Here is a 288,358-nt window from a genome sequence, read left to right as displayed (position 1 = left end):
ACTGCATATGAATAGATGAATTTTTTAAAGCATTTATTAAGTGCTTACTGTGTACCATGCACCATGCTAATTTGTCACTGTGACCTTTTTTTTTTTGGTCACTCACATGTAGATTATATCACCACCCTAAGAGAAACTCTCAATACCAACCATAATGGGCAACATATGCTGAGAGACAAATAGGCATGGTGGACAGAACATTGGGGTGAAGAAGACCTTCCACCACTACATAAGATCTGGGTGGAAGAAGGGAAGTCACACCTTCTTAGTGCTCCCAAGCAATTCTCTAAGGCCTTTGGTGAAGACTCCATAAGTCCTTCACACTGATAAAATCTTAAGATTGGCCTAACATATGTAAAATCTGTAATTTGACCCTAAACTCTCTTTTCCTGACTATAACCATAACCCTAGTCAAATAGATGTGGGGACAAAACCACAATTATAGCCTTGGATTTATCTTTAGTGTCAGATAAGTTTCTGTGAACTCTATCCCAGCTCATTGATGTCAGAACCCACAACATGATTTTTCCTTGTAAGACTGTCCTATTTTGGAAGATCATGATTGAGAGCCATGAAGGATGACAGACTAAATAGAGGGGGTGTGGTGGAATGGGAAAAGTGTACTTCACTGAAAGTTAGGAAACATCTTCTAGTTCTGGCTCTACTACTAAATAATTAAGAAAGCCATTTCTCTGAACCTCAGTTTTCCCATATGTAAATTAGGAGTTAAATTTATCATTAAGACCTTTTTTAGCTCTGTTGTTCAGTTTTTTCAGTCATGTCCAATTTTTTGGTTTTTTTTTCTTTTTTTTATTTTTTTCAGGGCAATGAGGGTTAAGTGACTTGCCCAGGGTCACTCAGCTAGTAATTGTTAAGCATCTGAGGTCAGATTTGAACTCAGGTCCTCCTGAATCCAGGGCTGGTGCTTTATCCACTGTGCTACCTAGCTGCCCTGTGTCCAATTCTTTGTGATCCCATTTGGGGTTTTCTTTTTTCTTTTCTTTTTTTTGGTACTATTTATGTATCTATTCATTTATTCGTGCATTTATTTCTTTATTTGTTCATTCATTCATTTAGTTAGTTGTTTGCTTATTTATTTATTTGTCCGTCTCTCCATTTATTTTTGTTCCCATTTCGGTAGTGTCTTATTTTATTTTCCAATTACATGTAAAGATTGTTTTCAACATTTATTTTCATAGGATTTTGAATTCTAAATTTTTCTCCCTCCCTCTTCCCCAAGATGGCAAGCAATTAGACATGGGTTATATATGTACAATCATATTATACATGTTTCCATATTAGTCATGTTGTAAAAGAAGAATCAGAACGAAAGGGAAAAACCACAAGAAAGAAAAATAACCACAAATAAAGTGAAAATAGTATACTTAGATCTACATTTAGACTCCATAGTTCTTTTTCTGTATGTGGAGAGCATTTTCCATTGTAAGTCTTTTGGAATTGTCTTGAATTATTATATTGCCGAGAAGAGCTAATTCTTTTTATTAAAATACTATTTCCCTCAATTTCATGTAAATATAGGTTCAACATTCATTTTTTTGTAAGATTTTGAGTTTCTAATTTTTTCCCCTCCCTCCCTCCCTTCCCTTCCTCCTCCTGAAGCCAGCAAGCAATCTGATATAGGTTTGTGGGGACCAATTTTTAATTGGGGAGTGCTAGCTAAGCGGCTCGCCGCAATATTGGGGCAAGGAAGGAGACCGGCAGCCTCCCTCAAAACAGAATGGGATTTATTTTAACAAGAAGGAACTTTAAAAAAACACACACACACAAACAGGATCAGTAGGATCAGGGGAAAGGAAATAAAATGAGGAAAGGGAAATAATACAACTTGAAGAAATACCACCACCCAGGAATCAACTGAGAATACACAGCAGAGCTCCAGTTGCCTTCTAGCGTCCACCTAGAATGGCAAATTCTCCTCCTCCAATCCCAGAAACCCCCCAGCCCCAAGCCAATTGGATGGCCGCTCTGATAGTCACATGATTGCCCTCACTAGGCTTCCAATCATTATAATTTTGCCAGGCTCATGTAGGCATCCTCGAGTGGTGATGACATGAGGTTCCAGCACCATGGCAACGGCTACAACCAGTGGGTGGAGCACTGTGTGGTTTTCGGAGTCCCAGGCCAGTGAGTGTTGAGGTATAAAAACCTCAAATAACAATTAATTCTTTACAGGTTATGCATTACAATCATGTTAAATATATTTCCACATTAGTCATGTTGTGAGAGAAGAATCAATAAAAGAAAAAAAAATCCACAAGAAAGAAGAAACAATAACAACAAAAACAATAAAAAGTGAAAATAATATGCTTCAATCTGCATTCAGATTCCATAGTTCTTTTTTCTGGATGTGGAGAGCATTTTCCATCATGAATTTTTTGGCACTGTGAGAACTAATTCTTACTATGTTGACCATCACATAATGTTGCTGTTACTGGGTACAATGTTCTCCTGGTTCTGCTTACCTCATTCAGCATCAGTTCATTTAAGTCTTTCCAGGTTTTTCTGAAATCTGTCTGCTCATCATTTTTTACAGCATAATAGTATTCCATTACATTCATATACCACAACTTGTTCAGCCATTTCCCAATTGATGGGCATCCCCTCAATTTCCAATTCTTTGTCACCACAAAAAGAGTTCCTATAAATATTTTTGTACATGTGGGGCCTTTCCTATTTTTAATGATCTCTTTGGGATATAGACCTAATAGTGGTATTGCTGGGTCAAAGGGTATGCACAGCTTTATAGCCCTTTGGGAATAGTTCCATTTGGGGTTTTCTTTGTTGTTGGTGGCTTTTGGGGTTTTTTTTTGCAGGGCAATGGGGGTTCAGTGACTTGCCCAGGGTCACACAGCTAGTAAGTGTCAAGTGTCTGAGGCCGGATTTTAACTCAGGTACTTCTGAATCCAGGGCCGTTGCTTTATCCACTGCGCCACCTAGCCACCCCCATTTGGGGTTTTCTTGACAAAGATACTGGAGTGGTTTGACATTTCCTTTTTCCAGTTCATTTTACAGATAAGGAAACTGAGGCAAACAAGGGTAAGTGATTTGCTTGGATCAAACAGATAGTATCTGAGGCTGAATTTGAACTCAGGTCTTCCTGATTCCAAACCCAGTGCTCTATCCACTGTGCTACCCAGCTGCCCCTTCTAGCTCTTACTTACTATAATACTAAATGCTGAATTTTCATGTCTTTAAGTGAACACCTCCACTACCTCTCTGAAGTTGGAGACGAGATGCTCTTATATTGCTACTAGGCCCAGGGATATTTGCAGACTACCTCCCTTATTCTGGGCCTTTACAGATGTTTCTAATACTACCTCTTTCCCATGGATCAGCTGCTACATCTTTTTCCAAGTCAGAGGTACCAACAACTTTCCTTTTTCAATTATCAAGTACTTATCAAATATCTACTAAAGACAGAGGAAATCTACTAAGCAAGGATCTGAGATTAAAAAGACAAATATTAAACCATATCTGCTCTCAGCATGGATCAGCAACTCATCTTAACTTATAGTCATAGAGAGCTTCCCTGATATTCTGCCCAACTTCAGTTGGATATAGTCCACTGACATTTGATTATTGTCATCAAGTAGAATGTTAACAATCCACAGCCAAGGAAAAGATCAGTTCATAATTAGCAAGACGATTAGTGATCTAAAAAGAGAAAATAATGATATATATTATTTTACAATATGGCTCTTAATTAATAGGTGAAACTCATTGGTAATTACATGGTAATTCCAATTCTGTATGCTTCATGATCTATGTATTCTAGTAGAGTTGAATGAGGCAACCAGGTGGCACAGTACATAGAGTACTGGTCTTAGAGTCAGGAAGGCCTGAAATCAATTCTGGCCACAGACACTTACTGCCTATGTGACCCTGAGCAAGACTCTTAACCCTGTTTGCCTCAATTCCTAATCCATAAAATGAGCTGGAGAAAGAAATGGCAAACCACTCCAGTATCTTTGTCAGGAAGACCCCACATATGGTCATGAAGAGTTGGATACAACTAAAACAAGTAAATAACAGCAATATTTGTATACCATTTCAGAAAATGTTCTATGCCAACCCAATTACCAACCAAATAAAATAAACTTTAGATGCTATATAGACGGTGATATTTTTCCTCCCCCTCTCTTAGTGTGTGTGTGTGTGTGTGTGTGTGTGTGTGTGTGTGTGTGTATTTATGAATCTGGTGACCACCAAGAAAGAAGGATTGAATTGAGTTCTTATGGGCCAATTACTTTTAACATAGTTGATTGGTTCCATGGAAACACAGTATTAGATGAAATAACATCTATAGGCTCCAGCTAGTTTCATAGGAAAAAATGTTATAAATGAGAGATAACAGAGACTGAGACACAGAAGATTTATAGTTCTTTATTGACCCTGCAGGCTATTTTTTCTACAAAAACAAATCATGAAAGAACAAGTGCTACAATCTTTAATGGTTCCCTTTACATCCAGGATCAAATATCAACTCCTCTGTCAGGCATTTAAAGCACATCATGACCTGACCTTGACCCACCTTTCCAGCTTTGCTGTCCATCACTCCACTCTATACGCACTGCCCTCTGGTCAAACTGGTATGCTTGCTGCTCCTCATACTTTGCTCTGTTTTTCTTGCCTCTATGCCCTTGTCCCTCAGTCCTTCCTCTTGTCTGTCACTCAAAATAACTAGTTCCCTTCAAAACTAAGTTCAAGTGAACCCCACCTCCATGGAACCTTTTCCAATTCCCCAAGATGGTAGCATCTTTTCCCCAAATTAATTTGTATCTATTTTGTACATACCTTTCTGTCAACACTAAACATCCACTAAACCTACTATGTGCCAAGCATTGGTGAGACAAAGAAAGATAAAAGACAGTACCTGCCCTTAAGGTGGGGAAGACAGTGAGGGAGCTTATTCTGCTAGAACAAGCTATAGAAAGGGTAAGCGGTAAATACAACAGAGAGAAGGCACTAGAATGAAGAGAGGTTGGGGAAAGCTTCTTGTAGAAGATGGGATTTTAGGTGGAACTTGAAGGAAGCCAGGGAAACCAGGAGGCAGAGATGAAGAGGGAAGAATTCCAGGAATGAGGGACAGCCAGAGAAAATTCCAGAGCTAAGAGATGGGAGTATCCTGTTTAGGGAATAGCAAGGAGACCAGTACAACTGGATCAAAGAGTATGATTGCTTTGCAAGGGTGGGGTAGTGCAAGATGTGAAAAAACTGGAAAGCTTGGGGTAGGGAGAAAAGTAGGTTATGAAGGTCTTTGAATGCCAAATAGAAGATTTTTGTATTTTATCCTGACGCTGATAAGGAACTACTAGAGTTATTGAGGAATGACATGATCAGACCTGTGATTTAGGAAGATCATTTTGGCAGCTGAATGGAGGATGGACTAGGGAGGGGAGACACCTGGGATGGACAGACTCACCAGCTGGCTATTGAAATAGTCCAGGTATGGAAGGGCAAGTGCCTGCAGCAGAGGGTGACAATATCAGAGGAGAAAAGGAAACATATTTGACAGATGCTGCAAAGGTGTAATTGACAGGCCTTAGCAACAGATTGAATTAATATGGGCACTGAGAAATGGTGAGGAGTCAAGCCTAGGGTTGTAAGCCTGAAGAACTGGGAGGATAGTGGTGCCCTCAACAATAACAGGGAAATTTGGAAAGGAGGAGGGTTTAGGGGGATAGATAAATAAGTTCAGTTTTGGACATGTTGAGTTTAAGATGTACATACATTTAAGACATACAGTGGGAGATATGAAAATGGAGGTTAGCAGAGAGATTAGGAGAGGTGTTTATGTGTGCATGTATGCATGTGCATATACATACATGTACATAGACATACACACATGTATACCTATACCTATACTTATACATATACATATACACAACTGTATCTATTTGTGTTGTCTACTCTGGCCAGACTATAATCTCCTTGAGGGAAAGGGTTCTTTCTTCTTCTTTTTCTTTTTCCCCCTTTCTCTGTATCCCCAGAGTACCTGGGACATAGTGGGTACTTGACTCCTGGTTTCATTTCTAAGGCTAATTTATTATCTGTAGAATTCAGAGGAATAAACCTTTTCAGGGCTGAGGCAGGGGGCAGAAGGTTGGCAGAATAATGTCACAATATGGTTTCACTTAGAAACCAACATCTTGGTGGGGTCCAATTTTAATACATTAATGACACTGAAAAAAATTGACTGGGACCAATGTTATATAGTATGTGCCCATAATTAAATTTATTAATAAACTTTGACTTCTTAAATGGTACTCTAGCAGCCTAAAAGACTTAGAATGGAAGCCAAAGGTACCAATCTTGCAATCAGGAAATAGTTTACCAACTGGCTGAATATGTAAAAGCAAACAGGGCTCCAGACTCCCTGGGCTGAAGTCATTCCCCAGATGGGATCTTCCCTTTAAGGAGGAAGCACATTAATTGTTCCTGGCCATTAGAGAGTCTTTACTGCACAGCAACAGTACCCTAGTGGCTAAAAAAAAAATTAGCATACCACTCTAATAGCTAACTCACTGGAGATTGTTTTCGGCACTAGGGAACATTTAGCTCATCATTTTAAAATGTTCAACACATTTACTTAAAAACTACTGAAATACTTCCCACATCTCAAAAATAAAATGGAATAATTCTATAAATCTATTTCCAATTAATCATTACACATTAGAAGGGGCAGGCTATAAACACATAATTGTGAGAGAAGCTGAGAATTATTAGCTTTACTCCTTTAATTTATAAATATGTGCTGAAGTATAACCATTTATCCTTTCAAAGTTAGGTATTTCTCTAGATCATTAATTTAAGAAGCATTAATACATGGAAGAATTTTACATTTATTCAGAACTGTGTCTATAAAAAGATACTTCTGAATCCATGCGGTATTTTATTTATACTTGGGTATCTATTTCTCATCCATAGCAAAGGTCATTTTTTTTCTCTTCTTTATGTTAATACATATTATCCTGATGGCTAGAAGCCAAATCTCTATGGAAATGGAAAACTAAAGGCTGACAACTAGAGATGTGGAAACCTGTCCCTTACAACTCAATTCCTAAAAGAAATTTTCTTTTAAATTTGTATATTTTATGTCCTATTGCTACTATGCTTCTGGCTCTCTGAACTTTGCCACCATGCCTCTGTGCACCCTGCTTTTCAAGTTCCTTTTATATGTTTTCTTCTATCCTGACCCCCTTAGAATGTGAGCTACTTGAGAGCAAGGGCTAGCTTTCTCTTTGCTTGCACTTTTACCTACAGGGCTTAGCATAGGGCCGGGCTCATAGAAGGCACTCAATAAATGTTTGATTCTTGCTTTCCTGCTTGGCATGATAGAATACTTTGCTATTCCCCAGCCCTACAAAAATCATATCTTTTCTCAGTTTTCTCAACTTTAATCTAGAGATAATACTACTGACATCACTATATATCCCAAAGGATTGTTGTGAGCTAAATGTTTTGTAAACTATAAAGTGTTGAATAAATGTATTATCATCATCAATGTCAACTTCTTCATAGGTGAGTTCTCACTATAACACAGAAAGCTTATATAGCAGGCCTGTTACCCTTATTTCTCAGTGTCCTTGTTATAACAAGTTTCTACAGAACAAGAATTAGCTAATGTGTGTTTGGGGTTTTTGTCTCTGTTTTCCTATATCTGTAAAATGTCTCCACAGGGCCTGGTATAAAGTAGGTGCTTAATTAATACTTATCAACTGTCTGACTATGTGTGCTGCAGCATGGATATACATATGCATATAATGCCTCAAAGGATTCATGGTTACTAGCAGAGTTGGAATGAGTTATTAGCTCAATCCCACTGCATTCCAGCTCCATGTCACCAGAATTTTTAAACTTTGCCACTACTTTGTAGGACTCAAATTAGTAAGAAGAGTAGAGGGGGGATGGGCTGACTCAAAATTGAATAACAGAATTATGGGAACCATGACAAATCTCACCCTTTAGGGATTAAAAATAAAACAACTTTTTATCCAACTAGTTTTTGAGATGACTTGGGATCTTAGGAACATGTTAGAATTTCAGAACCCTAAAATAGATGGTAATTTGTTTTTGTTTTTGTTTTTGGTGAGGCATTTGGGGTTAAGTGACTTTAAGAGATTTACACAGCTATTTGGTGTCTGAGGCCAAATTTGAACTCAGTAAGATGAGTCCTCCTGACTCACTTTTCAGGGCTGCTCATCTACCTTTCATGTCTACCTGGCACTCAACTCTCACCAAGAAGCTATAGTATGTGCAGTGGCCACACCTTGGTAAAATCATCTTGGAAGATAGGCCAAACTAGGTTCAGGATAACTGTCAGCCCCTAAACTCATTGGTGAGTTAAGAGGACATCTACCCCAAGCACATGAAAACTTGACCCCAGCAAGATGGGCAAATGAAAACAATTTGTTCCAACATCCATGAAGGTGACTGAAGCAAGTGTTGTGGAGCACTTAAAGCTTGGTTAGATTATTTAATAAACATTTTTATTTATAGTTTTGGGTTGCAATTTTTATCCCTCTTTCCCTCCTTCCCCTCCTCCCTCCTTGAGGTGACAATCAGATATGGTTATAAATGTAGGATTATGTAAAAGATTACCATATTTGTCATTTTGTACAAGAAAGCTTGCTTAAAATTGAAAACACCAGTCATGCATTACATCCTGGGCCTTTACCAGTCATCTTGATTTTTGTCTTGCCACAGGACTTTGATGGCTCTAGAAGAGAAAGTGAGGCTAACAACTTTGTTCAACTCTGCCTCATTTAAATCGAATTCATGAGCAAATCAAGACATCACCCCAAGATGTCATTGATCCTCTTTGAAAATAAAGGACGAACAATAAGATGTGTTACCCCTCCATACATGTTCTCTGTGTGTGAGCCCCTTGTGCATTCTCACTCAATTTATATCAACATATATTAAGGAGTTAATAGTGGAATATAGCACTATTTCTATAATCAACACAAAATGTTATCTAAGTTTCCATTAATTGAGCCAGAGATTCCAAAACCAAGGAGGTAAATAAAAGCCATAGTCTTTACTAGTGACAATACAATTGAAACATCATATTGAGTTTTCAATGCCACATTTTAGGAGGGATATTGATGAGCCAGATACAGGAGTTCTTAATCTAAGGATCTTTTTAAAAAAATTAATAACTTCATTCCAATATACTTGGTTGTTTTGTAATCTTATGTATTTTTATTTATGCATTTAATAACATTATTATGAGAAAGGGTCCACAGGTCCCACCAGAATTCCCAAAAGGTTCTATGACACAAAAACGTTAAGAACCCCTGAGGTAGAGAATGTATAGAATGGGGTCACCAGAGTGTTAAAGGGCCTTGAATTCAGTTCATGTCATATGAAGATTGGTTAAAAGGACTGGGGATGATGGCCTGGAGAAGAAGAAAAAATGTGTAGAACATGATAGTTACCTGCAAGTATTTGAAGGACTATTGTGTAAAAGAAGGAGTAAACTTATTTCACTCAACTACAGATGTTAGAACTAGGAGCAATGTGTCGTATTTACAAGCAAATTTAGGTTTAATTTATGGAAAAGCTTTCTAATAATTAAATATATTCAAAAGTATAATATGCTATTTTGGAAGGTAATAATGGATCCCCCTCATTGGAGGTCTTTGAGCAAAAGGCTATCTTAACTACTTATCATGGAGGTTGTAGTGTGAATTGGTTGTCAAATCTGAATTAAATGAGGTGTCCAAAGAAGTACTTTACAATTCTGAAATTATGTGATTCTATGAAATAAATTATTCTACTCAATAGGGAAAATACCAATGTTATTAAGACTCTCTGGAATGAGATCTCAGATATGTGATTGTGGTGGCACATAACATCTATCAAAAAGGTAATATGCTAGAAAGTGTCTTGCCTTTGAGCAAATGAGTCTATAGGAGGTTTGCACTGACAATGTAATTTTTGTTATTTGGTATCTGACTAAAATTTTTTGAGGGTGGAATTTTGTAGGAAATGGTCATATTTCTCTCTGAAATTGTCTCTACATTTTAAAATTAAATATCTATCTCATAATAAAATCAGTTCTCATTTTTTGTAATAGCCCTAATGATGCTACTGGTACAAGATAACCATCTATTAATGAGGAAGTGAAAAGAAAGTATTAAGGATGAAAACATGGGAAATAGCTTCTTCTTGACTGAAGCTGTTTCATGGATGGCATTAATAAATGGACTGATTCTCATCACTTTCAGTGAAATGCTAACAATCTGTTCATCAGCGGCAGAGGCTTTTATGGACAAAAATTATTCTGTATTGTCCACATATCACAGTTAATTTTTTGTAACATGAACACTGCAAACTACAACATGAAGGTCCCTTTTTTATGAGGCAATTGGGCTTAAGTGACTTGCCCAGGGTCACACAGCTAATAAATGTCAAGTGTCTGAGGCCGGATTTGAACTCAGGTACTCCTGAATCCCTGGCCAGTGCTTTATCCACTGTGCCACCTAGCCGACCCCAAAGGTCCCTTTTTTTTAAAAAAAAAAGGAAAATGTGGTCTCTACAACTCTCTTTAGAAAGAAAAACATCATTGTAGCCATGTGCAGATTCAGCTTTTGCAATTAATTTCCTTTTAGTTCCTAATCTGGACTGTGAACTTTTGGTTTGATGAAACTGGAATAGGGATAAGCATTGGAATTTGGCCAGTGATGTTGGTATTGGAAAATTCTGGGTGAGGAAATTCACTTTACCAGTGCAGTTCATCACCTACACTGAACTTCTTAGAATTTCCTAGAGCATTTCAAGGTTCAGTGACCTTGCCAGTTTTTTATCTATTATGCCATGATACATCTCTTTGTTTGGATGAAAAAGAAACAAACTGAATTAGAATATTGATTAATAACACCAACACTGCAGGCTATACTTGTGTGTGTATTCTGCAGCCTTCTCTACTAAACCGGAGACATCTTCCTTAAGGTAGACCTCACTAAATATGACTATTTAGAAGAAAATTGGGATACTATCCAATCTTTCAGGAAACTCAGTACTGTTCATTTTGATAGATGAAATAAAAAAAATCTGATGTTTAAAATACAGTTACTGCAAAGCTCCAAAAGACATATATATATATTTATACATGCATATATGCACATATATGTATGTACATATGTATATGTATTCTCTTTTATCTACTCCATGGGTAGAGAGTAAGTTAAAATATTCACAATCTTTCTAAGTCCTGTAGTATTCACTGCCTTGCCTACGATAGGTGCCCAATATATTTCAATTGCTCTGATTTGATTATCATGTCTCTGTTGCTAGTGAAGGTGTGAGAAGGGGAATACCAATATACCTGGTGCTGAATATGGAAGTAAACCTTGAGTATCACAGAAATCCTGCATATGAACAATGATCCCCTCTACAATATCACTGGCAAGTGACCAATCAGCCTCTATTCTAAGACCTCAAAAATCTCAAAGCACTGGGAATTTTCACTTAGGGATTATGTAAAAGTTTTTTTTTCCTAATATTAAGCCTAAAATTTTATTCCTAAACTTCTAATCAACCAACAATCTTTTGTTAAACATTTATTATGTGCAAAGCATTATACTAAGCACTAGGGTTACAAAGAAAGTAAAAAACACTGCCCCTGCCCTCAAGTAGCTTACATTCTAATATGGAAGAAACATGTGAACAACTATGTACATAAAAGGTAAATACAGTGTAAGATAATATCTGAGAGAAGAGAAGTAACATTTGAGAGAAGGCACTAGCTATTCTGGGGGAAGGCCAACATTGTTTTTCATTATATTCACTGGGGCCAAGTAGAACAAGTCTAATTTCTGTTCCATATAATATCCCTTCAAAATACTCCAAGGAAGATATTATTTACTTAAATCTTTGCTTCAATGGATCCCTTATTTCACTTGGTTTTCTGTCATCTCATCACACCGGTCACCTTCAGAATGCCCTCAGTTTTGACATTGCTCTCCCTCAAGGTCCCACAGGACAGAATACAATATACAAGTTGTGCAGAGTACAGGGGTCCTATTCCCTCCAGTGTTCTGTGCACTCTGACTCTTCTGGTAGCCTAAATTCACATGCATTCTTTTTTTCCCTTCCCCATCACACAATTCTTGATTCATTTTGAGCTTGCAATCTGCACCCAAACCTGGGTTAGAGGGAAAGAGTACATGGATGAATCAATACTGGATGAAAATACTAGTGTTGTAAACACATCAAACTTGCCAACCCATGGTGCTATTCACAATGAACATGTGTGAGTGCACGACTCTGTAAGGCTTAGTGAAGTAGCGCAGCAGTTTGGCTTTGGTGATCTAGTGTTCTGTGGTATAGTTTTCTGTACCTGACTGACTGTTCCCTGGGATAGGGAGTCAGGAGACTTTCTAGCATTATCTACATCCTCCAAGTGGGTCCTGGTCCTATCCTCTATTGCTCCAGAGCTTGGATACATAGCATGTAAAAAAAGAACCAGCTTCTTAGATATGATGATGACCTATCTGATATGTCACAGATTTGACTTAGGACTTTTTATTTTATACTCAATGGCTGGTCTCAATCCATCATTCTATGGGAAAGGATGTCTAGGAACAGGCTCCATACTGTAATGTCTTAGTTTCTGATGATTTTCCTTTCAAATAGGAGGCTTGAAATATGATTACTGGCTGCCGCATGTAGCTTCTTCACATTCTGAAGATGTTTCCAAACAAGAAACAAATCTACATAAAACATAATATTACTAGTTATTATCCACAAGGACATTTTGAATTTGTATATTGTGTAAAAATTGAAAACACAAAGGAAAAGGGTAGGAAGAATTATATTCTAAAGGTCAAATAGCCAATCTAGTTTGGTTTGTATGATGAATTTCTATTTTGGAAAGATGATTGCATGAAGAAGGCCCATTTAGAGGTCTAATGTAAATCATGTTATTTTATTACCGAGGAACACTAGCAGCTATGGTCACAGCTTAGAGCAGCAGGCATGTTCATGAGGTGTGCTGAGATGGGGTCAAGTTGAAGCTCAAATATTGCTGAAAAGTTCAGTCTGGGGAAACAAGGGGAGGTCATACTGGGGTTCCTGACAAGGGAAGCTCAGGAATTACAGCGAGAGCATAGAAGAATTAGAGTTAAGTGGGACAGGAATCTAGGAAGAGTTTTCAGGAACCAGTAATAGTTATTTGTTCACTCAACAGCACATTTTCTCTTTTGCATTGCAACCTGCCTGCTTCCAAACTTACCTAGTTTTGTGAAAGGCACTACTACTATCCTTGTAATCCTCTAGATTTATAACCCAACATATTTCATATCTAACATTTTCTCTTAAGTCTCTCTCCCCTTCCACTTCCCACAATGCTATCAAAGTGATTTTTATTTAAGTAGGCCTAAAAAGGTGATCCAAATAGGATTTACCTATTTGGTAAACTCCAATGTATCCCTATTACTTCTGGGATAAAATATACACTGTCCCATTTAGCTTTAGCTCTCCACAATTTGCCCTCCTGTATTCATTGGATATTATTTCCCCTTCTGTATTCTGTGATCTAGCCAAACTGGTCTTCTCTATGTTCTTCACACAGGACACAGTATTTTTGGTTTCTATGCCTTTGCACTATACATTCCCCTTGTATTGAATGTAGTCCCTCTCCACCTCTGCCTCATAAAATTGCTCTCTTTCTTCAAGATGAAGCTTATGCACCACTTTTTATGTGAAAGATTTTATTTCCCACATTCTGCTAATTGTTATGGAGGCACCTGAAGTTGTGGTGCTGCCCCTCTTGCCTGATTCTGTAAATTAGTTGGCATATTCACTGTTCTTTCTAAATCATACTTGATGTTCTCCAGCGAATTTGGCTGAACTATTCTTTGTGAGCAGTTTTTTCTCCCTCCCTCTTTATTATTAGTTTAAATCCATCTTGATCAGAACCACAATTATCCAGGCACACGTATTCTTCCTGATTTTAATTAGATATACTCCATTTCTAGCCAAGTCCATCTTAATGTATCTTCAGCTATATCAAACACTATCTTCTTAGTGAGCTATTTATTTACCACATATTAATTTATATAATATAGTCCCTGTCAGCGATAGTACTCTAACAAATATTCCATCTGATTCACCAAGCATTTATTGTGTTGTATCAGGAGCTGCACTAGGCACTGGGGATACAAATATAAAAGCAAGATAGTCTTCACTCTCAAGAAACTTCCATTCTAATAAGAAAGACATCCTCATACACACATACACACACACACACACACATATTCACATACATACACACATACATATCCATCCATGCCATTGCCATGTCAGTCTTGGTAAACAAGAAGGATCTCAACTTGGGGTTTGATGGTGAGGTAAGTTTAGGAATTATAACTAGAATGGGTAAGATTTAGGTCCAAATACAGAGATGATAATAACAGAGTTCTTAGAGAGTACACAATGGCTGATAAGCAATTGTTGTTTGTTGTTGTTCTCATCATTATACTACCTATCTTCTGATCTTCTATATATGTGCAGGCTCTGAACTTCTGGATCTATCCCACAGTTCTAGCATTCTCTGGGACTGCACACATTTATCAACAAGTGCAAGACTGTATTTAAATTAGGTATAAGGTGTGTTTATTTAAATAAATACTTTTCTCTGAATACTAAAGATCCTAGGATTATATTATATGGACACTACATATAAATTATTAATAGGGAAATATTGTTAATCACTATTTAAGGAGTTACAGAATATATTTTACATTGTTCCTAGTGTGGTTAAAAAAATGAAAGTTTTTAACTGTCGGTTAGGAAACTTGTAATTCCACATTACAAAATAAGAAAGAATTAACACAGAAAAAATGACTACTCTGTTCTTAAATCTATTTTTTTGGATACTTGCAGACAGTAGTTCAAAAACAAAGCTAAATATATACATTTGGGTAGATAACTATGACTAACCAATGGAAATATAACCATGCAATGAAAAGCAATTTTCATAAGTCCTAAAGAGTTATTGTAAGTGTGACAAATCTCCATTTGCTTTTCAGAATGTTTAATGACACCTCTTAATAAGTAAAAAAGATCAACCAGAGCTATGGTGGGTGGTCAACATCTAGTCAGTAGAAAAAGTAGAATAAAATAAATATTCTGCAATAATTCATTTAAAAAACGTAAAATTATTTTTGAAATTTGTTGTAAATGTGTTTAGGAGGTATCTATGTACCAAAATTATTTCATTATCCTAAAGTATATCCCTAACATTATGATTTTCAATTCATATTAATCAAAATTTATTTAATCCCCCTGGTGTGAGCTGCTGAATTAGGTTTTGAAATTTTGTTTACCTGCATGAGAGAAATGCATCAGGAAAACACATGGCCATGTCTGATAAGAAGTTGACAAATGAAATTCCACGACAGACTTTGAGTCACAGAGCTACTGTACCTAAGTTAAAGAGATAGAGAAAAGAAGAAGTTTACTATTCATTTAAAGTCAAAAGTAAAGTAGAACTTGACTGAGAATGAAAGAAAATCTGTTAGAATATCAGTAAACAACACATGAGAGTTTGATTTTTCAGAGGTCAGCATTGAGTAAACTTTTAAGGAGAGGATCTAGATAAAGAAATTGAAGAGTTGAGACAGAACAGTATAAAGGAACTTTAAATCACACCCCCTGCCCCCAAACACACAACACCACCACCACCAAAAAAAAAATGAGGAAAGGGGATGTAGATTTAAAATTTTTATAAAGGAAAGCATAATGAGAAAGGAAAAAGGATAAAGGAAGAAGATATAAAGAAAGAGGCATTGAAACAAGAAGGGAAAAAAATCCTAAACTCAAGTAGCTTCCCCACTAGGAGCTATGTGATGGGAAATTGTATTTTAATTAAAAACTTAAAGCACATATTTGTATAAATCAAAATCTCAGGTAGCAAAGAATTTGGTAGCAAAGAAGTTTAGTTTCATAAGTCAAGAGAAATGTCTTAAATTATCACTCATTGCAGATGATATGATGGTATGCTTAGAGAATCCTAGAAAATCAAGTAAAAGACTACTTGAAATAACTTTAGCAAAGTTGCAGGATATAAAATAAATCCATATAAATCATCAGCATTTCTATAAATGACCAACAAAGCTCAGCAGCAAGAGATAAAAAGAAATTCCATTTAAAGTAACTGTAGATAATATAAAATACTTGGGAGTCTACCTGCCAAGACAAACCCAGGAACTCTAGGAACACAATTACAAAACACTTTTCACACAAATCAAATCAGATCTAAATAAATGGAAAAATATCAATTGCTCATGAACAGGCCAAGCTAATATAATAAAAATGAAAATTCTACCTAAATTAATTTACTTACTCAGTGCCATACCAGTCAGACTACCTAAAATTATTTTATAGAGCTAGAAAAAATAATAACAAATTTCATCTGGAAGAACAAAAGGTCAAGAATATCAAGGGAGCTAATGAAAAAAATGCGCAGGAAGGTGGGCTAGATGTACCAAATGTGAAGCTATACTATAAAGTGGCAGTCATCAAAGCTATTTGGTACTGGCTAAGAAATAGAGTGGTGGATCAATGGAATAAGTTAGGCACAGGAGACAGTAGTAAATAACTAGAGAAATCTACTGTTTGTTAAACCAAAAGACTCCAGCTTCTGGAATAGGAACTCAGTATTTGACAAAAACTGCTGGGAAGACTGAAAGGTAGTATGGCAGAAACTAGGCCAACATCTTACACCTTATACTAAAATAAAGTCAAAATGGGTACATGATTTAGACATAATAGGTGATTTAGACATAAAAGGTAAATTAGGAAAGGAAGGAATAGTTTATCTCTCAGATCTATGGAGAAGAGAACATTTTATGACCCAACAAGAGATAGAGAATATTATGAAATGCAAAATGGATTATTTTGATTATGTTAAATTAAAAGGTTTTTGTACAAACAGAAGCAATGTCACCCAAATTAGAAGGGAGGTAGAAAGCTGGGAAACAATTTTTACAGCCAGTATTTCTGGTAAAGGCCTCATTTCTAAAATATATAGAGAACTAAACCAAATTCACAAGAATGCAAGTCATTCCCCAATTGAGAAATGGTCAAAGGATACGCACAAGCAGTTTTCAGATGAAAAAATCAAAGCCATCTATTGCTATATGAAAAAAATGCTCTAAATCACTATTGATTAGATAAATGAAAATTAAAACAACTCTGAGGTACCACCTCACAACTATCAGATTGGCTAATGTGATGAAAAAGGAAAATAATAAATGTTGGAGAAGCTGTGGAAAAATTGGAACACTAGTGCATTGTTGGTGGAGCTGTGAATTGATCCAACCATTCTGGAGAGCAATTTGGAACTATGCCCAAAATGCTATAAAACTGCACATCCTTTGACCCAGCAATACCTGGGTCACACTATTAGGTAGTGACTATTAGGTCTTTATCCCAAAGAGATCATAAAAAAGGGAAAAGGACCCATATGTACAAAAATATTTATAGCTGTTCTTTTTGTGGTGGCAAAGAATTGGAAATTGAGGGCATGCCCATCAGTTGAGGAATGGCTAAACAAGTTGTGGTATGTGGATGTAATGGACTACTATTGTGCTATAGCAAACGGTGAGCAGACGAAGTTCATAGAAACCTGGAAGGACTTACATGAAATGATGCTGAGTGAGATGAGCAGAACCAGGAGAACATTGTACACGATATCAACAACATTGTGTGATGATCAACTGTGATAGACTTAACTCTTCTCAGCAAACAATGGTCCAAGATAATTCCAAAGGACTCATGCTGGAAAATGCTCTCCAAATCCAGAAAAAGAGAACTGTGGAATCTAGATGCAGATTGAACCATACCGTTTCTATTTTTTTTTGTTTTTGTTTTTTCTTTTTTGAGATTTTTTCTTTTTGTTCTGATTCTTCTTTCACAATATGACTAATGCAGAAATTAAAAAGAGAGAGAGAGAAATGTCTTATTCTGGAAAACATACCAGGGTAAAAATATTTCAAGATAACAGGAAGAAATTTGTGATAATCATATAGAATAAACAAGGATTAATGAGCCTATTTTACAAAATTTATAGAAATTAAACAATATCCATAATAAATTTGATTGATCATATATATTTATAATATTAACCATGTTAGATTGGTTTTGTCTATGAACTTAGGATGAATAGGATCAGGGACTAGCAAGCTACCTTTTATTTTATTTAAGGGCAGAGCAGGATTATATTTCATAGAAGACATCATCAATGATGTTTTTTCTAGATGAGATAAGTTTGCATGAGATAAGGCTGAGACGTTGGAAGCCAGAGTGGTTGTGAGGATAAACTGACTTAATATACATAGGATGGATAAAGAAATAACCAAAATGTAATGTTAGATGTATTTTCACTAGCTGTCTCCCATGTCTGGTCTTCTCATCTTTACCTCTTGCCTTCCTAGGCTTCTTTCAAGTCCAACTAAACATTCTATTTTCTACAGGAAGCCTTTCTGATCACCCTTAATGCTACTGCCTTCTTCCCTCTGATGATTATCTTCAATACATCTTATTTATGCATGGTTGTTTGCATGTTGTCTTACCCCCCATTAGACTATAATCTCCTTGAAAGCAGGGACTATCTTTTGTCTTTCTTTGATGCATAGTAGGCTCTTAAATGCTTATTGACTGATATAATAATGTCTTACACAATGAAAGGATTGCTGGGAACATGTGTGAAGAGGAAAGTTACATCCATGTGAAATTTACAATTACACACACAATAAAATAAAAATGAAGTAGACACAAAGTTTCAGGGACCTGAAATGAGAAGGCTCTTGTACCAGCTGTGTTGGTTGCACTGGATTAGGCAGTTGTTTTAGGTAGGGAAAACACAAGAATGTTGCACAGACTAGCAAGAAAGACAGGTGGTACTGATGTATGGGGCAATGAGTAGAACATAAGGTATAGAAAAATAGTTGGATTATGCTGATTGAAATGGCAGTGTTCCAGAAAGGTTGCCATTACAAAGTCCCAATGGGGGAAAAAGAGTCTAACTGAATAAGTCATGACTTTCTTTAAAAAAATATGCAAAAGTCTCATGTCAGATAATCTGACCAATAGTCATAGGTTCATATTTATAGAATATAAGATCTGGAAAGGACCTTAGAGATTACAGAGACTAACTTCATTTCAGAGATTGAAAAACTGATGCCCTTAAAATTGAAGGAACTTATTTATATATGTTCATATAATAAGTATGCAATATACCAATCATATATGACAGATACTAGAACGTCCTCACTTCAGGCCAGGGATTCCAACTTCCACTAAATCAGATATATTATAAATATCTCATAGTAATGTGAACCCCACCCACCCAGAATTGTGGTCACATTGGAATAGAGAATTCCAAGAAACTTTCTACCACTGCAAACTGGCAACTCCTAATCTTTGAAAGTTTCCTTGGGCAAAGAGAGCTTAGCTATATTGTCTATCACTAGTCTTCCTGGGTCTTCCTGATGCCAAAGCAAGTTGTCTATCAACAATACCACAATGCTTCTCTTATAAGCCTATAAAATATTACAATATACATTGTTGAGTGAATATAGAAACTAACTGAAATAACAGAGGGAGTAGAGCAACAGCTGCCTCCCACTCTTCATGTATTTTTTTGACTCATAAGGAAAGTTGAATGTGATGATCATAAGAGAAGCATGGTGTAATAATAACAAAAGGGGTTAGTGGTATGTAACCCAAAACCAATTCCAGTATAGGAAGATCTATGTTATACTAATGGAAAAGAAAGAGATCTTTGTGCAACATGCAAAGAGGTACAAAAAAGCCTGGTGCTTTCACATGGGGAAAGTGTAAAACTATTGAAAATGTTATCTCAAAGGAAAAAAGTAAAAGAGAAGTGGTTGAAACTTCTTAGAGTAGATAGCGGTATAAAAGGGAACTGGGAAAAGGAAAGGGATAAACATAATGAATGAGACATTTCTTTGAAAATAGAAGAGTAAAAATATAATTTCTTGTAGCAATCCTTTTGTACATCAGTTGTGTGTGTGCAAATAATACTTACCAACAGGTTAATATGTACCTTTTCTTATGACATGATAGAAAACAATGATAGAAAGCTAGGCCACTTCTCTCCTAGGAAATCTCATTTATTTATTTATTTATTTATTTATTTATCTATTCATTCATTCATTCACTTATTTATTTATTCATTCATTCATTCATTCATCCATTTATTTATTTGTTTGTTTGCTTATTTATTTATTTATTTACTTATTCATCTATTTATTCATTCATTCATTCATTCATTCATTTGTTTGTTTGTTTATTTATTGGATGGCAGTGAGGGTTAAGTGACTTGTCTAGTGTCACCCAGCTAGTAAGTGTCAAGTGTCTGAGGCCAGTTTTGAACTCAGGTCCTCCTGAATCCAGGGTCAATGCTTTATCCACTTCGCCGCCTAGCTGCTCCCCCTCCTAGGAAATTAAGAATGGAAAATACACAATTACACAATGATTTAATAGTTTTTATGTTCAAATAATAAGGCATAAAATCCAAGAATTTATGGGAAAGTTTTCAATTTATATTTTCTCCCTATTGAAAGACTCATAAGAAGTGAGAATTCAGGGCTTAACCCAATCTCCCTACCCAATCCAAACTCCTACAGAGGTCATGCCCTTGTTCTTATTGTCAACTACAAGTAGTCAAGAATTCTCAACTTCTTTTATCTGATTACGATCTCCTATCATACCATGTCTCCCTATACTTTGCTCCTTTTGAGCCTTTTCTTCATCCTTACCATGACCTGTGATCTATTCAACACTAAGCATTTTGCCAGGCCATTACCTTTGTTCTAGCTTTACTCTCCTCTCCTAATCTCAACTCTTAGAGAACCATTCACCCATACACTGCTTGATTTTGAATCCCATACTCACTTGTCACTCATGTCTTGCCAAATCCTCACTTTTAGTTATTTCCACTATCCACTTCCTCCATTCCTATTCATGTGTTGCTGAATGGAACTGGAAGAAACCATGAAACCATACTAATGAGTCTATTACAAATTTATGCTACCTAATCTCAATTCATAGCATCAAGGAAATCCTTTCATTCCTTGCTAATGGATTATCTATCCTATTTTCCACAACAGTTATGACAGCCCTTTTTCTTCTCCCTCTTGTTGCCCAGAGAACACCCTCTGTACCTTGCCTCTGATTTAACTGAAAAAAAAAATCAGGATCATCCTTCCAGAACTCCCTCTTTTCTCCTCTTTCTTATCTCATAATCTCTTGACATCATTCTCTACCATTTCCTGCTTTACTCTAGTCTCTGATGAGACTGGCCCTTCTTGTAATCAAGGTCTAGACATCTATATGTACTCTTAATACCAACCCTACCAATCTTTTCTAGCAGATTGTCCCGTCATCCTCACTCTCTCTTCTAGTCTTCATTCTTTCTATTTCTACTGATTTCTACTGACACTTACTCCTCCTCTGCTGTCTACAAACATACCAAGTCCCACCACATCCTTAAATGTCCTCACTACCACATTTGATCTTTTTTGATCACCTTCTATTCTGGATTCTTTCTCCTTTCTAGCCCTTCATGACTCTGTTTTGGTTCTCTTCTAATCTTTCTGCTTTCTCCTTTTGAGTCTCTTTTGCTGATTCACCCCTCTCACTCCTACTACCTGTGAGTGCATCCTAAGGCTCTATCTTGGGTCTTCTTTTTTTGTCTCTTTACACTCTCTTAGTTGGAAAGTTCATTAGTTCCTCAGATACTACCTCTGTGAAAATGATTAATTCCCAGATTTCTATATCCAGCCAATAGCATCTCTCCTGAGTTCCATTCCCATGTCATTAAATACCTATTGGAAATTGTAAACCATATGTCTCATAGGCATCTCAAACTCAGTATGTCTGAAATAGAACTCAAAATTCACCCTTCTGCTGAACTTTGTTAATCTTGTCAAGGCATCACCATCTTTCTAGTCAACCAGGTTTACAACATGTGTCATAGTTGGCTCATAACTCTCATTCTACATACTACATCAATTACCAGATCTTGTGACTTCTAACCAACAATGTTATTCATTTATATCCCCTTCTGCCCAGTCACAACCACCACACTAGTTCATTTCTTCATCACTTCCTACCTTCTGTATTAGACCTCTTCCCACTCTAATCAATCCTCCACATAATCCCCAAAGTGATTTCTGTAAAGGGTGGTTTTAATCATGCTAGGCCTCTACTCAATAAACTCCAGTTGCTCCCATTACATCTTGGATCAAATATAGATTCTTGTTTGGTAAACAAATCTCTTTACACCCTGGTCCCTTTTGCCTTGATTAATACATTGAAAAAGTCTGAAAATATGTGTGATATAGAACACTTGTGGGCTTCCAACCTCTGTAAAAGGGTGAGGAGGGGGTGCAGTCTTATATTTCTTATTTTGAGTCATGTTCATTTTTTTATCATTTTACAATATTCACTTGTGATTTTTTGGTGGTTGTTCTTTCAATTTACATTATTCAATTTGCCTCTCTAATCTGTTTTACACATCATTGCCAGATTGATTTTAAAACCCACTTTTAATAGTGTTGCTCTCTTGCTTAAAAGTCTACAAGGACTATTTATTATATAATAAAATGCAAACTCCTAAGGCCTTCTACAACATAGGCTTTATCTACATTTATAAACCACATCTACTATTCTCTCTTTTTTTGTGGGACAATGGGAGTTAAGTGACTTGCCCAGGGTCACACAACTAGTAAGTATCAAGTGTCTGAGGCCAGATTTGAACTCAGGTCCTCCTGAATCCAGGGCCAGTGCTTTATCCACTTCACCACCTAGCTGCCCCTACTATTCTCTTAAATGAACTATTCAATATACCTGCTCTGATCTATTCACTGTCACCCAAATGTCTTGTGTATTATACCTCCTTATAATTGATCATGTTAGACCCACTCTTCCTCGCATACTTTCCCACTTAGTAAAATCCTAACCACAATACTCAGTTTATCCTAGAGTTTTACATAATTACTCCTGCTGAAAGTGATATCTTCCTGTTCTAAACTTCAACAGAATTACTTTTTGTTCCTTATATGGTACTTATAATAAACTGCCTTTACTATAGCTACTCACAGATAAGTCTTATCTTCCAAATTAGATTATGAGCTCCTTTGTAGCCTTGGTTAATTACCATGATCAATGGTCCCTCTTTCTGTAGGGAATACTCTGGGTTCGCTATCCCAGAGCTGGCTCAATTGCCCCCTCAAGGTTCTAGTAGATAACCCTGAAAGAGTAGAGTGTTTCTTCTCTAACATTATTGGCTAGAGCCTTCCTTCTCTTTTCTAAAGCTCTGGTTACATTTGACCTATTAACATCAACCAACTTTTTACAAAGGGATATTTACTTTAAATAAACAAATATTTCCCTCTAACATATTGCGGGGGGCACCCTCTACTGTACCATCTTCATCTCTGGGGAGAGTGGGTTCAGAATTAATGTAGTTTAAATATAGCATTGGTCCCACAAAGTTCACATCCAAATGAGGCACCAATGTGGGATGAGTGTCCATTTCAGCAACTGATGGTGGGGCAGCTAGGTGGCACAGTGGATAGAGCACTGGCCCTAGAGTCAGGAGGACCTGAGTTCAAATCAGACACTTGATAACTTACTAACTGTGTGACCCTGGGCAAGTCACAACCCCAATTACCTCACAACCCCCCCAAAAAACAAACAAACAAACAATTGATGGCTAGATCCCAGAGGTCACTCCTTGCTCCTCAATATAAGGCTGGTTAGCTGCAAAACCCCACCTTGTATCCACTCCCAGACTTCACAGTTCACTCTTCTGATCTTTCCAAACTCTCAAGGACATGTGAATAATTGCAGCTAAAACTTTTAGCCTGTTATTTAAAATTCCTGATAATCAGATAGTTCTATTTCATATTCCTTCCCTTAATGCCCACTAAGATTAACTGACCTTTTTTTTTTTGTTTGTTTGTTGTTGTTTTTTTAGTGAGGCAATTGGGGTTAAGTGACTTGCCCAGGGTCACACAGCTAGTAAGTATTAAGGGTCTGAGGTCAGATTTGAACTCAGGTACTCCTGACTCCAGGGCCAGTGCTCTGTCCACTGCGCCACCTAGCTGCCCCTATTAACTGACCTTTAACTACTCTTCAACCACTTTTCTTATGCCAACTTTTCAATCTCTATACTTTTCCTTGCACCTTTCCCCTTGCCTGGGATGATTCCTCTCCTCCTCCATCTCCCCTTGAAATATTTCTTTGCCTTCAAGTGCTAACTCAAAAGTCACCTTCTCCATGAAACCTGCCCTGGGCTCTTTTAGGTCAATCTAGATTATAAACTTTACCTCTTTATTGGGAATAATTGGTATTTCACAGACTGAACCATGGACAAAGGCGAAAATCCTTGGCTGTATGGGGCTTTACTCTCCACAGTTTCCCTATGGTATTTTAGGTGGTATTTTATGGTATTTAAGTGGTATATTAGGTCTCAGAATCTTAGTCCATAGAGGTTAAGTTCTAACAAAAACCAGAATAATCCACCTAACTCTCTTGGAATGAAGCTTCATGGTTTTCCCTCAAGTCCCCAAATTCCTTTAGGTCTCTAAAGCAAATGAAGAGAGGGGCAGGCAAGAACAAAAAGTGCTAGGTAGAACTGTTTCAAGATGTTGTTCAGTCATGTCTGACTCTTTGTGACACCATTTGGAGTTTTCTTGGCAGAGATACTTGAGTGGTTTGCCATTTCCTTCTCCAGTTCATTTTATGGATGATCAGTTGAGGCAAAGAGTTACTTTCTCAGGTCATACAGCTAGTAAGAGTATGAGGCCAGATTTGAATTCAGGAAGATGAGTCTTCCTGACTCCAGGCCTGGCACTCTATCCACTGAGCCACCTAGTGGCTTTAAGATCTCAGTGTCCACATAAATCCTTTGTTCCAAATCCCCCTAAACTTGGCCTATGTTGTTATTTCCTGATAAGACAAAGTTTGAACTTAACACCATAAACTCCAAGGTAATTGAAGATCCTAACCATCGTATCTTGCCAATGACATCCAACTCACTAACATATCACAGTAACATAAAAATGCTATTATTGTCGTCATTGTTGTTGCTTTTAAAGAAGCAGCATGATGTAATAGACAGAATGTAGGACACAGAGTCAGGAGATAGCTGGATTTCGATCCCATCCCAGACAATTTCTAATTTCATGTAACCATGATAAATCATTTAACTGAAGCTCAGTTTTCTCATCTATAAAGTCATACAGATTTGTGGGGAAGATCAAATAAGATAATGTACACATAAATTATTTTGCAAATGTCAAAGTGCTATGTGTTAGCTATGTTTATTTAATTCAACAAAATGTATTGGGGGATTAAGACTCTCCCCTTTACTCTCTTCACAAAATCTGTAAAATGGAGGGGTGGGGAGTATAGCAGTTTTTGTTTTTGTCTTTTTTTGGCTAAGTCCAGGACAACTTCCCAGTGAAGAATGAGAATAGTAATGAAGCTCAGAAACAGAAATCTGAACTTGCTGCAGTAAGCAAATGAATTAGTGATGTGCTTGGCACATCACTAGTTTGGAGTCCATGCTCAGGTCTGATGGCATAAGAGAAGCCAGAAGTAGAAAATCCTATGAGGAAACGAGGGATTAACTGGCCTGGGCCATGACTGACTGAAGTTTTGGCAGTAGGGTTAAAGGACATAGCTGAGATAGTACTGAAGAAGACTGATCCTGAAATGGCATCACTTCAAGTGTGAGAATATTTTCATCTTATTTTACCTAACATTTGTTTTAGATGTCTTTCTTCTTGTAATAGAGTCCATTAACTTGGTTTGCAGATGGCAATGTTATCTTTTTCCACAATAAATGTTTCTTTGCATATTATTTATCTGTCTGTCTGTCTGGCTTTATGTCTCTCTATCATTCATCTATCCATCTCTCTCTCTCTCTCTCTCTCTCTCTCTCTCTCTCTCTCTCTCTCAGAGATGGGTGAGTGTGGCTATATATAACATGAGCTTAAACAGACTTTGGTAGATAGTGGAGAAGAGAATGGCATGGCATACTATGCTCCACAGTGTCACAAACAGTCAGACATGACTAAACAACATGTATATGTGTGTGTATATATTTATGTATGTACACATATGTGTATATTTTCAAACCATGACTCTGAATGTGTCCTCCTCCTCTCCTCTCCTTTTCTTGCTTTCCCTTATGCATTATCTTGCCCACATTAGTTAGAATGTAAGTTACTTGAGGGCAGGCAATATCTTGCTTGCTTATATTTGTATCCCCAGCTTTTAGCACAGTCCCTGGCACATGGTAAAGACTTTCATTACTAAAGCACATTCATTCCTAACACTATGCCACTACTGTACTCAGCAAATGCTAGTATCTCTCCATTATCTCTAGTATCAATTTATCAATGCTTCTATTTGATATTTAAAGTGCCAGCCTATCTTTTTAGCCTTATATGTTACTCCTTTTCTTATGATCTTAGGTCCATTCAAACTAGTCTTATTGCTATTTGTCTTACATGATATTTCATTTTACAGTCTTTTTTTTTTTTAACCCTGTGCAGACTTGGAATGTATTCCTCCCTCATCCCTGCCTCTTGGAATCTCTAGCTTCCTTCAAAACACAGTTCAGCTTCCTGCTAGAAGCCATTCCTGATTCTCCCCATGTGCTAGTTTCCCCTACCTTAATAACCTTAGATTTATTTTGTATATTTTGTTTATGACTATTGTGTATATTTACACACATATATGGAGATGTACACATGTGTGTATATATATGTGTATAGGTATATGTTATCTCCCATGACATATACACTTCTCGAGGGTAGGGACTATTAATTTTTGTCTTTGTGTGTTTAATGCATAGCACAGTACCTGGTACATTGTAGATACATAATAAATTATTATTGATTAATAATGGGTACTCCCTCCAATGTTTCAGAACACATGACTTCTCATCTTGTGTAACTCATATCCATGTGCTCCCTATAATTCATAGATCTACCTAATATGGTGAGCAACTGCTTGCAGACCTTTTAAAATTTTATGGGTGCTAGTGTAGGCAGCAGGTGTGATCATTCCATCTCTTTTTTCCCTGTCACCCATTTTCTTTTCTTTTCTTTTCTTTTTTTTTTTTTTTTTAGGCAATGGGGGTTAAGCGACTTGCCCATGGTCACACAGCTAGTAAGTGTCAAGTGTCTGAGGCCGGATTTGAACTCAGGTACTCCTGAATCCAGGGCCGGTGCTGTCACCCATTTTCTAGATAATATCTTTTATAAAGCTTACACCAGTGGCTATTTAGTCCAACCCGTACATGAAAGGAATCCCCCTGTAATATACCTAACAAGTAGTGTCCCTTCTCTGCTTGCATATTTCTGAGAAGGAGGAACTCATCACCTCTTCAGGAAACCCATTTGATTCGGGGCCAACTATAGTCATAGAAAGCTTTTTTCCTGACATAGAGCCTAAATTTTCCTCTTTGCAACTTCTACTCCAGAGGCACCTGGTAATAAATTGATTCCAATATAGCCTCAGGCACTTACCCTGGGCAAATCACTTAACCTCTGTTTGCCTCAGTTTCTTCAACTGTAAAATAATTATATTAATGGCACCTACTTTTCAGGGTTGTTGTGAGGATTAATTGATATAATTTTTGTAAAAAAGCACTTAGCACAGTGCTTGGCACATATGGGTTATATGAATGATATTCCCTTTCCCTTTCTTTTCTTCCTCCTCTCCTCCTGGTTCATCCTCTTGAACCAAATGGAGCTAGTCTAGTCCCTTCTCCATAGGAGAACACTTCTGATTCTCAAACACAATTATCCCCCACCTCCCATACTCCAATTTTCTCTTCTTGTGCTGAATGCTTTGTAGTCTTTCCCCAGTACAATGTCTCACCCAGAAGAATGTGAGCTATTTGATGAGAGGAACTCTTTTCTCTTTTCATATTATATCCCCAGCATCTAGAACAGTGCCTGGAACAAGTCTATCCTTAATGAACACTCCTTGATTAGAGTTTAATTGAATTTGGAAACCTGAAGATCTATATAAGTATCAGTGATGATGATGAGAATGGTGATAAATCAGCTTTTCCCAGAATCAAAACTACTGTTTCATTCTGAATTCCCATTATCTGTGTAACTCACTCGGCATTTGTCATGTATTGCCTTACAGCCATAATTTTGCATGTGTATGTATCATATCTCCCCAACTACAAAGTAAGCTCCTTCTGATTTGGAACTGTTGTATACTTACTTTCTTTCCTGCAGTGAGGCTAAGTAGTAGATGCTCCATAAATATTTTGATTTACACACATTATTATGCTATTAATGGTTATAAATTGTTTTCCTATCTATGATGATAAGGCTGCACTGAACCATCCACAATTTCTCACTTATTCCTCTCGTTGTTAGTGCTTTCTGTCATTTGCCTTAGAATATTAGAGGCATGTTCAGTAACTAATAAAAAATCCTATTAAAGCTAAATATGTTGTTATTAAAAATAAAACCTTAGTTTCCTCAGATTTCTCTAAATATCTGAATTAATTTATTAGAGGGAATCTAAAGACAAGAGTATAACTGGGAAAATAATTGTAAATTTGCTTTATGATGACTGATTTTTTGTAGCTATCTTTGAAATCAATTGTTAGATGCAAAAACTCAATCTTTTTTTCCTTTTCTTTTCACATTTAAAATATCTTAGTGCTTAACTGAAAAGTCATCTTTTTTGTAATGACTTTTCTTTAAAAAAAATTCAGTGCAAAGGAGCAGTCAACTAGGAGCTAGTAGGCCTGAGTTCTATTTGACTCTGATTTTTGCTAGCTAAGTGACCATAATTAAATCACTTAATCTCTCTGATATTCACTGTCCTTATTGGAAAAATAATATTAATAATCATAACAAGGAAAAACACTTTCACTGCAAAGCATGCAAGTTTGCTTTAAGAATCAAATGTGAAAAAAAGAATCAAATGTGAGAACTTATGTGAAAATCCTTTTGTGAAATGTAAAACATTGATACTGTTCTTAGTCACAAACAAGATGTTTATTATCCCCCTTCCAAATTCGCATTCCCTTTATATAAATGTGCCTTTGTTCACCTGGAAGTCATGAACCCACACACCACACTTCATAATTAGACACACAGATTTTAGGCAAAGAACCCTAAAATTTAATAAATTTTGGTCAATATATTTTAAAACATAGATTGGAGAATGGCTGAACAAGTTGTGGTTTATGATCATGATGGAATATTACTGTGCTATAAGAAATGATGAGCACATTGATTTTAGAAAAACATAGACTTGCATGAAATAATGAAGAGCAAAATGAGCAGAACCAAAAGAATGTTGCATACAGTAACAGCATATTGTTTTAAGAAACACTTTGAGCAAATAAGTAATTTTGACCATTATAAATACTCAAATTAACTACAAAGGACTTATGAAGGAAGCTACTATATGCATCCAGAGAAAGAATTGAACGCACACACACACATACATATATTTTACATATATATATATATATATAGATAGATAGATAGATAGATAGATAGATAGATATATACACATGTATATATTTGGGTTTAATGATTGCTATCTGTAAAGTAGGTAAGAGAGAAGGAAAAAAGAAATTTACATGATAACTTTATTATATATTTAAAATGAATAGGGACAGCTAGGTGGCACAGTGGATAGAGCACCTGCCCTGGAGTCAGGAGGACCTAAGTTCAAATCTGACCTCAGACACTTAATGCTTACTAGCTGTGTGACCCTGGGCAAGTCACTTAACCCCAATTGCCTCACCAATAAATAAATAAATAAATAAATAAAATGAATAGCAAGTTATACTTAATTGATAAGCAGTTTCATGTGCAATCATCTTTTTTATTGTGCTATACTATTATACCAATATAGAAATGCTTGTTTTATTCCATAAACATATATATATCTATGTATATCTATATATCTATATATCTTAATGACTTCTATCAGTTAATGAGGTAGTGACTTGAAATCAATGGTTCACTTGGTATTTGTGAAACAGCCTCTAACAACTCTATACTAGAAGTTCTTGCAGCTCTATAACCTGGATGAAAATACAAACTTTGATGTGACATGAAGATGTGGCCACCCAGTAATCAAAGTGCATCCAGTGAGAACAGGCACAGCTTCAGTCTTTGGTGGTAGAAAACAGACAAAACTATCACTTGGCAAGTTGAAATCTCTATGTGAATGTGAGGTGTAATTTTATTATTCTTTTGTATTGTCTACACTCAACAAAGAGTACAAACTTGACTCTAATCAGGTATCTATTGTGAGTACATAGACTCACTAATATATATATATATATATATGTATATATATATATATACACACACACACATATACACACATACATATATACATACATACATACATATATATATATATATATATATATATATATATATATTGAATAAGTAAACAGCATGATTTAATTTGAAGCAATCTGACAGAATTTGACCTGTGAATGTGACCCGGGATATGGCTTTTAAGTCAGTCTGAAGGGACTAAGGCAGCTAAAAGCACTAGAAGGAGATTCCATCACACAATATGTCTGATAAATAATGAATATACTGATATAGTTTGGATCGGCAGGGCTGGCCCTCTGAATAAATGGTGTGAGTGGATGACTGTGTCATGCCATGCAATTCAAAAAGGGAACTGCAAGGCCTCATGGTGGGGATTAGAATTCTGCATTTCAAAGAGATAAACTTTCTGGCCTTTTGCCACCATTGCAGCTGTCCACAGTTGCCACCCAATGCTATGCACCTGGTCAATTTTCTGATTGGGGCAGGGGGACTGGCAGGTGGCCCTGCCTATGGGAGCAGCTGGCTTTGAGAAAGTAAGACACAATGCAATAGGGCATGCAGCATGAACCCTAATGGAGCACCAGTTGGGGAGGGCATCAGAAGTGGAAGGGGTGTGCTTACCTAGGAAATACTACCTACTGAGTGATTAATGAAGATGGGAATCCTGACTAATTAGTGGTGTTTCAAATGAAGAAGGTCACAGCAGCTGTTATCTGGAGAAGGAACATGGAATATGGACCTGCTTCAGAAGCTTCTTTATAAATTGTCTGGCATGGCAAGACAGGAGTAGTATTAGAAATGAGGCATTGGACCACAACCTTCCTCCCATCATTGGACTAATGACACTCACTTGTCAAGTACAACAGAAGATGAAACATACTACCCACCCCCTACCCAAGAAGTGATGGACCTGCAATGCAAAATGAGACAGACATTTTTGGACATGGCTAATATTGTTTCATTTGACTATACATATTTGTTATGGAGTTTTTCTTTTTAATTTTTTGTCCAGTTTTTTGGGGGAGGTTGGGGCAGGGAGTGGAAGGGTTAGAAAATTCATTGGGAACAATAAAGATAGAAGGAAATAAAAATAATAAAAGACATCAGGCATACTGTAAATAAAGGAGAAATAACTACTGACCCTGAATATCTGCCCACACTTCATTTATGTAGCATGGGAAGAACTACTGATGTTGGTTCATAATTGATCTTTTCAGTGTCACATACAACAGAGAATATGATGGATAGTAAGCTCTGTATTTTCCTATAAATATATAGGCTCTACAAAGAGAGAGAGAGAGGCAATATATTAAGCAAGTTTCTTTCCCTACTCTTCCCTACTACAATCTAAGATCAGTATAGAGTAATCTCAGTGAGTATCCTATCCACTGGTGAAAGAAATGGCCAAACATTCCAGTATTTTTGCCAAGAAAATTTCATGGACAGTGTGGTCTATGGGGTCATGAAGAGTCAGAAACTACTAAACAACAACAAGCCCCCGTAAGGAAACTCCTTTTATCAATGCAGGTCAGTACTTGCTCTGCAATTTATAGTGTCAGAGTTCCCTAAAGCATTGAGAAATTAAATTACTTGCCTAGGACCATGCAGCTATTCATTTAGGTGGGACCTGAACCCAGGTCATCCTGACTCTGAATTCAGCTGATATCTCTTAAGCCATATTGCCTCCCATCATTTACTTAGTCCAACTCAAATGTTGCATAGGTACTTACTGTTATTTTGGCATTCTTGAGATACTAAAAAACATCCAAGAAAAGGACCAGTCATTGTTGGAGGTCCTCTATGGAAGATAAGGATAAGAGGGATATGGAGAAGAATCACAGGCATGAAGAGATTTGAAGAGGTTGTGATACAAATCTGTGGAGAGATTACTCACACTGATGAAACTACAAGTATGCTAATTATAAACATAAAATGAGCTTAAAGTTTTAGCATAGAAAAACCAGATTTCCTGCCCCCGCAATATTCTGGTTTTGCTAAATCCATATGGGGTAAACTGTCTTCTTACTTTGAGTACCAAAGAAGAAATGAAAGGATTGCGCATAACTGGGAATATTAACACGATTCAAAATCAACCCTTTAAAAGTGCTTTGCAGGGGGTGGCTAGGTGGCGCAGTAGATTAAGCACTGGCCCTGGATTCAGGAGGACCTGAGTTCTAATCCTGCCTCAGACACTTGACACTTACTAGCTGTGTGATCTTGGGTAAGTCACTTAACCTCCATTGCCCTGCAAAAACAAAAACAAAAACAAAAGTGCTTTGCAAATATCATAGGTTGAATGACCTTTTTTATAACTGAAAGTCTAGAAATAGAATTAGTAATGTAAAAGTCTTTTTGTGAGGAATACCTGAAATAAATTTGATAGAGCCTGAGCTTTTTTAACTGACAGTCATTCCACATTTTTTCTTCTTTATAGCATAAAGTCTATATGTGATTAAAACTACTAAATTACAATGTTCTCTGGTACAAAATAATTTCATTCCAAGTTTCATCTTAACAAATTGGATTGTAAAATTTAAATCTTGAAAGTACATAGAGATCATCTAATCATTTTATAGGTAAAGAAATAGAGGTCCTCTCACAATGTCTTTTTGTGATTTTAACTGTAAACAGGTTTTTAAAAAATAATAGCTAATATTCATATAGGGCTTTAGGGTTTGCAAAGGGTTTTTATATGTATACATATATATGTCTATACACATATATACATATACCTATACCTATATGTAGCCATACCCAGATATATGGTATAAATGATCTCAGTTTATCCTCACAACAAATCTATGAGGTAGATACTATTAGAACCCCAATTTTATAGATAAGGAAAATGAATCTAAGAGATGCTAAGTGATTTGCTAGTTCACATCTAATTAGTGTCTGAAGCAGAATTTGAAAGTCATTTTCTTTACTCAAGGCTAGTACTCTATGTATTATACCAACTAGTTCCCATTAAATGCACTTTAAGATTGAAAAGAATGAAAATGAAGAAAGGGAGGGAGGGAGGGAGAAAAGAAAAAAGGGAAAAGGAGGGATGGAAAAAGGGAGGCAAGAAAGAGAAAAGAAACTAGTTGAATAATCCAAACTGAAATATCAGCTACCAAATAAATGCTCACTTTAATCTGGAAGGTGATTATGTATTTTTAATTATTCACAGACAATTGGTTAGCTAATGGGAGTGTAAACCAACAAGGTTAATCAGTCAATGAAAACTTGGAGGTTTGAATGATCTGGTGTTTGTAATTTGAGGTTCTATTGTAGAATACCATTTCTCTCTCTCTCCAATTTCACATGTGGTTTGAATTAAAGCCTCTTATTATTGGGGAAAATATTGTATTTCAAAATTGTACTTGGTACTATTCATTTATCATATAGAATAGAAGCAGCATCTTGAGGATTCTTTTTCTAAATAGATGTTCAATTAATGGAACATCCCTATCTCTCATCCTTTCAGGATTAGATAGAGATAAGATAATACTTTCAATACAAATAAAATAGGCATTGGTAATTAATTCTTTAAATAGAATGATTTTAATGATCTGCCTGAATCCCTGCCCCCATATTTCTCTTAACACTGACAGCTGAACATACTCCTCACCTGTAGGCTTGGTCCAGTTCCAGACTCAAAGACCAATCCTACCCCAATAATGGTAGGAATATAAGGATCTCTGTTAGGAGCTCACTGCCTTAACATAATCTGTCTTACTCTAACCTTGTTACCAGAGTCTTCAGTGACTAGGTGCCCCAATGAGTTTAGTTCTGCAGAAACTGGGTTCCTGCCTCCTTCTCTGTTCCAGTGGTGGGATGGCAAATGTTTAACAACTAGCTGTCCAGAAAACAAAGGAAAATATAAAATAATATGTGTCCTCATTCTTGGCATAGGGCTAAGGAGGAAGTATAAACATATAAATATATATAAAATAAATACAAGGTTATGGGGGAGGTGGTAGCAGCTGGAAATGTGAGGAAGGAAATCATGTAAGAAGTAGCCCTTGAGCTGAACTTGGATGAAATTAGGGTTTCTAAGATTTGGAGGGAAGAAGGGAGGAAGTGCATTCCAGGCATGGAAGACAGGTTGTGTAAAGGAATGGAGATCAGAAATTGCGTGATTAAGGAACCACATTAAGGCTCAGCTACAGTGTTCATGAAGGGAAGCAATGTATAATTATGTGGGAAAAATAGGTTGGAGCCAGATTGTAAAATGTTTAAATAACAAACAATAGTTTATATTTGATCCTAGAGTTAATATGGAGTCACTGGAATTTACTGAGCAGAACAACAGCATAGTCATAGCTATACTCTAGAAAAATTATTTTGGTAGCTCTGAGGAGAATCTAAGGTTGCATTCAGCTCTAACATTCTATGATTCTGTTAATCCATATAATGCACTAGAGGCTTAGGGAATACTCATTCCACTTTATTTCTGCATAAGAATCATCTAGTGAAGATTCCTTACATAGTATCCTTTAATGTCACATCTGAATATACTTTTAGATATTTCCAAATAAGTACCTATTAATAGTCTTCTTTTTTGATCAAATCCACCCATTTCAAAGGCCCTCTCCCCTATAAGTCCTGTTGTTTCTAACAATAATGGTAGTTAATATCTGTATGGGACTTTAAGGTTTATAAGGTGCTTTACAGCTATCATACTTTATCCGCACAACAATCCTGGGAAGTAGATGCTATAATTATCATCCTTATTTTTATAGATGAGAAAACTGAGGCTGAGAGCATTTAAGGAATTTGCTCAGAATCACATAGCTAGTAAATGTCTGAGGCTGGATTTGAATTCAGATCTTTCTGACGAGAAGACCACCATTCTTTTTTTTAATATTTAAAAAAAAATTTCTGATAAAAGTATTTTATTTTTTTCCAGTTACATGTAAAGATAGTTCTCAACATTTGTTTATACAAGCTTTCCAATTTCAGATTTTTCTCCCTCCCTCCCCTCCCTCCCCCTTTCCCTACACAGCAGGTAATCTGATATAGGTTATATATATATATATGCATATATATAATATTATATATTATATATAATAACAGTAAACCTATTTCTTCATTAGTCATGTTATAAGAGAAAAATCAGAGCAATGAGGAAAAACCTCAAAATAGAAAAACAACAGCACCAATAACAAAAGAAATAGTATGGTTCAATCAGCATCTATACTCCACAGTTGTTTTTTTCCTGGATTTGGAGATCTTCCTCCATCACGAGTCCCCTGGAACTCTTCTGAACCATTGCATTGGTGAGAAGACTCTAGTCCATCACAGTAGATCAACACACAATGTTGTTAATACTGTGTACAATGTTCTTCTGGTTCTGCTCATCTCACTCATCATCAGCCCATGCAAGACCCTGCAGGTTTCTGTGACCTCCTCCTGCTCATCATTTCTTACAGCACAATAGTATTCCATTACATTCATATACCAGAAGACCACCATTCTTATAGCACTGTTCTAGCCTAGCTAAATAATACATTCATATTATCACGAACAGTTTAGCCTCATCTGGATTGTTATGAACTTCTTATTTCAATAAGCAATCTCCTCAGTCTTAACCTTAGACTGTCAGAGTTAATCTTGGTTTTCCATTCATATTTCAAAACAAACCAGAGCATTCTGGAACAGAATATTTTCCTAGCCCTATTTTCTTGGTAATTATAATTTCTTGGGCTTTGAGTATATTGGCACTCTTTAATTTGTTTTTAATTCAACAAGGATAATCTAGATCTCCTGATTAAAGTAAAATGTATAAGTTCCTAAACTTTGGTGAAAAAAAAAATAACTTGAAATAACATAAACAAAACTATCTCCTCATTCAACTAGAAATGGAAAGAAGAAATTAACTTTCCCAGGGAATGATGCTCACCTAAAAGCAAAAAGAACCCTGATATTAAAATAATAGCTTTTCCTAAACATTCACTGGCAAATTAAAATGGAAAACTTTGGTAGCTAGATGTCCCCTCCCCCTGCCCATCAGTTATGTCACTAACATGGTAAATACAAGTTTAGAAGTATATGATTAAAGAGTTCACCAAAATGATGTTGAATCTAAGTATTCTCATCATCCTAGTTATCAGCACAGAGGGAAATAAGGTAGCTACTTTTAAAATCATCTGTTTTAAAATTAGTACTCCCTTCAATCTGCTGCAGGTAGAGCTTTTGAAGTTTGATGACCTGTCCTTCATTAGTATGAATTTACCTTCCAGGCAAACATTTTTCAATCAGCACTAATTTGCATATAATTTATCAAGAGAGATGGAGAGGAAAATAATTTTGTTTAAAGATTTCCCTTTGTCTTAAGTGTCATTAGCAGTTCTGACTAATCAAATTTTTACAATCTCATCAGGCACTTTTAGAAAATCTCTATGAACTCATCTGGAGGATGCATTTATTCCTAAGTGTCCTATATTGCATTACAACTCAGTAACGAGTCACCGTCTGCTACAGATGTTTATGTGAAATACAATTAACACTCTGCCAATTTAGTTTTTATAGGGACACAATCAATTTTTATTCATTTTAAAAGCAGAATGCTTTGTTTTATTGTGTGCAGCCTCTCTGCTGATTATAAGCTAAACAAATTACTCCTCTGTTTGTACTAAGTGGCAATGGTGGAGAAGGATGATGGCATGGTATTAATGGAATACATTTATGTCAAGTACTAAATATCAGTGTTCCTACACTTTTCTGTATATGTTTATTTTACATTTGGCCCTTCAGCTTTATCTGTTGATACCGATGTCTGTTTAAATCTTTACACAAACAGGAAAGATGAATATGTTTTTAAATGCTTAAGCTGTGTGTTATATGACTATAGTACTCATTTTCAGGCCATGCTTGGTAACCTTCCAAATGGTTTCTGTGGCTTAATATTGTGGAAATTTATTTTGATTTGGGGACCCTACCTTTAGGCTGAGATTAGAAAGCCTTAGGCCCTCAGGGTCTCTCCCCCTCCTCCTCAGCTTCAGCTGAGAGGAAAAAGCCCCGTGAGCTATACAAGACCAGACAGCTGGGAGAAAAAAAGCCCCCAGCTCCCTCTGACCTGAGCGGAGCTATCTGAAGGATCCTGGATGGCCTGTGCTGAGGCATGAAGCTCGAGAACACCCCCCCACACACACACACACCCCCACCAGCTGCAGCTCTGGGTGGCGGATTAGCTTGGTCTGTGGGGGTGAAGAAAGCCCCAAGATTTGAGTGGAGAGAAGAAAAGGTATATATAGACCTGGGAGTGAGACAGGAGGGGGGCGGGGGGGGGGACGGACTAGGCTGACTAGGAGAGAGGCTGACTAGAGGGGAGCTCAGACAAGGATGGAAGAGAGTTCGGTTTGGAAAAGGAGAGTGGGGGCTGACAAGGTTATAGGCCTTAATACAAACCAGGGAAAGTGTAATGTGCCCTGAGGCCGGAGGCGGCTAAGGCCCTTATTGTATTCAAGAATTTCGAAGTGCAGCAGGTGGGAAAGAGACACAGTGGAAAGAGACCACAGGAAAGCAGTCAGGTTGTACATTTTATTTTCCTGTATTCTTAATTTTCAACAGTATCTCATAAATAAACTCTGCTTGGATCATTTAGTTAAGAGGCTTCTTAATCCTGTGCTTATCAATTTGGGAGTGGAGCAGTGTGGTGGAACTTTATAAATGGCCCATATTAAATTAAACGCAGTCAGATAGCCAAATAGTCACAAGTCCCCAAATTAGTCATCCATAGATCAGTCCCCCCAAAATTAGGCTAGTCAATTTAAAAATATTCTAACATTTGAATGGCGACCACGAAGGGACTTATGGCCCAATTATAATTTTTCTAAATTTATCATTTTTCATATAATCATAATTTCTCATAAATCCAATTATATATAATTTCTTCCAGATTAGTTATAGTTATGAATAATTAATTTTTTGTATAATATTTTAACTGAACTCCAGTTATAGAAATGCTAACTATGCTTCATTAATGTGCTATCACTGTGATGATATTCAAACAGATTTAAATAAAAAAGTGATATAATGGTATAGCAATGCAGGCCAAATAAATGGATATATTTATATATCATTTTTATTTGAATTACAGTATCTCAAGTGAACAAAAATATCTTTAGTGGCTATGGAGAGACAGTTCTAACACTGGTATAACAGAAAACTATTGCCTTATTCTTGTCATGCTGATCTCATCAATGAATCAATAAACATTTATTAAGTTTCTACTATGTGTTAGGCAGTATATAAGGCAATGGGGTTACAAAGACAAAAATGAAATGGTTTCTTCCCTCAATGAACTTACATTCTATTTTGGAAAACAACAGATACATATATAAGTATAAACAAAATAAATACTAGCTATTTCTATTGCACTTTAGTATTAACAGAGTGCTTTATATGCACTATCACATTTGATTACTGCAACTCTATAAGATAGGCATTGTTATCCTCATTTTACATGAGTTATGGAATATTATGCATTATAGCATATTACCAGTGATGCCTTTTACATAAGCAGTAGCGTAAAAAACCGTCATCAGCCACTTGATAAGCATTAAGGGCCTACTATATCCTGGAACTGTGCTAAATACTGGGGATATAGAAAGAGACAAAAGACAGTCCCTGCCCTCAAGGAACTCACAATCTCATGGGGGAGAAAACATGCAAAGTAAAATATGCATAAACAAGTTATATATAGTATAAATTGCAAGTAATTAAGCAAAGGAAGGAAATGGAATTAAAAAGGATTGGGAAAGGCTTCCTACAGAAGATGGGATTTTAACTGGGACTTTAAAAAATATAAGGGCAAAAAAAAAAAAATAAGGGAAGCCTTATTTGAAGTGGGAGGGCATTCCAAACATGAAAGAGAGCCAGAGAAAATTCAAGGAAATATGTGACCATAAGATGAATACAGACTGGGGCCTATAAAAAAAGGCACGAATGTTAAAGCTTATAATGACCTAAAGCTGATGATGGAAGCTAAGGACCATAAAAAGAGATTGTATTTTGGGGGCTGAGGGTAATTGTCAGCCTTTTGAATTATTAATTGCCAATATAAACAACTCTATTTGCATGAAAATCTGCATGACTCAGGCCTTTTTGTCTACATTTGTTGGCTGAATTAAATGTGGATGTCACCCATACAGAGACTTTTGATTCTAGTCTTGGACTTCAGTTTTTTGATAGACTTTATCTGTTAGTAAATTACTTTAAGTTGCATTTGACAAAAGCAATGGCACAAGTCTATTGTCAGTCTTTACGACTGTTTAGGGAAGTGTTACTTGCCTGTTCCAAAAAAAAAATTCTGAAGGATTTTGACCTATTTACCATATGCTCTGAGAATGTCTAATAATCCCTTTCTTCCTTTTTTGGTGAGAAATGTTCATCTTTCTAAAACTGCCTTAGTATAAGTGGCCCTTATTCAGGCATTTTACAAATCTATTTTGGTCCATTTTACACACTGAAAGGGTGTATTACTACTGGGGTTATGTAGGTGTCAATTGCTCTAAATGTGCTCTTCCCATTGAGTTTTTATTTCAGGATGCCAGTAAGTCTCAACTTACTCTGTCATAGCTTTCTTTCCTTGGAGGAGACCTAGGTATTTCTTTTTCTTTTCTTTTCTTTTCTCTTCTTTTTTTTGGTGGGGCAATGAGGGTTAAGTGACTTGTCCAGGGTCACACAGCTTATTAAGTGTCAAGTGTCTGAGGTCAGATTTGAACTGAGGTCCTCTGAATCCAGGGCTGGTCCTTTATCCACTACTCCACCTAGCTGCCTCCAAGACCTAGGTATTTCTAAGTATCACCTGCGTCCAAGGGTTTCATTTGAGCACTTGATTCTCTTATGAAAGATGAGATAAAATTTGCATTTGAGAAAAACATGGCAAAATTCTGTTCTAGTTGTTATTTTCATTGTTGTTTCATTCTGATCTTTTTTCTTTCCCCTGGAGTTCAGAAAGAAATGATCTGACCATAAGCTACTATCTTGCTAGTATTCTTTTATATTTAGTGTTCTATTGATTATCATACAGGTGGACAAATGTTTCTTGTAACTGAAAAATATTGGGATATACTCTGGAAAGAGAGAGAAATATTCTTTTATTAGCTCTCTATATTTTAAAAAGCTTTAATTCCATGTAATGGAATGATGATTATTCAGTATGGGAACACTTGTTCTTGAGTTGTTAACGTGTATTTGTTATGTCTGGGCTTTTGTAGGCAATGCTTGTAGCAATGGGGCAGTTAGGTGAAGCAGTGAATGGAGCACTGGGCTTGGAATCAGGAAGATTCATCTTGAGTTCAAATCCAGCCTCAGACACTTAGTAGCTATGTAATCGCAGGCTAGTCTCAATTTCCTCATCTGTAAAATTAACTGGAGAAGGAAATGGCAAACCACTCCAGTATCTTTGATTAGAAAACCCCAAATGGGGTCATGAAGAGTTGGAATTGTTAGAACAAAAACAATTTGTAGCGATAATGTTGCTTCTGTTTATTTATTGAATTCCTAAGGCTATTGTGAGGTTCGTATTTGTGACAGGTAAAAAAATGTGTTGTCTAAGTTTATAAATAGCAGCAAGCTTCTGTTGTATAAGTCTAGCTATTTGATCGTGTGTTCCAGGTCTCCCTCTAGTAAGTTATCTCAAATTTCATTAATGCAATATGCCATTACCGTTACTTCTTTTCATAATAAACATAAATCAGTATATGTTACTTAAGAATAAACTTTCCTTAATTTTCAGTTCTACTTTCTTGATCCTGAACCAGTATTATAAAGTCTTTCATTTCTACAAACAAATCTTATACAACTTGGGCATTCTTAGATGGTGTTTTTATTGGTTGAGTTTTTTATGTGTATGTCACCTATGGAATGTCTTTCAGTATCACCTACATAAGCTTTTTCCATAGGATCTGTCCTGATAGAACCTATTTTCCATTATGTTTGACAAATCCAATATCATCAGCCTATGTGAAGTGAGAATTTGGGGGGATAAATCTTTCTTTCTCTCTTTTTTTTTTTTTGGTGAGGCAATTGGGGTTAAGTGACTTGCCCAGGGTCACACAGCTAGTAAGTGTCAAGTATCTGAGGCCGGATTTGAACTCAGGTGCTCCTGAATCCCTGGCCAGTGCTTTATCCACTGCGTCACCTAGCTGCCCCTTGGGGGATAAATCTTAGCCTGTTTATCACATACTCTGAGAGTATTTATCAATCTTCTCCCTCCTTTTTTTGGCAAGGAAATGTTCATTTTTCTAGAGCTGCCTCAGGATGATGAGCCCAATGTTTTGTTAACATTGTATAGATTTTTTTAGAATTCTTTTCAAGTCTGTTTTAGTCCATTTGCAGTTATTGTTATTAGTATCACTTCTCAGCTTATTCAATATAGCTCAGGTAGAAATTGTTCCAATATTCTAAGTTTTTGTGTAGACTACTAGAGGACAGTTGTCTTCCATTTTACTACATCAAAAGTATACAGTGAGACTAGTATTGTATAGGTGTTAATTATTCTAAATGTGTTCTTCCCTTTAAGCTTTGACATCAAGATGCCAGTCTCTTAACATACTCAGATTCAGCTTTCTCCATGATAGCCTTACATTCAATGTGTTTTGCCTGGAGAAGACCAAGGTATTTGTAAGTATTTCATATTCCTTTCAATTTATGATGCTCTTTGTTTCTTGATCATCCTCATGTTGTCAACAGAGCTTTCAAAGTCTTTATTTACTGTTCGAAGTGTTTATTGCAAGCCTCACCTCATCCTAGGTTTTAAGCCTTCCTAACAGTGTACCTTGTCTAAATAGGGCTCAGTTGTCAGAGAGTCTTGATTGCAAATTAAAGCATTTTACTTTATCTTATCAGATTGGGAATCACTGAAAGTTCTCAAAAAGGAATCTATTAGTATAAAAGTAGTGTTGTAGGAAGAGTAATCTTGAGATAAATATCTGAAGTCTGGAATAAGGAAAGGGACATTGGAGGCAAATACCTCAATAAGTATACTATTATAATAGTGCATTGTGAGGTTATGAGGCCCTGACCTAGATTGGTGGGAGAAAATATCACAACTGCCTAGATTAATATTCTTCACCCTAGTTAATCACCTTAGCTACCAAACAAAAGGAATGTTAGATTCAAGATTTTGTGAAAGGAGAATCAAAATGACATAATTGTATGTGGAATAAAAGTGAGAATTCAAGAATACCGTTAGGTTTTGAACCTGGTTATGTTATTCAGTTGTTTCAGTTGTATCCAACTTTTTGTGACCCCATTTAGGGTTTCCTGGCAAAGTTAACAAAGTGGTTTGCCATTTCCTTCTCTAGTTCACTTTATAGATAAGGAAACTGAGGTAAACAGGGTTAAGTGACTTGCCCAGGGTCATACAGCTAAGTGTCTGAGGCCAGATTTGAAGATAGCTTATCAAGAAGATAAGTTTTCCTGATTCCAGGCCAGGCATTCTATTCACTATGCCACCTAGTTGCTTTGTTTAAATTAATAGCATTCTCCTAATTAACCAAGACAAAAACCTTGGAGTCATGTTGGACAACTCTTTCCTTCTCACCTACCACAGCTGTGGTTGTTGTTGCTTTTCCTTCATTTTAAAAGAGGACCAGTGCATCGAAGGTGAAATCTTGACACAGGTGTGATTTGAATTTAAATGAGGCAGAGTTGTACAAAGTTGTCAGCCTCACTATCTCTCCCAGAGTAACCAAAGTCCAATGACAAGATAAAGTCAAGACAGCTGGCAAAGGCCTGGGCTGCAGTGGATAACCTTGGTGTCTTTGTTGTCTGACTAAGCTCTAAGCTCTCCACAGCACCTGCTTCAGCCACCTTCATAACTATTTGGACAAATAGTTCTTATCTACCCATTCCACTGGGGGAAGTCTTCACATGCTTGGGGTAGACATGTCCTAACTTACCAATGGATTTGAAACCCTGGTTATCCTCAACCTGATTTAGCCCATCTGACTACATGGTTTTACTTCCTTTCCTCCTTCCCTCCCTTCCTTCCTTCCTCCCTTCCTTCCTCCCTCTCTCCCTTCCTTCCTTCCTTCCTTCCTCCCTCCCTCCCTCCCTTCCTCCCTTCCTCCTTTCCTCCCTTCCTCCCTTCCTCCCTTCCTCCCTTCCTCCCTTCCTTCCTTCCTTCCTTCCTTCCTTCCTTCCTTCCTTCCTTCCTTCTTTCTTTCCTTCCTTCCTTCCTTCCTTCCTTCCTTCCTTCCTTCCTTCCTTCCTTCCTTCCTTCCTTCCTTCCTTCCTTCTTTCCTTCCTTCCTTCCTTCCTTCCTTCCTCCCTTCCTTCCTTCCTTCCTTCCTTCCTTCCTTCCTTCCTTCCTTCCTTCCTTCCTTCCTTCCTTCCTTCCTTCCTTCCTTCCTTCTTTCCACCCTCCCTCCCTCCCTTCCTCCTTTCCTTCCTTCCTTCCCTCCCTCCTACGCAAAAAAAATTACTGTAGATCCTATTGCCTACAATTGGATAAGATTATAGATTTAGAACCCAAGGGAATTTAGAGACCCCAAAGTCATCTTAAACATCATCCAGTCTAGATGCTTCCAAACCCAATAAGGCCTGAAATATGGAACACCGTTCACCTAAGCATCAGCATAGTCTTACATCATGTGTCCTTCTGTATTTTGTTTCTATATCCCCATTCCTGAGTATGTTGGCACACTTCTAAGTTTTGTATTCTAAGTATAAAAAGTTTGGGAGAAAAGATGAGTTCCAATTGAAACATGTTGAATTTAAGATTTCTACAGGACATCCAGTTTTAAATGTCCAATAAGTAATTGGAGATATGAGAAGGGAGATCAAAAGAGACATTAAAGCTGTATTAAGAATTAATTATCAGGGCAGCTAGATGGCGCAGTAGATAGAGCACCGGCCCTGGAGTCAGGAGGACCTGAGTTCAAATCCGGCCTCAGACACTTAACACTTACTAGCTGTGTGACCCTGGGCAAGTCACTTAACCCCAATTGCCTCACTAAAAAAATAAATAAATAAAATAGAAAAAATAAAAAAAATAAAAAAGAATTAATTATCATATATCTATGCTGATGATTCTCAGTTCTATTTATTTCAAACATATATATCTCAAATCAGGACAACAAGGTGTGATCTTGTGGTCTTTAAAAATAATTTTAATTAGCATAGAAATTTCTCATGGATTCTTTTGGGATTTAAAATGTTTTGGGGGGTTTTTTGGGGGAGGGGTTGTTTTTTATGTAGGGCAATGGGGATTAAGTGACTTGCCCAGGGTCACACAGTTACTGTCAAGTGTCTGAGGCTGGATTTGAACTCAGGTACTCCTGAATCCAGGGCTGATGCTTTATCTACTGTGCCACCTAGGTGCCCCCTTAAAATGGTTTTCTTAACTAATTAAATAACCCATCCCTTAAAACTTTGCTTATGCAAACAATTGGCTCAGAAAAACTTCTTAGAAAAGAGAGCAAAAATAATTAAAATTCCTGTGTTAATTGTTATAAATTCTGAATTTGTAGAATCTAAATTAACAAGGTCATATTGTATATTGAGGTTTTATTTTTATACCTTCAGTTGTAAAGTCACACATAGTAATGGCACAACTAGACAGATAGCTCAAGTGTTATTAATGTAACATTGGAATCTCTTGATCAAAATCCACTTGGAGGTTGTATACATATATATGTATGTGTACATACACACACACACACACACATATATAAATAATCTGTATCAAATTATTTACTGTGTTAGGGAGGGGGAGGGGGAGGAGGAGAGGGGGAGAGAGAAAATTCAGAACTCAAATTTTTATTAAAAAGTGAATATTTATGGGGCAGCTAGGTGGCACAGTGGATAAAGCACTGGCCTTGGATTCAAGAGGACCTGAGTTCAAATCTGGCCTCAGATACTTGACATTTACTAGCTGTGTGACCCTGGGCAAGTCATTTAACCCTCATTGCCCACCCCCCCACACAAAAGTGAATGTTTAAAAAAAAATCCTTTTTCATTGATCATTGTACTAAATATTGCTGTTACTATGTATAATGTTCTGCTACTGCTTCTGCTCAATTCACTTTGCATCAGTTCATATAAGTCTTTCCAGGTTTTTCTGAAAGCATCCCGCTCATCATTTCTTATAGCACAATAGTATTCCATCACAATAATATACCACAACTTGTTCAGTCATTCATCAATTGATAGCATCCCCTCAATGTTTTGTACACATAGCTCATTTTTCTTTTCATTTCTTTCTTTTCTTTTTTTTTTTAATCTCTTTGGGATACAGACCTAGTAGTGGTATTGCTTTATCAGAAGGTCAAATTGTTCTCCAGAATGGTCCAACCTAACTGTCTAGCTTCATTTGGACATTGCTCCACCCTGCCCCACCCCCACACATGCATACTTGGTGATCCAGACTCTCTCTGCTCCTCATGACTCTGTTCCTCACACACATCAGGGGCAAAAGCCATCTCTGTGCCTTGAACTGGCCATTCCCATATGTCCATAAGGTACTCCCTCCTTACTGTCATCTCTCAGAGTTCTCTCTTAAGACACATCCCAATTGTCATCTTTTGCATGAAATCTTTCCTGATCCCTCCAACAGTTGCTGCTCTCCCTCCCTAACAACCTTGTATTTCACTACTTTTATATATTGGTATTCATTCACTTTATTCTATTTCCAAAAAACTTATATTCTAAAGGAGATGAGCATGCACACACATAGATATGTGCCTATGTGTACATACATAGGCATGCATGTAATATATGTACATATATACATAATATTGTGTATAAGGCATAAATATCAAGTGAATAAATACAAATATAGAGATGGTTTCTTTTTTTTTTTGTACTTGTATCTCTAGCATCTGGCATAGTTCTTGGCACATGGTAGATAATTAATGAATATTTGTTGATTGATTAATTGATTGAGAAGAGAAAGGGACTATGCCATCTCTATCTTCAGACATTTTAAAAGCTCTCAGGTCAAAGTGGGATTAGGCTCATTCTGCTTGGCCCCAGACATCAGAATAAGAAGTAATGGGTGGGATACATTCTGAGGTGCCTTTAGGCTATATTTAAACCATTAAAACTAAGAACATTATCCTAAAATGTAATGAACTTCTGTGAATTTCCCCTCACAGGAGGTTTTCAAGCAAATGAGGGAGATTGGTCTGGGAGGTTTGTTGTTCAGGTACATGTAGGTTGTACTACATGGCCTCTCATGTCTATTCCCACCCTTAGAATCTGTGCATAAATTAAAAACAAATGAAAAATGGAAACCCCCAAATGAAAGACAATTAAACGATAGATGCCAGGTTCATCTTGGGTCTCTATAAACTATGAAGTCTTTGCTAGGCACGTTTGAATTACCAGCACCTTTCTGCTGTATTTATCATGCACAATTATGTTAGAGTTGTTTGTGTGTTTTATCAAGATGTAATTTGGGCAGTGATTTTTAAATCTAAATGTTGCATTTCCCCTACCTCTTTAGCAGACTGTTCTGCATGTACTTGAAGGCAGGGACTGTTTCAGTTTTGTCAGTATGCCTAGAACCTAACACAGTTTCTGGTACATGACAAATGCTTATTGAATGAATGGATGAAAGGAGGTGCTATGACAGCTACTACCACCTCTTCTGTTGCCATATGTTTGGTGTTGTTTTCATCCTCATCTCTGCCTCCCAGCTTCCTTCAAGCTCCAGTTAAAATATATACACACATATGTACACACACACACACACACACACACACAGAGTCTGTATACTTGTTTTGTTGTTCACTCATTTTAGTCATGTCCAACTCTTGGTGACCCATTTGGGGTTTTCTTGGCAAAGATACTAGAGTGATTTGCCATTTTCTTCTCCATTTCATTTTCTAGATGAGGAAACTGAGGCAAACAGGGTTAGGTGACTTGTCCAGGGTCACACAGCTAATAAGTGTCTGAAGCCAGATTTGAACTCAGGAAGATGAGTCTTCCTGACTTGAGGCCCAGAACTCTATCTTCTACACCACCTAGCTCTGCATATGTGTGTGTGTGTGTGTGTGTGTGTGTGTTATCATTTATACATAGTTTACATGTGCGTTTCCCTTTAGATTCCCTTTAAATCCTTGAAAGAAGGCTCTTTTGGCCTTTCTTTACATCCTCAGTATTTGGCACAATGCCTGACACATAATAAATGCTTAATAAAAGTTTGACTGACCAGATTGTAATGAATTTATATGAATTCATTTAAATATAAATTCCAACCAGGTGATTCAGTGGTTAGAGTAAGTGCTGGGCCTGGAATCAAGAAGACCTAAGTTCAAATATGGTCCACATACTTATTAGCTATGTCATCTTGGGCTACCCACTTAACCAGTTTCTTCAACTGTAAAATGTTAATAATAATAACACCTACTTTGCAGGATTGTTTTGAGAATTAAATGAGATAGATATTTGTAACAGCACTATTAGCATTTAATATAGTGCCAGGCCCGTAGTAGATGCTTAATAAATGTATATTCCCTTATCTCCCCCTGCCCCAATTTGTTCAGTAATATACACAGAAAATCCCTTTAGCATTGTTTAAAACATACAAACATAAAATAAAACATGTGATACTTGAATTTTGCACTTCATTGCTCCAGTAGATCCAACTGTTTCTTAACATTTTTATGTTTTTCATTAATGTGTACATGGAGATAATTTTTTTGCGATATTTTAAATTTAAAGATATTGCCTTTCCTTCTCCAATAAGTTGTTATATAAATAAAGTTTGGAGGCAAACAATTCTACCTTTGTCACTCTAGGAAAAAGAATTTATGTAAATAGAACCAAAGTATTGAAGAAATCTGCAGTCTTTTTCCGTGACACTATTCTGACCTGATATGACTTGCCGTGGAAGGTAAGCAAATACTTCCACCAAAGGTGTTAATACTAATAACTTACAGAAATGCTCAGAGTTTTTCCTGAGCTTCCCTGCAGACAGAAGGGAAGGCCTCTCATTACACTTCTTAAAATTTATTAGTATTCAGGTTCAGTGAAGCCTAGATGAATAATTGCAGAAAATAAACACCCGTAGGAAGTATGGAAAAGGTAAACTGTAGAAACTGTTATTGAACTTCGTTAAGATTTTTCACTTCTCTCATGTTTCTCCTGGCATTTTTCTAAGGAAATGCCACAATGACTCTGAGGTTTTTAAGTCACATGCTGAACTTGCAAGACTATTAGAAAGGCAAAGTATTGTGAAACAGGAAAAAAAAAGGCAGAGTTAGGACACTTTAATGAACAGTTGAATGCACCTCAAATGAAAAACAGATGTTCTTTGTTAAATTTAATAGCAAGCTTTCTATTCGGATTGAGGTAACTAGGCCATTGAGTAGGGTTGAAATTGACAATAAGATGGTCCTGTATTAGGAGAGTTTCTATGGTTCATGTTGTTCTTTACACAATATTTTTACAGTTTTTTCCCCCTTACTTGGAAAATGAGCCTTTGGGATTTTTTTCTTTTTCTTTTTAGCATCAAAGAAAGTAAGTTAGTGTTATCTCTTAGCATTCATTTTTTTTGGTACAATAGAAACTGTGAAGCTAAAGAGGCACTTATATTTTATGGCCAGTAGCATTTTCTTTATAATTCTGTCCTTTATAATAGGCTTTCTTTTTTAATTGCAGAGGAATGAGGGTTAAGTGACTTGCCCAGGGTCACATACCTAGTGTAAAGTGTCTGAGGCTGGATTTGAACTCAGGTCCTCCTGAATCCAGAGCCAGTGCTTTATTGACTGCTGTGCTACCTAGTTGCCTTGACCCTGTTATCTTTTTTTTTGCGGAGCAATGAGGGTTAAGTGACATGCCCAGGGTCACACAGCTAATAAGTGTCAAATGTTTGAGGCCAGATTTGAACTCAGGTGCTTCTGAATCCAGGGCCGGTGCTCTATCCACTGCGCCACCTAGCTGCCCCCCTGTTATCTTTTTAAAGTATCATTGCAATTGAAATTTGCTCTGCTTTTTATTAAAGACTCACAAAACAAACTTTAAGATAATTAGAAAAGTAGGGAATATTAGTAACAAGCTTTCTAAAATGATATGGGGAGAAAGGAATTACACGCCCTCACAGGTAAGTACTATATAACTCACGTAAGCACCAAAGCTGGAGCAAGATCAAGGCCAAACTCAGGACCCAAAACAAAAAGGGTGAAAAAACAAACAAACAAGAAATTAATAGTTCAAGATAACATAAATCAGACATTATTCCAAAACTTTTTAGGGTTACATCCAATTATACTAAGAATTGGGAAAGAAAAGCTAAAGAGATTCAGATAAAAAGCTTAAGGCCTTAAGAAATGATCTACTAATGTTATTCAAATAAATCTGAATAATAATGAAGTTCATCTTGGGCAAGTTTCAGATCATGGTTTCAAATTGCTTTCTGATTATTTATCTTTCTGGTATCTCACTAAGCTTTAATGCATTACCTTTTTTTCTTTTTAAAAAGTCAAGAATCCAATTATATATGAAAGATTTTTTCTTTATTGAAAAGGATTTTTTACATAGAAAAATAACAGGCACCTTGGTGTAGTAGAAATAGAAATTACGTCAAAGCCAGGAAGAAGTAAATTCAAGGTCCCCCTCCTGACTGGTTGTGTGACCCTGGGTAACTCATTTAATTTCTCACTGATCTAGGCAACTTTCTAAGACTATCTGTGGCAAAGAACGCACCAACCTACTTTGGTACAAGGTATTTCTTTTTTTTTAAATGCCCAACATATTTTAAAAATCTGAAAATATATGCAGTGTACTATATTTGGCCTTCCCCTTCCACAAATGGGTAGGGATATCTTCTCATATCACTTTTTAAAAAAATAATAAACTTTTTTATTTATAGTTTTTGGTTCCAATTTTTATCCCTCTTTCCCTCCTTCCCCTCTCCCCTCCCTGAGGCAGCAAACAATCAGATATGGGTTATACATGTGTGTCAAGATAATAGAATGTGGTAGATGAGGAGATTTAGCAGATACTCAGGGGCCCACCTGGAGATTGATCAAAACTGATTGAATTGGGTGAGAGCTACTGACTGAGACTGGCTTACTTCCCGTTAACTAGATTGTAAGGACATCTGGCTGGTACTTAAGAGGGTACTTAAGAAGGTATTGCTCTCAGAAGCTAAAAACTTTGAACTTTACATCAAGACCACCTTTGGGTCCAGTGAACCAATGAATTTGAATGATGCTAGCCAATTAGCTTGAAGAACCTCCCATTTCTGGGAGGGGAACATGAAAGAGGAAGTGGCCGCTAGCGAGAGGGTTCTTCCTCTTTTGTGAGAGAGATTGGTGTGGTGGCAGAGGACTTCAGAAGTGAGAGGTTTAGGAAGGCTAGGATTGCCAGGTTATAAGAAATCTGTTCTCAGTCTTTCTCTTTCTTTTACTATCTTTAATAAACCCTTTAAAAAAATCTAAATTTGTTTATCAGTGATTTTAGTCAGCTTCCCCCCAAAATTGGGGGGACAGATTAGAACCCACATTTAGAATTTTAAATTACACACATGTATGACTCTGTAAAACATTACCATATTTGTCATTTGGTACAAGGTATTTCTGACCTTGGATTGGTCCCTATACTACTGAAATCAAAGGTCTAGTTCATGTCCTTGCACAGAAATTGTAGTTCTTCCTGCATCCAAGTGTTTTATAAACCTAGAGAAAAATCAGACTTGAAGAGGAAAGGAAATTTTTATTTGTAAATTTAAAACGTTAAGTTTAGTACTTACCAACACAAAAAATAGCAAGGAGAAACCTTCAAATTCAAGAAGCTGCACACCCTAACCTTCACTCCCAATCTCCCAACGATAATTAGATGGGGCTATGGATAGAGTGCTGAGCTTGTAATCAGAAAGACCCAAGTCCAAATTGACTTCAGTCTCTTACCTGCTGTGTGACCATAGGCAAGTCATTTAACCCTGGTTGGCCTCAGTGTCCTCAACTGTAAAAAATTGGGAAAATAACTGTACCTACTTGCAGGGTTATTGTAAGCATCAAATGAGATAATATTTGTAAAGCACTTCTCAGAGTTCCTGGTTGGTGCTATATGAGTGATTATTCTCCATTCCCTTATTTCCAAATTCTGTACAGTCAGAAGGTATGTTTAAATTTTTAATAAAGACTTCAAATCTAATTCTATAAATGCTAAAACAAGTCAGAAAAGAATACTCATATCTAGTCTATAGGCTTAAAGAAAACATCATTTGGCCTATTGAAATTGGCAAGGAAGCAGAAGCTACCCATTGACATTAAACTTTGAAGGAATGAAATTTCCTTCCTGAAAAGTCTATATAAAAATAATAATAATAGTAGTAGTATTATATTCAGGATGAATATATGTGTGTATGTGTATACACACACATATAGTGGCTTAGTGGACAAGTTTAATCCTATACTTCAGAGTATGCAAATATCTAAGTGGAAACAAATTCTCTGCTTTTTTCTTCAAAAGTAGGGATTTTTAGTTATTGTTATTTAATTTACCAAAAAAAAAATACCAGTCATTTTGGCTTTATATTAAATGAATTGATGACTTGCTTTCTCAATTTTTTTTTTCCATTGAGGAACAAACTTTTAAAAGTGTAATTTTGGAAGCAGCCTATTACATCTCCAAGTTCCCTTTTCTCTAAGTAGAACTCTGGAAACCATGGTGTTTTCTTTAAGACTTTTTTTTTTCCCCCTCCATATAACAGTAGCCCTGATCTCACTGCCCTTAGTCTGGAGAATAGGAAGTAATGTGTAGCTAAGCAGACCTGAGGAAATAATCAATCAGGCCAGGGTGAGAACTAGACACCAAGAAAGGCTTTTCTCTTTATACAAAGCAAAATGAAAAATCTTAGCAGGCAGAAAGTTCAACAGGAACTAACATTGATCACAGCGAGGAGAGAAGTTTATGGATTTCACTTACATCCTACTCTAGCTGTGTTAGAAGATGACATTCTTCTGCCATTTTATCAAGAAAAATGGTCCCACTGAGGACAGTGTTTATTTTAATGAGTTTTCACTTATGTGGGATTTATGTTTTATTAAGCTAGGTCCTTAGGCCAGGGAGGGAGTTTAAATATTAATATGAATATAAATCAATTGAGTTTAACAAGCAATTATTAATTGTCAATTCTGTGGAATCTAATAGGGGGAATTAGACCCTTATGAACAAACCTGAATATAAGAAGGATGTGATGAAGACTAATGAGTAATCTAAATACTGCTATTACAAATGGAAGGTGAGAAAACTCACTCTTTACTTTGAAACACCTACCATGGGCAAAGCATTATGTGCTGATGCTAAGGATTCAAAGGCAATGATTATGCTTTTCCCTAAGGACCATATATTCTATGTAGGCAGATGTTTTTAATACTTTGTGTGTCATAGACACTTTTGGTAGTCTAGTGAAGGTGATAGGTCACTTCTCTGAATAATTTTTAAGATTTATAATTGAAGGAAATACTAAATTTCAGTTAGAGTTTAGTGAAAATAAAGATGCATTTTCCTTTCCAATTTTGCTGACCATTTGAAAACTAAATGTGCACCCCAGGTTAAGAATCCCTGTATTATAATATGTAAGAGAAGTAAAATAATATAATGTGTGCAAGGAGTGGAGAGCACTGATGACTAGCAGAAGCAGAAAAGGTTTTGCATTGAAGGTAGTTTCTTGTTGTTGTTGTTGTTGTCCCTTGTCCTTCATTCCTCAAAGAAGACCATAACATCAGAAAATGACGTCATGACTTGTGGTGAATTTGATTTAAGGGAGGGAGGGCTGTGCAAGGTCACCAACCTCATTCTCTCCTCCAGAGCCATCTGGGTCCAGTGGCAAGAGATAGATATGTGGAAATTTATTTTGATTTGGGGACCCTAACTTTAGGCTGAGATTAGAAAGCCTTAGGCCCTCAGGGTCTCTCCCCCTCCTCCTCAGCTTCAGCTGAGCGAAAAAGCCCCGTGGGCTGTACAAGACGCCAGGTCAGACAGCTGGGGGAAAAAAGCCCCAGCTCCTTCCGACCTGAGTGGAGGGATCCAAGAGATACTGGGCTTGTCCAGGCTGGGCTCTGGTGAAGCACGTGATGCCCACCCCAGCTGCAGCCCTGACTGGTGGATTAGCTTGTTCTGTGGGGGCGAAGGAAGCCCCGAGATTTGAGTGGAGAGAAGAAAAAGTATATATAGACCTGAGAGTGAGACAGACGGACTAGGAGGACTAGAGAAGGACGAACTAGGAGAGAGGCTGACTAGAGGGGAGCTGGACAAGGACGGAGGAGAGTTTGGTTAGGAAAAGGAGAGATGGGTCTGATTAGGTTACAGGCCTTAATACAAACCAGGGGGGGGCGGCTAGGTGGCGCAGTGGATAAAGCACCGGCCCTAGATTCAGGAGGACCTGAGTTCAAATCTGGCCTCAGACACTTGACACCAGCTGTGTGACCCTGGGCAAGTCACTTAACCCCCATTGCCCCGCAAAAAAACAAAACAACAACAACAAAAACCAAACAAATAATACAAACCAGGGAAAGTGTAACGTGCCCTGAGGCCGGAGGTGGCTAAAGCCCTTATTGTATTCAAGAAGTTCAAGGTGCAGCAGGTGGGAAAGAGATGCAGTGGAAAGAGACCGCAGGAAAGCAGTCAGGTTGTACATTTTATTTCCCTGTATTCTTAATTTTAAATAGTATCTCATAAATAAACTCTGCTCTGATTATTTAGTTAAGAAGCTTCTTAATATTTTGCTTATCAATTTGGGAGTGGAGCAGTGTGGCGGAACTTTATAAACGGCCCACATTAAAGTGAAGATAGCCAAATAGTCAAAAGTCCCCAGCTTAGCCCTCCAGTCAGTTTAGTCCCCCCAAATTAAATTAGTCATCAAAAATATTTTACAGATAGATAGATAGATAGATAGATAGATAGATAGATAGATAGATAGATAGATAGATAGATATGGATATGGATAGAGAGAGAGATAGATATATCAAGACAAATGGAGATGGCCCCAGATGTTTAAGGCAATTGGGGTTAAGTGACTTGCCCAGGGTCACATAGCTAGTAAATGTCTGAGGTAAGATTTGAATTCAGGGTCTCCCAACCTTAGGGCCAGTGCTTTATCCACTGAGCCACCTAGCTGCCCCAGGTAGGTTCTAAACTGAATCTTGAAGAAAAATAAGGCAGCTAGACAGCACAGTAGATATGGTACTAGGCCTGGATCAGGAAGACCTAAATTCAAATTTGGCTTCAGACTCTTAGCAGCTGTGTGATCGTCATCTGTAAAATGGGGATAAGAATAATACCTCTCTTCCAGGACTGTTGTGAAGATCAAATGAGATAACATTTTCCAACTGTTTAGTACAGTGTCTGGCAGATAGTAAGTGCCAGGTTACTGGCACTTACGGGGCAGCTGGGTAGCACAGTGAATAGAGCACTGGGATTAGAATCAGGGAGACTCATATTCCTGAGTTCAAATCCAACCTCAGACACTTACTGGCTGTGTGACTCTGGGCGAGTCACTTAATCTTGTTTACCTTTGTTTCTTCATCTCTAAAATGAGCTGGAGAAGGAAATGGAAAGCCACTTCAGCATCTTTGCCAAGAAAACCCCAAATGGGGTCATGGAGGGTTGGACACGACTGAAACAATGCAACAACAACAACAAGTGCTATATAAATGGAACTTCTTAGCTATTAAGAGGTGGAGGTGAGGATCGAGTACATTTCCGTATGGAAAAAAAATCCCGCATGAAGTCAATGGTGGGTGATGGAATCCTGAAGGTGAAGAACAAGGTGGGCTGGCACATAAAGAGCGCATCAAGGAGAGTAGGATGAAATATGCCTGGCCAGGTAGGCTGGCCTATACTATGCAAACCTTTAAATGTAAAGCCAAGGATTTTGTATTGTATCTTGGGGCCCAAAGGAAGATATTGAAAATTCTGAAGTGGGAAAGTGATGTGTTTGGATATGTGCTTTAGGAAGATTGTTTTGGCAACTGTGTAGGGGATAAATTAGAGCAAGAAAAATTGGAATCAGAATAGCCCATTTGGAGGCTAATGGTCCAGCTGAAAGGTGATGTATACTTGAACTATAGAAGATGCTGCAGGATTGGAGAGGACCCTTGACTGGGGCTCTGAGAGAAGAAAATGATCTGGGGAGTTGAATCTGTGAGATGTGTGTTTTAGGGAAAGAAAATGTCCCTTGGTAGTTAATGGAAGCATTACTTTGTCCTTTGGGTTTACATCCCCAGGGATATGTGGTATGATAGAATACTGAAGTTCTTCTGATATTTCCCAAAATAAATCACCTTTGAAAGGTGTCATCCAGGGAGCAACTAGGTGACACAGTAGATAAAGCACCAGCCCTGGAGTCAGGAAGACCTGAGTTCAAATCCAGCCTCAGACACTTGACACTTACTAATTGTGTGACCCTGGACAAGTCACTTAACCCTCATTGCCCCACGCACACAAAAAAAAAAAGAAAAGAAAAGAAAAAGAAAAAAAGAAAGTGTTCTCCAATCCACCTTATATTCTATGATACATTTGATTGCTTTGCATCAAGGCTTCCATATACATGAGTATATGGAAATGGAAGTGACAAAGAATTCAACCACCATGTTTGGAAAAGGAATTATAAGAAGTTGGGGATGGAAGAGGGTTGAAATTAAAATGACCCGTCTTATTGCAAGGAAAATCACTTAGATGTGGATAAATAGAAATGGCTGAGAGAAGAGCCAAATGTCCAAAGAGAAAAATCCTTTAAGTTGCCCAAAATTACATAGGGTTTTTTTTTCTTAGCATAAATGTGTACAGTGCTAGACACACAGTAGGTGATCGACAAATGCTTTTTTTCCTTCTTTCCTATTCATTCTAAGAACCTTGAAAAAAAACACCCTTTTAATCGAAAGAAAGAAGATAACAATGAAGTGATGACCAATAAAGGAATATTTTCCTCTCTCATGCTTCCTTTTTCCAGGTTTGGCATGCTTAGTTGTGTGTCACATATAGAACATTATTGAATATTTAAGGAGCAGAATGCTAAACATAGTGTGCCTTCAAGCTAAGTAAAATAATGATCAGAATTTGCCTTGATCTTTTTAGGACACTGAAGAACCCAATCCTAATCCAAACAACAGGACAAAAGACCAAAGCACACAAAAATTAAAATAATTTTTAATAAAGCATTCAAATAGTTTTATAAAAGTCATCAGAAAAATACCAAGTCAATGAAGGTACAGAATCCTTCTTCAGTGATTTATCTGATTCTACAGACATAAACCAGATAGAGTTAGGGGCAAAGAAGAACTGGTTTGAACACCATACTCTTTAGTTTGGTTATCTAAACTCTTCCTTTGAAGATGTTTTTTTCCAAACCAATTTGTGTATATGAGAAGACACAACTATAGGGAACTTCTAACTACTGGCAAATAGCAAAGACCCCAACAGTCTGGAGGGAAGCTACTGACATATTTTTAAATTAGCATTTAAAACTATCAGCTTCTGAGACTAAACAAAAGAAACTTTATTTGTCAGCCATGGGCTATGACAATAATTTTATTTATAAGGAGATAAGTAGCAGTGATAATAATAATGCTCCACAATTATATAGGCCTTAAAGTTCCCAGAATACTTTCCTTAAAACAACCATCTGAAGTTAGGTCGTACATCTGGCAAATAAGGAAAACTAAGGCTATAAGAGCTTAAGTCACATAGCTATTAAATGTCTGAGGTGAGATTCCAATGCAAGTGCCCTGACTCTTAATTCCAGCCTGCTTTACACTCAGTACATTTACTATTTTTAGAAAAATACTAAAGCACATGGCCTGCCACCTATGGGAGAGGAAGGAGTAAGAAGGCTAAGAATCATTTTGTAGATGCTACAGCAGTAACTCAAAATCATTAGTTCTAGGTCCCCTTTGGCTCTATACTGTTCTTAATTGAAGGTTTAGAGGGAATACATTTTTGAGAAGGGTCTAGAAGTATATGAGTAGGTTGGACTAAATTTTCTCTAAAGTCTCTACCAAGTCTAAATATTTGTTCTTAATATTATTTCTAAGGTATCTCCCAACTTAAAAATTCAATGACTATGATTTGTATTTGACAAAAACAAACCAAAAAGGACTCAAATGAACTTATTACAATAATATCAAGATTTAAGAAAAATGGACAAATTTTGTTTTTATATCACCTTTACTCCCCAACATGTTTCTCCCTCTCCTAAGGAACCATTTTCTATAACTATAACTTTAACTATATGTCTCTCTCTCTCTCTCTCTCTCTCTCTCTCTCTCTCTCTCTCTCTCTCACTCTCTCTCTCTCTCTCTCTCTCTCTCTCTCTCCATATATATATATATATATATGAGAGAGAGGAATATAGTATAGTATAGTATGGCATAGTATGGTATGATATGATATGAATATAGAAAAAGGGGGGAAGAGCAATTCAGCACAACTTACCAAAAAAATCAACAGAATCTGGCACTGTATTGAGAATTCCACACCCACAGTCCCCCATCTGGGCAAAGACAATTGGGTGGTACATTTTCATATTCCTTCATTAGGGCCAAACTCAGTCATTATAAATGTAGAGTGTTTGGTTTTTATTGGTGGTGTTCTTTCCATTTGTGTTGCTATAGTGATTGTGTGTGTTGTTTTTCACATTTTGCTCACTTCGCATGGTTCATATAAATCTTCCTATGTTTTTCTGTATTCTTCATATTCATCATACCATAGTCTGACAAATTGATTTCACATCATTGATGAGTGTTTATCCAGTTCCTTACTTGCCTCCCACAATTGAAAAAAAAAAGAGTTTTGTTTTTGTTTTCTGAAAGGAGAAGGAGAAGGGAAGGGAACAGGTTTTAAGGCTTACTAGGTGCCAGAGACTATACCAAGTGCTTTACAAATATTATTCCATTTGATCCTCACAATGACCTTGGGAGATGGGTGCTATTATTATGCACATTTTATAGTAAACAAGGTACTCCTTCCCTAAGGTTTTCACCTCAGGTTTCAGAAAAGAAATTTCTACTCACCCTAGGGGGTTGAGGTGTTAGTTCTGAACTAGTAATTGAGAGACTCTTATTTTGTAGAGCTGAAAGGAATCTTAGAGTTTATCTATGCAACATTCTTCATTTTTTCAGATGAGAAATTTGTAACCCAGAGTGACAAAGAATATACACATAGTTCATGCACATAGACCAAGTCTCTTGACATTTAACCCAGTATATTTTTCTGCTGTACTTATTCACATAACTGGTTTGACATTTGATGCTCTCTAGTAGCTGTTGTTCCAAATGCAGATTTAGCCACAGTCACTACCCATGCTCTTATCATTGGTCTTTCAGGATCAAGAAAAAGTACTTGATCAATTCCTTGTCATTCTGCCATCCTTTTGTGAGGAAAAATGCCTGCTTTGAAGAAAATAGCTTCTAGAATAACTTAGTCTGAACGCTGTGCTGCTTGTACCTAATCTCTCCCAAAATAATGCTTTTCTCATCTCTGATATGAGGGCATTTCCTTCCATTGTTCATATTAATTCATAAAGGTTCACCTATAACTGAGATAACAGCTTAGACGCTAAGGTTTTACTATTCTAGTCCAGCTAAGTGCTTCAGGAGACTCGGAGCACAAAACTCTGCCTACTCAAAAAGCTTGTTAATGGGTCCCACATGACTCAACTATCAATTTTTTAGTATCAGATATACATGCTGTATCCATTATAACTTTCATTTAGAAGCAGACTTGACCTAACAGTACAGTAGGAGCATGTTAGATTTTACTTGTTTTCATTTTGAGTAGCAGCCAAAAGGAAGGCTCTTATAGACATAGGAACCAAATGCAAAATTTTCTAATGAAAAATATGTATTATAAGAAGATTCATGTATTCAGTGTGTGTTTGACTGAAGCAGTCACTACTCTCCTTTAAAAGACTTGCTAAGCAGGCAGTATTGCTTTGGGGGGTGGGGTAGGTATTTTCCTCTTTTAATGTAGCCTAGGTTGTTTAAATGTGCTTTGTAAGCAATGATAAAATGACAAGTTATCATTGATCTGTCCTTTATTCCATCTCAAAGGGCTTCATTAAATAATGCATGCACCCTTGTGAATTACCCTTCTTCCCTATAGTATCCCCAGACCATTAGCCAAATATAGCAACATTAGCGTCTTTCAACCCTTAGAAACCCTTTAGCTTTCATTTAATTAAATTATCCCATTATGAAAACTCTTATAATGAGATTAAATTTAATTATTTATTAGACACTTATTTGCACTAGGGAGCCTATCAATTATGCATGACAGCTAAATATTTTTCATTCCATCATCTTTTCTTTTTAAGGAAAGTGTAATTTATTACGTACAATGAGAATTTAATATCTGGGAGTCTTTAATAGAAATAAGAATATAATACTCTTTAGAATAAACAAAATATAGGTTTAAATGAGATATAGTTTTATATATACATATATGGGATTGACTAACATAGTATCATATAGTATTCTGTATATATGAAATGACAATCTTTCACATTATCCCAATCTCTTCTGGAGTAATGTTTCCAATATTGTTCACTTACCACCCCCCAAAAAACCCCTTTATTTTGTCTAGAGGGACTTGTAGAAAATATTAATAAACATGAACACATAATTGAAAGCTTTCATAGAAATTAATGAAATACATATAAACTATATATCTTTTTAAATTGTTTACCCTATCCCATTAGTAAACCCCATTTCAGTAACTCAATCAATATTAGCAATTGTGGAGGGGGTAGGGGTGGGAGGGAATGGAATGGCTACCAGAATTTTACAAACTCCTTCCATTCTTATGAAGATTGCAGACATCAATTCAAAGTTCTCTTCTATCAGGTCTCATCAATATATAATTAATTATTCAGCCCTAGCTCTCTGTGCTACAGCTTAGGGCAGGATTTCAGGGAGCTTGCCATTTTGCAAATTGTGGAGTCATCATAAGATTGCTGAATTTTGCTGAATTTTCATCTTTATGGCTCTCATTCATGTGCAAAAGAGAAAATTTGTATCATTTGGTGGGATGGTCTATGAACTGAATGTTTAAGTTACTGATAGTGGTTTCTAGCATAATTAGCACATTTAGCACCTCAAAAATAATACCCTAGGGACAGCTAGGTGGTGCAGTGGATAAAGCGCTGGCCCTGGATTCAGGAAGGCCTGAGTTCAAATCCAGCCTCAGACACTTGACACTTACTAGCTGTGTGACCCTGGGCAAGTCACTTGCCCTCATTGCCCCACCCCAAAAATAATAATTTAAAAAAATTCCCTCTCTTTAAAAAAAAAAGAAAGAAAAAAAAAGAATACCCTGTAAAATTGTCATTTACTCTTTTCAGCTTAGGTTGGATGATAAGGTAATGCTGGACTTGGAATCAGGAAGACCCAAGTTTGACTTCTGTCTCAGACACTTACAAGTGAGACCCTGGGCAAGTTTATTAATCTTTCTGAGTCTCAGTTTCCTCATCTGTAAAATAATTGTACCTCCTTTAAAGATTATCATGAGGATCAAATGAGATATTATATGTAAAGTTATTTGCAAATATGAAAGCTCTCCATAAAAGATGGCACTTAGGTCCTGAAAAATGCAAATAATGAAGCCCCTATGGTGGTTGCATTATTTGAATTTGCCTGGCATATTTCCATTAGGCTGGAACCAATTACCAAATTTTACACAATTATAAACTTCAAATACTGTAAATTCAAATACTTGCAACCACTTCAGGGAATCCAATATTTGCACTAATTGGGACCTAGTTGTATTAATAAATATATTTGTGCCTTTAGTGGTTTCCTCTTGTGATTCAAAAAGATAGGAAACAAACAAACAAAAGATAGAGAACTAGATGTTTGGTTCGAAGATAGTGTGAGATTCAAAATTGGATATAGGAGCATTAATCTCCCCCTTTAAACTTTCCCTTTTATATATATATATATATCTCCCAGGCCAATAAGAAAAGGAGCCTCTGAGCTTTAACCTGTGAGGGATCAGTTTTTTATTGCTTGGGAATTAATTAGCCAACAAAGGTGAAACCAGTTAGGGAAATAAGGAAGTAGAAATACAGAGGAATAGTCTTAGATCTAAGTTTAGTCTATTTGATCCCAGAGATTAAGCTGGTTTAAAGGAATTTAGAATTTTCCTTTATAAAACTCATCCAATCCCAGGCTGCAAACCAGCACACCCAAAGACAACACCAACCACATACATGTTTCCAAACTCCTCTCTCCAGAGCGCTGCTATGGCTAAGTTAACAGCCAGAGAGAGCGAAATTCCGTTCCCGCCCTCACTTTTAAGTTGGTGTCCCAGAAGTTCCTCGTGTTTTTGAGTTTTCCTCCCAAAAGGGGAGGTCCCTCAAAAGCCACTTCAGTAGCATGCGCAATCTCTCAAATAATTCAGCTAAAACTTCTGATATTAATCTTTACCACAAATAATTTTTACCACATTAGTTTAGGAAAAAAGGTACCAGCTTTATTAATTTGAAACTCACTGACTGTATAACTTTTCTATATTTGTTTGTTTGTTTTTTTAATTACAGCAGTAATGAACATACCATGGGAGTAGATGAATTTTTTAAAAATATAAAATATTCACTCTATTTGGAAAAATATCTCTATTGAAAGTGAGGTTGCTATACAGAAGATCCTTTTATCATTTTTTGTCTCACCCACAGCACCTAATATATGCAAATAAGTATAAAAAGTAACTTGTTTTGATGGTGATAACAAAAATTAAATCATAGCATCCAGTATTCTTAGCAACTAAGAAAGCAATACAGCATTGTGGCAAGAATAAAAAATATGATTATGTTATCTATAACACAGAGAGCAAGTTTAAACTAATTTCAAGAGTACAGAGAGACCTATTCCAGTAGAAGAATAAGTTTCTGGTTACCTCTTCCTACAACTTGGAAGAGTTCTGACTGACTAACCATGATGATTTGGAACAAGGAATCATGTTACATTCCATTTGGCTTCACTTCTGGGAGGTTGGTAGAAAATTTTCTGGCTGTATTCCAAAACCTGCAATTTTTTTCTAGCTATTTAGAAACATCCTCTCTCTGCTACCCACAACATTTTATTTCCAGCTTCTAGATTTTCTTTCCATAGAATCATAAAATATTAGAAGGTACCTTAAGGTCATCTAGTTAACTCTCTTAGCCAACACAATGATCTCCTCTACAATATCCCGCTCAACTGGTCATCCATTCTCTGACTAAGTGCTTTCAATAATAGGGAACTCACCCTTTTGCAAGGTAACCATTGCCTTAGTCCAGGGCTTTAATTCTTAGAAGGTTTATCATGGCATTAAGTCAATGTTGTCAGCTTTTGTATCATAAACCTTTATCCTGCCCTTTCACACAGGATAGACCTTCAGATATATATTTTTTAAACAGTTATCACATCCGTCTTAAATCTCAAACCATTCTCCCAACTGTTCTTCATATAGTATTGTTTCCAAACACTTCATTATCCTAGTTTCCTTTCTTTAAAATGATTCAAATTTGTCATTATCCTTCTTTAGCTGAGTTGTACTGAACTCAACCCAATATTCATCATCCCATTTCCAATCTTTTACCAATGAGCTGAAATCAGCAAGACCTGAGTTCTAACCCTACCTCAAATATGTGCTAGGTTTGCGGCCCTGCATCATCAAATAGATTTTATTTCATGCATTTAAAACTATTATTCTAAGAAGGGGTCCATAGGCTTCCACCAAACTGCTAAAGGGGTCTATGACACAAAAAAGTTGAGTTCCTATTCTACAAATACCTGACAAGTGGGATAGCCTTGGAGATAAACTATATATTTGTCATCTTACTACCAACCTACCTAAGTTCAACCAAGGCTCATTGGTAGAAGACTGGACATAGGGTGATGAATGTTTCCAACCAAAGTAAATTATCAAGGGAAATGAGTAAGATTTAGAGTCACCAGGATCTGCATCAGGGGAGGGTAGTAACTATATCCTGAAATAAGAGATCCTAGAAATGAGGAAGTAAGCCTACATTAATATTTTCAACCACCATGTCATATCATTACCAGGAGGGATTGTTTCATTTTTTTGAACTTGTTAATTGATTGTTGTCAACAAAAATAGCAAAGAATTTTTTACCATGAACTTTCTTAAGGTCAAGTTCCCCCAGACTTTATCTATATACATGCTTAACGTAATTATTGTAGATTTTATATTTATTCCTGTTCAACTTTATATTGGTTTGGTTCCATTGCTCTTGTCTTTTGAGAAAAAATTTAATACTCTTTCTGTCACACAATATGCTCACTGACTTTTTCTGTGGGTTTTGTTGTTGCTATTTGATGCACTCCTTCTACATGTTCCTTCAAGTCATTGACAGAATAGTAAACCAGACCGAGCCAAGAACACTGTCTTGTAGCCTGGCAGAAAGGTATGTCTTTACATCAACAGATTTACTTAACTATATTATTACCTAATAGAAGGCTCTTAGCCTGGTCCATTTGATGTTTCTCCTTATGCCTTATCCTGGAACTTCCCTTAACCCTGAGGGCTTCCTTGTCCTGGTGTAGCTGATCATGAACTATGGCCTTCTCAGTCTGGAATATCCCTCTGCCAGACTGGCTTCTCCCATTGATGAGTTCTTTCTACAGTTGTAGAAAGAAGTTTTTTGTACAGTTGTAGGCTGTACATTCTCTTCCCAGCTCTACTACTGACTTTTTGGATTTCAAATCATGCCCTTCTTCTGGGTACCTGTATCATTAACCCCTAATCCCCACCACAACATTTCATCTCTCATTTTGTGTGTCATCCTCTCCCATTAGAATGTAAGCTCCTTGAGGTCAAGGACGGTTGTACTTTTTTATTGTATTTGTATCTCCAGCACTTAGCACAGTGATTGGTATATAATAAGTGTTTACCAAATGCTTGTTTCCTACCTTCCTTGTATATTTTTTAGTTTACTTAGAAAGAGTTTTCTTGGCCACCAGATATGCCTTACAACTCTAAAGTGCTGATTCTGTGTGGAAAAAAAAAAAACCTCAAGTGTCATCATCATCAGAATTGACTTGACAGGTTTGAGAAAATAATTAATAACTAATTTCTTTGGGACCCAGATACCCAATTTTAGTGGCTTTCTCCCCCTCACCCCAGAAAGTTGAGCCCCTGCCTAGGATGAGTCCAGGTGAACAAAAGAAATGGAGATAGACTGTTTTGTCTGGCAAAATTGAGCTGATGGGATTAAACCACACCTAAAACTGGACTTCACCCTTTGCCTGAGGGTCTTTCCCATTATGTCATTATTTTGTAGAGCTCATTTTAATTTGGACCACCCTCAAGTCACATCAACCAATGGAATTGAATGTTACTAACCAATTAGCTTTGATTAATGTATAATGACCTGCCTCTATCAAAAGAGGATAAAAAGTCTTGAGGGTCATTATCTTGGCTCAATCTTGGCTTGTGCTCTTTCCTTGAAATGTTGTTGCTTGGTACAACCTCTTCCTCTTAAGCCTTGAGACCACATGCTGTCTCTCTGAGAGGCAAAATGGGTCTGGGGTTTTCCTCATGCTTGTGCTAACTGCCACGTGGTCAATTCTTTTCTTTTCTTTTCTTTTTTTTTAAAGTCAGGCAATTAGGGTTTAGTGACTTGCCCAGGGTCACACAGCTAGTAAGTGTTAAGTGTCTGAGGCCGGATTTGAACTCAGGTACTGCTGACTCCAGGGCTGGTGCTCTATCCACTGCGCCACCTAGCTGCCCCAATTCTTTTCTAATATATAATATTAATTAATAATAAATATTTACTGCCCAAATGGGTGCAATAGCAATGAATATATATTAGTAGCAAATAGCTTTATAAAATACAGTGGCCACAAATAATTCAAATAACACACAGGCATTTTACAAACAGAAATGTTTCGCACTTTCCAGCCTCTATACTTTTTGCTCATATCTTTTACCTCCTTTCCTTTTCTCCTTATCAAAATGCAGTTCATCTCTTAAAACTCAGATAGATGAATGTCTTTATAGTCCTTCCTTCTTCTGAACTATAACAGCATGTTTTCTTTAGTACTTTCTTATAATTTCTTGTTGAGTATTTTTAATGATCCTTTCTTATATACATCTTCAATCAGATTTTACATTCATCGAAGGCAGACAACAAATTTCATACTACTTTGTATGAGTGTGTTATTCCCCAAAGCTCTGTCTCAGGATCTTTTTCTCTTTTCTCTCCCTCATCTACTTCCCATCTCAAACTGACGACTCCCAAATCCATGCAACCTTAATCCTTCACCAAAGATCATGTCCCATATATTGTACTTCCTGCTTTTGTACTTTGTTCTTTTTGTACTTTTATGCCCCCAAATCAACTCAATTGCAAAATGTCATTATTTCCCCCCTCAAACTCTCCTCTATTTCAAGCTTCCCTATATTTGTTTAAGGCACAACCAACCTCGTGGTCTCACAAATTCATAATTTCAGAGTTATCTTTGACTTTTCCTTCCACTTCACAAAAAAAAAAAAATCAGCGGTAAAGTCCTGTGAATTCTACCAACATTTTATCTGCACTATTTAGCCCCTTCTCTTCATTTAGTTCAGGTTGTACTACTTCTCATCACTTCTGGATGTCATCACTACTGGTTGTACTACTTCTCATCACAACTTTGGAATGTTGTAACTACTTTTTAATTGATCATCTTTTCAGTTTTTCCTCAATGCCTATCCTCCTTCAGATACCAAAATATTCTTTTTTAGTGCAGAATTGATCATGCCATTCTTCTAATCAAAAAAACTTCATTGACACCAATTGCTTCTAGGATCTAGCCACAGGTTCCTTCCAACTTCCTTTCAAATCTTATTTCAAATTGTTTTCCATGAACTATGAATTCCAGCCAAACTTGACTGCTGGCTGATTCCTGAACTCAATATTTTCTTCATTCACAATAGCTGTCTCTCGTGCCTGGAATATATACCCTCCTCATCTCTGCCTGGCAGAATGCTTATCTGTGCTTGGAGGCTCAGCTCAGGTATCATATACTCCAAGAAGTTTTCCCTTATGCCCCCAGTTGATAGTGTTCCCTCCCTTCTCAAATTACTTTATATTTCCTTGTGTGAATATACCATCATCAGAGGACATAAAAACAAAAATGAAATAGTCCCTCCTCTCAAAGAGCTTACATTTTAGGTAAACTTTCAGCTAGATGGTAGAATGGATAGAATGCTGGACCTGGAGTCCAGAAGACTTGAGTTTGAATATAGCCTCAAACACGAACTAACTGTGTGATTTTGGGCAAGTCACTTATTGTCTATGCCTCTTATTTTACTTATCTAAATATGAAGATAATAAAAGCACCTACCTACCAAGCTTATTGTGTATATCAAATAAAATGATACATGTAAATTGTTTTGCAAACCTTAAAGCACTATATAAGTGCTAGTGATAATGATGAAGAAAATGAGAGAAGGAATGCAGCCTGGTAGATATTATAAGATAAATCTAAAGAAGTTTCAAGTGCTTAAAAATTCAATGAGAATTTGATAAAGTGCTAAGGATAAAAAAAAACCCTGCAATTAAAAACATTTTACCAGGAGAAACTTCAATTTTATTCAGGCTAATCTGATACTTTAAAGATATCAGAGAGAGCATTTTGATTCTTTACTACTTGAGGTATAAAAGGCTGCCAAAGTCAGGGAGCACAGGCAGGGGTTGGAGTTAGTGTTAGATTTTTCCTATTGCTTCTAGCTTGTTTCCTGGGAAATCTTTTCCTGGCTGTCTGAATATCCAGGAAGAGTGTTGGTCTAAATGCACATACATAGTATAGCAAAACTAATTCCTACATTGACCATATCAAAAAAAAAAGTCTTAATCCACACCCTATATCATTGACTCTTTGTCAGGAGATGGTCCTTTGGAATTATTCTTTGTCATTGTGTTGGTCAGAGTTATTAAGTTATTCAAAGTTATTTGTCTTTAAAATGTTATTTTATAAATAATTCTCTTGATTCTGACTACTTCACTCTGCATCAATTCATATAATCCTTTTCAGGTTTTTCTGAAACTGTCCCCTTCATCATTTCTTACATCATAATAGCATTCCATTACATTAAAATGACATAATTCATCCAACCCCAATTGATAGGCAATCATTTAACTTCCAGTTCTTTGCCATCATAAGAAGGAGTTACCATAAATATTTTTGTAAATGTAGATCCACCCACACACCCTTTTTTTTTTTTTTGTTATTTCTCTAGTATATAAGCCTGGTATTGGTATCATTAGGTCAAAGATACTGAATAGTTTAGTAACTATGGGGGCAAAGCTCTAAATTACTTTGCAGAATGGCTTGGACAATTCACAACCCTAAAAACAGAACATTAACATAACTAGATCCCCTTCCACATTTGTCATTTTCCTTTGGTGTCTGCTTTGCCAATCTTAGGGCTATGAGATGGAGCCTCAGAGTTGCTTTAATTTTCATTTTTCTAATTATTAGAGATTTGGAGCATTTTAAAAATATGGTTGTTGATAGGTTGAGATTCATCTTTTGGAAATATTGTTTATATTCTTTGACCATTTATCTTTTGGGGAATGGCTATTGTTCTTATAAGTTTTAATTAATTCCTTTTATATTTTTAATAGGGAAGACATCACTTTTAAAAATAATAATTTTTATGGTTTGTTATTTTGAACTTGACAAACATCAAGAAACACAAATATTTCCATATAAAAATGAAAAGAGAAAAAAATATTGTGGATGGAACTTTTATAGCTTATTTTTAAGTTTATAATAACTTCAGCACATTAGTTTCAAAGTTGTTCTCTCTTGTGTGTCTCTCCCTGAACTTTCTTCTGTTTTCTTCTGTGCATTTAAAAATACTTCAATAACCCTCTTTTTCTTTCCTGATAAAAAAAAAGTTTCCCTCAGAACAAGCAAGCATAGTCAAGCAAAACAAACCTTTAACTGGCCCTGTCCTAAAATGTATATCTAATTCTGCACCTTGAGTTCACCATCTCTCAGTGAGCAGGTAGGTAACATGCTTCATCTTTACTTCTGAGGTAGCATTTCTGCCCTTACCATTGGAAGATGATGGACCCTGACGGAAACAGAATACAGACATACATACACAAACATATACACACACATACACATACATGCATATACATACACATGTACATAATACACACATGGGTACATACATGCAAAATTTTCCTCTTTTGGCTAACTTTGTGAACACAAAGGCTGTCACAATAGCAGTGTGAGCTAACTAAAAGAAAAGAGCAGCCATTCAGGCATCTGTTACCTGATTCCACACAGGTATCCTAGAGACTGCCTGATTCCTACCTGTGGTTTTTTTTCTCCCTGATACCTAAAACAGAGTTATTCATCTGTTCCAGAATGATAAAAATTCATTTTAATTTTTTTTTTTGCAGGGCAATGAGGGTTAAATGACTTGCCCAGGGTCACACAGCTAGTAAGTGTCAAGTGTCTGAAACCAGATTTGAACTCAGGTCCTCCTGAATCTAGGGCCAGAGCTTTATCCACAGTGCCACCTAGCTGCCCCCCAAAAGCCAATTTTTTTTTAATATTTTTTTTTTTTGGTGAGGCTATTGGGGTTAAGTGACTTGCCCAGGGTCACACAGCTGGTAAGTGTCAAGTGTCTGAGGTTGGATTTGAACTCCTGAATCCAGGGCCGGTGCTTTATCCACTGCGCCATCTAGCTGCCCCACCAAAAGCCAATTTTTAAATGCTATTAGTAGAAGCCTGGCTTCTCTGTTTAGGCTTCCCAGCTATGGAATTCTTGAGTATGGAAAGGCAAGTCTTCAGAATGAGCTTTTTAATATTTCTTCTGACTCCTGTGTTTTTAATTCAAAGTTTCTATACAGCTCTGTTTTACAAAGGGGAATGCTTGGAAGTCCTTTATTTCATTTGAGGTCTATTTCTGATTTCCTCTCTTCCCATATCCTTGCTTCAAAAAATTATATTAAGTTATAATGGGTAGGTTATTTTTAATTGTAAGTCTATATCTTTTGTCTTCTGGAATATTGTATTCTATGCTCTATACTCTTTCAGAATGGTGGCTACTAAATTTTGTGTGATTTTTAACTGTGGCGCCTTAGTACTTGGATTATTTCTCTCTTTCTGCTTTTTTTTTTCTGCTTATTGTTTTTTCTTTGATCTGGAATATCTGAGTTTGGGCTTTAATATTCCTAGTAGTTTCTATTTGGAGTTTGAGATTGGAGTTTATTAGGAGTTTTATTTGGAATTTAGTTGGAGATTTATGGAGTCAATTGATTCCATTCTCACTTTGCCAGGGGATGCAGTAGATTGCAAACTTTAAAGTGCTATATAAATGCTAGATAAGTATTTAATACATGCCAGGAACTTCGCCAAGCACTTTATAAATATTTTCCCACAACAATTTTGGGGGGTAGGCTGAGGCTAACAGAGGTTAAGTGACTTGCCTAGGGTCACACAGCTAATAAGTGTCAGGCTTTCCTTAATCCAGGCCCATTGCTCTATCCACTGTTGAGTAGATACTTTTAGAGTAGGGTTTTCCTGACACCCTTGAAACCTACTACAAAGATACTTGCCCAATTTGCTTCTGTCAAGATTCACTTTTTTGATCCCAGTTTTCTGGATGTTCCAAAGTTCTGGGAAGGAGCTTTGGGCAAGAACATATTCTTTGGGGGGCAGCTAAGTGGCACAGTGGATAAAGCACTGGCCCTGGATTCAGGAGAACCCGAGTTCAAATCCAACCTCAGACACTTGGCACTTACTAGCTCCAACTTAACAACCAAATTTCTAGAAACCCGAGTAGTAACTAACAGAACCCTGATATCCAAATCTTCCAAACCCAGGGCTATTTCCATTCCTGTACTGCAAAACATTTAATAAAATAATTTACTAATATTTGAGCTTTGGAATAAATAAGCATCAGAGTTTGTGGGGTTTATATTCAAGATACTTAAAAAATAAAAAAAATTAAAACCCAAACAATCATTTTCATCTCTCCAAGCTACTTTCATTATGATCCTCTGTGAAAGTTGGTTAGGTGTGGGACTAGGTGGAGTCTAAAGGTACCTTTTCAAAGGTTTTTTGTTTTTGTTTTTTTGCTAATAGATCAAAATGTTTAATAACTAAGGATTTTCATCTGTGCCTGTCATGAACAAAATACAACCCCCACCCTCCAGTTTTTCTTGGCATCAACATTTCCCCAGGTGTTAATATATCTTCTTTGAAGGACATTCTCTACCTGAAAATGACTTTTCTGCAAAGTCAAGCCCAGAATGAGTACATGGAAATGTCTGATTGATTGATCTTTGATAAGAGGTATTTGAATAATACAGGAGCTCTTCTTGCTATTATTGCCTCCTGAAAATCTTGCCAAGTTCTTGGGGCTATATGTGAGGTGCAGATCATGGCTAATTAAAGTTTAAGGGTCCATTAACTTAATCTGCATAAGCTATAACTGTTTTTCATTATTAGAAGAAGAATTGACATACATATCCTCATAAGGGATCTTTTTTTTTTTTTTTGGTACACATTAAGGAAGAAACTATAAAAGGTGGGTTTTTAATTGTGTCAGTTAAAATGTTAAATGTATTAGTTAAAAGTATATAGAGAAGATAAATGACAGATTCTCTTTCTCTCTGTTTTCTGTTTCTGTCTCTGTCTCTCCCCCCCTCTGTCTCTTTCTCTTCCTCTCTGTCTCTCTTTCTGTCTCTCTCTTTGTCTCTCTCTTCGTCTCTTCATCTTTCTGTTTCTCCCTGTATCTCTCTCTCTCTCTCTCTCTCTCTCTCTCTCTCTCTCTCTCTCTCTCTATGTCTGTCTGTCTCTTTCATTGTCTTGGTAGAGTATTAAGGTCATCAGGTTGGTTGGCATTCTAATATGATACGGGGCTCAGTAGAGGAATGCCCTGCCTCTTTTAGCCCATAGAGAAAGCTGTATGTAGAAACTGGCATGCTTCCCAAATCTCTTGAAATTGGCCAAGCTAATGAAGCATTGCCAGAATGTTGATAACCAGCACTAGTCTACATAAGACTTAGTTTGTATAAATTCAATTCATCAAGAAGTTAATCCATGGGATCATTTTCATCCTTATGAAAATGTTCTTCCATTGACCTGAGTCATTGAACTAAGAAACATGTATGTTCAAACATAAGTCAAGTTTTCCATAAACTATGCTGTGCCACAGTTATAAGATCTCTAGGGGGAAAATTTTAAATATATATATATATATAATTAGGGGAGCAGGGCCATGAGGATTAAGTTACTTTCCCAGGGTCACACAGCTAGTAAGTGTCAAGTGTCTGAGGCTGGATTTGAACTCAGGTCTTTCTGAATCCAGGACAGGTACTTTATCTACTGTGGCACCTAGCTGCCCTCTCTGAAAATGTTTTTTTTTAAGGATTCATTGCAAGATCATGATTTCAGTCTTTTAAGATATAAATCTAAAGACTACAGATTTAGATGTAGAAGGGATCATTAAGGCTAATTTGTCCAACCTCCTCATTTTATTAATGAAAAGCTGAGGTCCAGAGAGCTAAAATAATTTGCCTATGGTAAAACAGTTAATAAGTACCCATGTTGGATTTGATTACAGTTTCTCTGACTCCAATTCTGGCACAGTTTCTGCTGCACCACACTACCACTTTAAAATCTCTTCATATGCTTTTTCTTCTGTTCTCAACTGTAATGAGAGACAGAAGTCTTTCAATTCCCATTCAAGAAAACTCAGAGTCATGTCATAGTAGGACCTACCTCAAAAGTCCACTGAGTGAAAGAGAGAATATATAACTAGTTGGTCAAATAGGTAGATTTAAAGTGATAGTTCCTGTGTATAGTAATCTTTTAAAAGTTTCTTATCAATATGTCATAAAATGAGATTATTTGCAAGTGATTCTCTCTTCCTTTTTCATTCCCTATGCTCCTGGCTTCAAATCAACAGAACCATACACTTAATTTGTTGGCAAGAGCAAGAAATTGCCTTGTTCAGTGGGTTTTTCAGTCCTGTCCTATTCTTCATGACCCCATTTGGGGGGGTCATTTTCTTGGCAAAGACACTGGAATGGTTTGCCATTTACTCCTCCAGCTCATTTTACAGATGAGGGGACTGATTCAAGCAGGGTAAAATGACTTGCCCAGGGTCATACATTTACTAAGTTTCTGAGGCCATATTTGAACTCAGGAAGATGAGTCTCTCTGACTTTAGACCCAGTACTCTAGCTGCCCTGTAGAAATGCCTTACTTCTCCTTTCCAGTCTTATTTAGTACTACATAAATAGATCCATGAGTACATACAAAAGTACGTTATCTATAATTTTACTTTTCCTTTAAATATACTCAAGAATTGGATAGTGGTCAATGTAGAAATTAACTTTACATATCTGGCTTTAAATCCATAGTTCTGTTTGTTTGATTAAACTATTGACACAGCACATGTGATTCCAAACCTTAGAATCAATTCTGGTCACAGATTCATTGGAATTTCTTCATCTGTGAGAAGGTAAAATCCTCAAAAGAAGGTACAGATAAAACACTTTCCAAAGACAGGGCAACAGAAGCAGTGTGTTGAAGAATTTATCAGAAATTAGTACATTCTTTATCTTTAAATGCTATAATAGCAACATGTTTTTAAGTAGAGTGTGAAAGATCCAACTAGAATATTTTTAGATTGCAAAACCCAAACAAGAAGAAGCAGACTTGACAATTTCTTTAATGGTGGAAAGTAGGAAGAAAGTTCTCAAAGTGGGAAGTGGGAATGCAACCGCATGATTCCCATTAAAATTAATAAGAACCACACTGCTCAGTTTCAGCAGAGGACTTTGAATTTTTTTCATAGGTGTTTCCTTATGAATATTTATGCAATCAGAAGGAAAATATACAATAAAGTACAAGGCATATAAATGTTATTCAATTACTACAGTTCATTTTTTCTAGATCATGATGTAACTCACCTAGAAATGTTAAAAAATATCCCACCATCTTTTGAACGATCATCTTCATGGTGGTCTTTTTTTTTTTACCCTTATGCTTATCATGAACACTAAAGCATCTTCCTTCTTGCCTTTAAACAAATCGAAAGAAAATCTCACTGGGTAAGCACAGATACACGGATTGCTATAACAAAAAGGATGATCCTTGTTCTTATTAATTTTTATAACCATTTTATTCCTTTCTGCCATTCACTTCCAATGAATACTACATCTATGGACAGTGTCTGTTTAAAGCAGGCATCGGGGCTTTCTGTTTTCTTAAGTGATTGGGAATGTTCATTGAATTGTATCCCTTGCTGTGAAATACCACAGTACTTATGATCTCATGAATGTGAGCATTCCCTCCAGTGGTACAGATGTTAACCCATTCATACTTTTCCTCCTGTGCAATTCTTATCTTAATTCTTCTGTATAGCCTCCCCAGATCATTCTAACCACAGTCCTAGAAACCTTTCCCTAAGTCTTTTTATGTTTCATGAGTACAAGATGAGCATTGAGGCTGCCCATGTGTCATCACTATCTCTACATAACTGGCCCATCTCTTTTTCTGGTCCTAAAATTCCTCAAGGACAAATTTCTTTCACTTCACATCTATTTTGTGGCATCCTAAAAATTTAATTTTTGAATGCTCTTGGGATTATGTGATTCATGGGTCTTACAATAAACTTCATGAAGATTTTTTTGCTTCCACTACTTTCCACTGTTTTATAAAGTAATACACTATTTGACAAATATCTCATTTCATCCTTACAATAATGCTGGGAGGCAGGTGCTATTATTATCCCAATTTAACAGTTGAGGAAACTGAGGCAGACAGAAATTAAGTGATTAGTGAGTATCTGAGACCAGATTTGAGCTGAGGTCTTCCTGGCTCCAGGTCCAATGTTCTATCAATTCTAAACCTGGCTAGCATTTCTCTTTGTTTGGCTAGGAGACTATTTATTGCTTACCCGGATTTTGTGCTACTTTTGGCCAACTCAGTATAGTGATTTTTATATTGGTTAAATTGTTATAGAACATGACAATAATTAGGTCAATATCTTCTTCCTTCCTTCTTCCTTCCTTCCTTCCTTCCTTCCTTCCTTCCTTCCTTCCTTCCTTCCTTCCTTCCTTCCTTCCTTCCTTCCTTCCTTCCTTCCTTCCTTTTTCTTTCTCTTTCTTTCTTCCTTTCTCTTTCTTTCTTTTTCTTTCTTTCTTTCTTTCTTTCTTTCTTTCTTTCTTTCTTTCTTTCTTTCTTTCTTTCTTTCTTTCTTTCTTTCTTTCTTTCTTTCTTCCTTCCTTCCTTCTTTCTTTCTCTTTCTTTCTTTCTTTCTCTTTCTTTCTTTCTTTCTTTCTTTCTTTCTTTCTTTCTTTCTTTCTTTCTTCCTTTCTTTCATCCTTCCTTCCTTCCTTCTTTCTCTTTCTTTCTTTCTTTCTTTCTTTCTTTCTTTCTTTCTTTCTTTCTTTCTTTCTTTCATCCGTCCTTCCTTCTTTCTCTTTCTTTCTTTCTTTCTTTCTTTCTTTCTTTCTTTCTTTCATCCGTCCTTCCTTCTTTCTCTTTCTTTCTTTCTTTCTTTCTTTCTTTCTTTCTTTCTTTCTTTCTTTCTTTCTTTCTTTCTTCCTTCCTTCCTTCCTTTCCTCCTCCCTCCCTCCCTCCCTCCCTTCCTTCCTTCTTTCCTTCCTCCCTCCCTCCTTTCTTTCCTTCCTTGCTTCCTTGCTTCCTTGCTTCCTTCCCCCCCTCCCTCCATCCCTCCCTCCCTTCCTTCCTTTCTTCCTTCCTTCCTTCCTTCCTTCCTTCCTTCCTTCCTTCCTTCCTTCCTTCCTTCCTTCCTTCCTTCCTTCCTTCCTTCCTTACTTTCTTCCTTCCTTCTATGGAAATTTATTGTGATTTGGGGACCCTGCCTTTGGGCTGAGATTAAAAAGCCTTAGGCCCTCAGGGTTTTTTTCTGTGTAAGAGGGGCTAGTGCCCCTCCCCCTCCACTTCAACTGAGCCAAAAAGCCCCATGGGCTTTACCGGATGCCAGGTCAGATGGCTGGGGGAAAAAGCCCCAGCTCCCTCTACCCTGAGGGGATCTACCCCAGAGATCCCAGACTCGTCCAGGCAGGCCTCTGGCATAGCCCTTGCAGAGGTCCCAGGTGCACAGCAGGGGGCATGGCCCCTGGAGCCCTGGGTGTGGTACACAGGGGACACTCAACCCCACCCTGGTTGCAGCCCTGGCAAGGCTGGCAGATTAGCTTGGCATGTGCGGGGGCACAGGGATCCCGAGGTTTGAGGGGAGAGAAGGAAGATATATACCAGGGAATTAGACAGTAGGGAGGTGGGAGAAGACAGACAGGGAGGCTGCTATAAGGATACTAAGGAGACTGAAAAGGGGACAGAGAAAAAGCTACGAAACAGGGCAGGAGAGGATGGGGTAAGAGACACTGAGAAGTCCATGAGAGAGAGAACGCTAAGGAGACAGAGGGGGCAAGAGAGATGTGCCAGAAGGTCATATAACTGCATTTCTTTACCCTTATATTTTACATTGATTTTTATAAATAAACTCTGCTTTGATTATTCAATTAAGGGGCTTCTTAATCATTTGCTTATCAATTTGGGAGCAGAGCAGTGTGGAGACATTTTTTAAATGGCCCATACTAAGTTAATAGCAGTCAGATGGCCAGCCAGTCAAAAGTCACCAGATTAGCCCCCCCCCCCCCCCCCCCCCCCCCCCCGCAGTGAGCTTAGGCCCCAGGCAAGGAAGTTAGCTAAAATATTTTTACATTCAAGTGGTGACCCAGATGGAACTTACAGCCCAATTATAATTTTTCTAAAGTTATAATTTTTCATATAAGTCCAGTTATATAATTTTTCAGATTAGATATAGTTAATTTTTTTAACACTTCCTTCTTTCTTTCCTTCCTTTCTTTTCTTCTTCTCTTCCTTTTCTTTCTTCCTTTCTTTTTTTGCACCATGTGAATAGATTATGTGAATAGTTCATGTTAAAGCTATTGAAATTGTTAGCACTGGGGCAGCTAGGTGATACAGTGGATAGAGCACTGGCCCTGGAGTCAGGAGTACCTGAGTTCAAATCCAATCTCAGACACTTAACACTTACTAGCTGTGTGACCCTGAGCAAGTCACTTAACCTCAATCGCCACACTAAAAAAAAAAAAAGAAAAAAAAAGAAATTGTTAGCACCTCTTCTCATCATTAGGCTGTCTTTTATTGATGGCCAATTACAAACATACAGCAAATTCAATTTGACTCACAAAAGATCATCTAACAATTGATACATCTGATTCTGATATGGGTTCCATATTAGTAACCTGTTATTTCCTATCATTTAAGTAAGATATAATCACCTTCATCTTTTGTGATGTTATGCTTGCTATGTCGAACATCTTTTCATTCTCTTCTGGAAAAATGAATGAATGAATGAATGAGTGGCAAAGCATTTAATAAGTCCTCATTATGTGCCAGACAATGTGCTAAGCACTGGGGATACAAGTGAAAAAAGAAAAACAGTCCCTGCTCTCAAGGAGCTTACATTCTAATAAAGGAGATCACAAATATAAGGGAGTAGTGACCAGAGTGGAATGCTTTGGACTGGGTAATCACAGGACTAGAGAATGGAGGCATATGGTAATTGATTGGCATGAAGTTTCTAGAAATGGCGATGTTGATTGAAGTTGGGGGAGAAGGTTGAGAAAGGCTAAGAGATCTTTGAAACAGTAATGGAAAATACCATAGTGCAGGGCTCCAGGGAAGGAGATGGATAACCAGAGAGGTGGCAGGAAAAAAATACAAACAAGCATATATAAGAACATATATGCAATTTATAAATAACTGTTTCTGAACCTACAGTGGATGAGCCTTTGATCTCTTATAGTTCTTTACTCCTAGACTATATTTTCCAATTTTTTCTATCTTATCCCTGTGCCCACCTTCATATTGAAATAACCAAGTATCAGAGTATATGTTGCCTTAGTCTGTAGGATCTTGTCAAGTTATTCATAAAATGCCTCCTACTCTTCATTCTCAGAATTAGATAATTTTCTGCCTTATGCTTATAATGAGTACTCAATGACATTTCTTCTTGCCATTGAATTCCTGATAAACCATCTTTACAAACTCCTTTGTTTACTTCTCCAAAGAAATCCTGTTAGCCATCATTCCATTTAGCTATAACTGCCTTATGTCTTCTCATTTCACTTATTACAAGGATTTCTGCATTCATGCAGTTGATTTCTTCCAATAGTATGTCAACGGGTTTGTTAATGGATAAAAATTTAACATTTAGATTTCCAACCCTTAAGCTAATAATTAAATTAAAACTGAGTGGGGCAGCTAGGTGGCGCAGTGGATAGAGCACTAGCCCTGGAGTCAGGAGTACCTGAGTTCAAATCCAGCCTCAGACACTTAACTAGCTGTGTAACCCTGGGCAAGTCACTTAACCCCAACTGCCTCACTAAAAACAAAACAGAAACAAAAACAAAAACAAAACTGAGTGATTCCTAACCATTCTGTGCCCATTTTACACACATTTTATCATTGTTTCTGTGAAAACTGAATAGAGCTACACAGGACTGATGGCCATTTTGTATTTTTTTTTCTCTAAAATAACAAGATTGGAGTATATATGACCGCTAGGGTCATGTTGAGGTCTGAAATTCTCTTAGTTTATGATTTATTCACCTAAATAAACCAAGACTAGATTATCCTGAACAATAATCTTTGAGTCACTTGATTAAGTTAAACAATTTTGGAAGATGTCTAATGATTTTAGGCTGTAAGGGTGCTTTTGTTGTTGTTTGTCCTTCCTTCTCAAAGAGGACCATGACATTGGGAAATTGATGTCATGACTTACAGTGAATTGTATTTAAGTGAGGCAGAGTTGTGGAAGGTCACTCTCTCCTCCAGAGATATCTATGTCCAATGGCAAGATCAGGATGACTGGAGATGGCCCCAGATGCAATGGAAGACCTTGGCCTTTTTAAGCTAAGGTCTTTCCCAGATCTTAGTTTGCCTGAGGCAACACACATTCAGTAATTAAGGCTAGGTAAGAATCAGTAGCACAGTAGCTCATAGATCAGTAAATATGGATATATAGATCCATAGATAGAACTGAAAGACAGTTTAGAGATCATCTAATCTGCCCATCTCATTTTGCAGATGAAGAAATTGAGGTTAAGGGAACAGAAATGTGTTGCCCAAGGCCACACAATTAATAAGTGGAAGAGCTGGATTTTGAACCTAGGTTCTCTAACAGTAAACCCCATATTTTTTTTCTCTAGACCATACTACCAACTAAATAGTGCCTTCCTTCAAGCCAAGGATTTAAAGAAACAACTGGTATCTTATTTAAGTAAAGAAATTAGACCTTCTAGGGTATAGTCAGAAAAGGATGTAGTACAAAAAAAGGAATGTTGAACACTAGAATTTCTTTCTTTTTTTTTTTTTTTATTGAGGCAATTGGGGTTAAGTGACTTGCCCAGGGTCACACAGCTAGTAAGTGTCAAGTGTCTGAGGCCGGATTTGAACTCCGGTACTCCTGACTCCAGGGCCGGTGCTCTGTCCACTGCGCCACCTAGCTGCCCCCTAGAGTTTCTTTACCCAGTTTCCTCTTCACTAAAACAAGGAGCTTGGCAGGAGTACTTCCAAGGACCCTTCAATGTGGAATAGCAGACAGAACATGGCATTAGGAGTCATGACAATTAGGATCGAATTCCATTTCAGCTCTTTATTCTCCATATGACCTTAGCCAAACATTTATCTTATCTAGATCTGTTTTATCATCTAAAAAGTGTTTGGGGGGTAGGGAGCAAAGGTGAACACTACAGCTCCTTCCAACTAATAATCCTATGATTAAGCACAACATTTTGTGAATCTTTCATTTAGTGGACCAAGTAAGTATCTTTTCTCTTGCTATATTTCATTGAAAGGCCATTGCATTGGCTAGTCTGACTACCAGAAAAAGCCAAAGAGTATTTTGTATATTTGAACAAAGAGAATAGTCCCATGTCATATTTCACATAACAATCAGAATCATTAAGTGCAAAAAATGATCACCTCCCCTAATACATGAAATCATAGTGCAAATCAAGCAAAATCCAATGTTATATATCTATTTTTTAAAATCCTTATTATTTAAGTAACATAATGTAACTGGTTGTATATTTAGTTATAATAAATGCAGGATTTATTAGAGTAATCAAGTAAAACAGAAAACTTTCAATAAAATAATACCAAAAAAGAAAATCTAGAACTTAAAGAATTTTGGTAATTAATTTATCTCAAATAATATATTATCTAGGGGCAACTCGGTAGCGCAGTGGATAAAGCACTGGCCCTGGATTCAGGAGTACCTGAGTTCAAATCCAGCCTCAGACACTCGACACTTACTAGCTGTGTGACCCTGGGCAAGTCACTTAACCCCCATTGCCCTGAAAAAAATATATAATATATTATTGAAAGTCCTATAAAAGCTTTACTGTCATACTTTTCATAATTCTTTCCCCCTCCTCTGACCAAGTATGAAATCATGATAATGTAAAATGTTAGAAGAAGTAGTGTGATGTAGTGGTGAAGCTAGGTCCAAATCCAGCTTCTGACATGTATTGGCTTTGTGACCCTTGACCTATAACTGAAGCTCTCAGTGCCACAGATAACTCTATAAACTGCATGAGTTTCAGACAAAGAGCTTATCTACTATACATTAGGATAAAGTTCCCTGTAACAATGAACCCCTTTTACTATCCACTATTTGTTGTTTTCATTGTTCAGTCATTTTTCAGTTGTGTCTGACTTTTCATGTCTCCATTTGAGGTTTTCTTGGCAAAGACACTGGAGTAGTTGGCTATTTCCTTTTCCAGCTCATTTTACAGATGAGAAAACTGAGGTAAACAATGTTAAGTGACTTGTTCAGGGTCACAAGCTAGTATCTAAGGCCAGATTTGAACTTACAAAAATAAGTCTCCCTGACTCCAGGCCCTGGCACTCTACTACACTACCACTATGTTAATACTCTACATTAAGGACCAAATATTTGTAGATACTACTGAATTTTAATAAGCTATGTCCCATGAAATATGAAACCATAAACTTACAGTTAAATTAATTACGGAGCTAATAAATATGTTATTGAAATATTTATTTTACAAAAAAAAATCAGATCTGCAGAATAGAGCAGAGATGGCTAATAGGACATTGAAACCCAAGAAAAAACCCTTAATAGAACACTTAAGTTGCATTCCCTGAATTCAAAGCACATGGTTTAAAAAAAGTACATTAAAGGTACTGAGAGACCAGGGGACTGGGATTGCTAAAACACTGTAAATATTGAAAGATTACGTAAAAGAGGACCAGAGAAGGACAAATGTTCTAATTTGCAAAAACAGGAAGAGAATGGAGTCTGATGGGGGAGATAATATGCAAACAACTCTATATGCACCAGTATAACATGTTAACAATGCTATAAAAATACTGCTTGAAGGAAATGAGGAAGTTTGGCCTAGGAAAATTAAGCCTTTAAGCATCTTCAAGTATATGAAGGGCTTTCCTATAGAAGAAAAATTTAGGAAGAACTAGGAATCAAAACCTTAGAGCTAGCCAAGAGGGCAATGTCTACCTCAGAAAATAGTGGACTCCTTTTCACTAGAGGTTGTTAAGCAATGTCAATCTGACCACTCATTGCAGATGTTATAGAGGGTATTCCTGTGCAGATAGAGAGAGGCTCTGGTTTTCTCCCATCTCTAAGATTGCATGATTCCATTTTTGTTCTAAATCATGACTACCCAGTGTACTTAAACTATTATTTGACTTACGTGTTTTGGGAATTCATCTATTGCATAAAGTGAGGTACAGTTTACTGGCATTTCAATTGCTAGCTTTTAATATGTTAGATTCATTTTCTGGCACTTAGCAGAGTGCTTAGCACATAGGAAACACTTAATAAACACTTGTTGACTGACTGGCAGGCATACTTGGGCAATGGGCTATGCTGATAATCCATATATCCTGGTTAATAAAGAGTTTCCTTAGATATAATAGATTATTGCCAAATTTCAAAGAAGCATGAGATGATGAAATACTGGGAGTAAACCCCACAGAGATGGAAAAATAAATAATAAAATAAAATAAAGTTATAAGAGAGATGGAAAAAAATCAGAACATGTTATGATTTTTTTTTCTTAGACATAGATTTGGAGCCTTGAAAGTCATCTAGTTCAATCTCCTTATTTTATAGATGAAGAAATGGAGGAACCAAGAGGTTAAGTGACTTGCATAAGATCACACACATAGTAAGTAACAAATTCTGTATTACCACCTGGATAGTCTGACTCCCAATCCTGCATGCTTTCAACTACTCCTGAAAAAAATAAGGCAATATACATTTCGTATTTTGTTCTAGAATAGTACTCAAGATAGATATATTTGTATTTTTATCCTGCTTTTACTTACTCCTCCAAAAATGATTTCTAAAATCTATCCTTTGGGGAAACTTTTATGTACATTATGGGATCAGATCATTCAAATTCTTAAACACTGAGTCTAACCAATACAGCTTTATTGTTATTGTTGTTCAGTTGTGACCAACTCTTTATGACCCCATTTGGGGTTTTCTTGGCAAAGATACTGGAGTGGTTTGCTATTTCCTTCTCTGGCTCATTTTATAGAGGAAGAAATTGAGGTAAATAGAGTGACAAGTGGCTTGTCCAGGGTCAGACTGCTAGTAATTATCTGTGGTTGGATTTGAACTCATGTCTTCCTGATTCCAGGCCTGGCACTCTACTCACTGTACCACCTAGCTGCTCTTATATAGCATCTACTATGTCCCGGGCACTGTGGTATGTGTTTTACAAACATGACCTCACTTGATCTTCACAACAGAGAGATCCTCACAACCTGAGAGATAAGTGCTATTATAATCTCTATTTTACAGTTGAGGAAACTAAGGCAAACAAATTAAGTCACTTGTTCAGAGTCACACAGCTAGTAAGTGTCTAAGGACATATCTGAATGCAGGTCTTTCTGACTCCAGGTCCAACACTCTATCCACTGTGCCACCTAGCTGCCCACAGTGACCTTAATTTTTTTTAAAATACCTTCGGTTTTTAATTTAAATGCAATTTCCAAAGATATTACCCAATCACCCAATAAGCTTTTGTTTATAACTGAGAAAAATTGTTCACCCAATTCAAATGAAATAGCAACCTTGTCTGATGAGAATGCATAGCATTAGAGTAGTGGCCTCTTCAAAGGCTTCATCTTGCCTGACTTGTGGGCAGCAGTTGACACTATTGAGGTCCGACCTTGTCACTGGATATACTAGTTCTTTCTCACTGTTAAAAGGATAACCTTCTCCTAATTCTCCTACCATTCCCACGGTTCCTTCTAGCTTTCCTTTAGTGACTTCTTTTTTAAAAAATGATTATGAATTTCAAAAATCATAAGCAAATTCAAATTCTTCAAACTATGAAGAATAATGATTACAAGGATAGTATTTTTATAAAATGGTGAACTTCTTCACAAGATGGCTTTTTGTTCTCTTTCTCATCCTTTAATATGAATGTTTCCCAAGGGTCTGCCCTGGATCCTTTCTTCTCTATATATTTCTTCCGTTAACAGTCTCATTCCTTTATACCTATATCTCACCTTTCAAACTGTATATGGGGGGCAGCTAGGTGGCGCAGTGGATAAAGCACCGGCTCTGGATTCAGGAGTACCTGAGTTCAAACCCGACCTCAGACACTTTAACACTTACTAGCTGTGTGACCCTGGGCAAGTCACTTAGCCCCAATTGCCTCATAAAAAACAAAACAAAACAAAACAAAACAAAACAAAACAATCCAGTATATGGGGTGTTTGGGGAAGATTGGTGTTAGGGATTGGCAAGATCTTTTCAGGGCTGCTCATCTACCTTTGGTGTCCACTTGATTCACCCAATTCTTACTGGTAGTTTCAAAAAGCTTTATCATGGACAATGACCACACCCCAGTAAAACTGTCACATCCCAGTAAAATCATTTGGGCAAATGGGTTAAATAAGGTTGAGGGTAACCAACAGGCCTCAAACCCATTTTTGAGGTAGGGAGATGTCTATCCCAAGCATGTGATAACTTACCCCAGTACAAGGGGCAGATAAAAATAATTTGTTCTAGTGACCATGAAGATATCCTGTGAAGCGCTATAGCTTAGTCAGATATCAAAAATGCCAAGGTCATCTACTGCATCCTGGGACATTGCCTGTTGTCTTGACTTTTCCCTTACCACTCACTGGATTTTGATGACTCAGGAAGAGAGGGTGAGGGTGACAATGTTGTGCAACTCTGCCTCACTTAAATTCAATTCACAAACAAGTCAAGAGAACACCCGTGATGTCATTGGTCTTCTTTGAAAACAAAAGACAAACAATGATGCCGTACTTTTTATACTGTCTTATTGATTCTAACCCCAAAATGTCTCTTACATCTGTCTTTTCCTTTTTATTTCAACTGCTATCACCCCTACTATCGAAACTCATCACTACCTGCCTGGAATGATTTGCAGATAGGTTTGTCAATACTTTCTTCGGTAGCACAGTGGATAGAACACGGAACCTGGGATTGAGAAGGCCTGAGTTGAAATCTGGTTTCAGAAAGCTACTAGCTTTGTGATCTCAGCAAGTGACTTAATCTCTATTTTACTCATCTGTAAAATGGGGATAACAATAGTACCTCCTTCCTAAGGTGGTTGTGAAGATCAAATCATTTAATAATTGTAAAGCACTCAACACTCTACCTAGCACATAGAAAGTATCATATAAATGTTAGCTATTATTGCTGTTGTTAAAGCTGAAATCATCTTAATGCTGCATAAATTTGGTCATGTCACTCCCCTACTTTCCTGCCAAAAAATATTTGGTGGTTGGTTTCCTGTTGCCTAATGAGCAAAATTCAAACTCTTCTTCCTGGCATTGAAGGCCCACAATCTGGAACCAAAATCCCCTTCTAGTCATTTCAAATTGTTCCTCTCTATCTATTTTATATTATAGCAAAAATAATCCCCAAAATAGAAAGGCTCAGCTTCCTAAACAATCATTATCCTCTCTTTACTCACATCTAATAAGAAATCCTTTCTCTTTCTCCATTTTTGTGTCCCTTTGCTTTATTATAGACCATTAGCTATCAAGTGGATGCTTTAATTTGATTCTACCATAAAGGCATGAAAGAGTTAATCCTGTTCTTGGAGGACTGACAGATTCAGAAAGTCACCATTGGGAGGATTTGTCTGAGTAAGCAGCTAATCCCTACACCACCTATGTTATTGTCCTTGCAAAATAAATGATTAAATGAAGGTCATAAAGAAAGTAAGGGGAAAAAAAAATCCCGACTCCTAGCTATGCCTCACAATCCTTGTTCAGGTGGCAAAATTGCATCCCTAAAACTGGCATTGGTATCATTTGCTTACAGCTATAAAAAATCACAATTATTCCTTTAGCGTGATAAGTTCTGTGAAAAGGACTTCAATGTTCTTATGTTCCTTCCATTTGCTGTTCTTATCAGGGATCGCACTCTCTAGGCATGTGGCCTAGTATAATTACTTTCAAGGAGGTTAAGCAAATATCGGTCCGTTGATTTTCAATACCATACACAGCCTGGTCTCTTAATTCAAATGAAAAGGAAAACCTTTTGCATTGGAATTATCTGGTTTGATGGTTTTCATACTACAGTTCCTATAGTTGCAAGTTACTTGTTTCATTTTTATGCTGTGTTAAACTGACCTGTGAATTATGCATATAAATCATTCACACATCAGTAAGTAAAATCAGGCCTTTGATTTTGTTTTTCTTAAGAAGGGTTTTTCCCCACTATTGTAAAACATTTCACTTTGAGTTCAACTTCATCTTTTAAAATTGAAAACTGAGCACCCCATGGGTATAAAGCAGTATTTGAGGTACTAATAATAGTGTGATGAAACATAATTGAGGTGTGTGTAGTCTGCATTCCAATAAAATTAAATTTGATATACATGCAACATGCATAGTTAACTATCGGGACACTTCCCCAGTGGCTCTTTTTATTTAAATATTTCTGTTAGAGTAGAACAATCTTGAGATATTTTAGTCTACTTATTTCATATGGTAGTACCTTGGGCTATATTTTTCAGCCTTTTATCATTATAAATAATATTCCACATAGAAAATTATTTTACTACTTTTTGAGAATTATTGTAATTCATCATATCACTTAAATTACAAAACATAGGCTTTTATCTGCTGTCATCTGGTTTTGATTTCTTAATTTTTATTTTAAGATCCCTTCATAAATATTTTGTGAGTCATCTGTGGTTCTACTAAAAATGTCTAGTTTTACTATAAAAAATGGAAGGTTGAATGGTAGCCTTAAAAATGTGTTCTGTTTCTTCTGATCTTGCATATCATTAGTAAAATAAAAATTATTTCAATGTGTAATGAAAATGCAGATTCAAAACAGGATTATCTTTATGTAAAACAAATTATAAAGTGCCTCGGGTTTTAAAGGTGCAAAAGTTTCTAATTTATAAGTAGCAATATATTAGAAACCCCAGCTAATTTTCCTAAAACTTGGAACAGAAATAAGACAACCACATATAATTTTAAACTCCACAGTAACATTGTGAATCTATCAATTCATCAACAAACATCTAATGTGTGAATGCTATGTGCTAGGCACTATGCTAGAAACTGAGGATACAAAACCAAAAATGAAGTAGTTCCTGCCCTCAGTAGGTTCACAGTCTAAGGAAGACAAAGTTTTCTCATAGCACTTGTCCATTCTTCTATCTCCTTTTTAATACAAATAGCTAGGGCAGCTAGATGGCACAGTGGATAGAGCACCGGCCGTGGTTCGGGAGGACCTGAGTTCAAATGCAGCCTCAGACACTTGACACTTAACTAGCTATGTGACTTTGGGCACGTCACTTAACCCCAAATAAATAAATACAAATAGCTAAACATAGTAACATTAAACAATAAATTTAATGGAATTTATAATGAAAATTTTTAAAGAAAATAAAATTCTAAGGGAAAAATTTTGGATCTTTTTCACTAGTCCTTAGCTGTTTTAATAATGACCAATTTGTCTCATCTATTACCCAAAATTTGATTACAATTTTCATATTTAACCCATTTTGTCTAGAGGTAATACAAAATGAACTAGTCTTTTGTTGAGAATAGGCCTGGGTTTAGCTGCAATATACGCAGACACTCAGGTTTCAGAGCCAGACATGAATAATGGATATAATTCTCCCCAGATAGAAAAAAAAAATACCCTCACACACCCTGGTATTACCATATAATAGTAGTCTGACATTTTCACTTAATATATTTTTGGAAGTATTTTCAAGAATTCCTGTGAGACATGGATTATTGTCTTGTAGACAGGAAAGTAGTTTAGGAATCAAGAGACCTGGCTTTTCTACTTATTCACTTGGTGATTGTATTGAAAGGAAAAATCATGTGAAATACTAAAATCCTTTTAATGGAATGATGGGGGAATCGTCTTATTTGTTGGACTGCTGCTCCTTCCACGAAACTAGGTGTGCACACTTTGGCTCTATGGGGTTCAATGGGCTCTGAAGGGCCATAGGGGACACATGCTCTGGCCTTGCTACAGGAAATGCATTGCCAGAAATTCCTCATTGGTCTCTGTGGCTAGGAATTGTGTCAAAAGAGAATAAATGCTGAGGGACTGGCTGCTGAGCAAGGAAGAGACATTCAGTGTATAAGCTTTAAAGGAAGATATAGGGTTTGTTTGTTTTTTTACCTTTTTCTCCCTCAATTTTGAGAGTATCACTTGGAAATCTGCCAACTCTCCTTTTAACTTATAGTATGAGGAAAAAGAGTATCTGTCTCTACTCCTTCTCCCTGGCAACAAATATGATGGTTATTCATACATGCCGGCAAGAGTATATACTTCCATAAGTAAGTCTAACATTCCTCTCAGGTTCCCAGCTGTCTTGTCTTCAAGTTGGTTTTATTGAACGTAAGTAATTTTACAGAGAATCCTAGTAGAGACCTCGGGAGTTTGAAAAGTCAGAAGCCATTTAATCAACTACAAATTTCCCAATGGGGTATCACTTCCTGCCACTACATCCTTCTCAGAGAAGATCAGCACCAACAAGAGGATGAGCCACTCATGCCTGGAGGTCCAGAAGTTCAGAACCTTGAGTGCATTGATCAAACAGCATAGATCCCTGGTGAAAGTGAAATATTTGAATCAATCTGTTCAGTGGGCGCATGACATGTTTTATGTTGTAAGTATTGAGTTCCTAGGAAATAAATCACACACCTTCACCCCATGAGGGAAGAGGTAATATTGTTTCTGTCTCCACAAAGGCCACCTCAAAAGATAGTAAAACCCTTTGACCCAGCAATACCACTTTGGGGTCTTTTTCCCAAAGAGATCATAAAAAAGGGAAAAGGATCCACATATACAAAAATATTTATAGCTGCTCTTTTTATGGAGTCAGGGAATTGGAAATTGAGGGTTTGCCCATCAATTGAGGAATGGCTGAACAAGTTGTGGTATATGAATGTAATGGAATTCTATTGTGCTGTAAAAAATGATGAGCGGGAGGAGTTCAGAGAAACCTGGAAGGACTTGCATGAACTGATGATGAGTGAGATGAGCAGAACCAGAAGAACATTATACACAGTATCATCAACATTGTGTGTTGATCAACTGTGATAGACTAGATTCTTCTCACCAATCCAGTGGTACAAGAAAATTCCAAAGGACTCATGATGGAAAAGGCTCTCCAAATCCAGGGGAAAAAAAAGAACTGTGGAATATGGATGCTGATTGAACCATACTATTTCTTTTGTTTTGGTGCTGTTGTTTTTCTTTTTTGAGGTTTTTCCTTTTTTGCCCTGATTCTTCTCTTATAGTGTGACTGATGCGGAAATATATTTAATGTTATTATATATATAACCTATGTCAGATTACCTGCAGTCTAGGGGAGGTGGGCGGGAGGGGAGGGAGGGAAAAAATTTGAAATTGGAAATCTTATATAAACAAATGTTGAAAACCATCTCTACATGTAACTGGAAAATAATAAAATACTTTTATCATGAAATAAAAGATAATAAGGGGGGGGTGGGCAAAGACTGCCATCTCTTGTTAAAGTCCACCGCGTGAATAGTTTTTTCTAGCTCAATATCCAGTCCTTTTTGACACAGCCCCCAGTCAAAAAGCTTTTGTGTGTGTTCTTGAAACAGGAGGTTAGTATGGAGCTAACACTAAAGGAGTGGCCTTTACAGTGTATTCACATTTGCTTCTAATCTCTCTCAGTGAACCAAGTGGTTAGTTCAGTTTTCATTTTCACTAGTGGTAAGGTTGAATGATTGGCAAAACAACTGATTAGTTGTTTTCCACGTAACTCTGCAACCAAATAAGCTCAAAAGAATAAAATTTTATATCTGTATTCATTAAAGTTAAAATCCCAAGATTCATTAAAGTTGAAATCCCATGATTAAGATAGAAATACTACACAAAATAACTCCTACTTACCTTCCCACATGTGGTCCATGTAGACTCTATGCACCATGCCCAGATCACATAAACAACCTCACAGGTTTGTGTTTTAGGGTCTGGCTGCAGTGACACCTTCTTGGACCTCCCATGGCAGTGATCAGTGTGAATTCTCCATCCCTTGTAAAGAACAAAAAATACTGATTTTTGTCCAACCACATAAAGAAAAGAGAGTAAAGTCTGATGGTGGGAGAGAAGCTATCATCATAGAACTGGCTAGAGAGAAAAAAGCTTTTATATCCAAGGGAAAAGGGACTAGAAATGTATAAGAGATCAGGCCCTTCTTTGAGGTACTACTTACTCTGGGTAGAAAAGCAGCCAGGGCCAGACCCTCAGGCCTTGCCACAACTGTCCAAAATGAGTGAAATAATAGTAGAAAAAATCTGATTTATTTCCTTGATGTGAGTGTTCCCACTATCAGTACAGACTGTAATCTGTTCTTGCCTTTTCATCCTATGCTGTTCTTGTCAATGTTCTCCCAGGAATCTCTATAGAGAATCCATCTGACATATTGGACAACTTCTTTTAACACTTTGTAAATTGCAACACAGCACTTGGGTCTTCCATTGATTGCCCTTTGCTCTTGCTACATGAGAATCCCAGGTCCTATTCTAATCATGTGTGTTTTTTACACTATTTCTCTGCAAAGTCCTACTCAATGTCACATCTTGGCATGGACATGATCTTTGCTTATAGAAGGGTATGGCAGAGAAGCACAAGTTCAGGCAACTTCTACCAAGTTGGAAAGGCTTTGAATATGGACCTGGCAATAGACTATGGGGAACCTAGAATCAGGAAGAACCGAGTTCAAACCCAACTCACTAGCTGTGTGACTCACCCTAGAGTCAATCAGTTAACCTTTGTCTGCCTCAGTTTCATCTTCTTTAAAATGATATATGCTATCTGTACAATTATGTGATAATAATTTCACCTACCTCCCAGGGTTGTTGTAAGGATAAAATGAGATAATGTTTATGAAGTGCTTCACAAACTTTTTAAATGCTACCTATTATTATTCCTGCCTAGAAACCAAGACAAGGAAGCACTAAATTGATCACCAGTAGAATGTTATTAGGTAACGCTATACAGGTAGTAAGATCCAGCCTTCAGAGGTCTGCATCTCCAAATCCAATGTTCTTTCCATTACACCCCACAACCTCCTCTTAAATAATCATTATAATTACTCCAAAATTTCAATCAAACTATCAACACAGGAATCTCCACTTAAGTGAAAAATGGATATTGCCTGGAATTGGTCCATCAGCAGAAATATCTGGGCAGACATTCCAGATGGATAAAGAACTGACTTGGAAGAGAGAGGAGTAGGGTTGACTAGCCTTTTGGAAATTATGCAGGGCTTCTGACTATGAGATTTTCCCCTCCAACAACAATTCATCTTTATTCATCAGTATTTTCCAGTGGTGCTGTGTGGTTGTGAGCTATGGAATACCCTATTCTCCAAAGGCAATGTGAAAGTGATGGTGGGCATAAATTAGATCATATTACAAATAAATAATTGTGCAAAAATAGAGTAAGACAGAGATGTCAAACTCTTGTCTGGCAATTGGTCTGCAAAATTCTGGATTGCTGCCTGAACCAGCTTAAAATATAATTGGGCAATGTTTAACAAAATAAGTAAAAATATGATACAACATAGATAATGTTGTATTGTGGTTTTCTAAGTCAATATGTGGCCCCAGGGATCAGTTTCTATTTGAAACTGACATAAAAAACATTATCAAAGAAATGTATGAACAGGAAAGAGAGTGAGCCTCTCATGTAAAGAGAGTAAGGAACAAAAAAATGAATAGAATGACAGAATTTACAGTTGAGAAGAATCTATAGACATCTAGTTCAATCAAAATCCAAAAGCAATTCCCAGTATAACATAGCCAACAAGTTGTCATCTAATGTCTACTTTAAGATCTACAATTAAGGAGAAATCAATATTTCTTGAAGCAGCCATTCCACTTGTGGACCATTCTCACTATTAATTATCTCTACCCCCGCCCCCCCCCCCTTAGGTCCAACTGAAAATTTATCTTTTTGAAGCTTCTGTTAATTATTCCTTGATATGTCCTCTAGGGTCGAACAGAATGTCTAATGTCCATTCTACATGACACCCCTTCAAATAATGGAATGACAATATCATGTGTTGCTTGAGTCTTTGCTTTTCTAAACAACTTTTGTTGTTGTTGTTCAGTCATACAACTTTTTGTGACCCCATTTGGGATTTTCTTGGTAAAGATACTGGAGTGGTTTGTCATTTCCTTTTCCAGCTCATTTGATAGATGAAGAAACTGAGGCAAAGAAGGGTAAGTGACTTGCTTGGGCTTACACAGTGTCTGAGGCCAGATTTGAACTCAGGAAGATAAGTCTTCCTGATTTCAGGCCTACCACTCTATCCACTGTGCCATCTAACTTCCTCTAAATTTAACCTATCCTCATTTGACATGGAATAAAGACTCTTTGCTATCATGACTACTTGGCATGGACATGATCTTTGCTTATAGAAGGGTTCTTTTTCAATTGTGATGCCCAGTGATTAACACACTTCTTAAGATGTGGTCTAATCAGAGATTATCACCTTCTTTTTCCTAGAAGTAATGCCTCTCTCAATATAGCCTGAATTGCATTAGCTTATTTGAGCTGCTACATTACCCTGATGATTCATATTGAACCTGCTTTCCATGAAACATTTAGATCTTTTTAGGCAAAGTCTACTAATGATGTTCCCCTATCCATGTGTAGTTGACATATGAACCCAAGTATATTTTTACTTTATCCCTGTTAAATTTCATTTTGTTAGATGCTTCTCAAAGAAAATTTTGTCTTGACCTTGTCGTCCACTATGCTACCTCTTCCTTGCAGCTGCGTGTCATTTGCAGAGTTGATGAGCCTACCATCTATGCCTTTATCCAAGTCCTGAATAAAAATGTTTAAAAGCACCAGGTTGGACACAGACTACTAAGTCATTCCACTGGAGAGCACCTGGCAAATTGACTTTGAATAATTAATAACTGATCTTTAAATCCAGGCATTCAACAAGTTCCAAATGGTGTAGTCCACATATTCTACTAGAATAGTATGAGATCTTTTATCCAACCTTTTTCTCAAAGCTCAATAAACTCCATATTCATTACTCTTTTGATATGAAAACTCAATCACCCTTTCGGAAAAGGAAATATTCTGTTATGTCCCATGAAACTGTACTAGCTCTTTATAATTACTGATTGTATTGCTAGAGGTTCACTAAGCCACTGAGTTAATGATGTCTTCTAGAGTTTTCCTAGGAACTGAAGTCATAATCACTAGGTGATTATTTTGTGAACTGTTTTCTTCTAAGTAATTTTGAAAGAGTTTAAAAATGTTTTTTCTCTTTTTGAATTTTTTCAAAAATACATTGCAAATTTTGACATTTGTTCTCCAAACTTGCTGTACTCTGTCTTTCCCCAATGATCTTTCAGATATTATTGATGGGTTTAGCAACCAGAAATCACAATTTGTTCAGTGCCTGGAGATGTAGTTTATCTGGTCCAGGTGACTTGAATTCATCAAGGGCAACTAGATGATCTTTTACTCTCTCTTACATATCTTGGCCATCAACTCCATGGAAGACATTTTTATTCTGTCATATACAGTGGATGATTATTCTCCTTGGCAGAGAAAACAGACATAAAATGACGTGAACAGCTCTGCCTTCTCTCGTTCAGGGTCAGTAATCATTCCATCCACCCCAAGCAGTGACTGTTGCCCTTTTTATCTTAGTGTTTTTCTCTCAATATAACTAAAACTCCAATTTTTCAGTCCTTAGCTTCCTTGCAGCCTCAGCGTATTCTGAACAGTAGCATTTTTGAAGTTATTTTTCTATGATTGTGCCATGCTACTATATTCAACCTCTATTAAAGAGCCTTGCTTCCATGTTCTACACATATCTTTTAAAAATTTAAGTTAATTGGTGAGTTCTTTAAGCATCCACATTGTTCTCCTTAAACAGTGATGATTTTTTCCTCATTGAATTTTTTTCCTCCTTCAGAATTTCATTCTTGAGAGTTTTCTATCTCTTCTGAATGGACTTCCCCTATGGAATTTTAGTCCATGGGATCTCACCTCTGCTTTCTCTGAACCCCTTATAATAGGCTTTCAAAAATCTTGTGTGCATATTAGACTATGTCTAACTTTTCCTCTTCTCTATCACAAAATCTATGAGAGAACAGACCTGTATCCCAAAGCTTCCCATCGTTTCTACCCCAGGAAGTACTCCTGACCCTATTAGTGATAATCTGATACAGTTGAGAATTTCATCTGGTGGGTCCTCTGTCTTTTAAAGAATGAAATAATTTAATTAGTATTAAGTTGAGAAATTACTAGCTGCTCTATTTTTGACAGAGACCTACAATAGATATCTAGATAACTGAATTACTAATCACTACTCTTTTTTTTTTTTGGTGAGGCAATTGGGGTTAAGTGACTTGTCTAGGGTCACACAGCTAGTCAGTATTAAGTGTCTGAGGTCAGATTTGAACTCAGGTCTTCCAGGGCTGGTGCTCTATCCACTGCGCCACTTAGCTGCCCCCATCACTACTCTTATATACCTCTATGCCAGATTTGTGATGTTTCTCAAATTTCTTATTTATTTTTTTCTTTTATTCCAGGTGGTCATTGGTATATTCTAATGACACAACAACCCTTTTTCTCCTTCTGTTGACCTTTAGTCAAGTCAACAAAGATTCATTAAGTATTTACTGAGTGCCGGGGTGTGCTAAGCTCTGGGAATAGAGATACAAGGAAAATGGAAGACAGTTCCTACTCTTAAGGAACACATTGTCTAGTGGAGGAAGACAACATCTAAATGAAGCTAAAGGTGGGGTGGGGGGAGCGATACTTGTACCTAGGCATGGTAGAGAAAGTCCAGTCAGTAGTGTAGTGTGAAGAAAAATGAAGACATGGCTGGCCTGAACATTTTCATTAAAATGATTTACCCAAATTCCTTATATAATGCCACACTTCACCTCTCTGGCTTCTGGAGCCTTTATATGAGTATACCATCTTCATATAGAAATCTTTCTGCTCTGTTGATATCTATGTAATATTAAGAAAAGTAGGGGGGGACAGCTAGATGGCACAGTGGATGGAGCACAGGCCCTGAAGTCAGGAGTACCTGAGTTCAAATCCAGCCTCAGACACTTAACACTTACTAGCTGTGTGACCCTGGGCAAGTCACTTAACCCCAATTGCCTCACTAAAAAAAAGAAAAAGAAAAGTAGGAAGAAGTCCCCCAGGTAATTATTTGTGCAACATAGTGCCAGATATGTGGTCCCTTTCACCAATGATTTCATGTTTGAATGGGGTAGAAAACCTTCAAAAAACTGTGTACATACAAATTATATGCAGTATAATTGGGAGGTTATCTCAGAGAAAAATCACTAGTATTTGGTGAGCAAGAAAGTAACCAAGAAAATTAGTAGGCAAAGGAGAGGAGGGAAAGTGATCCAGACGTGGGGGACAGTCGGTGAAAAAGCACAGAGAAGGAAAAAGAGTGTTCTGAGTAAGGAACAGCAAGAAGGCTTACATTGAGGACATTGGAGTGTAAGAAGACTAGAAATTTTAAAAGGTTCAAGGTTATTAAGGACCTCTAATTCCAAACAGCTGATTTTGTATTGGATCTTGAAAGTAATAGAGAACCACTGATGTTTATTGAGTGGGGGGAGGGACGACATGGTCACACCTGCACTTTAGGATAATCACTTTGAAGGCAAGGTGAAAGATGAGAGTGAGGAGACAGGCAAGAAGACTCAAGAGATGGTAACTGCAATAGTTCAGTTGTGAGGTGATGAAACCTTGAATCAGACTGGAGTGATATGAATGGAAAGAAGGTAATTTAAAAATGAGAGATTGTGAATTCAGGTCACAAGACTGCAAAAGATTAGATATGTGGAGTGAATTTGAGTTAAGAATCTGGGCACTAAGATTCCAAGCCTGAGGGGTTGGAAGGATAGTGTTGTCCTCAACAGTAATTGGGGAGTTAGAAAAAGGAGAGGGTTTGGGGGAGAGAAAATAAGTTCTCTAGGGGGCAGCTCAGTGGCACAGTGGATAAAGTTTTCTTTTGGATGTTTTGACTTTAATATGCATGTGGACAATCCAATTTGAGATGTTAAAAAGTCAGCGATGCAAGATTGGAGGTCAGGAGAGAAGTGCGGTCTCAATCTGAGAATCATGTGCAAAGAAATGATCATTTAATTTATGAGAACTTATGAGATCACCAAGTAAGATAGTTTAAAAAAAAAAAAGATGGGAAGGCCCAGGACAGAGACTGGGATTCTAATTAATGAATATTATACAGGAAGATCTAGCAAAGGAGACTGGTCATACAGGTAGAAGAATCAGGAGAGAGTGGTGGTTTGAAAACCTAAAGAAATAGCGAAAAGAGGATGATCAATAGTATCAAAGCCAGAACATTGGCTTAGCTCCTTTGGAAAATATATGGGATGACATTTATAAGCATCATACTGGATGAAAAAGCATGAAAGGCTTGTGATATCCACCAATGAATTTAGTAATCACATTGATGAGATCTCAAAAATTATTGTTTCTATGGATTCCTCTTTGTGTAGCCTCAGGTTGATGAACTTTGTTTTACAAATACACACATACACATATGTATGTTATTACACACATATTATTTTTAAATATGATAAGTTTCCTTTGTAATCTTAAATATTTTGTTTTATTCATTTAAAATATTTTTTTTGAGAAAGGGTCCATGGACTTCACTGTATTGTTAAGGGAGTGCATGGTATAAAAATGTTAAGAACCCCAGCTCTACCATCCCTATTATACAATCTATTTGATACTTTTCGGTAAAAAATAAGAAAAGGAAGATGTGTACTGTATTAGGGAAGAATAATAATCTGCATCTATCTATCTATCTACCAAGATATACATGTGTGTATATATGTGTATATATATATATATATATGTACGCATGCATGTATAAAAGGAGCAAATTCCTCACCTTTCAAATTGCCCAAAATAGTGGTATTGAATTTTCATGGAATTATTATATGGCACACAGTAGGGATTTTTAGATTAATTTCTTTTGAATAACTATAAAGCATCAGCCTTTAAAAATACAGTATTTAAAAGACCAAAAACCATGAGAATTGAGTGTCTTATGTTTGCAGGCATGCTGTTTAATTTGCCCATCCCCCCTCAAAAACCCCTAACAACCCACCTTCTTTAAAATGGACTAACAAAATAGCTATGAATCTCTGGGGAAACAGTGCTATGAACCTACATACATATGTATTCACAATATAGACATTATATGTATACAAATGTGCATGTATGTGTGTATACATGTAATTTTCACTAATATTACATATTTTCCCCAGACCAAGATAAATTATTTATGGATATATTAATGATTATATTTATAATTAAGAGCAATATCAAAATCTTAATGTCAAAAAATTATATCTTCTTTCCTTAGACTCCCCATATAGGTACCATATCTTATCTTTTGAGAAATGGGCTTTCAAAACTAAGACAATTCTTTGGCTTAAAGACTTAGATTCTTTCTTATTTACTTTCCTTTGATTTCTCCATCTCTCTCTCTCTCTTTCCCCACCCCCACCTATATCTCACACCTCTCCCTGAAGCCAGTACTAGTGGGGAAGATGTCTCTAGCAGGGACAGGAAGGAAAGTGAACAGCTTTCCCATGAGGTTAGGCCTAATTGGGGCTTTATGGATCACTCGGCAGGGGTTCTCTTGATAATAGTGTCAATAGAATTCTCTTCTACCAACTGTCTGACCTCTCTATAAACTGTTTGTTTTTCCTCCTACCACACAAAATAGCTGTTTATATGCCATGCTGTTGTTTACCAGATCCACATATTTAAGCTTCTTACTTATTCAAGGTATATTAAATCAGAAAAATCGATTAAGTAACCATAAATCCTTGACCTTATTTTATTCACCACTTTTCACTTTGCCCAAATACCATTATTGGATTTTCATAGAATTATTATATGACACACAGTAGGGATTTCCAGATAAATTTCTTTTGAATAAATATAAAGTAGCAGCCTTTTAAAATTAAAAGAACAAAAGCTAGGAGAATTGAGCATGATTCATATTTGCAGGCATGCTTTATAATTAGCACACCCCCCCAAAAAAAAATCCACCTTCTTTAAAATCCACTAACAAAATAGACATGAATCTCCAGGAAATTTGTTTCCTTTATTCCATCCCATCTCTAACTGGCCTCATAGCAAATTTATGTACAAAGAAACCCTAATTTTACTTCCTAAACTCTTAGGCTAATTAATAATGATGCAGGATCTAATTTAATATCATTGTAATTCTTTTAGGCAGAAAATATGTGCCCATTGAAATAATACACACAAAAGCTTAATATTTTCTCCCAATTTCATGCCCCTTTAAGTATCCAAGAACTAAAAAGTTTAAACTTTATTTACATTTTGTCTACTAAGACGTGCCCCCTTTAAGTATTTGTATAAACAAACTGAGGCTGTTGCTTTCATTAGCATATAATACAGGGTCCCATTTCCTTACCTCACAGAATTTTACTAAAGTGAAATTCAATGGCCAAAGGCAATCTGATCTCCTGCATATATGATTCTAGATAAACTTTACAGTACAGAAAACCCTCCAGATTGTATACCTATTGACAGTACTTAATAAAAACATCTAGAATAATGGTGCTCCTGGTTGTGTTTCCAATAGTGATGTGATTGCAGTGCACTGTGGATTAGGTTACCAGTCCTTTGAATTCTGACCTTCTGTCTAAAACAGCTTTAGAGGTTACTTTTTCCCCATTTGGGAGATTGCAAGGAAAAGGGGGGGTGGTGGTGGAGGATGTTAATGCTGCTTGAAGGAAGAAAAAGTTTTGGTCAGTTAGTCAAGGTTTGTACCATGGCAGTCATTTATTTTGTAGCAACAAATATAGCTTTCAGGTTCTAAATATTTAAACTATATCCCCAAATCTATCACAAGACTTTGCAAATGTAATTACTTCCTTGGTGAGCAAATGATGTGTTCATGATGTAATTGCTATTAAAGATCAAAGCCAATTACTTCAGTTTAATTGAAATTAAACAAAGCAATAGGGAAGCAATTGATGGCACTATGAAACAAGTTATCCATGAAATTGCTTATTGTAAACTCAGGCATTCACTTTCTCCTTTTCTTCACAAGATGGGAAATATTTACAAAGTGCAGATATTTATTCTTGATCATCAAGAGAAAAATGATTTTGTCTGATTAAATGCTTCAAAATTTAAGGATACTCATATTCAGCTTAATCAAGGATTTTTAAAAAAAGAATTTATAAACCTTCAAAGTGTGCTTAGGAACAACATTGCTTTTAATTGGATCTAGTTAGCACTCTACCTTCTTTGAAATTTCACAAATTTAAGTGTTCTAGCTGAACAACTCCTACTTTTTCTGGAATTATTAAATTTTGCATGTCACCTCTCAAAAAAAGTGGTACAACCCTTACTCACCTAGGTTACATTAATGACCCAGTGCTCCATCTACTGTTGAATAGTGACTTCAACAATGTTATAAAAATGGGGAAACACAATAATGTAAATATTTAGGAAAAATATTTTAAAGAAGTATACACATTACCATGATTGGTTAGCATGTGCATTATTTTTGAAGAATATTTTTAAAATGTGAGCTGGCTTGTAATTCAAAACTGGAATACAAAAAAAGTGAATTTCCAGCTCTTGTTACATTTTGAAGAGGTGCTGCCAAGATTGGTTTTGCCCATTCCAGAGGAAAAATGGTGGAAGAAAAGATACCCTCAGTCTGTTAGGCTAACTCATGTCAATGTAAATCTAATATACTATGTATAGTGGACAAATTACCTCATTGCTATGATCAAACTCAGCCCATGTGAACTAGTTTGATTGTAATAATTTAAAGAAAAGGAAGAAAAATAAAAGAACTTCATAGGGTGTAGTTCTCTGTTGTTTTAGAGAATAAGTTAACTAAATGGAAAATGGAAAATTAGTCATGTCATATACTTTGCTTAATGGAATGGACTGGTTAAAAATGCTAACAACCCTTTCATTCTTCAGTTAAAATTTTGCAGCTCTGTTATTTGCCATGAATAGATTTTTTTAAAGTGTCCACAGTTTAGATTAACACATTTTTTAAAACTCCATAGATAATCATTATTGAATTTCTGGATTCATACTCCACAAACATTATTACATCTGACAATAAATGATGTGCTCATTAAGGTTTCAGGAAATGGGCTGTATTTTCATATTGTGTTGTCATAAAAAGCTCCAATATAATTCATCACAAGCCATTTACCTTGGAAGTTTAAAATTGTCTCATTCACTGCTAAAAGCTATTCATGGTAGAGGTGACTAAAAGAAAGTTAACTAAATGCTGTTAGATAGTATGGCCAATTTCATATCATTCTTAAAATAAATTGTGGATGTTTTCCTTGGTATAGTTTCAGCAGCAGTTACTGGGAGTTTAATTTAGGATCACAGTACTGGTTTGTAGGTCTTGTGCCAGTGGAGAAAATATAGGTCGTGCAAGTGACCATGGAAGCTGCCAGGAAGGATGGCAAAATTCTTGATCACTACATGAATTTTTCTACCAGAAGTTACCTAGAATACTCAGAAAGATGTTGCAGGGAAACAGATCATGAAAAAGGGAAATGATAAATCTGGCATTAGAAAGAGTTTGATATTCTAATAATTTTGGATGATTTCATTATTAAAATGCTGAATACTCCGAGGAACAACTGATGTAAGTAATAAGAAAGAAATAATGCCAGTCTTTGATTTATATCTTTCCTTTTGGAAGAAAAACAACTATTAGATTCTATTTAGTGGTATTTTCAAAATTTGATGATACAGTTTGATATGCATTTATTCTCAAAAGATAACATTGTCACATGCATTAAAGATTCTTACAGGTTAATGGATTATTCTGACAGGTAACACAATGAATGTTTAATTGTGAAGTTATTTAGTTGTAGGGTTAAATAGAAAATATACAAAAAATGCTAAAACAAAAGTTTTAGTGAAAAGAATATGTGTGTGTACACACACACACACACACACACACACACACACACACACACACACACACATTATATATATGATATCATGGACCTGCCAAATCCATTTAGAGTACTCACATCAAAAATGGAAAGGACACAGTATCTTTTTATCTTTAAATATTTCAGTTTGATTGTTTTCTGGTTATTTATTTTGAGTTGAATGCTTTAATTCTAGAAGATGTGCAATTACATTTTTGAATTTTCTTATGAAGTCCCTTAAAACTTCTTTCTTTTAGAATTTAAACGGAAATAATGACTTCTTATCTTTGTAATCACTACAGATTGGCTCCCTCTTTAATCTTGAAGCATTAAGAAAACCTGTCAAAATGTAAAGCTTCACTAAAACTAGGCATGTAGCTAGGCAACAACTTGCTATGTAAGATAAAACCTGTTTGGAGATGCAGTATAGGGAATAATGTTGTACCTTTTATGACACTCAAACTTTATGGTAGGGTTTGATATTCAAAGTGTTTTACTTTACCAACTATAATGAACTTTTGAACATAATATAATTCTGTTTTCATTGGGCATTAAGCATATTACTGATCTCTAAGCTTCTATTCACAAGCATTTTAGCACTAGATTGATGCACCAAATTAACATTTATTATTCCCTCTTACAGCCACCTGCCTTTATTACCTGTATGTTATAATGTAATTTTAAGGAGATTAAGTTCCTAAATTATGCCTCTGACAGTCAGGAAAGGGTAGTTTAAGTCCCTTTGTTGATCAGTTAGGAAATGTGTGTGTTTATCATGAAATTCTAAGAGATAATCCAAGTGCAAGTATACAGTGGTCAAAGTAGATAACACTAATAAACAGCAAAATGTCTTGATGAATTGAGTGATTTTATACTAGTTTTTCCTTCCTTCCTTCCTTCCTTCCTTCCTTCCTTCCTTCCTTCCTTCCTTCCTTCCTTCCTTCCTTCCTTCCTTCCTTCCTTCCTTCCTTCCTTCCTTCCTTCCTTCCTTCCTTCCTTCCTTCCTTCCTTCCTTCCTTCCTTCCTTCCCTCCCTCCCTCCCTCCCTCCCTCCCTTCCTCCCTTCCTCCCTTCCTCCCTCCCTCCCTTCCTTCCTCCCTCCCTTCCTTCCTCCCTCCCTCCCTCCCTTCCTCCCTCAATGAGTGGCTTATTAGAAATGGCTACATTTATTTTTTCTGAATTTATATTTAAACTTATGAATAATGGCTTCAAAAATATAACAATAAATAGTATACCATGCTGTAACAAATTCTCTTCTGTGATGAAATATATTAATGTAGGTATTTTGTGTTTATTCAAATGACTTGAAGTTTTTATGTGCATAACTGCCAATCATTAGGTATACCATTATGGCAATTAGTGGTCACTTTGAATGTATCATACTTTTGATACTTTTTTTCATAAACATAAAGTTTTCAACATAAAGTTGCTTAAAGATAACTCATTTGGTCATATAAGTACAAACAATTAAATTTTAATTAAAAATATGCCATGTAATGAAATAAATGTTTAATCTAGTTGAATAGTTATCTTATTCATATCACATCTGTTAATTATCTTAAATGGTTAGTGTTTCCAATATTTATCAATTATAAAATGTTATAAAGTACCAAAAATAAAACTTGAGATTTTGATGCTTCATTATAATTTTTGTATCTTACATGAAATATAGTTTAAACAATAAGTCTTTATTAGAAACAACTGAGATTACATACACACACACACACACACACACGCTTGGAATAAATACATTATTAAAATAATTGACCTTTGACTCACAAGTCATTAAACAGTATTAAATGTAATATATATAGTTGAATTTTTCATTCATCATCCTCAGTTTTAAAAGAAATGGTATTTTAGAAGTAGTCTTTGGAAATAGTTTAATTTTAAAAGCAATGACCATTTTTTTGTGGTTGATATTTTAGATTAAATATAAATACATCCAATATCAATATATCAAAATATGTTTAGATAAATATTACATTTTTATGACAATACTAGGATTCTCCATTACATCCAGTGTTACATTTTATGAATAATTAACTGTCTTCCAGATAATGTCTGATGTTTACAGCATGAGAAACTGGCATAGGCGGTAAAAATAATCCTATATCTGCTGGGAATATGGACTGGTCCAATAGAAACCTACTTATTTTGAACTGACTTCCCATATATGAGTAGAAGGGTATCCCAAGATTCCTTTCTTGCCTGTACTACATAAAATGAAATCTTAAGTGGGATTGCAACTTGAGGCTGTATTACAGCTTTGCCAAAGTATTTTCTTTTTCTGAGGAATTTAGATTGGCATCCTTTCTGAAAAAAAAATGAAAGTTCATTGCTTGTATTTCATAAATAGAAGTTATTTCTTGACTTAAAATAGTTGTCATTCATACATAAGTTAAGAAAGGTAATAATACATCTTACAAATCTAAAGAAAATGGTTATAGAAATGCTGTGCTAATTGATGACCTCAAAGCCTAATGCAAACATTATATGATATACCAGTAGCAACCCAATTTTAACAAGTGCTTCTTTATAAATCATTACCATGTTTTTTTTTTTTAAGAGACTTTGTTTTTTGATAAAGAGGTCTTGGCACACAGTAAAAGGTTTCATGTAATAATAAAAAAAGTTGGAAAAACACCTTAATATATAACAGAAAGGAATTTATAAGAATTCCACTTTATTTTTTACAATAAAAAACCTTAGGATGAAAGAGGCAAAAACAGAGACATTTGTACTCAGACTTTGATCTAGGACTTGTCATATAAACTATATGGTTAGTTTTTTCATCAATGCTTTTAAATACTTGGAGTAAATACATTATTGAAATAATTGACCTTTGACTTCAGAAGCCATTAAACAGTATAAAATGTAATAATATTAAGAAACTGTAAAAATGAAGTTTTAAATTTTATTCTTAATCATTATATTCACTCAAATGGATAGAGTTCCAAAGGTTCTGTGTTTAGTTACAAGTATCTCTGTATGAGAATTAACTATTCTAAAATGATTTAAAATGAGACTATTAAAGACAGAATTCCATTCATACACTTGCTCACATAGAACTTTATGAAAAGGTAATGTTGGGAAATTCCTTCATTCCAAATTCCATTGGACTTACCATAAAGGTAGTGGTTTGAGTTAGAATTTGGTTCATTTGTAAATTTGACTTGTGTTGTGGTGGGGTTTTTTTGTTTGTTTTGGTTTTGGTTTTTGGTTTTTGGTCTTCTGGCTTACTAGAAATTAGCAAAAGGTAAATTTATTTCCAGACCTATAAATCAGGTAAAAAATTATGAAGAAAGATTTAGAAAGCAATGGCTCTACTAGTTTCCAGAAGAGAGAACAATAAAGGAAAAAAAAAACTTTGGAAAAGTGTTTAAAAGGCGCTTATATAGCAGCTTCCCAAATAAATGTATTGGTAGCTGCTGTTAGAACTGAGTGTGTGCTGACAGAGTGCTTCCAACTAAGTAATTCTCATACAACTGTTTATCCAGATAGCATGAGGCTCATTCATTTACATAATAAATTTTTCTAAAGCAGCAAGATTGAGTCAGACAGAAGAGTGCTCATTTCAATTGTTACATTTAAACCAATAAGGTTAGGACAAGAGAATAGCTGTGGTTTGCGTTGCAAAAACAAAACCAAAAAAAAAAAAAAAGCCCTTAGGCTACATGGGCAGACCTACAAGACTGAGCAAACAAATAGGGATGAAGATTCTGCTGTTTCTTTGTCTAAGGATCTTAGATATTATCTGCTGCTGTTTAGTGAGGGGGGAAAGCCCACGGCTCAAAGCTGTGACTAAATAGAACAGTGGGAGCTGATGGCTCAGGGGTTGGTGCTAGATACAAACTCTCTAGTACCACTTCCGACTTTAAGTCTTCCTGTTAAAGTCCACTGTGGTGCTTTTCTTCCTCGAGGAACCGTTTTCTTGCAGACACTCGGTAGTCAGAGCCTCCAGCAGCAATCTGGGAGATTTGCCTTTAGCTTGGTTTTGCCCTCCAGAGACGCTGCACTTCTGTTTTGGGGCTCCACTGAGAACTAAAAATCACCCGCACCGCCGTCAGCACGGAACTATACCTTCCCCAGGAATCCAAACATGCACGGAGCGGAGATTTGTTAAACCAGAGAACGGGAGAGGAGGACGGAAAACTAGTGGATGCAACAGACGGGAGCTCTGTAAGTACAAGCTGGCTGTTGATTGTGGAGACTGACCAAAACTGTCTTGTGGGCAAAGTCCCAGAGAGATAACAGGAGGGATGGGATTGTACTTCCCCCTCCCTTCCCGTTGAAGGTTTTCTTCTTCTTTTTTAATGAAAAACAATACTTAGACCTGACTAAATCTGTGAGGTAATTTCTATTACTTCATTAATCCCAATGTGCCATCCAGAATAGTCTAGTTATTACTTACAAGCATGATTCGAATCATTAATGATAGATATCCCAAATCATCTAGGTTAATATGTTGTTGTATTTCTATACTCACACTAAATTTCTTTAAATAGAGAAAATTTGCAGGGCTTTGTAATTTTTTGCAGACAGCATTTGGCACTTCTATTATGAATGTTCTCTCCAAGTAATATTGCATAATATGGAATGGAAAAGGTACATTTATGCATATGTTGTATTGCATATATGCAATAGCAATGGGTACTTTTTCATAGCCCCACTTAAAAATCAATACCTGAACATGAATGAAGAAAAACATAAAATTTGGCAGAAGAATGTAAAATAAAGTTGGCAGCATATTTTGGAGGAGAAAAATCGTTTTCCTTCAAGTGTTTAAATTTTTCCCAAAGATAAAACATGTGAATCCTCAAAAATGAACTTTGGGGGCTGATAAAATATGTACTCATACAAATAAAATCTTTGACCTTAATTGGCATTTCATACCTATTACATACCTATCACTTTAAAATCAAGATGTTGATTTTTAAAAGATCACTTATTTCACATCCTGGAATAAGTATTTTAAAATAGATTTCAGCACATTAATGAACTTCACTAAAGTAAGACCTGTCATTGTACTTAGTTGGTTATTTTTCTTCTTCATGTTTTGATACCTAAGTGAATGAAAAGGGTGAAACAGGAAAAAAGTTAGTGGGAAGTCACAGTGTAATGGTCTTAAACTTTGTCATCATATAACATTTTTCAGATAAGCTTTAATTGGTAATTATTTTATTGTCTTTTGCTCCAAACTATTCATTTTTTTGGAAGCAATATGCTTCTGAAAAACCGTACTCATTCATTGTCAAATGCTTCGAATTTGACTGCCTTACGGCTAGGGCCCAGTGTATTCTGTGAGTGAACAGCCTTAGATTTTCAAACCTGAAAATACTTTGCGGTGACAGACAGAGAAGCCTAATTGAGCCACTGTTCAGCATTAGGTTGCTTGCCATTTAAACACACAATTCCAAAGGAAAGGCCATTCATATGTGTTTGATAGATAAAATAAATGGTTTCTTAAGAAAAAAATTGCCCCTTGGAATTTTTATTTAAAATCAATGGTATTTTCTAAAATCCAGGATACAATGGAAAGGTAATATAATTGAAGAACAAATCGGTTTACGTTTAGTCAGATGTCAAAAGTATTTCATTCAAAGTTTACATAAATGTTTTTTAAGTCAACTAAACTGAAAGCTGTAGACTCTATGTAGATCAATTATTTAATTATTCCTGTTTGTACAAGAATTCCATCTCTTTATTTGCTTTGAACTATGTAATCAAACCAATTTATACTTGGTCATGTAGAGAAATCCATAATTAATTCTATTCAAAAATATTCCACCTATAAATTGCATAGTAAAGGATAAGAGAATAAAATCACTGAAGCCTAAAGGATATATACCTTACCTTTTCAATTTGCGTTTTCATTTTTTACAATACGGTTTCTGTGGTTGTAAGTACTGATTGGAGAGAAATTTTACCAAGAAAAATATGCTGCCTGAAAAGCAGGATTATCATTAAGACAGGTTTTCCCTATGAAATAGTCTGATGAGAAAATAGCCATTGTCTTTCAGATTTGGTGGGGACTAGGGTCGATCTGTGGTTGAACAAAACTAGCTTGCCTGCCAGCTCTATTTATTTGGATAAGCTTGGTACTTTCACTTTGAAAATTTCTTTTCAGTTAAAAAATGTTTTAAATTACACTCATTTTATAAAAATTGCTTCTAGCAAGCAAAAAAAAAACTATGGAAAACCCATAATTTAGACAAGTACCTATGTTTTATTTGCTCTGTGCTGCTGAGATTTAGAATCCCTTACCATTTACAGTTTACTTTTCACAGAACATTATTAACTTTTTGGCTTCATACATGATCTTCTGTCAGATGCTTTTGATTTGTAATTTAGCAAAGTATAATAAACAGTGCAAAAGTCATGAATTTTCCTCTGCATCCCTAGCTCTGTGGTAGGGAAAATGTGATAAAATGTGTACCTTAAGTCTTGTTTGATGATCTCTCAAAGCAAGTTTGCCTTCTGGAAATAATTTCTGAGGTTGAAGAGCATGGTATTAACAGATTTAATGTGGCTATTCAATGGATTGGTGAAGTACTCTGTGAGGTTTAACAAAATGAGAGAGACAAATTGAACATCAACAAAACTTCCATCTGTGAAGAATTATAAATTTAATTAGAAAAAAGGCAAACTTAAAAGACCTCATTAACTAATCAGAAGTCAATGTTACCAGTTTGAGTTTTTTAAATGTAGAATTCTGTGACATTCTTATCAATTTTATTTTGTCTTTTTTAAGAGCCTAAGATATTTCTATTTTATAGATAAAGAGTAAATGCTTTAAAATTGAACATTTGAATTATATATAACCATTTGAGATATACTATAAAATATGCATATACAGAAATCATTTAAAACTACAAATAAGGGCACTCCAGAGAATATATTTTACAAAAATGTAAAGTATAAATTTGAATTAACTAGATGTCTCACTATACCTTTTCTGAAGTCCATTGAACTGTGTTTTTATTTTCCATTTCCTAATGAAAATAACCTTAATCACTTTTGGAAGATATTCTAACATAGAATCTTATTAAGTATAGCAGCTTTTATTAAGTGTAATACATCATAAGAGAAAAGCAATGCCAATCTGAACTAGGTGTCCCTTTGGATAAGTTATTAGAAGAGTATATTTCCTTACTGTATTGTAGTGTTGGGCCACATATAAAAAACTAAAAGCATGTGAAGTGTAGCATTTTGTAAACTGTAACTAATTTTGCTCACATCTGTGTCTAATTGTTGTCTGCATTCGCATTCTTGAGAGTAGATTTATTTTTCCTGGACCACTATGTGGATTCAGCTGACCAGCCTAAGTGAGGATTAGTTGTTTTAAAGTTATTTTGATTAAAGAGTCATTTTTAAATACAGTAACACACAACACATGGTTTAAATAATCCTTGAGACACAAAGGAATATATCTGAAGTATATTTAATGAAATGAAGATCGTGGATGTGGACTTTTGGAAATCTTGGAGTGTAAAAAGTACAGTACATGATAACTTGAACCAAGCTCAGCGGAAATAATATGTGGTCTTGAAAACACCTTTAAGTTTTGTTTTTTAGAAGGAAAGTGTTAGATTCAGTCATGCTCACATTAAAATTTCCTTTATAGTTAGTGATATCTTATTTTGAAAATGAAATTGGACAAGTTATACCTCAAATATAAAATATAATCATTTCAAATTATATAATACCAAAGTTATTTCAAAGATATCTACCAAATATAAAAATAGAAGCATCCTTAAAAGAATTATTTTTTGTAATCATATAGTGTAGCCTAAATAATCTCATACATAACTAAACCAAGATCACTCTTAAAACAGTTAGTTTTCACCTATAATATATTCCAGATATATAAAAATAGCAAGAGGAAAATATATATCCTTGAGGCATATTTTTGGACATTTTAATCATTTTATCTTGAGTTTAAGCATTTTTTACGACTTGTTTTAATTTCTAGAAACTTGTCTCTGCTTCCCCAAACTGCCTTTGTTTATTTGAATATTTTAAAATTTAGATTCTGATCTAATCCTTTGTTTAATTTCAATTAAGTTATATATATATTATATATACATAATAGAAATGCATACATTGAAATAACACTTAATGTTATGAGATTGTCAGACTTTGAGAACTTTATTCTTATGCAAAAAGTTTCTTAATTTTATAGTGAGAAATAACAACAAAGTCCAAACACAGATTATGTTTGCCTGGGTAATAATTATGCCACTTGAGATTCTTTATATTTCTTCTCTATTCTATAATCATTAGTGATATCAGTTCAGGTTGAATGAAGACACATCAAAAATCTGGAATTCAGTAGCATGGAAACACTAGGTAGAATACATACTCTTCACTAGTGAAGACTTACCTTGTGCTTCCAAGTCAACAGCCAATCTTCACCTGGACTTTATCACCTGCTGGCAATTGACACTGTCTCTGGAAGAAGGACTGAGATATCAAAGGCTACATATTAAACTATTCATTGCATCCTAACTAACTAAATCCATCTCATAACAAAAGGGGCCATCATAACCCTGTTTCACCAAGATGTCGAATTGATTATTGAAAGACTGATTTGTGGGTCAAGCCTTAAAGACTGATAATTAACTAAAGACTAAATACATTCCAATTTTGAAGGCAATGAAACAATATTATTTTATGGTTACACAAGAAATGTAGTAGCATGGCTCTGTATAGAATATATCAAGAAAACATAATTTTGCCATTTTAAGTCAGGCTGGCATTAAATGGATTTGCCCAGAAACTGTTTTAGTGTATGTTAAAGGACAAACAGTAATAGTAGAAAAAAATCAACATGATAATGATAAGAAACTGTCAAGTCTTAAAGGGGTGGGTGGGAAATATATTTCAACCAGTGATAACAGGAGATGAAAGATCTTTTGAGGATGCTGGAGGGTTAATGCTTGAACTACTACTTCTGTTAACCATGTTGATTGGGTGAATAGCTACCTTTCCTAGGCACCCTTTCCAAGCAGCCTTCCCCAGGCTGCTTTGCATGTTGATTGGGGGAGGGGTAATCCAGTTTGCAGCTGTCATAGGCCAGTGATGAATCACTATCCCGTCATTTGGCTGCCTTCCCCCTTACACGGGGAAGAGGATAGACCTGCAAGAGGAAACAACAGTTGAGAATTCAACTTATAGACAATATGCCTTTCACTGCTGCAATATTCCCCCTTTTTTTCTTTTGGTTAAAGACAGTATTGTCATCCTCAGCCATGTGCTTTGTATAATTAAGCCTGGACACTGAGGCAGAATAACAACAGCGTCTAATTTTTCTCCTTGACCACAGGTGCAAAAATCTCAAACCAGTTCAGATGTTGCTGTTTCCTCAAGTTGCAGGTAAGGGCATTCTTGATATTGGGCTTTTATTGAAGAAGACACTTTATGATCTCCATCAATTTTTACATGGATTTTCTTAATTTCTTACCATTAGTAGCAGAAATTTTCAGTGTAAACATTTAGCAGCTTTCTGTGCATGTAAGATTGTTGTTTGTATGAAAAAGTGGAATGAGAATGAGCTTGAAAAAAAGCATTATAAGCCAGTAATCATTTCACCATGGTAAATATCTGGCAGGCCTATGGAAGGAAGTACCTACTGAAATAGATGAGAATTAACTGGATTTAAAGGAATCCTGCTGGGTATTCAGCAGTGAAGGGTGAATCTGATAAGTTTTGAAAGGAAAAAAACTTGAAAGTTTTTAAAAGTTCCTACTGAAATATTAAGAATATTTTAAGGTGCCTTGTATAATTGATTTCACTGAAATCTGTAAGCTAAAAATTTAAGTTGAGTAGCTTTGAGTTAGTAGGTGAAAAGCAGAGTATCAAAATCATATATGTGTATACTAAATACACATACATGTGTCAGTTTCATATGCGCAAGTTGTTCCAAAAGTCTTAGTGCAGCTTTAAGCTATTAATATTAATATTAATTTAGGTGGTTAAAGCCTAAAGCTGCACTAAGACTTTTGGGACACCTTGTCCAACATATAAATGCCTGCTATCTATGTACATTTACATGTGTATATCCTGTATTCACAATACATACATCCTCTTTTGAGGAAGGAGGACTTGAGTCATTAAATTTTTTTGGAAATCCTGGCTAATGATAAACTAAAGCCATGTGTAGCTATACTTTTTTTTTTTGTAACTTAAAATAAATACCCCCTCCTAACCCTCCCCCTTTATTAACAGATTACAAAATGCAAACTGGCAGTTCTATAATGCTGAACATGACTAGTGGCTTCTGTACCTTTATAGAATAATTAACTGCTGAATATAAGAACTTTCAGAGGGAATTTAACTGTTTTTATATTGTAAAAATGTGAAATTATAGCATTGAAGTAGAATTGTTCTTATTTCCCTAAGTGACAGCTGAGGTACTGGAGAGTGCTAAGGCAGCCTAATGCCTGTATGGATTCCCTGTATGTTGGCCTTATCCCTTTTCAATTGGGCACGCTGTATATAATCCACAAAGCAAACAAGTGAGCCGACATAATAATGTTTTAATGCTGCATTTGTTTCAAGGGAAACAGAGGAACAATTAAGTAGTTTGCCAGAGTAAACACATGCATCAGGAATATCTCATTCCCTGTCACTAGACGGTAGGCTTCAAGTGTTTTATTTGGTTTGGAGACCCATTAAATTACAATTGGGTGGTAAATTATGAGGGAGTACACAGTGCTAATTTATTGCTTCTTTTGAGCATACTCTCTAGTAAGATGATGGTCCTTTATATTACATATATGCATAGGTAACTTTTCTATCACAAAAAAAGTTTTTAAAGCTTTTTGTAACAGTATTTAGATATTTTTGTAACATGATTGAATTTCTTCTTTCAACATTAAAAATAGATATATTGAGCTGTGACCCATGGAACTACTTGTTCTGTTTGGGGTGGAGTAAAGTAGGGATTGAATAGCTTATTTTTTTTTAAAAATCACAATGTGATCTTTGATGGATATATATATATATATATATATATATATATATGCTTTGATATCTCTCATTGGCTGTCAACAACATAATAGGACTAGCAGAAGTCACAATGTAAGATAACCATTTGGATTACAAAAAATAATAATATGAGGAAAATTTGTATTTCAAAGAAAGTATCAAATAGCAACACATTAAAGAATAGAGTCATGAATTTAATACATCTGTCAAATGGAAGACTTCTTGTCTTTAGGTCTATGGAAATGCAGGATCTAACCAGCCCACATAGCCGACTAAGTGGTAGTAGTGAATCCCCCAGTGGTCCAAAGCTTGATAACGCTCATATAAATAGCAATTCCATGACACCCAATGGCACAGAAGGTGAGTTTTTTTCCTTCTGATTATTATTTACTTTGTATTTTCATTTGTTAATATGGACCTCTTTTTTTAAATTGTTATGGTTTGAAATGGTTATGGCCATTAATGTCACTATTGCTCTTTTATTTTCCAGTTACTAAAACTATATTTATAAAGTCAGTGCTCAGTATCCGGAATTTGGAAATAATTAACTTCCTATATTATTCTAAGAGGAGCCATTTTCCATTTACATATACTAAACCATGTTGCTAGTGGTTATTCTTATTTATCACTTGTTGTTGTTGTTAATTCTTAAGTATCAATAACTGGTCACTGGCTATTTTTCAATTAAATGAACAATAAAAATGCTAAACTATCTTCTTTTATGCTACCTTTTAACTTATATGAATAATTTTGGTAAAATGTGAGAGTTTAGGATAATAAAATATTTTTATTATCTTGCTGTTTTTTAAGCCATGGGTATATAGAAAAGTCAAATTTCTGGTTTATAAAATGATATTTTAGAATAATAAAGAATTTTAGTATTAAAACTAAGTAGTATATGCTAATTAAAGTTATGTTGGATACATATTTTTATAATGAATTATGATAGTTTCTAAATCATAGGTTTAATTCATCTGTAGAGTTCCATATCAGATTACCTATTTTAGATAACATGTACCTTGGGCATTTTCAAAACTTAAACATTTACATAGATATATTATAGAAAGCATTAGCTATAATAACATGAATCATGCATGTGTATGTATATAAAGACAGTGTTTATTTCTGCTCTCACCTAATGTAAGTATCTTTTGTTTGCTTACTTTTGGCCCTAGAAGAGCAGAGACAGTGAGCCACTGTGATCTATAAAACTGAAAATTTCTGTGCCCTGGTAAATGCAGAGATTTTGTTTCCAAAAGAAATTCAGGAAATTGTTCCTCCTGTAATTCATTATAATATGAATAAGAAAGTTATATAAAATAAGCTGTTTCTCATGTAATTTGAGTTTCACATTTTTGTACCCAACAGAAACTTTTAAGAAGATTTTAAACAATAATTGTTTGCAAGATTTATATAAAATGATGATTTGTTCAATTGTCTACCATTACTTGAGAAAAGCAAAACAAAAAAACTTTAGAAATAATGAATTTATATCCAAAAACCTTTTTTGTTCCTTTACACTAGGGAAAAAATGACCTAAACTTAATTTATATGAATTATAAAAGAATAAAATGATTTTTAAATTTACATGACATCTAGTACAAAGCCGAACAGCTCTTGTTTTCTTTTTGTTTTTCTCTTGGCCTTTCCTTTCAGGTGACAACATGACTCTGCTCAACACTGCAGCCTGGTTTTTAAATATGAGTACTCAGACCACTGCAGGTTTGTGTGACTGTGGTGAACACAAACACAGAGGTGTTAGCAGACATTCACAGATACTGGCAGGGAGCTTAGGAGAAGCATTACAGAGAGGATGGGCAAGCCTTCTAAATCTTCTTAGTCATTTCAAAGACCTAGGGTAACCACTTGAGGGTTATTGTATGGCGTACTCTGTCTAGAGGATAGTGGATAAAGTGCTGGACTTAGAGACAAGAAGACAGTTTCAAAGCCTAACTCTGACACTTTGTATCTGTGTGACTAGGGTTGTGTCACCTCAACTTTCTAAACCTATGAGCTATAGACTTGTAATGGCTCAGATCTGTTGACATAGTGAGCAATTAGAAAACAATATATTTAGGTTTCTTGTTTGTGAAGTTATGCAGTAATTCAGTTTCCTCATAGTCCAGTTCCACTTACTAGTAAAAAGCTTCAACCATAAATTGACGTGATCTTAATGAATGAATTAAGCATAAGTAATTTGAAAAAAATCTTTCCTAACATTTTGCTGAAACAGTCTTACCAAACATCAAGCCACATTGTTTTGACATATCTTTTGTGTGTGGTGACTTTCTCTTTGGAGTGCCCCATTGTAGTGATGTGTGTGGATTGCTCTTTTTCTTGCATGTGGAATAGTAAACTTCTTTAAGCATACATGTTTTACATCAGTTTGAAGGTGATTTGGAGTAGTGTAGCTTTATAAATTTTGTATATCGGTAGGTTATTTTTATTTTATGAACAGTCAACATACCATAAGAATCTAACATTCCAATTCATGATAATTGGACATTGCTCTACAAGCTAAAGATCATAAGTTCATTTCCTAAATTCTAGGGGAGATGAGGGAATGACAAGGGAGGTCCACCTACCTTAGAATGACTATTTCAGGGCATCTAAGTGGTGTAGTGGATTGAACACTAGCCCTGAAGTCAGGAGGACCTGAGTTCAAATCCACTTACTAGCTGTGTGACCCTGGCAAGTCACTTAAGCCCGATTGCCTCAAAAACAAAGTAGCAGAAGGACTATTTCAGACAAGTACTTATGCCACTAATCTTGCTCAACACATTTTCAGACATGTCTTGCACTGATGTAAAAATGGGATGTTATTGATTGATATTTGCATGTTATTACTGTCATTTTTATTATAGATTTTATTATAGATTTCCCACACTAGGATTTAGTTATCCTGCTGAGCTGTGCAAGTTAAAGTCCCCACACTGCTTTGAAAGAATAGACTTCATGTTTCAGAATATGCTGTGCCAACCTGTCCTTTTTAAAATGACAGGGTATCATTTATATTCTAATATACATAAAACTATTCAGAAATTTTGGGGAGATTTGAAGCCAAGGTTATTATCCAATTTAGTATCCAAATTACCAATTATTATACCTATCTCCTCAGTCATGCACTTCATTCATTTCTCTTGTCCAGTTCTAGAATAATGACGATTAAGGATTGTTAGGTTTTTGTGGTCTGAGACTCCTCCCTATGATCTTGTCATTCTGGTATAGATTTTTCCTTGTTACTTTTGCCTGTTTCAAAACGAATAGGAATGTTGCAATTAGCAACAACAACAACAGTAATACCAGCTAGCCTTTATATTTGAGATAATATCTATAAAAGCACTTAGCACAGTGCCTGGAAAATGGTAGGTACTATATAAATTTTTTTTTCTCTTGTTCCTCATCCATCTTTAAGGTTTACAGAGAGGTTTGCAAATATTATCTCATTTTTATCCTCACAACAATCCAAGAAAGTACCATAGTCTCTTGTGGATAATAATGACATGGAACACTGGAAAACAAAACAAGAAAACCAAACCTTAAACTCTTATTACTAAAAACAAAAAGTCAAGAAGTCAACCTTTGCCCTTAACAAAAACAAAATATTGATTCAAAAGAAGGGAGAATCCAGTGATCAACATAGTTTTGTTTTTTAGAAATTTAGGAAGATAATTGGAAATAACCTTCGAAATCATTTCCAAAAATCATTAGGCCAGCAGAGCCTACACATTTTGACAGTGGCTTTGTCCACTTGTCTACCTTAACACTTTTAACGCTTATCATAACGTTTTTGCTGCTTTTCTACAAAAAAAGAAAACACTCGGATTTGTCTTCAAGAACATCTACCATCACTTCATCAGAAAAACAAATAAGGGAATGCAAAGGAAAAGCAGTGTGTTACATTGTATATGTAGCCCGTGATTATGAGGTCAACATATGTCTTTTATGCCCTGAGTACACAGGCCAGTGCCTATTTTCATGGTCAATCAAAAAGATAAATACAAAAAGGACATGGAACCATGATTTCAAATACTGTGTTTTTCCTTTCTAGTCTCATCCTATTTAGAAAAGATAAGTACTAATTTCTTTATAATAATAATAGTCAGCATTTATGAAATGCTTTAAAGTCTACAAATCAAGGCATGCAAGGATTTTACAAACATATCATTTTATTGTCAGAACAAACCTGTGAGACAAGTATTATTATCCCCAAATGAGGAAATTGAAGAAAACAGAAGTTAAGTGACTTCCCCAGGGTCACACTGCTAGTGTCTAAGGTTAGATTTTAACTCAATTCTTCTTGACTCCAACTCCAAAAGTCTATGGATCCATCTCATCACCTGTATCTCGTGACTAAAAATTCTTTAGATTCTCCCATCCTGCCCAATTAACTGATTTTCTCTGTTACTTATTATTGTTGTTGTCATTATTATTGTTACCACCATCATCACCACCATTATTTTTCTGGTTTGAGTTCTAATTGTAGTTAAAATGAAATAATAAAGACATATTCGCCACAGAAGAAAAAGGACAAAGAGGAGGAAATAGAAAAGGGAGAAAATTGATGAGCATTTTTTAAAAGGCAGTTCAGACTTAGTAAAAAGACAAAATAAAACCAAACACACACATATTTCATAGGTTTTTCATCTACACTCAACAAGTATTTCAGTACTGAAAGTGCTGCAGTCACAGGGGTGGTCCAAGGCAAACTTACGAGGAAGGCTGTCTTTTTTATACTTCAACCTCTTTATACTCTTTTGACTCTACTGTTGCCATCACCAAATTGAATTTCAAGCTGGAAAAGACCTTTCCATTCTCATCCTATGATTTTACCCATGGTGAAGCTAAGACCCAGAACTGTCAAGAGACTGGCCCAAGATCATACAGCCAGCCAGAGCAAATCTGATTAAATCTTGAACTTCCTAAGTTGTTATCCAATGTGCCATATTATTCTTTTGATGATGGGGGATGGGCTGTTGGGGGGGGGGAAGGGAACAAGTGGATCCCAAACTTTAATTATTTAATGTGAATCACTTTTATTTGTAACCCCTCCCAAGAATAGTTGCATATTAAGAGAACTGCCTAAGGGAACACTGGTGCTAGAAGGAAAAGAAATTGGAACTTGGGAAATGTTGATGATAGAATAGAGAACTTTTAAAAAGAAGAGTTAGATGCTGAGTGAAAGGACAATGACTCCAATCCCACTTAGCATCTCTGAACTTCAGTTCTTTCGTTTGAAAGTGAAGATTTTGGACTCGATCACCAAATCTCTGATCCTATGCAGACCTCCAAGTAATGCTGATTCCCTGACTGAATCCTTTACTCAGGTCCTGTCTCCAAAATAAATAGAAAACTTTTCTAAAAGAAAATTTAGTCAATAAATAACTACTATAAGCATATTCATACAATCTTAATTAGTATCAGTGACATTTACAAATAACCATTTACAAGAGTTAACTATCCTTTAAAATATATAAAATTGTATCATAGCTGAATATGATCCAACTTGTATGCATCCTTTTAGGATGGTAGGACATAGAATAAAGTATTTTGTGAACTTTAGAGGCTATAAATTATTAGCTTTGGATGATTGAATGAAAAAATACTACAAAGCAGTGTTGAAGATGTTCTCAAATTGTGCTAAACTCTGAAGATTCAAATATAAAAAGCAAAGACAGTCCTTGCCCTCAAGAATCTTAAATTCTATTGGAAGAAATTCAAGGAGCTTAAATTCTATTGCAGGAGATGATGCACAAAGAGGAGTGGTAAAGTTAAAGGAGAATATATTATCACTAACCATCCAGGAACAATGGCAATTACCTTAACCATAGTTCATAGTTCCAAAGTTGGGGGCAGGGAGAGAAGTAGTATAAAATTATCCAGCAGGGACAAGACAGCTGTCAAAGTTATGAAGGAGATGACTGGAGAGTTAGGAGTGAAGTTAATTTCATATTAGATGAATATTAGGAATCAAGTCTGACCCAGTTTTTCCAATCTGGATTTATTCTCAAATGTACACTTATCAGGGATGCTAATAGTTTTTGTTGTTGCTGTTGTTTGTTTCAAGATGTGAGAAGAAATTTCTGGGGCATAAAAATCTCATAGTTTTAGTGATTATAAGATTTTTGTTTACTTAATCATCACAATCTGACATGACCAAGGGAAGCCTGTGCTCTAGTTCCACCTCTTCCCCTGGCTTCCTGTGCAACCTCTGCATGCCACAACTTTCCTAGGCTGTATTTTCTTCATCTACAAAATGAGATTTTTGAAGATCCCTCCAGCTTCAGAATTCTATTATTATTCTAAGTTTTGAGGCAGTAATTCAGTTGTTCCGTTAGGTCTCTGCTTGTCATTCATCTATTTGGACCTAAGGTTGACAATTTTACATTACTGGTTTTGATGTGCAATTTTTTTCGGGAGTGGGGGGAAGATTATTTACCTTGGAACTTTAAGTATTAATTTTCTCTTGTTTTCCCTATAAACATTGAGCCAAATTTAAGAAAATGCTTATTTTTGTGCATATCTTTTTATTTAAGAGAAGCCAGTAGATGCAATTAGAATCTTCATCTGCTTCAGTAGGGTTCAGAGAATTCTGATGGTAATTTAAACAGCTAGTCTGAGTTGGTATTTTATATTTCTGATATTATGATACAGATGGAGTTTTGATTTAAGTGGTTGAATTGTATGCATTTCGAATAGAACTTTAGATGTGGTTGAATGTAGAAGGAATGATAGATTAATTTAATTTTCATTACTTACTTTTCTTTAATTGTAGAGGATACGTTTAAGATGCTCTTTAAGTAAGTCTCCATATTTTTTCCATTTTTAAGAAATATTCCTAATAACTTGCATGTATTTGCTGTTTTCTCATATGCTGTTACTATAATATGCTGTTTACTATAATAATAGTAAAAATACTTGCATCCACTTGAAATTCTTTAAGTGCTTTCTCATTTAGGGATAGCCATATCAAAAAATTAAATAAAGATACATAGATATGTAAATGAATGAATGAATAGATAAATAGATAAACAAATAAATAAGCTGCTATATGTAGACTTACCTACACTTGGGGTAAAGCAACCAAGTGGCCCATTGGAGAGAGTACTGGGCCTGGAGTCAGGAAAATTCATCTTCCTGAGTTCAGATCTAGCCTCAGACACTTACTAGCTGTTTGACACTGAGCAAGTCACTTAACCCTCTTTGCCTCAGTTTCCTCATCTGTAAAATGATTTGGAGAAGGAAATGGCAAACCACTCCAGTATCTTTGCCAAGAAAACCTCAAGTGGTGTCATGAAGATTTGGACATGACTACACACAATTGAACAGCACTTGGGGGGTAACTTTTAAAATGTTAAGGTGTTTAAAATATTTGTGATTGAATATCCTGAGGTACCCAGAGCATCTGCTCATTATCATTATTGTTCGTCCATTTAATCTTTGAAAGATCTAGTGTTTGTAGACTTAGAGTAAACACATTAAAGGGAGAAATATTTCTAATTTGCAACATGTTAGCTTGGTTGCTTGTCATTGTACTGTTGTCCTTCTAGGAATATTTCTTCAACATTTAAAAAAATTATAGGAGGCAGGAAAATCCAAGTTTGGTATACTTTTAATGTTTGTGCATGTTTCCTAGTTTAATGTCCTTATTGTTGAAAGAAGATTTGAAACTGTTACTATCATACAGCAATGCTTTCTCCGATGCTATTTATACAAAATCATTGAAAATTCACTATAACCCCTCGTGCTATAAAATAGAATTTTACAGCATAAGGCAAATCTGTATAGTGCCTAATTCAGTGGCCTCTGGAGACCAAAGGAACCTTATTTTAAGACATTTTATATATCTATATCTGTATCTATCAGTTCCATAGAGGGAAAGCAAAATATACTTTATAGTGAGGCTTCTTGGTAATATTGCACCTGTGTTCTTATACAGAGTTCAAAATATATCAGATGTGTGAGGTGAATTTATCTCTTACTAGCTTTCAAAGTTTTAACTTCATTCTAATTCCATTACCTATCTTCCTATGTTGAGTCTAGTAAGGGACAGGGTGTATGTCACATTTGGAGATGATCTTATTTTCTTTTTAATTGTCTTACTTGTCACTGTTGAATTTCTGGTTTCATCAGTATGTGTGCTGCTATATTGAATAGAAACCTGTTCCATCTCCATTCCCCATTTCCCCACTAGGACTTTTCATACTGTTTAATTCTTCTCTGTATATTCACATTAATTTATTATAGAGGGTGCTGTTACCCAACACAATTAAGATCTTCCTTTTTTTCCTTTAAATATCTTGGGGGTACAGAGGTACCATTTGGGCTACATCTGTTGTCCTTCTTTCACTATATATGACCAAACTACAAATATAATATTCATAGGAGGGAGGTATATATTCTGATTTTGGGTGAGATAGTAATATTGTCCATCACTTCATTATTTAGAAAGATGTTTTATTTCATTAGTTGAGTCATTCATTATGGCATTTATAAACATTTAGGTTTCAGGCACTGTGCTAGGCATTTGGGATCCAAAGACCAAAAGAAAATAGTTCCTACCCTCAGTTATCTTCTAATCTACTGGACATATATGTAAATATAAAATAATTTTGAGGGGAATACTAGAACCTGTGGGGATCGAGATAGGCAGGAAAAAGCACATGGGCTGAACCTTAAAGTCAGCTAAAGATTCTACAATGTAGAGGGAATAGGGAGTGCATTTCTGCCTTGGAATCAATCTGACATTCTGTGATATAGAGGCAGAAGACAGAATGTCATGTATGGGGAGCAGTTATTAGGCCAGTTTGTAGAGTATATCAAAGAAAGAAAAATATACCGAGCTTGGAAAAGTCAATTGAAACCAGATAATGAAATTATTTGAGTGACAAGCAGAAGAGATTATTTTTTTATCCTATAAATAATTTGGTGCCTCCAGTGTTTCTGATGGAGAGAATAGATTGGAGAGGTTTGAGACCCATTAGAAAGTTGTTGCGATGGTTTAAAAAAAGAGGTAGCAAAGTCTAAACTAGGCTGGGGATCATGTGAATGGAGAGAAGACAGATTTGAGACAACTTGTGGAAGTAGAACAAACAAGATGTGAGAACTGATTGGAAATGAGGGGCAAGGAAGATTGAGGGATTGAGAATGACTCCCACACTGTGAACCTGGTTGACTGTAAAGACAGGTGTGCCCTTAACAGAAGTAGGAAAGTTAGGCAAATGAGAGAGTTTTGGGGAAAAGATAATGATTCCTGTTTTGGGCATGACAAGCTTTAAGATGCTTATGAGAATTCTAATTGCCAATGGCCAATAGTAGTCATACATACAAGCCTGGAATTTGGAAGGGCACCTAGTTTTCCATGTATTTATGCATGCACACACAGAGATAGATGTCTCATATCTGTGTCTCTAGCTCTAGAAAATGTGTGTATTTGCATATATGTATAAGGATATATTTATATACATGTAGCTATAGATATACCTGTATAAATATATGTTCACATATGTAGTTATAGATATATGATTCTTTGGCATAGAGAGGATAATTGAACCCATCAGAGCTGACAAAATTACCGAAGGAGGATATAAAAAAAGAAAAAGAGAGCCTATGACATAATCCTGGGGTATGCACAGACATCATATGTAAGATATGAACCATGATCGAGCAGTGATGACTAAAGAAGAGCAGCATGATAAATAGGAAAAGAAATGGAAAAAAAACCCATACCCAAGAAGAAAGAAGTAAAGAAGGAGGAATACTAGGGGGTAGTTAGGTGGCACAGTGGATAAAGCACCAGGCCTGGATTCAGGAGGACCTGAGTTCAAATCCAGCCTCAGATACTTGACGCGTACTAGCTGTGTGACTGGGCAAGTCACTTAACCCCCACTGCCCCAACAAAAAAAAAAGAAAGAAAGAAAGAAAGAAAGAAAGGAAAAGAAATTAAAAAAAAAAAGAGGAATACTGACAAGAGACCATCTGATTTGGTAAAGTTGGAGACAGCAGCTTCATGTGAGTTTTGAGGTTAGAAGCCAGATTACAAGGAATAGAGAAGAAAGGGAAAGGAGAGAAAGAAGAGGCAAAGAGTGCAGATAGAATGATATGTTGAGGGGCAGCTAGGTGGCACAGTGGGTAGAGCACTGGCCCTTGAGTCAGGAGGACCTGAGTTCAAATATGACCTTAAACACTTAATACTTACTAGCTATGTGACCCTGGACAAGTCACTTAACCCCAATTGCCTCACCAAAAAAACCATTTTTTAATTTAAAATTTTTTTTAAATTTGATTTGTTGAGTGTATTGTAGGATCAAATGTTTCTTTAAGAATGGGAAGACATTGAACATTTGTAGGAAATAGGAAAAGAGCCAGAAGATAGAAACAGATTTAAAATTATAAAGGAGCTGAGAATTATTGCAAGGGTAAGCTTTTAGGTCAGACAGGAGGAAATAGGATCAAAGATACAGGTAGTAGGGTTAGCCTTGATAAAACTAGCCTTTTTTTTTTTAAATCAAAGACTAGAGAAAGAGAGTATAATATGGAGGTTGATATCAAGGATTTATATGATAATGGAATTGAGGAGAAGGAACTCCTGACAAAGAATCACTATTTTCTCAATTTGATTTGTGAGGATATCTATTTCTTCATGCCTTTGCAGAAGTTTTGTTGAATTGGGTAGGCAAAAATATTCATCACTTGGAGGGCAACTTTCTTAGTGAATTTATGATTAGAGTCATTTTCAGAAAACAGCCTAATGTTAGACCTTATACTAGAAGTTTTTAGCACTTGATAGGATTTACCAAAATTTATATTCTACTGTTGCATCCTTACAGAAACATGGTGAGTCATAGGAATTGGACTATAGTAGAATCGTTGTGCATTAAGAAGGAAATTTTTATAATTACCACTCTCAAATTTCTGTCAATGCCAGAAAATATTTCAATCTAATTGCACGTTAATTCACAATTTCACCTCTGAATTTGCCTTTAGTGATTTTGTGAAGCTCACCAAGGCATTAGATTTAAGAAGCTAGTCAAGACTACTCCAAAAACTGTTAGTTTTCCTTCAGCGGTCACAGATAACAAAAACATACTCCCGGTGATACAGTATTCTTCCTGAGAGATAGCACTATAATGCCTTTAAATCCTTGAAAATAGAATTCCCTGTCTTTGAGGTACAATTTGTTAAATGGAAAAATTAGACAATGTTTCTGACCATTATGATCATTTTAAATCACAGCCCTCCAGGAATATTGCCAGATTCTAAATTATAAAAAGCCATACATGGGACATATATGCCTGTTTGCATTTTTGAGGGAAATTCTCAGCTTATTATCTTAAATTTATTTATTTTATATTGCTGTTCTATAGTGTAGCATAACGAATGCTAGGATTAGAATCAGGAAATCCAGGTTGAAACCCTGGTTTGATGTCTCCTAGCTATGTGATGAAGAACAAGTCATTTAACTGGTCTAACCTTAAATTTTGTCATGTATTAAAAAAAAAAAAAAAGGTACGGCAGCTAGGTGGCACAGTGGATAGAGCACCGGCCCTGGATTCAGGAGGACCCGAGTTCAAATCCAGCCTCAGACGCTTTACACACTTACTAGCTGTGTGACCCCGGGAAAGTCACTTAACCCCAATTGCCTCACCAAAAAAAAAAAAAAAAAAGATGTAGTTTTAGAGAATGTTCTTTGTAGACTTTAAAGTCCTACAGAAAAGCCTTGTTGTTGTGATTATTTTTATTGATCATAACTCTGAAAGGAAATTCTGGTAAGCTCCTAATTTGTAATGTAGATAACCATTACAAAAACAAATCTGTAATGCATTTTTACACAAGAAGTAACTTATAAAGCATGTTCATTATTTTTCACTCCATTTTAAAATTTGACAGGCGTGGGGGCGGCTAGGTAGCACAGTGGATAAAGTACTGGCCCTGGATTCAGGAGGACCTGAGTTCCAATTCAGCCTCAGACACTTAACACTTACTAGCTGTGTGACCCTGGGCAAGTCACTTAACCCCCATTGCCCTGCAAAAAAACCCCAAAAAAACAAAAACCAAAAAATTTGATGGGCACTGGCAGAGAGTTCTTCAGTTCTTATTTCAGATCTTTCCTGTTACTTCTCAGGGAAGAATTCCAATGAAATATTGTTCATGATGATGACAGTGATAAAGATATACACATACACACACATATTCATTCCATTCTGTGAAATAATTTTTCTTCCAATGAAATATGAATTAGAAATTCTTATCCTGTCACTTTTTCTCTTAATGAGGAGGTAATATGACATTGTTATAAACATTTCTATTATGTAGTATTTGTTTCACCAAACCAAAACATATTTTGATATTCTTTTAAGATAGTTAATATTTTTAATTTACCAAGAAGGATGTTTGGACAATGACAAAATTATGAAAATTCATTTTTATTTACTAATACCTTATCAGTGCTAATTCATAAAAGTAATAATGTTTTTTAATGCAAAATGGCTATGTAGTTTTCTATATGAAACTATATCAGACTATCCTAAGGCTCTAAAGGAATTTTCCCTAAATTCTTGAAAATGGCTATTCCCTTATGAACTTATGCTGCATTTATGCCATTTAATCCAAATTGAATTTTGCATTTCTGCTCATAAATTTTGTCTATATTAATAGCTGAATATCGCATAGGCTTCTATCCCATATGTGCAAACAAGAGCTATGTTAGCAATAACACAATATTAGTGAATTGTATGGGTCTACATTTTTGTTAATTCCACACCTTCCATCTATTCAGTTATATTTGACAAGCATTTATTAAGTGTTGAATAGACACTAGGTACCCTGGATAAAAAGACAAAACTCACTGCTCTCTGACCTCAAATAGTTTATATGCTCTTGACCCACTTCATTTTTCTGGCCATATGTCTTTTTGATGATATCTTTATTGTTGCTTTTAGTGCTCAGTTCTTCACTGGAAACATACCATATTTATTCCCACCACACATCTCCTTAAAAGAATCTTAACTGTCTGGAAATAGTGTCCTATGATAAAATGGGCATCTTTCTATGAACACTTACCTCCTTTGATTGATTGAAAACTTCTTAAGGACAGGGACTATGTCTTTTCTTCTTCTTCTATATTCTTGTATAATATCAGATACACAAAAGACATTCTAATATTTTTAATGAATTATGAACTAATTGATTAATTATGTATATGATGTATATATTTGTTAGTTCATGTGGGTAGATGAAAATGGGTATGAGGCATGTATGTATTACCTTTGAGGGTAAAATGTATATACATTTTGTAGGTTAACTAAAAGAATATCTAATGATTTTCTTAAATCATATGGTTGAGATTCTAAATCATGGCTACATAATCTACATTCAATTTTCTTTGATTTCAAGGGGATTAGAACCATATCTTAATTTTCTTTCAATCACTCATAGTCACAGTAGGAACTAAATAAGTGGTTGTTGAATGAATATATTACTGGCTAGCCAGTTGGGTGAATGAATGAATGAATATAAAACATGCTTTACTACTATCTAATCCACAATATGTTTCAAAAGCTATAATAATCAATGTTTCAACTATATTGTGTCCCTTTGCTTCTTTTTTAACCTTTTCTCTCTTTTTTGTGGCTCTCTATATGAATAAGTATTTTATCAGAGAAGCAAAGAAAGGAGATAAAACTCTCCTCAATAAGTTTTGTTTCACTTTAGTTATCCTCCAATAACTTCTTTAATCCATCATAAATTGACAAATTATTTTATCTTCACCTGAATGCATATAAATAGTGTATATATCTCATTAGCTTTTTTGGCTGCCTTATCAAGGTATTGGCTTTTATTGATCCCACTAAAACCCACATATAACTTTGACATCTATTTTGTTTTTTTGTTTTTGTTTTTTGTGGGGCAATGGGGGTTAAGTGACTTGCCCAGGGTCACACAGCTAGTAAGTGTCAAGTGTCCGAGGCCGGATTTGAACTCAGGTACTCCTGAATCCAGGGCCGGTGCTTTATCCACTGTGCCACCTAGCTGCCCCCGACATCTATTAATGTATATTTGTGGAATGGATTATGAACTAGTTGGTAATTATATAAAGGATATACTGCCTATACATCTTTCCCCATCTTATCCTTGTAAAATTTACCTTTTTTAATCCAAGTCAAGAACTGTACACTTCTTTCTATACATCTCATTATCTTATTAACTTTGACCCATAATTCTATACTGTGAAAAATTTTCCATATTTCAACTCTGTGATGCAATATATCTTTGCTACTTGTCACCTGAGAATTTGAAAAACATTATTTTTTTGTGTGTGGCTTCACCCCTATCACTGTTATGGTTGAACAACACAAGCTAAAGGACAGACCCCTGTGACATTTAGGTAGAAACTTCACCTAAAGTTTACATCAACTAATTAATACCTATCCAATTGTTTAAAGATACCATTATTAGGTCTTCCATTTTGCATGCTTGCTATTTTTTGTGTATTCCTTTCTTCCACTTCACCATTTTTATATTCTGTTTCTAATGCCAAAACTGATCCAGAAGTTGTCACATATTGTGCAATCAATAGTTTCAAATTGCAATTTTAGAATATTTAATACATAAGTATAGGAAAATTTCTGAAAAGGAAATTAAAAATTCATATGATGGAAATATAATTTAAGAGACATTGCTTTTCTTTTTTTCTGGCAATCTCCTAGTTAATTTCTGTAAAGATCTGAGATAAATTCATTTCCTTCTTCTTTGTTGTGATAGAAGAAATGATGCTAAATTTGATGTAGTGCTGTGTTTGGAGATTTGTGGACTCTTAATATGGGTAACCACTGGATATTCACCACTAAGCCCCAATTTTAATATCTAAAATATGGTTATAAAGTTGTTTATATCTTTTCCTTCCTTAGATTCAGCCAATTCACTCAACAGAAACTCTAGAAACAAGAATTTTCCATTTTTGTGTATATTTTATAGGATCCTAGTTTTATTTTAATGTAAATGAAGTACACATTTTATTTATAATAGAAAGCCCCTGAGAAAGCCTGAATTCTGACTGATAGTCATTTTGGATGATGGCATATAGAAATTTCATTAAGGTATAATAGGACAGTCTTTCCAAAGTATTGCCGTACTGCTGTTAGAATCCTATTTAAACAGTCAAGTTAGGGATTGGAAATTACTTTGAATGTTCTAGTCCTGAAATCATTCAAGGAGGCTAAGCTCTGGCAACATAAAGACAAGAGGGAAAAACAGTTCCCACCTTTCGGGAGCTTACATTATCCTTTGAAGATAGTATATGCAAATAATTTTGTATATATGTGATCATTTGAGGAAGAGGTAAACAACATTAATAGAATCATTAAAAGCTTCCTGTAGATGATAATACATGAGGTGAGTGGAGACTTGAAGTTAATGATTTTTAAATGAGAAGGTAAAGAAGGAGCAAGTGTATACCAAGCATGAGAAAAAAATAAGAAATTGTAAACTCCATTGGGCAGGGTGTTTGTTATTTGTCATCTTTCTATGCCTAGAGCCCAACTGCATGCTTTGTACATATTGAGTACTTAATTGAATTCTATTATTAGTTGTTTTTTTATTGCATTTTTGCAGGGCAATGGGGGCTAAGTGACTTGCCCAGGGTCACACAGCTAGTAAGTGTTTGAGGCCGGATTTGAACTCAGGTACTCCTGAATCCAGGGCCGGTGCTTTATCCACTTCACCACCTAGCTGCCCCCCAAATTCTATTATTAGTAAGCACGATGTGGGCTGGGACCCTGTCATATCTTCTTATCAGTCCTAGAACTTAGAAAATTGACTTTATATAAGATATGCTTAATTGAATTTCCATGGAAACATAGGGTGGTTGTGGTCCAGAATAATATTATTTCAGCTACATTTGGGGTAAAGGAGACTTTTGTGCAACAGCCCCAAATCCATGTCACCATTTAATAATGTCTCAGTAGGATGTCGTACTTGGTAAAGTATGACTGCAATATAGGATGAGATGGAGAATAGGTATATAGATTTGAATGTCATCTTCACAGAAGGATGATTGAAGTTCTGATTGTGAGTTTATAGAGGAAAGGGAAGGCTAGGGACAAAAACTTACAGAAGCCCATACTTAGTTACCATAGCAAGACATATAAACGATACTGATGGTGCTCAGACATACCTTAATGTTTAAAAAGCATGGTGTTTTGTGTTTCACTTTTAAAGATTATCTATTTTAAAGTAAGGTTTAATTGTAAAATTTTAAACTAAGTTTAATTTTCAAATTTCTTTTGTTTGATGAATAAAAATAATGTACTTTTTGATTGAGCATTCATCAAATTTTTAACCTTAAAATTATCCAAAAAATTGCCTAAGCATCCGGCATAATGAAACATACTGTGTTTCAAACATGTCTATGTTAGAAATTTGAGTGGTGAGAAAGAAGAATAAGGAGATAGCAATACACTGAAAGCCAAGGGTGGAGAGAGTATCAAGGAGGAGGTGGTTTTCAATGAAAAATGTTGCAGAAAGATCAGGCAGGATAAAAAGTGAGAAAAAAGCCAATTTATTTGACAGTTACAAAAGGAGTGTCCTATCATGAGGAAGAAGCATTAGACTTGTTCCTCTTAGCTCCAGAAGACAGAAGTATTATTAATGGGTAGAAGTTAAAAAGAATTAGGTCTAGGTCTGATGTATAGTAGAAGGGAGAAAGGGGAGGGGCTCTTTAATAATTTGAGTTGACCCAAAATGGAATGGGAAGTCTATAAAGCAGTGAATTCACATAACTGAAGAATTTCAAGAAGTTGTAGGAATACTTTTCAGGGATCATGGGCTCATGAATTTAGAACTGGCCATCTAGTCCAACAGTCTCTTTCTTACAGATGAAGAAACTGCATCTTAAGAGGTTAAGTGACTTGCCCATGGTTGCATAGATAATGAGTCAGAGCCAGGATCTAAATTCAGGTCTTTCTGATTCCAAGTTCAGCACTCTATCCACTATGCCATGTTTTCTCTCTCTTCAGATATGAATTGGACTCTGAGTCCATTTCATTTCTGAGACTGACTTTTTCTTTGAGTGAGTGGTAAACAAGTGAAAGGAATAAAGAGTTTAGCAGAAAAGAAGAGGAGTGATAGGAGACAACTTGAGAGCTTGTCAAAGAAAGGGATTTTAAAGGATGACTGAGACCTGATCATGTTTGTAGGCAGAAAGGAATGAGCTAGTAGAGGATCATGAGAGGGAGAAGGAATGATCTATTTTTCCAAGTTCCCAAAGGAAACTGAAGGAATTGGTAGCAAGAGGGAACGGGACGATGCCACTCTCTGAGACTGGACTGAAAGAAGATTAGTTGGGTGTGGGTGGGGAAGTTTTGAGATGTGAGAGTTGATTGGATGCTTATCATGAATGGTCCCAATTTCCTTAGCAAAGTAGGAGATGAGATTATCTGTGAATCAGAAATAGAATATGTCAAGTCAATTAGAGTGCTAAAAGACCAAATTTCTATAGGCGGTCCAAGAAGGAAAAGAACATTTTCTGCTAAAGATGAGGAAAGTCTTCGTGAAGGACATAATATTTGAGCTAGGTCTTTGAAGGATCCATCAGGTAGGATTTCATCAGGTAGGTATTGAGGTAATAGGGGAAGAAATTAAGTAGTCAGTGTGGAAAAGCAGAAGATATGTGAAGAGAAAGAGTGAGTAATCCAGTTTGAATGAAACCTGTAATATATGGAGGACAGTAGTGTGAGATCTGACTGGAGAAGTAGTCCAGTGATAGCTTGTGGAAAGCCTTAATAAGTGAGGGACATAATTGGATCTGTTCATATGAAAAAAAAATTAACCTAGCAACAATGTGAAGTATGGGTTGTAGCTGTCAGCCACTAAAGACTAAAAATGATAAAGATAATAAAGAGGCTATTGCAAATAGCCTAGGCAAGTGGTACAGTAAAGAGGACCTTGATTTGTCTCATTGTGGGGAGAAGACACTAAGAAATGGAAAGAAAATATAGAAGAGTAGTATGTAGTGAAGAGAATGCTGGATTTGGGGTGTCAGTTCTTGGTTCTGGTAACTAACTATATGTGACCTTGAGCAACTCACTTAGTTTTTCTGGACCTTAATTTCCTTTTCTGTAAATTGAATGAGCTGGACTTGACTGTTGAGGGACCCTCCAGCTGTAACATTCTGTGCTTCTAGATAGAGTTGACAGGACTTGATAACTGCTCGGATACAGGTCACAAGGAAAAATGACTGACATTCCAAGTTGGGATGCCATAAATGATTCCACAATTTTCCCAACACCCACAGTAGGATCTGGGACTCTGCTCTCTTCACCTCCTCCACAGGTCAGACAACAGAAAGAAGTTCCCTAGACCCAACTCTCTGAGAATGGTCTGTATAGCCTAGTGCTGTTGCTGATGCTGATGCTGTTGCTGTTACTGTTGTTGTTGTTATTATCATTGTCATCGCTGTTGTTGTTGCTGCCGCTGTTGTTGTTTGTCCTTCCTTCTAGAAGAGGTCCATGACATCAGGAGGTGATTTAAGTGAGGCAGAAGTAAAGGATATGGGGATATGGGGAATCAGGAGAATGGACTTAGGAAAGGCATCATGGTCTAATGGATCATAGGAATTCGAATTGGGAGAAACCTTAGAGATCATCTAATCAAAATCTTTTATTTTACATATGAAGAAACTGAGGTGGAGTGACTATGACTTGGCCATGGGCATACTAGTAGTAAGTAGCAAAGGGTATGTTTCAACCCCAGCTTTCTGATTCCAAATCCAGTGTGCCCTCGACTAACGCTTGAAATAGAAGCTTCTTTGTGTCCTAGGTTGGATGGTCTTTCCCATTTACTCTTTTTTTTTTTTGGAGACTCTAAGGATTGATTTACATAATAAATACCCTTTCTGCTGCCCTTACATGTTGCTACAGATCTGATTTCTTCTATTCTGTAAGGAACCAACAGTATCAATGACATTGTTTCAAGGTTTTTAAAGGCTTTTGATCATGTCAGAAAAGAGGGGAAAATGGAATAAAGAGAATCTTTTCTATGACTCGGTTCCTTTTTCCCTTAGAACCAGTAATAATAATAACTAATTACATTTTAAGGTTTATAAAGCACCAGCTAGCTGAATAAGGAATATGTGAATTAGACAAAGACTTGAGGCTCATAAATCTTGAGATAATGGTCAAAGCTATGAGTGTGGAAGGAGAAAGTATAGTAAACATTCTCTCTCTCTCTCTCTCTCTCTCTCTCTCTCTCTCTCTCTCTCTCTCTCTCTCTCTCTCTCTCTTCTACCTAGCAAATGAGTTTCAAATAGGTACAGTGACCTGCCTGAGGTCACAGATCAAATAAGTATCAAAGCTAGGATTTAAACCTAGGTCTTCTGACTTCCAAATTCAGCATTTTTCTATGTCACCATATAAATGTTACAGCTTTGTTCACAAAGAACAAAAGTGAAATTCATCTACTTTTAAAAGGGAAACAAGGCTAAGGTGGTTCTGGACATTCATTAAAAGACATCCTAAGAAACAGATGGAAGCTCTTGGGGGGAAGAAAAACATGAGAGACTCTGATTGGGACCAGAGAATACTGAGATCAGCCCTGGATTAGTTAGAGGAAAGGGAATAAAAAAATCCATAAATGGGAAGGTAATAAAGGAAAGGAGTGAAATCCAAAGCCAAAACATAAGAGAAAAAGGAAGTTTCTATGGTCATTAGTGATTCCTGGAAAGTTAGATGGGAGCCAGATTGTGAAGATCTTTAGATAATACCAAAAAAGGGGAGTTTATAGTTAATCAAAGCTTCTTATCAAAGCCACCAAAGGCTGTGTAGAACAGAGGTATCAAACATGCAATCCAGAACACTCCCAAAGTTGGCCCAAAGCAGGTTAAAATATAGTTTTGATCTAATTTTAATGTGTCGATATATTAATGTTTATGTATACTTATGCACATATGAGAGAGATATGAATGTATCATTTTCAAAGTTAATATGTGGCCCACAGAAATCCTTATATATGGTTTAGTGGTCCTTGTTGCTATGTGAATTTGACACTATTGGTATAGAGCTTAGCTTCTTAAACTGTGGGTTACAACCCCATATGGGATCATGTAACTGAATGTGGGGTTGTGAAAAATTTGGCAGTAGTAAAAGGTTGTGTATACCTATTTTATCTATCTATATACCCAAGGTCATGTAAAATTTTTTCAGGTGAAAAGGGGTTGTGAATGGAAAAAGTATAAGAAGCTCTGGATGGACTAGAGAGGGAAGTGACTAGAAGTTTAGGGATCTAAAAGGCCAAATTTTGAATATTTGGATATGTGAGATTTAAAATTGGATATAAGAGCATTAAACTCCCCTTTAACCTTTCCCTTATATATCTCCCAGACCAGTAAGAGAAAGAAACCTCTGAGCTTTAATTAGAGAGGGATTAATTAGCTTTTATTGTTTGGGAATTAATTAGCCAACAAACAGGTGATGCTGATTAGGGAAATAGGAAAGTAGAAATACAAATAAATAGTCTTAGATCTAAGCTTAGTAATATAGACTAATTTATAAAATTCACCAAATTCCAAAGCTACCTCTCAGGCTGAGAACAGCATCAAGCCTGTGCTGCCACTGGCTCTGGGACCAGGCAGCAGTATGGTGGTGGAGAGGTAGGCTAGACGGCAAGCTGGTGGTGGAAACTGAGCCAGGATGCTTTGACTTTCTCATGATTTGAAGGTTTTTAGACAATCATTGCTTCAACTTCAGAGTGGAGTTCTCCATGGTGGGCCAGGCAGTCAGTGTAGAAATGAAGCAGACCAGAGGGTGAGTCAGAAATGGAAAGTGAGCACTTCTCATCCCTCTACCCCAGCCCCAAAAGACACACAAATTCAGAGGGCCTGGGGAAGAAGCAGCAGACATTTTAAATTTCACTGTCATTTTAATTTCCTCTCCCTGCCACCATTATTCCATCTATTTATGTAATCCTATTCAAATCATTGTTGAAATACTGACAGGACATTGAGGTGGAGATGCCCAGTGGTCATGTGTTTTGAGGATGTATTAGTTGTGTGTGTGTGTGTGTGTGTGTGTGTGTGTGTGAGTAGGTTATATGTAGATTAAACTCCCTTCTTTCTCAAAATATTTCATCCTTTGCTCTCAGTCTTCCTATCCACTCCAAAGGTTGACCTGACCTTCAGTGATTTCAGTGTTCTCATATATAACCCTTCAACCATGACCTCCAAGCTTATCTCCTTAGTTCTCAGGGATGATATCTCAACTCTAATTCAGCCACCCATGGGAATAGTATTATGTTAGACCTTCCCATCAATCCAAACCTTTCCATTTCTGGGACCATAAACACTGAAATCCCCCTCCCTAATGTAAAATTCTGTTCTTCAACCTCTCCTATTAGAAGTAGAGATTCCTTTGAGGTCTGTTCTTCATAAAAGTTCCTTAATTATTACCTATTTTCTTGTAATACACCATTTCTTTTATGGACTCATTTTCTTCTGTTTACTGTCTTAACCAATTCAACAAGGTACTTTCATCTTCCCTTGATTTCCTTGCTTTTTTATTCTGCTGTTCATACTAATTTTTAATTCTGTGTTATTTACACTGTGGATTTTCTTTAGTCTAATTTCTAAGCTGCCAAAGCATACTGGAGATAGTTACTAAACTGCACTTGTTACAAATGCATATCATCTAATCTCAATTGTACCCCTGCTGCTGCAGGACAAATATTTTCATTCAGTTTGAATACTCACAAATGAAAAAAAAAACACAACAAAAAACAACTTCACTTCCTATTTTATTGAAACAATTGAGATAGCCCATCATGAGTTCTCCTAGCTCCACACTTGAAAACTCTTTGCATCCTCTTAGGGCCTCTCCTCATTCATTCCTTCTCAGAGGGTGAGATGACTTTTCTCCATGCTAAAGCTAACCCCATAACTTGTACCCTTGATCCCATACCTTCCTGCCTCATTCAGGAAAATGTTTCATTTATTGGTACCTCTCTCATCTTCAGTTTTTATCTAACTCCAGGTTCTCTCTCAGCCGCTTGTTTTTTTTTTCTTTGGTGAGGCAATTGGGGTTAAGTGACTTGTCCAAGGTCACACAGCTAGTAAGTGTCAAGTGTCTGAGGCTAGATTTGAACTCAGGTCCTCCTGAATCCCAGGCCAATGCTCTATCCACTGCGCCACCTAGCTGCCCCTAAAGTCCTTTTTTTTTTTTTTTTGGTGTCTCAGCTGCTTTTAAGAATCCTTAAATTTTTTCCATTGATTCTGCTCTTGTATCTAGTGTGCACTCTATATCTCTCTTCCTTTTCACTTTTAAATTCTACAAAAGCACATACTTTACTCACTTCATTTACATCTTCATGATCTACTTATTCCTTAATCCCCTATAATCCAGTTTTTGACTTTACCCATCTAACTTCCAAGCCTGCCAATATACTAAAAGACTCCTTTCTCAAAGGCCTTTACAACTATGAGAAGGGAAGAATTCTTAACCAAGAGAATAGATGTGATAGTAAAAAATTAAATGAAAAAAAAATCATGTAAAACTAAAAATCTTTTTTTGTAAACAAAAGCAGTCAGAAACTATCAATCATGATTTTTTTTTCATTGAATAGCTCTGATTGAAGCCCAATATCCAAGGTATTTGTGTATGGAATTAAGGGAAATGTATAAGACCAAAAACTAGTTCTCAAGAGATAATAACTAAGAATAGATATGAACAAACAAGTTGTCAAAAGTACAACTTGAAAATTATCCACCACCATACAAACAGATTCCAACTCACTAATAAAAATGTAAATTAAACAATTCAGATTTCAAATCATTCCCATCGAATTGGCAAAGATGACAAAAAGCATAAACAGTAAATGTCAGGGGAACTTCGAGAGGACAGATCCATTAATACACTGTTGGTAGATTGCAAATTATTTCAACCATTTTGGAATACAATTTAGCATTATGTGAAAAGATTCACTGTTATTCATACACTTTGGCCAGAGATCCTACTGCTGAGTATATACTCCAGGAAGTCAAAGACCAAATAAAAGTCCCATATATACCAAAATAGTCATAATATCACTTTTTGTGATAGCAAAACACTGAAAACAGAGTAGATACTCATCAATTGCACAATGGATTAAAAAAAAAAAAACTTGTGACATATGATGTAATGGAATAGTATTGTGCTAGAAGAAACAGTGAGATCTGTAAAATCTAGGAAGTTTTGTATGAATTAATACCTAGGGAACTAAGCAGAACCAGGAAATGAATATGCATAATAACTATAATAATGTAACTTTTAAAAAGACAATAAAAGGAAGCCCAATTCTTTTTTAATTGACTGACCTATCTTCCAAACTGTATTTTTCAGTCTTCTTTGAGAGGTCATTAGTTGTCATCTGTTCCCTAAGCATCTTTATCTATGCTTTCTTCATTAATGAACTACTATATTTCCATGTATTAATTCTATGTAGCTAACTCCCAATCTATATATGGAGTCTTAATATTGCTCTTGAGTCACAACCTCATTTATTCAACTACTTCCTGGAAATCTCTTCCTGGTACACCTGCCTCAAATCTAATATGTTGAAATCTAAACTCATCTTTTCCACCAAACATACCATTCCCTCAGACCTTCCTATATCTTTTTTTTTCTTTGTTTTTGTAGGGCAATGAGGGTTAAGTGACTTGCCCAGGGTTACACAGCTATTTAAGTGTCAAGTGTCTGAGGCTGGATTTGAACTCGGGTCCCACTGAATCCAAGGCCAGTGCTTTATCCACTGTGCCACCTAGCTGCCCCCTATTTCTTTTGATTACACTACCATTTTTTCCAGTGTCCCAGCTTTAGAAACCTGTAGACTTTTTATTTTGTTTTTTCATCTAAGAAAAATCTATTTTCTTTTTTCTCCCATCCCTACTGGGAGGAAAAGCAAAAGAAAACTCATAACAAATATTCATAATTAAGTAAAACAAAATTCCACCATGACCATGATATATATATATATATATATATATATATATATATATATATATATATATATATATATATATATGCCTCAATCTGGAGCCTGAGTCCATTATTTCTCAGAATCAACTTTGACTTTTTCATCTCCTTTACTCCCCACATCTCAATCACTTGCCAAATCCTGTCACTTTTCCTTCATCAAAATCTTTTCTATTGTCACCTTCTTTCCACTTGAACTGAAGCCACCCTTATTCAGATTCCCATCTGTAATACTATAATTGTCTCTAATTAGTCTTCTTACCTGCAGTCTCTCCCCATTACAACGTAGCCATCACAGAATAGTCAGGATAATTCTCCTAAACCACATCTGACCACAACCACCACCTTGCTTAAAAGTCTTAACTGCCTCCTTTGACTCTAGGATAAAATGCAAACTCAATAGCATGGCATTTAAGGCTCTTTATGATCTGCCTCCAACCTTTCTTTCCAGAATTATTTCATAAATCCTTTCAAATTCTCTGTTTCTCTCAAATGGGTTTACCCGTTGTTCTCTAAATCCACAAGCTGTGTTCTTCCTTGGTGCATTTATATTTATTTATCCTTATTCCTAAAAGATATTCCTTTGTCACTGCAACCTGATAAAGCCTTCTCTTCAAGTTTCAACTCTGGTGTTTCATGGATCAGACTTTCAAGGTGCCTTGAAGTTTTGTTCCACAACCCTATAATCCTTTGTGTAGCATTCCATGAAATTTCCACTTAACTAAGCTGAAAGTGTTTTCTCCCTAAGGTGTTTTTTATTTCTGCTTCATTCCCATCAATATTTCCCTGATAGTTTACTTATGTGCTATGTTCTCCTCAGTAGAATGTAAGTTTCTCAAGTGCAAGTTCTATCACATTCTTATCTTTTTTATTCTCCAATGTTGGGTTTGATGAACACTGGAAGCATTTAGCAAATGAAATATGTACATATATAATGTATATAATTGCATAATAGTGACTATTGTCATTTTTGAGTATTTCTCTGTGAGGGAGGGACTATAAAGGCATAATGAAATAAGAAAAAAAGCAACTAAGACCATTTTATTTTTCAATGGGTATTTGAAAGGTCATTCACTTAGAGTAGATTTTGTGTTCTAATAGCCTAGTTATATGGAGAAGAATGAGAGGAGATTTAGGAGACATTAATTATGGAGAAGAATGGCATTGGGAAATTGGAGCTAATACAAAACCTAAACGTCTATGAAACTTCTATATCATAAAGACTTATAGAATAATTAACTCTTCAGATTAGAAATGACCTCAAAACTTGTCTGGTGCCTTCTAATATCCTTTACAAATTATATATTATCTGTTTTATAACCTCTGCTTGAATATTTCTAGTGACAAGCTACTACTTTATAATATCTTCCTTATAGTGAGTAGAAAACTGCCATTTGCTAATAATTAGGGAGTTCTTAGATTCACTAAATAAATTTAAGTCTCCTTTTTAGAAAATAATTTCGCCACTGAGTAATGAAAGAATCTGAAGTTGCAATTCTTAAACCTCTTTCAATGTTTTTTAGAAACTGTATAGAACGAGATTGATATCAGAAGACCAGAGGTAGCCAGATGCTATCCTAATTAAAAAAAAATGAGTAGAGTAAAAGGAGTCTTGGGAAACTAAAGACCAATGACTTTGACATCCATCTTTGACAAAATTCTAGAACTAATTATTAAATGGATGACATGTCAGCACTTAGAAATTGGAACAATGGTCACTAATAGTAAGCATGGCTTCAGTTGACAGGTTTACTAGACAGGTAAATCAGGATAACTTGTGGACGGTGTATATCTGGATTTCATTAAGGATTGTGCTCGTTTTTCACATTCTTTTGGACAAGATGGAGATATGTGTGGACTGGGTGATTGGATTTTAGTAGAGTACATTTGTAACTGGTTAAATGACTTTACCCAAGGAGTGTTAACCGAAGGAGGATAAAAAAGAATCAGTCTAGAAGGAATTTCTAGTAGCATGTCACATGACTGTGTCCTCAATCCTTTTTTGATCAACATCAACATGAATGACTTGGATGAAGTCTGATGGCATGTTAACCACATTTGCAGATTTCACATGAAGTGAGAGGATTCACTAATATGTTGGGTGATTAGATGCTTGAGGACTTAATGAGCATCTAAGAAGAGTTTGGCAGGTTGGAAAAAGTGAAATCTAATAAGATGATATCTGATAGGCATAAATGGAACATTCTGTACTTGGGTTATAAGAATCAACTGCACAAATACAGTCTGGGGGTGATATGGCTAAATAGCACTTATATGGAAAAAGCATCATGGATTTAGTTGACTGTACTCATTGTGAATCTGAAGAGCTTTGCAACTGCCAAGAAGAACATATTTGATTTTATGCTGTAGCTGGTAGAGCAATGGATACAATGCTAGGCCTGGAATCAGGAAAGCCTGAGTTTAAATCTGGTCTCAGACACTACCTGTGTGACCCTGAGCAAACAGCTTAATTTTTGTTTGCCTCAGTTTCCTCAGCTGTAAGATGGGAATAATAGCATCCCCACCTCTCAGAGTTGCTTTGATGATCAAATGAGGTCATTCATATGTGTAAAGGACTTAGTATAATACCTGGCAAATCATAGGCACTTTATAAGTTTATTCCCTTTATTCCCAAATGAAATAATGCATGTAGAAGATGTTGTCAGTCTTGAAATACTATATAAATGTTGCTATTATTACTTTTATAAGTCTAATTATCCTTTGTGCTAGACAGATCATCTTTGATTATCATGTTCAGTTCTTGGAACCAAATTTTAAATGGGACATTGATGAGCTGGAATGTGTCCGAGGAGGGACTTGAGAGCTATCTTCAAATATTTAAAGGGATTGGGCCACCTTCAAGGGCTAAAAAAAGGATTAGGTTTATCCTTGTGGCTCCAGAGTTTAGAACAAGGAATTATGGGAGACAAATTAGAGGTACGGATGGCAGCACAGCATAAAAAGGACTAGATTCTAACAAATGTAGGAAGTGTTTTATTAGCTGTTAATTAGCTTTCTATTACTGGGTGTATTCATGGAAGGCTAGATGATCACTATTCAGGGATAACAAATGGAATATTTCAATAATCAAGCATAATAATAGTGAACGTGTATGCACTGTTTTAAGGTTTACTGATTTGCATGCATGGTCTCATTTTATCATCACAACCATCCCGTGATGTAGATACTATTTTTTCTATTTGAAAGATGAGGAAACTGAGGCTTGACTTCTAAGATCCCCTCCCCCTCTGATTTCATATAATAAAATAATATTCACCATAATATAATTTGAGAGTAAGAAAGGCGCCTTAGGTTGTGTCCAACCTCCTTCCTTTGTAGTTAAGAAAATTGAGAGTTGAGAGAGGTTAAATGGGGATATATAGCTTTAATCTGATTTTTGCTGAAGATCTGTAACAGACTGGGGATGCTGGGAGAAGAGAGCTCACTGACTCCATAATGCTTCCATTTAAAACCTTATGTTTGTTTTCTGAAAGAAATATTGGCATTGATTGTCTTCACAAGGGTCCTATTGTAGAAAAACATCACATTGAAAATTTGGCAACAATTTAAAACTTTTTTCTAGTCTTAAAAACACATCATTAGGACTGGATGAGGTACATATACACAGTAAATTAGTAAGTTGTGCCTACTCACTTCGAAGAATTTCCAAGAGTTCCAATTATTACTGATTTCCTCCTCTATCCAGAAAAAAATGCAGTAAAATAAAAAAGACTAAATTCCCTATAAGAGTTGTTTAGAAATCACCTAGGAATGAAGCTAATAACACTTCCTCTATTTTTAGGAAGTTCATAGATTTTGGAAAGAAATATTTGTTAATATTTATTCTGTTTTACAAAGATGAAATCCAGATTGATCATATCTTGACATTTTCTTAATATTTAATATTCCACTATTAGAAACTTTATTGGCAATCACATGCCACATAAAAAAAATATACAACTAGTACTCAAAAAGCATGAAAAAGATTATATTCACTATGGTTTTAGTGTGAAGTGCATTTTATTGTGTTCTTTAAAATTTTCCCATTTTTATATAATTTTGTAAATTCTTCATTATTTGGTTAGAATACCCTATTCTTTGGACTTGTCGTATTTCAGAAAATATTTCTCTCAGTATACTCTTCCATGTCAAGATTCTTTTCATCTCTCCCTCTCCCCACCTTCTGTGTATGTGTGTGTCTCTGTCTCTTCCCACACTCTTCTCTTTCTATACACATACACATATATACATTTAAATACATTTACAGTAGTAAATCTAATACTTTTTAGATGATGAGAATTTCAGTAAAGTTCTATAAAGCACTCAATGGTAGTAGGGCTCTAGAGGATGTCAGTTAGGATCCAGAGTTTTTCTCCTCTTTTAACTAACCAAGTCCCAAGATTAGACTCTGGAGGAAGGATGAAAGACTACAACTACTTTGTTGAGGACAAGACCCAGGAGAGCAGTAGTATGGTGCAATGGAAAGAGAAATGAATTTCAGTTCCATCTCTTGTCATGTACGTGACCTTGGAAATATCCCTTAATTTCTCTGGGTCTGTTTTTCTCATGCAGAAAAGTTATTGAACAAGATGGCACGTAAGATCATTTCTGACTATAAAACTATGGTCCTGTGTATATATGTGTATACACAAGTCTATAATTTTATGACATATGTACATATATGTGTCATATATAAGATTCTATAGCATTGCTTCTATGTTCAAATGCTATAGGAGAATGGTCTTTGTACTAACAATAGAACAAGAGTAACTAACAAGAAGTTGCTGACCAACCAATATTATCCACAACCTCAAGAGCATCCTTAGGGCCTGTATACGTATCCTTATCTTCAAAATCCCTGTAAAATTCCTGACCAAACTGTTCTTTTCTTGGCACTGCTCCCTTGTGGGTAGTGTCTCCCACTATATAATTTCTCAGGTGCAGGGACTCTTCTTGTTTTTGTATTTGTAGTTCCACTTTTTAGCACAGTGCTTGACACATTATAAGGACTTCATGATTTCCTATTCATTGATTCACTTAATTTAATTTCATTCATTATGACAGATTGGAGCAAGGGATTGGAACTAATATTATAACATTAATAATAAGAATAAATCTAAAGGCTTACATTTGGATACAAAAAATAAACTTCACAATTATGAGATGGGAGGCATTTTGTCTGAAAAAGATTTGGGAGTTACAGTAGACTACAGACTCAATATTGACTACCAGTGAGATGAGAGAGCCAAAGAACTGAATGTGGTGTTGATTGGGCTGCATTAAGTGAAGTATAGTTTCCAGAAATAGAGGATGGTAGTACCACTTTCAGGCATCATCTGGAGTAGTTTGTCAGATCTGGTAGCCACAATTTAAGAAGGAAATTGGTTAGATACAGAGTGTCTAGTGGAGAGAAACCAAGACTAAGGGACTTGAATCTATATCCTATGAAAGCAGGCTGAAAGGACTAGTGCAGACCAGGAAATATTTAACCTGGAGAAAAGAAAACTCTAAGGCAAAGCTTCTTAAACTCTGTGTTGTGTCCCCATATGGGGTCACATAACTGAATGTGGGGGTCACAAAAATTTGGCAATAGTAAAAGGTTATGTATACCTATTTTACATACCTATATACCCAGGGTCACGTAAAAATTTCTCAGGACTAAAGGGGTGACAAGTGGAAAAAGTTTAAGAAGTCCTGTTCTAGAGGGACAGGGTGGCTTTCCTGACATATTGGAAGAGCTGTCATTTGGAAGAGAAGTCAAACATGTTCTATTTGACACCAGAGGGCACAATCAGTAAAAAAATAAGAGTTGCATAGAAGCAAATTTAAACTTTATGTCAGGAAAAAATTCCTAATAATTAGAAAGGATCTAAAATGTAATAGGCTATTTTAAGTAGTTGCATTCCTTCTTTCTTGGAAGTCTTCAAGCAAAGGCTGGATAACCATATTTTGGGTTTATAACAGTGGAGTTTCCTTTTGTGTATGTTTTGGAAAACATGGCTTCTGAGATCCTTTCCAATTCTCAAATTCCATGATATACATATATATCTATTATTTTTGAAATAAAAACAAAATTTCCTCAAAAATAGATGAGAGAAGCCCAAGAAGAGATTAGTATGAGATCTAGCTTAATAAAATTATTCCCCAAATGCTCATAGATGCAAACAGAAGAAGGCAGCAAACTGGCGTCTGATAAAATATGTCTGCCAGCATTTTTATGTGATTTATTTTCATTGGCAACAATAGTGGAACCACCACACTTGGACTCTTCCCAAAGTATGTACTATGTTAAGAAGTGGCAAGTGCACATAAGCAAGTGAAGCATTCATTTTAGAACTTTCAAGAATTGAGTCTCCTAATATCTCGAAAATAGCCAAAGGAATGGAAAAGATCACAAATAATTCTGTTATCGATTATGTTTTCTGTAACATCTTTGAAAATGTTCCACATGGCATTTAATTTAACATATTCTCAATTTAAAATTTGAAAGGGGAACAGATATATTTTACCCCAACATGTTCTATAGCAGACTATATTTTTATTCAGACAACTGACTAAAGCACTTATAGAATATAAAATCCTGATGTGTTTATTATAATCAATTTGTAACAAGGTATGCAACTTGTTAAAATAAAATGCAGTCATGAAGACTCTTTGTTCATGATATTTCTCACACGTACATCAAAATTATGAGAAAACTTCATGACAGATATAACTATAGATAATATTATATTTCAATGTTTTGGTAAATATCAGTGTCAAGTAAGGTGTTTAGACATCTCCAGTGCCTTGGAAGCAGTCCTGAACAAGATCCAGTGAAAATAATGGCATTTTGTTGTTGGCAGATTTTTCCAAAATGTCCCTATTTACAAATTTTATTATACTAACTGAATTGAACAACTATGAAATCCACAGTTTTGAGAAAGATGTTGATCTGATCATTTACACTAGAAAAGCCAAGTGGATGAAAAACATATTGCATAAATTATGATGTGCAAGTGGATTGTTAGTTCATTAAATTAATTTATACACATGAATATGTTAGGCCCTTGAACAAATTTTCAAAAAACAAAATCCAGGAAATTGCCTGGATTATATTTGAGAAATTACACTGTGTTTTCAGTACCTCCAAACTCCTTACTGTCATAGAAGCCTATCTCTTTAGCATAGCTATCTTCAGTACATCAATAATTAAACGCCCCATGGTATTTGGAAAAAAATGGAAAGAGACATACTGCTGAAACAAGTTTATGCATGTTTTCTGTAATGATTTTCATTCAGGCAGTGATATAAATGACATTAGTGAAAATATGTATGATTAGAAAATAATTTGACTTGGTCAAATAGTTAGAATGATAGACAATAAATGAGTACTATTGTATTTCTTCAGTTGTCAGAAATATTAAAAGAAAAATGAAGGATTCCAATGTTGGGAGAAGCCATTATGTTGAATATTTATGGAGAAACATGGTTAAAAATTGCTAAAGATAAAAAGGCTTCAAGGGATTAGAATTTGCATATGTGGCAAGGTGTACCTGTATGGTTAAAACAATAAATCCCGCAGAGTATAAATATATGTACCCATAATATACTAAACCTTCTATAGTTAAGCATAGCCAATGGTTTTCATGCCTTTAAGTATGTTTTCTTCTAGCTTTTTCACTCTAATTGCTGAAGAATTACTTTAACTTTCTTCATTAACTAAGAAAATTCATCTTGTGAGTAATAAGAAAATTTGGGGAAAGTGGGTATGGGGTAAAGGTGGAGAGAAACAATTTAATTTTGACCCTGTTAAGTTTGAGATGTCCATGGGACATACAGTTCAAGCTAGTCATTAGGCAGTTGGTAATATGGAACTAGAACTCAGGAAAGAAATTAGGGTTGGTGGGGCAGCTAGGTGGCACAGTGGATAAAGCACCAGCCTTGGATTCAGGAGTACCTGAGTTCAAATCTGGCCTCAGACACTTTACACTTACTAGCTGTTTGACCCTGGGCAAGTCACTTAACCCCAATTGCCTCACCCCCCCCCAAAAAAAAAGAAAGAAAGAAATTAGGGTTGGATATAAAGGTCTTAAAATCATAGGAATAGAGAAAATAATGGAATTCTTAGGAACTGATGAGATCAAGTGGATTGAAATAGTGAAAAGAGAAAATAGCACAGGACAGAGATTTGGGAGATATGATAGCTTTTTTTTTTTTTTAAGAATGGGAAATATAAATGGATTAGTAGGTAACAGGAAATGAGCTAATAGATAAGGAGAGATTGAAGATTAGAAAGATGAGAATGATAAATAGGTCATTGGGGGATCAGGGCTATGAGGGTTAAGTGACTTGCCCAGGGTCACACAGCTAGCAGGTGTCAAGTGTATGAGGCTAGATTTGAACTCAGGTCCTTCTGAATCCAGGGCCGGTTCTTTATCCACTGTGCCACCTAGCTGTCCCAAACAGGGCAGTTTTTTTAGAGATGGTATGAGGGAATGGGATCGAGTGAACTCTGAGGAGTTGATGTTGACATGAAGTAAGTCCATTTGGATGGAAGGGAGGGAGGAAAGAAGAGAGAAAGGAAAAAAAGAAAAGGGAAGGAGGAAGAATTTGCATAACCAACTTTTTTTCACAACAAATCTTTTCACTAACAAGAACAGTGGAGCCTACACATTTGACCTCTAACATCACAGTTCCTGATACACTTATAAGGAAAATGAAAATATTGCTAAAGAAAACAAAAAATGGGAATGGCATATGGAGTAGACATAGTATAAATGGTCTGAGTTAAAGGGAATATATCCTTTGTGGTGAACTTAAGGAAGGGCGTAGAATAGTCACAGAGGATGGGCAGGCATAGATAATGAGCTGTGTCATTGAAGTAATAGTCATATCAGTGAGATCACAGATTCATAGGAATATGCTGCCTTAGATAATTGATAAGAAATTTAAAGTTAATTTGTAACTTCTTACCAGTAGTTCCTATTCCCAATCCTGCAAGTGATAGAAAATAGTTTTGCCTTCCATGCCATTTTTCTCCCTAAAAAGGAAACATGTAGCTTTCAAATAATTCATTATATCCACAAAATTAAGATTAAAATGCCCTTAGTTTTTTTTATTTAAATAAAAGAAGATATTCTATTAGGACTTGTGTAGCTGATCAATATTTTAAAAAGATTTGTTGTTTGCAGTGGTTCTTTTCCTAGGGGTCGTTTTTTCAATTCATAAAACTTTATTTTTACATATGAGTAATATTAAAAAATATTATTGATTCTCTCAAAACTGCATCTAATTTTCCCAAATACCCTTACAGGAAAAGGCTAGCTTTCTCCTTTTCTTTGTTTTCTGTAATTTTTAGGTTAGATGATTCCGTTTTAGATTTATGTATGGGTATGTATGTGTATGTGTACACACTATGTCTCTTTGGATATTCATGGATATACACATATTATATAGACTATTTCTTTTTCTAGTTAAAACAGAGCCAATGAGCAGCAGTGAGATTGCTACAACAGCAGCAGACGGGTCTTTAGACAACTTCTCAGGATCAGGTAGGAAGCAGAACTGAATTTCCTGATTAGTCTTTGGGCTAAGTGCTCTTTCCTCTTCCTTTGTACTCTACTAAGGGATAAACTACTTTACTCATCTTGGAAATGTTCTGCAGCTCATCTAAGTGACATGATTTATTGATGATTCACATGGTCATTTTAGTATTGTGCCTCAAATCTAACTATTGGTAATTCTACCAAAATTAAACCAGAGGCTTGACTTCACTGATGGCTTCATGAAAATAGTACATGAAAGGGAAGGTCCTTCAGCAAATATAAAGAGTATAAAATTAATGGAAACAGGTACTTTTGTGAGAGTGAATATTATGAAACAGGAAGTATGTGGTAACTTTTATAATCGTCACAAAGGAAGCGTGTGCTTCTTGGTGCAATGTAAACAGCATTGTAATCAGAGATGAAACAAAATTGATATTTGATTAAGAAGCATTTCAGAACTTTTTCTGGGGGAAGGGTGCTAGGTTACAGGTGAGTTTGTGTTTCAGTTGCCTTAGGATGTCCATCTAGAAAACAGGTAGCACATTTCCAAAAATGTATAGAAATTAAAATGATGATGAATGTTTCTGATTGTCACATTCTGAAATACATTTCCAAAAAATTATAGAAATTAAAATGATGGTGAATGTTTCTGATTGTCACATTCTGAAATATATTCTTTCAAACACTGAATTTGTGTTTCTCTAAAATGTTAAAGAACATAATGTCACAGGAAATAAGAAATTTAAGTTACATATATAAAGGAATCGGCTATCATGGTTTCTGAGTCATTACAGACAAAAGAGAATCTAGAGTATATGTCTAATGGTGTTTTAGAGATGGAAATTAGATAATGTTCCAATGATAATCCATTTCAAAATCAATGTATCCTTACTTAGGCCTGGATGATAATTTGAATAGCCTGTTATATTCTTTTCATAACAATTTTTCCCTCTTCTTTTATTACATTTTCAACAGTACTTAGTTGTATATACATTTGGAATGTACACAAAACATAACACTCTGTTCTGTTAACAGCCACTTACAAAGTATAATAACAATATAGTTCTGTAGATGTGAAGACTTGGCATGCTTAGTTAACATTTTAGATGGACTACTTTAGATATGTATGTATCTATATTGCTATTCATATTTTTCCCCTTCTTTCTAGCAATTGGAAGTAGTGGCTTCAGCCCAAGACAAACACATCAGTTTTCCCCACCACAGATATATCCTTCCAAGTAAGATGTATTTTCTCTTAATAAATATTTTTAATAAGAAAGGTTTTACCTAATTTCAAATCATAATTAAGTCCATGTGAAAAATCATAATTTAAAATCAAAACTTGTACTTCAGGGATTTTAATATATTTACTTCTTATTAAAAATAATAATATGCTTTAACCATTGTTCAGAAGAATTTTTTCTATAGTATAGTCTATTATAATGTCAAATAGAATTATGATATAGTTGTTACTCAGAAACCTTGCATGATTCCGTCTAATGCATGGGCTTTCTATTTTCTGTCATTTCTGACAAATAGCAGACCATACCCACATATTCTCCCTACCCCTTCCTCACAAACTATGGCTGCATATGGGCAAACACAGTTTACCACAGGAATGCAACAGGCTACAGCATATGCCACATACCCACAGCCAGGACAGCCATATGGAATCCCCTCATATGGTGAGTACATTATTAGCAATATTATGTAGTATTTTATGCTTATGTATTTAAAAGATTCACTTGAGGGAGCCTTAGGAAGTCTCAGCTCTGAATCAAATTTTCAGAAAGTATTTTCTTACCTTATGGTTTCCAAATGCCCCACAAGATTCAAAATCAATTTGAGTATGTATTGATCATACTACATGTTGCTTATTTGGATAGTACAGGTGACAGGATGTATAGTCTATATGTACTCTTTAAATTGTTATTTTCTTTACATTAGATGTTTAATATTTTTCCATTTTATTTTTGCACTCATAAAATACCATTTTGTGCATTTTTTTCTGAGGAAAAAGATGAGTGAAGACTTTGGTAATGAGCTACTTTTCTGTTTCTCAGATATCCAACTTTTATTGGGGGAAGTAGAAAAGATAATTAACAAGCTCTCCTTATGCACTTTTCTATGACAATATTATCAAAGGTCATAGTAATCAGCAGTCAAGAGAATGAAGCAAACATTATCTTCTATAATTTATTATGGAGGAAAGTAAATCAGGAAATGTTTGAAGATCATACATGCATTCAAACTGTTCATATTTGGAGATTTAAAAGTAACTTTGGGCCTTGGGATTTACTCTAGTTCATATGAATTGAAAAGTATCTTTTAAGGTCCTACATTAATTTAGAACAAGCATTCAATAGAAAGCTTTAGCCATTTGGAGTGAGGGGTTTTTGGCCATTTTTCATCATATCATGATTAGAATATTGATCACTTTAATTTACTATAAATGTTACTTCTATTATACAAGTAAGATTAAAAGAAGGAGGCAAGGGGATTGTACTCTAATTCAATGTAGTAGCATCAGGTTTAAGCATTAGTAAATGCAGATATCTTTGTTACTACTTGTTTTGTGCATTTTATTCTCCATTTGTCCTCAGTTCAGTGACAAATATTTTACTTTTAAGATTGTTTTTTTAATATCACATAGAGTTACAATAGGAATTAGAATTCTTTTAATGCTTTAAGAAAATTCCTTGATTTCAGTATAATGATGAAGTTCCCCCCCAAAATGAAATAAGAATAACAAGGTTACTATACATTTTAGATCTTAAAGGTAGTAATATTTTTCTGCCTAATTTCCTCCTGCCTTTCCTCCCTATTCCCCCCACCCACCCAAGTAGTTTTTCAGAGATATATTTCCCTCTCTTCCCTAGGCTGTGACAAAAAACAATTGTAGATTTATAGTTATTCTTTTCTAATTTTTTTTTGAGTGAGACAATTGGGGTTAAGTGACTTGCTTAGGGTCACACAGCTGGTAAGTGTTAAGTGTCTGAGGTCGGATTTTAACTCAGGTCCTCCTGAATCTAGGGCCAGTGCTCTATCCACTGCACCACGTAGCTGCCCCTATAGTTATCTTTAATCATGGTCCAGATGTAATGAGTGGGCCTCGCTGTTACCAAGTTCTAGTCTTGACCTTGTGATGTTAGACTTTGGCATTGGGAACAACTCTATGATGTTATAAATGCATAGAGAGGGGGGTAGCTAGGTGGCACAGTAGATAAAGCACTGGCCCTGGATTCAGGAGGACCTGAGTTCAAATCCGGATTCAGACACTTGACACTTACTAGCTGTGTGACCCTGGGCAAGTCACTTAACCTTCATTGCCCCACAAAGTAAGTAAGTAAATAAATAAATAAATGCATAGAGAGGCAGCATGGCGCAGATAGAGTAAGTCAGACTCTCAAAGGCTTGAGTTTAAGCTCTACTTCTAACATTTACCAGCTAGATAACTCTGGGCAAGTCATTTAACTTCTCGGGGGCCCTAGACAACCCTCTAAGACTTTAAATTACCAACCAGTTGTTGGTCTCCATTGATAAAGTTTTGGCAGTGAGATTTCCTTATAACAGGAAGGGCATTTCCAACACCAGTGAAATCAGGTGTGTAACAATAACAGAAAAGGCAAAGGATTCAAAATTTCCATTTTATAATAAAAGCTCTGATTTAGGCCAAAGGGGGAATTCAATATTTGAACTACATGAAACCAACATAAAGAGAGGAAAGGGAACTATTGACAAACAATGTATTTTCTACGCATTTTTAACAATTGTACGATTTGGAGAGGCTCAGTAATATGGTAGAGGAATAGTTTTCAAATTAGGAAGATCTGGTTTCAAGTGCTTCCTCTGAAACATTCTAGTTTTGTGACCATTGATATCACAACTACCCAAGCTACTCTCTAAGGAAATAATTCACAGATAAGCTGCTGATATGTATCAGGAGGAGTTTCCACAATTGTTCCTCATGTTATTGGTTCTCTGTCCTCTCCTTCCCACTCACCCATCTATCCCCAGCCCCCCCACCCCCCCAAAAAATTAGGTAAACATTTTTCTAAGTTTCCTCTAACCCATCATTCATCGTGATTTGAATATAGCAAATGTGTTCCAGGAAAATATTAAGAGGAAGGTTGCTTGCCCTCTTACTTAATTCTTTGCTTGACAAAGACCCCATTGACTTCAAAGTGAAATTTTCTAGTGGAATCACATTCATTATATGCAGAGAAAAATAGGGCAATCTTGTGTACCCATTAGTTCTTATTAGTCATTTTGAAAGTTGGTTGCCAAGGTAAAACAGCCAGGGATTTTGTCACCTCCAAAGTTCCCAAGTGCTAAGCTAGTAGACAGCTGGCAAGAAGCAGGAATGACATTTTTTGTGCATGCTCTGTTTAACCCATGGTGACAGTTGGGTTTTCATTTTCATCCTCATCCAAAATCTACTGAATAACACAGACAAAATAAATAATAGAAATATATCTTTCCAACCCTTAAAAAATAAAGTCTCTATATATCAAAGTTCATCTGTTGGTATTATTACTTGCTTTACAAAAGAACACAAATATATGTAACTAAGGTAGGTTTGTTTTTCTAGAGGACAGATTATGGGGAAAGAACTTGAACATTTTATATATCTCATTTAATAATCCTTTGGATGTGAGGGTGTAATGATAGTATATCCTTATAAAGTTACATTCCTTTTATGTTCTTAATTATAATACTTTTATACTTAATATTAATAATAAATACTACTACTTGGTTTATGACTAAACCACTGCTAGTTGTATGCTATTGTGTTTCTACCAATTTTTGAATCTGGACAAATAGATAAGCTATTACTAACTGATTTAGGTGCATTGTGGGCAGGCATCAAGACAGAAGGTGGATTGTCCCAATCACAGACACCTGGACAGACAGGATTTCTAAGCTATGGCACAAGCTTTAGTACTCCTCAACCTGGACAGGCACCATACAGCTACCAAATGCAAGGTCTGTATCAATTTTGGCATTATATTTCCTTCCTTCCTTCCTTCCTTCCTTCCTTCCTTCCTTCCTTCCTTCCTTCCTTCCTTCCTTCCTTCCTTCCTTTCTTTTTTTTTTTTTTTTTGTGCAGGGCAATGAGGGTTAAGTGACTTGCCCAGGGTCACACAGCTAGTATGTGTCAAGTGTCTGAGTCCAGATTTGAACTCAAGTCCTCCTGAATCCAGGGCTGGTAGTTTATCCACTGTGCCACCTAGCTGCCCACCCCATTTGAGATTTTCTTAGTAAAGATACTACAGTGGTTTGCCATTTCCTTCCCTAGCTCATTTTACAAATGGGGAAACTGAGGAAAACATGGTAACATGACTTGCTCAAGGCCAAATAACTAGTAAATTTCTGAGGCTAAATTTGAACTCAGGCAGATGAATCTTACTGACTCCAGGCCCAGCACTCTATCCACTGTGCTACCTAGCTGCCTGGTTATCCAAGTAGAACAAGCCTAGTTCGTTATCACCAGAAGAATAGCCTTCAAAGGATAATGTTTGATTATGATGATGATTTTTTCATCCCAATCACTTGCTAGACATGTCGCCTTGTGCAAATTGCTTAACCGCTATTCACATCAGTCTCATCTGTAACATAAGGGGGTTGGGCTAGATGATCACTAAGGTACCTTCCAGCTCTTTATCTCTGATCCTGTGATAGTTTTTACTGTTGTTTTGTTTTTGCTACAGTGATTCATAATGATGGTCCACCAAGACATGGAGGAGTTGTAATTTGATTAGGTAGAGGGAGTAATCACAGTGATGAAATCAGTGAATCTTAGGTGGCCTTTTTTTTTTTTTTTTGCGGGGCAATGGGAGTTAAATGACTTGCCCAGGGTCACACAGCTAGTAAGTGTCAAGTGTCTGAGGTCGGATTTGAACTCAGTTCCTCCTGAATCCAGGGCCAGTGCTTTATCCACTGTGCCACCATCTGCCCCTTAGGTAGTCTTGAAAGGGTCTTGGGTGCTTATTTTCAACTTTATTGCCTTCTGATGAAACTTTAAGATCTTGCTAGCAGAAGCCATTTGTTCTATGTTGCCTTTTAACAGCTGTAGTCACAAATGGGTTTAATAGTGGTCATGCTTCATTATTGTCCAATAAAATGACAGGTAACAGTTACTATATATAATAAGCTGAATGTTATGTTTGTTGAATTGATCTGAGCATGTTTTTTGCATGTAGTCACTTCTAAAGTGCTTGAGAATGAATTTCTTTGTTGCTTTGTTGGTGGTATAAATGGGTTAAAAAATTTAATCTTTTTGTTTTCTTCAAATACTGAAGAACTAAACTTTATCCAAGTCCCTATAGAAGACTAGAATCTTGACTTTGAGATTTTGCTTTATGTGAAATTTCCAAGGTTAAAAACTGTCTTATAAAAAAATGTCTTGAAGGATTGATGTTATATTTAGTGTTTCTTCTTTAAAGGATCTCGATAACCACTCACCTTCCCCATCATATGCCCAGTTAACATATTCTGAAACCCTTCTAATCTATATTGAACTTTTTTGGAAATAGTTCATATTGTTTCTACTCCCCAAGAAACACAAAGTAAAGAAAGGACAACCAAAGAAATAACCTAAGTAGGGAAATTGGCTGAGTTCTTTCTTTCCTGTTCTTTCAAATGCAAGTACATACAAAGTGTGGAGCTATTTCTTTTAGTGCTTTGATAGTATCTGGCATATCAAATACTTAATAAGGCTTGCTGATTGATTGATTTCAGAACTTAATAAAAGTTTAGCCCAAGTAGAATGTAGATAGCATCAACTATTTTAATACATGGAGAATTTTCTACCCTTCTTACTAGCATACTTATTTAATGATTTTCATCATTATTTTCCTATTCAGCAGCATCCCATGGTAAATGAAATACTGTTTTGGTAAAGTGCATCCATCATACTGTTAATTTCTTGAGAGTAGTAACTATTTTTTTTTTAGTGAGGCAATTGGGGTTAAGTGACTTGCCCAGGGTTACACAGCTAGTACCTGTCAAATGTCTGAGGCCAGATCTGAACGCAGGTCCCCCTGAATCCAGGGCTGGTGCTTTATCCACTGAGCCACCTAGCTGCCCCTGTTTTTATATTTCATATCCCTAATGCTTAGCATAGTGCCTGGCACATTGCTGTTGTTGTTGTTGTTGATGGTGATGTTGTTGTTGATCATGATGATACTGTGTTCTCAAGGACGACCAATGACATCAGGAAGGTGATTTCTTGAATTGAAAGTGAATTGGATTTAAGTGAGGCAGGGCTCTGCAAAGTCATCAGCCTTACTCTCTCCTCCAGAGTCATCAGAGTCCAGTGGCAAGACATAAGTCAGAATGACTAGCGACTGCCCCAGATGTAGTGGGAGACCTTGGCCTTTTTAAGCTCTCTTTCCCAGATTTCAAATGCTTTTTGACTTTGTTTTATTGTCAGTGCTGATGGGGTTTTGGAGTTTATTCTCCAATTCTGACACTGTGATTCTGCATGTGAGATACCATTACATATAAATGTTTCTATAAGGTAGAGATATTTGTACATTTTAGATTATTGAAAGGCATTTTTTAAAATCTAGGTAGTGAACATGCAAAATCAGAAAGCTCAACTGATCAATGAATCTGAGAGAGAGAGAGAGAGAGAGAGAGAGAGAGAGAGAGAGAGAGAGAGAGAGAGAAAGAGAAATGTTGGCATGATGCTTTGCAGAATATGTCTACCTAGATTCCAGTGACCATTTGGATTTGTTTAACTTTCATAATATTCCCTTTTGAGGACAACATAAAAAATCCCTGCCTTTATTATTAAATAAATGTGTTTGACTACTTTTAGGAATTATTTGAGACAACTAACTTTTTGTTATCCTATCTAGGTAATTCTTATTTAAAGGAGTTTTTGTGGTAATGTCTGGTTTTTTTTTTTGAAAGAATGACAATAATACTTAACTTACCTCAGCAACGTTTAACATCTTCTAGGCATTATTACATGAACTAAATAAGAATACAGAGATTTCAGTCATGTGTAGAACAGTAGTAAGAGCTTTGTACATGAGTTCAAATTTTACCTTTAGCAAATCACTTAATCTCTTTCAGCCTGTTTCCTCATCTAAGAAAGAAGGAGAAAAATACTTACACTTCCTACATCCCTCCTTCCCCTGGAGGGAGTTGTATGAAAAAATGATTCTTACAGTCTTAATATATTCTAAAAATAAAATATGATATTTTTATTTATCCTCTATTTTATTAATGTGCCAGGTTAAATGCTTAGTGGCTACAGTTCTCCAGGGTAATATAAAAATACTTACCTTTATTATTCATCGAAGCTCTTTGAAGGCCCAGAACATCACCACCGAGTGTAGAGTATCAACATTTCATGTGTACTACAAACAAACAATTGGCCCTTAACACTTAAGAGATAAAAATCCTAGTTGAAGGCCAATCAGTGCACCTTAACATTCAGGCAGGTATTTATTGGATGCAGTAGGGCAATGATTAAATGATTATAAATCCTGAACTAGATAATGCTTGAGAATTCTGTTATTCTGCTTATAGTAACCTGAAAAATAGTATGTCTAAAGCCTTCCTGTGATATAAATTCCCAGCTTCCTCTAGTGAACGACAAAGGGAAGAAAGATTAAAAAAAACTTCTGCTAACTTTGTTAAGGGGGAGAGGGAAGGGATATATTTTGGAAAGAGGGAACTGGACCAATAATTTTATGTGTGATAAGATCTCATGGTGTAGAAATACCCTGAATCTGCTGATGCAGATCAGCAACTATAACGTGGACTCTATGATTTTTGAGAGAGTTTACCTGTACTAATATGAGAAAATATGAGAAAATGAACCTGAAATAGGGCAATCCCAGGAAAAGCCAAATCAACAGATAGATAATAAGCACCAACTATGTGCTAGACAGTGTGGTATGTGGTAATCATATGAGACAAAGCAGTACTTGTCTTCAAGAAATTTTCCTGGTATGAAAACCAACTCTTAAAAAAGATTCCTAAATCCTAGAGGATTCTAAGTAACTTAGAAGAGAAGCACTAAGAAACAGGGGGAATCAGGAAAAGTCAAATGCAGGAGGTTCTTCAGCTGAGCTTTGAAGGAAGATAGGGAGTGTGAGAGGAAGGGGCCAGGAAGGAGCTGCTTCTAGGCATTGGGGACAGCCTTAGGATGGGCATGGAGACAGGCAATGGATTGTTGTGTATGGAGAACAGCAAGTAATACAGTTTGGTTGAAACATGGACTGAGTGAAAGGGAGCAATATGAAATAAACCTGGCATAGAAGACTGTAGCCATATTGTAAGTGCCTTTAAATTCCAGAGTAATTGGTGCAAATGTTGATGGAATTATACAGATGGGTTTATCTATTGAAATGTCAGGGAACTGAATCATCCAGCATCATTGAACAGTGTTTTGCCATTCACACGTGTAATTCAAAGTAAATGAACAAAGATGTGGGTTGTTTGGGGGGGGGTGATGTTTAGGTTGTATGGAATACTTAACTGGCAGAGGTGAATCAGGAAAGTGGTTTCTCCAAGGCAAGACTTATCCATTGCACTCTGGATGGTCTGATCCCTGTGATTTCCCCAATGTATACAACTTTACTGTACAATTTATGGTAGTAGGGGACTGGGTTCATGCTCTTCTCTTAGGGGAGAAAAAGGCTACATGGAAGCACTTGCCATCATCAGGTTCACTTTTTAATGGCTATAAAATCAGAAGAATGACTTAGTAAAGAAAAAAATAAGCTTAAAATTTTTTCTTAATATTTATACATTGTTCTTAATATTTTCTTAATATTTCCAAAGGAAAGTTATAAAATATGTAGGGCTCTTCCTTCCTTAACAAAAGTGTGTGTGTGTGGGTTCCCTATGGGTATAGAATATTGCATAGATGGCCAATTTTCCCCCCATGTATTGACTAGTTGTGGTGATTTTTAAAGTCTTTATTATATGGGATGTCTCTCAAAGAGGACCAGTGACATCACAGGGTTGATGTCTTGACTTGCACAGCCTCACTCTCCAGAGTCATTGAGATCCAATGATAAAACAAAGTCAAGATGACTACTGATGACCTAAAATGTAGTGGGAGACATCTCTGGAAAGCAAATGCAAAGGGATAGAGATTATGTATTGGGGTAGAGGGTGTGGAGAGGGAAGGATCACTTTCATTTATACGCCTTTATATATTTGTTCATATATGCATTTGTGTATGTATATGCATGTATATGTACATATACATACATATATATGTACATACATGTATTTGTGTGTGTATATATCTTTTCTTTTCCTCTCCCCTCTCCTGGGATCCACCCTCTGTAAGAGAGTGAAAAAAAAAGTAGTTCAACTAAATTAACAGACAAATTATTGAATCTAACATTATATGCAGTGTCTTATGACCATAGTCCCTTATCTCTACAAGGAAGACTAGGGCAATATTCTCATCTTCTTTGGACCCCTATTTACTCATCATTTGATGTTCAGTTTTGCTATTTTTTCCTTCCATTTCCATTATTATGGTCATTATATATATTTTTTTTTTCCTGGTCCTACTTCACTTTGCATGAATACATATTTTCGGATTACTTCTCTTATTCTTTATATTCATAATTTTTTCAGCTCAGTAATATTTCATTACATTTATGTGCCATAATTTGTTTAGCCATTTCCCAACTGATGATGAGATTTTCTTCCCGTTATTTGCTAACATAAAAAGTGCCATTATCAATATTATGGTATATATGAGGCCTTTCCATCTTTGACTTTCTTGATAGTAGAATCTTTGAATCAAAGGATTTGGACATTTTAGTCACTTTCTTTGGATAACTCCAAATTTCTCTCCAGAGTAGTAAAATATATAATTCTTTTAAAAATAAAAATGAATAGCAATATTATAATCCCAGTAAGAAATGTTGTTATTATAATTTTTGGTACTATTGGGTTATGATGAAGTATCTGAATCTACTAATAGAAAGTACATTTTGACCACCACAAAATGAAATAAGTCAACAATTTGATAAACAAAACTTCAGTTTGAAGTAAATTATTGCAGCTTTCACAGTTGTTTAAAATGTATAGTTAAATGTTTTTCCCTTCAGCGCCTTGAACTATATGATTATTCCTTACTGTTCAGCTTACCAGGATTTTAATGTAAATTTTTTTTATCTTCTTAACTTAATAACATAACTAATTATTGAAGCATCTTCTCTTACTCTTGCATCACTAAGTATTGCATGTTGATTGAACCTCTCCTGCTCTCAGTCACTGGGATATTTAATCAATGAAGCCTACCATGGTATAGTTTTGGTCAAAATACTAAAGCCAATAAGATTGGAAATTTACCCATAAAATTACATGTGAAGGCTTTATAATGTTTATCACCTATGTAAAACTGTGTTGGGTAGATATAGGACAAGTGGAAAGACTTTAATAAGGATTTTTAAGTGACATAAGCAAGCAGGGAAACCTTGATTTTTAAATAGCCCATATGGCCTTCATAGGTTTTTTTCCCCAGAGAGGTAGCCTAACGTCTGCCACATATATTGTGCCCTGATGATAGACATAGCCCATGGCAAAGAGGCCAGTGAAGGAAAGCAAATGGACTTCTGTAGAAAATACACAGGAGACAACAGCCTCTTGCTCACTGATTACTAGAGAAAGGTCCTCCACATGGGAACTACAGACAAGCCCCAGCAGGTTCCAACATTCTTCCTACCCTGGCTGAGATTCCTAGCTTTAATGTGGGTCCTTGTTCTTTGCTAAATAGACCTTTGACCTAGAAGTTACTGCTTTTATCATGTTTGAAGTTATAGCTGGGCAGTTTATTTTAGGTTAAATCACTAAAACTCCTGTTATGTTTTATTTATAAAGCTTCAGATTTTTTTTCTTCATAGATAGAAGTATATCCTATGTGTTGACACAATTCATTTTAAATGTGAAATCAAGTCTTTTTTTTCTTCTCTTGTTACTTGGCAATCATAATCCTGGGTGGCCCAGACAGCATCTTCCTAGAAGGCTGTTTCTTGTTTGTTACGGTTGGTGAGACTACCACACTTTCTCTGTAGGAATCAGTGATGTTGACAAGATGAAAGAGAATTTTTTTGTGATATGCTAACTAGGGAGTCTATTTATTGACCATTTTAAATCATTTTCCTAAATAATTTCTTAACTTGAAAAGATAAGAATATTTTAAAAACTCAACTTTTAGATACAACACTTTTTCTTTAATATCTTTGCTTAATAATAAATTTTGAAGCGATATATAAATATGAGTTGCTATTCTTATTATTGTTGTCCTGTAAATATCCTGATTTTACTCTGTAAGTTTCTTTATAATTTTTTTGTTATTATAAATGAGTATCAGTCTTCATAAATGCATTGTTCATGAAGATGAAATGTAGGGTCTCAATTCAATGTAGTTTAGAGAAAAGAGCCCCACATCCAGTTTACTGCCCCAATTTTGTCATTGCCTTGCTCTGTGACCATGGCTAAGTTACTTTAATCATATGAAAGGCATTTATTAAGTGCATTCTATGTGCCAGGTACAATGATATTCATTGGGAATAGGAATGCAACATTGAATAGTGTCTTAAATTCAAGGAATCTAGATTCTTCTAGAACCCTACTTGATCCCTCCATGATTATTTCCTCAGCTGTAAATTGAAGACTTCATGAGAAAACCAGACTTCATGACAAAAGTATGAAGTGCACAAATATATTATAGTTGTACCCTTAATGGGAAAGTTTTAATAAAAATGGAATATGTATCTTCAAATTTTAATCAGGCTATAGTAGTGATTGAATTTTCAAGAGCTATTTCAACAATGTAGAAGATGTGGAAAGTCCTCCCCACTTCCAGAAGAAGAAGAAGAAAAAGAGGAAGAGGAAGAGGAACAAGAATCTTAAAGCATTGTCCAATACAGACCGTCATCATAACCATATAAGAAGAGGCTTATCACCCAAAGGTTGGCCACAAAACCCATGAAGACTCTCTACTAAGGAAGAGAAGGGTTATGATATAGGTCAATATAAGGAATGCCTCATTTAAGAGACTCTGAAGTATTACACGGCTTGGTATTCTCAAAACAATGTTGTCTACAAACAGGAATTCTCTATTTGACTTGGACTCTATGGTCAATCTTATCTGTGACCATTTCAAGCACCTTTGTCAAGTATATGCCTCCATGTTTTCTGCCTTGATTGATATTAATCATCATAGAATCATTGGGCAAACTGTCTCTCTTGGCTTTCCTTCTCCCCTCTCCACCTAACCCCTGGCCTCCCCATACCATCCACTCCTTTCCAAAATGTCTACCCCTTGAACATAGTGATCAAATAAATAAAATCTTTGCTTTGGGAAATGGCATGTCAGTTGGTTGTCCTATAAATAAACTCACTACCCCCTATAACTAACTCACTGGATAAAAATTCCCTTTCCTGATATGTAGATAGGTAAGTAGATAGATAGATAGATAGATGATAGATAGATAGATAGACAGATAGAGATGCTAGAGATAGATATGGATGTGCGCATATGTATGAATGCATATATTGCACACACACATATACACATACATGTATGTGTGTATCTGTGTATGTTTGTGTTTGTATCTGTGTGTGTGTGTCCCCTTCCCTTAAAATAAAATATCCTTGAGGGAAAGACTCCCTAGCTTTTGGTATTTGTATCCTGAGCAGGAAACACAAGACCTGGCACATATTAAGCACTTAATAATTTTTTTCTTTCATTAATTCATTTACTTATTCATAAATATATTCTCCCATCTCTGCCACACATAAGAAATGAATTTGTGGATTTGTCAAGGCTTTTTATCTACCCCAACTTAAAACTTTTAAGTGATGAAAAGGAAGGGCCATCACTTTCTAGTTCTCAGTTTGAAATTTTGAGCTGCTAAAATTGGTTTATAAATAGTTTTGATCCTTGTTTGAAGAATGTTGTACACAATCAATATATAAATTTTGCTAAGTATTTGTTCTTACCTTTAATCTCATATTTGGTTAAAAAATTCTGAGTAATATCCCTTTTCTTCTTGCTCAGTTACCATATCCTTCAGTCCCTTCCCCAGAACCTAAAAACTGCTCTATTTTGACATCATAATTCCATAATGATTTGCCCCAAGGTCACAGAGTCAAACTATATCTGACATACGACTCGAACTCAGGTCTTTCTGACTTTGAGGCTAGCACTCTCTCCACTACACCATGATTTTCCCTTTTTTATATTTTCCTAACACCTCTCAAAAGAAGTAACCATAGCTGTATTTCCTTGTGACACACAATAATAATGTACCTAATGAGTTACCAGTCATACTGCTAGGACTATTTGATCGAGAAATCATCTAGTTAAAGTATTGTTCTGTGTGATTTTTTTTTGGTAATAAATATATAGGATTTTGCTTAGCAAATTTGTGGAAACCCATCAAATAACAAGAGGACAATACTGAAAAATATTTTTATAATTATAAATTTAATCCTGAAAAAAACATTTTGTAGTTGTCTTTTCCACACAATGCCAATTGACTTCCAAGCATTTTTAAAGTTCATCCTATGTGCCAGGTACAGAGGATACAAAGACATAAGTTAAATAATAGTCTCTGCTCTCAGGAAGCTACCATTCTAGTTAGGGGGAGAAGATGTTTCCATCTACATATACAAAATAGAGAAAAGGTGAATTCAACATGTATTTATGTATATCTATACACATCCACAGGAGTTTCACAGTGGTAAAACACATAAACAGATGATGAAAAATATATTATTCTAATAGTGGGAGGCCAGCCATGTTCTGGAAATAGTCTGAGTTTGAATTAAGAAAAATCCTAGCTCTTTTCCCCTTAATAACTTTGTGATCTTAGGTAAATCTTTTAACCACTCACAGGGTCTATTTGCTCACTGTAAAGTAGGGATAATATATGCACTACCAAATTATACCATCATTGTGAGGATTTAAATAAATATTGAATTGATTTCTAAATGACAAATCACCATATAAATGTGAGGTATTAATTCTTTACTTATTGATAATAGATGTGTGTTATTGGGGGGGGTAATTATTCCAAAACCTTAAAAATTAACATGGAGAAATAAAACTAATAGTTTGTAATTCTTCCCACCTAGAGGAGTTTTTATAACTGTTTATTATTTTAATACTGAATTTAAAATTTTATTATATAATCTTCATGCCTAATACTAGTTACTTAATTTAGTTTGCCTAGCAGGAATTTTTAGCAAATATATAAGTAGGGGTACAATTCTTACCTCATTAAATTTTTGATAGGGGTATATAGGGTTAGGTTTATTGATAGGGATAGATTTAAAAATGCTCTAAGGGGCAGCTAGGTGGTACAGTGAATAAAGCACTGGCCCTGGATTCAGGAGGGCCTGAGTTCAAATGTGGCCTCAGACACTTTACTCTTACTAGTTGTGTGACTCTGGCCAAGTCACCTAACCCCGATTTCCCCACAAAAAATGCTCTAGACACTGAATATATGGAATTCTTTAAAGTATTCACCAACTTGGCAGGCTGTCAGAGGAGGCAGCAGGCTCCTCTTCATTGGAAGTCTTTGTGCAGGTACTAGATAACCTCTTGAGGATATTATAGTAGAGATCCTTGGGCAAGGCCTGGATGGTCTCAGAAGTGCCTTCAGCTCCTTCTTGTTAAAAAAAATTTTATCAGTAACTCAAATGAATACAAAAGATATCCTTATTAACTTTGCAGATGGCAAAAAAGCTGATTGGCTTGTGTAATCAAGATTAAAAAAGATATTCTAAGACAGGGGCTATGGGTCTAATCGAACAAGTTGAAAGCAAAAATTTAAATTTAGTACAGGTATTGATTTAGCAAATCAACTCAGTAATCACAGCATAAGGAGTATATGACCAAAATATAATTCGGTTATGGGTTTTAGTGGTCCGTAAGCCCAAGATGTATCCACCTCACTTTCCCCACCTGTAAAATAGAGATAATAATTGCACTTCTCTCCTAAGGTAGTTATGAGAATCAAATGAAATAAAATTTGTAATGTGCTTAGCACATTGTAGGCACTATATAAATGCTAGTCATTAATAATAATAATTACTATTTAATCAAAAGTACCCAAAAATCCACTCAAAAATTAGGCTTTATTAATAATCCTGGTGTCCAGAAAAGGAGACAGCAACCCTACTGTATTTTGTACTGTCATCTGAAGTATCTTGGTCATTACTGGATGCCATATTTTAAGGACATTTTCACAAACTGGAGAGTATGATTTGTCTTTTTTTTTCAACAAGTATTTATTGAGCATCTACTGTGAGCCAGATGTTATGCTAGGTGCTTATATTAAAAAGACAAAATCAAAAAAATTCCTCTACACTTGGAACTTATATTCAATGGGAGGCAGTCCATAAAGTGCACAAAAATTAAATGTAAAACTTATACAAAGTAATTTATGGGGGAAGGACACTAGAAACCAGGGAAATGTGATTGGGAAAAGCTACTTCTATAAGGGAATATTTAGTCCTAGTTTTGAAGAAAGTGAGGTGTTCTAAGGGGGGCAACATTTGTGCAGAGGCAAAGAGGCAGGTGGTAGAGTATGCAGTAAATCCAACGAGATTCTTTGGAGATTGTGAAGGGCTTTAAAAATCAGACAGAGGATCTGTAGTTTATCTTAGAAGGAGCCATTTTAGCTGCCAAGCTCAAACCAAGGGGTTGAAAGGACAAAAGGTAGTGAAATGATCAGACTTGTGTGTCTTTGTGTTAGGAGCATCAATAAGGCAGCGGCATGGATTATGGATTATGGATTAGGAGGAAAGAGACTCTATGCTGGGTAATTAATTAACATGCTTTTGCAATAGTCCAGGTGAGAGGTAATAAGGTCCTGAACAAAACCAATGGCTGTATGAGTAGAGAAAAGGAAATGGATACTAATGATGTTATATATGTAATATCAAATCCAAAAGAAGGTAACTGAGATGATGTAGGACCTCAAAAAATTATATGAGAAACATTTGTAGGAACTGGAAATATATAACCTTGAAAAGGAGAAACTTAAGGAAACAGGGTAGCTACCTTCCCATATTTGAAGGATCAACATAAGGAAGAAAAATTATATAATTCAATAGGAAACAACTGAAGTTTGTAGGCAGAAGGTACAGGGAAGCAGATGGGGAAATATAAGGAAGAATTTTCTAACAAAGCTATACACTAAAGGAATGGGCTCATTCCATAATTATTATGCTCCCATTTACTGGATATGTACAAAATCTGGAACAAAACTTAAGTGTGAGATGCCAATTAAGGGATTCCTATGTGGTATAGGAGGTTGGATTAGATGACCTTTAAAATCTCTTGTATATCTAAGATTATACGATTCTTTTGCTCATCAATAAAAAAGTAAGTTATAAATTTATATCATAAGGGAATTGTATACATGTCAAGCCTAATTCTTAGACCTACAGTTTTGGGGAAAAGGCTTATTAAAATCATATAAAAACACAATCTCATCCTGTTATTGGAATTTAGTACAGAACAACTTTTCATTCCATTTACATTCTATATACCCAGTATAGGACCACACATAGCTGGCATCATAAACTACTGCAAATCCTGTTATTGAATAGTAGAGCCAGAGAAAGGGTAAAGACAGTTTGGCAAGTGTTATAGCATGATACTTGAGATAGCTTAACCACCGTGGTCATGTCCATGCTCTTAAGAGTTTTCTAAGCATCTGCGAATTCTGTGTTGAAATTTATTGATGCTGAAGACCCTACACAGGCACACACAGGAAAGGAATTTTTCCCCCCGAACTAAATAATACATAGATTAAATTTTTTTGGCTAGAAAACAATTCCTCTCCTCTGTAGAAAGAATTTACTGTTATATATTTGATTTTTTGTGTGTTTGTCTTGCTGTTAACACCTACTAGATAAAGTCTTCTTTAATCACAGCAATTTGTTCCAATCAGTTGCACCCTGCTGAGATAGTCTTTTTCTATCTTCTTTTTCAATCTTTAAATGACACTGCTCTTGGAAAAGCTGTGACACATTCAAGTACTTGCCACAAAGCAACACATAATTTTGGTCACACTATTTGAATCTTACCATAACTTTGGTGCAGATCATTGATTATTTAGATAAACACAAGTCCCCTTTAGGATTTTAGTTCAGGTATAACAGAAGATTACGTAAAAAAATCTAAGCACTGAATCAGTAACATATTATATATCTCCTATCCATATACTGTTAGCAATGGCAGTGATTGTCTCTGGTTAGTTTAAATCTAACTCTAGATTTGTCTAGGAAGCATTAGAAAAAACTATAATTTAGATGAAAATGTAATGTTTAAGCAAGATTTTCCAATGTATAAGTATATACTACAGTGTGTATTCTTCCTGGGAGAAAGATACTTTTGAAAGTGGAATTAAATCTACCATGCCATTTAGTACATAACTACTTCAACATTGTAAGTGGTATCCCAGTGCGGTATGCAGTCAGCCAGCAAATGTCTATCATATACTAATGTAGAGCCTTGGAAGTACCTTTAAGTCTGGCTGGTCACTTGGGTACCATCTTGGTATGCTAAAGCCTAATTTACCCAGTAATAGCCCAGTGGCCTATAGGTCCACAAATAGTCTTCAAAATTATCTGCTGGCTTTTCTTCCAAAAGCTGCCATGGGCATAAGGGGGGAATCATTCTTTTAAAAGTAGACTTTTTATATGTGTGTAATAGCTAAGTAAATAAATACTGTATCATAGCTAAAGGTAACAAACTGGTATCCTTCTGTTGCAATGAAATTCATACCTTTTTATAGAAAGTGTTGATTTGCATGGCCATTTCAAAAAACTATCCATTTGTTCAGTTTATTCTTATTTTTTTACACATGTATCCTCTCTATTAATAAAAGTCATAAACTATCACAGATCAATATCTGTAGAAATTAGACTAGGGATAATCCTAGCAGTATGAACACAATGAATAGGTCGAAAGGACCATTTGATCAGTTTAAAAGATAGTACTTTCATATTTAAAATCATTATTAGCCATACAATGATATACATAAATATAGAATAAACAAAAAATCCCTTTATGCCCATGCTAAAAATTATTGATATGGTTTTAATAGGCATCATCATTGTCTATTAATATGAAAATAATTTGTTCATTGAGATTGGATTGGTTTTTAGTATATATTATTAGTGTACAAATATTCTAATTATACTTATTGTTTATGGTAGATGCACAAAAATATTTTTACTTACATGACATAAAAAGGCTACATCTTTTTCCAACTAGATTGTACTATTAGAAATGTTAAAATACAAAGAAAGCCAACATATGAGTTAGTGTGACTGTTAACAGAATTTCTCAATGTGAATTAGGTTTCATGTTAGATTAACAAAATGTAACTTTTTGAAACATGGACAGATTCATGATTTTAGAGCTGTTCACTAAATATCATATATAACTTGACCAAGAGGAATATTACATGAATACAAAAGAAAATCTAAGAAATATTTTAATATTTTTACATAAGTATAATGAATTTTTGCTGCAAACTATTTGAGAACAAGAAGAGAGAATATATTTTTCATTTTTAAAAAATCTGTGGTGACTTTTTCAAGGTTTTCTCTTATATTATGCACCAAATGAATTTTATTGACAAGTTCTTAAGAGTTTTAAATATTAAAATATTATCTTTTAAACTGAAAAAATGGATAGTGTTTTGAAATAACCATGCATATCAACATTTTCTATATAAAACTGTGAATTTCTGTGCAACACAAGGAACTTAGTTTTGTGCTTATTATCTGTCTCTATAGTTGTAAATAAAGTAATCTGCAATTGATTGATCATTGGCAACAAGTCCTAATAGATAAAACTCTGGCCCAAGTTTCCATGGATTGATATGTATAATGAATCTCCCTGAGGGCTCTAATTTATCCATATTGGTAATAGGATATTAATATATATATACTAATTAATATGTAAGGGTTTTAGAAAATGTAAATATATTTATATAAAAGCATTTGGGGTACTCTAGAATAAAGGGGAAAAATCCAACTAAATATTATTTTTAAAATAAAAAAGCTCATTGCATGACTGGTGGTTTAGAATTAAATATTATATTGTCTTTGTTTATGTGAATTTCAGGTGGACCAGGAAATCCTTTGGTTTCAAATTCTAATAATTTTAGGCTTATAGGATTATGGATTTGGAACTAAAAATAATCAAGGAAATCATCTATATTTCTTAATGTTGAAGATCTTAGTAATTAATTAAATGTTTAAAATGAATCTTTAACCATACACAATAGAAAAGCCCTGATAAAGCAAATACATTCCAGAAAATTTTAGTAACCATGATTTCTTTAATACATTTTGTTCCAGGTAGCAGTTTTACAACATCATCAGGACTGTACACAGGAAATAATTCACTCACAAATTCTTCTGGATTTAATAGTTCACAGCAGGTAAATTTGTAAAGTAAAAATGTGAAAATTTTTGGAAAATATAAAATATGTAACAGATGTTTCTCTCTTTTTTCTGAAGTGAACTCTCTGATTTTAGTAGATTTCCCCTGATTTCTTTAAATTTATATTTTTTTCTTTAAATTTTTAATGAATCTGTGCCCTTTTTAAGTGACTGGTTTAATTATCGCTAGTAATATGCATCTTGCTGCATGGAAAAGTGTCAAAACATTCCCAGTTTTACATAAGATTTATGTTTGCAAGTATAAACAGATCAGCCTGTGTTTATTTTGTTTGCCCTACTGTGTGAAGTTCAGAGAAAACACTGCAATATAAACATGTGTTTGCTGTTATGACTTGGAAGGTTTAATGCAATATTTTGACAGAATCCTCTTATGTTGTCTTTTTGGTTTGGTAGGAATATGCGTCTTATACCAGCTTTGGCCAGGGTCAGTATGCACAGTATTATAATAGTTCACCGTACCCATCACATTACATGACAAGCAGCAACACCAGTCCAACAACACCTTCTACGAATGCGACATACCAGCTTCAAGAACCACCATCTGGCATTACCAGTCAAGCAGTTACAGATCCCACTGCAGGTAATTACAAGACTTTTATTAATCCTGCAGGCCATATTTTTGCTGGTTCACATGTATTTCAATAGTTTGTACGGTTTTGGCAAGGCATAGGACTAGATTTGTTTAACAAGAAGTTGTGTTGTGCTGTTTAATAGACTTCATCCTTATATTTTTTATTTAAAATAATGACAAAATTTAAAATATAGAAAATACTCATTTGTAATGATTATAATATTATTTTGTTGTTGTCAATAATTGTGAATTTTTACATAAAATTTCTAAAAAGCTATAACAACCATGCCTAGAGATGATATACAATAGCATAATAGCATTGCTTAAGAATAGGAAAATATGTTAGTTTTTCATATATATTCTACACATTGTATCTGACCTACAATGTATAGAATTCTCTAATCCTATGCATTGTATCCTACATACAATGCATAAAATCTATATATAATTATTCTGTACATAATATTTAGAATTCTATATATTATATATAGAATTATATATATTATATTCTATATATGTTTGAGTATTCTACATTTTTTTTTGTTTCAGAACAAGTAAAAAATTTTGAGGGCATCTACATAGAAAAGTTAAGTTTTAGAGTCCAACTTACTGATGGGACTCATTATTTCAATAGGATTTGGCCTAGAAAGAACCTTAGAGATAATCTAATCCAATTTATTCATTTTATAGAAGAAGAAAATGAGTCCAAACGTCACATCGATAATAAGTAACAGGCCCAGGATTTGAATCCACCCCCTCTAACTCTTAATCTCATCTCTTTCCATTCCACTAGCCTCAGTGACCTCTGAGGTCCCTTCTAATTCCAAGTCTATGATTTACTGCTAGTACTGAAATCAATCAAATATGTTCATTGTTCAGTTAGACAAAGTCACTGTTGTGACAATGTTGGCCAGTAGAATTTTTTTTCCTATATTAGAAAATGGAATATCAACTTTAAAGTCACAAGGATATCTGTACATTTTTACTTTTTGTGAAAGCTCTTGCCCAGTAAAAGTGAATGGTACTTAAAATAAGAGAACAGAGACAAATTCCATATATCTATCTATATCTATCTATATCTATCTATACACACACGTATACATACATATATACATACACACATGTGTTTATATACCTACATATATGCATGTATAATACACATATATATATTTAACACCTTCATGCATGGTGTGATATCTGGATAGCCAAAAATCAAATGACAGATCCCTTGTAGTTTAATGATGTTATCATTACAAACCTTGGAAGTTTCCACTTTTTAAAAAAATTAATTGGAAGTTTGTCCTTAAAATAATGACAACACTTTGCTCTCTGCTAAACTGAGGGGGCAGTGTGGTGTAGTGGATAAAGAATTATTGTGGAATCCAGGAAGACCCTGTGTTCAAGTCCCAACTCTTATGTACTCTGATGCCATGAGTCTTGATAAGTGACTTAATATGTCAGTGCTGTAGATACCTTTCTAAGATTATGAGGTGCAGAGAAGGTGCTGACCATCACTGGTAGAAAGAATCTCCTTACCTAGACATTCTCTATTACCAGTGAAACCCTTAGTCCAATCCCTATCCCTTATATACTGAAGTAGGAGAATTGAATACATTTTTTTTGGCTGGGCAATGAGGGTTAAGTGACTTGCCCAGGGTCACACAGCTAGTAAACGTCAAGTGTGTGAGGCCGGATTTGAACTCAGGTACTCCTGAATCCAGGGCCACTGCTTTATCCACTGTGCCACCTAGCTGCCCCTTTCCCATTACATTTTAATCTGGTTTGGGCTACATGGGATGTTGCTGACTGGCTTTTGGCACCTCTGCTTTTTTTTTTGGTGAGACAATTGGAGTTAAGTGACCTGCCCAGGTTCACACAGCTGGTAAGTGTTAAGTGTCTGAGGTCAGATTTGAACTCAGGTCCTTCTGAATCCAGGGCCAGTGCTCTATCCACTGTGCCACCTAGCTGTCCCAAATACATTTCTTAAAAGATATTTTGTTTTTGTTTTGTTTTGAAATGACCTTTGTAAACATGTCCCCAACCTGACTTTAACAGCTCCATGTATTTGTTGTATTCTTCAGGCCTAGAGCTTCTTACCTACTAGTCTTCTATAGGATGTTGTTTGTATTTTTTTGCAGAGTTTCAGGCTAGTATAGTGATCTTCACATGGGAGTGTGCATTCAGTAAATGCTGTTGCCTTTGTACATGATCAAAGCATATGGCATTCTCGTTCATAAGCTACATTATCAGCTTGAAAAGCACGTTAGCACATAGACTTACACACATCGCACACAAATATATAAAAAGGTGTGAGGAGGGTCAGTTTTAGAATTTAGGACCCCTTCAGTCTTTATTTTAGCATTCCCTTTACTTAGATTTGATGTGGATGTCCAAAAGAAAGACTGTAACTCTGTCCCACACCCTTTGCAATAGCTGGATCATTCAGGTTTTTTTAATTGCTTATCCAATTTTTTAAAACTTCCTGGAGATTGAAAAGGGCTTTAAATAAGTGGAATCCACTCATTGGATTGGAGGTTACTATTAGGAGCATGTGAAGCCATAAAGTGAGAAAAAGCAATGTGAGAGTGATAGCTTAGCTTCATTTGAATGGCACAGAAAGAAGAGGGTATGAGAATAATGCAAAACAAATTGCTATCATTTCATTACCTTGTCAAGGAGAGTCAGTAGAAGCATGATGTCAAAAAATTCAATGAGCTTTTATCCTTAGGTGGGATAGTACTCTGAACCCTGGCCATTTTTTTCATAACTACTGTTGATTGTAGTGGAAATGAAGTGACACAGTATGGATGCCTTAGCACAAAGTCATCAGTACTACTCATGGAGAATTCAAAATCCAATGGTCTTCTGTCTTGCGGAAGTGGCATCATCCATAATGTCAAGAACATCGTCTAGGTTTTTAAGACCCTGTTTTATGTTCTAAATCAGTCTCAATACAAGCTTCATTTATAAGCACACTAATTTAATGTTTATTTGAATATGTACCTGATAGATTCTGTCTTCTCACACCCCTGCATACATAGATAACACAAAATATTTTATTTTGCAATTTCTGGTCAAAATGGAAATATTTAGAAACATCTTTCCTTTTATACAAGATTTTCTATTCATAGTTAGTCCTAGAAATTTCAGTAAGCTCACAAATTAAAAAGAAGTAGGTTATTTTCAAAATTAGAGGAAATTTTTGTTGAGGTTTAATTTATGTTGGTGTTTTGTTTTTCTTTGTTTTGCGGGGCAATGAGGGTTAAGTGACTTTCCCAGGGTCACACAGCTAGTAAGTGTCAAGTGTCTGAAGCTGGATTTGAACTCAGGTCTTCCTGAATCCAGGGCCAGTGCTTTATCCACTGCTCCACCTAGCTGCCCCAAGTGTTGTTTTTTTTTAAAGAAAGAGACCCCAATTAATGTGGCAATTATTGAGTTATCTCTTCTTAGTTCTACATAAAATTAAAGAACAGATGCACTTGATGAAAGAAGAGTTTACTGATCTTTTGGGAGGCACAATTGAAGGACTCCTTCACCCAAGGTTCTGGGAAATGACCTATTAAACATGTAAAGGCTCCATAATGGTAGGGACAATGTCTTGTTTAAACCTCATCTGCCAGAGAACCTTGTATAGTTTTCTGTATAAAACAGGTACTTATGAAATTTTAGTTGAAATGAAACTAATGTTTTATCACTGATTCTGAGAACAGTGTGCTTCTGTTTTTATTATCTATTAAAAGTTTTACCATAAAGATCAAGGAAATTATCTTTCCTAAATAGGAGGACAGAGATAATAATTTAGCTTTTTGGAAATATTTAAGATTTTTCTTTGAGTCTCAAGAGGTATTTGAATTTAGAGAACTGCTCCATCCTAGAAACCTGAATTCTAGTTATATTTTGATCCTACAGTTTAGGGGAATAAATTTATTATTTCTGTTCATTTCTGTTCATTATGTTTCTAACTCTTTAAATGAAGATTTTGACCTATTTTACTAGCATCTTTTAGAGACTAATGAACTTTTAAGGATGTCTTGATGATTTTTTTCCAACAACAGTATATACAAAATATAGTTTTAAAAATCCGTTAGCTCTATAAAGCTCTCAGTTATAATTGTTTTAATATATAAGGTATATATATGTATTCATGTATTCATAGTATAGTTCTTATGAAGAATGTGCTCATAGTTAAATGCTGAAATCTGTGTTCTTTGTTAGATGTGCATATGTAATCTATTAAGAGTAACATAAGTAGAATATAAAAGTCTAGACCAAAATACATCATTGGTATATTTCAAGAATACAGTGTTCTTGCAATAATTTATTTAATAATTTTTCAGTGACGTATCATAACAAAAATAATCACATCACTTAGGAATACATAAGCAACCATTGCTAGTCTTAACCTTCCAGCAGAATTTTAATGGATCTTCTCATTAAGCCACTTCTTGGTTTAGTTCCTTATCTGATCCTTATCTGATATTAAGCAACAACCATCAAAAGAAACGCTGTGTGGTCTTTAAAAGGATTTTTTGCTGGGTTCTAAATTAATCCAGTGAGCTGAATATATGGTTGCAACCTCATTTTGTAAACTAATTTGGTTTTTTAACAGATTTTTTTTTTTAAGTTGTTCTGGGGCAGCTAGATGGCGCAGTGGATAGAGCACTGGCCCTGGATTCAGGAGTACCTGAGTTCAAATCCAGCCTCAGTCACTTAACACTTACTAGCTGTGTGACCCTGGGCAAGTCACTTAACCCCAATTGCCTTACTTAAAAAAAAAAAAGTTGTTCTGCTACTACTTTCTAGATCCTTCATTTTAGGACTCAGTCCTAAGCCACTTTACTTGAAAAACATAATTTGATGGTATGTGATTAATATCACCTATTACCTAGAATTGCAGAGTTGCAAACTTACTTCACTGATAATCTGGTCTAATTCATTCATTTTACAAATAGGGAAACAGATCCAGAGAAATGAAATAGCAGTCACTAGCTATCATAGTGTCCTGAAGTATTATTAAAGAAGAGATTTGAGGCTTTTTAAGTATGATGAAAAGGAAAAGAAAGCACACGATGGAAGTTACATTACATAGCTAAGGAAGATGGCAGGGGAGAGTGGGAAGACCATTGGCTCCTCAGTCAGAAGACCTGGTTGCAAACCTGACCCTGACACTTACATCTTCAGCATATCATTGGACTAGATGACTTTTGAAGTCCCTTCCAGCTTTAAATCTGTAATGCGATGAATTTCAACCTTCTCAGACCAGAGTGCAACTCACAACCTAAAAAAAAAAATCATTGGAAGACTTTCTTTCTTTTTTTTTTTTTTGTGGGGCAATGGGGGTTAAGTGACTTGCCCAGGGTCACACAGCTAGTAAGTGTCAAGTGTCTGAGGCTGGATCTGAACTCAGGTCCTCCTGAATCCAGGGCTGGTGCTCTATGCACTATGCCACCTAACCGCCCCCAAAGATTTTATTTTGAGGGGCTTGTGATTTCACTGATATATGGAATTCCCAGGGAGGAAACTCCTGGTACCAATAGAAATTGGCATCTGTTCTGCAGCTGCTATTCATAGAGACTTTCCTGGTGGGCACAGAGAAGTTAAATTATTTGCCCAGGATCACAAAGCCAGCAACAGGGCTCAAGCAGAGAGGTCTTGAGGCTAGCCTTCTGTTTAGTACACCACTCTGTGTCTCTACTGAAAGAATGTTGATACTAAAAAGACATTTGTTTTAGAAAGAAGCATCATGTCATTTAAAATAAATTTTCAAGGGGCAGCTAGGTGGTGCAGTGGATAAAGCACCTGCCTTGGATTCAGGAGGACCTGAGTTTAAATCCGGCCTCAGACACTTGACACTTACTAGCTGTGTGACCCTGGGCAAATCACTTAACCCTCATTGCCCCGCAAAAAAAAAAAAATAACAATAATAAAATAAATTTTCAGTTCTCCGAAGGCAATATATTCTTTGGAGTATCAAAGGTAGGAAATATTCATAAAGCATATTTTTTTCTCTCCTCCCAACCTCTCTGCTCCCTCCTCTCTCTTCTGTTCCCCTTTCCTCCTTATCTCTTCATCCTACCCCCTCTACCAAATGACAGATTGAAGACAGCACTAACTTTAAAAGAATTACCCCTCTTAATCTTTTTAATGCAAGTATTTTCCTTCATTTGAAATGTCCTCCTGAAACACAATTCTTTTTACAAGTGAAGTGGTGTTCTTTTTATCCCTTCAAAATATGTAGATATGAAAAAAATAAGAAAAATAGATTTTAAGATGTTTTCGTTTTGTGATGAGATTTGAACCAGTACATTAGAATATCATTCCTTAGCCACTGAAGTGTAAACAGCATGTTGTTACCTTGCACTGAACCCTTAAAGCTTAAGGCATATCATTACCAAAGTAACCTAATATTTTTCAGTGAATCAAAATATTTTAACCATTTAGGCAGAAACAACATAATCATAAAAAGAATATTGTTTGGTAAACTCTTTTTTTCCCTGAAAAAAATCACCTCTTTTCTTCCTGTTTATCCATGTCAAATGTGTTTTGTATAGAAACTAATTTATACTATCAACTTGGACTTTAAAATTCCAGTTTTCTTTTATAGCTAAACAATGTGTTTAAACTGGGCAGCTAGGTGGTGCAGTGGATAGAATGCTAGGTCTGGAGTCAGGAAGACCTGAATTCAAATCTTGCCTCAGCCATGTACTAGCTATGTGATCCTAGGCAAGTCACTTAACCCTTTTGCCTCAGTTTCCTCATCTGTAAAATAAGTTGGAGAAGGAAATGGCAAACCACTCCAGTATCTTTGCCCAGAAAACCCCAAAAGGCATCATGAAGAGTCAGATATGACTGAAAAATAACTAAACGACAACAAATATGTTTAAAAGTTAAAGGACTAGATTTTATTGTACACAAATTTGTACAAATCTTTCAAAATTACACACAGGCATGAATTAATGGTATATGTGACTGCAATCATAATTACTTTTATGATTTGTTGTTATTTCAGTAGTATTATTCCTATAGGTATTAAAAGATCTCTTAACCTATTAACTATTAGAGCTTTCTAGTCTGCTTTAACCTGTTATGGCTATGATGTATACAGTAATTTCTAAATAAGCAAAAAAAATTAAAATTTTTATTTTCACACTGTAAAATTAAATGACAGATAATTAATCTTCAAATTGCATAAAAAGCATGTTATCCAATTCTAAAATTTCAGTGCCATTTTTGAAATGTCGTAAGGAAGCAGTAACCATTCCTTTTTCCTTCATAATGAATGATGTCAGAAAATTTTGAGTGAAGTACATAGTCATTACAAATTGACCAAGAAACAATATAACCACGTAGGAAAAAAGTTAGCAAGTATTCAATGCAAAAAATGTGATACTGAAATAGATGAGCAGAATACAACAATTGCCTATATATTCTTAACTGGATAAGGTGGTGTATAGTAAAATCTTGCTAATATTGAATTTCAAATGAGAGGAAAAATCAGCATAAGAGGGAATTCAATATGCATGGGAAACCATTTGCTCCTTCAACTTCTTTGATCCTTGCCAAGGCATTAGAAAGTAGAACAGAGCCTCACAACAACACTGAAACATTCTTGTGCAGAGTTCCATGAGAACACTAGACTCTCAAAGGAATTCAGTAAGAGAGGGTTAAAAACTAGGTAGCTGTCTTTACTAATAGAATGGTATATTCTGGAAACTGAGGCTACATCTACTCTACTGAATATTAACTGTGGCCAAAGTCCAAATATTTCCCAAAGCATACAAGCTGACTTGGTTTTTGCTGAGTGAAAATTTTTGAAAATGTTTAGCCCATACTTGCACATTTTTACAGATGGGCCTGTGAACAGCAGTCAATCCATGGAAACATTTGCAAAACTGCAATTCGTTAAGCTCAAAAACAAACCATTTCACTACCAAAAAAATGAAACAAACATTTTGGAAACATTTGTCAGCAAAATAAATATTTGTAGCTAAAATAACTGAGCTGGTAAGATGTGAGAAAACAAAACAGATGTTTATTTTTTGTTGTTGTTGTTGGAGTGGGGTTTTTAAGACTTTCATTTTATTTTTCCAATGGAAATGTAGCTTTGTCAGTAAAATTTCCAGAAGTCAGTAAAATGAAGTTTACCCTTTATTTTCCATTGAAGAAGAAACTTAACCTTTAAAAAGGCTTTTATATCTGTCAATTTGAGGCAGTATGGGAAGTGAAAACTCATATACTTAAATCATCATTATATGTACATGACCCCCAAATAACTAGTTTGAGTTTCCTTTTAACTGATGTAGCCTGCTATTTTGATGTTATTTGCAGCGATCCAAAGGTACATAGGCTCAATATACAATACAAATTCACACTCCCAACAAAAAACATATAGAATTTTATTCAATGTTTGATTAGTTTTAGTATTTTAAAAAAAACCATAATTTGTTGAATACCATAAAGGACCCCTAGAAATTAATTTAGAAGAATTTTAGAGTATAATTTTAGGTGTTTTGTCACTTTCAAGTTAATATACAAGGAGAGAATGGAAGAATATTAACAATTCCATCTTGTACTGCATGTCATATGTCTGCCCCACTTATTTTGTAGAAGATTGTAGTTGATCAGTGTGAGTATGAATTTAGAATAAAGAAAAATTAATAGGTTAATGGAAGACAGTGCCAGCACATTTCTATCATGGTTACAAGACTTGTTTTAAATAAAATGCTTCTTGCTGAATCAGCTACCTAGTTCTGTGAGAGAAGTTTCATGTAGAAATAACAACGAACATTCCAAAGAATTGTAAAATAAAATCTGCTTGTTGAAATGAATAATACAATTAGGAAATAAGGTAAGATGAAATGCAAATCATGTATTTTAGCTATTACTGAAATTATAATTACTAAACTTGCAGGTGAGTGATAGATAGCTTATATCCATCACAAAACCTACTGTTTTTTTTTCTCCATGATCCAGACTGCAAACCACCTGCCCTCAGGCAGAATGGAGAACTGATTATCTTAGTTATTCTTTCAGTACTGATTCCTTTTTCCTCTCAGAGGAATCATGCATATACCATGCCCCTCAGTTTTCTTGTTCATCACTTGTAGCTCATGGCAGCTAAATATTAGAATCATTCCAAGAAAAGCTACAAGTCTCTAAGTGAAATCAGGCCTTTTCTTTATAAAAAGAACATATCTCTAGCCAAAAACAAACAAACGAACAAAAAACCCTACAAACCCCTTAAAAATACTTAAAAGTTCAGTTCAGAATTTCTATCTATCTCCTTACCTGCTAATGGAAGTTGTTTTTTCAAACACACAGTATTTCAGTTAAACTAAAAGTTAAATATGCTTGTGTGAGCTAGGTTTGGAAGTTAACCCCCATTTAGGAAATTGTCATGTTTCACCATATCTGTAATGCTATGGGGAAATGAATTATGATTTCCAGGTGACCAACTTACAAATAAACTTTTGGAACAACTCACATACAACTTGGATGATGTTATTATTTCATGCAGTGGAGAATGGGAAATTACTGAATTTTTAAATTAAAAGAGAGCTTAAAGGTGTCCAGTCCAACAACTTTATTTGGAGGAGGAAGACACATGTGCAAAAGAAGAATGACTCACCTAATTTTTAACACTGGTAGCATAGAAGTTTTGTGAATATTCATGTGATGTCATCTCTACTATTGGATGGTTTCCAAAAGAAGAGTTGAAAATCCCCCAAATTGTACTTTTCCAGATGGTGGATCTATGTTGATGTCTATGACCTATTTCTCTCCTTTTCTTATCTATCATCTATCCTTATCTACTTGTGCTATGTGAATTCTTCATATGAACTTATGATTACAGAGTTTTTTTTCCATCTAGTCAGTTAGCACTTATTAAATCATATGTTAATTGACCAACCACATTTATTAAGCACTTACTGTATGTCAGGCACCATGCCTTAGCACTTCCCAACCAGACTCTTGCCACTATCTCTTATGATCCATTTGCCCAATTAATTTCCCCTAATTCTTTCTGCTGATTATCATATATAACATTATCATATATAATGAAAGCTACTATTTTCTAGTTTTGTCTTCAGTTAAAAAGAAAGCATCTTTCATTTGAAGTTTCTTGCTTACTTAATCATTCTCTTAAATGCAATGTTCTTTTCTCTTTATCTTCCATTATTTAACATGCTCAAGAGATCAGAAAGAACAGTCTCTTCCACATCTGGTTTTGCTATTAATAAAACTGAATAATATCTTTCAAATATTTACAACCAGCAAACATTTACTAAATAACTATTGTGTGCTCTGTACTGGGGATACAAATAAAAAGTGTGATAGTCACTGCCTTCAGGGAACTTACATTCTATCAGAGAGGTAAAACATGGTGAAAGATGAATACATGTAAGACATAAAAAGGAAATGGGAACTGAATCTGTGATTTCATTCATATAGGAAATCCCCTCCTCAAATACAGGCTAGCATTTTCTATTCATTGCTCAGTCTTAGGACATTTTCTAAAGCATTGAGAGGTTACTAGCTGTGTGACCCTGGGCAAGTCACTTAACCCTCATTGCCCCGCAGAAAAAAAGAAAAAAGAAAAAAAAGAGAGGTTAAAGAGCTTTAGCCTAGTCTCAATCAGAGGCGAGCCTAAAACCTTGATCTTCCAGCCTTTGAGGCTGACTCCATTTACTATGTCATACATCGTAATTGAAGTGTCTCAAGGCTCTTGCCATTCTAGTCCAACCTGCTCAGAGATGCCAAAGGGATTTTCCTCAGGTACATCTCTGACTGTGACCCTCTCACGCTCAATAAATTTCAGTGGTTTCCTATTGCTAGTAAGACAAATGATAAACCTAACTCCTCTGTTTAGTTTTTAAGGATTTTTTTTTGGTGAGGCAATTGGGGTTAAGTGACTTGCCCAAAGTCACACAGCTAGTAAGTGTTAAGTGACTAAGGTTGGATTTGAACTCAGGTCCTCCTGAATCCAGGGCCGGTGCTCTATCCATTGCACCACCTAGCTGCCCCTTAAGGATTTTTTCAATCTAGGACCCTATTTTTCCAACCTCTTTATTCATTACTCTTTTTTGTGCACTCTATGAGTCAACAAAACTTGTCTCTGTATCTCTCTTATGGCACTCTATTCCTGGTTTTATGCTTTTATACTTGCCATACCTAGAATGTGCCCTTTCCTCATCTCTACTCAAAGAATCCCACTCTTCTTTCCAACATGTAGAACAAGAACAACCTCATATATGAAACATTTCCTGAATTCCATTTCCCACTGCTAATACCTTGTCCGGGTTGTTTCTGTTGTTGTCGTTCAATCATTTCAATCATATTTGACTCTTCATGACCTTATTTGGGGTTTTCTTGGCAAAAATACTAGAATAATTTGCCATTTCATTCTCCAGCTCATTTTACAGATGGGGAAACTGAGTCAAAGAGGGTTAAGTGACTTTCCCATTGTGGTAAAATTATTAGAATTTGGCTGACTCACTTGGGAGGGGCCACACCTGGCCTGCCCTGAAGTTACATATGCTACTGAGGTCAGAAGGAGAAACCTGTCTCCATAGGCAGTTTTTGAAGGACCTCCCCTTTTGGGGGAGGAAGATTAGACACTCACTGAGGGGAGTCTGAGTCTCTTCTGGAGCTCTCTCTCTTCTGCCTTTTTGGTGGAGTGAGCAGGAGCAGCAGCAGACGAATCATTCAAGCCGGGTTGTAAGTTGTGCTTTCCATTGAAGCTACAAGCTCCAGGTGGTAAGTTACTCTGCTCTTTTGAATAGACTTAGGTTAGAGCTAGGAGGATTTTCCATATTTCTTCTCCCCTATTTCCTTGTCTTTGATTTTATTAATTTCACCTTTGCTGTTTACCTCCTTAATAAAATCTGATTCATCTGTGGAACAGAGGCTATAAGGCTCCTTTCTTATTGGCCTGGGAGAAATATCTAGAAAGGCAGTTTCAGGGGCAGCTAGGTGGTGCAGTGGATAAAGCACTGGCCCTGGACTCAGGAGGACCTGAGTTCAAATCCAGCCTCAGACACTTGACATTTACTAGCTGTGTGATCCTGGGCAAATCACTTAACCCTCATTGCCCTGCAAAAAAAAAAATCTACCAAGTACACTAGATGCTCTTCTTTTTGTGTTAAAGTGTTTCATGGACATTTGTGCAACATTTAAACTTTGTTTTACCCCTTATTCTCCTTATTTAATGAGTTCACTTCCTTTTCCAGTCATACATGCCCGTGAGACCATTTTTGGTTTTTTGTTTGGTTTGGTTTGGTTTGGTTTGGTTGGTTGGTTTGGGGGGTTTTTTGTGGGGCAATGAGAGTTAAGTGACTTGCCCAGGGTCACACAGCTAGTATGTGTCAAATGTCTGAGGCCAGATTTGAACTCATGTCCTCCTGAATCAAAAAAAAAAGAATTATGTGTAACCCTGTATCAATCAATAAATATTTTTTAAACACCTACTTTTGGCCAGACATTTTGCTAAGCACTGGAAATATGAAGAAAGGTAAAAATGCCTGTTCTTAAGGAGCTCACATACTAATGGGGTATATGAAATGCAACAACTATGTCCAAACAAGTTCTATACAGTATAAATTTGAAATAATCAATGATAGGAAAGCAATAGTATTAAGGGACATCAGGAAAGGGTTCTTGTAGAAGGTGAAATTTTAGCTGGGACTTAGGAATCCTAGGAAGCCAGGAGGCAGAGGTGAGGAGATTGAACATTCCAGGCATGGGAGATAACCAGTTAAAATGTCTGGAGTCAAGAATGTTTTGTTCAAAAGACTTCAAGGAGGCCAGTGTCACTGGATCACAGAGTATGTGGGGCAAGAGGTATAAGGTGTAAGAAATCTGGAAAGGGAATGTGGCCGGTTATAGGTGTTTTGAATACCAGAGGATTTATATTTGTTCTGGGGTGATAGTCACTTAAAGGTTAAGTCTAAATCTCTATTAACCTCAGTTTCCTCATATGGACAGGAGATAATAACAGTACCTACCTCACATTGTTGTTTTGAGGATTAAATGAGACCATTTATAAAGCACTTTGCAGATCTTAAAGCACTATATAAATGCTAGCTATTATTAATGATTAATTATTGATCAACCATTGGCCTATGGTTGCATCTCTCAAAATATTTTGTATCATGTTCACATATGAATCAAAGATATCTTTTTAGAAGACATCCTATAAGATTGTTGTACTTGTCCAGATCAAGTGCTTTTTCTTTTTTCTTTTTTCTTTTTTTAGTGAGGCAATTGGGGTTAAGTGACTTGCCCAGGGTCACACAGCTAGTAAGTGTTAAGTGTCAGAGGCCGGATTTGAACTCAGGTACTCCTGACTCCAGGGCCGGTGCTCTATCCACTGTGCCACCTAGCTGCCCCAGATCAAGTGCTTTTTAAAAAATCAACAACAAAATAAACCACAGACTGCTCTTGTATTATCTATACCCCTCTATCAATTGTATGATTGTAAAAATGTGGTCTACTGGGTAACATAATGCCAAATTACACCAACCACACAGTGCTATTACCATGTATTTTTATCATAGTTTCCATTTTAAAAGTACTTTCACTTGAAATATCTCACAATCTAATATCTATGATTTATATAGCATTTTAACTATTTACATATTTTAATTCATTTCAACCTCACAACAACCCTGTGAGGTAGATGTTATTATTCTCCACATATTTTGGGGAAACTGAGGCACGGAAAATTAAGTGATTTGCTCAGGGTCACATAGGGAATATCTGAAGAAGGATTCAAACTTTGATCTACCTGATTCAAAGTCCTATACTCTTGTCTACTGTACCAGTGTCTCAATGGTTCAATAGTCCTGTTAAATCAACAGAATATTTTTTTTCTCTTACAGATGAGAAAAATCACTCTTAAAAAGATCATTTATCTGCACAGTATGGTCCAACTAGTAACCTACAGAGCCATGGTTTAAAAACTCAGGTATTTTTTTTAAACCAAATCCAGTGAAATTCCATCGCCAAAACTTACTGGCTATGTGACAATGGGCAAGTAGCTCCCCTTTCTGATCCTCAGTTTCTTTATTGGTAAAACATTGATAATAAAGGAAGAAAGGAGGGAATAAACATTTATATAGTGCCTGCCATGTACGGGGCACTATCCTAAGTGTTTTACAATGTTAGCTCATTTAATCCTCACATCCCTGATAAGTAGATGTCATTATTTTTCTCATTTTCCAGTTGAAGAAACTGAAGCAAATAGAGATTAGGTGACTTATACAACTAATAAATATTTGAGGCCAGATTTGACCTTCAATCATCGTGAACCCAGACCCGGTGATCTATCTGCTGTACAACCAACTGCCATGTTTTGACTATCCACTGCCAGGGATGTTGTGATGCTCAAAAAAAAGATATTATATATAAAGCACTTGAAAAACTGGACAAATTTATGTAAATATCAGTTTTCAGTAGATATAGGGTAGAATAACTGTTATTCAATCCTAACAGTTTTATGATACATTTTAAATAAATGCTATTTGATAAATCAATAAGTGCAACACTATGAGTGAAATTTAGGCTAGACATGGAGTTGGAAATTCAGGACAGAGGATTACAAATTAAGGCCTAGTTGCTGAAAAAGACAATTAAGAAATGCAGAGAATTTTTCTCAACATTTGTGTTTTGTTTTATCTAGAAGGCAGTAGCAGGGAATGACTTTTTTCCCCATATAATTGAAGATCTGTCATGTAGAAAAAGGATATGATATAATCTCTTTGGCCTCAGCAGATAAGAATAAGAGGAATGAATAGAAGTTGTACGGGGGCAAATTTAGGTTTAATATAAGGAAAACTTCCTTAGAATTATGGCTGTCTTGAGGGCAGCTAGGTGGCGCAGTGGATAAAGCACCGGCCCTGGATTCAGGAGGACCTGAGTTCAAATCCAGCCTCAGACACTTGACACTTACTAGCTGTGTGACCCTGGGCAAGTCACTTAACCCTAATTGCCCTGATTAAAAAAAATAATAATAAATGAATGAAAGAATTATGGCTGTCTTAAAGTGGAATAGACCCTGTCTGGAGGTAGTGAGTTCCCCTTTATTACAGGCTTTTAACCAAGTTTGGATGATCACTCGTTGGGTATATTGTAGAAAGGAATTTTCGTTCTGGTACAGGTTTGATTAGATGTTCTCTGGCATCAACAAAACTAAGCAGCTTGCACTGAATCCAACACTGTATGGAAGGTTCCATACCTCTAGTCCTTTCTAGAATGAAGGAAAGATGATGTCTTCTCATATCTCTTCTTTGGAGCCATATTTAGTCAAGAGCAAAATTTTTATATTACTTGGTTAAAATGCCTCCACGGACATTTCATGCTGATTCCTTGCTATGGTATATAACATATACCTGGAATATATAATAATATATAACATATATGCCTGGCATTTCAAAATTGATACCAATAAAGGCCAAAGTTGTGTCAGATCCTACAGAGGTGGAAAGGCATGACTATGGAATTTGTGTCTCTTGTCTGAGAACTAGTCAAGTTAAATTTAGAGAAGCATAATACTAGATAGCTGATCACAAGGTGATGGATTTTTTTTTTTCGACCATTGCAACAAGTGAAAATGTCTAGTAGATATGCACCAATGAAATCATGGGTTCTTGAAGCAATGAATTAGAAACTAAGAGGCAGGGTGAGAACCCTGTACTTATTTCCACTGCCTGCCCTTCCCCTATTGTTTTTGTTCTTGAGTCATTTCAGTCAAGTCTGACTCTTTATGACCTCGTTTGGGGCTTTCTTGGCAAAGATACTGGAGTATATTCCCATTCCCTTCCATAGCTCTTTTTGCAGATGAGGGAAATAGGCTTAAGTGACTTGTCCAGGGTCATATAGGTAGTAAGTGTCTGAGGCCAGATATGAATGCAGAAAGATGAGTCTTTCTGATTCCAGGACCAGCACTCTATCCACTGTGCTATCTAGCTCCCAATTGTACTGATCTATCTCCTTTAGTTTTGGAAGCATTATCCTTTATTACTTTAGAGTAATATATTTGTGTATGGAATGTGTTTTAGTTTTAGCTGTATGTGGCTGCTTATGTCTAAGCTTAGATTTAAGCTTCAAGTCTTCGTTCAACACTCATTGAATAAATATTTTTTGAGAACTATGTGCAGTATATAGTGCTAGGTGCTAGGAGAGATATATAAATGAATGAAATGTAGTCTTTTCCTTTAAAGAGCCTACAATCTAGTAAAGGGAATATTCCTCATAAAAATGCTATATTGCCTATAACTTCCATAAAATGATTTTTCTAAAACAATCTTTTATTTTTCTAAAGCCTATCAAGTCTCACTTGATAAATCAATTTTTTTATTGACCTGGATAAATTTGCATTTAAATGAAGTTGGGACCCACTTTTCCATCTTCCTTTTCCTCTGCTTTGCCTAATTTTCTCCATATGGAGCAGTTGGAGAGATAGAATCTACAGTGGCAGAACCTTTCAGGCTGCCCCCTTCTCTCAGAAATGCAGCCTAACCCATTGTCCACTGTCATCAACATCATTTGTTGTCTGCATATAATTTGAATGTGTTTGCTTCTTCCAGATTCAAACACAGAGTCCAGTAAACAAGCAATCCTCCTCAGCCACAAGGTCATAGGCCTCGGCTGCTTCTCAGTTTACTTCAGTTATGTTAGGCCTAATGCCAGCATGTATCCACTCTATCATATGTTGGAACTCTGAAAACTACTCAGGATGGTTGTGTTGAGTGCCAATATCAACAGAAGAAAAATTTGTAATCCACCCTACGTTTGGACTTTGCCATCTTCAGGATTGTTTTTTGTTTTCTAATTCTTGACTGTTCTGAGCACTCAAGAAGATGTACTGGTTTTAAAACTCAATTTTCCTCTTCTAGCTGTAGATAGATTTTTAGACACATACAGTAACATAACTCATTTTGTCCCCAAAGCAATTATATAAAATTGTATCAACCCTTATCCAAATGGCTTGATGTATTTGAAATATTTTTTCTATGCCCTCTGCTTTATGCACCTGAGGTAAATACCTGTTCTGTGTACTTGTTATGGCCTATGCTTTAAAAATATAAACTTATAATTCCTCTTGCTTTCAAGGTATTTGTACTCTCCATACTTGAATCCAGAATTTTTCTAGTTCAACACCCTGCCTTTAGGTAGACATGAAAGATGCCATCTGATATACCCTCCTCCTTTAATTGCAAGATATTTATATAGGGAACAGGAATCTAAAGTCTACTTCATAATGTTTTCCATTGGGTGCTTGAGAGATGTTCAGTAGGATGAAATTCTGTTAGCAATATGTCGTTATTTCATTCTGATTATGCCAAGTCAAAACCAAGCTAAACTCTTAAAATAATCAAGTTCATCTTGACCAATGCCAGTAAATCTTGCATCTTGGAAGTTTAGATATGAGGCAGACTCATAAACAATAGTTAAAACAAATCTTGAATAAAACAAAATAATGAAAATTGAGTTTGGGGTATAACATTTTAATTTTGGCAATATAGTATATAGAGAGAAGAGCTAGACTGAGAATAATCTGACTTCTGTTTTAAGTCCTGGGTCTCCTACTGTTTGCTGTGTGACCTAGGATGAGTCAGGCATAGGAGATTATAGACTAATAGGAGAAACAAGACGTGTGCAATTAAGTATGGCACAAAGTTGAATGTGGTCAAAGAGGGTCCTAGATCAAGTGCATGTGCAAGACATGTGAGGGTGAGAAAATTATCTGAAGGGCTGGGAGGTAGCACAGATAAAAGTTGGGCCTCCATTTCGTTAGAGTAGGAGTAGATGAATTTTAAGACCCTGTTAGTAGGTTTTTGTTCATTTGATCTGGGGATGTTTGATGTACAAACAGATTTCTTTAAATAGTTTATAGCCGAATAATGACCAAGACTTACATTTAAATTGTGTTTGAATATTATGTTTAATCATGTTTAGACACTTGTCTCCTGTCTCCATTTTTACATGTTTTTCTAATTTTGAGTTGTCATCAAAAAGTATTTGAATGCCCAGATGGGCATGGTGCTATACAAAGAGAGATAAACATAGTCCCACCCTGTAGGAATTTACAGTCTAAAATAGGTAACAGACAAGTACTTACAATCAACGTTTCATTATCCATGGTAATAGAAGGTATATCTATACTTGCTTTAGAAAATTCAAAACAGCATATAAACCAAAAATCAAATCTATTTATCTTTGGAATGCATTTTATGATTTTTCCCCAAAGTACATATCCCAGCCTAATTATGTTTTGCTCAGGCTATAGAAAAAATGAGTGTACATTCACTGAGCCACATGTGACTGATGGAAGATCCCAACCAGGAATTTGTTAGGGTAAGCCAACATGGGATTAAGCTAAATTCCCACAAATAACACACCTAGTGGGTTCCTTACTTGTGGATAATTCATACTCTACTGTAATTAATCAAGAGAGATCTGTTAAGCATTTACTAAACACCCAATAGAGCTGGATAATATCTTTGTTTGCAAGACTGGAAAATATTGTTGTCCACTGTAGAAGATGAGCCTTCATGCTAATATCTGAGATGATTTATAACACAAATATAATGCATTCTAAGAAAAATGGATGTCTCTGGCATTAAAATACACATACATATAAATCATATTTATCCATATTCCTTATTATATATTCTGTGCATTTTAGCTGCCTAGAGTCACTTGCCCGATCTCAATCCTAATGCTCCTGCCCAGCACTGTGGTAAACTTTAAGAACAATTCAAAAGAAGGATAAAACATGGATGTTATCCTCAAGTTCTGGGGCATCACTTTTTTTTTTTTGGTGAGGCAATTGGGGTTAAGTGACTTGCCCAGGATCACACAAGTTGCTAAGTGTCAAGTGTCTGAGGCCAGATTTGAACTCAGGTCCTCCTGACTCCAGGGCCGGTGCACTGTACCACCTAGCTGCCCTGAGTTCATGTTTTTATTGAGGTTGAGGGAGGGAGAGGGGGTGTCTGGTGTTAGCCCTTGTCTGCTGGGCCCCAGGACCTGCCTGCTCCTCCATTCTGGGCTCTCAACAAATACTAGTCCTCTCCCTCCAAGCTCTTCTGTGCCTTTTTCTTTTTCTTCTTGGCTGGAGTTGAGTCACTGGCTCTGCTACCCCATCTTCTTCTGAGCCTGTGAGTTTTTTCTTTTCTTGGGTTTGGGGTGGGGCATCACTGATAAAACAGTGAAAGGGCAATTAAGTCCTAAACTACATGGTGCTAACTTAAGTGTGATAGGATTTCAAATAAAGCATAAACATAAATTTATGCTGGAGTAATCAGAGATTTCTTGGAGGCGATAAGATAGAAAGTGAACCTGGAAGATGAAGTAGGACTTAACTATTTAATGGGAATAAGAAGGAAACAACATAAAGACAAAGAAGAAGGAAAGAGTAAGGTATGTGTGGGGAATTATATTTAAACACAAAGATGGCTGTTCCTGTGATCTCACTATCATGTAGAAGTGATCCATTTCCTTGTTCATGAATTCTGAAATTCTCTTATCTGATCAGAATCTGTTATAATCCCAATTCTGTCACTTGTAATACATAACCTTGTTTTTTACCCTTGCCAAAACTTCAAGTTCCTCTCTCCTTCAGTTTTTTCCCCCTAGCCTGTCACCCCTGCACTGGATATACCTTCCTCATTTCTTCATATTGACAAGTTGGTAAAATAGTTCATCTTTACATTGTCCTTTACTTCTTGAATTCCTTACTCCCTTATCCTATCACCAATCCTGGCTTGTCACACCTCCACCTTGGATTACTCCCACCATCCACTGCCTTTTCTCCTATGCATATGCTATTGAAAAAGACTGTGGAAAATCATGAAACTGTGTTAACTGGATCTACTACAGATGTATGTTTTATAATCTCAACTAGTCCTCACTGCAGCAAAGCAATCCTTTTATACCTCTTTAATTGATTCATTTACCACAGCAAGTCTTCCAAACCTTTTCCTCTCTTTTCAAACATTCCATGGCTCCCCCTGCCTCACCCTCTCAACTAACAAATATTTCACTGAAAAAAAAAATAAGACCATATGCTGAGAGATTTATGTTCCCCTCCCCCACCTCTGTTCATGTCATATCACTCAGGTGCCTTCTGCTACTCTGTCCTGCTTTATGCCTCTCTCAACTCTCCTATGTAGACGTTGTCCTTTTCCTGATCAAGTCAAACTCATCATGCACAACGAATCCCATTGCATCTTGTGATTTCTAGCAAATTGTCCCCTCTATCATGCTTACTACTTTTATTCATCTCTATTTTCTCCCTGTCTATGGCTCATACCATGGTTTTGAATCTCACCTCTGACACCACCAAATCATTATATCTTTCTGAATTTTCATTTCCCTGTTTGTCAAATGAGAAGATTGGACTAAATTCAGCCTCTTTTACATCTTATGATTCTTAACAGGGTACAGAAGACACTATGACTTTCCCAAGGTCATACAGCTATTTACTTATGGAACTGAGGGTAAAAATCAGGTTTTCTCCTTCTTAAGCTATTTAAACCATGCTGCCTTTCTAGCTCCTAGTGGAGTAGAAATCTGCTTATCCCCCATATAGAGTCAGAGTTTCAATTGTAATGAATTATAGGATCATAGACTTAGAACTAAAAGTCAGTTATAGTTAGAGGTTAGAACTATAACCTTTGAGACCATTTGTTGTGTGGATAAGGAACATGAGATCCAGAGAGTTTGTGACTTGGCAAAGGTCACACAAATCATTAAGCATTTAATTTAATTAACAAATCTAATTAATTAATGAAATCAATTAATAAACATAGCTATTGCCCTTCCCATTCTTTTCTCCTTGCATTTGTTCAGTCTTTCTCTTATACTCTCAGTGTACTAACTATTCATAAGATAATACATTTAGAACTGAAAATAAACCCAAGTAGTCATCTTTTCATTTTCTAGATGAGAAAATTATATGCATATTTGTATATTTATAAATTATGTGTATAGCTATATTAATACATACTTTACAAAATATGTATGAAATAGACATTAAAAAGGATGATCAAAAGATGAAATTTCTTTAAATTATTTTACAAATTACAAAGATCATATTTAATATCTTTGAAATAGTAATTATTAATAACTTAGTTTTAAAAGAGCAATGTAATTGACTATATTTCATTTTAAAAACCAGTACAACTCTTTGTGATACAGCATTAAAAATCTAGTTCTAAGTTCATTTTATTTAAATACTTGGTTTAATCACTGTCATAGTTGAAAAGATGCCTTTCATGGAGAAAAGTGGATCATGGATTCTGCTTATTAAATCATGACATTTAACCTTTCAATTCCGTCTAGCAATTACATAAAGTTTTTTTAATGAAAAATTAGCTAGTAAATTTTCATCTTTGTTATATCCATCTTTTTCTTGCAAACTAATCATAAGGTATTATGTTATTTGTTAAGTAATGGATTTAAAACCCACTGAAATTCTGTTTGAAAGAATTTAAAATAGGTTATAAAATTGTTTCCAAGGTGAAGTATGTAGCTATTATAGTTTTTATAAGTGACACACATTGTTTTCAGCCACAGAAGCTTAATTTTTAAAGTCTTGTTAATCATAATGATGTCATACTATCATTAGCAGTTATCTCAAGATGGTATACATTTAGCATGAAGTTCATGGTTCATGAAAGAGGGTGTGAATCTATATTTTAAATACTCTTGGTCATTTCATTATTTTTAGCCAAGTTCTTGTCAGATCCAATTAGATCATTATTCTATTTTCTTCACGATGTAAATGATAAAGGTTTCTCTAAGATTAGAGGAGTTAGAGCTATCATTTTCTAGTTTACTTATGCCTAAATCATTAGTTTTATCTTCAATCCATGTTTCCTTTGCAGGACTCTTTGTAAATCACTTTGTCCATTATGTGAGGGCCATTTATTTGGAGCCTTTTGTGTGTTACAGACCCCTTAGGCAAAACCTAGAGACTGCTGCTCAGAATAATGTTTTAAATAATTGAAAGAAATGCTAAATTTTAGCTAGAGATTAGTGAAAGTAAAGTCATAATTTTCCCATCCAACTCATGGACCCCTGAAATCTCTTCACAGACCCCTTGTGGATTTTTGTACCTCAGGTTAAGAACCCCTGGTTTAAATAAAATTAGATAACATAATGCATGTAATCATTTAATCCAAGACTCATAAATTGAAGTATGTCACAAGTGAACAAGCAAGTGAAAGTAGCATTTTAACTCTTCCATGTTGTGGAACTCAAACTGTTCTCTTAACACTGCATTTTTTTTTTTAATTTTTGCAGGGCAATGAGGGTTAAGTGACTTACCCAGGGTCACACAGCTAGTAAGTGTCAAGTGTCTGAGGTCGCATTTGAACTCAGGTCCTCCTGAATCCAGGGCCAGTGCTTTATCCACTGTGCCACCTAGCTGCCCCCAAAATTGCTTATCCAAAGGTCACACAGCAAGTGATGGAGGCAGGATCAGATCTAGACCCTCTGACTTCAAATCTTATCGGCTATATGCTTAAAATCATTCTCACTCTCAAAACTCAAGTGTTACCTCTTTCCTGAAGCCTCCTCCATGCTAAATGAACATGTTTCCTCCCTCCTTCTGTTTTATGTTATTTTACATAATACTTGTATAGATGCAGCTCTTATCCTCCCACGTAACCTCTAAAATCCTCGAAGGCAGAGAGCAAGTCATTTTTTTAAAAATCTTACATCATCAGCACCAAACACAACAACTTGTATGTAATAGTCATTCAGTAAGTGTTTATTCAGTTTAATTGATTTATATTTATAATGTTAGTTTAGAATTTAGAATGTTAGTTTAATCTGTGTAAAGATATTTCAATAAAGGGGTTGGAAGAGGAAAAGACATTTTGAGTAGCACTTTTTTTTTCTTATTAAGACCAGTACATGTAGACACACATATATACATAGGTTCTTCCTTTCTCTCTGTCTCAACATTCATTCTTTGAATAAATGTTGAAATTACTGTCCATGTAACTCATTAACAAGATATACAATAAAAACAGAAAATATTATTTACAATGTTTAAACTGTGAAAATATGACAGATGGAGTTGCCTATTAATACAATACTTAATTTTTTTCACTTATGTGACTTATTTAACTTATGAGACTTTATTATTGTTATCTCAAGATACCAGGTAAATATCTTCTTCTTCTTTTTTTTTTTTGGTGAGACAATTGGGGTTAAGTGACTTCCCTAGGGTCACACAGCTAGTAAGTGTTAAGTGTCTGAGCTCGGGTTTGAACTCAGGTACTCCTGACTCCAGGGCCAGTGCTCTGTCCACTGTGCCACCTGGCTGCCCCTAAATATCTTCTTAAAATTTTTCTTCCTCTTCTTGAATAACAAAGATTAAAACATGTATCTAAAAATAGTCCTCTTCATCCTCTCTCTCTCTCTCTCTCTCTCTCTCTCTCTCTCTCTCTCTCTCTCTCTCTCTCTCTCTCTCTCTGTCTCTGTCTCTGTCTCTGTCTCTGTCTCTCTCCCCCCACCTCCCTCCCTCTCTCTCTTTCTTCTTCCCTCCCTTGTTCACTCTCTCCTCAATCATAACAGGAAAATAGGCCCTAAACCAATGACTCTTCATAGAGTAGCAGTGAAAATATAATAAAGATTCTATACCCTCTCCTAAAGACAACAACATCTATAATCTCAGGGGAGAGACTGTTGAAGATACTGTTACATGTAATATAGTATTTAGCAGGAAGGAACAGGTAACATTGTGTATAATGATACACATAAATTAAGAAAGTATTAGAGCTGGAGAGGTTTTCCTGAAGAGGGTATTTCTGTTCTACTATTGAGGATGGAAGGAATATGGTTGGAAGAGATCCTGGAAACTATTTCAGGTATCTATAAAGACAACCCAAGGAAAAGAGCAAGGTAAAAATGAGAGAAAGGCCGTTCTAGCTGAAGGGGAGACATTTCCCCAGAAGCAAGAAATGAAGTTAGGAATTAGAAGTCAGTTGAGGGAGGACATTAAAGTCTCTGAGCAGGCATTTTGTCTTGATTTGGAATCATCATTGTGTCTGAAAGAGGAGAGCTGAATAACTGAAGAAGCAATTGCCATGGATAGCCTGAACTGTCTTACATACTTAGCTCCTCAAAGGTAGGAAGCAACTCTGGTTTCCATACCATTTCATTTGGAGAAATTGTGAGGGTAAAAGGTTTTGCTGTCTTTCTATGGAAACAGGGAAGGGAAAAAAAGATATAGCCTACTTTCAGCTTATATAAACTCATTGAATATCTTTCAAATATCCATTGTTATTCTGATTCTCTGATGTGGATTGAAGACTTTCAACACAAAACTTCAAAAGAAAGACCTATGCTCAGCTTATGAACAGACTAGGAGATGAGTATCCTCTCTGTCCGGAGAGCATGTGTTTCTTGAAGGGTGGGAAAAATAAACTATGTTATTATGACATACACCAGGTAGGGGTTGATGAAGTAACTCTTAAGATTCCTTCCAACTTTAAAACCATATAATTTTTTGACAACTTCTGTCACTATAAAAGCAAATAACTTAGGGCTGGAAAAGACCTTAGATATGATCTCATACAACTCTTCATTTTATACAAAAAAGAAGCTGAGACCTGAAGAAATTCAGTAATTTCTTGAAGGACATCCAGCAGGATGGACCAGGGCCCATATCTACTTCCTCCTAGTGAAGTTCTCTTTTCATCATGTCATACTGACTTATGATTTGGGGAGAATAGAGGTAGGGTAGGCAGAGATCAAGACCTGTGGTTTCATCAAGGAGGGAAATTCCTGGTGTGGAAATTGTCTCCACTGGTTCAGATTGGCAACTTCTCTGTAATTTATATGGCTTTAGAGAATTGTTCCAAATAGTGAGACACAAATTTACCACCTTATGGTGGTAACACAGCAAGCCTGTATCAGAAGCAGGACCAGAAACAAAAACCTACTGACTCTAAGACCAACTCTCTACCTGTTCTACCACACCACATCTCCTGATTTAACAGATCAAAATTAAATTTTTTTTGCTCCTCTCATATGTCTAAACAAAATAAATCACAGGTTCCTTATGTATCAGATATGTGTGTATATACATACATACACATGCACTGTGTATGTGTACATGCATGTGTGCATACATATGTGTATGTGTACATGCATGTGTGCATACATATGTGCATGTGTACATACATATGTGCATGTGTACATACATATGTGCATGTATATTGCTATTTTTATTACATTGTTATTCATATTTTTAAGGTGATAGAATTATCAATTTTATGTGACCTAAGTTCCTTGAAGCTAACACTTAGATAGAACTTCTGAAAAAAAAAAATAGCCGTAGACGCTGCAGGATGTCCACAGAGGAAAAATGAAATGATTGTAAGACCACAGGGGAAAAAAAGTTTGCAGTAAGATTAAGTATGTACATATGTATATCTGTGTGGTTAAATTAAATACACATTTAATTTATACACACACACATACATACATAGTTAATTATATATTTCAATGCCAAGATGTATAACAAGTAGGACAAATTCTACAATGGAACATTTCAAATTTCAACTTGATGAAAGATTAAAATTTTTTAAAATGTCCAAAGACAATTGGTTGAAGTCCTGTTTCTTTTTTTTTCTTTTGAGGGGCAATTAGGGTTAAGTGACTTGCCCAGGGTCACACAGCTAGTAAGTGTCAAGTGTCTGAGGCTGGATTTGAACTCAGGTCCTCCTGAATCTATGATCTGTGCTTTATCTACTGCACCACCTAGCTGCCCTCCCCCATTTATTTTTTTAAAAAATAAAAGTATTTTATTATTTTCCAGTTACATGTAGAAATAGTTTTCAACATTTGTTTATATAAGACTTCCAATTTCAAAATTTTCTCCCTCCCTCCCCTCCCTCCCCCGCCCCAGACAGCAGGTCATCTGATATAGGTTATATATATATATATATATATATATATATATATATATATACTAACATCAAACACATTTCTGCATTAGTCGTGTTATATGAGAAGAATCAGAGCAAAAAGGAAAAACCTCAAAAAAGAAAAACAACAGCACCAAAAACAAAAGAAATAGTATGATCCAATCAGCATCCATATTCCACAATTCCTTTTTTTTTTCTGGATTTGGAGAGCCTTTTCCATCATGTCTCCCTTGGAACTTTTTTGTACTGTTGTATTGGTGAGAAGAATCTAGTCTATCACAGTTGATCAACACATAATGTTGATGATACTGTGTACAATGTTCTTCTGGTTCTGCTCATCTCATGCATCATCAGTTCAGGCAAGTCCTTCCAGGTTTCTCGGAACTCCTTCTGTTCATCGTTTCTTACAGCACAACAGAATTCCATTACACTCATAGACCACAACTTGCCTAGCCATTCCCCAATTGATGGGTAACCCCTCAATTTCCAATTCCTTGCCACCACAAAAAGAGCAGCTATAAATATTTTTGTACATGTGGGTCCTTTTCCCTTTTATGAATCCTTTGGGAAAAATACCCCAAAGTGGTATTGCTGGGTCAAATAGTATGCACAGCTTCATAGCCCTTTGGACATAATTCCAAATTTCTCTCCAGAATGGTTGGATCAGGTCACAGCTCCACCAGTAATGCATTAGTGTTCGAATTTTTCCACAGCTTCTCCAACATTTATTATTTTCCTTTTTTGTCATATTAGCCAATCTGATAGGTGTCATGTGGTACCTCAGAGTTGTTTTGTTTTTGTTTTTGTTTTTTTTTGTTTTTTTGAGGGGCAATTGGGGTTAAGTGACTTGCCCAGGGTCACACAGCTAGTAAGTGTTAAGTGTCTGAGGCCGGATTTGAACTCAGGTACTCCTGAATCCAGGGCCGGTGCTCTATCCACTGCGCCATCTAGCTGCCCCAGAGTTGTTTTAATTTGCATCTCTCTAATCAATAGTGATTGAGAGCATTTTTTCATATGGGAATAGATAATTTTGATTTCTTCATCAGAAAACTGCCTGTTCATATCTTTTGACCAATTCTCAATTGGAGAATGACTTGGATTCTTATAAATTTGATTTAGTTCCCTATATATTTTAGAAATGAGGCCTGTTTCTTTTTAAAATTGAAAGATAAACAGGAAAATGTACTGGAAGGGAGCATTCTCCCTAGGAGAACCCACTTTCCTAAAGAATAGCCAGTTGTTTTTGTTGATTTTTTCCCCTTTCCTTTATTTTGTTATTGCTAACAAGGATTGTATTTTTTAAAATAATTTAATAAATAGACTAACAATGACAATAAAAGAATACAAATTGTACAATTAGAAACTTGAATATCATTGTTAATGTGATTATGCAGGAAATGAGTATTTTTCAAATGTGGTGATAGAAACTATAGCAGAAATATATAGTCAGTTTTCAAATGTAAATCATGTGTATACTATACATATGTTTGTACAAAATTCATGTTTATGGTCTTGTTTAAAGAAAGTAGTTTGTAAATTTCTTTTAATAAGCTTTACATGATTACTTAAAGCTTTGTCCTTCAATAGAAGAAAACCATGCTTAAATAGGGGTGACCACTCTCATTCCTCCATTTAAAATAGATTTAATTTCAATTAAATGACAATGTCATTTATTTATTTATATATTTATTTATTAGAAGTAAATTATCAGGAGCTTGACGCAAGCACTTATTTTCATGGTAGTAATTATCTTCTATAAGACCTAGTGTTTTGTGAAAGCTAATGTATTGTTTGAAAAATATCAGGAACTGAATTATACAATATTATTTAAGAGTGGAAAACCAGTTTTGTATTGAGTTTCTTAACTTACTCATGGTATGATGGAACACATATTTTCTCCAATCGAATAAACTAATAGAATTCTAGTAATTGATCCTAATGTATTATCTTTTAAATATTCAATTAATTTTTCATAAGTGAAAAACAGTGCCACAAATCTATGGAGGAAGTCCTTCAGATTTGTGTAAAGAAATTAGCTTCATGCATGAGGAGAACTGTCCTCTCACATTAACTGAATCATATAGGCCTGGTTGAGTGATTTTCCTGGGCTAACAGAAGAGAGGCAATTCTATACGGTACCACACTCCTACCTTCAGCCCAGAGTCTACTTTTCTATTTATCATTTTCCTTGAACCAAAAAAGTCTTCTCTGGGCTATTAGGAAGCTGGAAGAACAACTGCTATGACAGATTAATGATTTTTCTTGACATGGTTAAGCACTATTAGTTTAGAGATCCTTTGAAGAATTTAAAGATAAAACTGACAAAGCATTTTTTCCTACTTTGTGACCTTGAATATGTATTGTTGTATCACACAAAACCACAAATGAGAGAAAAATATTGTTAGAATGCAACTTATTTTGCCAATTTCAAATTAAGGTGTCATCTGATCACACTGATGTTAATGTTTTTTGTCTTTTTAAAAACATCTACCCTTCTATATAACATTTTTGCAAAGCAATTGCCTTCTAAAAAATGTTGCCTGTATCATTAGAAGTTAATCCAGAATTAAGGTTAAATGACGTATAAAAAGTTCCCTTTGAATTAAAACAAGTGGTATTAAACGGGTTATTAAAACTAAAAGATGAAAGTCATTTGTGTATTTCAGCAGAGTACAGTACAATCCACAGTCCATCAACACCTATTAAAGATTCAGATTCAGATCGATTGCGCCGTGGTTCAGATGGGAAATCACGTGGGCGGGGCCGAAGAAACAATAACCCTTCACCACCTCCAGATTCTGACCTTGAGGTATGTTATGTGCCCAGGCCCAAAAGAAAGGGCTATATGGTGGTCCTGGGTATATTTGCATAGGTGAACCACAGAATAATTTTTGCTGCTTTATCTGTCAGAGAAATTGCATAGTAAAGCAATTGTCTTCTAGATATTTCATTTTCCCTTAGAGTATGATGGCACATTTTGTAACTATTTCTATAAAGTCTATTTTATTCATAAAGTCATATATTTCCCCTTATTTACTATTAAACAGCAAGAATTCTGGAAATTATCACAATACCATCAAAAATAATTTTACAAATTACTTATACAAAGAGTAGAGTAGTTCTTCTATATCAAGACAGACCCTTAGCATGTTTTTTTAAAAAGCAGAAGGCCTTAAAGATGAGATTTCATAGTCCTGAGTCCTCCACAATAAAAGTTTTATTGCATGCCAACCAATGGAAAACATTTTGTTTGTTTGTTTTGTTTTGTGGGGCAATGGGGGTTAAGTGACTTGCCCAAGGTCACACAGCTAGTGTCAAGTGTCTGAGGCCAGATTTGAACTCAGGTACTCCTGAATCCAGGGCTGGTGCTTTATCCCCTGCGCCACCTAGCTACCCCGCAATGGAAAACATTTTAACCTACTAGTCATTTTGTATAGTAGTTTTAAGGTGTGTGTATGGGGTGGGGGGAGGGGTTGGGCAAGGACAGGATAGACATTAAAAATCCCCCACCATATGCCATGGGGTCCTCTTCATAATTTTTATGATTCCTATCACCAAGTTCAACCTTGGTGTATAGGGAATGAGACAGAACTTATGCAAGATTAAAAAAAAAATTCTAAATGATTTACCAAATAACTCTACCTTTGAAAGCTTTAAAATCTAAGAGCAAATTTTTATTTCTTGTTAGCAACCATTACATCATGCAAGGTAAAGATCTGGTATAAAATGAAGATTTTTCAAGTTCTGTAGATGTTAAAACTTGGGTTTTTTTTTAAAGAGGAAAAATATAGTATGTTAATTTATTTCTTTCCAATAATTTTTAATAAGGAAAAATATGAGGAACAAAAGAGAAACTAATGGCCTACCTTTTTGGGGTGGGGCAGGGCAATGAGGGTTAAGTAACTTGCCCAGGGTCACAAAGCTAATAAATGTCAAGTGTCTGAGGCCAGATTTGAACTCAGATCCTCCTGAATCCAGGGCGGGTGCTTTATCCACCATACCACCAGCTGCCCCATGGCCTACCTTTTAATCAAACTTTGTCTTTAGTGGAACAGAGGACAAAATAGTCCTGCCTCTTCATTCCAGAATTAAGATTGAGATTGTGTCCATTCAACCGGTGGACAAATAAATAAGTATATACATATAGCTCTCTATCACTTCCCTGTACGTAATTTTTTTGTTGTTGCCAACGTAATTTTCAGCTTTTTGGTCATTAAGTTTAGTAGGGCTAATGTTTATCCAGAAGACATACCTGATGCTATTGATTTCTGTGTAAGAATATTTTTTTAAAGTTTTTAGTATATCAGACACTTTAATACAACTGTTCATATCATTGTTGATTTGAATCATATATTTCTGAAACTGATACAAAGACGCATTGATTTGGTTCTACTTTTTCAGAGGGTTTTCATCTGGGATTTGGATGAGACAATCATCGTTTTCCATTCCTTGCTTACTGGGTCCTATGCTAACAGATATGGAAGGGTGAGTAATGAGAAATCAATGGCCGATTTGTATATTCTTTGAGCTGAGGATTAATGTTGGGATCCAAATGGCAAATTTAGCTATAGACTGGAATTTATAATAAAGGAAAGACATGTCATTGGACTTACTTAAATTTAGAGTAAAATAAATTTGAGTCAGACTATCTTTTAGGTTCCCTCCCCGCAAAATGGACAAAATATGTCTACAAATAAATCCAACCACAATATAGGTCCCAGCAATGGTCCCAGATTTTTGTGAAACTTATTTTTTTCCATTTTCTTGTAAAATCTCTCTTAATATCTAGGTCGTGCATCTACTTTGACCTTATCTTGGTAAATAGTGTATGTAAGGTATTGGTCTATGCCCACTTTCCTCCACACTGCTTTCCAGTTTTCCCAACAATTTTTTTTTTTTACCAAATAATGAATTTTCATCCCAAAATCTTAAGTCTTAACACTTGTCAAATACAAAGTTATGTTTATTTGCTGCTGTAAATTGTATGTCTACTCTATTCCGTTGATCCACCTTTCTATTTCTTAGCCAGTACCAGAGAATGTTGATAGTTACTTCCTTTGTAATATAGTTTGATGTGATACAGCTAAGCCTCCTTGCTTTACATTTTTTTTATTTCATTTGAAATTCTTGCCTTTTTTTCCAAATGAATTTTGTTATTTTTTCTAATTCAGTAAAAAAAAATGTAGATATTAAAACTTGGGTTTTTTTAAAAAGAAGAGGAAAAATATAGCATGTTAATTTATTTCTTTCCAATAATTTTTAATAAGGAAAAATATGAGGAACAAAAGAGAAACTAATGACCTACCTTTTTTTTGGGGGGGGGGCAGGACAATGAGGGCTAAGTGACTTGCCCAGGGTCACAAAGCTAATAAGTGTCAAGTGTCTGAGGCCAAATTTGAACTCAGGTCCTCCTGAATCCAGGGCCAGTGCTTTATCCACTGCACTACTTAGCTGCCCCTCAAAAGAGAATGATAAAGCCTGGGCAATGTACTCAGGTGATCAATGTATTTTATTGATTAAGTACCCAATCTCTACCAATTGCTGAAGATATTGGAAAATCCCATAGTCTGATTTGTATAGGAATAAAAATTACTATTTTACTCAAACTAATTTATATGTTCAACACTATCCCGATCAAATTATCATTTTTTTGAAAAATTAGAACCCTGGAGGAAACAGTACTAATAAACTGAAACTAAACTTTTACAATATTTGTATCAGTATTTTTTACTTTTATGTGAAAATCACAGTATGATACTACTTCCATAAGTGGTCTATAATTTCACTGTGGTTCTTTTGTATTTCCCCAAGGTCTTGGAATTTTTCATTGGAATGGGTTTGTATCAGTGGTATCATAAACATTTATCACAATGGAAGCAGTTGGGTGGGTTTTTTTTAAGTTTCTATAGGAAACCTCTGCAATCTTTTTGAGAGAAAGTCTTTCCTCTTTTTAAAACCGTTTATTCAGGGGGTTAGAACCAAGAATGTAATCCTGTGTGTGAAACTGAATGAATTAAAATGGCATTGGGTACCTACTGTCCACAAGCTTCCATTTCTTGATCCATACCCTGGAAATATTTAAGAAATGTCATGATTTCTATGTGCTCTGAAATTGAGAGTATTTATCCCTAAAAAGCTCAAAAATAAACACTTAAAAATGTGACTTCAGTCAAAACATTTTTGTTGTGGAGAAAAGAGCCCCCTCCCCCCATCTCACTGTTTTATTTAGTGACAAATTAGAGCAGATAGGGTAAGTGATCGGCATGAACTTTTTCCTCACTAAACCCTAATGTTTAAGGAAAACTAATATGGAATATCAAGGAAGATTTTCCCCCAGCTTTTTACCATTTAAAATGTGTATGTCTTGCTTTAGACAGAATAAATTTGTTAACTTTATCACCACATTTTATTTTGTAGTACAAGGGTTGGTGGTTTAGTGGGTCTTCATACCTGTACTCACTTTTTTTGTTTATTTTGGATGGAAGTAGAGGGCCAAGAGAGTTCTGACATGATACTGAGGACATCAGTCATAGCTGGAAATATGTCATAAATTGCTGACTAGTGTCCAGTTCATCAAAAAATCTTAGAGTCAGCAACACTTTTAAGCAGGCTTCTGTTCAATAAGCCTGTAATAAACATGACATGGACATTTTTTTTCCTCATAAAGGCCCTTCCAGGAGTTAATAATGGGCACTCTGGCCTGAGCTGGAAGCCAAATGGTTATTAGGATTCCCTTCATTCTCTAAGTGATTTGGGAGGGCTTGGAAAAGAGCTCAGGTGGCTTAGTAGCAAGCCTCATTTAACTGATCTTAGATTTACTGTGGTAGGGCTAAATATGTGGTTGTACTTTACTATGTACGTTATAAGGAAATGAATGCTGGACAATGGACTAGCGATTCTGTCTCTATAGGAACCAGTTACTTGAGAGCTAGCTTAGTCACAGTGGGTTAGGTGATTGAATGAGAAGGCTATTCAGTAAGGTGATACTGGATCTCATTGATATAATACAAAATTAGGGCATGTTACAGCAAAATGTACCCCTCCCCCCAAAAAAGTTTGAGAATGTCCCTCCTTCAATGTAATCTTATCTGTGGGAAGAACACATATTGGGTGTGATGAGGAAATATTGTTTTATAACAAAGGTAGTGGGAACAAAGAGAAAGAGTGTTGTACACAGAACAACACGTAGAGAGAAGAAAAATCACAGCATCTTAAGAGAAGAATGAAGTCTGAGAAGAATTGCCATAAATCTGTTGTTAATGGTTACCAAGGTTTATGCCAATTTACAAAATTAAAAGTATCCTCTATTTTTCTATTTTATGCTGGTAATGCATATTGAAAGTATAAGCAATGTAAACCTCAAAATAAATATCCAAAATGTAATTTTGTGCAGTTCAGCATTAGGCCAACATTTCTATAAAATATCTTAATATTGGCACATCATCCTCAGATTGTGTAGGGAGAACAGACTGGGTCATCTTTGAGCATTTTGCTTTTATAGTTCATTAACATATAACATGAACTTTAAAAGTCATTGAAAACTTGGTAATCATGGAGTCCAACTTCTCTAAGACAAATGTGGCAGGAAAAATGCATCACACTATATGAGCATCATGATTTTTCTTCTGGCTAAAAAGGTCAGATAAATTGCTATCTATCATCTTTTAAGGACAATGACCAGTCATTTTGTTATCATTAAAGGAAGACAAGAAATAATGAAATTATTGTGTATACCTCAGTCTCACAGGGGCTTGACCAGCCCAGCATCCACACTCCCATTTAGCTGCGTACAACCTAAACAGCGTGTACTAATTTGCGGGCATGGCACAAGGGCAGCCCAAGATAAATGTGAAACATGAGCCTCTCTAAATGTGGCTACCAGACACTATGTTCACAGATATAAGAATCCCTCATATGTTGGCTACTAGTAATTACCAAAGAAATATGCCATAATGAAGTTTCCCCAGTAGATAGTACAATGTCTAGTAATTTGTCAAATGCCTAGTTTTTCTAATCTATATGTACATATGTGTGTTTGTGTGTATGTGTGTGCATCCCAAAGCATCTACATTTAAGGAACATTTATTTCTTTGTCACTCAAAGCCCCAAAGAGTATAGAAGGGTTCACATGGAAGAAAGCTTAAATTTGCTTTGTTTGATTCTAGAAGGCAAGAGCAATGACTGGAAGTTGCCAACAGGTAAAATGTAGCCTTGATGTCAGGAAAGATTCCAATAATTAGAGCAGTCCAAAAGTGGAAAATATTGCCTTGGTAAGTGATACAATAGGTTTCCCCTCATTAAAGGCCTTTAAGCAGAAGTTGCATAACCAACTGTCAGGTGGGCTTGGATTAGATGACCTTACAATGCTAGAGTTCTTTGATTCTATTAAATTCTGGGACTTTCAATGCTAGAATTCTTTGATGTGATGAGATTCTGGGACTTATTCTTCTACTATAATAAGTTAATATTGTTAGTAGAGAAATTGAATGCAACAATTCTTGACTAATTCACTAAAATAATCTAGTTAAGGCTACTGGTTACAGCTATTAAACTCCAGAAAACACCATAAAGCAACAAAAACCCAGAAAACTCTGGAGGATTTCAGTTTCTCTCATAAGAGTTGCCCAACATTTTGTGGAACCAGAGTGGGTGTTACAGTGACTAGATGATTGAAGCTTGTATTGACTTTTAGGTTATTTAGTTAATTTACCAAACTGATCTCCTTAGAGAATTGAATCTATTTCTATCTAGGGGTTAAAACAAAATTCCTTCTTGTGTTTGCTGTAGTTGTTAAGTCATTTTAGTCATGTCTAACTCTTTGTGACCCAATTTGGGGTTTTCTTGGCAACGTTAGTAGAATGGTTTGCCATTTCCTTCTCCAGTTCATTTTACAGATGAGGAACTGAGACACAAATAGGGTTAAGTGACTTACCAGGATCACACAACTAGTAGTAAGTATCTAAGGCCAGATTTGAACTCATAAAGAGGAGTTATCCTGACTCCAGGCCAGGCACTCTATTCACAGTGCCACCTAGCTACAATTGTGTTGAGCTTTGCACAAGGTTAGCACCTAATGCTTTTTGATTCATTCTAGTATAATAATCTAATGTGCAGCTAAATTAAAATACAAATCTACAAGTGCCACTCAAGAAAGCAATACTTTAGTGTCCTTAGTACACACATTATAGGGGAACAATGATCTCTTTTTGTTTTTATGCTCCCAGGCAGAGGTCCTAGGAAGGTACAGTTTGGTATGCATCTCCTGAAATTTGTCCAATCGATATTTAAATGCCTACTATGTACCAGGCACCATGCTAAGTTCAGGGGATACAAAAAGAGGCCAGAGTGCAATCTATGCCCCTGAGGAATCCCCAAGCCACATTCATGTTTAAGAGTTCCCTAGATGATCACTGCTATTTTGTAAAAGATTCCAGAAGTGTAGGAATACAGAACCTAGCACAGCGCCTTGAATATTTGCATTCGGACTAGACCTGTGATTTCACTGCATTAGGGAACTCTCAATCAGGAAACTCTCCCTACCAATGCAAATCATGCTTCCTTTTTGTATTAGAGAGCTGCCTAAGGCATTGAGAGGTTTAATGACCCAACCAGGGTCACACAGTGAGTATGTGGCAGAGGCTGGACACAAATCCAGGTTTTCCTAACTCCAAGGCCCATTTTCTATTCACTCTTCCTTGCTGGCCCAAAGCACAGAGCAGTTGTTAAATAAATGTTTGTTAAATTCAATCGATCGGACAAAGCCTACTCCAATACCAACAGCATCTGTGGAGCAGTCGGAAGCCCTCAGTCAGACTAGTAGGCTTAATTTTAAGCTAAAGATGCCTTGCTGGTTATAGCATTTAGTCAATTAGCTACACAGTGAGAAAGCACTTGGTGATCATTTTTATTCCTTGCTGAAGCTGGCTCTTATACTGATAGTAAAGGTAAATGGGGGGGGGGGGGGCAGCTAGGTGGTGCAGTGGATAGAGCACCAGCCCTGGAGTCAGGAGTACCTGAGTTCAAATCCGGCCTCAGACACTTAACACTTACTAGCTGTGTGACCCTGGGCAAGTCACTTAACCCCAATTGCCTCACTTAAAAAAAAAAAATCTGTCTGTCATTGCTCAATAAATATCGGCCTGATGTTTGGGTGAAGTAACAAACTCTAAAAATATATATGGGAAGAATAAAGATTCCTCCATGTCCTAACCCCAACTTAATCTTTGCCATTTACCTTTTTTTTTTTTTTTTTTTAGTGAGGCAATTGGGGTTAAGTGACTTGCCCAGGGTCACACAGCTAGTAAGTGTTAAGTGTCTGAGGCCGGATTTGAACTCAGGTACTCCTGACTCCAGGGCCCTTGCTCTATCCACTGTACCACCTAGCTGCCCCAATGACAGACAGATTTATAAGACACAGAACTGTGCCCTGTAAGGAATAACAAGGATGATAATTGTCATTTCTGTAATGCTTTAAGGTTTGTAAAGCAGTTGACATACCTCTAGCCTAAACTTTTCAACTTTGTGAAATCCAAGATTTGCTGTAATTATCTACATTTTGCTTATGGAGAAACTAAGGCTGAAATAAATTAAGTAAACTCTGCCAGGGTCCAGAGATCTTAAGTAATCGTGGACAGATTCAAACCTAGGTCTTCTTGTTTCCAAGGCAGTATTCTTTTTAGTTTACTATGACTTTGAAAATATAAAGAAATAGAAAAGAATTTGCTCAAAGAACTTAAAATCCATTTACAGATTTCATATATTATATATATTAATATGTGTGTGTGTGTTTGTGTGTGAAAAGCTAACTCATATTACTGAGAGGTAGCATGACATAGTAGAGTCCTAGCCTAGAAGCGAGGAAGACCTGAGTTGAAGTCCCACCTTGGGCTGTGTGACTCTGGGTAAGTCACTTAACTTCTCAGTGATCTAAGCAGCTCATTTGAAGAAAAGATGCTGACTTACTCTGATAGCTTCCTCTCTATCCCCTAATGATATACATGGCAAGAAGTGGTTTAGTCAAGTGATGTAGGTTGTTATAAGCATAAGTGGACAAGAAGAAGAAAAGCTGACAGAGGATATGGGCTTGACTGGTCCTTCAGAGATAGTTACAATTCAGATAGAGGGCATCCTCAGCTGGTAGAACATCATTAGCAAAAATGGGGATGCATAAAGCTTGTTCAGTGGACAGTAAGGAGAGATCAGCAGGAGGAGAGTCATAGGAGCTGAGATCTAAAAGGTAATTATGGACCAGATTGTGGAAAGTTTTGAATGTCAAGATTTTCCTATGGACCATGAAGTGAAGTTGCAAGGGCATTTTGGATAAGGGGAGGACTACAATATAGGTGGAAGTGAAGGGGGGTGTCACCAATCTGTTGATGCAGATTTAGAAATGGCAGGAGGCTACTATAATCATCCTAATGTGAAGTGATAAAGGGAACTAGGGTTATGGTAGCTGGAAATGGAAAGAAAAGGGTGTTATGAAGAATTTAGAGGACATAAGAAGATATTCAACCCTCTCTTTGTTTGATCCAGTCTGGTTTTGATCTGGCTTTTTCTAGCTCCACTCTATCTCAGTTTCAATCAATTCCCTCTCTGTCTTCTACTCTGTGGTTATCCAGAGCATGAAATCAAATTGTAAATTTTTCTGGGTGCTTAAAAGTAAGTTTAGGATGCCAAATTTCTTTCTATGATTATTTTTGCTATGTTTAAAGGGAGTGTGCTAAGTAAGAAAAACAAAAACAAAACATTAAAAGGCATCACTTAACTCAATGGGAAAAATGCCCTGATTTTTCCCATCATTAGTTTGATATTCAAGCACTAGTTGTAATAGAAATGCAGAGATGAAAAACATTGATTAACAGGGTTTTAATTTGCATAAAAGAAATTACAAACAATGGTCTGCCTACTATTCCATTATGATGATATTATCTTCATTGAGATTGATGGATTACACTTCAGTAAGCATTATATTTGAAATTTATTACTTGTTAATTAGACTATAAACTCTATGAGGACAGGGACCATGTTGAATCTGATGCTCTCTTTGCACATTGTAAGGACTTAATATATTTTTGTTGAATTGGATTTTAAGATACTCGTCCACTGGGCCGTGGGAAAATGGGGGTGAGAGACAGAGAGGACAATTTACATTCTACAGAAACCATAACTCTCAGCAGGCAGAAAAACAGGCACCACGTACTTTGCATACATGTGTGGTTTGCCATAACATTTTAGTACCATTTTTTTAGAGAGATGATTTTCAGCATAAAATATTTCTTTATATCTCAGATAAGGGAACCAATTTTTGAAGCTTATCCTTAATCCTTCTATTGTTAGCTGTCAACCTGTGTGGAAAATAAGCAAGTCAGGTCCCTATAGTTCCCTTTCCTGTTTTTCAGCTTCTTTTTCCAAAAAAACAAAGACATCGAGAGGGCAGAACTTTAAAATGCCATTCAGGCAGCATTTGTGGCTGTAATATCAGTGGTCCAAACCAGGAATTGTTTAAGGGTTTCAACACTGGTATTTCTTCTTTTGGTTGATCTGTACCTCCCTCAAAGGTTTGCACCTGATTTGAGCACACTTTATAAGATATTCACATTGAACTGCAAATCCTAATAAACATGCCCTCATTGTTAGCTTTGCTCCTCCGTTGTACCATTATCGTCCTCAGTAATTACTTGGCAGTTGGTGGCTTTAAATTGCAAAGAAGGGCTCAATGTAATGTATTTTATGGGCCTTATCTTTGATCACACACATGCAAAACCAGCACTAAGTCTGGTACTCTAGCCAGGAACCTAATTACACTTTAAAAATAAGACAATAAGATATCATTAGCCAAAGATTAAACTGTTTTTTAAAAAAATGAAATAATTGGATTTTTTTTATTTAGCAATGAAAGATAGAAATTTCATAGATCATGTTTTCTTTAAATTACCCTAATAGAGCATACCTTTGAGAGAGAGCAGAAGCAACAGCTTGTATATTAACCATTTCCAAATTAGTTATTTTTTTTAAAGTTTACTCAAATGCATTTTTCTTCTAGCAAGATTTAATTCCAGTATTACTTATACTTTGTGTGGCCTCAGTACTACTCTAGAATGCGATTAGTTTGCCAGATTTGAAAACATTATATCAAACTAATATAATTTTCCAATATTTCAACTTCTATACCCTTAAATCATCTACAAGGTCATGGTAATTTTCGTTAGCTTTTGGTTAGGATTCATTTTTGGGGCGGGGGGTAAACAAAGGAACAAAGGAAAAGAAAAAGGGTTTATATAGACTGAGTGTATATGAATGTAGATGGTTGGGGAAGGGGAAGAGAGATGCATTTACGTGTATGAATAAAAGCACAACCATAATAATATAACTTTCTTAAAACTAATTCTTTATAACGCTTTACTGATGTTTTTTAATCTGTGAATCTTAAGATCTCCATGTCTGCATCTCTCCTTTCTCATCTCTGCTCCTGGTTTCCCTTGAATCGTTAAAAGTCTCAGCTAAAGTCCTACCTTCTGCAAGAAGGCTTTTTAAACCTCCTTAATCCTCTGAGACTAACACACATACACACACATATGTGTGTGTATATGTATATATATGTGTGTGTATATATGTGTATGTGTAAATGTATATAAATGTGTGTGTGTGTGTGTGTATATATATATATATACATATATATATATATATATATATTTGTCTTTTTTGTATGTAGTTGCTCACGTCTTGACTCCCCCAGTAGACTGAGTTCCTTGAGAACAGGGACTGATTGTTGTTTAGTTTTGTTTTAATTGGATTTTTTTTCTTTCTTTGCATCTCCAGTGCTTAGCACAGTGTCTAATACATAGCAAGCACTTAATAGATACTTGTTGACTGATTGTCTGATCTACTAAATTGCTATTCCATATTCTTGATTTTTAAAACAAAGTGTTTAATAGACAGTTAACCATAAATGCTTCAAATGCAGAATTAACCATAAAGTTCTGTATTGATGTTTGCTATTGTTTCAAAGACATAAAGAGATATTTATTTTTAAATTTTATTTATGATCTATTCTCATGTGAAAATTGGCTTTGTCATTAGTTCTCTTCACTGCATACCATCTGAATGCAATACTTAGTTTTGCTAAGTATTTTTCTAATTCAATTTTAGCTAATTCATTGCTAATTCAATAAAAACAAATTTAGAAAGTACCTCATTAAACTTCTTAAAAGGGAAAAATATTTGGTTCTCAAATTGGGAGAGAAAGGTCCTTTGTTTGTACATTGGAAAAATAATTTTGTTCATTTTCTCAAAACTTCAGAAAAGTCAAAGAGCTTTTCCTTAAATTTTCCACAAACATTTATTTTGGGTACACAAAGAGCCATAGATGGTTTGAAGCAAAAGTAGGCTTCTGGAGCAAGTAACTGAAATTGGACTGAAAAAACAAAAACAAAAACAAACAACCCATGCAACCAAGTATTTTGTCACAGTTACTATGGGATATAGCTATAAGAACATATCATGTGTATATAACACAGTGTGTGTATATATTATGTGAGTATGTATACAACATGTATTATACCTTCAAATTACATATGTATACTATAAAATAATGTCTATGATTTATGCAATGTATAGAACTCCTGCTTTGTGGGAACTTACTCTATAATCTACATATCAATCTATGACTTAGGACATAAGTCCCAGAGAGTCAGTCAATCAATTAACATTTATTAATGCCTTCTATGTGCCAGGCACTGTGCTAAGTACTAGGGATAAAAAGAAAGGCAACAAGCAGTTTGTGCCCTTAAAGAACTCACGGTCTAATGAAGGAAGACACATTTTTTAAAAGGCTGAAAAGAGGGGTAGAAGAGAAAGGATATCCTGTGGATACAAGGCATGCTGAAGTCCTGAAAGCTGGCTGGTGCCACCCTGCCTTCTCCTCGAGTACAAGATAAAGAAAGGAGGACATCTCTTATGTTCTCCACCTTCTCCAATCAGAGAGAGGGTGGGGCTCAGAGGAAGGGTGTCCTAAGGAGGTGTGATTTTCAGAGTGGAGTCCACCTTGCAAGGAAATGAATTTCTGGAGATTATGAAGTCTAGGAAAGCAGACAAGTACAAATGAGGTACAAAAAGGTTTAGAGGTTTAGTTATCCAGAGGAACACAGCAAGAACCATATACACATATATATGTATGCATGTATATATGCATATTTTAATTATATATGAGGGAATTGAACATAGTTCTTTCTGCATTGGCTTTTTTTGAACATCAGGTTTTCTGCTAAACCAATATTTCATATTATATATCTCACACACACACACACACACACACACACACAGGCACGAGCCCGTGTGTGTGTGTGTGTGTGTGTGTGTGTGTGTGTGTGTGTGTGTGTGTGTGTGTGTGTGTGAGAGAGAGAGAGAGAGAGAGAGAGAGAGAGAGAGAGAGTGTGTAGTTTTAACATTGCTGTTTTCTATTTGGAATCATTTTCCTTAGCAAATAACATTCTTTTTTCCCCTCTTTTTTTGATAGGTTAGCTTGTGTGAATTTAATTAGAATATTGTTGTTGTATATATTTACTAGGTACTAAAATGGAGATAGCTTACCTTCGTGGAAAGAGCATTAGATTCTGGTATTGACTTAACTATCCTACTAACCATTTCACTTTTAATGATTTAGCCTCAGTTTCTTCCTTTATGAAATTAAAATAATACTACTTCCTATCCTACTTCATTAGGGTTATTTGCTGAACTGATGAAATGATATATGACAAAAAAAAAATAAAACTGTAAAAAGCTGTTCGAATTTTAGTTATTGTGATTAGATAGAAGGTAGCACAGTGGATAGAGTGCCAGCCCTGGAGTCTAGAAGACAGCTCTTCATGAGTTCAATCTGGCCTCAGATACTTATTAGTGTAACCTTGGGCAAGTCACTTTACCCCATTTGCCTCAGTTTCCTTGTCTATAAAATGAGCTGGAGAAGGAAATGGCAAACCACTCCAGTAACTTTGCCAAGAAAGCCCCAAATGGGGTCACAGACTCAGACACAATTTTAAATGACTAAACAACTAGATAGTAATGAGTATAGGGATGAATTACATAACCAAGAGACATGAAATAAGGACCAATAAGAAATAAAGAGAAAATGTAAGAATTTGTTTGAGCCAATGCTTTGGGGTACAAGAACTAGAACACTAAATAAACCTCAGGGATTATGTGGATGAGCAACAAACAAGAGTAGTGTTTGGGCACTGGCATTATGAATAACAATATAGGCAAACTTCATGGGAGAAAAAGAACAGCTGAAAATTCACATTGTGCCAATAGGGGGTTTTGTTGGCTACATTTAGAAAAAAACAAAGGGTATATGTTTACTGTCCACTAAACTGTGAATTCCTTGAAGGCAAGGGCAGTATTATGGACTTTTTTGTGTCCCTAGCTCTTAGCACAGTACCTGGCACATAGTATTGATTGGTTGTTAGATTGTATGAATATTATATTCAGCGATGTCTCTTCATATCCATCCATACCATGTGCAGTATTTTTTGTCTTACTGAAGGAATTGAGTGGATTACTTTCAAAGACCATTGTAGTCAAATATCATTCAAACTTGCCCATTTTAAAAGTTGTAGGATAAACACCAGTGAATAGTTGTCCAACATCAAAGCAAGCCTGAGTCATTAGAATGCTTTCATCAGCACAGCTTTCAAACTTTCCCCTTCCCCCAACCAAACCCATATCAGGGTGTAAACCACAATATAAATAAAGGCATCCTCTTTGCCAACCTGCCATTGGAGCCTAGAAAGGCAAAAAGTACTTTCCCTTTGGCAAGAACTTATGACAATCCTGAGTTGCCTTTCCATGGTTTATTATGTCATTTTTGTATAAACTTCATGAACCAGGTACAGGAAATTGCCAGACTAGAAGTGATATCAGATGAGATATTACCTTATCCTTTGAAATCATATTGGTCTAGTTGGGCTATTGATACTTCATTGTTTCCAGGATTTTTGTTCTCATTATTGTGGGCATCACTCATGTAGGTCATAATCTACTTAACATCTTACTAGGTAAGTTTGTGTGAGTTGCTGTGGCCAATTTAATTACCTAGTAGACAACCTTTTGATAATGGGGCTCTGAAAGCTTTTCTAGGCTAGTCTTTTAGTGACAGTCATGCAATCTATTGTTGGACCCATGTTTAATTTGACAATTTGACGGGACATTTTGCTAACACAGTGTTGACTGATTGATCTATGTCGATGCCAGAACTGATACTCCACTGGCCCATCTCTCAAGAATACAGGATGACTTCCACACCATAGGGAGGCACTGGAGCATGAGAACAAGTATGCCAGGGTTGACTATAGTTATTTAATTCATTTGTAGGCAGTAAAATATAATTTAAAACATTTTAAACCATGTAAGGAAATAGTTATTGCTGCCATGTTATAAGGCCACAGGTTACCTTGATCATTTATCCCACTCATGTAGTTATATCCATATACTTCTTCAATCAAAAAAGCATAACTATCCCTTTACACAACAAGCATGGAGCATCACTATCTTCCTCCCTTATTTCTGGAGGACCCCGGAGTCAGTCATCAAGTATTTATCAAAGATTGAGTACAGAGTCAATATTTTGGGGGGTTGGTTAGATGGTTTTATTTTTGGTCAAACCTCACATTGGTGTGGAGAAAGTTCTAGTGAGGAAACTCTGTCACTATAGACCAGCAAGTGCTTCAATGTAAGTCTTTATTCCAAGACTATTGTCTTCAATCTATCACATATGTGTGATTTCATCACATCATCCTTCTCTTATCTTCCGTGCTGGACTAGGTAAGGGACTCACATATAGTATTAATTTTCAATCATAGATCCTTGATGATAGTGGTGACACCATATCTACCCTAAAGACATTCACCTATTTAATTCACTTTGCATCCTAGCATCTTATAAAAATAAATGTTGAACAAGTGTTTTGTTGCTGGTATACGGGAAAAAGCTTTGGACTGGGGGAGTCAGAAGCCCTGAGCTGCTTGCCTGAACTATGTGACTGACTCACTGTATAACCCTGAGCATGCCTGTTTCTCCTCCCCAGGGTCCTGCTTCCCCTTCTATAAACACATTTAGATGATTTCTTAGGCCTCTTCTGTCTCTTAATATTGAGTAGGGGAATGACTATATAAATGATAGTATGTGAATGTAATAGAACATTAATGCACCAAAAGAAATGACAAACATGAAGAATTCAGAGAAGCAAGGGGAAAACATATATGAACTGATGCAGAGTGAAGCAAACAGAACCAAGAAAATAATATACCCAATGACTCTAGCCATAAAATAAAACAATTCTGTGTGGATATGATATATAATATTCATATTCATGTTCATGTATTCAGTATAAATATATGCTGAATATATATAATATACATATATATCTATGTGTATATATATAAAATAAGATTTTAAAATTCACTCTACATTCAAGAAAATTAAAAAGTAATAGATATAAAATAGAAACCCATATTCAATGAAAATGTACATGTATAAATTCAAAATTTATGTTAAAATAATGAAACTATCAAGGGCAGGTTAAAATTGCAGCAAGTTACTTAACTGATTGTTTTACTGATTTAAATGTGCAAAGAAAGTTTATCATTTTAATGCCAACAACATAAGAGAAAATTTTTTTGTGGGGAGGGATTGGAGGGTGTGGGCTAACTGCTATTGATTTTTTTTTTTTGGTGAGGCAGTTGGGGTTAAGTGACTTGCCCAGGGTCACACAGCTAGTAAGTGTCAAGGGTCTGAGGCCGGATTTGAACTCAGGTCCTCCTGAATCCAAGGCTGGTGCTCTATCCACCGTGCCACCTAGCTGCCCCCTAATTGCTATTGATTTTTTAAAAATAATGCTTTCTCTCACCAACAGAATATTTTTTGTTTGTTTAGCATAAAGCCACAGTAATTCACACATCCTTTTTTTCTGGAGAAATAACATAATATTCAATTTTCTTTTTTCTTTTCAATCCACTCACTCCACTGCTTTGTTTTCATGAAGAAGGATCTAGGAATAGCACCAAATTATATATTTTGGTTTTTGGTGTTGTTGTTTTTGTTGTTTGTTTTCTTGGGGTTTTTTTGTGGGGAAGTTAGGGTTAAGTGACTTGCCCAGGGTCACACAGCTAGTAAGTGTCAAGTGTCTGATGCCTGATTTGAACTGCGCCACCTAGCTGCCCCCAAATTATATATTTTGTACAATGATATCTGTAGAAAGCACTCCAACCTTGCACCAATCCAGTTCCATCCAACAAGAATTCATTAAATGCTGTGTGTGTTAAAGGTGCTATGCTAGGGCCCCAAGGGGCAGACAACAATGAAAACAGCCCCCGTCTCAAGGAGGTTACACTCCATGGAGCTTTACAACATGTACTCAGTGAGGAGAAATATGATTATCTGAGAAATTAGGGAACACTAACAATGAGAGGCATAAGGGAAGACTTCCCAGTGAAGGTAGCACATGAACTTAACCTTGAAGGAAGCTCAGGATCCAAAGAGAAAGAATGTGATATAGTTATGGGTACAGCCACAGCAAGGGGGTGGAGACTGCTGATAAAATACCTGATTTTGGCAGAGCTAATAGTCCAATTTGGCAGGAACATATGTGACAGGGGGAGGTTCAGTGGGCCTGAAAAGACAGGCTACAACGAGATGGTGAAAGCTTTAATCCCAAACTGAGTTTACATTTTTCTTGAAGACAGAACAAAGATACTCAAAGTTCTTAGAGGTGGTGGATAAAATGCTGGGTCTGAAGTCAGAAAGACTTAAGTTCAAATTCATCCTCAGACACTACCAATGTGACCCTGGACAAATCATTTAACTGTTATCTGTCTCGGTTTCCTTAACTGTAAAATGTGGGTAATGATAGTATCTACCTCCCATTTGGTTGTGAAAATCAAATAAGATAACAATTGTAAAGCCTTTGGCACAGTGCCTGGCACATAGTGGGTATTTATAAATACTTGTTCCCTTCCTAAAATAAGCATGAGAGTGAAGTAGACAGTATTAGGTACAGGAATTCCATGCCCAGCTAGACTTGGCTCTAGATAATCACAGTCAGTGAGGTTCAGCCACCATTGGCTTCCTGTTTGAGGCTACTTGAAAGCCTTGTGGCACTTCTATAAAAACAAAGGAACAGGGGGCAGCTAGGTGGCGCCATGGATAAAGCACCAGCCCTCAATTCAGGAGGACCTGGGTTCAAATCCAGCCTTAGATACTTGACACTTACTAGCTGTGTGACACTGGGCAAGTCACTTAACCTTCATTGCGCTGCAAAAAAAAAAAAACCCAAACCAAACAAAAAAAACAAAGGAACATCATTAAATAGGAATTTAGTATACACAGAGAGGATGAACCTAATAATTAACTGTCATCTGATCCTGTTGGATATTCTACTATGACTTTAAATATGATGTTTTCATAGAAATAATTTCCTGGCTGCAACTTCAGTATTTGTTGTCATAAAGTACATAAGAAATGTTAGATTAAAGACTTGGTGAGTGAGTGTTAACAAATTTAAAATGCATATTTTTCTTCCAGACTCTGTTTTCAACCCATTATTTACTTGATAATTATTGTCAACAATGTGCTATAGCTTATTCCCCAGGTCAGAACAATGTTAGGCATTTTAAATATATTAAGAAATTATAAATTTGTCTATAGAAAAAATGAAAATTATTCCTGATATGAGGTTGTAAGAATGCAGGGACATTTTCAGAAACAAATAGTTCTTTAGTTTTCCTTGTTTTCCTAAGATTTACTAAGATGGATTAAGGCATTGTGTTGTCACTTGAGAGTACAAAAATAAAAACAAATAATGATTGTTGCCTTCACAGAATCTTACTGTATTCTTATAGCATAAGAAAAAAGATGAAACAAATAACAAATAATAAATAAAATAAGATGTGACAAGCATAAGGTACAAATAGAGTTCTTTGAAAGGTGCTGAGATTTCTTCCCAATTGGAAAGATGAGGGTAAAAGAAGGTATCAAGGGAAATAATCCGAAGAAGAAAGTCTTAGAGCTGGACCTTGAAGGATAAATAAACATTTTAATAAACAAATAAAGGAAGAGGAAGTGCTTTCTAAGAGTAAAGGACAGTGGGAAGAAATGTTTGGAAAAGGTTGAACAAGTTTGGAGAACGATAAGTAGTCAAGTTTGGCAAGATTTGGACTTTATTCAATTGTCAATGAATAGCCATTGAAAGTTTTCAAGTGGTCATACTTATAAATGCAGCTCAATCAACTAGTTATATGACCTTGGACAAGTCATTTAACTTCTCTCAGCTCACATTTTCTCAGTAAAATGTGATGGTTAGATTACATGATCGCTAAGATTCATTGTTTGCCAAGAGAACCCCAAAGGACATCATAAAGAGTCAGACATGACTGAAATTGACTGAACAACAACAACAACAACAATAAAAGTATTTATTCATTATTGTTCTAAAACTATGTGGTTCTAAATGACTTTAGGAACTGTTCTTCTGGATATCTGAATGTTCAATAACATATTCATGATAGAAAAAAAAAATCACGAACTATTGAGAATAACTGCAAATACCTGTGGAAAAGAGAGAATCCTTTAAGGTAACTTAAACAAGAATTTGGTAGTTGGAAAGAGATCTCAGCAGCCCTCTCTAGTCCAACCCATATACTAAGAACAATCCCATTGAGAACTTATCCAACAAATGGTTGTCCACTTTCCATTTGAAGACTTTGAAAGAGTAAGAACACCATCTCTCCAGGCAAACCATTCCACTTTTGGGAAGCTTCAGTTCTTAAGGGTTTTTTTTTACAACAAACCTAAATTTTCCCCTTTGCAAATTCTATCTTTTGTTATGGGATCTACTCTCCAGGGCCAAACAGAACAATTATGAACTCGTCTGTGGACAGCCCTTCAGATACTTGAAGGCAGCTGTCATGTTCCACAGATAACATGCCATGAAGTAAGGAACATTTGAGTTGAAATCTGACCTCAGACTCTAGCTCTGTGACCCTGGACAAGTCACTTAAAAAAACAACCCTCAGTTTGCCTCAGTTTTCTCAACTGTAAAATGAGAATAATAACAGCTCCTACCTCACAGAGTTCTTGTGAGGATTGAATGAGATATTTGTAAAATACTTAATACAGTGCCTGTAGTAGGCACTATGTAAAACCTTGTTCTCTTCCCCTTCCTGAGGTAAATATGATAAGTTCCTTCAATTGATACCCATATAAAATGACCTCAGAGACTATCACCATCCTGGTTGCCCTCTCTAAAATTTCTCCACCATATCAATACCCTTTCTTAAACTGTGGGGCCCCAAATTCAACATGATAATCTACTGTCTGACAAGGGCAGAGGACAGAGAGCTTATAACCTCCATTTTCTGGAAACCATGTGTCTTTTAATGCGGCTCAAGATTTCATTAGGTTTTGTTTTTTCCTTGGCTTCTACATTACACTGTGGACTCATATTGAGTTTGTAGTCTACTGAAACCCCTAGGCCCTTCTCAGAACACTTACTCTTTATTCATCCCTTCCCTAACATATTTGTGGAGTTGATTTCTTGTGCCTAAATATAATAATTTACATTAATCATTTTTGAATCTTATATTTATCCTAGTTATCTAGCCTCTTAGGATCCTTTTAGATCCTTTCTGCATCATCCAGTGAGTAAGCTATTCCTCCCAGTTTGTTGTCACATGAGAATTTGATGAGCATGCCAACTCTGTCTTTATCCAAGTCTTTGATAAAAATATTAAACAGCATAGCACCAAGTACAGATCACTAGCATACACCACTGAAAACCTTCTGTCACTTTAACACTTTAAACCTTAGGAACTACTTTTTGAGACCAGCCATTCACTTAGTTTGGCACCACTTTGATTGTATTATTGTATCATTTATGCCCATCAATAAAGGAAAATCTAGCATGGCTTGTTTTGGATGAAACCACCTCGGCTCTTTATAATTTTGGTTGTTGTTGCTGAGCCATTTCAGTCTTGTCCAACTCTTCATGACCCCATTTGAGGTTGTTTTGGCAAAGATACTAGAGTGGTTTGCCATGTCCTTTTCCACCTCATTTTACAGGTGAAGAACTGAGACAAACAGGGTTAAGTGACTTGCCCAGAGTCACATAGCTAATAAGTGTCTGAGGCCAGATTTGGACTCAGGAAGATAAATCATCCTGATTCCAAGCCCAGTGCTCTATCCACTGTACCACCTGGCCATCTTTTTAGATATTCAGAAACCATGTCTTTAGTGATCATTTCAATAATAGAAATCAAAGTCAAGTTCAGTGGCTTGCATTTTGCAGACTTTATTGTCTTCCTTTATTTTTTTGAAAATCACAACAACATTTGCCCTTCACCAATCTTGTGGCACATCTCCCATTTCCCACAAGCTTTCAAATATCACTGACAGAGTGGCTCAGCAATCACATTTGCCAGTTCTTTCAGGATCAGAGGATTTCTTTTATCTAGGCCAGGTAACTTAAATTTATCATGGGCAGGTTAGTGCTTTTTTGTTATTTCCTTCTTCTCTGAGTGTTAGCCCCATGCTAATCATTTATATTCTTTGTTACCATCCATTGCTTGATAACTTATAAGACTAAACACTTATAAAATTGATTTTTTTGTATTAAGTAAGTTATATTAAAAGGTTGAAGTATGCTGCTTGTTTTATTTATTTATTTATTTATTTTTTAGTGAGGCAGTTGGGGTTAAGTGACTTGCCCAGGGTCACACAGCTAGTAAGTGTTAAGTGTCTGAGGCCGGATTTGAACTCAGGGACTCCTGACTCCAGGACCGGTGCTCTATCCACCGCGCCACCTAGCTGCCCCAAAGATTTAGTTGCTCAAAGTTATTCTTTTTTTATTATTATTATTGATTTGTTTTCGTTTTTTGCAGGACAATGAGGTTTAAGTGACTTACCCAGGATCACACAGCTAGTAAGGGTCAAGTGTCTGAGGTTGGATTTGAACTCAGGTCCTCCTGAATCCTGGGCCAGTGCTTTATCCACTGTGCCACCTAGCTGCCCCTATTGCTTATTTCAAAACAGTAGAAATGATCATTTAATGGGAAGATCAGTAATAATACTTTGAGAATTGCATTACTTAAGAAGTAACCATATCATGAGTTATATATATATATGTGTGTGTGTATGTATGTGTGTATATATATATACATACATATATACATATATTTCAGAATTAGCATTTAACTATATGTAATAAATCCTTATACTGTTGCTACTTAAAAGAACTTATAATTTTTAACATAGTTATGACACATCACGTCATTTTTATTAGCCTGATCCTATGGTGAATCAAAGTAAGTCAACATAGCAGCCCGGTATTTTGTTTAAGCAGCAGCTGTTTGAGTTTTTATTAGCAGCTAATTTTGCTCTAACATACCATTTGATCATTTAAAAATTTCCAGTGTACTTAAGGATATCTTGTGCTAGGAGAGTTAGCTTACCTCACCTGGAGGAGTAACATTCCATAAAACCAAGGTTTTTGTGAGAGCCCTATTCCACTTTAAATGCTTATAAAGACATTTTAGTTTTTCCAAACCATAATAAATTTATAAACAGATATTTAAAACTCATTAGCATTTCCTAAATTTCTCTAGTTGTTCACAGAACTAGAAGCAGTAGGTAAGGAGTTGCAAAGATAAAAGTTTAGGCTTGATTTACTTAATAATTAAAGAGAGATTGTACATTTCTGTTCATTTGTGAGGAAATAAAAATATAACTCCTGTCATTGCCTTAGAACCTGGCATGAGAATTAGTAGGAGAAATGAGCCAGTAGCATTTAAGGAGAGGAAGTGACCACCCCACCTACAGTAAATTCTGGGTCACTGACCTTAAAATCCTACCATATAAGGAAAAACTATCCCAAAATGGAGTATGCTACCTTGAGAAGTGATGCATTTCCTCTTTTTGGAATTCTTCAATCAGAGGCTATATCATCACTTGGTAAATACACTGATGAAGGGATTTTTTTTTCTTTATGGGGGGAGGGAGGAGGTGGATTAGATGGACCCTCAATTCTGAAATTTCTTTCAAGTACTTTTAAACTTACAATTTGAGATAATGTTTTCCACTCCCATGTTTTGGTAACAAAGAGGCAATTCCTAGTTACTCATGTGGATCATTTATGTTTGTTGAGGTTCAGCAGTCCACTATCATTCATTCCTGAACTTTCTTGACTTCCTTTCCACCAACTCAGAAAACCCTTGTTTGTTTGCTTTGCCCATTTTCTCTACCCAGCACTGACAGGTTTTTTTTTTTCTTCTCTAATCTCTCATCGCCTCACCTTTCTCTACTGTCAAACAAATGTGTTCATAGAGGACTAAGTATGCTAAGAGACGAAGAAAATGGTGATATTCTAAAGTTTGGTTCAAAACTTCTCTGGTTTAGAAAGCAAGGAAGCCATTATGTGATGTCACAATGGTGCCAGACAGTATTTACTGCCCTGTACCTGACCTTGAACTCATACAAGCAGAATGCTGTTTGTGCTAAAGCTATAAGTAAGCCAGGCCCCTTCCTCTTATTGTAACAATTTTGTTTCCATCAGGTAATAATCTCATTATTGCCTACTGCTATAACAAAAACAACAAAAGTTATTGTAAAACTGTTTTGAAAATATAGACTTCAAAGGAAATGGAGGAAGTCATCTAACTTCCATCTGTTACCTAGAATTCTTTTCTCCTGTCTACATATTACTGTGGTAGTCACTGAGAAGGATAAAAAATGGTAGGGACAGCTTTGTGGCATAGTGCATAGAATGCTAGGCATGGAATAAGAAAGAAATTCAGCTCAAATCCTACTTCAGACACATAATAGCTATGTGACCCTGAGCAAGTCACTTAGCTCTGTTTGCCTCAGTTTCCTCATTTGTCTCATGACCACTAGTTCAGCACTTTTTTTCTGAAATTATTCTTTCCTATCTCTCAAATCCTTGAAGAAGAAGTGGCCTCCAATGGTCCTGGAAGGGGCAGCTGGATTTGGGTAGGTAGAAAATACAAAAAAGAAATGAACAAAGACTTGAAATTTAAAATAAACTTAAGCAGTGATTCTGCCAACCATGGTTTAACTTGAAAAGGAGTAGCTCTTTGTATTCTGATTCTTCTGCCTGGGGCATAATTTAATAGAGTTCAGCAATTTTATTTATTTAAGTACCTATGTTTTGACAGGAATAGAGACATAGCTGTGATTGGGCAAATTCTCCACTAGATATAGTGAAGACCCACCCTTGCATTCCTCAGTTTCCCCATCAAACAGGAATAATAACTCACTTGTGTACTTGACAAGGATGTTAGAGAAGCATAAGAAGTATACCTATGGAAGTACTCTTAGCAAGTTCAAACTTCTCTGCAAATGTAAGGTTATACTGCTATTGTTGTGAGGGGGTTACATAAGAACACTTTGTATTCCTTTTCCATTCCCTTCTTGGAGAAGGTTATCCATCAGCATTGTTACACAGTGCCGTTTGATTCCTTTATTTAATAAAAAAAGGCGGGAAAAGGGAAGCTGCAGTGACTTCACATCATGAAAAACACATGGGTTTGTCCTCAGTGCCAGAGGATCCCAAGGATATACTGGGTTCAGACCAGCTACAAGGAATCTGAAGAATAGTAGAGAGCAGGGAGGATGGAGCAGTAGGTCTTCTCAGTCCATATTAGGTGCTGGGTCAGATTTCCTAGGCATTGTTTGGCAGAATGAATATACGTTTCAGTCTTGAACAACCATCTATTAATTGACAAGACATGGCTGTGTCTTGTAGTGTTGACTGTGTGTTGGCTGGATAGCTGTCACACAAATAGAGTTCCTGTTGCCCGCTTGGCTCCTGGCAATCTTAATAGGGGCAGTGCATCCATTGCTTGGTTGGCTGTCCGTAGAAATATTGTTACCAATGGACATTCATGTCTTCTTATTACAATACATTGAGAGTAAAATAATACATTTCATAATTCAACTCATTGTTGTAGCTGGTATTTATGATTGAGAATTTAAATTCAATGAGTTGTAAAGTTATTGAGACTATAGAGTGGTTGGCTTTCTGGATTTATTAAGCTTGTAGGATGTTTTTCCTTTTAAATAAACGTTTCTGTAAATGACTTTGTGGCACTTTATATGACCGAGTCTTTAAATTTTAAATTATTTGTAGTGTTATAGTAAAGAATTACTTTCTTTATGAGACAGTCAAGTCCCATAAAGCAACATTTTAGGCATTCCATTGCTTCTGTAATATAATGTTTAGATGCTCATTAATTTTATATACTTGATGGCACATTTTAAACTTTGCTTATGTTCCTTCTCCTGAACTGAGAGCCAGATCCAGTTTGAAGTCATGTAAGATTTCATATGACAGAAGGAGGTATGTTACTGACTTTTAAAATTCTTCTTCTAGGATCCACCTACTTCAGTTTCACTTGGACTGAGAATGGAAGAAATGATTTTCAATTTGGCAGACACACATCTGTTCTTTAATGATTTAGAAGTAAGTAGTAATTATTTTATGTCAGCCATGTAGCATTTGTTCCCTATTATATCACATGAAACAATGGTAGGCCTGACAGGCAATGATGGAGTATTTAATTAAGGGAAGTCAGGCTGGTGAAATAAAAATGAAGTAAAACAATTTTAACTCAAATACATCAATGCATTTTATTGTTAAAGTCTTCATCAAGTTCTTATCTGAGTAGATGAGTATGTACACTATGACATAATTATATATAAACATTAACATTTAATATCTAGGACATTAAATATTAAACTTTGACTTCTACACTTTTTAATAGGTAGCTATTAATTTCTCAGTTGCCTTCCAGTATGAGGAAGTTCAGCCTTAGAACCAGAAACAAATCATATATTTTTCATATGCTGTAATTTTTAGAATTATATTCCAATGCAGGCTTGCCCTGCTTGGTAGCAGGCTCAATTCTCATGATAATGAGGTATCCTTCTGGTATCCGCTGCACTAGCCATACATGTGTCAAGATGCCAGTGACTTTCTTAAGACTTTATGCCTTTTTCCCCCTCCTGACAACTTTGAAAGATTGTGGTGAAAACTGTTATAGTCACTGAGGGACCTGATCCTTCTATGATCTTGGGTAGTTCACCTTTTAAAAGCAAAAATGGCTGTTCCTTCTATCTTCATTATGACAAAACATGACCATAGCTACATTTCACTCTCATCTTAATATAGACAGTTGTTTATTTAAAATCCTGGCGTTAAGCAAGCTTGTGGTAGGGCTGCCAACAGGCATTAATCATCAAGTTGTTGTTTTGCTAGATTTTATAAATGTATGTTATTTCAGACAGGAGAAGGAATCTGAAGGATTCAAATACAACTTTTGCTGATCAAAGTTAATTGGCAGCAATTGGCCTTTAAATATTTCCTCATGTTTCCCTTTTTAAAATCAAGCAAAATGCACCTTATTTAATAGATGAGCCAAAATCATTTGAAAAATGCCAGTGTGTGACAGAACTTAAATGTGGTTTGCTCAACATCTGTCCTATATTTTGATTTCTTTTCATCTGCAAAGAAACTACTCACAGACGAATTGGCAACTTACAGTGCAATAAAATTATTTAAATGTGCTTTATTTTTTCTTCCATTCCTAAGTGAAGTATTTATTTTTACACTTAAAGTAAAATACAAGATTTCTTGCATTTTAGAGAGTTTGCTTTCATTAAGAAAACTAAATGTAAGACATTACTGCTTAACACAAAAAAAATTCTAAAAGTGAGTGAAGTTCGGGATTTATTTTCAGACTTTTAGAAAAGATTAATAATTATACTTATTTTCAAAAGCTGTTTCTAATTCATGGTTGTGTTCCCCCCAACCCCATAAGAGAGAAGCAAAAGGCATTCCATATTTTACTAGTATGTAAACTTTTACAAAGTTTCCATTTGTTTCTAATGATACAGAAGAGTCTTTAATTCTGTCCTGGATACAACCATGTAACTCTTATTGATGTTAATGGGTGTTAATAGCACACATCAAGAAGAAATTAGCCATAATTTGGTATGGTGTAACCATAGCTTATAAAATGGCAAATCTGTGTCTATAAATGCCAAAACAATGAGTTGAAAAGTGAAAATTTGGGAAAACTGGTGTTAGACCTTATGTATATTTTACCCCCACAGATTCAGTCAGGTTCGTTTGAGACTTCGTTTGTTTACAGATTTCAGCCACAAGGATTTCTGTGTAGACATCATTTAAAAATAGTACTCTTTACAAAGCTGAAAGCACATTCAAATTAGTATTTTAATAATGGAAAAAATATTTATGTAGGATCAAATTAAAAGTAATAATAATGCTGAATATTTCTGAAAAGTTAAGTAGGTTAGAAGGATGTTGAAATATTTGAACTAAAAGTGTAACATCAGTTCTTAAGGTTAATGAAACATTAACTAAAACATAAAATTTTTATCTTATAAAAAAGCTGATTCTCTAGGGGTTTTTCCTGTTATTGGTGAGTCAATCGTGACTTAAATACATTCTGAAATGTATAACAAATAGGTTCCTTTGGCATATGTTGTTTGAAATTCTGGGTACTTACTCCAGTTTTTTCCAGCATTTGAATAAGTAGGTTCATCTTTATGTTCATTTCAGCCCCTCATTTCATCCATATGTAAATGTGACAGAGGTGGAATCTGTCGTTGGTCATACTTGGTTTCTTTAAGAAAATGTTATTTAGTGGCAAAGATAAATATATTGGTATAATGCTCTTAAGTGGACCAAAATTATCTCATCAGGCAGGAATGATGTGGTAATGCCTGATTTCACACTCCAATTAGCAGTGTGTTGTGGTAGAGGACTTGAATGTTTTAATTTATTTAAATTGTATGTTTTTAGCATTTTAAGCCTACAGTAGAAGTAATTTCAAGGAGGTTAACAATTTGTTGGTTAGCCTGAAGTGTGATATCTGAACTCTACATAAAAAAAAAAATTGGCCTTAGTACTCTTTATAAAAACTTAAGTTGCTGCCAGCTACCCCTCTGCATAATTTAGGGTTTTTTTCCTCCTACATCTTTGGCATATTAAATATTCTGCATAATGAAGTACTCTGTATGAAGAGTTGCCAGTAAAATTTGTGTTATCTTGGTATGTATTTAAAATGGTGATTGGCTGTGTGAACTTAAAAGGGCTAAAGGGTAATAAACCAGCTGAAGATAAGATTTTTTTTCAAATTAATTTTGAGGCATATACAATAACTGACAAAACCTTTTTTTCATTTTTAAAACTTAATTTGGGGGCGGCTAGGTGGCACAGTGGATAGAGCACCGGCCCTGGAGTCAGGAGTACCTGACCCTGGGCAAGTCACTTAACCCCAATTGCCTCACTAAAAAAAAAAAAAAAACAAAAAAAAAAAACCCTTAATTTGGAGAGTATTTAATTTCATTAAAAATGAATATCGGGGCAGCTACATGCTGCAGTGGATAGAGCACTGGCCCTGGAGTCAGGAGGACCTGAGTTCAAATCCGGCCTCAGACACTTGACACTAGCTGTGTAACCCCAGGCAAGTCACTTAACCCTCATTGCCCAACCAAAAATCAAAAATCAAAAACAAAAAACAAAAAAATGAATATGACATCATAATAAAGGAATCATTCATGACATTCATCCCCAAACCAAGAAAAGAAGCAGGTTTTGTTGTGTGATATTGAAAATGTTTAACATGTGAATGATCCTAAGTGGCATATATGTCTAATTATTTTTAGAATTTATGATTTCTCCACCAGTCTCTTATATCCTCTGACTTTCAAATTGATGAAGCTAAGGAACAGCCTGCAAATGATTTTACAATAAATGTCTCCACGTGCAATAAGATGATATTTATATGGAAGTCATTTATTAAGCATGACAGTATGGAATTAGAGTTTCTCAGCTCCTTTACAAGAATTATTACTCTTTCTGACTGAAAGGAGAAAGAGTTCTTTCTATCAGATCCTTCTTGTAAGACAATAGTCTGTCTCCAAAAAGTGCAGTGTGGAAAAGGTCTTCAGGAAACCATAATATTTTCATTTAACTTGTCACAGACTAGTGCTCTTGTTAGCCATTTCCATAGTGGAAGAGAGAAAAAAATGTTCTGTATAAACTGGAATCTTTTTTAATAATAATAATAATAAAGCAGAGATTTATATGTTTTTTCCTCTTTGATTCTGAACACTGTTGCTTGACTTTAATCTTATGATGATTGCTGGTGTTGTTGACACTGTAGCCAAGTCTATTGAAGGCAGGCAGTCAGCATTATGCCAGATATTCAAGACTGGCCACATTCAAGCCTTTAGTGCCTCTGGGCTGCTACCTCTACTTTGTTCAGTTCCCTTAGTTCCTACCCCAGCTCCTATCCGTTGAGCAGCCCATCAGTGAACAAAGGAACTGGGAGTGGGGGGAGGGGGTAAGAGGAGAGTGGAAATTGAGAAGCCAAAAATAAAACTTGAATTAAAACTACCAGCACCTCAGCCATTGCCCTGGCCATTTTCCTTCTAGGTAGCAAGGCAGCAAGAAGGTGTTGTCCTTACCTGGGTTAGAATTTAACCATGCCTAATTAGATAACTAAACTATGTCAGTATTCAAATTTCCCAAAAGACTTCAACCCAGACTCCAGATTTACATTCATAATTTATGACCTCCTAAATATGGATGTTATTTGTTGTGTACTTATTACTTGATCATTTTTTTTAAAATCTCACATTTATGTATTGTTGGTAATGAAAGGGGGAAAAAGTTTTGTCAAAATTATAATCACCTACATTAGATATAGAATTTTAATTACAGTGCAGTTATATTCTCGGGATTAGAAGGAAGCTCTGAGGAATAGTATAGAGTTGTAGATTTTCAAGCCAAAAGCTCAGGTTTGAGTTCTGGACTCTGCTACTTACCAGCTGGGGACTTTGAGCAAGGTTATCTCACCCCTCTGATATTCAACTTTTTCCTAAATGAAATGAGTTGAACTAAATGATTTCCAAAGGTCCCTATTAGCTCTAAACCAGAAAGCAAGGCATTTAACTCTATGCTAACACTGATTTAATAATAATCAACCCCACCCAAAAAGCGGGGGCAGCTAGGTGGTACAGTGGATAGAGCACTGACCCTGGAGTCAGGAGGGCCTGAGTTCAAATTCAGCTTCAGACACTTAACACTTACTAGCTGTGTGACCCTAGGCAAGTCACTTAACCCCAATTGCTTCATAATAATAATAATAATAATAATAATAATAATAATAATCAACAGCCTCTGAGGCAAAGACAAATAGAATTTTTCTAGGAAGTTTTCCACATTCTGCAAAAAAGGCCAGGGGATTATGAATCTATGAATACCATTTTCTTAGTCCTCTTGGATGGCTAAGATGGAAACTAGCAGGTTTTCTCTTATTCAGAAATTAGAGATAACTGAGGTGTGGTACAGTGGATAGGATGTGGGACTGGGAGTCACCTGTGTTCAAATCCAGCCTCAAACTTTTTCTAGCTGTGTAACCTTGGGCAAGTCACTTAACCTCTATTTGCCTTATTCTCCTCAACTGTGAAATTGGAATAGTAATAACCCTACCTGCCAGGATTGTCGTGGGGATCAAATATGATAATATTTGCACATAAAAATGTGCTTAGCACAATGCAAGTCACATAATAGGTACTATAGAAATGCTAGCTTATCATTATTGTTTTGTAACAACTATCTTTCATTTCTTTCTGAGTGCTAAGAAAAACTAATGAAAATGCTATCTGTACATGTACACATGTATGCCAGTCAGTTACTAAACACTTATTAAGCATCTATTACCTTCTAGGCATTGTGCTAAGCTCTAAGGATACAAATAATAAAAGGAATGGGTCTGCTCTCAAGGAGCTTACAATCTAATGTATGTGTATAATGTATAATCTAATATATATGTCTGTGAAGAATGGATCAAAGAAGCCAAAATGTCCTCATTTACAAAAGGGAAAAAAAGGCTAGCTATTGTAATTGGCTCCAATTCTTGGGGGAAAAAATATGTGAATATGTTATTAAAGGATAAATTAGTTAACACCTAGAAAGTGAAGCACAAATCACACAAAAGCCAGCACAACTTCATCTAGAACAACCATGCCAGAGGAACCTCATTATTTTTTGAAAAGGGGAATGTCATAGAATAGATAAATAGTATTTAGTAAATAAAGCATTTCACACAATCTCTCATGCTATTCCTACAGACAAAAATGTAGATATCTGGAGTTTGGTATACCACAGTTAATTGGATTCAGAACTCGTATACATCTAGACCCAGAAAATAATCACTGATGATTTCATATCACTGTGGAAGGAGGTAACTAATTTGTGGGCCAGGGATCTAGTGTTGTTTAATATTTTTTCAATGCCTTGAATGACAACATACTTATTAAATTGACAAATGGCAAAAATTTAGTAGAGATACCTAATACTTTGAATGTATCATGCATGACCCAAAAAGATCTTGATAAGCTAGAACACTGCTCTGAATCAAGGGTTGGCAAATTAAAGCCTATGCCCCCCCAAAAAAACTTTATTTAAAAATATAAAAACAATTTTTATCTTGCAGGGTTTACAAAAACAGGCAGTGGGTTGGATTTGGCCTGTGGGCCATAGTTTCTGTGTCCCTAATTTAATAAAAGGAAGTTCAAAAAATCACAAATTGGAGAGTTGGAAATGACCTCAGCGACCATCTAGTCCAACTCATACATGAAAGCAATCCTTACTCTATGATGTCCCTCATGAGTCCTTTTCTCTTTACTCTGAATATGCCTTGTTCCTTCAACCAATTCTCCTATGATGTGAACTCAGGGCCCTTCAGCATCCTGGTTTCTCTGGATGTTCTCCAGTTGGGTTCAAAAAAATCAACTTCATAACCAGATGGAGGAAGGAAGGCTAAATATCAGTTTGTTTTTATAAGACCTTAGAGTTTAGGAGAACTACAAACTAAGTATGAGTCAACAGAGCGATATGGTGTCCAAGAAAGCTAATACATTCTATAGCTACACAATGAGAGACGATGGTTGGAACCAGAGAAATGATGGTCCCACTATTGCTTTACCTATACCACATCTGGAGTGCTATGGTCTATTCTCACCCCTCTGCCCCCAATTTAGGAATGATAATTTGAGAATGCCCAGGATGGTCAAAGGACCTAAGACCATGACATGTGAAGATGATTTTAAAAAACTAGCGATGTTTAGCTTAGAGAGGGTGAAGGTGGCACTGGAACATGCGTTAAATTATTTCAAGAGTTGTCATGTGGAAGAAAGTTTATACTTGTTCTGCTTGGCCCTGAAGGAGAGAGGGAGAAGCAATAGGTGACAATGGCAGACAAATTGATTAGGTGTGATATCAGAAAAAATACTAATAATTAGAATGACCTGGCTCCAAAATCTATGAATTTCTTTGCACTGGAAGTCATTAGGCAAAACCAAGAAGACCACATTGGCAGTATATTGTGGAGGGAATTCTTGTCCATGTATGTATTGGAAAGACTATGTAGTCTCTGTGGTCTCTTCTAACTCTGAGTGCAATTGTGATTCTGACATAATGTATTCCAGTTGTAAAGAGAAGTGATCTTTTATTACCCATTGTTTTGTATGGTTATTTTTTTTACTCTCCTTTACAGATTATAGAATGGAGCATGCCTATTATAATCATGAAAAAAATTGTTTCTGCCAATAGCGTAATTGATGAGGTGGCAATTCAGTCATTCTATTACCATTATTGTTATTATTATTGGATTGCTTTTTCACACTATGCCTGTCACTTCATCTTCATAAGATTTTGTTATATTTTCGCCAAAAACTGAAAGTTATAAAGATACCTGCAAGGACTCCTTTCATAATTATTTTGTTTTAGTTTCAGAAACATGGTAAAAGTTTAGCCCACAGTTAGAGATTTACCGCAAGTTAAACCCATTCATTCAACAAACATTTATTGCGTGTGCACTGTATTCTAGGCACAGTGGGGCTTCCACAGATGACTAAAATATGAGAGTTGAACAAATTCTATTCTAAGTCTGAAACCCTTCCATGAGGTCCGAGAGGTCCAAACTATTTTCAGAAAAATACTAAGATGCTTTCATTTCTAATCCAATAAATACCAATAGCTATGACCCATGTAAATGAAAACTCTTTGAGAGATCCTCTGTAATTCAAGAGGAAAGCTATTCTAACTTCTTGTTGTTCAGTCATTTAGTCACGTCCGGCTCTTCATGGTCCCATGGACCGTACTGTCCGTGGGGTTTTCTTGCAAAGATACTGAAGTGGTTTAGTATTTCCTTCTCCAGTGGAACTTCTCAAACTACTTACCACCCTATAAAAGGGAGAGGGGTGTGATTCAGGACAGTAAGTGTGGGGAAAAGGGCTGAATTTACCAAGAATAATATGAAATTTGAAATAGACTCTGAGTTTCAGGTACACCTACACAACCCATAGCTTACCCTCCTCAAACTTCCTTTATTCTTGTGCCATCTGTTCTGTGATTATAAGTGAGGGCACTGTTGTTGAAGATCTTCAACCCACAGCCATGAATACTTGTCTTTAACATGTGAATAACATCTAACCCAGATATTATACCTAACAGAATAGGCTTTTGCTAAATCAAAAAGTTCATATTTGTGACTAATCATTGTATAGTACTATTTACAAAGAGGGAAGCTAGTTGGAGCAGTGGATAGAGCACTAGGCCTGAAGTGATGAAGACTCATCTTACTGAGTTGCAATCTGGCCTCAGATATTTACTAGGCTGTGTGACCCTGGTCAAGTCACTTAATCCTGTTTGCCCCAGTTCCTCAATTGTAAAATGAGTTGGAGAAGGAAATGGCAAACCACTTCAATATAAATGGAAAGTAATCTTTTTTGGGGTCTTGGGGGGATAGGAAAAAAAGAGGTTGGAACCAAGAAAGACCTTCTAGGGAAGGTGAAATTTAAACTGAGTCTTCAACGAACCCTAGTATGATATGAGGTAGAGGTGAGAAAGGTAGGCATTCCTGTTATGGAATGCCAGTACAAAGGCATGGAGTTGGGATATGGAGAGTGTCACATGTAAGAAACCAAGTACTATAGTTATAATTTGTTGTTCAGTTGTTTTTCAGTTATGTCCAACTCTTCATGACACCCTTTGGTGTTTTCTTGGCAAAGATACTGGAGTAGTTTGCCATTTTCTTCTCTAATTCATATTTTACAGATGAGGAAACTGAAGCAAACAAGGTTGAGTGACTTGCCCCATGTCTCACAGCTAGTGTCCAAGGTTGGATTTGAACTCAGGATCTTCCTGACTCCAAGCCTGCAGCTCTATCCACTGTGCCACCTAGCTGTCCAACAATTGAAATTTATAAATCATGAAACTATCTAGGTGATTTAGATCAAGTCACTCAACTCTGCCTTAGTTTCTTTGTTTGTAAAATAAAAGGGAGCCAGCCTGGGATAATGAAAGCATAGTAGTTCCATAGTGAGAGGTTTTAGTTTGAGGAAAAGCACTTAACTCAGCTTTATAATGTATGACATTTGTCAAATCATTTAACTTTCCTGTACCTTAGTTTCCTCACTGGTGAAATGAAGAGGGTGGACCAGGTAGCCTCTCAGGTTCTGCTCCAGTGACTTCCAAGATCTTTTCTAGCTCTAGAAATAGGGTTTTATAATCATAATTTAAAATAGCCGAGTAAATGGTTTGTGATGCAGAATTCTCTAAGCAGCATCTATGTTGAGAACTATTTTTTTCCATCTAAATGTTTGTTTTACTTTACCGTTGCATAAAATTACTTTTTTTCTCAAATATAAATTCTGAGTTTATATATTTATATAATTCATATATTATTCCAGAAAAGGTTGACATTAAGTCATGTGTGAATTGGCCTCCTTAACTTGCCATATTGTTTTGGTACAAAACAGACATTTTATGCTATTTCTCCCCTGTTCAAATTAAAGCAAAACAGTGAAGAGAATTCTCCTAATCTGGACATATACCGGATCTACAGAACAGGAGCAGGCAGACAGGCAAACTTGCTGTCAGTCCTAGACATACATGGTTAAAAAAAAAAAAGTTAAATTTCAGCTGTCTGAACTGATGGCCTTTTAGTGTCATCTATGACAGGCTTTTGGTTTAGACTAGAATCCTTGATTTTGACAGGTGTACACTATTATTTTAATCTGAGGAAGAGTAATTTTTTTTAAAAAAGCTATATTTCTTTACCTTGCTAGGAAGTTTGCTTAGTAGAAAAAAAATACAAGGTGTCCTCCTTTAAAAAACACAAAACCCTTTGAACAGGGCAGAAGAAGTGCTGTAACTCCAACTTCCCAAAGTGTGTTTCAGTTGCAGTCTCAAGAGACTTCTCCTGTTTCAGCACTATTACAATAAAGTCTCTATCTGAGCTCAACCCAGTTCAATGCACAAACTTGTGTGTGTGTGAGAGAGATGGGGGTGGGGGTGGGAAATCTTTTGATTCTTCTTGCTAGTGTGATCTTGCACGACTTTATGTGGTAGGGGGTAGCTTGTTTCGATATTGTTTGATTTTAAAGTTTCTTTCCTCACTCTCAAAAAAAAAAAATGGTTGAAATTCCCCCCATCCTTCATTGTAGTCCCTATGGGAGGTACTCAAGCCCAAGATTCTGGCCTCAGGTAAAGCTCCCAAGTTGTTTATATGGTATTGGTTTGTTTTTCAATTTATCTTAATCCAGTTTTGATGAGATAGAGAATTATTAGGAAAAGACAAATAATTTTAGGTGAGGAGATTCAGGGAAAATCTAGAGTTTAAAAACAGGAGGTAGGGGGCAGCTATGTGGCACAGTGAATAAAACACTGGTCCTGGATTCGGGAGGACCTGAGTTCAAATCCTGCCACAGACACTTGACACTTACTAGCTGTGTGACCCCTGGCAAGTCACTTAATCCTCATTGCCCTGCAAGCAAACAAAAAACAAAATCGGAAGTTATTTGGCCTATAAGCACTAAGATTATGAAAGGTGTGAAAAGCTCAAAATCATTTCCTTATTAAGAAAATATGTCATATTACCTCCTTTTATTGTACAACCATGAATTTATCTAAATTTTAAAGTAACATTTCTCATCAATAAGTAGTTCTTGCCACTTTAAATATATTTAAATTGTAATCATAATAATTCCTTACATGTCCAGTTCTCACATACATCTATCCTTTTACTCCCTTCATAGAGATAATACCCTTCATCACAGAAATTCAGAACTTCACCACATTTCTCCTGGACTATTCATATAGCCTCATTCTCTCTCCTCCCCAACCCATCTCTCCCATGATTTCCCAAATCATCTGTGGCTCCCCTTGCCAATAGAATAATGAGGAAGAGAAGGATAGTAATAATGATGATAGCTAACATTTATGTACTGCTTTAAGATTTGCAAGAGCTTCACATTAAAGTAGCTATTATTATTAAATGAGAAAATTGAGGCTGAGAGAGGACTTGGCCAAGGTCACACCCATAGTAATTATCTGATGCAGGATTCAAATTCAGGTCTTCCAAGTTCCAAACCCAGGACTCTATCCATGTTTGGCTAGCTACAAAGTCCTTAACTTGGCATTTAAGGCTCTCTGGAATCTGGTTCCAGCCTCCCTTTTCAGCATCAGTTTACACTATTTCCCTTCATATACTACACCCCTGCAAAACTAGATCATTCCCTATTCTTCTATGTCATCTCCTGCCTAGATCACACTTCCTCCTTATCTTCACCTGTTGAAATCCTCTGTTCTGTGCCTAGGGGAAAAAATACATGAGCAAAGATTCTGAGGTGGGAGAAACATAAGACTTTTTCTTCAAACTGTGAGTAGAATAATTTGGCTTGGTCTTAGAGTATATACAGTTGAAAATGATGAGATGGATCTCAAAGCTACATTAGTACCATAATACAGAGAGCCTTGAATGCTAAGCAGTAGAGGATTATTAAGCAGTGGAGAGAAATTCTCTGTTCTCTAAGAAAGATTACTCCATCTGGAGTGAAGGATCGAATGGAATCACTTGAATTTTCCATTCTCAAAATGGGAGTGGTGGGTAAGGAAGGTAGGATTCTTTTAATATCTCAGTGCTTCAATTCCTTCATACATAAAAGGACTTGATAATTTTCCCTAGCATATTTTGTAGATATATTAATAAGATTAACATATTTATATAAAAAATGGTTGTTTGGAAGAAAAGCAGCATGTATAATCTATTTCCATATATATACATATACACATACATACATACATACATACATACATACATACATACATACATACATACATACATTATTAGAGCAGCAGGGCTGACCTTATACAGATTGAGTAACTGAAGTCCACTTTGGAGGCCTTGTGCCTTCCTTCCCACCCCATTGAACCCCCTTTTTCAATTCTTTGAATAGAATAAAGGGTTAAAAAGAAGTGAATGCAGAAAGGGATAAAAGGTTTCCTGATTTGGATGTCTTCCCCTTGCTTCTGGCAGCAAGTTTGCAATAAAGGGAATGACTTTTATGGGAATGTGGTTATTCACAGCAAGACTACAGTTGGTGTCAGTATGAAAAATTCTTCTTTAGTAGATTCTCTCAGCAGGAATAATAGATCTAAAAGAAAAGCCACAGAATTTACAAAGAGCATTGACTGGTGCCAGTGACAAATTACGTTTGCAAAATGATGAGCAAACCCATTGAAAATTGAGAAATTGGAGTAGCAGTAAATCAAAGACGTGTTTCTAAGAGCAGTTCTACCTCAGCATTCAAAAGACATTTGTATGAGCCATGAACATGAGTGACTTTCTTTTCTTTCATTTTTTTTTTACTTCCTTGGAAAATAATTCTTTTTATACAAATGAAATCTTTGTTCTCTTACTTTTTTCTACTGTTTCCTTCTAATATATAATACACACTTAAATAAGAAGACTATGAAATATTAATGAATTGTTTCTTCTATTCCTTTTCATTTGGATTGATAAAAATATATACACAAATTCTCATTTTCTTTGACTAATTGCCAAAGAAGCTATTATATTCACCTTGTATCAGACTCCAATGGAATGTATACTAAGTGGTCAGAGAGTCATGTGTTCTAAAATCCTACACTATAATGTTAGTGTATACACTAAAATAAAAGCAAAAAAATAAAACATTTCATCTCTATGGGGATTTTTAACCTCGGGTCCATGAACTTTCCTTTTTAATATTTTGATAACTGTACTAAAATATAATTGTTCTCTTATAATTTTATGTATTTTATTTTATGCATTTAAAAACATTATTTTTGGAAAGGGTTGATGGACTTCACTAGACTATCAGAAAGGGTCCAGGGCATACAAAAGATTAAGAAGCCCTTCTCTGGGGAAAATATATATATGTGAGTATGCATGCATATATTTGTGTGCATATGTATGTATGTATATACAGACATATATATGTCTAAATGTGAGTATGTGTAGCAAATAAGGGTAAACTGATATATCAGTTAAATGTTCATAATAAACAAAAACTGAAAAGAGTTGAATTATAAAAAATGAAAGATTAAAAAGCATTAATTTAGTAGCACCTTAGTTAATATGTACTAGAATTTTCAGTGGAATTATGTCTTAATTTTTGAGACAAAATGTTGACCAACTTCACATTTGTCTTCATCTCTTTTAAATGCTTCATTTATAGAAAATTCCTGTACTTAATTAGTCACCCTCCTTACCCCATCCTACACACACACACACACACACACACACACACACACACACACACACACAAAGTATTTGTATACACATAACATGGTCATAAGATAAAGACAGCATTTGTGTTGTGAAAGGCTCTAAAATATGGTGAAACTGACATCTTGTATTAACATTGCACTCACTTTCTAAGAACTGACTCTTTTAGGTGAAGCCATTGGAAAGATGACCAGTCAATTATATGCTAAATTTGATAGGCAACTGAATTTTTCCTATTACGAAATAAACCCGGTTGATTTTTGAAAAGAAAATCCCCAATATGAATATATTATAGCTAATCCATTTTAAAATAGCATTTTGGATATACCTCCTTCCTTAACTCATCGTGTTTCATACTCTAGAAGAGAAGTTTGGGATCCTGGGATTTAGAATACACTCCAAACATTATCTATAATTTGATTCAGTACTCTCCTATAACTTAAACACTTCTATTTGTTACCCTCAACAAATCATTAACAGAAGCTCTCAGTAAAAAACGTTGAAATATAATATAAATGTGGTTCTCTAAGCATTTTATGCTGTTCTATCTTATGACTATCATTATAAACAGGGTAGAAGGCTTAAATAGTTAATAGCTTACCTCAGTTGATCTACCATAATGTAATCCATCTTGGGCAAGCTGGTATAAACAGAGTTTTATTTTTTAAATCACTTTTTTAGATCATCGCATAAAATAAATTCATTAAAGTAGTTTTTTATTGTCAGCCTCTAAAAACACTGGTAAAGTTAACTTTCCTTTTGCATTTTCTGTTTGAAATCTTGTTTTCTTTCCTTTTATTCTGATTCATTTTGATCAGATAGATTACATACATATATATATATATATGTGTGTGTGTGTGTGCAATTATATATTATCAAAGTCATTTGTTGCTTACCTGCTACAAAACAGAACTCTAGTTAAAATGTATATAAAGAAAAATTTCATCTAAGTCTTATAATTCCTTGACTTGCTCATCCACAAATTGCCGAATGGTATGAAGTAGATTTCAAGAACTCTCTTTGTTCCTCATATCCTGTGCCTGACCCACAGGTAATCTGCACCTTTTTTTTTTCCTTCAGCATGAAGTAATTGTGGTGGGAAAGCAGAGAAAATGTGCAGGTCACAAAGTGCAAATGAGACAGGGATGACAGGTTCTGCCAATTGAGTGCCAGTATTGAGAAGCTGCGAACCATAGAACCTGCTTTTTCACATGGATTCCTGTTGTAGATTGGAAGGAATTTCTTGATAATGGGTGAAACAGGTCTCAGCAGTGTTTAAGCTTTTTAGTACTTCTATTTGAAGCTTTGTCATACCTTTAGAAACTGAAGTGGAATTATGTTATTCCACATCAGTAATTGCAAATGCTTATGAGAGTGATTGAATTGTCAATTTTTTTTTCCCAGAGAGCAATATAAAAGTAGAAATCTGGTTTTAGTAAATCAACTAATAATCCAAAATTTCCAAACTATAGTGGCTCACATTTACATGTCAGATTTAGTTGTCAGAACTAATTATAAGCAAGATCCTTCACATCTTTTGTCTCACTTTCTACTTCTTTTGCTTCCCTTTCTTTATACCCCCTACCTCTGAATCATAAAGAAGTTCAGGAACTCTCCACTTTGCTTTATTTTTAAAAAGAAGTTATAAAAATATTTGAAAAGCCAGAGTTGCCCCAGAAGCCACTGTGGGTCCAGCTCTGTTAAAAATCTCTGTCACTCAAATACTAATCACCTTATAAAGTCTTCTGTATTACTGAATTTGCCTATAAGAGGACAGGGTAAAGTGGCCTGCTTTATGGGGTGATGTGATTTTAGAGTATTACTGTTCTCTTGTCAGAAGCAATGTCCATACATTACACAGACATTTTCTGTGAATATGCCTCAAAATACTATGACTGCCAAGGGGACCTAAAGTTACAGATGCCACAAGATTGAGTATTTTTCATATTTCAAAAGACTTAGTTCTGTTATTAAAGCCTTGTATACAGTGGTACACAAACAGATCTCTCTCATTCAGCAGAAAGGATGGAGCAGTAAATATAATTGCCTTATGACAGGAGAACAGAATCCTCCGATTATTTCCTATTTGTTGGCTAACTTCCAACTAGTGTTAAAAGACACACTGGTATGAAGACAAACTGACGGTACATAGATGGTTCACAAGTTGTGGGCTTCCTTCCCACCCCACCCCCCTTCATTTTTTTGCTTTACAAAACAAGGTATTAAAACCATTTACAGGAGGATAGATCTGAATCCAGAAAGGACTTGAAAGTTCATTGAATTCAATTTCCTCATTTTACAGATGAGGAAACTGAAGGCCAGAGAGTTTGTGACTTTCTCAGGTTCACGCAGCTACAAAGTGTCTGAGGTCTTTCTGACTCCAAGGATGTCATTCTATCACAAAATGCCTTTCTAGTCAACAGTGTGGTGTTAGTTTTCTTATACAAAAATGTGAAAACAAAGCAAACATAAAAGGATATTTGGGGTTTGGGGGTTTTTTTGGTTTTTTGGTTTGGGGTTTTGGGTTTTTTTTGCAGGACAATGAGGGTTAAGTGTCTTGCCCAGGGTCACACAGCTAGTAAGTGTGTCAAGTGTCTGAGGCTAGATTTGAACTCGGGTCCTCCTGTATCCAAGGCCAGTACTTTATCCACTGTGCCACCTAGCTGCCCCAGGGGCTTTGTTTTCTTTTTGTTTTTCATAAAAGGATATTTTGGCTGTAATTAGTAAACTTAGGCTTTGTAACTATTGTCATCTTTGAAGACATGTTTGCAACATTTTTCCCTTTTGGAACATGTATACTAACTAAAAGTCATAGTACATCTGTTTCCTGTTCAAAGACTACAAATTTATTTGAGTTTATTTTTTCAAGTTTTGTAGCTCAGAAATACAGAGGATCAATGTGTTTAGCCATTAGATTACTGTGATTGGCAGGTTCTACTGCTACAGGTAACAAGGCTCATTGTGACAACCTTCATTTCTTTTTTCTATTAATGTTCCTGAATAAATTGAATAGTATACTGTATTTTTACATAATTATGTAAAGTGAAAAGTTTGAGGGGGAAAAAACAACCTCTATGCTATCAAAGCAATGTAAATATTTGCAGAAAAATTCTGCCACAACTTAATATTTCGCATGTGAGCCTCTGTGCAAAATCTTAGTTATTCCTGGGGCTTGATTCAAAATAACATGTCTGTGGCCAGCCCTGGAAGGCAGAGATGATGATGGAGCAGAAAGTTAAATTGTGGCATAGGGCCAAAAATAATATGAGAGAGAGAGAGAGAGAGAGAGAGAGAGAGAGAGAGAGAGAGAGAAAGAAATACCTACTTCAAACACAGCCTCGAATACTTAGCTACATGGATATGGATGTGCAAATTATTTAACTTTGCTGAGTCTTAGTCTCCTCATCAGTAAAATGGGGACAATAATACTGGTTGTGGCTACTTCCCATAATAGTTGCAAAGCTTAAATGAGGTTTCATATACACATACATACATTTTATATATATATATATATATATATATATATTTATATATATACACACACACACACATACACATACATATAGTTGTAAACTGATATTTAAAAGTTTATAAAGCACTTTGCGTATTCTCATATATATGATACACCTATTATTTATATATGTATACATAAAGCACTTTATAAAATTTAAAGTAAATAAATTATTAGTTATTATTAATGTGTTTTCACTTTTCCCCAAGAATCCATGTGAGCATTTTACAATGCAGCACTGATCTTTTTTAAATTCTTATGAGCCCAGGGCCAAAAGTTAATGAAGCTTATCAGTTTTATTTATTTTACTTTTCTATGAATCACCGGCTGTGTAATATAGAGGAGAGTCAGGAGAATATAAACATCAGACTTTTCATTTGTGGTATTATCTCAAAGTTATCTGAAAATTTGGTTCAGTGGAATGTCAGATGAGAACAGAGTATGGGATCCTGATAACTGTGGTAATAATGTATATTTGTATAGCATTTTTGATTTATAAAACTTTTCCAATATTTTATCCTTCTACTACTTGTACAAAGTAGGAAGATAGGTGGTTATCTTATATTACAGATGAAAAAACCAAACCCTTTGAGAAGTTAAGTGATTTCCACAACTCCATACAATCAGCATTTGTTAAATACCTACTAGGTGCCAGGCATTGCTAGGCACCAGGAATGCAAAAATAAATATCCCCTACCCTTCAGGGACTTCAGTTTCTTTCCCCAAAGTATGTTAGTTTAAAGAAGAATTTTAAAGGGAATATTTTTAACATGTAATCCTTCATGCCCACATATAATTAGGATTGTTTCATTCTTTGTATTTGTTTTTTTATAACTAGCACAGTTTATGGCACATAAAAGATGTTTAATAAGTGCTTGTTCATTAATTAATTTGTATGCAAATTAAAGATGAGGCAATTTTAGTGAAGCAGCTACTAGTATCTGGGGATGGGAGAAATGAGGATCTTTGGGATTATGTGACTAGTAAGCAGAGGGGCCAGCCTTTGGAATCCACACCCAGGGCTTTATCTCCTACATCATACTTCCTTGCCCGTGGGCTCAAAATAGTCCATTTAATCATTTATTCTCCATCCAAATCCAACTCAGCTGTTCTGTCAAAATTCCATTCTAGGACTCAGCCATTTCATGGTATCAACTCTATGATAAAATAGGATAGTGAAGATTTTGCAAGGTCTCCTGTCAAATACGGTCATACCAGCTACAGTTTTCTGTAACTTTCTAGTGATCTGCTGATAATTTAGAGTTAAGAGCCAGCCTAGACAATCATAACAGAGTCTCAGCCGCCATCTCTTCACAGTGTTGTTAATGGTCCCATGGCATGGAACTTGAGTGAAACTGGTTGGCATCTATTGATTTGATGGAACTAATGAAGCAACTCTCAATCCATTGCCCATCTCTAGCAATTGTTTGTACTATTCATTTTGGCACTGGGTTATGTCTTACTTTGTGTCATTATTTCACTATTTCATCATATTATGTTCTGTATCCCCACATAGACTGAAATTAGTTTGAGAACAGGGTCATGTTCTAAACTTAATTTTTTTATCTCCCCTCTCCCTAGTGTCTTGGATAGTATCAGGCACACTCTGAATAAATTTTAAAATTTTGTTAAATTCAATGAATAAATCTGCTTGAATGGTAGGGTTTGTTTGTTGTGTTTTGTTTAAGTATTTGGATGTTCTAGTTCCATGACTCAGAAATCTTTCAACTATGGCAGGGCTAAAGATCCAGGGCCCCACCTTAGGCCAGCCCTAAAAAGTTAAAATCAATTTCAATATCTTCCCACTGCTCTATTCAATATCTCTGCCTTCTCTCTGAAATATACACCTCCTTCAGCCCTAAATGTACCCTCATACTGCCTTTCAGCCAAGACCGATCTCCCTTGGTAGTACTTCATATCCTATACTGTCCCTGTGCTATCAAAACTTCCATTCATTTTTTAAAAAGTTTGTCAAGTTCCTGTTATAAACAAGATCTTGTATTTGGACACTGAGGGTAATACAAAGATCAATAAGACAGATAACTATACATAGAAGACTTGCAATCTAGCAGAAGAATGCAAATAACTATCCACAAGTCATAAAAGAGGTTCCTGAATGTGTGTTAGTTTAAGGGAGAAAGACAAAGAGCTGGCGAGATAAAAGAAAATGTAATTCTTCATAAATTTATATATCAACCTGTCCTTTGTCTCTTGGTGCTTTACTATGAGGAGGTGATTGTGAATGTCTAAGACTCTGAGATTAGGGGTTTTCTTTGCTACCATCTGAACTAGATGGATATGGATGTATTTCCATCAATGATATTGGAGAGAATAACCAAACTGATGAGACCAGAGATCTATTAAAACTCTGCTATCACCTAGCTAGGGTAGAAAATAATCAAAGATGCCCATACTATGTTGTGAAGAACTATTTGCTTAATGTTTTGCTGTAATCACTTATGTCCGGAATATTTGTACTTAAAAGAGAATGTTAATTACGCAAAAGAATGACTCGATGGCATTACAGGCAATGTAGCAGATAGATGAGAATGTGGGGATCTGGAGGTCTTTCTGCTTCTCCAAGATGTCCCCAGATGACTACAAAGCCCCTCTAGGTATGGACTCTGAAGCTAGAGGTGGAGTCCAATATGTCAACTGTAGTATTTGGTAAAGGCTTTCATGAAAAACAGGGAACTTCAGCCACATCCACACTGAGCTGTTTACCTCGACTACTTCCTGTTGTTCTTGAAGCATTTGTGACTTTCCTTTTTTTTTTTTTAATTTTTTTTTAGTGAGGCAATTGGGGTTAAGTGACTTGCCCAGGGTCACACAGCTAATAAGTGTTAAGTGTCTGAGGCCAGATTTGAACTCAGGTACTCCTGACTCCAGGGCCGGTGCTCTATCCACTGCGCCACCTAGCTGCCCCATTTGTGACTTTACACAATCACAAATTTTCTCTTTCACCATTTCCTCCATTTGGAACCCCAAGTTCCCTTCAGCCCCAGATCAGGTGCCATATTCTTTAATAGGCCTTTCCTGACTAGTGCCCCATGGAAAATCACTTTTTTATTTAATTTTATACATTTTACATTTACTTATCTGGGTAAAAGTAGGAACTCCTCTTCAATGATAGAAAGTCAATTCTTAAAGGGTAGACCTATTTCTTGACTTTGTCTTCGTATTTCTAGGCCATAACATCCCTAGAACATAGTATGCACTTAAATGGTTGTCGACTGATTAAAACAGTTGTAAATAATGGTAGCTGTGATTTGGCTTCATCACAAAGATGCTATTTGGAAGTGTACAGCTGTGTGTGAGAATCAGGTTAAATGAAATAGTGATTACAGATATTTTTAAAACATTACATCTTACAAATTCATTAAAAAGAGTGGAAATTTAGACACACCTTAGCAAGGTCATCTGAACATTTTTCCCCATCTCTTGATAATTCTTTGGTTCCCATATCTATTTTCTCTTTTGTTTTTTGGGGAATTGAAGGAGCAGTAGCCTCAAGATGCTGAAAGTTATTTCCCTCTCACCTTTTCAGGGTCCTGCCTCATCATAGCTCAGAACAGAGATCCTCTCTATCCCTATATCTTCTGGATATCTCCTATGAAGAAAGAAGCCTTGCTCAATAAGGTTCTCCCCCTTTTCAAGAGTACTCTGAAATAGAGAATTTATACTGTTATCCCTGGACCAAAAAGCCTTCTCTTAGTTCTGCCACAGCAGGCTGAGTGAGAGTTTATCATACCCTTGCCATTATTTCCCCTAAATCCTGAGAGCTACAGAGAGAATTCATGGGCTGTTTGCAGTTTTCTGAACATCAAAACACAAAATTACCTATTGGAATATGTAATCTTCAGGGTCTCCAGCCTAGTTCTCCTAAACCTTGAGTTATTCTATAGCCTCTGGAGTCTTATGGTGATTCTGAATGTCCAACAGTCACAAACATCATTTAGCAGACTCCCTCGTAGGTCTTGGTCCATTTGGTAATAAATATCCACAAGATCCAGACTCTAGGAGTGAATTTTACCTTCAAAATGGTGTAGAATTGGGGGAATTGCTTAAATATGCTTCTTCCCCAAAAACTTCTGGTGTCAACTTGGTCCTCTCAGAGTAGCCCCAACACAGGGTGAATCTTATTATGGACTAAAGAAATAAAAAGATTTGGTCCACCCTGAGTGTAGGCCCAGTTCCCAGTTTGCTGCCCTGACATATCAACCAGTCTACAGCAATTGGTATATCATGCTCTTTGGCATCCATTTTACCTAGCAATCTCCCCCTTCCCCCAGGATTCCCCTTTATTAATGGTGGGACTTAAAACCCAACTACAGAATACTATAATCTTTAGGTATGAAATATTTTAAGCTAATTAAAGAGTTTAGGCCTTGAAAAATACAGCATTTTTGGAAAAAATCCAAAAAATGATAAAATTTCCACCAAAACCTCTGATATATGTGAGCTTTAGATCTGCTATTTGAACTAGTCCAGCCCAGCTATCCCAAATATGCCCTGGTGGTCATGAGTTTTCCTGAAGTTTGTTTTCAAATTTGTGTGGTCCTTTTACACTGTTTTAGCAATAGGTCATAACTCTCCTTCTTTCTTCAAACATCATAGTCTATTTTTCAAATTAAAGTTTTGTTCTCCCTTGGAAGTCTGATGGTTTTGAATGATGCATATAGGGCAATGAACCTGTGCTCTTGTTAGAAATTTATTATAAATATGTTTATTTAGCATGCTTGTCTCAAGTAATATATTTATTAATATTCTACTAATAATCCATGGCAAAGCTACCTGGCTAGGTGAAGCCATTTGTGTGGTTTAGTTGTGGTATAATATTGAGCAGTGGTGTTAAACGCAAATAGGAACAGGGGCCACTGAAACATGCATTAGGATCCCCTTCTCCCCCCACCCCAGCTGCTCAGTAACTTAGAAAACCATGAACATTATTCAATTAATATTATTTATGTTCTATTCTATTTTATTTATTTCATTAAATGTTTCCCAATTATGTTTTAATCTGGTCTTCCTCATACTCTGGAGTCTGGCTTGGGTTTGGTGCCCCTGCTGTAGAGCTAGACTTAGCAACTCATGGATGGGGGAGGGCAAAGGGGACAGAAAGCATAGTGAGTAAGAATTAAGTAACTTGAGTGCAATACTCCTAATTTTTTCTTTGTTTCCTTTGGAACTATAACTTATTTCATTGTGGTATTTCTTTATTCCAATTGCCCATTTTAACACTTCTCCTTCCCCCTACAAAAAATGCATCTCTCACTGTGCTTTGTGGAACTAGGTTGTCAGTGGAAAGTAGGCCCCTCCCCTCAGAGACTTTGGAGAAGCCATGATCAAGGTGAACAGCTGGGAGCCTGGGGAGGTCCCTGGGGTTAAGCTAGAGAATGAGGATCTTTCCTTTTAGATTATTAGCTCCTTACAGGCAGGGTTCCCCTTATCATTTGTCTTTATACCTCTATTTATTATTTATCTAGCACACTGGCACATATACAGTTAGTGCTTAATGAATGTTGAATTAAATTGTCTCCTCTCTTATATACACAATTTGTTGTCTCCATCATACCTTTTTGTTGTTTCTTTTCTCCCATTTTCTTTCTTGCTCCCTATTGATATCTTTGCTTTGCTTATATAATTATAAAAAGCCTATACAAAATTTAATTGACCTGTGTTTGTATAGCCACCATCTTTTACAAATATATGCATATATAATATATATATATATATATATATATATATATGATTTCTTATATTTATGCAGTGCCTCTGATACTTAATATGGCTTAGAGCTTTGGAAAGTCTTAAGCCTGCCTCCCAGCTATCTAATTTACTTGTTTTAAAAGAACAGATTTGAGAAACTAAAACAATCCATCCACTCTCCAGAAAAAGAAAAAGAAGCTAGTTAAATTGTACCCTAGAAACACTCTGGAAGACAACAATTGTAGTGTAAGGGCGCAGTGTTAAATTTCAGAAAGAAATTGCTGAATGTGCAAACCTTTTCAGAATCAAACTGTTCTCTTTCAGCATTCCCTAACATTAATCTGTTCTCTTGGGGCAATGAAAATTCCTAGCAGAATATCAAAATGACAACAATGAACCAGTTCATCATTAAAACATGGCTTAGATGAGCTATCATTTCTTCTTGTCTTAAGACTGAATAGGATATTACCAATGTATGTAGGTTGGCACATACTACACTAGAAAATAAATAAAATTAGTTTTTATATAGTTTACCTACCAAAAGCACATACATTTGAATTTTCCAAATGCTATTACTGAGATGAAATAAGGGTTTACCTGTAGTTGTTTCTTTACATGGAGATGCCTTATTTTAGAAAAACAACCTTTAATGTGCTTGTTTCTCCTAATTTGTCTTGAATTTCAAGTTTGTATGTTTGTCAAGACTTTTTAAAAAAAATAGAGAGTTCTGATAAAGAATAGGTACTGTCTTGTCCCTCCACTCAAATGTCATTTTAATCAAATTGCAATGAATGGAGATCAGTAACTGGATGTTAATACTCAACACTTGCTGACACTTAATTAGAGTTAGGCTACTGAATTCTATTTCTAATAGCTCCCTCTGCCTGAAAACCAAAAGCCCTCAAAAAAAGCAGGAGAAAACAAACAAAAGATGTTTAAGTATGACAGCAACAATGGGCTTATTAACAGTCAGTTACAAGATAATTGACTTCTGTCAGCCCCAAAGATTTACAGTTACTTTACCACTCCAACCCCCGCCCCACCAAACAGGCTATGTTGAGAGCTTTCTCTTGCTCCCAGGCCTAATGTTAACCAAGTAGGCTTTTATTTAATGATTTTTTAAAATTAAGATTGGAAGATAATAGTTAAAACTTTAAGAAAAAGTATCTTTCTGTTCTAGTTCCTCAGCTTCATCCCCCTTTCTATCCTTTTCCCCTTAAAAAAGAGAGTTTCCATGTCATTCACATTTCTGTCTTTTTTACATAACAATAATTTGCTAACAATTTAAGTACTAAAGTTAAGATTGGGTAAATGGCAAAATTTACTAATCTGACCTTGCTACACCATCAAAAGGACTAAATGCCTAAAACTGTAAACAACTATCATTACTTCCCTGGGGGGAAGAAAGACTTTTAAATAGCTTTACAAAGTTTCCCAAATATATCTTAAAATAATGATCTGTGTTTTTAAAAAGTTAAATTCAGAGTCGGTATATGGTGAAACCACATAAACTCTCTTTTCCTTTTTTCTTATCTGAAGTGGTTGACCTCAGGAGAGGAGGAGAAGGTTACAAGGTCAAAGTCTTTTCCTCCTTGGATCTCACTGCTTGCTGAGAGAGGGTTGGCTGAAAAATAGATGTTTTAGAGCAGAGGTCAAGGGTCATGATTTTAATTCTGTTAAGGAACAGCTGGTTTGAGTTTCTTTCCACTTCTATCTCCCCCTCCCTTCCTTACAAATCCACAGAGTGAAAAAAATTTGTTCAGAAGGAACCAGTAACATAAAAATACATAGTTCCTGTGTTTTAGTACTTAAAATGTGTCATCTTTGTTTTATCAGGAGGAAAAGAATGGGTTTTATAGAATTAACTATACAAGAGACCTGTCAAGAGCTTAGTCCCTGGAATCAGTTTAAACATCAAGTTTAGGAGATCTGAGAATTGTAGATTTAAGTAGTTGTTTGGTATACATATTTTTTACCTTTCCCCATCAAATATGAAGGATTGAACGGAACCGCATGTTATGAAAGCCTCTAATGCATCAGATATCTGGAAACAAATTATAGAGTGTGGCACAAAGACTTGAAAGACCAAAGTAAGCCAAATGTTGAAGTTTGTATGCATAGCCACATTTCTGCATGTGCACATATGTGTATGTTTTTTTGTGTATACATTCAGTCAGGTGCACATTTAGTACAAAATTTTACCTTCTTGTTTTGAACAGCATAGACCTTTAAAATTCTGCACTGTTCGAGGTTACATGATTTTCATGATGTAATGATGAATTTGAAACCTTAATGTGAGTACATAGCAGTAGTTACACATAAAGTCACTGAAGAAAGCATGGCTTGACTACTTTTATTTGTTTCTGAGTCTTTCATGCTTTTTTTATTTGAAGACACACACACATAAAGAATAAAACTCACAACTCCCAAATAAATGGCAAACCAGTAACAGATTTTTTGTCTGCACTCCTCAGAAACACTGGCCTCGGGCTGTGTTGGTGTGTGGCTCAACAGCAATCAGAGGTCATAATTTCATTGGCGGTTAGCATCAGGTTTAATTTTTCTAGCATGTTACATTTACAAAAATGTCTGGTTTCAGTTATGCTCAGGCATTGACTGAATCCGCTTTGAGCTGCGTGATGTCTTAAGGTACCTGAGGTTTATAGAACACATATGCTAATTGTTTTTAACCACTTTCCTTTCTAAACACAAAAATGTGTTTTCTGAAAACCATATAACAGTAGTTGTTAATGACAGTGCTTATTTCTTACATTAAAGTACTTGCAAGTAGGTAAAAATGGTGATTTAACGAGACTGCCACCTACTGATTGACACAGTAGAAAATGTCCCAATGAGGAGAAATGGTGGTTCTTTTTTTTTTTAATTACATTCATTTTCTATTTTTGATAAAATTTTGGTTTTGTTTTTTGAAGTTCAAATTGTAATTTCTTTTATTATCTTACTTTTTTATTATTATTTCACTTCAGGAATGTGATCAAGTTCACATAGATGATGTCTCTTCTGATGATAATGGTCAAGACCTAAGGTAAGTCACTTTAGATCTAAGAAACAGTCTTCAGTTAGCAATTTAGTTGCTTAGATTATTAGAACTGAAGTCTCTTCTTGGTTAACACTGGACTTTTCTTGCATCTAAATAGCACATACAACTTTGGAACAGATGGCTTTCCTGCTGCAGCAACCAGTGCTAACTTGTGCTTAGCAACTGGAGTTCGAGGAGGAGTAGATTGGATGAGAAAGTTGGCCTTCCGCTATAGACGAGTGAAAGAAATCTATAATACCTACAAAAATAATGTTGGAGGCAAGTAACCACAGTAAATATCATATATCATGTTTTTGTTCAGGCAGATTGTTGTTTTGTTCATTTGTTTCATTCATGTCTGACTCTTATAAATGAAGAAACTGAGGCAAACAGGGTTAGTGACTTGATCAGGATTATACAGCTAGTAAGTGTCTGAGGCCAGATTTTAACTGTAAAAGATGAGTCTTACTGACTTTATCCACTTGACCACCTAGCTACCATCAGACACATTAGATAGTTATAATTTTCAAAACAGCAAAATGATTTTGCTTCTTAGATATCATTTGTTTATATCAGTATCTTTTTGTTTGTCTCCTCTCACCAGTGACTATAACATCTTAAAGTCTTGTCACTTCTATCTTACTTCCATCACTGCCAAAAAGAGAATTGGACTTGGTGTCAGAAAACTTGGTTTTAGGTCCAGCATCAATATACCTTGTGAGCAGCATGGCCTAGGCAGGTCACTAAATTTCCTTGACTCTTGGTTTCCTCATCTAATCTATAAAATGGGTATAAAGTTAGACATCAATCAATAACTTTGTAAAAATAACATGCTACATAAAAGTTGAGTTGTTGTTGTGGTCAGTGGTGGCATATGAGGGAATAGACTGCCCTCTGTTAATAAATATACACTCCTTGAGGGAAGGGACTGCTTCTATCTTCGTTTTTGTATCCCCAGAACCTAGTGCAGTGCCTGGCACATAGTAGGTCTTTGTTCATCAGCATGCTTACCCCTTGTTAAATCAACAGGTCTTCTTGGTCCCGCCAAAAGAGAAGCTTGGCTCCAGTTAAGGGCAGAAATTGAAGCTCTAACAGATTCCTGGTTAACACTTGCACTGAAAGCCTTGACACTGATTCATTCTAGGTAAGTGACCACACTCAGAGAGCATTTATGGCAAGATGATTGAAAGAGTGTTTACAGCCAAATGTGTCTATGCTTTGTCCATAGTTTGCTTTCAGGTGGGTTTCATTTGGGGAAGTTAATTTTCAACATTTTTTTCCCCTGGTTCTCACAGGACAAACTGTGTGAATATTTTAGTAACAACTACTCAACTTATTCCAGCCCTGGCAAAAGTCCTGCTGTATGGATTAGGAGTTGTGTTTCCAATCGAAAATATTTACAGTGCAACGAAAATAGGTGAGCTATTTTTATCATCCACTCTTCTGCTGCAGGCTACTAAAAATGAAAGACAGTCAATGAAACTTTTATCTGATGCCTAAGTAATTATAGCTAAAGAAGAATCATCTGAGCAATTTTATTTCATTTTCAAAATTCGTTTAGGAACTCAGGGGAACTAAAAGTAGTATAATCCATGTAGTTAGTTGTGTGTGGGTTTTTTCTTAAACCTTCATATATCTGACCATGATTAGGGCATATGCATATTTGTTACACTTCACTTAGAATCTATTTTGAATAATACAGAATATCATTTTTCTTTTTTTAGAGACAGTAAGGAGCAAAACACTTTTGTTTCATGAGCTAAGTAAGGGTTTAATGTAGAACAAAAATGCATCTGTATTAATATTTTTTGTTTAAAAATTTGCTGGCTTCTTTTTTGTTTTTCAGACCAACGAGTATTTATATGATATCTTGCATTGTACTAGGAATTATGGGGAATACGCATATAATAAAGTCCAGGAGCACAGTGTAGTTGGGGAAAAAAGGTATACCGACGTGAAAATAATTAGAGATAATTAGAGAGAGATTCTTAATTTCCAAAATATGATTTTTATAATAAGCGGTTATGAAGTTAATAAAAGGAGAGCTAAGAGTTGTCTGAAAAGTCTTCATAGAGGAAATGAGATTGAAAGTGAACTTTGAAGGATGGATAGGAAAGGAGAAAAAGAATGAAATGTTATTTGAGGAGAAAAGGAACAGTATGCCTGCAGGCATGAAGAGCATGAACAAGGTATATTTAGGGAACAGTGAGGAGACAATTTGGCTGCAATATGTAGAGTACATATGTGTTTGTGACTAGTGTGAATACCCTACAGACAAAGACTATAGATTATGGAAGGATATGAATGGCATAATGAAAGAGTTTGTATTTATGGAATAAATCTTTACCTTAGGAAACAAATTCTTTAGCAGAGAAATTATATGATAGGATCTTTTGGGAAGATTCATCTAGTTGGAGCAATTTAGCATGATCTAGGAGTAAAGAAAGAGTAAAAATAAGAAAAACAATTAGTCTATTACTGTAATCCAGATGTGAGACGATATGGTGAGTAAAGGAGTTGGCAGGAATCCAGTGTTGCATTGACAGTCTCAGTATATTTATCATTATTGATCTTGGTGAGATAAATATCACCTTTTTCTCTTTTTGGCAATATATTAACTGAAAAGCAAAAACACAGTCCCTGTCCTCAAAAAGCTCACTTTCTAAAGTTAGTTAATCCAACACCATTTAAAAGTACATCAATGGGGCAGTTAGGTGGCACAGTAGATAAAGCACCAGCCCTGGATTCAGGAGGACCTGAGTTCAAATCTGGCCTCAGATACTTGACACTTACTAGCTGTGTGACCCTGGGCAAGTCACTTAACCCTCATTGCCCCACCAAAAAGAAGTAAATCAATATGCCTAGCTCATTCTGTATCAATCCAGCTTTATCAAATGCCATCTTTGAGTCCATTTGGTCAGTCAACAAGCATTTGTTAAGCTTTTCCTATTACCCAGAGCACTGTGATAACTACTAGGGATTCAAAGAAGGTTAATAATATAATCCCTGTCCTCAAGGAGGAATACATATGCATATGTATGTGTATTCTAATCAGGGAAACAACGGGCAAATCATTATGTACTTACAAGATATATAGAGTATAAAAGGAAGGCTAAACTCAGAGGAAAGACACCAATAGTACAGAGGATTGGGGGAAAGCAGATGATATGAGTTGGCTTGAAGGAGGCCAGAGAAGCCAGGAGACGGAAGTGAGGAAGGAGAGCATTGGAGCTATGAGGGAGCACTAATGCAAAGGCACAGAGTTGGAATTTGGAGTCTTATGCTTGACCAATGAGAAGTAAGCCAGTGCACGTGGATCCTAGGGAAGTAAAATATAAGAGAACTGGGAAGCTGAGAAAAGGACCACATTATAAAGTGCTTTGAATGCCACAGAACATTTTCTATTTGATACCAGCAATGGAGACCAGTACTTCAAGGATATTCAAAGATTTTCCAAGAAGGAAGCTACAAGCTCCAAACAGAAGACCTCCATACAGCTTATAAGGATAGGAATTTAAATATGCCCCATAATTGGGGGCAGCTAGGTGGCGCAGTGGATAAAGCACTGGCCTTGGATTCAGGAGGACCTGAGTTCAAATCCAGCCTTGGACACTAGCTGTGTGACCCTGGGCAAGTCACTTAACTCTCATTGCCCTGGAAAAAATAAAATAAATATGCCCCATAATAAAACTCTGTTTAAAAAGTTAGAGGAGGGAGATGCCCATTCAGGCAAATGAACATCTCTCCCATTTGTTGTTGGGTCATTTTTTAAGCCATTTCCAACTCTTCATGACCCCATTTGTGTTGTTTTTGTTTGTTTATTTTTTGGAGGTTTTTAGCAAAGATACTGGGTAGTTTGCCATTTCCTTCACTAGCTCATTTTATAGATGAGGAAGCTGAGGTAAACAGGATGAAGTAACTTGCCCAGGGTCACCCAGTTAGTGTCTGAGGCTGGATTTGAACTCACAAAGATGAGTTCTCCTAACTCCAGGCCTAGTGTTCTATTCTCTATGCCACTTAGCTGCCCCTATCACCACCCTTCTAAAGTATATTTTGGTGATTTACCAAGGTCATGGAAACAAAAGAATAAGTGATATTTATTTCCCCAGATTAATGGTCCAGTGCAACATTTGTTATCTATAATATTTGGGCAGCTAGAATGGGAATGAGAAATGACAATATTCATCATCTAAGGAATAGCTAAGTGCAGAAGTGTACCACTTAGAATAAAATTTATGTTTAATATAAAAATGGCTATTTTATTTAAAAATTCATTAGTAGGTTTTTACCTCTCAGTAAAGATGAAAAATTATAAATAGAAAATATTCTAGTGATCAAAAAATAATAATCAAATGTAATGCTCCCTTTATATGGAAAATATTATTTATTAGTAGAGGACTTTACAGGTGAAGGTAGAAAAGATTGACCTTACTGTATTTTTCTGTTAAAGTCACCATCAGATGTGACATAACTGGGAATCCGAGGACTCAGGAAAATTCAGGATTGAAATAATAGGATGTATGAGGATTGCTTGCAACATAGCAATGACTTCATTTTTAAGAAAACTGAATATTTCCAAATCAAATTGTAGAAGAGATTGTATTCATTTCCTAAATGCTAAGATTTTTTAAAAAATAAAATGAATTCTCCATTGGACCTGAAAATGATCAATTCATACTTTCATTCTTTTTTTCCTGAATGTATGACTTCACTGGTAAAGGGAGTCTCCCAGTAAGGAGACTATGTCTACCAATGAAGAACAGATAGCAACCATTCTATATCTTCTAGTCTTAGAGTATTCAGGAGTACTGAATGTTCAAGTGACTTGCCCAAGGTCACAAAGCTTTGGCTTCATGTCAGAGACAGGACATGACTCTGAGACCAGAGCTTTATCTACTATGCATGCACCAGTAATTCTGAATTTATAATTGTTTTCTTCATATGAAAATGCCTTGTCTACTGCAGGCAAAATTGGAACATCTTTTATTTTCATCAATTTCACATTAAAAATAATCAGTTATTCTTTTTTTTCTTAAAAAATCTGTCATTTTATTTATATTTGCTTTTACATTTTTATATATTTGCTTTTCAGAAAAAAACTTTACTATATCTACTTTTACTATTTTATGTTTATGTGGAGAAAGCAGGCATTGTTTATCTAAGACATATTAATGAAATTGTGTCCTTTGAATATATATGTACCAATCCCTTTCTGTCAGATGCAAATGAGTGTTTTTGAGGCAAAATACAAATATAATGCAGACATTTGTTTAAGCAAACAGGTAATTTGTTCTCCTGTATATCTGATACTTATTTTGAAATGGGTGCAGGCATAGCTCAGCCATTCACATTTTGAAACCTATTTATAAGCTATGCCATTGTCCACTGGAACAGCTCTGTTTGCAACAGGGGACTCAAAGCCCCGGGTTTTTTCCAAGAAGAGACAATGCTTGCATTAACTGCAACACAGGGCAGACAGTGCCTCAGACAGACACTGTAGTCTAAATGAAGGTCTGACATAAGAAAGATAATGAACAGATAACCTGGGACTCTGTATAGAATTACCTTGATCCTATTTTTTTTCCTTTAGGAAAGTTTTTTTTTTTAATTTATTGAATTCTGGTTGTATAGGTATGGTATTTTCCATTCAGAGCAAAAATTCCCATTATTTCTCTATTCTGTTCTGACATATTATTTCAAAAATATTCTCACAAAAATATCTCAACTGCACATGGCAACACTTTTCCAAAAAGAATATGATGAGAGCATCCTAAAAATAATTGTAGACTTTAGAGAAAAAGAACCTCCTAAATTTTTTCTTACCAAAAGAAAAGTAATTCTATAATATTTCCCCATTTTCAAACCGGTTTAGGTAATGTTTTAACTGTTTTTAAATGTCAGTGTAGTTCAGAACATTATTTTTTCTCGTATATTCATTAAAGAAATTATCTGTGTACGTTTGCACATGTGTGTGTGGTGTATGTATTATTAAATAACAGGGTTAACTCGCTGTTATGCTCAGCATTAAAAAACAGAATCTTAAAACTCAAGATATGGCCATAGAATCATATACCTTTGTCCTCAGATTGGATACACAGTACACAAAAAAACAAGAGAAGATGGTTTTTCTCTGGTTTTCCCAGTTCCATCAAGTTCATGTTTGTCCAGGTCCTGCTAGTGAGTAAATGATTCCCTCAGAGTAATTTCTTGTCATGTGGGGGGGAAACATGATAGTGAGGAATATTTAAAATTTCAGGCAATTTGATTTATTTGTTCTAGAAGCCTAAAATAACAGGCTTCTGCAAATATTGTATTCATTTAAGCAGAATCTAGTTGAATTATTAGCTTTAAGTATATAACATGAATTAGCAAGATGTAAGGTACCTAATGACTTAAGATCATTGTGTTAATTATTATTTTATTACCAATATTCTATTGCCCACACTTAAAAAAAAAACTAAGTTTCTTCCTACTTATATCTGTCCTTTAGGAAAGGAAAGCTGTTTTGAGCGAATAATTCAAAGGTTTGGAAGAAAAGTTGTATATGTTGTTATAGGAGATGGTGTGGAAGAAGAACAAGGAGCAAAAAAGGTATAATCCTTTCTCTGTTTGGTCTTTTTTCTGTTAAGTAAGTGGCTCACTTAAAAGACATTGAAATATTTGGGCGGAAAGTACACTGCCATAAGAGGAATTCTTCTTTAGATGTTAAACATTTCTCATAATTACAGTTGTCCAACCAAGCATTGATTTTCCCCTTTGGATTAGGAACTTAAATGTACTCAATAAAAATGTTATTGTGATTAAAATACAAAAGTATGCAGTTTTCCAAATGAAGGCAATACATGAAGAAAAAGGTTTCTTGGATAGTGCTATTGAGTATGTATTTTAAATACAGCCCATGAAAATCTTTTTTTTTTTTTTAAAGCTGTATGTTTGGGGAATTGTCATAGTCTCATTTTACAGGTAACGTTTCTTTCTCTTCTTAAGCTTTTCCCTCTTGTGAAGTCATCTTTTCCAGTACACTGGTCCCTCTCTAGAAAGCTGATTATGTTCACATAATCTTCAGCATCCTCTATCCTTCCCATATGACCCTCCCTGCCACACCAGCAGACAAATATAGTTCATTAATAGCCCTTCATTTTATTCTTTTATATCCCTAAGGATAGTGGAGGTAGACTTTTTCCCATATATAAATACATATTTATTATTTCATCAAGCTTTATTTTTTAACTTCAGAGGAAAAGGAAAGCTGGAATATCTTGAATCTAAAAGAAACTTCCTAAACCTCGATGGCAGTTTGGTTCTGGCTCTAATTATAGAAATCCTCTCTAGCTCTCTATCTAAGTCTACAAAGGTTTAACTCAGTGACCTACAACTCCCTAAATCTCTGTGTATCTCAGTTTTTACCATCTTTTTTACCTAGATAATAGTTCACACTAGCCTACCACAAGTGTTTACATTATAATCTGAATGTTGTATATTATTAATGATATTGGAATTTAGATAATATTTAGCAAAACACAAGCAAATAAACTCTATAGAAATCTACAAACATTTTATGATTTATATGCTATAAGATGTTTTGTGGTTCTTGAGTTGCTTCAGTCATGTCTGACTCTTCATGGCCCATTTGGGGTTTTCTTGGCAATGATACTGCAGTGGTTTGCCATTTCCTTCAACAGCTCATTTTACAAATGAGGAAACTGAGGCAAACAGAGCCAAACAACTTGCCTAGAGTCACACAGCTAGTAAATGTCTGAGGCCAAATTTGAACTCAGGTCTTCCTGACTCCAGGCCTGCTGCTCTTTCTACTGTACCACCTAGCTGTACCTGCTGAAAGATTTAAATATTCATAATCTCAGTTGCTAATCTTTTTTTCCTGATAAATAAACAAATATAGTTGTTCATAAACTTTTTAAGAGTATGTACAGTCTGATGCAAATTTCCCATGGGATATATTAAGTATGTCATTAAATTAACCAACAGAAGAATTTGTTCATTGCTCAACTCCCATGCATTGACCATGCTATCTTCTCTAAATAACACACAGATCCAGATATTTGGGAACATTCCAGTAAATACCACAAATGGCATTTGCAGGCAAACTTTGACTTTAAATTAAGCATTATATATACCACATCTAGGTGAAGCAGTGGATAAAATACTGGGCATGGAGTCAAGAAGACTCATCTTCCTGAGTTCAAATCTAACCTCAGACATTTACTAGCTGTGGGACCCAAGACTAGTCACTTGACCTTGTTTGCCTCAGTTTCCCTGTCTGTAAAATGAGCTGGAGAAGCAAATGGCAAACTACTCTAGTATCTCCGCCAAGAAAATACCAAATTGGTCACAACTGAAAATGACTGAACAAAATACCACATTTGCAAGGTGTTAGGTCTTATATGGGTATAATTTTAACTCTAGCATCTCCCTTCTACCAATTACCTCTGAATGCTGAGAAAGGTCAAGTCCCTTATTTTGCCTTCTCATTAGCTTATGGACCAGTCCAGGGTTTCCCAAGAAGATCCAACTCTACCCTTAAAGCAAGCTAAGTTAGAACAACTCAAGGCATGCAAGAATGGTCTTAGAATCTGGGGAATGATCACAGAATTACAAAGGAAGCTAGTTGCCAAAGTAATTCATAATTCAGGTTCTGTAATATTTGGTAGTTTGGGTGGTGTTAGTCACCAACAGTATACACTGGATGTCCCAGTTCCCTCATTGTCCAGTGACACTATGGGGAAACACATCTGTTTGTTCTATCAGAGCTGAGTGCAGTCTAGTGAAGCATGAGATTTCCCAGATTGTAGTAGGGCCCTCCAAACCCACCCCTCCCTAATGAGCTGACAATAACTCCTGAATGTAGTCCAGATCCATTTCATCTTCTTGGCAGAGCCTCAAGATAGTGACAACTCGGCTACATTGGACCTCCTGGAGTGTCTTCATGGAGCCTATTACTGGCCTGTATTTCAAGAAAGAGAGCCAAGGTTGAAGTGTAGTCAGTGTTGTGCCAAAGTGGGCACTTGCCAAAACATGGATCTGCCTTGGAGGCTGGTATATTTTACTCTGGCATTCTCTGGAAAGGAAAATTCCAGGATAATCCCTATTAAAAGTACCAAAATGTTGTCTTTCCCCTTGTAGTGGCCAATGTGATGAGTCACTTATAGTGCCACGAAAAATCAGTAAACTCTATTGAACCAAATCAAGAATACAGTTGGTGACTTTTGACAGAACCTTCTTAGGATAGAGCTTTTATGTAATTTAAGTGTGTGTGTGTGTGTGTGTGTGTTTAAAGATGTACGTTTGAGTAAAATATATAGAAATAAAGCAATACTTCTTGGGGTATTATTATTTTTCTGATATGTATAATATTCATTTTTGCTAATTAATCATACAATCCTTTGCTTGTAATGTCTGTGAATTTTTAAAAATTGTTACTGATCTTTTGTTCTTATGTCACCTTCATTTCCAAATGTGTCATTTCCTCTTGCACTTCAAAGAGAAGGGCAGAAAAGTAGTCCAGTAAAACTAATCAACACTTTAGCCTTTTCTGACAGTATATGCAGAGCTCTGTACTCTGAGGCAAGATTCCCATTAAAATAAAGAAAGATGGGGGCAACTATATGGCGTAATGGATAGAGCACCAGCCCTGAAGTCAGGAGGACCTGAGTTCAAATCCGGCCTCAGACACTTAACACTTACTAGCTGTGTGACCCTCGGCAAGTCACTTAACCCCAATTGCCTCACCAAAAAAATTTAAAAATAAATAAAATAAAGATGAGCTAGTAATCATTCTGTTAAATATTGCCAGCTTATATCTGTAAGACCTTAGGTGTGCATTAGTTTTTGTGATCCATGTGGGGAAAAATGTCCAACAGAAACAGAACAATTTTAATGGCAAGCCTCATAAACAAGATGACGGTGTTTCAAGTCCCACCCTTGTCACATAATAGCTGGCAAGTGACTTAACCTCTCCATGTCTTAGGCAACTCTCTGAGACTGACTCTCTAAGACAAAAAGCTAACCCAGAGCGATGGAAGAAGTTTCCTTATTAGGGAATTTTCTATTCCATTGAAATAATAGATCTAGTCCCTAAACCCATCCTTATTCAACAAAATTCAACAAAAATTGAAGGATCAAGCATGACCATTTAGAAATGTACCTCTTTCTCTTCTTTGCAGCCAATCTCAGTCATTTTATATGTACTGAATTTTGTTGAATATCAGTTAAAATTGTCTGTTTTTAATATTTAGAATTTTATTATCCCAAATTCCATGTAAAATACACATTTTGATATCACTTTAAAAAAAATTTTATTTATTTATTTTGGTGAGGCAATTGCAGTTAAATGACTTGCCCAGGCATCACACAGCCAGTGTTAAGTGTCTGAGGTCAGATTTGAACTCAGGTCCTCCTGACTCCAGGGCCAGTGCTCTATCCACTGCGCCATCTAGTTGCCCCAATATCACTTTTGTTCAACTTTGTGTTCCAAATTCTCTTCCACCCTCTCCACCGCCCTCCCAGACTAGTTTCTTTTTGAACATTGTTTTTCTTATAAAAGACATTTGCTAAAACATGAGACCTAACAGATATTAGGTAGTAGAGGTTAAATATGATGACTCTTGACTCCTCTGGCTGTATTTTAAATGGAAATTGGTACTTGTACCAGAAGTCCAAAGGTGTGTGCCACATTTGTGTGTTTTAGAGAGACAGTGATCTTAAATAAGCATTCATTAAGTGCCTATTAGATGATATGCACTGGTGAACAAAAGCAAAAATATACAGTACCTGCCCTCAGGGAGTTTTTTTAGGAGAAAGTAATAGATATAGATAAATGTGGTTGTTGTTCATCCTCCGTTTCTGAGGAGGACCAATGACATCACAAGGGGGATGTCTTGACATATGTGTGTGAATTGGATTTAAGTGAGGCAGAGCTGTGCAGAGTTGTCAGCCTCAAGTAGATAGATATAGATGTAGATATATCTGTGTCTACACAGACACATGCATACAAAGTAAAGGGGCAGACATTCACAAATTAGGGGTGAATCAGGAAATTTCACTTGAGGAGGTAAAATATGAAGTAAAGCTTGAATGATGCTAAGGAGTCCAGGAAGTAGACACGAGGATGAGAGCATTTCAGGCATAAGACACTGCCTACTCAAAGGAAAATGGTAATATCCATTGTAAATTAGCTCAGTGTATATTTTCCAGAACCAGTAAAAAAAAAAATTCCCAACTATTTTTTTTTAATTTCAGAATACTAACTAGTTCTAGCACAGGATACAGATGTAATGAGTCCATCACTTAATAGTGTATTTTATTTTACTTTTATTTCATACCTAAGTATTCAATTCTTTTTGTCATTCAGTAAAGGCACAATATTCCACTAGTCATGACTTCTGTATGAGTCTAATAGAGAAGGGTCTGATTTTTTAAAATCACACCAAATTACAAGAGAGTTGCTTTAATGTTGTCAGCAATATTTTAAAAACCCAAGTTTAGGGGAAATGAATCTATAAAACAGATGTGCCTCACTATACCTTAAAATAAAATAAATTATTGAGTGATTACCCTCATTATAGAGGGATTCATTTTCTTTTGCAAAAAGTTAACACAGAATTCCTTTAAATAGCAAGTTTCCTTCTTGTACTGGAAATGTTTACATGACCAAAAACCAAATTCCACCTGTTAGGAAAATGTCTATTAGAATTAAATGAGGGTCATGTATATCTTGAATATTGTCTGTAAATTTGTACGTTTGTCATTTCTCCTGATTTGATCTCTATGATGGAGGTGGGGGGAGTGGAACACCCCTATGAAGATGCAGATTATGTTATATTGTTTTGTTTCCTAACTTGAATGAAACTACTTAATAGCTATGATAACAGCACAAGATTTAACACTGAGCTATCTTATAAAAGCAAATGCTAGTTCACATCTCTTCAGAATTTTCCCTCACTCCCACCTTTCAAGATGGCTTTGTTTACCTGTCAGTTTCATATGTCCTTTTACAAGCTAACACAAAGATTTCTTCTTTTCCCTCTAGAAATGCCTTTCATCTCTTCAAATAATGCTCTATTGCAATCAATGATTTAGGATACAAAAAATGCAAACCAGGGAGAGCTTTGTCCTTTGTTTCTTTATTGGTGGTCATTGAGGTAGAATTCTATGAAACAGAAACAGGAGCAGAAGTCATCCTTAAGTTCTTTGCCAGGAAAGTCCTAGAGCTTTCTTAAGTAATTTAATCTAATGCAATAATTTCTAAAAATGAAAAACAACCTCTGTAGAGGCACAGTTAGGAAAGCATGTCAAAAGAATAAATAAAAAATTCTTTGGAGAGTATTCTTTTGTCCCCAAAATGGGGAAATCTTGGAAGTGCTCCACCAGCCCATGGTTTAAGGAAGGGGTCCTTAATCAAGAATCTATCAACATTTTAAAAATATACTTGGATGACTATATTTCAATATAATTGGTTTTCTTAGGTTTCTTATGAACTTCCATTTTTGTACTTGTGAGAACAATTGTGAGAAGGGGTCCTTCAGCTTACTAGATAGTCAGTTGAATCCAGGAAACAAACAAAAGAAAAGTTAAGAACCCATGTAATGAATTTGGAGGAGCAATGAATTTGGAATCAGAAGACTGAAACTGAAGTCATTCTCTGCTTTTGTGACCTTGGGCAATTTCACTTCCCTGGGCCACATTGTCCTCATTAGTAAAATGAGGAAATTAGATGATCTGTAGGTATGTTCGAGCTCAAAGTTCTATAATTGGCCTCAACCCAATTCTCATCTTCTAGCATATGATAGTGAGGGCAAAAAGAAATCTGATTGTTTTTTGGAAACAAGGTATACTTTGTAAAGGAATTGAAAATCTAATTGCATTTTTTTTTTGGCTGGGCAATGGGGGTTAAGTGACTTGCCCAGAGTCACACAGCTAGTAAGTCTCAAGTGTCTGAGGCCGGATTTGAACTCAGGTACTCCTGAATCCAGGGCTGGTGCTTTATCCACTGTGCTACCTAACCACCCCACTCTAACTGCATATTAAGTGAAATTAACAAAGCAAATGAATGGCAAACATCTTGGAGACTGAAATTGGATTAACTAAAAAGCTCTCCTTTATTATAACATAAATTTCAAGCCTTTAAAGTAAGAGTTGTATTTATTTACTAACTTTACAACTGAAAACAACTTGTTTATATTGCAAATAACTATTCATATTAAAAATAAGGAGAGAGAAACTTAGAAATAGGAACTAGACCTGTAAATCTACTGGTATAGGCAGCTCTAGGATAAGAAAACTCCCTCTCCCAATGCAAGCTGGCATTTTGTTTACAAAGTATAGGCTTCGAGAGTTGCTTAGAGGATTAGAAGCCGAATGATTTGCCTGACCTTGTTCATTTTGTGGCCAGATCTCTAACCATTATACCACATCGCTCCTATAATAATGAAGACTTCAAAGAGGAGTATGTCCACCACCACCACCACCCAAAGTGCTTAATTCTTAGAATTAATAAGACATACATTGCTTAAATGCTGAAGTCATGGATTAAGCAATATGATGAATGGAGATATAGCAGATTGATACATAATAATTTATAATGTGTTTGTGATGAAGGAATTTTTTAGCTCTTCTAAAAATAAAATGTATTTCGGACAATTCATTTTTCTTCCTAAAGAGGCTAATCATCTGGCTAAAGCCTAAGGGTTACACACACTAGAATGGGGCACAGCAAGAATTGTGGAATACACTTCTCTCCAAAGCCTTCAAAAGTAGATGTCAAATATTATGAACAATCCTTCATCAGCATTGGTTTCTGTTAATATTTGTATCCTCATGATTCATGAATATACAATCTCTAGCCCCAACTTCTGACCCATGTTCCAGTCCTAAATCTCTTAACTACCTATAGAGTATATGTCACTTCGTCACCTCCAATTCAACTCAACCAAAACTGAACTTTGCTGAAGCGTATCTCCCACCCTCACTATTTCTATCATTAGGGCCGCCATTCCCCAAATCACCCAGGCTCAAAAGCTCTTACATCTGCATCAGTCTTCTTTCCTCAATCCTTTAAATATCATAAACCACCAAGTCTTGCCAGTACCGCTTCTGACATCCCTTTCACTTTTGCCTTTCATTTTCCATAGATTGGAGACTAGAGATGTATAATAAGAATCAACGGGATATAAGTGATAACAGAAACCATAAGACAGGATTGGTTCATCAAATGAAAAGCTATACTGGGCAAAGAATTTCTAAAAAAAACCTTGGAGTGGAAGAGTAGGGGCCAAAGGCTAAATCCATAGGCATTCATCACTTCATGCCTGAACTACAGGTTGCTGCTGGCCTCTACTTAGTTTCCATGACACAAATTGAATTGAAAAATGCTTCTTTAATTGAATAGTCTCTTCCCTCCTGTCTTATCTGCTCTCTAATTCCAGATTAATTCCCGGATTTAGCTTCCTAACAATAATTTTTAAATCACATTTGTTCCCTACTATTCATAGGATAATATCTAAACTCAACCTTCCCAAATCCTGTCCTGCTAAACCAAAACACATCTCCTGTCCCAAATCTCCTTTATCTGTTGTCTCCCCCTGCTCCTTAAGTTCGGGACAATTTGTGCCCAAATCTCTATGATCTTGTGTACCATACTCTTGATGGGGTTTTCTTGGCAAAGATACTTGGATTGTTTGCTATTTGCTTCTCCAGTGAGTTAAGGCAAACAGAAGTTAAGGAACTTGTCCAGAATCACGCAGTTTTTAAGGACAGATTTTAACTCAAGTCTTCCTAATTCCAGGCTCAGAGCTCTATCCATCAGGCCACCTACCTGCCTCTGGATATATTTAACAAATTTTCATCATCCATTTCTTCAAGTATGGGTGATAGAAGAAACTTCCATGTTAGTTAGATTTATATTGTTTGACATGGAACTTCATTATATTATATCTAATCTTTAGAACTTTAGTTGGTAGGAAAACCTTGATTCTCCATTTTTTCTGTCTGTCTCTGTCTGTCCTTCTGTCTTTTCCCCTCTCTATTTCTTTTTGTCTCTTTCTCTGTCTCTCTGTTTCTGTTTCTTTCTGTCCTTCTCTGTCTGTCTCTTTGTCTCTTTGTCTCTGTCTCCCATTAGAAGTTCAGCAGCTGCTTACCTCATCCCACTAATTACCAGCATGGGATCTTTGATATTTCCCACTTCCAGCCTGGGTCAGTTTACTCCCCAGGCAGCCTGGGCTCACCATATGGATGCTATACTTTTCTCAAACACCCAATGGCCTTAGCTTAATGTGGTTCCAAAGTCCTAAACTCAAATGATCATCAGCCTCAGTTCTAATAGCAGTGATTACAAGTAAGGAATTTAGGTATATACTACCATGCAGAGGTTATCTCCCATTTTCATAATATACTGTTACCTAGCCACTAGAGGATGAGCTGTGGACTCTGCTTTCTGTTTCTTTATCAAATCATTTTGGATAGAAGGTATCCGTATATCAGTATTCACTAGTAGCTTTTGAATATCTAATGCCAATGAAAATAGAAAGTGTTGCATAATGGATAGAAAGTCAGACTTGAAGCCAGTAGGCCTGGGTTCTTATTTTACCTCTGACATATGCTGGTTGTGTGATCCTAGGTAAGTCATTTTAGCCTCTCAGTGTTTTAAGCAACTCCTTAAGACCAAGTTGCAAAGAAGGCACTGACCCACATTGACAAAGGAAGTTTTGTTACAGAGACTTCCCTGGATCACTGAAGTCACAGCTCTAGTCTCTACAATCTCTAGCTTATTGCTAAAGAAAACCATTTGTTTCTGCCACTGATGGTGGCGATCATTTCACCTCAGTCTAGGATGCCTAACAAATGATCCCTACTCTTTTGCAAGGGTTGTTCTGTTTATGGCACATGGTATAGTTGTCATCATATAGCTCTTAGATCTGCTAAGATTCATCTGGTGAGTTGTATAAATCTCACTAAAGGACAACAAAAGAGTTCCCCCTCCTCCAAAAAAATGTTGAGTGGCAACTTTCTCCATCATATCCTCAAGCAATAGTATTTAAATAAACTATTAGTATTGTTCTACCCTTTCCCCCTCCATTAGTAACAAAGGTGCTACTGGCAACCATACCATCCTGTGAATTCAGCTGGGTTGGGGGAATTTCATTCAGAATACAAATCCACAAATGATATATTTTTTTAAATTTTTTTGGTGAGGCAATGGGATTAAGTGACTTGCCCAGGGTCACACAGCTAGTAAGTCTTAAGTGTCTGAGGCCGGATTTGAACTCAGGTCTTCCTGACTCCAGGGCCGGTGCTCTATCCACTGCACCATCTAGCTGCCCCCAAATGATATATTTTTAAATTAATTAATACAGCAGAAGAGGGGAGTTATTTTTTTTCCCGAAGTACTTCTATATCTATCTTGTAGAAAAGACCATGTATCCACCATGGTATAGTGGAAAGAGGAAAGCTCTGGCGTAGGAAAGCAGAATATCCTACTTTTGCTCCTTATGAGTTGTGTGATCTTGAGCTAGTCATTTAAACAATTTGGAATTTAGTTTTGTTTTCTATAAAAGGATGGCATTGGTCTAAATATCACCTCTGAGGTCCCTCACAAATTGCCAAATTACTCTGCTTGGGTTCCCATGTCTTCTTACAGCCTTATTACAGTTACTGGATTTTGTTATGCAGTAGCTGATTCAAAAGAATCCTATCAAGAGTCTCCTTGATCAAGGAGAAAAGTGAAATTCATGATAGTTACCATACTCAGCTCTTTTGTCATTCCCAAAAACATGGTGGTCTTTCAAACATTATGACCATTTCCAGCATGACAAATGCTAAAAACCAAAGCAATGCTTCCTTTCATTGATTGCAAATCTCCGTAGGTTCATCTAGGAATCCCAAGACTTCATTTTATGGCCTTAAATGAAAAACATGGAACTTAGACAAAGGTTTATGTTGTAGGTTGACAGGTCTTTTATGCTTTGTGAGGTTTTATTCATGATGTTAAAAAAGATATTAAGTAATTCCTAGAACTCCAGAAATGGAATGGGACTCAAAGGTAATCTGTTCCAACCTTTCTGAGGCAGCGCTGATACAGGGGAAAGTTTGCTGACCCTAGAGTCCAAGGACATGAGTTCAAATAGTACTTTTGAGGCTTCCTATCTGTGTGACCTTGGGCAAGTCACTTTACTTCCCTAGACCTCAGTTCCCACATCTGTAAAATAAAAAGTTTGACCTATATCAGATTACCTGCTGTCTAGGGGAGGGGGGAGGGAGGGGAGGGAGGGAGAAAAATGTGAAATTGTAAAGCTTGTATAAACAAAGGTTGAGAACTATCTTTACATGTAACAGAAAAAAAATAAAATACTTTATTAATTAAAAAAATAAATTTGCATTGACTTGAAAAATAAATAAATAAAAGGTTTGAACTAGATACCCACAGAGGTCCCCTTTAGCCCTAGATCTATAAGCCTATGGTCATTTACCCAAAACACGACTCTTATCTCTGCCCAATATGCTAAGACCAAAAACCTCCTGTGTTGGGGAATTCATTATCCCACAGGCATTCCATTCCATTCCATTCCATTCTATTCCATTCCATTCCATTCCTTCCTTGCTTCCTTCCTTCCTTCCTTTCTTTCTGACAACTCTCATTGTTAAATAGTTTTGCTTTATATTGAGCTAAATATGTCTCCCAGTAATTTATGCCTAATGGTCCTAATTCTGCCTTCCAGTATAGCAGACCTAGTCAAACCCTTTTTCAACCTTTAAATGTCGAAGAAAGCAATCATGACCCCTCCTCCCAATTCTCTTGGCTAAGTATTCCCAGACCCTTCACCCAGTCTTCATGTGATGTGGTTTCTAGTTTCTCCTCACAATCAAAATCTGGAAAGAATCCCCACGTTCTCCAGATCCCCTCTCTGTCAGTAATGAGGATGGAGTTAATGCTGGAAACATGAATATGAGCCTGTATACATTCTTAAGGACTTTATGAGAGTTTTGGGTTTGATTGTGATCTATATAGCCAGGATTACGATATGAGCTTCTTTATTCAAGTGGTCTACCTGGCTCTTTGGCTCTTAGAAAAGGTTGATGATCTATTCATTGCTTTTCTGTAATCCCCTGATTGATGCATTGTTCTCATTGAACTAGTTGTAGAATCAGTTTTCAGTATCTGTAGTGCTTATGTAAACCGCTTAATAGATGCTCACCCACTCATTGTTCATGTGGGTTTCTGCTGCAGTGATTTGAGATTTCTCTGGGATCCTTCATGAGGCTTTATTCACTAGGAGTTTCAATTTAAGCTGTCTAATTGTGCTCAATCACAAATTGCCAATTTCTTCTGCTTGGGTTGCCAAAGAGAAATTTGTAACATAACATCACATAACTTCAGTAATTTTCGAGATGACCCTGAACAAGACACTTAACCTCTTTCTAGAACTCAGCTTTCTTATCTGTAAAAGAGAAGTAATAGTGCATTTACTACTGTCCTCAGAAGGTTTTTGTGACAAGGGATTTTCTGTAACCCTTGAAATTTTATATCAGTAAAAGCTATCATTACTACTATTGACATTCCACTGGCCTGATTACAATCAGACAATCAAAGACATTTCACTGATTTTCTTTTGTTTTATAGAAAAATAGTGGTGATTCTGAGTGACTTCGTATTAGGAAACATTGACCTATGACCTCTTTGTCATTTTCCATGTTTGTTACATCACCACATAGACTTCCCCAGATGGCTGCACTCTAAAGAATCCATCCATGAGTATAGAACAGCCTCGACAAACTTCACAGGATCAAGAACCTAATGTTTATTTAGCTAAATGGATTTCTTAAAATTTTTGTTTCATTTATTTTCACTTATTTTCAGTTTTTTATGTCTTTTGTCTTTCTTTTCACCTTATATTTACTCCCTCCACACTGAGCCTTCCTTTTTGACAAAGAAAAAAAGTAAAACCAGTTGGCACAGTGACTGTATCTGAGAGTAGATACAGCAAGCCAAAGCATGGTCTTGTAGCAAAAATAGGGGGGCACATTTCCTCAAATCTAGGTCCCAGATTGATTATTAAAGTTGCACAGCATTCAGCTTTGTTTTATTGTTATTTTAATTATTCTAGTAGTAGTGTTTAATGTTTTCCTAATTCTTACTTAACTCTGTATCAGTTCATACAAGTCTATGCGTGTTTATCTGAATTTCTGATATCCATTGCTTCCTTTGGCACAATAATGTTCCTTGTGCCACAGTTTATTCAGCCATTCTCCAAATGATGGAGATTTTCTATATGACTAGTTAGAAGGATGAAAAGGAAGAAGAAAGAACCACTGGAAATGGTGACAAATTGCTGACATAAAAACTATAAATGGTTGATGTAGTTTGTTAATATTCTTAATATTCTTTGGGAAGCAAGGAATTAAATAAATATGAAATGTAATTAGAAGCCTATGTTGTCGTATATACTTATATGATCTTATGCTAAAAAAGGCATTTTTTTTTTGCAAAATGGATAATTATGGCCATTTAATTCTTGGTATATTTAGGATAATTATATTATAGATTTAGAACTAGAAGCACCCTAAAATATCTTGGCCCAACGTTGTCATTTTATAAATAAGAAAACTGAGACCCAGAGATCTTTTGACTTGCTAAAGGACACATAGGTAGCAAGATATAGAGGTCGAATTCAAAGCCAGGGTCACTGACTTCAAACGCATCACTCTGCTCTATGACGTTGCCTCTAATTTACTTGTCAAATGAATATAGCCTTCTTACAAGAAACTACAGATACACACTTAATACTCAATAGTCAGTTCTTAATTATCCTTAGAGGATATCAGTGTCATAGATAATTCATAATAGTTTGCAATCCAAAAGCCATTTACAATGGATGAGAGGACTTAGAACCATGTCAAATTAGAAAAGGTTGTAAGACCTAAAGATGTTTAGGTTGGTAAAAAAGAAACTTGGGTCAAGTGGGGAATCTTATAATTCTCCATATTGGGAGGTTTATAATGTGCCAGAGGGACTAGAAATATTGGGGGGATAGGAGAGATTCAGATCATATAATTAGAATTCATGGAAATTAGTTTCAAGGAATTAATTTTCATTCAATGTAAAGAGGAACTTCCTAACAATTATAGCAATCCTAAAACACAGGCAGCTAGTTGGCACAGTGGATAGAAAATTGGGCTTGGAATCAGGAAAACATCTTCATAAGTTCAAATCTGGCCTCAGATACTTACTAGCTCTGTGGCCCTGGGCAAGTCACATAACCAGTTGCCTCAGTTTCCTATCTATAAAATGAGTTGGAGAAGGAAATGGCAAGTCAGTAGAGTATCTCTGCCAAGAAAACCCCAAATAGGGTCACAAAGAGTCACACATGACTGAAATGACTGAACAACAAAAACAGACTAAGAAAGTAAATCCTCCTTTTAAAGGTATATAAACCAAGGTTTGTTGTGGATATTATAGAGGTGATCTATGGATCAGATGAGGGTTGAACCAAATGGAGGGAACAGGTATAATGCCTAGGACACTTGACATGGAAACAGGAAGACCAAGGGCTCAAGAACGACCTTAACCTGGGTCATTCTGGACAAATAATTTAATCTCTCTGTATCTCAATTTCTTCATCAGTAAAATGAGGAGGTTATATTCAATATATTAAGTCTCTTCCAGCTTTAAATCTGGAACCCAATGATCCTATGAAATTATATGAGAGGTTCCTTCCCACAGTAGGATTCTATAGCCCAATCATCAAGCATTTATCCAGCTCTTACTATGTGCCAAGCACTGTGCTAAATTCTGTAAACACAAAGAAATACTATAATAGAGTAATAGTTAGCCAGTATATGAAGTTAGTAACTTATTGTCTATATTTTTAATCATATCTGCGCAGTGGTCCTCCATCACCCAAGAGTTTTAGGTGGTTGAGATGACCTGAGTAGGTTTTGTATTGACTTTGAGATCAAGTCATCCAATGGATACTCAAATTGATGGCTTTACTACTTTCTATGTGCCAAAAATTTACATTTTTATGTTGCTGAGATTCCATAGAATTATGCTTCCAAAAACCTACACTTTAGCCTTCATGTTATTTTTTGCTTAAAAAACATATTTGCCCTCTGAAAGAAAGGTGATAGCTATCTCCTTGTTATTTATGGAAAAATATCTTGCTGATACATCAGAACTCAGTTTTTTGAGCAGTAAGACTTTATAATCATATTTTCACCCTTCATGGATGAGGTCATCTGTGTTTTTTCCTGTTTTTCCTGTTTCTGGTTTATTCAGGTGGTGCACAAGCATACATATGGCTTAAACCCCACATTTCTAAGCCTTTCTAAAAAACATTCAACTTAAACCTTCATTTAAAAATTTTCCCATATGGCAATGCCATTTGGAGGACACAGGCAAAGAATAACCAACATAAACCACTCAAGTAAATTTACTTTAGATATGAGCAAAACTAAGTTTTGATATATTTAAATCACTACAAACCACAATTGCATGAAATGTTACAAACTACAAGCTGTTTAAAATTTAAGCTCTGACATTGTGCTGTATAAATGTTTCAAAAAGACCAGAAGTTTTCCAGACTTTCATTCCTAGCTAATGTTTTCTTTAAAATAGAATCAGTAGCTGTGTTGTAAGGTATAAATGTGTTCCGGGGCAAGTAATTTAACTTTTCTCAGCCTCAGTTTTCCTATCTGATAAACGTGGTTAATAATATCATCTACTTTAGAGGGGTTTTATGAAGATCAAATGAGATTTTAGATAGAATGGCCTTTGAAAACCTTCAGGTGCTATATAAATAGTAACTGTTGTTATTTAAAAGCTACATATAACTTTCTTTTAAAAAAATGGGGGTGGGGGGAGCATCTAGGTGGCACAGTGGATAAAGCACCAGCCCTGAATTCAGGAGGACCTGAGTTCAAAATCTGGCCTCAGACACTTGACACTTACTAGCTGTGTGACCCTGGGCAAGTCACTTAACCTTCATTGCTCCACAAAAAAAAAAAAAGAAAAAGAAAAGAAAAAAATGGGCTATAGGTAATTAATGCTTTAAAATTAATGTACTCTAACCCAACTTCATATTTGGGGAGGATTTGGTTTTTGTTTAAGATAGATGTAATAATGTTGGCCATCAGTGGGAGGTTTCTAAAATATCACCAGAGAGAAATGATTTCTAAATTTGATTTCTAAATAGATGGGTAGCATGAAAACCTCATCAGGTAAAGCTCCATTTTCTTAACACTGTGTTTTTGTTTTTGTTTTGTTTTTTGCCATCCACAGCATGCCATGCCATTCTGGAGGATCTCAAGCCATTCTGACCTTATGGCTCTTCATCATGCCTTAGAACTGGAGTACCTGTAGCAGCCTGAGAGCACTTTGCAATTCCCCCACATCCTTATGTCCATGGACAGTATACAGGAGGCCTGTATCTGGTGACAGCATTGGACTACAGAACACTGTGGTTTCCACATGCAGATGCGCAGCTACAATTGGTCTTAGCCTATGCCCTTTCACTAAATGGAGGGCCATGCCTTTTCCTTCAAAACAGCTGTCGATTCTAGTACTGTGAATCCAATGGGAAAAAGACAAAAAGCCATGAGAATGTCCTAACTATGTGTCTCTGCCACATTAGCTACACGGTTCAAACCTGTGAAGGAAGAAAGAACCTAAAAATGCTTTCATTTGTAGCATCTTCAATGTGACACAAACTGCTTCTTCAGTAGAGGAAACTTGATTGCACAATGAAGACTGGGATTGTTTTGTTTTGGGTTTTTTTACTTTCTCGATACCAATGGAATAATTTTCTTGTAAAGAAGGTTGACTTTTGGGTGTCTCCTACCCCGGGTACTCTGTACATCTCTACTTATTTATGAACTGACTGTGTTTTTGACATCAAGTAAATGGAAGGACGTTTGATGGGAGTTAGGTGCTTTCAGACCTCAGCCTTCTGATAGACACAGCAAGTACTTGGATTTTAGCACATTGCAAAGTAGTTTAAAGTATGTCTAATTTAAACAGATGTGTACATCACTGAGACAATCATGTACAGGAAGAATTTTTTTGTGTAAATTTGTAATAATGGATGATTCTTTTACATATTGTTTAGGGAGATGCTATTGAAAGGTAGAAATGCCTTGCTAGTGAAACATAAGAGGCAGCATGGGCACGGTGTCTCATGATGCACCTTATCAAAGGGTTGGGTATAAATATGTAGATAATGGATTTTTTTTTAGATAAATTTGTCAAGACCAAAAGCATGGATGTCAAGTGTCAATCAGGATTTTGTTGTGGTTTTTTTTTTTTCTAGCTGTTTTCTTTCCCTCGGTTCTTCTGCCTAAATGAAAAAGGTCCATCAAGACATTATTATTAAAAATAACATGCCCACAGCACCTCCTTTCCCTGAAGTTTCTCAAAAGAGTTGAAGAGGGAAACCTAATACCTCCCTTTTTCAATTTCAGCACTAATGTATTATATGTAGCTACTTGAAAAAAAATAATCAAATGCCTCATCCCACAGAAAGAATGTAGAGGGTAGATATATTTTATTAAAATGGTTCATGGGTTGGAGTCTAACAAAATTTTCATGTAATCAGAAAATCAGAATCATTCTAGTGTCTGCATTCTTTTGTTAAGGAAGGAAAGGAAATACCATAGTTCTATCGAACGGAGCAAAAATCTGTACCCAATCCTTACATTTCCTTTCCTTTTCTTCTCTCCCCTCCACTCTCTTCTCTTTTCTTTTCCTCTTCTCTTTTTTTCTCCTCTACTCTTTTCTCTTCCTCTTTCCTTTTCTTTCATCTCTTCTTTTCCTTTTTTCTTTTTACATCAACTAATTTTCCAAAAGCGATCAAGAAGCTGATATTTCTTTCTATCTACATTGTGGATAAACATATACATCTGGGAAGTAGGGGCTGTCATATTTCTCTACCTGGTTGGCAATTGCTGCCTTAGAGTGCTCAGTTTGTCAGTAAACTCTTGTTCTTGACATATATCTTAGCCCTTAACTCAAATCATTCTACTCATCTCCTCTAACTCCTTGAAAAAAGTACCAGCCAACCAGGGAAGCTGAAGAGCACCTCCATCCCCTTACCGAGGATTCCTGATGCTGCTACTAGAATTAGCCATTTGTGAATTTCCCAGATTGCTTAATTACCAACCATATCAGACCTTTTTATTTTTTGCTTGAAGCAAAGATTGGCAGATTTTTTTTAAATCTTGCCTTTTCTTTTCATATTTCTGTAATCAGTACGCAGAAGGGGGAAAAGATTTTTTCTGGGCCTTACTGTATTTAAAAAAAAAAAAGGTGTGTTGTGTCCACAATTGTGTACAGGATTTTTCTTCATTAATTTTGTGTTTAAATTAATAAAATTGATTTGTGAAATATTGAACACTTCTCTCTTAGATTTGTGTCTTTGATATTTCTATGTCCTCCTATTAGGTTCTTGATACAGCAGGATTTAGGTAACCTTTAAAGCTAAATGTTTTTTCTTCTGTACTGACAAGGGAAGCTCTATAAACAGATTGTAGTTATAATTTATAAATTCTATATGCATATATAACGATAAAGCAAGTAGCTATTGCTTTCATCATTATGAATGAATGAAGAAACCCAGAGCAAAGAATGCACCAGAAATGATTCTACATTGTCACCATGAAAAATATATAAAGGGACCTCATCATAGTAAAAAATAACACTTTCTGCTCTAGAGTACAATTCAGTGGTTCAGCAAATAATTCTTAAGTACCCACTTGGCACAAGGTTCAATTGTAGGGGTTGAAAAAAGAGTAAGACAAAATCTTCCCATCTTTGGGGACCTTATGGCCTTGAAGAGGAGATGAAATGCATATACAAATAATTATAATGCAAAGTATAATGTGAAAATGCAATTGGAGAGCCTTGTGTGTATAGGATGGAGAGGTCACGTCCAAATGAGGGCATCAGACAAGACTTCGCATAGGTCAAATGTGAGTGGAAATTAGAGAGACTGGGATGAGAGAGGAAGGATACTCCAAATGGAGGGAACAGCATTTGTAAAGCAAAGAACACATTCAGAGAAAAGTGAGTTGTCCAATTTAGGTGAACTATGGATAAGAGCAAGATGAGCAGAACCAAGAGAACACTGGATACAGTAACAGCAATACTATTTTAAGAATGACTTTGGGGGCAGCTAGATGGCATAGTGGATAGAGCACCGGCCCTGGAGTCAGGAGTACCTGAGTTCAAATCCGGCCTCAGACACTTAACACTTACTAGCTGTGTGACCCTGGGCAAGTCACTTAACCCCAATTGCCTCACCAAAAAAAAAAAAAATGACTTTGGAGGGGCAGCTAGGTGGCGCAGTGAATAAAGCACCAGCCCTGGATTCAGGAGGACCTGGGTTCAAATCTAGCCTCAGACACTTGACACTAGATGAGTGACCCTGGGCAAATCACTTAAACCTCATTACCCCATGCAAAAACAAAAAACAAAAAACAAGAAAAATCAAGAATGACTGAGCAAATAAGTTATTTTGAATATTATAAATACCAAATTAACTACAAAGGACATATGAAGAAAGATGCTCTCTGTATCCAGAAGAAAAAACTGACAAATAGAAGTATGCATAGAATAATTTTACACCTATTTGTGTCTAATGGTAGTGATCTCTAGGGGGAGGGAGGAAGAAAGAAACTTACATGGTAATTTTGTCATATATTTGAAAGGAATAGCAAGTTGTATATAATAGTTTTGCAGTTTCATGCACAATCATCTTTTTTATCATACTACATTATGGAAATGCTTGTTTTATTGTATAATTTTAAAATAAAATTTTTTTAAAAGATTAGAAAGGCAGATTGGAATTACATTGCAGAGAATTTTGGATATCAGCCTAAAATATTATAACAACTAAAGGTTCTTGAGCAAGGCTGTGGAACGCAATAGAATAAAAATTTTATTTTAGGAATATGAAACTGGAATAGTTATGTACGATGGGCCAAAGTGAAAGGAAACTAAAGGTAGAGAAACCAGTTTGAAACTTGTTGCAATAATCTAGGGAAGAGGTGATAGATTAAACTGACGACAGTGTGAATGAAAACACATTCAAAGGATATAATAGATTTAGCAATGGATTAGATGTAAGGGACAAGAGCATATGAGGAGTCAAACAATTCTAAGGCTGTAAACCTTAGTTAGAGTGAAGATGATGATGCCATGAATAGAATTGGGAATGTCAGGAGTAGAAGCAGTTTGGGGGAAGAGAAGACAAGGTCAGTTTTAGGGGTATATTGAGTTTTGATACCAGTCACATGGACAGTTAGAGGGCAGAGTGAGTGGATGGAGCACCAGGCCTGCAGTCAGGAAGACCTGAGTTCAAATCCAGCTTTAGACACTTACTAGCTATGTAACACTTGAGGAAATCACTTAACCCTGTTTGCCTCAGTTTCCTCATCTGTAAAATGAGCTGGAGAAGGCAATGGCAAACCATTCCAGAATCTCTGCCAACAAAACCTCAAATGGGGTCACAGAGTCACACATGACTGAAATAACTGAACAAAAAATACCAGTTAGCATATCTAGGTAGTGTTTCATTGAGCAAACTCATTTGTTTTTCAAATGAAACAAAAGGGGGAACTGTAATGATTAGAATGACGCCACCTGCTGGAGACTTACTATAGGAAAGCTCCACCAGGAGGAGAATGCCTCTGAGGGCAAGGCCATGCGGCTTTTCCTTGGCGTCAGGAAGTGACTTTTGCTAATGGGTTCTGTCTATCAAGGCTACCAGCCAATCAACTTGAGGAGCCTCCCATTTCTGGGAGGAACACACAAAGTAGGAAGCGGCTGCTGGGGGAGGAGTTCTCTCTTTTGGGGTTCGTGACTTCACCGTGGTGGAGGAGAGAGACTCCAGAGGACTTCACAGGAAAATTGAAGGAAGATAGGTTTTCCAGGCTGTAGGAATTCTGTTCTCAATCTTTCTCTTTCTATCTTTCAATAATCCCTTAAAAACCTAAACTGGTTTTATCAATGATTTTAGTCAGTTTCCCCCAAAACTGGGGGAACAGATTAGAACTGTAACGATTGGAATGATGCCACCTGCTGGAGACTTACTGTAGAAAAGCTCTGCCATGAAGTGAAGGTCTTGAAGGGAAAGACAAGGAGTCTTTTCTTTGGCATCAGGAAGTAATGTCTGCTTGTGGGAGGAGGAAGGGGGGAGCCTGGCATTCTGACTGGGGCTTGTTCCTGGGGACTCTGGCAGAGAGGGGAGCTAGAAATGTGCTCTCCCTTTAATAGATAGATGAATGTAGGCCTTTCTCTCTCTCTTTACCAAATTCTTATTCTCCTTAATAAATGCTTAAAAGTCTAACTCTTGCTAAAGCTTATAATTTATTGGCGACCACTCATTAGATATTTTAGACAGACTAACTAGAATTTTAGCCTTAACAGAACCCACATTTAGAATTTTTAATTACACAGTTGAGTCCTATATGTACACAGTATTGGGGCAGTTAGGTGGCACAATGGGTAGCACACTGGCCTTAGAATCAGGAAGACCTAATTCCAAATCCCATCTCAGATATTTCTTAGCTTTTTGAACTCTGGCATAATTTAACTTCTGCCTCAGTTTCCTTATCTACAAAATAGGAATAATAGCGCTTACCTTCCAGGGTTGTAAGGATAAAATGAAATAATATAAAGCACTTTGCAAAACTTTGCAAACCAAAAACAATAAATGCTACTTGTTATTATTGTTACAATATAAGGTGTGTGAGTCAAAGTCCTCAGACAATGGAATTTTGTTATAGAAATGCCCCAAAGTCCTTAATGTAAAGCAGTTTGATAATACGATAATGTATCTCCACAGCATTTGGTGTCAACCTTCTTGGGTCATCTTGAGCACTGAGAAGTCCATGGATTAGCATAATTTATTTCCAGATGGCCCAGCAGAGACTTTAAAACTGCACTCATTTACACAAATGTGTAAAAATAGTATCACAGAGTATGAAAGTCACTCATAACACCAAGTAAATTATTCTATCATAGGATATCAGGGCCTGTCACACGTGTGGTGGAGTATATTTTAACTATGATGTGTGTGGTGACTAAGGAGGGATTAGGGAAACTTACAGTTCTATTCCAACCATATGACCCCAAAGCTCATAAATTATACATGCTCTTTGACCCAGTGATACAGCTACTAAGTCTATACCCTAAAGAGATCAAAGGAAGAAGAACAGGATCCATATGTACAAAAGTATTTGGAGCAACTCTCAGACAGATAGGTAGCACAGTGGATAAAATACTAGTTCTGGAGTCAGGAAGACCAAAGGTCAAAATACACTTCCTAACTGTATGACCTTTGGCAAGTCATTTAGATTTTGATTGCCTCCATTTCCTCAGCTGCAAAATGGGGATAATAATAGCACATGGGGTTGTTGTGAGGTTTAAATGAAATAATATTTGTAAAGCATTTGGCACAGTAGGTGCTATATAAATGCTGTTATTATTATTTTTATTTTAGCAAAAAAAAATGGAAACCAGGGAAATGCCTGTTAAGGAAAGGCTAAAAAAGTTATGGTATATGAAAATGATGGAATGTTATTGTTCTCTAAGAAACGGTGAAAAGGATGATTTCAGAAAAACCTAGAAATACTTGAACTTGTAATAACTGATGCAGAGTGAAGGGAGCAGAACCAAGAGAATAATGATATAAAGATAAGAGAATTGTAAGAACAATCAATACTGATCAACACCATGACCCACCACACTTCTAAAAGATTCATGGCCAAACATGCTAATTACCTCTAGATAGAGAAATGATAGTCTCAGAGTATGGATTAAAGCATATTTTCATCTCTTTTTTCTTTCTCTATTTTTAGACATGACTAATGTGGGAATTTGTTTTCCATGACTATTATTCGCAATATACATTATATTTTATATTTGTACAAATGAGTAAAAATTAATTTCACATTAATTTTTTAAAAGAAAAGAAAGTTGCAGTGCCTTTCTAGGATGTTTTGAAAGGTAGGTCTTCAATAAGGTGGGATTTCAGACTGTTTAAATGATAAAGAAAAAAGTTTATCAATCTGAGAAATGGAAGACATCATAAAAATTAATTTCCAAATAATTTTCTTAAAATGTTAATATTATCATGTCAATTATCTGACCAAAGATCCTCAATAATTTCCATCAACCACAAAACAAAATACAAAATCCTTTATCTGGCTTTCAAGGCCTGCCACCATATGACCACAACATGCCTTTCCAGTTTTGAGTCACTATTCCCTTACACAAATCCTTCATTACATATAAACTGCTTGCTAGTCACACTCTCCCATTTTTCCCTCCATACCTATATTCGCACAGAAGTATCTTCCCATAATGTTCTTCCCCTTCCTAACCATATATCTAAACCCTACTCATTCATATTCCATCCCCCTGCCTCACCTTATCTGTGATTCCTTCTCTGCCAACTAAGCTCACAGTGATTTGTTCCTCTGCTAGATGCCAGAGAGACAATGTGTTATCTGGTCATCACAAAGATCTGGATTGGAGTCCTGCCTCAATGCATACTGTCTGTGTGGCTCTAGGAATCACAGAAACTCTTTAAGACCAAAACTTGAAGGGCATTTGCCCATCTTCATTTGTCAGAGAAGTTCCTCATTGGGGCTTCCAATCTCAATTAAGTCATAGGTCTATTCCAGAAGAAGGAAGGAAAGGAAGGAAGGAAGAAATGAGGGAGAGAGGGGAGAAGGGTTGTAGGGAGTGGAGATGGGAAGAAGAGAGGGAGGGAGGGAGGGAACAACAAAGAACAAGGAAGGAATGAAGGAACAAAGAAATGAAGGAAAAAAGAAGGAACTAGAGAAAGGAAAAGAAAAAAGACACAAGTAGATAAAGGAATAAATGAATGAATAAATAATAAATGACAAATGACTATTATGGGTTTAAGTGTGTATTGGTGGGGCAGCTAGGTGTCACAGTGAATAAAGCACCGGCTCTGGATTCAGGAGGACCTGAGTTCAAATCCAGCCTCAGACACTTGACACTTACTAGCTGTGTGACCCTGGGCAAGTCACTTAACCTTCATTCCCTGCCCCCAAAATACCCCCAAAAAACCCCAAACAACAAAAAAACAGTGGGAAAAAAGTGTGTATTGGTGGTCAACTTTATATATCTAAGTACCTATATCTTCCAACTACATTTTAAACTACTTGAGGACCAGGGCCATATTTTCCACACCTATGTAATCACAATAGCACCTTATATTGCCTTTTTGAACAGAATAGGAGTATAATTATCTGTTAATTGATCTTAGGTTCAGGGTAAAACTTAAAGCCAAATGAACTGGAAAAGTGCCTGTTTACCCATGAGAATTATACATGTGGTTGTCCAAAAGGTATGGAGAGATAAGAGAAATGTTACAATTCAATTCAATGAATGTTTATTAATGAAAGAATAAAAAAAATAATAATTGCCTATAAGGTGCAAAGCATTGTTCTAAGTGCTTGAGATACAAATAGAAAAACAAGATAGTCCCTGCTTTCAAGGAGATCACATTATAACAAAGGCAAACAGAACATATAGGAGGTGTCAGGTCTAAGGCTCAGTGACTGTTAAGCTTCCAAAGCAAAGCAGATATTACTGCAAGGGGTGAGGGCCTACAGCACCTACAGAAAAAGTTCTCAGTAGAGCAGCTCCCCTGAATGATAGCTGAATGGACTGGTAGTATATCTAGTACCCTAGGAGTTTGCAATCGTGAGAAAGGATATGACATATACCCAAATAAATATAGTACAAACTATTATAAGTGTATGAGAAAGGTACAAGAAAAGCACTTCATGAATTTCAAAGAGGAAAATATCAGTTGTGAATGAGAGAAGACTTCCTGGGGGAAGTGGTACAAACTAATCCTTAAAGAACAGGTAAAATAGAGACCTGAAGAGAATATTCTGTGATTGAAGAAAAACACCAGAGTAGGAAAGTGTTTGGGTGTTGCTAAGGCCAAGGGAGCAATAAGAAGTAAGACTTAAGAAGTAAGTGTGTTCCAGATTGTGTAAGGCCTTAAATGCCAATGTTGTAGTCTGAAGTGGCCTAGTGGAGGGCCAAAAAAAAAAGAACTTTGTACCTTATTTGTAATAATAATAATAATAAATTACAGAATTAAAGAATCATAAAATTCTGGAGTAAGATGAGATTTCCAAGATCCAGTGAATGGGCAAAGAATACAGCATCCATTAAAACAGAGGGGACTGATCATAGTGGGTGGTGATAGAGAGAAAGAAACATGGACAAGGGAGGCGAAAGTGATGTAGAGAGGGCCCACAAACAGAATCATAATGTAAAGGTCAAGAGAGAGGGTCAAGAGAGATTTGTTTGTCCCATAGTGATCTATTATTTAGGACTCAGCATTTCAGCATATCTCGAATGGTGAAAATGGGAACAAAGGGATTGAGTGCTGTGAGGCAGGTGGCAGTGCCAATAAGACTTGTACAGATAATTAAAATGAACATGATCATTAGAATGTTATTAATCACATCATTTTGGGTTTCACTGTTAGTGACTGACAATTGTATGTAAATGAACCCAAAGATTTAAGATGTTTCAGTCTCATTCAGGAAATTGCCTACTGTTTAAACTGATTCCAGTCTCCCTTCCACTGAAAAAGCCCATCTCCTTGAAGTGACAGCAGACTACAAAGAGCTGAGCTTTGTTTCTGGTAGCCAAGAACAATTCATTAAAATAGCAAACAAGATGGTGCTTTGCTTATCCCTTGGCCTCACAATGTCCCAGGGTCTCTATCTAGAGTGGCAATGTCCAGAAGTCTCTGTCTTCCCATGGGTCCTTGTGTCCTGAGGTATGTTTCTACCATTCCCAACTGTCTTTTTCCTGAAAAAAGTTGAATATTTAGGGCACAGTTTGTGTATCCTGTCCTAATGCCAAAACTTCTAGTTCTAGTTTTATATTTCTTTAAACATTACCTACTTCTGCTAAGGTTAAAGGGGATCTTGGATCACCATAACATCAGATGAACTGAAATTGCAAATAGCCCAAATGACAACAATTAAAAACCCCTCACAGTGTGAGTGAGTCAACTGTAATACATTTGGCCACCTTACATGCTAAAACTGGCCTAAAAGGCACCATTGAGGATATGTGACCTGGGAAAACGATTTCCTTTCTCTGGGCTTGTTTCATCCTGTGGAGAATTAAGGGATTAGACTAGAAAATCTCTGAATTTCTTTCCAGCTCCCAATCCTATCTGCTTATATGTTACTGAAAAAAAGCCAATCAGACATATGGCAAAAATGAGAGATTACAACCTCAGTTAAATTAATGCCTTTAAGGTACTGGTAGTATCAGAGGATGGCTTCCAAAATGGGTGGATTTTCTTCATCATCTCAAAGTGTGGTCCATGGACTTTTAGTAGTCTCCAAGACCCTTTCAGGGGGTCCATAAGGTCAAAACCATTTTTGTATTAATATTTAGATGTTATTTTCCTATTAAAATACTCTTCCCTTTTCCAACTACTTAGCCTGTGTGAGGTCAGATTTTCTTCATATACTTCAAACAAAATAACTTATTGCAATAGATTGGATGCAGAAGCAAATATGAGAATACAGCTGTCTTCAATCAAGCCAGACATTAGATTTGTAAAGATATGTAGAAAAATGCCACTTGGCTCAAGAAATCATTTTGCTTTAGAAAATAGTTTTTTGATAAAAATATGTTGTTAACATGTAATAAATTCATTATTGTTATTTTTACTTTTCTTTTTTTTTTTTTTTGGTGAGGCAATTGGGGTTAAGTGACTTGCCCAAGGTCACACAGCTAGTAAGTGTTAAGTGTCTGAGGCCAGATTTGAACTCAAGTCCTCCTGACTCCAGGGCCGGTGCTCTATCCACTGCGCCACCTAGCTGCCCCTATTGTTATTTTTAAATGAATTAATGTTGTCTTTACTATTGTTTAGGCATTTTTTAGTAGTGTCTGATTCTTTGCGACCTCTTTTAGCAGTTTTCTTGGCAAAGACACTAGAGCAGTTTGCCATTTTTCTCCAGTTCATTTACCAGATGAAGAAAATGAGGCAAATGGGGTTAAGTGGGACTGCTAGTAAGTGTGTGGGGCTGGATTTGAACACAGGTCCCCCAGGCCTGGAGTTATATCCATTGAACTACCTAAAATTAATAAATAAATGTATTTTTAAAAATGTATCAATTTTAATTTCTAATATGGTAAATATTGATAGTTATAGCCCACAAAACAAAAGGGTTTTGATGTCCTCGATAATTTTTAAGAATGTAGAAGGGGTCCTTAGATAAAAAATTTGAGAATTTATAGCGAATCTATAGAAGCCAAAGACAAGAATTGCAAAGGATGAAGCAGCATGAAGGATGTGTGATCTGCACTGCTGCTGTGTTCACCCACACCAAGGATTCATGGATCCATCAATGTCCCCTTCCTCTCCCTAAAATAAACACATATCAAGAGAGATTATATACATAGTAAAAATCATTTTGCAGATGTCTTCACTTTCTACCTTAAAGTCATCTTCGCTGATGCTGTCCAGTAACTGGCCTCCAGATAAGAATGAATGCTCATCATCTGTTTTTGATAAGTGGCAGTGACTACCAAGCTTATGGAGAGGGGTTAGGGAAAGGGAAAGAAAGGTGTAGAAAGAGAAGAGTGCTGCAAAGATCATTGTGCTAGCCATAGAATGAGGAAAAGCATGCCCCTCTATTGGTGTATAATCTCAAATTTTACCTAAAACCAGGTAGTTTTGTTTGTTTGTTTTGGTTTGGTTTGTTTTTAGTGAGGCAATTGGGGTTAAGTGACTTGCCCAAGGTCACACAGCTAGTGTTAAGTGTCTGAGGCCGGATTTGAACTCAGGTACTCCTGACTCCAGGGCCAGTGCTCTATCCACTGCGCCACCTAGCTGCCCCCAAAGCAGGTAGTTTTAAAACTGACCTAGTTCAATCTCTTCATTTTGTAGATGAGGAAATGAAGGTTCCAAGAGGCAACATGAGCCAAAAGATCTGGAGTCAGAAAACATAGGTTCAAGTCTCACTTCTGACACTTAATAGGGCAAATCTCTTAACCTTCCTGGACCTCAATTTCTTCTGTAAAACAAACGTATTGTACTAGATGGCATCTGAAATCTCTTCCAACTTTATATCTGTGATATATGATCCTACGATTGAAACAACTCAACAACAAGAAGTTAGTAGTTCCAAAGATAAAAACACAGGTGCCAATGTTATCCTTATTCTATTTTTCCTGTTTTCATGGAAGATGGTTTTAAAGGGTTGAGGGAGGGGACCAGACCTGTGATTTCATTACTGTGAAGAGCTCCTGGTGAGGAACTTCTACCAATGCAGATTCCCCAGCCCTCTACCTGAAGCAGAGAAGTTAAATGAATTGCCCAGTGCAGAGGAGCCATTGTATGATGAAGGAAGAATCTTGAGCTCACGTGAAATGTATTGTACACAAAATAACAGCAATACTACAAGATGATATGCTGTGAATGACTTGGATAATTATTTTCAGCAATGCAATGATGCAAGACAACTCTGAAGGTCTTATGAAAAATTAATTCTATCTACAGAGAGAGAATTGATGGTAACTGAATACATATTGAAGCATAATTTTTTTTGTTACTTCCTTTATTTGAACTTTTGTTTTTGGCTGTTTTCTTTCACAACCTGGCTAATGTGGAAATGTTTTGCATGACTGCTCATGTATAGCTTATATTGAATTGCTTTATATCTTGTGGGGGGAGGGAGGGAGGAAGAGAATTTGGAATACTAAGGTTTTTTTTTTAATTGATGTCAAAATTTGTATTTACATGCAATTCAGAAAAATAAAATTCTAAATCAGTTCTTCCTGACTCTTAGGTGGGTTCTCTATCCACAATACCATACTCTTTCTCCCATAATTATGTACTTTTAAATTCTGCTGAACTTGCTTTTCAACAGATGCATATGATATGAACTATCTTGCCTAAATGCACATAAGAGGCAGTTTCCAAACTGGGATGCAGAGTTGTTTCCTGAATGAATGAAAATGTAGGGGTCATATTTATTTTTATGACACTTGCCCATACTGTAGGAAGTTTCCCCCCATGCATTAACCCTCAGCCACATTGCCGTGAGCCCCAGTAGCTTCAGCTGTAATAATACCATGGATCCCAAATTGGCATTACTGTTTGACAAATCCAAAGGACTAGACTTAATAAAAAACACTTTTGTCTTCCCTCCTTTAGCGTCTCTCTCAACATTTCCTGTTTCTTTCTGTTTGGTGTGTTTTAAGTGTGCAATTAAGCCCACTGACAGGATGGCTTGTGACAGAAGAAATGCAATGGTTTGTAATTTGGGAAACCTTTGGCCCTGCTGACTGAAGGCAGGTTGTTTGGAAAAAGGAAATCCTGAACTTCACCAACTGGCACCCTCTGTCAAAAGCAATTGAAGTAAGAGGAGGAGGAGGGCCTAGGGGAGGAGAGATATAGACAGACACAATACCACTGTCTGCACACAGGAGTTTGTACTGGCAACTAAAGAGAATAATGAATAGGACTCAAAAAATAAGAAAGAGAATGCCATTGATGGGAAACAAGTCCCACTTGAAACCTTTGCTGCTTTGTACTGTTGTATATCCCCAAGAGTTGTATGTTGGTGGGGAGGAGACATTGTTTGATGTCTTTGGAGGATGTTGTTGGTTTGGGTTTTGTTTTTTTTCATAGAAAACTGCTCCCTGAGACAATTGCTTGATTGACAACCTTGAAAATAAGATTTCCTTCATTTATCCCAAAATGAAGTCATTGCCAGTCTGCACATCTCCTGCATGTCTTAGCCACCATACCATTTTGATGAAAGGCCCTAAAGCCTTCTCCCAAGCAGATTTAAACAATCGTATTAAGGGTGAATGGGCTTATGATATCTTGAATTCTCTTGCCCTTATTTCAGCTTGGGAAATATCAAAAGAACACAGTTTCACTCACAGATGATTTTCTTTTTCTGTCAGTCCTTCAGTTTTTCCTGCTCCATAAAATAGGCAGGCACAAGGATCCTGAGACTTGTAAACTTCTTCAGGTGATACCAGGCTTCCAAAAAGACTGGAATTACTCATCACTCCTCTATTGGTTCCACCCTAGGCAAAATTTCAATGCAATTAAAGTTAGCGTTCAGTGAGCCTAGCATCTTTGTGTGTCTTTCTGTGTCCCCTAAACACAAGAACTCCTCTGTTTCACTTTTCTTGTATCCTCCACATTCTAGAATCGATGTCCTCAGCCACCATCTACTCCCTTGCTGCAGTATCCAAGAGTAAGTTGACCTTCCTGCTTGCCTAAGAGAATTTTGACAACTGTGTCTTTAATTCCAACTCCTGTATTAGGACTACGTTTCCTCTTGGTCTTATTTTAAAGTGAACACTATCCCCTGGCTCCATCACTACTGGCTTCAAAAATGCTTAGGTCTCCCCTATCCTGTAATATACTGGTAGATATTTATCAACTAGCTCCCCAAAGCAGAAAAAATGTACCCATTACACATTTCCCAATTTAACCTGCTTCATCATTATTTTCTCCATCATTTTCTTAAGTCTGGACAATCAACAAAAACAATAAACCAAGCCCTGATTTGTAGTGTTTTCCACGGATAATTTAACAATTGGTTCTCATGACTTTACAGTCTAGAAAGAGCATTCTACATTCGTTACTTCCACATTGGTTGACCCTACTACTTCACAGATGCTTTAATTGCCAAATTCATAGCCTTGAGACAGTTAGGTGGCCCAATGGATAAAGCACTGGCCTTGGATTCAGGAGGACCTGAGTTCAAATCTGGCCTCAGACACTTACTAGCTGTGTGACCGTGGACAAGTCACTTAACCTTCATTGCCCCTCAAAAATAAATGAATGAATGAATGGATGGATAAATAAATAAATAATCACCTTTCTCTAGCCTTATCTTTCTTGACCATTTTTTCCCCTGTATTTGGCATTGCTTATCATCCCCTCCTTTGGAATTTTCTCCTCTGTGGGCTCCCATGATAAAACTTTGTCCTCATTCTACTCCTATCTGCCTACTCTTTCTCAGCTTCCTTTCCTAGTTCATCCTTTCCCTCCCAACGCCTACTTATGAGCATCACCCAAGGTTCTGTTGTCAACTTGCACCCTCTTTAGATACTTCCCCTGGGTGACCTCCTCTATTCCTCTGGCTTTCATTATCACTTACAGAATTCTAGTTCACATTTCCAGATGTACTGGATCTTCACTTGGATATTTCATCCCCATTGGCATCTCAAACTCAAAACATTTGCCCAAAAGTAAATTTATAATTTAACCTCTAAAACTTGCCTCTCTTCCCAGTTTCCCCATTTCAGATGAGGACAGCACCAGGCTCAGAGCCATCTTTCACTCTTTCATCCTCAACTAAGTGGTATAATGGATAGAGCCCTTGCCCCAAGGGTCAAGAAAACCTGAGTTCAAATTTGGCCTCAGACCTTTACAAGTTGCATGAACCTGGGCAAGTCACTTAACTGCTATCTGCCTCAGTTTCCCCAACTGTAAAATCAGAATTATAATATAACCTACTTTCCAGGGTTGTTGTGAATATCAAATGAAATAATATGCATAAAGTGCTTAACACAGTGCTTATAAGATAGTATCTGCTTATAAAATGCTTGTTTTTTGCCCTACCTTCACAATCACCTATATCCAATTAGTTGCTAAGTCCTATCAATGTAGGCTTCATAGCAACACTCTATTATCATCTCACATTGCCACTATACTATTCAAGCTTTCATCACTTCTCATATGAACTATTTCTATCACCTCCTAATGTTCTCTCTACCTCCATTTTCTTACTATTTCAACTGCTCCATTAAATAGATGATAAAATGATACTATGAATGCCCAAGTCTGACTCATTACTGCCATGCCCACAAACCTCCACTGATTCTCAATTGCTTATAGGAAAAAAATATTAATCTCTAAGCCTGACATTTAAATCCTTCCAGAAACTGGTTCTAGCCTATCTTTTTAACCTTATTTCATACTGATTCCTTCCACAAAATTTGCATTTCAGCAAACCTAGACTCTTTATTAGATGTTCTCCAGGTTATACTCAATGAAGGAAGAAATGTGATACTTTGGAAAAAAAACTTATTCAGAATCAGAGAATCTGGGTGTGAATCTTGGCTCTTCACTTTATTATTATTGATACCTATGTGAACTTAGACAAGTAATTTCACTTCTCTGAGTCTTAATTTTCTTATCTATAAAATTAGGTTAATAAGAACTAGAGAATCCGTCACAAGTGGTTCTTGACAGGTTAAGGAAGTAAGAATCTGTGACAGAGGTCTTGGCATGAGGAAGAGAAAAGAGACAGGAATGAGGAAAGAATATGAAAGATATTAAGCACAGAATACTGGTGCTATGTATGCCCCTTCCTTCTCACTACTCTCTTTCTTGGTAAAGAAGATGATGGTGGGCAAAGAGAGGAGAAAGGATAGGAAAATAGTATATAGAAAAATAAATAATTAACAGTAATAATTATAAATGTTAATGAGATGAAATCACCTACAAAATAGAATTATAAATTATAGAGAGAACTGAGTCAAATTTATAAAAATCCAAGTCATTCTCCAATTGATAAATGGCTAAAGGATATGAACAGTGAATTTTCAAAGAAATCAAAGCTATCTATAATCATTCGAAAAATGCTCTAGATCAGTATTGATCAGAGAAATGCAAATTAAAAACAACTATGAGGTATCACCTCACACCTATCAGAGTGACAAATATAACAAAAATGGAAAATATTGAATGTTGGAAGAGATGTGGGAAAGCTGGAACTCTAATCTATTATTGGTGGAGTTGTGAAAAGATCCAACCATTCTGGAAAGCAATTTGGAACTTTGCCCAAAGGGCTATAGAACTGTGCATACCCTTTGACCCACAAATAACACTGCTAGGTTTATGTCCCAAAGACATCCCTAAAAAGAGATAAAGACCTATTTGTAAAAAAATATTTATAGCAGATCTTTTTGTGGTGGCTAAGAATTGGAAATCAAAGGAATACTGATGAATTGGGGAATGGCTAAACAAGCTGTGGTAAATGATGGTGATGGAATATTATTGTGCTATAAGAAATGACAAGCAGGATGATTTCAGAAAGGCCTGGAAAGATTTATATGAACTGATGTATAGTGAAGTAAATAGAACCAAGAGAATATTGTGCACAGAGACAGCAATATTGTTTGATGAACTGTGAATGACTTAACTATTCTCAACAATACAATGATCCAAAACAACCCCAAAAATACTATCCAGCTCCCAAGAAAGAACCGATATTGATTGAACACAGATTGAAGCATGCAATTTTTCACTTGCATTTTTTCTTTTATTAGAGTTTTCTTGTACAAAATTACTGATATGGTAATGTTTTACATAATCACACATGTATAACCCATATCTGATTGCTTATTGCCTCAGGGAGGGGGGAGGGGAGGGAGGGAAGGAAGGATAAAAATTGGAACTCAAAACTATAAATAAAAATGTTTATCATTTAAAAAAATTTTAATTACTCAATAACATAGGAAAGCACCTTTATTTAATATGATAAGTAACATCTATCAAAATTCAAGAGGTAGCACTATATGCAATGAGAATAAACTAAAGGACTTTCAGTAAGATCAGGGATAAAGCAAGGATGTTCATTATCACCTCTACTCTTTTATATAGTATTAGAAGTGCTAGCTATCTATATCAATAAGGAAAGAAATTCATGGAATAAGTATAGAAAATTCATGGAATACATTAGAAAAAAGAAACAAAATTATCCCTTCTGCAGACTTATAAGATTATTTACTTAGAAAATTTTTGTCAACTAAAAAAATTGAAACAATATTATCTGCAAAGATGCAAGATATAAAATAAGTCTATATAAATAGTTTACATTTCTGCATATTACCCTTATAACCCAATTGTTCTAAGGTAACTTGGCCTAATATAATAAAAATGAAAATATTACCCAAATTAACTTACTTATTCAGTGCCATATTATTAGTCTACCAAATTTATGGAGCTAGAAAAAACAGTAAAAGTCATCTAGAAGAACAAAAGGCCAATAATATCAAGGGTAATAATGAAAAGGAGGGGAGGCAGAATTAAGGCAATTAACAGTCCCAGATCTCAAACTGTACTACAAAGAAGTAACTATAAAAATAATTTGATTGATTAATGGAACATATCATGTACAAAGAAAAAATTTAGTGCAAGAACTCACTATTTTAAAAAATTGCTAGAAAAACTGGAAAGCAGTTTGGAAAAAGTAGGCATAGATGAACATCTTACACTATATTTTAAGATGAAGTCAAAATGAATAAATGATTTAGACATAAAGAGTGATGTTTTAAGTAAATTAGGGGAATGTGAAAAAATTTGTCAGATCAATGGATATGGGAAGAGATTAACTCCAAATGAGAGAAAGAATAATGAGAGGTAAAATAAGTAATTTTGATTCATGAAGTTAAGAAGGATTTTGCACAAACAAAACAAATGCAGACAAAATTAGAAGGAAACCAGGAAACAGGTTAGTTTTATAGCAAGTTTCTCTTGTAAAGATCTCATCTCTCAAGTATATAGGGAATTGAGCACATTTATACAAATAAGAGCAATTCCTCAGTTGATAAGTGGTAAGAAAATGTGAATAGGCAGTTTTCAGAAGAGGAAATCAAAGCTATCTATTATCATATGAAAAAATGTTCTAAATCACTTTTTGTTTGGGGTGGGGTGTGGTCAATGAGGATTAAGTGATTTGTCCAAGGTCACAGGGCAAGTAAGTGTCAAGTGTCTGAGACTGGATTTTGAACTCAGGTCCTCCTGACTCCAGGGCCAGTGTTTATCTACTGCACCACGTAGCTGCCCCATAAATCTGTCTTGATCAGAAAAATGCAAATTAAAACAACTCTGAGATACCACTTCACACCTATCACATTGGCTAACATGATAGAAAAAGAAAGTGACTAATATTGGAGGGGATATGGAAAAAATTGGGACACTAACACACTGTTGATGAAGTTGTAAACTGGTCCAACCATTCTGAAGACAATTTGGAACTATGCCCAAAGGAGAATCAAACTGTTCCTACCCTTTAATGTAGCAATAACATTACTAGTTCTGTCCAATGAGATCAAAGAAGAAAAGGATCTATATGTACCATTAATATTTATAACAGCTCTTCTTGTGGTGACAAAGAATTGGAAATTGGTGGAATGTGCATCAAATGGGGAATGCCTAAATAAATTATGATGTATGACTGTGTTGGATAATATTGTGCTATAAGAAATGATGAGGGCAGCTAGGTGGTGCAGTGGATAGAGAACTGGCCCTGGATTCAGAAGGACCTGAGTTCAAATCCGATCTCAGACAACACTTACTACCTGTGTGACCCTGGGCAAGTCACTTAATCCCAACGGCCCTGCCAAAAAAAAAGAATGATCTAAGAAATAATGAGCAGGATAGTTTCAGAAAAACCTGGAAAGTTTTATATGAACTGATGCAAAGATAAATGAATTGAACCTGGAAAATATTGTACACAGTAATAGCAATATTTTAATAATTATTAACTATGAAAGATTTAGCTACCCTGATCAAGACTACAATCCAAGACAATTCCAAAAGATCCATGATGACAAATGTTAATTATCTCCAGAGAAAGAATCAATTCTGAGTGTAGATTAAAGCATATTTTTCACTTTATTTTTCTTTGTTTTTTTCTTTTGAAACAGAGCTTATATGAAAAATATTTTACATGACTGCATGTATAATTACTATAATATTGCTTTCCTTCTCAAGGGGTGGGAGTAGATGAATTTGGAAGTCAAAATTGTTTTAATGAATGTTTAAAAAGTTTTAATGTAATCGTAAAATATTTAATAAAGTAAAAAATATGTTTAAAAATAAAATTCCATAGAATCAGTAAAGAAAATAAGTGAGATAATAATTTCAGTAAAGTAGCAAGATAAAAAATAAATTCACAAAAATCAATGGACTCTACCTCATAGGTTTGTGTTGAGGATCAAATTAATTACCATATGTACAGTGTTTTCCAAACCTGAAAGTGTTTTAAAGATACTAGCTGTAATTATTATTATTTATATCAGTAATAAAATTCAAGAGGGAATAATAGAAAAGCAAGGCTCATACAAAATAGCTATAAAATGCTTAAAATGTTTGTGAGGCAATTTACCAAGGCACACTATATATATATATATATATATATATAGTGAAGTAACAAAACACCATTTATAGAAATAAAGAACAAATTAAATAACTGTAGAAACATCCATTACTCAAGCTTGGGCTTCTTCATTACAATAAAATTGACAACACTTTCTAACTTAATTTAAAGTCAATGCTATACTAATCAAACTAATAAAGGAATATATTGTAGAACTTAACAAATATATAACAACATTTATTTGGAGGGAAAAAAGGTTTATAGGCCCAAAGGAAAAAAATTAGAAAAAGTAGGAATGAGAAGTAGCATTTATAGATCTTAATTATAAAACAGAGCAAAACTCGTCAAGATTACTTGGTAGTCTTTGAAAATTAGAAAAGCAGGTCAGTGCAGCAGACTAGATAAGAGAGAATCAGAAACAGCTAATTCAATAATCAAATGTCCAATAAGTCTGAGCATATAAATGACTTGGGAAAATAATTCCTAAGTGACAAGAGTTCTGGGAAAACTAGAAAGCCATGGAAGAAGTTGAGTACACACCAACATCTTACACCATGTGTGTGACCTAAGTAGTAAAAGTCATACCATAAAAAGAATTAGCATGGAACAAAATCAAGTACTTTTACAATGATGGCCAGGGTGAGATTCCTAACCAAATAAAGACCAGAGGTGATCACATAATATAAAATGGATAATTTTCATTATACCAAATTGAAAAGCTTTTGAACTCCCAAAAGCAAAACAGCTAGAATAAAAAGAGAAGCTGCCAGTTGAGGGGTCCAAAGATGTTGAATATCAATGGTAGAGATCTTATATCCATTAATACAAATACAGTCAGTCAATAAGCATTTATTAAGTGCCTACTATGTGCCAAGCACCATGCTAAGCATTAAGGATACAAAAAGAGGCAAAATAAAGTCCATGCCCCCATGGAACTCATAAGAGCCATCTCCAAATGACAAGGAGTCAAAAGATATGAACAATTCAGGATAATAATACAGAAAACTTCAAATCACTAGTAAAATGAATTCTGAGATTTCACTTCCCATCCAGAAAACTGGCAAAGATGACAAAATACAGATCCAATCAATACTGAAGAGGCTGGGGAAAGACAGTAACACTAATACACTATTGGTAGAGCTATGAATTGGTCCAACCATTCTGGAAAGAAATTTGGATTTATGGTAAAAAAAAAAAGTGACTAAAATGTCCATGCTCTTTGAGGGGCTGACAAAAAGATTCCATTTCTAGGAATAAACTGTACCCCCACACCCTTCTACAAGTTCAAGATCAAAGAAAATATCACATATACACCAAAAATGTTATAGCAACATTTTTTTATTGTTGTAGCAATAAACTGAAAATAAAACAAAAGCCCATTGATTGGGGAATACCTTAAAAATGTGGAGCATGAGTTTAATGATTTCTTATAAACAATTACAAATATAAATAATTAAGAAAAGAATGGAAAGAATTACCTGAATGGATGAAAAGTGAAATAAACAGAACCAAGAGAACTACATAGATAACAACTACAATGATATTTGGAAAGAACAACATCAAAAATTAAACTACATGATTACAATGACCACTTTTGCCACCCCCCCACAAAAGATGAGAAAAAATGCTCCTTCTTTGAAGAGGTGGGAGAATATGGGTACATTTTATTTACATACATACATAGATATACGTGTGTATATGTATACATGTATATG

General features: G+C 35.8%; 1 protein-coding gene and 1 non-coding gene across 5 annotated transcripts; both read left to right on the top strand.

The window, feature by feature from the left end:
• The first annotated feature begins 103,639 nt into the window (after nt 1-103,639).
• Nucleotides 103,640-268,753, top strand: EYA1 (EYA transcriptional coactivator and phosphatase 1). 4 transcript variants are annotated; one of them, XM_043979451.1, is made up of 18 exons: nt 103,640-104,115; nt 109,262-109,311; nt 111,158-111,285; nt 144,377-144,454; nt 145,617-145,686; nt 145,988-146,133; nt 149,312-149,434; nt 164,831-164,913; nt 165,329-165,515; nt 194,119-194,261; nt 195,854-195,937; nt 218,886-218,975; nt 244,369-244,427; nt 244,540-244,700; nt 245,451-245,565; nt 245,717-245,838; nt 250,912-251,012; nt 266,710-268,753. In XM_043979451.1, exons 3-18 carry the CDS (start codon nt 111,162-111,164, stop codon nt 266,788-266,790), a joined length of 1,767 nt encoding a protein of 588 aa, XP_043835386.1. In that variant the 5' UTR covers nt 103,640-104,115; nt 109,262-109,311; nt 111,158-111,161; the 3' UTR covers nt 266,791-268,753. The 4 variants fall into 4 exon arrangements, with proteins under 4 accessions (XP_043835386.1, XP_043835385.1, XP_043835387.1 ...); XM_043979450.1 differs by having other exon boundaries at nt 103,641-104,115; nt 149,297-149,434; XM_043979452.1 differs by lacking the exon at nt 111,158-111,285 and having other exon boundaries at nt 103,645-104,115; nt 149,297-149,434.
• LOC122737678 lies at nt 153,939-154,095 on the top strand. Its single transcript, XR_006354484.1, has one exon. It is a non-coding gene; the product is annotated as a U1 spliceosomal RNA (small nuclear RNA).
• Nucleotides 268,754-288,358: the final 19,605 nt, after the last annotated feature.

Source organism: Dromiciops gliroides, chromosome 1, assembly GCF_019393635.1.
Source record: "Dromiciops gliroides isolate mDroGli1 chromosome 1, mDroGli1.pri, whole genome shotgun sequence".
Taxonomy (NCBI): Eukaryota; Metazoa; Chordata; class Mammalia; order Microbiotheria; family Microbiotheriidae; genus Dromiciops; species Dromiciops gliroides.
The sequence above is the reverse complement of the archived record's forward strand: the minus strand, read 5'-3'. Positions and strand labels throughout refer to the sequence as shown.

Excerpts from the sequence above, each read along its gene's own strand:
- EYA1 (XM_043979450.1), top strand. The coding sequence starts at position 111,162 with ATGGAAATGCAGGATCTAACCAGCCCACATAGCCGACTAAGTGGTAGT. Across the intron at positions 145,687-145,987 it reads CCACAGATATATCCTTCCAA|CAGACCATACCCACATATTC; the intron begins GTAAGATGTATT and ends TCTGACAAATAG. Across the intron at positions 146,134-149,296 it reads ATATGGAATCCCCTCATATG|GTGCATTGTGGGCAGGCATC; the intron begins GTGAGTACATTA and ends TAACTGATTTAG.